The following is a 249840-nucleotide window of genomic DNA, read 5'->3' as shown; positions in this document are numbered from 1 at the left end:
CGGTAGACTATGATAATATTTATCAACAAGCAGACGTGCATTTTTCTCTCCCGCAGAGATAGGTCCGCAGGCATCTGGAGGGCACGTGCCCGGTCCCGATCCCTCTACCAACACATCGAACGCCGTACAGAATCGATCGATGATGGAGTTTGAAATTTCCCACCGCCTTATTAATCGCGACCTATCTATCTCGCGAATAAAATTGAATCGTCTCTCTCCCCTCCCTCGATTCCATCTTCTCTCTCGAACTTTTTCGCGCGAAATACGAAAATTACTCGGCTTCGGTTGCCCGCGAAACGAGAGATCGCAAGGTAATACGTATATGAAATCCGTCTCGTATATCGAGGGAACACGAGTCACGAGCCTATTGGATTCCCGTTGGAAACGTATCGTGGCAATGGCAAGGCATCGACGACTGTCTGTCTCGTTCGAAATCCAAGCTGGCCGGCCTACAAGTGTAGAGTACTATTTCTTCTCTCTCTCTCTCTCTCTCTTTTTTCACCACAGAATTTTCGGATATACACGGTTGCGTTGTTGGTTGTGTTTCGAGCGGTCGAGGAACAACACGGCTGGTTTTCCGGCTGGCGATCGAACCGTCGAATTTTCGACGGGAGAACGGTGTCGACGTAATTGGTAGGGAACTGGCTGACTGGCTGGCTGGCTGGCTGGCTGGCTGGTGGGTGATTCTAATGAAAAGGCAAACAAGAAAGTGCGAAACGAAAAGCTTTTTCAAAGGGAAAAGAAGAAAGAGGGAGAGGAGGGGAGTGAAAAAGAGAAAGAGAGATCGCGTTTAATATATATATATATATTTTTTTCTTTTCTTCGCGCGATTTTTCGCGAGAAAATTTCGAAAAACACGAAGGGAGACGAGATGAATTTTCACCGGGACTCGGCGAAAGGGATTATTCACGAGCGACGTGGTAACTCGTCGGTCCGCGATCGGCTAAATGTTTCCGAAACAAAAGGAAACGCGAGTTACGATGGAACGAACGAACGCATTATTTTCGGAGTCGCGGCACGCCACCGATGTTTCGACAAAGCGGCCGTGTGTCCGAAACAATATTTTGACGTTGTAACGCGACAGCGAACAACGTGACCGATTGAAAAGCTGACAAGCTCTGAATTCTTTCCGCTAAATCCGTGTACGTGTTCCTTCCGCTCTCTCTCTCTCTCTCTCGCTCTCTCTCTCTCTCTCCCTCTCTCCTCTTTTTTTTACCACGCTCTATCCACGCTCGTTTTTCTCGCCGTCGGACGGCCAGTTAGCTGAAAGGGACACACGCAGTCGTCCCGGCTATCGCCGTCTGGCTCTCCACGCAACGATTTTCACCTTCGTACACCTTATGCATCCACTTACCTCTCCGTGAATTAAATCTCGCTCTGAATGAGGCGTATACATAGCTTACCTGGCTGCAAACTTTTCACGGAAATAAAGCTTCCGTCGGCGAAATTCCCCGACCGATACTTTTACCCGTTGATACAAATAGCGGCTAGCATATATCTATTCCGTCCAAAAGGATTTTATCGATTGATAAGGAAAAGTGAACGCCAGTGCTGCCGGTGTATCATCCACGATAGATCGTGCGAGAAAACGATAATCTTAGAGAGATCCTCCAGAGGTTCTCGATCGAATTTTCGAGAAGAGAAAAAGAGAAGGAGAAGGAGAGGGAGAAGGAGAAGGAGTGGGAGAAGGAGAAGGAGAAGGAAGAGGAGGACGAAAGAAAACTCGTAGAGGGCGGGGTAAAGTTTGAAAGGAAAGAGGGAACGGAAGGAGGGGGAGGGGGAAGAGAATGGGCGTGGGGACGGTCCGGCGGGAGAGCCGGATGGAAACAAAGGTGGCGAACAAGTGGCTCCGTGTTACGTTCCATTTTTCTCACCGCCATCGAATAAAACTTTCCGCTCTTTCCATTCTCTCCTTCCATTCCCCCCGCACGTCGTTACCTCCCCTTCGCTCGCTCGCTCGCTCGCTCGCTCGAGCTACGAAAAATATTCGAAATTCCAGACGCCAGTTCCGTCGATTCCTCGACTAATCGCCGCGCGCTCGAGGACGCGGAATCAAAAATCTGCCCGCAAAGCTGCGATCGAGCGCTCGACGCGACACTTTTTATCTCTCTCCGTGGACGATCCTTCCGCGTATTTCTTTCTTCGTTAAATAATATAAGTTAAATATAAGTTAAATATATATATATTTCTTTGCAACTATTACATAATTATATTGAATTATATTTATATGTATTTAATTATTTATATATTAATTTATAATTATTTATATATATAATATAATATAATATAATATAATATTTAAATATTGATTTATTAATTTTTAATGTATAATTTATATATTATTTATATAAATATACGTTTTATATAGAATTTAAAATTCACAAGAAATTTTATTCTTTTATTTAATTTTATCATCGAACGTTATCAGCAATATCACATAGTTGATATCTATTTGTTTTTCTTCGATGCACATAAATATTTCGTAAAGATAATTAAGTATATTCGTTCGATTAAATACATTTTATTTGTTTTCACAGTCAACAATATTGATATATATGTACGTAAATACTTAAATAGTTATATTAAACATATTCATATTCAAATGATTATATTTAATCTAATAATTTATATATTTTTATATCCATATTTATTAATTTCTTTTCTCCAGCGAGGCTTTACGGATTACCCTTCGCGTCCCAAATACTTGGCCCCTCGCAACGCTCTTCGACTCGATTCTATATATTTCGACGAACCGTTGTGGAAACCGTTCGATGATACGCGTTCGTTTCGAAGGAATTTTGTCGACGGAACGTTCGAACGTTCGGTTCGAGCGATGAGAATTAATTATTTTTTCCGAGATTATATTTAATATATTTTTCGTTTAGAGGTATTGCTCTTTGTTGTAATTTGTTATTTCGCTGAGAAAAAAGAATACAAGTCCGAATACGTAAAAGTAATTAACATTGCGTTTAATTAGTTTACGGTAAAAAAGAAGATACGATATTTAAACGAAATTAAACGAAATATCCGCGTGGCAGATGTGGGAGAAAAGTGATAATTTAATAAAATAATAGATAGAAAGATAAAGTTGAAAATTATGAAAATTAGGAAAAAAGGAGACGTACAAAAATTGAAAGGAATAAAAAATTAGAAATATAATAAATGCATATGTTATAATGTAAACTAGGTTAAAATAATAATAATCCATAAATATTAATTTTAATATACTTTTGCAAAATTATTTTCACGAATGGAAAATATTCGAAAAAATCATCGAATAATTACATCGTCCGATAATATTTTAATTTACGAGAGAAAAAAACTTAATTTCTAAGAAGACGTTACATCCGTTATAAAAATTAAATTTAAACGCTTCTTGAAAAATTTGAAACATTTATCCGTCACACGTTCGAAAATGAAGCCTCCAGTTGATATACATTATTCGAGCCACGGCGCGTGCTTCCCCCTCCCTAATTTAGAAAACTGTGCAGTCGACAGAAAAAGAGAGACAGAGACAGAGAGAGAAAGAAAGAGCGGTAAAAGATAAGGGTCGATTCGATCTCTCGACACCGGAGAGAAAAGTTCTCGACCGGACCATCCTCTGCTCGCCATCCATTATTCATAATTCGAGGATTCGGAAAAGCGACGTCAACAAGTAGCAGCCGTTCCTTTCCTTCCAAATCGGGGCGCACGATCGGCGGGTGCTCGTTATCCCTCCCCACTCGGTAAGAATACTCCCACTCCCATCCGAACTCCCCCCACTCTTAGATCAATCGATCGAAAAGGAGAGCATGTAATATCTCCTTTCGATCGAAAATCCAATGGTCGTTCGTAAAATTGTTTATTTATAACAACTGGATTATTATAACAACTATTGTAACAGCTATTTAACTATTTGTAACAGCTGTTTATAATAACAGGATAAAAACTTGTTCTCCACGGAGAAATAGTTCGCAACGGTTTGAAGCGCGGTTTTCTTCGAGCCAAAGATTTCGAGAATAAAGCCAATGGGCCGAGAGGAGGGGGAAGGATAAAGGAGGAGTTTATTGGAAAGAAAAGGAGGAGAGAGCCTTCCTTATCTCGGCCACGAAAATCCGGCGAATAAATAACCTTGTGTTTCTTCTTCCGTTTCTCTTTCTCCATCCTTCTCTCTTCTCCCCGTCAATCCTCGACGCGAAGTGTAAGAAAGACACGCTCGGGGGGAGGGGCTAGCGGACACGCGGGGACGAATAATATCGATCGTGACGATCGTTAGTCGCGGGCCGAAAAGTAACGCGCTCCCCGATAGAAAATAGGCGGGCGGTCGTTTCCAACTTTTTGCCCCTCCCCCCACGTGTAATTGGCCCAGATGGAAGAATTCATTCCCGCCGGACGTTTAATTACCTACTTTTTCCTCCCCGTGTCCCGGACAGTTACCTAGCTCCGGGGGAAAGGTGGGTAACAAACGATCTCTCTATCCTATGGAATCAATACAGAAGCGATCTGGATTAGAAGGTACGGAGTTTTGGAGGGGGGAGCGGCGTTTCTTCTCGAGGAAGGAGAAGATAAGATCGTTCGGTTCGTTCGTGATGATGAAACACTTTTCAAGACTCGAGAGGCGGTCATCGGAACCGGATTCGAATAGAAAAAAAATATTCAAATAAAATTGGCACAATTTTTAGTCGTCAGTATTTTATATTATATTATTTTTATATTATTTTTGATCTTTTTTTTCTATTTTATTTTATAAATCATATAATGAAAATAACAAATCGATTAATAAGAAGCTACATTTTATTTTCTAAAAATTAAATCTGAAGTGTAAACTGAAAAATAATTTAATAAATAAAATTAATTTATTTAACGTAATAATGTAATATTTTAATATTAATATAAATAAAATAAAATTTTATTTTACATTACATTAAACTCTTAGGCTCTTTTATTAAATCTTTTATAATTATTTATTATAATATTTATTTTATTTATAATAATAATTTATTTATTATTATAGTTATTTATTTATAATAAGAAACGTGCGAAAATTATTTTACGTCGGTTAAAAAATTGTAAAATAAATCGGGAAGGAAGGAGGATGAAAGAAGGACGCGAGTGTTGAAATTCGATCGATGAGAAAGGAGGGAGAAGGATGGAGAGGGGAGGGAGGGGGGACGGTGGTCGCGATTACCGAGGATGGGTTCCCGTTACGCGGAGGCGACGTCGGCAAAGGTCCTTGGACGGCGCACCGAGCATGCTAATCAACCCCTTTGCCCACGCAGTTTACCGTGTACACGCTTTAATCAAACGAGGAGAACCGGCAATTACAATTATCCCAAGGATTTGTAGCGATTTCCTCGGGCGCACGAGCGAGAGACGTCCATGGATGGATGGATGGATGGACGTTGCCGATTAAACGATCGAGGGAAAATAAAAAAAGAAAAAAAAGAAAAGAAAGAAGAAACGATCGCTTTGATTTCCTCGTTCGAGGAAATTCTTTGGTTGGAAGAAATTTTTGAAGGAGAGGGGGAGGGGGAGGGGGAGAGAAAAAGCAAGCGGAGCTTATAAGATTGTTTGCCTCGCGCGAGACATTTCGCGAGTGAATCAAAGTGCAACGAGTGTGAAAATGTTTTTCTAGCCTGTTTGCGCACTCTATCTCTCTTTCTCTGTCTCTCTCTTTCCGTGTTTCTCTTTGGCCTCGCGGTGAAAAATAAGAATACCGGAGGAGGGGGAAAGTGGAATGCTACGAGTTGGATTTCATTATTAAAGAATCGCTCGAGTCGTTTCCAAGAAGATACTTTCGCTTCCCGTCGGTCGAAAGAGAAGCGAGTCCTCGCCTTTGATGAAAAAGGCGACTGGCTTCTCTTTGAAAAAAAGGAAAAAAAAAGGAGAAACAGTCTTATAATACCCGCGGTGCGAAGCTTGTGCGAAAGCTAAGGCGCTCCCCTCCACTGCCGCTCTTAAAACCCTCCACGCGAGCACCTACAATGCGATATTACCTTTGTACGTTTCTTACTTTTATTCTTCTTCGCTCGTTTCGATCCATTTGCGTTTCCTCGAGAACGAGGGAAAAAGAAAAGGAAGACATTGAAACGATACGACGGGGAACCGTCACCGAGACCGTGACGAAGAAACTTTGCTCAACAATTTGAATATATCCGACTAATCGGGCAATATATCCAACTGTCGGAACACAACGGGCGTAAACACGTCATCGGGCCGATTGTGCTCGATAACTGGTCTCTTCGAAGCTAGCCCTGGATACGCGCTTCCCCCACCCAAACTTTCTCCTCCTCTCTGCCTTCCCTGCCCCCCCCCCGCCCCGCGCCCCAAGATTGACGCTTTAACGTTTCTCTCGCCGTTCCGTCTATTCCTAACCCCCACTCCTTTATAAACTGCACGCCCTTGTATTCCGCTACTCGATTTCGATACCAGTATTAAACTTGCTCTCCCCCCCACCCCTTGCCGATTCGAGTCGAATCGAGTCGAGCCGAGCCGAGTCGACTGCCGCGCGTCTCAACGCCGCGTATTTATCGCTTCGAACGCCAAGTTTCCGATTAACCGACCGCTCTCTATCCGCGTCAATTACCATCCTCGGTGGAAGGGCTAACCTCCCTTCGATCCGAGGCGAGCAGCTTTCATCGTCGTCCTCCTTCGAATCTCGAAATTCGATAATTATCGAGGCAAGGAAATTGACGCGAGCGAGAGAAATTTTGAAAAAAATGTCCTTTCGATAGTTGAGAAGTCGTACGATATCCATCGTTTCATTTCTTTCTTCAGGCGAGAAGCTTTCATCGTGTTCCTTCTCGAAATTCGATAATAACGGAGGGAAGGGAATTAAGCGAGAGAAATTTTGCAGGATAAATGATCTTTCGATAGTTATAATCGAAACGTGAAATCACCGAAATACACGGATGAACGCACACGATGATCCGTGTTTAAACACTCGGAGACACGGAGTGGTCAGTGTCCAACACACGAGGCAGAACCGAGAGGGATATTACGATAACCACCCGCGGCGCGGTGGCAACAACGCGCCAACTACGAAACCTTAGCGCTCGATAACATGGTGGTTCAGCGCTGACTCCGTTGACGCGAAACGCCGTAAACATTGCCCTCGCGCTGACGGAGATGTCGATAATTTTCTTTTCGGTGGAACGAAAGAGTAGATGATTCACGGTGTATGGAAAAAGATCGATAGAGAACGGAAGAATAGTTATTCCGCGCGACATCATATTTCGAGCATTTTCGTTTTGCCCCGGCGTTCACCTTGTCGAAAAGAATTGCGTTGTATTGAAATTCGAGAAAACTTGAATTTCTCACTCGAATAAAAAAAAAGCTTTATAATTTATATTTATAATCGATCGATCGATTTATTTTCGTTGCACGCACAGAGAGAGAGAGAGAGAGAGAGAGAGAGAGAGAGGGAGAGATTAATAGGGGAAAAATAAAAGTAATAAAAGAAGGACAAAGAGATATATCGGCATCGTTTCGAAGAGACGATATTTCCGGTGACGAGAGCGACACCAATAATTCACGAACAGTATTATGGATATGGGGAGGAACTTATGAAACCGGCCGGATGGGAAAAGTGAACGGAGCTCCCTCGATGCCTCGAAAACGCTAAAGGGCTATGAATATTTAATGAAACACGAATATTCGGTGGAAAACGCGATGCGGTGCGCGCGGCTTTCGTCTATTGCTTATATTCACGACAAAACTTCCGACTTGCCCGGATATATATATATATATATATATATATATTAATATCGCGCCTCCATCAAATGTACGAAGGGAGAAACAGAGAAGGGAGAGATCCGGATATGTCCGTGCCCGTTTTTACGCCGGATAACCCTGGCCATCGTCCACGAGAGAATCCCAAACCGGCGAAAACCGTTGAAAACGCGATCACGTGGTCGTCCGTCGCCGCAGCGTAATATTCGCTTTGTCCGTGGATGAGAACGCGTTACCCGTATCCCCTCCAACTGTTCTTTCGTCCCGATCCACGCGCTCCTCTCCCCTCCCTTCCACCTCTCACGACAAATGAAATTCTGCGGATATCGAGGAGGGAGGAGTTACTCGCGTTTGAAAAAACGTAACGTTCCGTCTCTTTGCTCGCGGATGGTAGAAGAAGGGAGAATTGGTGGGAAAAATTTCGATCGAACGTAAAGAAGGGGAAAAGCAACGGTTTGATCTATCGGATGTTCGAGTGTATCGCGTGCAAAGGAGGAAAGAGGAGAGGGAATGATGGAAACATAACTCGGGAGGAAAAAAGCTCGAGTAGGGACGGTTGATGAGGAGGCTTTATGAATGTTTTATGACACGTTTAATATTCACGGACGCCCGAGTTTCGCTGCTTTTCGCGATACTTATTTCGCGATAAAACTTTGCCGCTCCATCCTTCTCCTTTTCCCCCTCCACCTTCTCTTCCCCCACCACGAACTCCCCCGACTCTAGGCGTTCGGGCGTCACGAAAGTTTTCCGGGAATCGTTTCATTCGGTCACTCGGCCGAAAACGCCGAGTGTTTTTATCTCGCGCGCGTTCGTATCTCGTTTTTACTTGACAAAGAAAAAAATAAGTCGCCGAAAAGAGAGAAAAAGGGAAAAAAGGAAGAAAAGAAACGACTTCGATACGAGTTTGCGAAGAAAAAAATTGTCAAAGGAAATACGCTTTTGTTGGGGGAAAAAAAAAAATAAATAAATAAAAAGAGAAGGAAAAGTAAAGTTTTTGATACCCTTCCAAGTTACGATCGACTACCCGCGAATACTTCTGGACTGGGAAAAAGAGCACAATGCGGGGCTAACTTTTTCCTTTATGAATGTTACCTCTTTTTCTTTAAAGAGGTGGAATCGCTTGGATTCCATTGCATAAAAGTCCCCGGCCCTCGAGGAATTTCAAATTTCTACGATCCGGTTCTCGAGTGCCTTTTAAAGGAAAACGTTAAAATTTTGATCCTTTCTTTTTTTTTTCTTTCTTTCTCTCCACTCTTTCGATACTCTTCGAGGCGATCGATACAAATCTGCCAACGATTCTTATTACACGATTCGTTCTGTCCGCGAGAATCGATCTAATTTTTTTCCAAAAAAACCGTTTTCAAAATGGCGGAGAAACGAGTCTTTTTCCTTTCGAGTCACTTCTTCTCTTCAATTCGATAAAATTCGATAATTCTCGAAGGGATCTTCGTTCGAAATCAAATGGCCTTTTCTTCTTTTTTAACCGCGTTTCACGCCCTATAAATTACGGCAGATTCGCGGCGGCACGATTTAATACGTGTAAGGATTAATCGAAAAGTTGGAGGGTTTCATTGGCAGACGGCCGAAGCGACGTTTCGCGCCACCGCCTCGGCAAAAATCGGAACGAACGTAATTCACGATCAACTCGACCGACCGAGTTTACAACTCGAGTCTTTTCTCCGCCGCGGTTGAAATTCTTTTTTTTTTTTCGTCCGCGATGCGACGAGAGATTTCTCGTAAATTTCTCGAAACAACGATGGAACACTGAAGAAATATTTTTTTGCTGTTATTACGTAATAAATCCCCCCTCCTTGTTTCGTTAATTTTCGTAAAAGTGTATGTATATATATATATATATATATTCAGTGAAACGGGTTAATATCTCTCTTACTCGTTGTAAACTCGCGAAATAATCCTAATTGAGATAATTGAATCGCGTTCAATTGGACGGCGGGATTAAAATTAAATAATCGCGGCGTAAAATCCGAGCTGGAAAATCCCCGCCCGGAACTTTCAAATCCCCTCTCAAACGCGAAGATCTCGTAACCAAGCGCGCCACCCAACGTCGAAACTTGAAACCATTTTAATTAACTCTTTCTCCTACTCGAGGTGAGAAAATTCGAAGATTGGAAATCTTCCTCGTTGCTTGGGGGAAAGATTTTCATCGAGGGATGGGAGGGGATAAGCGTACGACAACGATGATATATCTCGGTCGTTGTTTTGAATTTATGAGAAGGAAGAATCTAGCGAAACTCGCGTCGAAATTTGGACGGATGGATGGAAGATGGGTCTCGTTAATACGAGCGACGAAAAATAAAAATAAGCGGGTGAAATTAATACGATGAATCAGCGGGATGTTTATAGGAAAGTCGATTTTTTACCCGGTGGCGTGATAAAAATTTTCGGCGAGAAAAAGAATGATGAAGGGGGGGAGGTGAAGATTTATCGACCGATTAATCTCGAGAAGAGGGGTCAAAGATTCGATGAAACAACAAGGGAGAAGAATTTTCACCGATTTCGTCGTACCGACGCAACCACCATTTCACCGTCCTCGAATTGATCAATACTTCGAAAACCAGCCCACCAACACACTATAGTGTCCTGGAGGTTGCACGCGAAGAAGAAAAAACAAAAAAAAACGTCCAACCGCGATGGGTAAGGAAAGAGAAAGAGGGGAGGGGAGAGAGCGTCCGATAGAGAGGGGGGAGAAAAAATGAATTATGCGACGAATCGAAAAATGCTGGTCACGATGGAACTCGAAGCTATTGTCCTCCATCTCTCCTCTCTTTTCGTTTTTCCGCTCCTCCAAGACAAAGATAAGGGGGGGAGGGAGGAAGAAGAAAACGAAAAGAAAGCACGAGCTATGATTTGTAGCGATCCCGTCACGCGCTTTTCCTCCTTCCGATGGATAGACCGTGGCGACCTCACGGCGATCGGTTATACACCGCGACAAAACCTCCTTCTCCTCCTTCTCCTCCTCCTTCTCAATTTAATACGGACCGAATGGAGCTAGCCAATAAGCCGAGAGAACACGTTCCCCTGGGATTCTCCTCGTAAGATAGGTGTATATATTTATATATATATATATATATATGTATGTGTGTATATGCGGGCAATGCATGGTGAAAAGAATGGTCGCGACGGTATATTATTATTCGGTATTGTGCGCGAAAACAGGTAGCGAGTTATGCATAAAAGAGAAGCTAGTTGTTTCGGCTCGAATTGCATTCCCGGGGAATTTAATAAAAGGGTACACAGGAACGGCTTACGGTTAATAGAGAATAATTCGTCGCGAAAAATTACTTTTTCTCATCTCTTCCCCGTCACGATCCTCGCACGAACGCGCCACATGGAATACGATATCGGCTTCCCCGTCGAATCCGTTCCGAACGGTGCGAAACTCGAACGATCGCGCGAGATTCTTCCACGCTGGACACACGTTGGAAACACACGTGAAGAAATATCGTCGAGCCGAGAAGGATGTAATTAAAATTCGTCGTTGGAAATTGGAACAATCGTCGACGAAAAAAAAGAGAACTCTCTTGGCATTGCTTCCAACGGACGGTGTTCAATCCGTTGAAATATTGGGTTGTTCGGAACGAAATTTCGAAAATCAGTTTTGACACAGTTCATACGCCTTCTTCGTACACTTCGCGTAACTTTTTCCTTTGCTAAACGGCATTCCTAACCTCTTCGGTAATAAAAAAGTAAAATATACCGAAAATGCTCGTTTCGCTCTCGCGTCTTTGTTATCGTACACGAAAAACACAAACGCACAACACGCACAACAAAATCAAACAAATTTTTCTTATAAATAAACGGTAAAACGGCCAACTGTCAAAATATATAACACGGTTTAGAATGAAGTTGGCTGTTAGTAAGATAAACGTTCGACACGTAGCGACGCTCGTGTGAAGAAATGAAATTACTTTCTGAATAACCCAATATATATATATATATATATAAAATACATCGGAAGAATTCTCCGTTTCCCCAAAAAATGAGAACACCAAGCGCTTTGATTTAGCGGTATTTAGTTGGCAAATGCAACGTCGCAGTCGAAAATCCTTCCTTTGTTCCTCGATATCCGTTCAATCGCGTTACACCGCGATCACAAATAGCTCTCGCCGATCGATTAATGTTATCGCGTGACAACGACGGAAGAAGAGTAATTTCGTTCCTCGAAAAGTAGCAGTCCTCGGAAAGGGACTCCTTGCTTAATTCAATGAACGATTTTCCGACGGGCGAGGAAGACGATTCGGCGAGACAAAAGGGATTAATAGAAAAGGCTGATTAAGCGAAGAGGTGGGACGGTGGGCGATGGTGGGGGAAGGTCTCTCGATTCCTCCCGTGTTTTCATTTGGTCGGATCAGTCGTCATTCCGCAGTTAATCTTGGCGGTGAACGGGTGAACTAGGGGCGCAACGGGATCGTTAGTTTTAATCGTTTGACTGCTATTAGTTCTCTCCTCCCTTTCTTTCGTTCCGCGGGATTCGTTTTCTTTTCTCCAACTCTTTTCTTCAACAACCAGAAGTCGAGAAAAAAAATACCTTCGCTTTCGAATTTCTCCTTTTCCCCTCGTCTTGTCGGTGTTTCAAAAAATATCGACCAACAAGAAAACCAACCGATTCGTCGAGGATTCTTTCCACGCGTTGGAAAGAAGAAAACGATCCGGAAAATTTTGCAATCCGATTTTTCATCTCGACCCGTCCAAAAGCTTCAAAAAATCGGAAACAAACGATCGATCCGATTTTTTTCCCCCGTCAAAAAGTCGACCACCGCCGGAATGAAATAATCTAGCGTATGAATACACACGTAAACCGAAAATGGGAAAATGGGCAGGGACGCGATACACGGGAGCCGGCAACAATGAGGATAATACGAATCCATTCGTCCCTCCCTCGTTCCCCCCACCTCTCCCGCTCCCCCCGAAAACGATGGGAGCCACGGTGAAATAGTTGTGTGTTCCGTTTATACACGGAAATCGGGGGAATATACTACGGTGGACGAAATTGCCGATTTAACGATTTCGGTATCGATCAACGGAAACTGGTGGACACTGCACTTGCCGTTTCTGCCCGCTTCCGATATTCGAAAACCAACGATTCGTCAAAGATTCTATCCCCTTGGAAAGTGAATTTTGGGATTCGATCCTCGTTCCAAAATTATTCAAATCTTCGAATCGAATCCTCTTAAACGTCGATTTTTTTCTTTCATCCATGATTTTCGATCGAACGTTCGAAAAGTTTAAACAACTTCTTTGTTTTTTTTTTTTTTTATCGAAAGAAGAAGATGGAGGCGGTTAGAGGCATTTTGATGCAAATGCACGAACATCTGGGATTCTCGTTGCGACTGAATCACGCGGGAAACGGAAGATAACGTTCTCGAGATAAGTCCTCCCCCCTCCCCCCTCTCTCTAGGTAAGCTACAGTTTCACGCAAATGCGGCCCGCTGAAATTACGGAGGGCGGAACGTTTAACGTTCCCCGACCATGAAAAATTCATACGCTCTTATCCACCCGGGGATTATACTCCTGACCACTGTCTTGCTCCTTGCGGGGACATTTTTTTTTTTTTTTCAAAAATTAAAACGTTTAATTGAACCGCGTTTCGATTTTGCCACGAAAACGACCCCTTAACTCGTTCACTCAAACTCCCTTTCCTTTCCCATGATATTAAGCTTCTTTCTTCTTCTTGAATCTGCTTCGAAATACCACGACATCTACGAGTCTACACTGTACTATATATATATATATATATATATATATATATATATATATATATAAGGCAGTTTGAAAAAGGGAGGCCATCGTCGAGGAATCGATTTTAGATTTTTTTTAATCATCCCTTGGGCGAGGGGAGAGGTAAGAATTCCTTCCGCTCTGCAAGGAAGGAACGGAATTGATAACGTTTCTTTCGAGCGAGCGGAACACCATTCTCCCCTCTCCTGAAGCGAAAATTCCATATTATAATTTTGAACGGTGTCCGACCTTCTGTTTAACGAGACGCGAGCATATGAAAAGGGAATTCCCATTAATTATTTCTTCGTGTATCTTCCGGGGAGGAGGGGGGAGGGGGGAGGGGGCACACGCGTATCCTCGAGTTACAAATTACTTCGACTGCGCAAATAAGCGTAGCCGAGGAGGCAACGTTGGTTTCATACGCGTGCCACTTTAACGCTGGATCTAGCATCTACCGGTCAAATCGATCGTTTTCAAACTACGATGTGTAATACTTCAATATTTACTTCTAGTTTCTTTTTCTTCTTTCTAAGAAATATTTATGGTCCGTTTGTGCCTACCTGCGGTCGATTTGTTTGGTAAAATATTTTATTTAGTTTTGTAAGTGTATACAAAGCAGTAGGAAGAAAAGGGTATCTCAAAATCGGACGACAGTATTGGAAGTAGTAATAAGAACGAGTAATAACAACAGTAGAGAGTACAAACTCGAGGAGAAAGCATCGCAGAGCGTTTCGTGCGCAGAACGATTGTATTCCGTGTATAGTATGTGGTGAATATTTACCGTGAAAATGTCAAAGCGTTCCAAAATTATGAAGTTATAAGAAAAAATAATGGATATAGAAGAAGATTGTTCAGATTGTGCCATGAGCAAGAAATTTTCGTAACTGGAAACAACGTGGAAACGGAATGAAGAGCTATTTATTACAAGCGAATTAGAGTTAAACAGCGATAACGAAGAGGAGAATATTATAAATAAGCATCCGCGTCCAGGGCAAAAAAGAAAGAGATTATTGTTGACCAACACATCGAAACTACGTTCGATATGGAACAATTTGGAGAGAAATAAGTGGAAATTCCAAACCTGGCAAAACACCAGTTCATAATATTTTTAGAAATGTCAGATCATTTTATATATATTCAGTATAATAAATTAACCATTATTTATGTTGATCATAAAAACGATAATTTTTTTAATCATTAACCGAACGTGGTAGGAATAAGTATACAAGAATTGTATAGGTATATTTAGTGTTAACGATCGCCTCGCTCTTATACGTGCCTAGTTGCCGGATTTCGAATCGACGACTTCGTTGTTGCCATTCTTTCGATCGCCCACTTACAGCAAACTTCACAACAGTTTATTCGCAACGTATTCATCGGTCGAAAGCGAGCAGAAACGGCGACAGGTGGCGGCACGCGTGTTGGTTAATCCGGTTTTCTCGAATTTAGCAACGCGTGCGGCAGCGTGGAATCGTCGACCAGGGCCTGCTGTTGCGTTCGTTCCGGGATTTGGCTTACTGGCGACGCGCCCGCCCTAATTATCTCGTTCCCTATTTTCCCCCCTCCTCACCAAAACCATTGATTTCATTAGGTCCTGGAAATCAAACTCGCGATTGAAAATTTCATCGTTTCGCGTTTCTAACCGTTTTTGCACCGACTCACACACTTGCACGCCATGCGACTACTGTGGAAGCGAGCGCAGAGCTTCTGACGCGACGATTGGTCGCTTCAATCCCCTCTTAGTGCGCGAAAAGCAAGGATTGGACGAAAAACCAAGGCTCGCGACAATCTTACAGTTGGAATAGAAAACTAGGCAAATAGAATTTAGCGACGGTACAGCAAACGATTAATTTAGAAAGCATTTCGAATTTGACGAACGTACGATAAACTGAATCTCGAGAAAATAGATATTCTATTTATGGTTATTTGCTACGGGATGTTCGCGAAAATTCTATCCTATAAATTATCCGATAAATATAAGCCAGATATGGATTTAAATAATGATATTTTAATGAAATAAAAACAATAAAACTGAAAATTATAAAATGAAAAAAGCATTATAAGAAGACATGCTGCATATTAAGAATATTATTATTACTTTTGTATAAATATAATAAATAAACAATGATATAAATGCATGTATTATAATACATTATAATACAAGATAGATTAAAATTAATCCATAAATATGAGTGGCTAAATTAAATCTGTGTCAAGTGCGGTTGTAAACAAAATTAATTTTAATATATAATTTTGCAAAGTTTTGCGAATCAAATATGGCAGTAAAAAAAATAGAGAGTTTCTACTTTTCATATATCCAACTGTTAGTGGAACATATAAAAAATCATTGACAAATCCTTTATGAATTTCTAACATGAAATAATTACTTAAACTTTACAAAAAAAATTTATTGATAATATGTATAATGATTTAAATTAAAATAAATGTTTCGAGATGTCATATCATGAAATTTAAACGCTTCTTAATAAATTTACAGAATAAGTCTCGATTACTGAAATGTATTAAATGATCAGTTATCGATTGGCTCACTGCTTATAAACGCTGTATATTTTGTTTAATCTGTAAACGTTTAAAAAAGAGGATTAAAATTTAATAATATATAAGAGTTTTACGGTTATATTGAAACAATTATTTTTTTATAAATTTGAAAACGAATTTTTTCCACTTAATATAACAATTGTTCGAAGCACTTTGTTTCACGCTAGATTTCGTTATCAATCAATAAGAGACAAACTTATATTTTAAAATATATATTACATAAGATATTCAATCTTAAATTCCTCCAAAATTATGGTTCTCACAATGTCCCCAATGTTAGCTTGGAAGCCCTAAAAAAAAAAAAAAAAATAAAATTAGCTCGAGACAAATTTGATTTTTGAACAAGAATTCCAATTTTATTTTAGAATGAAGAAATCTGATGATTTTACGTTATTTGTAAAACATTCGTCACGCAGCAAAAAAAAAAAGGAAACAAAGGGAATAAATTCGATCGAAGATCCTGATCGTCGAGGAGGAGAGTAGAGCAAGGTGGCGGGAGCCGCATATTGCGCTATTATCGCGAGCATTCTGGGCATAGGAATCGATCACGGATATCTACGGCCGCCGATGCATAGTCGCGTAAATCGCATTCCGTCCACGCGTTTGCGTGCAACTCGGCGTGGCCCGCTCCTCACTCCCCAACTCGCGGCTATATGCGCCCACCGCTCTGCGGCTCGCGCCATTATTATTATTATTAAGCGGCGCAAACTGCGATCATCCTCCCCCCACCCTGCCTCCCCTCCCACTCTCCGACTGACTCGCATCATCCGTTAAACGCGATGATCGTTAAACGCCGCGACGACTCCCCCCCCTCCACCTCCTCGATCGATACGAAGGATATTCTTTTTGACTTTTGTCAATTCGATGAGAGAACGATGCGTGACAACGATACGAGGAATATAATATCGAATTTGTGTTATTTTCGAAACGAGTCAAAGTTCAGATTGTTTAATTTGCACGAATCGTGTGACACGAAATTGCCGATATTTGATATATATATGTATGTATGTATATCGAAAACGGATATACGCGATATAACGCGCCGCGTAGCGCGTTTTATTTATCCATTCGTTTAATTTTCTTCGGCCCCCCCCGTTATTATTGCTGAATAAATCGAATGGCTAATTAAATGTTTGAATAATATAATCGAGCCACACGATGTTGAATATAACGAGCGCTATTAAAATCGATATTAACAGTATGCTCGATACGATGGGAATCGGTTATTGTATTGTTACACGGGATGGGCGAAACGCGATTCCAATTAACGATCCCGTTTCTCAAAAATCCCTGTTAAATCTCTTCGATCGATAAATCGTTCACAAATGATACGAATAATCGAGAAAATCTGATTAATTTTTGTCGAAGGAATGTGTTATTCGAAGCTAATTTTCCCTTGGGGACTAATCTCCGCTATCTCCGCTTTATACGCGGACGAGACACGATGGACGGGCGGGCCGTGTGCAAAGCTGGAATACGCAGCGCACGCCGGCTATCGGCCGCATCCCGGCCGGAAGATCCTTGCCAGCCAGCACGTAGCGGCCATTAGACGAGATCGGGAGACACGGTGAATGCTCGACGAGCTGTAAACGTTTAGCAGAATGGTCAGTCGACCAATATTATCTTGAATCATCCTTAACGAGCTGCGAGCATCCTCCCGATAATGGTATCGCTCCCTTTCGATCTGTGTACCACGCGCCATACTCCCTTCTCTTCGATCTCGATCGAGTATTCGGCCACGACGAGTATTCGTACACGACACATACGTCACTGTTTCGAAACCGATAGCCAATCTACTCTTGCCTCTCCTTCCATCCGAAATCAAAATCGATCCAAACTTTGAATTACCATTCTCTCTCTATCTCTCTCTTTCGAAAAGAAAACGATCGTTACAGAGGAACACGTTGTGGATCATCGATTGCACACTCCCTCTCTCTCTCTCTCTCTCTCCCTTAATTTAATTTACGTCTTCCATCTCGAATATCTCGTCGAACATCGATTACCGTCGTGGCTGATTAATTTGGTCGACGAGCGCTTAGAGGGACGGTTACCACGCAAACAAGCGCGTCGCGATACCGCGTTGGGAATAGGGTGCGATCACGCGTTGGCCAAAACACGTCCGCGTTTTCACCGTCCTCGTACCTCAGATTTGGTTACGTAATTCGAAAACGTCCCGCTCTCCTCGCTCCCCCTATCGCGCCGCTCCACGTTATAATACGAATGCAAATGCATTTTCCAGGATACGAACGAACGAACGAACGAACGATTCGAAATATTCGAAGGTTAAACCGTGCAGCGTTGGGTGAATTTTGGAAAAATTTCCGCGATTCGATTTTTCCAGGCCCAGATCAAATTTTTCCCAAACTTCGTATCGGGATTTTTCCTTTTTTCGCGCGAAAATACATCAAAACACGTCAATGATAACATCACTTTTCCCGTAAAATATTGGATTTTTTTTTTAAACTCTCTTGAACTCGTAATATTTTTTTACGTCGCACGCGAGAGTAAAGAAGAAAACGTGCAACGTTAATGTATCGGCCGAGCAGAGACTTTTGTAGAGCTCGCTGCAAGCTTGCTATAGAGAGTAAATAGAGAAGATAGAGAAAAGGAAGATGGAGGTAGGATATGGAAAGCTTAACAACGTGATCACGGTTCAAGCATTCCCACAGGATCGTCACATCGACTAGTCTACGTTTCTTCCTCTACCTTTCCCTCTACCGCTCCCCCTATTCGTAGTCACAAAATAGACACACACGGGTCTGCGCGCGTCTATGGACTTTCTCGGTCCTCGGTTCATAAGTCTCGCTTGCTTTAAACTCTATGTGCGGGAGACAGGAAGGTACAGACGGGTACGCGTACGCGGTTAAACAAAGGAGTAACCGAGCTATCTAACGATCGAGCGAGCAGAGTTTACGCGACACACCGTGAAATTGTTGAGAGATACGGAACGAGACGCGGAAATTATTCGAGTTAATCACGATTGCATCCGGGCCAACACCACTCGTTAATTTCCAATCCCCTCGAATGCCGCGTTAAACTTCTTTTAAGCCTACCTGTTGCGTCTTCCATTCGACCATCCTTTCCCCGGAATCTGCTAGTTCCGTTGGTAAACATATTCGATGGCAATTACTATCCCCCGTCTCTCGCGTACCACTTGCTCGAAAACCGATCCTCCCGAGACCGAAGCGAGGGAAGCGTAACACCGATAAGTGGAATTCGTTTGTATAATACGAATAATAAGGGTGGAGGGAAAACACGGGTAACTACTATAAATCTGAGACCCTCCCCCCCTCCCTTTCTTTGAGACCGGGTACACAGCACAGGATTTACCGCCAAGTTTAGCGCGCAACGAACCACGCCAGGTTTAAAGAATCACCAACCACTCTAACTCCAACCCCACCTTTCCTTCTCCCGTAACACCTAGTTATCCTCGGGATTTACTCCCTCACGGACGAGGGATATACACGCGGTCGCAAACACCGGCTATACACAGAGGTATATACGTACATACGTAGTATGGTCACGGTGATTTGGTAGCTTACGCCGTGCTGAATCCTACGATACACACAACGTGCATGCTAGCTAAGTACTGTTCGCTGGTGGAAAGAAGTCTCGCGAAACGGCAACAGGGGTCCCTCGCTAGGACCGCCCATCCCCACTTTAGACCCTTTATTGACAAACCACTTGACAACGCTGCATAACAGTAAGAGATACAGTTTGAATATTCAAAATCATAAAAATTAGTTTTTCTTCGTGAAGTTACGTTAGAATAGTCATCTAAGACTGGAAGGACTGAAATATTTTCGAAACTATCAAACTATTGTTGCAAATTGTAATTAGCCTACGCTAATTATGAGAAATAAAAAAAATTTTATATTGTAGAATACTTTGGATCAGTATACGTGACAAATATCACTGTTTTCTTTTCATCAGTTTCTTGGCTATTTTCTTTTTTTACGGACGAGAAATGGAAGGACATGGACATCGAATCCCTTCACTCCGCTCGGTTTCCAGTTTGTTGACAGTTTTGCATCCCGCAATCCGTCGGGAGTTAATTCGATTCCGTTGGTTTCGGAAAGTTAATGCGGTCGAAAATACCCGTCGCATCGATTGCGTTTACAGAGACGAGAAACTCGTCTAATTCTTGAATTTATCGCCAACATACGTTGTACATATATATCTGGTTTGCGTGCGATTTTCCAACGAGATTAAATATCTCGTTCTACCAATTTCATCGATCTCTCGTAATCGCCATGTCCGATCGTTTCATTACAGGATATCGCTCGATTTCGGATCGATGGATACGTCTAGCGATTCTTTCGCGTCACGGAATTCCACGGTAAATACAGGGATCCGGTTCACTTCTCTCTCTCTCTCTCTCTCTTTCTCTCAGAGATCTCAGAGAGTGTAATTCGGTTCGTCTTTTATTAACGGCGAATTAAAATGTTATTTTCCCCACGGGGCGACGAGTAAATTGCTACGTAACGAGATAGGCGGAAACTTGAAATTTTATAGTGTAACAAGATAGAAGGTAGCGAGTGGCACGAATAACGTTGCACGAAACACGTGAAGCGGATAGAACGACATGGATCGTACGAGGAACGCGTAAAGAGGAACGTGTAACATTAAAAACATTATTCGAAATTTATTCTCTATTGAAACAAACGCGTGAAGATTTTTTCACTGCTTTCCTTGGTTTCTGTTTCGATAAGAATTGATCGATGTTGTTCGATTTATGGATCCGAAACCGTCCACCATCAACGACACACGGCGCTTTCAAGCATAGTTCGAGTACTAATCCGAGTGACCAAGATGGCTCAACTTTCGCAGTAAGAAGGGAATCGATGGTCCCCACAGATGGCGTTGACCCGTCAGATGACGTTCGAGACGTCGACTCGGTAAGTAGACGGGTGAAGAGGGGGGAGTCTCGCGACGAGAGAGTGAGACAGAGATCTAAGTTTTGCTCTAACGGCGGAATAATATCCTCACGTCTGTTATACGACTAATATTCACGATCGCCGTCAAGTAAATGGTACGGTGCAATTTAGACGTGTAGCTTGTTGCTCATTAGCGCCGGTATATCCGGTGGCTGATTATTATTAATAGGACGGAGGACAAAGGCGACGTTGCGCGATCCAACCGCCTCCTACCTCGCATCTACTCGTTTTTCGCGTAATCGAATATAAGCGTACTGAATATATAACGAAAAAGCGAATCGGGAAACGGCACGGGATACCTCTATCGTGCGTGTAATCGAATATTGGCGAACGACACGTGTGTATAATTAGAGTAACGCGATGTTTTTTAATTCGGTCACCGCTCTTTCTCTCTCCTTCCCTTTCTCTCTTCCTCTCTCTGCTTCCCGCACGGATTTAATGGAAAAGAGGGAGCGATACGAATATATCGTTACGCTTATTAACCCCCGGCAGCGGGAAAGCGATGCGTTTGTTTCGAACTTGATGATCGGTGGAAATATTTGGGAAACGAGGTATTACGTCAAAAAGCATCCGGCACATCGATCGATTTCGTCGTCGGGACGGTCATCCACCTCGCAGGAGGATAGGAATGCTTTCGTTTCGACTAACGAGTTTTTAATTTTAGTTTCTAATTGAAACGGGGAAAAAAGCCCCCTTTCTCCCTCTCTTCCTCTCTAGCAACCGTGTATCATAAAAAGTTATCATTGGTCGGTATCGGAGTGAAAAAAATAGCTCGATAAATTCGGGCAACGGCGATCCTCGTAAATTAAAATCGTAAAGTATAAAAGTGGAAGGAAATTCCATCGATCGCTCGGACGTCGAATATAAATCGAGCAACGGACAACGGGTTATCGAATCAACGCGACTGGCCTAGAATAACCAAACATTCCTCCGTGTTTAAACGCTGTCACGAGTCGATTACCACCTCGCCGCTGCTTTATCGCTCCCTTCGTTTATCCCCAATTTATACATAAAAATGCTCTCGGGGAGGGGCAAATATACGACGGATATACGAGGATACTCGTTCAAACATCTCGGCGTTTGAATCATCGAGGCTAATCGTTATTCTTGGAAACTATTGCTCTCTCTCCCTTCCCCTCGTTCCTCCTCCCATCTAATTACACCGCCCGTTGTTCGAAACTTCGCGCAAAATTTTCCAATCGCGAGAAATTAACAAGGGAATCGTTGACAATTGTCGTTAAAGGAGGGAGGTTTTCGAATCGGGGCGGAAATTACGCGGAATAAAATTGTTGTCCAAACAATGTGGAAATTAGCGGAATTGTTCCTTCGGCGTTATTGCCGATTAAACGGGGAATTTGTTATCGCGCCGACGACTTGCTCGCTCGAATCGGCCGATTATTCCTGCTATATCGACAGACGATAGATCGATCGACGATTCGAAAACCAACTCGCTGTCCGCGTTTCTCGCGTTATCGTCCGCCGCACACTCGATCGTAAGTATTTTTTTTTTTTTATTTGGCGCAACTTTTACCGCTCCCTCTTTTTCTCCCCCTCCCTCCCCCAACCGATTTTTAAATCCCCGGATCGTTACAATTTTTCTCGGCAATTTTTTCGATGGTTTGGGGAATTCGGATTCGGGAAAATCCGAGGGAAGCGTTTTTTGAAATTATGAACGAGCGAGAACGAGATAAAAATAAATAAACGAAGAAAAGGCAGGCTTTCAAACCGCTTGCAATTATTTCATTGTACGACTTTTTTATAGATCCCAAGAACGGATCCGTGGAAAGAGGACACTTTTTCCCCAACTTAACCGCTTCTTTTGTACTCTCTCTCTCTCTCTCTCTCTCTCTCTCTTCCTTGGTAATTTGGAAAAATTCGCTTTAATATTACGCTTTCCCTCTTTCAAAGTGTCTCGTACTTTTAATTAATTCAACGACGTCTCTTTCGTTAATTATATGGGGAGGGGGAGAAAAAAAATGGAAAGGGTTAATCGACGCGTATTCGATTTTACGCGGTTCATATTATATTCCTCCGTTCAAAGGGAACTCGTCTCGTTAACGCCTGTCGTCGCGCCCTCTCTCTCCAAGGAGAAGGAAAGAAAGAGGAGGGGGGGTCTCACTTCGTCGAAGAATTAACGCAGCAAGATTGGCCTCCCCCCCTCTCGAGGCAAATTCTCAAATTTCACCGTGACGAACGATTCAATTACGGGAATATAAAGTATCCCTCGACCCTAACCTGGAAATTAAATCGATTTTACGACGGGGAGAGGAGGAGGGGGTATCCTTTTACGACGCCATAAAGTGGTCTCGAACGACGCCTCGATTACCGACGTATTAACGCTTCGCTTGCGGGACGCCGAAATATTCGAAGTTGTGTCGCTTCGGACGACAGGCGAGTTTCGGTCGATAAAAAAGGGCGAGGAGCGAAAAAGATTTCGCGTCCGCCGGGCGAAAGATGAAACGCGGGCAACAGCGCCTCCGGCGGGCCCGCGAAACGCTGCGTTTCGTCGATCCACGCCACGCAATTACTCATTATGTACATAAACAAGGAGCGTGTTCCGAGGAGGGTATGACGACCGGTTAATTTGGTAGAGGTTTGCGGTGTTGCGGCGTGGACGCGTGTGGTAGTGGTAGCCTGGCGGCCGTTTATCCCTCGTCCCACCATAAAATCCGCTCGTTGCTCGCCGTCCCTTAGTGGGCGAAACGCCTTCGTCGTAAGCGGATTCCGCCCCCGGAATCTATGGGGATCTCCATCCAGGGGACGAAGAAAGAATTTTCGGAGGAAAATCGTTGCAGAGGGAACTAGGGACTAATCGTCGTCGAAGGAGCCGAGAGTGATCGACGACACGAGAGAGAGGAAGAGGTTGGAAAAAGGGAGGAAGTGAGAGGAAGTGGTGTGGGGATCCCTGGCGTGATGCGACATGGTACGCTACGGATGCGCGAAAACCGACAGCGGTGGAGTCGAGTGCTTCGTCGAGTTCAGTGAGGCCACCACGTTGCACGATAGTATTTCCCAACGTTGCCGTTTTCGTTTCAAACCCATTGCCAAATAGAGGGGGCGAAAGCTGCGAAAAAAGCAAAGAAAAATATAGCGAGATTATTTTCGGGGAGAAAAGAAAAAAAACGGTGTCCGGCTCGCGAATCCCGAGCTCGCGGTAAAAAAGAATAGAGAGAGAGAAAAGGAACGCGTCGAATCCCTCCAGTTTTCGTCCTCTCGAAGACGTTCTCTTTCTTTTCGACGAATATTATTATTATTAAATCGCGGGAACTTCGATCGATTCGAAAATCGCAGCCGGTGAATTTTGAAGAGAAAAAGTAACGCGATGAAATTAATGAGAAAGGCCGTGGACGGATGGGGGACGAATTACTTTTCTGCCAGTCGTTCCATTTCACGCGCAATTTACCGAGAACGAGAGAGAGAGAGAGAGAGAGAGAGAGAGAGAGAGAGAGAGAGAGAGAGAGAGAGAGAGAGAGAGAGAGAGAGAGAGAGAGAGAGAGAGAGGGAGAGGGAGACCTTTGCGCGATTGCTTTTGCGCGCGATATCAAGGAAAAGAGACACGGAAGGAAATCCTCTACCGGTATAATCGGTGATAAATCGTTTCCATTACTCGGCGGAGAACTCGAAATCCTTTTTTCTTCTTCCCCTCCCTCCCCTCCTCGCGAATTATTATTCCTTCGTTACGAGCGTGTCGCGCTTGCATCATCTTGTAAATATCACCTTCCTTTGTTTTGTTCTCTGGGAGGAAACAGAGGAATCGTCGGTGGCACGAGGCGAGACGAAGATCGGAGCTACGACTAGATTCGTCGAGTTGTTGGCAACTATAGGCTCGTTCCTGCTGGTGCTCGTTACGTTGCCCTTCTCGCTCTGCTTCACCTTCAAAGTCGTGCAAGAGTACGAGAGGGCCGTCGTGTTCAGAATGGGACGGCTGAAAGGCGCCGCTTATGGACCAGGTAAACCTATGCTCGCCACGGTGGAAACAAACGCGAATCCGATTGGTCAATTTGAAAGGAAACACCTATTTTTTGTTTCTACCATAGTGTTTGTCACATGTACTAATCCATTTAATTTATAAACGTAATTTCATATTCGTGTAGTTAAAATAATAATTGTACGAATAAGCTAGATATAACATCAGGATAATTAATAGTTTAGAAAATATTTCAGTAGCGCGTAGTGTCAACAAAGCGTCTGAAATGTAGGAAAGTAGGCGGTCCTAGCGAAGGACCCCTCTTGCCCTTCCATCTTACGTGACTTTTTTTCAACGGTAAACAGTACAGTTTCTTTGTTTCTACTTATTCTGTATCTAAACTTTGATGCATTAATCCAGAGTATCGATGCAATATAAAAATTTTTTCTCATAATACGCGTAGATTAATTATGATTAGTAACGATAGTTTAATTTATAAATATAATTTTGTATAAATAATTAAGATAATAATAATTGTACGTATACGAATAAGCTAGACATACCATTAAAATTATAATTATAATATAAATTTTAGAAAATAATTTTAGTCTTGTATGATTATCGATTTTGAATATTCGAATTGTAGCTCTTCTATTAGTATGCAGCGTGCGGTGTCGGAATTGTCAACAAAGTCTAAAGCGGTGTCTAAAGTGGGGATAGGCGGATCCCTCTTGCCCCTGCACCGTCTCGCGAGAGTTCTTTCCACCAATAAACAGCATGAACTGAACGCTTATTTCCCCACACATTTTTACTTCTACCGTGGCATTTATCACATACACTAACCCAAGATGATCCGTATCTAAGCCTTAATGCTTTAAGCGTAGGCATAGAAACCTACAGTTTTCTTACGTACCGACACGATATAAACATTCTTTTATTTCTCGTAACGCGTACGAATAATACTATCAAAATAATTCGATCTCAAATATTTCAATCTTGAATGATTAAATCGAATTTCGAATCATATAACGATGAGGCAATTTCTCTCTCTTTTTCCTTTCTCCCAGTAATATTTCATTTATTACTACTCCGTAGGCACGTTTTTCGTGATGCCATGCGTGGACAACTGCGTGCGCGTCGATCTGAGGACGGTCTCGTTCGACGTGCCTCCGCAAGAAGTTCTCACCAAGGATTCCGTGACGGTGAGCGTGGACGCGGTCGTCTATTATCGCATAAAGGAGCCGTTGAACGCCGTAATCAAGATAGCCAATTACAGGTACAAATACTTTCGATACTTTTTCCCCTTCTCCCCTCGAGCTTTACACAGAGAGAAAAAGATTTTCAATCCCGTATGAAAATTTTGAACGATGCGGTATAACGGTAACCGCGTTTAGCCGTGTTTTTTTTCGCCGTTAACTCGGCGAAATGAACGCGGTGCGCGGCAAGCGTGGTTAATGGGTAGTGGGGCGAGGGTGGAGGGGGAAGGAAATGCGCGCTATCGCAAAAGAGATTTCACCCGCGTAATGCGAATGGTTGGCGAAAGGACCGGCGACAACTCGTTGAATGACTCGGTAACATTTAGCTTCCTTCTATTTCTCTCGGGGAGACGAGGGAAACAACCGCGCTCGCAATTTTAATCCGTATCAACCGTTGAAAAACCAATGTGGAAGGGGAGGGGGAAAGGACGAAAGACAGAGAGAGAGAGAAATAGAAAAATCGAACTTAATCACGGATTTTTTCCGCGCGATTGATACGATCCTTTTTCTCGTTTTGAATTTTGAATTTGAATTCCCGATTACGTGTGTAAACGCGAAAAAAGTGGAGGAGAGGGGGGAGGAGGATGAAAGGGAAGGGGCATTCGACTTTAGATTAAGACGGCGTCTGGGATAAGCGCCGAAATTGTCGAGACGAGGGAAATTAATTAGGGCTTCCTTGGACGACCGGGGTTAATTAACGCGGACACCATTTTCTGAAATTTTAATTAGCATCACGGGACTCGTAGAGCGTCGTCCTCGTCCTCGTCCTCGTCGTCTGGAATCGCCGATGCCGGAGAAAAATGCGAGACAGAGAGAAGGAGAGAGAGAGAGAGAGAGAGAGAGAGAGAGAGAGAGAAGGGGGGATAGAGAGAGAGAGAAAGAGAGGGGGGGGGAGGGAGGGAGGGGGAGAGAGGGGGGAGAGAAGGATATATATATATATATATATATATATATATATATATATATATATATATATATATATATATATAGAGAGAGAGAGAGAGAGAGAGAGAGAGAGAGAGAGAGAGAGAGAGAGAGAATTCGCCCCGCGCGGGGAGCAAACTGATTAATCGCGTGAAAGTTGCATCGATTGGCTCGAAAATCTTTCGCGAATGCGCGCGCAAGAGAGAGAGACAGAGAGAGAGAGAAAGAAAGAGAGAGAAACTTTCTCGATCGATAAAGAAGAAAGTGTTCCGTTGCAGCGGAATTGGAAAAATGGAATACACGATAGATAGAATTAACCGAGCTCCATCTCGACGAGCGAGGACGCAACGTGGACGAGACGTTTTTTTTAAACGCACGGCACACGTGACAGTTTCCGCGAGGCGGACGACGTTTAATTAACTGGAGCGCGGACGGGAGGGGGGGCCGATGTTTAATTATGGAAAAGACGACGACGTAATTGTACGGTGTATTCATTTCGACTCGACGCCGCCAACTTTGATCAAAATTCCTCCACTCCACTCCACTGATTACGACGTTAAAACGTTACTACGCTCGTTTCCCGTTACTGAGCTACCAATGGGGAAGAGGAAGGGGGAGAAGGAAAAAAAAAAGAGAAAAAAAACGATTTCACTCGCGCGCGATGTACACACGTGCACGCGCGTGAGATAAAAAATCATGGACGCTCGTCGAAACGTGAAATTTCGCAGTAATTGGGTAAAAGCGAAATTGGCGGGATATTTCCAGCCACTCGACTCGGCTACTGGCTGCCAGCACGTTGCGAACGGTGCTTGGGACGAGAAACTTGGCCGAAATTCTCTCGGAACGTGAAACCATTTCCCACACCATGCAAACCTCACTCGACGAAGCCACGGAGCCCTGGGGTGTCAAGGTCGAACGCGTTGAAATGTGAGTATATATATATATATATACGCGTCCCAAGTCTTTTAACCGACGCAGTCGAGAACCCGTCCTCGATCGGTAAAAACGATTGGCGGAGACCGAGGGCTCCGAGCCGTGACCGATTTCGCTTTTCGAGGAAGATAGATGGCAGGATCGAGAGTCAACGATCGAAGGAAAAATAGTCCGTCTATCGATCATCGCGGGACGGACGAACGTATAAACGTTACGTTATCGACGGATAGAAGAATATCTCGTCTCGTTGAACTCGGTGGAAAGGAGCGGATACGGTGAAATATAACCCTTGATCGACAGCCTCGATGATCGTTCCACTCGATACGCCGAGAATTTCGTATTTTTATCTCGAATCGGTAAGGAACGATCTTTTCTCCCTATCCTATTTCAATTTTCCGACCATTCTTGAAAGAACCGATATTAATTCGATCGATTTTAAGTATCCAATCGTATATCGACGTATATCGAGATATTAGAAAACGGTCTCGAGAAACGTGTTATAAAAACAGGATGTTAAAGTCTAAAATCGAATGAATGTCGAGCAAATGTGACGCTATTCGAAAGACCATTTACCATCGTACGACAATCGTACGCAGCGAACGAAATCGATATATAGTTTACTTTAATTCGATCGGATTATTTTTCGCGAAAATGCAAAACTGAGAGAAGCCTGAGAAAAAGAAAAATTCGCGTAGAAAATAAAATTCAAAATCCTACCGATTTCGCTTTTTCTTTGTCCTAAAGGTTGTAAGAAAACGAAAGGTAGAGAAGAAGAAAAAAAAGTGACGAAATACTTGGCCGGAGGAAAGTGTGGCGCGCGTCGTGTTCACTGGTCGACGTACGCGGGCGCGCATAAACGCGAATACTGGGGAGGGAGGCGGGCGAGGAGGGGGGAGGATCATAGCTCGACGAGACGTATCCGAAAAGGAAGAGCCCTTTAGTCTCGATGCTCGCATCGTCTCCGCGTTCCCCGATAGTCTCTCCCCTTTTTCTAAAGGGTGGAAAAGATTCGAGTATCCGGTGAAAAGAACCCTTTGAAACACGCGTCAAAGAGCCGTGCGGAGATCGTGGCGCGGCCCAAGTGCGCTACTTATCGCCGGGAAAAAATGTTTCCCGTCTCTCGTTACATCGAAACAGCGAACAGCGCCACCTCCCGTCTCGAACGCGAAAGCTCTGCCTCTATCCGTACGGAGTTGATGATTAAGTAGAAGAAAGGAACGTTCGCGCGTTTCTGTTTCTCGTCGAACGAATAGTTGGAGGCAAAGTGCATTTTGACGACGAGAAATACACGCGACTTGTTTTCTTGAAAATGACCGATTCGCCTGGCAAAAAGGCGCAGACCATTTTTAACCTCGAACCCGTATGTCGACTAACCTACGCAAAAGGAAAAATAATAAAAAGGATAGAATATTTTTATTTCCCTTCCTTTTCGAAAAACGAAATTCGTTCTTATCCAATCGCGAAACGGGAATTTATCCATCTCGACGAGATTCGACGGAGCTCGTTTCCGCTTCACTGTTCGCTACGCGGAAACCATACGCTTCGATCCGAAAACACGTACGTAAGAGAACGCATAAAACAAAGGAATCTTCTTTATTCCGGCCGTGTCCGTGGAACTTGGCCAAGAAACTATCCTCGAATGTGTCCACTCTTACACGGCGTTCCATCTCTCTCTTTTAAGGCCGAGTCTCGTAAAAAAAAAAAAAAAAAAAAAAAACTAGTTTTCCATGCATGATCATTCCTTTCCTTCCGTTTCGAAAGACGAAATCGTAAAATTATACGTAACGCGTATAAGAGAGAGAGAGAGAAATGGGACAGAAAAATCGAATATCATGAAAATCGATGGGATCTCGCGGTTCGTGAATCGGGTTGTAGTAGGTAAAGAGAGACAGGTAAAGGTAGGCGAAAGGGAAACGAAAGGAGTTGGAACGGATGTTCCTGATTTAGAAAGGACGTTCGGCTTCCGGTGCAGCTGCAACGAGCCATGGCCACGGAGGCAGAAGCCGCAAGGGAGGCTCGGGCCAAAGTGATCGCGGCGGAAGGGGAGATGCTGGCTTCCCGTGCCCTGAAAGAGGCCAGTGATGTCATTTCCACTAGTCCAGCCGCTCTTCAGGTACGTTCCACCTCCTGCCTCCTCGAGGAACGTCAAAGATATCTTTGTAATTCCACTCTCTCTTTCTCTCTCTCTCTCTCTTTCTCTAATTACCCTCGTCCCGTTTAATTCGAGAAAACGAATTACTCCTCTCGCACTCGACCAATCCCCAAACGTGTCCCCCTCCTTCGATTATTCCATACGAACGAATATCGATCTCTCTACATATATATATATACATATGTGTGTGTATGTGTATTCCACGACACAGCTAAGGTATCTGCAAACGTTGAGCAACATATCCGCGGAGAAGAACTCGACCATCATCTTTCCGTTGCCGGTCGAATTCTTGACACCGTTCTTCAACCGTAGCTCGTCGAGCCAGATCGAGGGCCAGGGGAATGGAACGGAATCAGGGGAGCAGGGATGCGCGGGCCGGCTTACGACTCGGCCTCACGTTCACTCGAACGGAAACGTGGCGACTAAGTGAAGATAGGTACGTACGTTTTCGAGTTTGATCGTCTCTAGGCCGGAATTCTCGCGCGATCTTTGATACACGTTCGACTGGAAACCTGTTTGTACACGTTTGCTCAAAGCGTCTCTCGACGAGCAGACGTCGTTCCTGATCAACGAGTCGCTCTTCTAAATAAACCGATGTAATTCCCAGGGATTTACAAGGGTTTCGATCTATCGAAAATTCATCCGACTGGATCGTCGCGAAGCACGAGTATATAATATCACTGGGAAAGTAATTTTGCTTCTTCACACGGGCGGCGCTACTCGAACGTTTATCCACAGCCAACTTCGTTCTAAACCGTGTTGTTACGGTATATTTCGAGAATTGGCGTTTCATGGTTTAATTGTAAGAAAAATTCGTTTGATTTTGTCGTGCGGTTGTGTTCTTCGTGAGTGATAATGAAGATACGAGACCAAAGAGAGCATTCGGTTCGATTATATTCGATTACATCGATCATATTTTACGTTTTCCATTAGTGAAAAGGTTAGGAATACCGTTCGGGCAAAAAGAAAGTTACGCGAAGTGTATGGAGAAAGTGTGAAAACTGATTTTCAATAATTTCGACGTTAAAGATGCGCCATGTTCTGAATTCGCATCGTTCGAAGCAAACCGACGAATAACAAGAAATTGCCACGAGATCGAACTCGTTCTCGATCGCATGAAACGAACTTGTGTTTCGTTATCTTGAAAAAGAGAAACGAAATTACTTTCCAATAAATAAGAAGTGATTCGAATCGAAAGGCCAGAAGGATGAAACGAGTCATCGGTTGAGGAGTTAGTTCCCCGTCGTCACGTTCCAGGCGTTGGAGCGTAGCGTGAGAGCACGTGCTCGCCACCTCTCCTTCCCCCTCCCCCTTTCCCTGTCGTCGTCGTCGTCGCTCGTTTCCTCGCTTCGAGGAAACACGGGCTAAAGCGGTGCCGCGTACATAGCTGCCGCGTCTACCTCCTCTTTATGAAACGATGTAAAACGGAAATTGCGCAAGCCCCCGCATTGAAATTTACGTATCGAATGATAACGAACTTCCTCGAACAGCCGCGTGGACCTCGAGCGCGTTTCCAAAGTGGAACACGGGCCGAGAGAGAGATAGAGATAGAGAGAGAGAGAGAGAGAGAGAGTCGGTCTAATGGAAATGAAATAGGCTTCTCCTCCGTGCGCCAGCTTTGGACCGGCTGCGCGAGACCTGTAGAGGAGACCACTTAAATTCTGTCTGGTCGCGATAAAAATAATTAAATTCGTGTCAAAAACAGGGGCGCTCGCGGTGGGTGGAGCGTAAACGGTTGTTGTTGTGGCGGAGCATCGCGCAAACGAGAAACGAAAACGAACGGAAAGTATAAATTTCAATTTTATTACTTCGCGTACGGACGCGTTTCCTTCCTTCTTCCATCCGCTCTTTTATTATTTTCCCTTTTTTCTTTTTTTTTTTTTAAAATTCGCGAACGGAAAAAAAGGAATGGAAACGGAAAGGAAAGAAAACAAACCGGGAATAATAATATCCTGGCCGGGGTAATGTATGCAGAACAGTTTTTTTTATAAACAAGGGGAAGAGAAGGTTTAAAGGGGACTATTATTTACGCGGGAAAATTCCTCCGGTGAATTATGACGCTTGTTAACCGTGCCACGACACGACGCGAGCGCCCCTCGCCCAGGATTAAAAAGCCTTCCTCTCCCCCTCCCCTCTTCTCTCCTTCCCCCTCCCTCCTTCGTTGCACACAGCCGCGTGTGCACGAACTGCGTTAAAAAAAAAAATAATTCATCGGATAAACGGATCGAGAGATAATCGAGATAGTTTTTTAAGGAACTCGAGGGTAGGAGAGGGGGGGGAGAAGAGGAGGGAGCGGCATAATCGCTGGAAGGAGATTAATCGTGGCGCGTGGTAATTGCCTAAAGCGAACTATTTTGTAGCGAGTAGTGACGAGTTGCGGCTCGTATTTGGATCGGACTAATATTGAAGATCGTAATTAATAAACAGTGGCGCGGGATATTAATTCCTTTGCATCTCAAATATTTGTCGGTGAAATTAATTCATACTGCGCCGAAATGTCATACCGGACACGCGTAATCCGACCAAAGAGATAACGATCGGGACACGCGTTGCCAATTAAGCTTATAACCGAAGCGACGTTCCAACCTCGTTCCAATTTCATCCTTCGACGATTTTACGTACCGATCCTTTCATCCTTTCAAGGAGATTTCATTTTCGTCGAGAGAGATGAAAAATTTCTTAATGGCCAATAATGGAGAGAGCTGGAAATCGACGGTTAATTAATTCGAACGAAAATAACATTGTTTTTTCAAAGTGCGTGTGGAAACGAACCGCGAAATATAAAGCGAAAATTTCAATTATTCGAAATTCGGATTCGTTACGAATCGAGGATCGCATCGATTGTGTATAAGATACGTGCGAGGAATTTTTACTTAAAAGGTTAACGCAAAAAAACGGGGCAATACCTTTATGTTATCTAAACTGATTTTGAATATGTGGCATAGACGTGATGCTATTATAAAAGAAAGACCAGTCCTATTGCTATAGGACTGTATAATCGTGTATATTAAGTTATTCGTAAAGTAATTTTACTTTTTCACACGAGAGTCGCTAGTCGAACGTTATCCACAGCCAACTTCGTTCCAAACCGTGTTATTATATATTTTAAGAGTTGGTATTTCACGATTTATTTATGAAAAAAAATTCGTTTGATTCTATGCATTGATTTTTATATTGATTTTGTGTCATGTGCGATAACAAAGATATGAGACCAAACGTGAATATTTTCGGCGTATTTTACTTTTTATTACCGAAAAGGTTAGGAATGCCGTTCAGTCAAGAAAAAAGTTACGCGAAGTGTACAGAGAAAGTGTATCAACGGTACGCCAGTGTCAAAATTGATTTTCGAAATTTCGTTTCGACGATTTCAACGTTCTGGAAGATTGATCGAAGCCAATGAAGACAAAATAAAGGCACCAATCGAAACAAACCGATGAATAACAATTCGAGAAATTGCTACGAGATTGAATTCGTCGAATTCGACTATTCGTGATCGCATGAACAATCCAATGTTATGAGCTTCGAACGAACGACATGATGGTTTACTTTAACTGTTTGATCGACGACTGTAATGATGCGAATTGTATCGTTGCTGATTTTATTTAATCTGTATTCTATTTCTGTTCTAACTGATCTGATCTAGAAAATTATTGCAGGTTTTGATTTTTCCTCCAATCCTTATTTAAAATGCAAACTGAAAGGAATAATAGAATTGGAAGACGTTGCAAGTGTGAAGTGGCCATTGTTGCTATATCTTTGTTTGGAAATTTACGATCTGGAAAAATTTTGTATGAATTTTGAAATGGTAAAAATGATCAATGAATTTATTATATTGATGTATATACAATCTAATAGTTTGAATGAAAATTAAATTATTAAATATTCAAATTTATTTAGATTTAATTATTACCGTAGAATATTCGATATAAATATTAAGAACAAGAAACGATAAAATGGCAACTTGATACGTATTACACGTATTATGCATTTTGATGATGTAATTTGGAACGAATCTTTTCAAGTAAGAACGATATAACGATATCATATATTTATTTTAAATGTTTCTAATTTTTATAGGAATTTTATAAGATGATCCATAAACATCCGTGCAGTGAATAGAAATTATGCGCATCGAATATTTGACAAAAATATTTCCACGGATACTTGTAACAATTCTAACTATAAATTAAGAGATTATGGATACAGATTTTCTGAAACCAGCAGCTTGTTATGGGACAAAATGTTATATTTTTGAAGGGAGTAAATTGTTGCGTAAATTTTTTTTCATTATATATATAAAACAAAAAGTTGTACAAAATTTTTGTATATAATTTTTACATCTAATAAGTTTATTAATCGATTATTAATCTGTCACAAATTTAAATAGTAATATTATAATTAATTGTTATCATTGTTTTAGAAGAGTGTTAAAATATGTTAACATAATCATTATTATGTTACAATATAAATTATTGTCTGACTATCGAAGATACTGGAACCGTTAAAAATAAAAATCTGATCTTGGCTTCTTTACTCAACACTTCATCTTCGAAGAGAAGGACCAGAAGAAATCGAAACCGTAGAAAGATTATGCGAAAAATTGTCGAGAAAATAGAAATCTATCTTTTCGATAGAGTTCGCGGTGGATGTCTAACGGGAAGGAACAGAACATCTTGAAATCTAAAATCTCCGCCTATCGAAGGCTCGCCCCTTTAACGGCCCTGTAATTTCTTAGACGATAATTAGCAACCGCTTTGCACCTCGGTCGACGTTGGCTCACCGTTGCAATTAAAAATTTTTTAATTCCCCAGAGCCCAGCTTGTCCTTCGCCATCCCCGTCGTCCTCGTATACGTGTACCTTGAACAAACACACGTAACCAACTGGCTACAACCAACCCGTTTTCCATCCTGTGTCCCACCGCCTCGTTTGCCGCGCTAACTTTTCAACGCTGTTCTTTAGCCGCACTTATTTCGCTCGAACTTGAGGCGAACTTTCACACCATCCCCTCTCTCCCCACACACCATTTTCAGACTAATTTTTGTGCCAGAAAATTAACCGTTCCGTCGAGGAGACTAAAAGTAAAACCCCGTCTTCTCACCTCCTATAATAATTCGGTTTAACCAACTTGCTTCTTAACGAACTCGAAAAACGTTTCCTTCCCGCTTCTAATTTCGAATTTTTAAACGAAGGGATTTTTCAATATGATATCTTTCGTTTATAATTGTTTAAAAATGATGGTCGATTTCCCGCGGCGAGCCGCGATGGTAAATGGAGGGATGATCGTGATTATCCTCTCGCTTATCCCCCGACGAAGACGCGACTGGCCGAATAATGGGAGGCCATTACCGGGTTAGAACGCAACAAGCTCTCGCCTATTCGATCGTTAATCAGATTATTTGCTACCATCCAACCGCTACTTTGCTCCTCTCCACGGTTCGTGTCCAAACTAACGAAATCGTTTACAAGGTTGGCTCTCCCTGATCGCCTCTCTCGGATTTGCTAACCTTTCGCCAAAAATATCTCTAGTTAAAATCCACCAGAATTTAACTTTGCTCGAATATTTTTATAGATCGTCGAAGCAAGTTGCGATTGTTCGATGGAAAGTTCGAAATAACGAAAAAACGTTGCTTCTTTGTGCAACGATTGGACAGGATTGGTTGTTTCGGCTCGAACGAGTCGAGGAAAGAAAGGAAGAAACGAAAGGAGAGGGGGAAGGAGAGGAAGCGTATTGGTGTATCGGGATCGTGGACAAATACCGGTTGGGCGAGACGAATAAAACGGGCGTTGCCAATTTATCCGTCGAAAGGCACGATTAATGTTTGATCGAGACCGAGACTTGCCTTCTCTAGGGAATTTTTCGCGCATCCTCCCGAGACTCGAAGGTCTCGCACGAGCTCGCAATCTCTCTCTCTCTCTCTCTCTCTCTCTCTCTCTCTCTCTCTCTCTCTCTCTCTCTCTCTCTCTCTCTCTCTCTCTCTCTCTCTCTCTCTGTGTTTCCACGCGCGGAGAAATACTTCTCCATCTCTCCAGAGCGGAACGTGTTCTCCACCTAGAAAATAATTTCTCGAAGGGATAGTCTGGAAATGGGTGAGTTATGTCGTCCAAAGTTTTATGTTTCCAGCTCTGACTCTCGGTCGGATCCGCCCTGCAACTTTGCGGGAAGCAAGGAAGGAAGAAAGAAAGGAAGGTAGGTAGGAAGGCGGGGCGAGACGAGATGAAGCCAGGCGAGGCGAGGCGAGGCGAGGAACGAAGAAGAGGGAACGCGGAGATCGAATCGACGACGCGTGGCGCTGCGTCTGTTTTTCGTTCGACGAGCGAGAATCGGGGACGACCAATTAAAACTTACAGCCGGACGTCCCTCGTTAAAACGTTAACGCTTTTTTCCCCCCCTCCTCCCAGGTTGGAACAGGTCGACTTCGCGATAAATATCACGCGTCTTCGTTTTTTTTTTCCTTTTTTAATCGATATAGACGGTGGAAATTGTCGGAGCGCGATAATAAAGAGCGGGAAGAAAGGTTGGCTTTCTGGAATAAAATTATTCCGGTGGTGTGAATGCCGGTTTCCAAAGAGGATTAAACGGAAAGGGGGGAAGGGAGGGGGTTCAATGAACCGGAAAGGGCCGAAGCTGCGCGAAAAGTGCGACGTAATCGTGTTTTATGTAATGGAACTGAACGCTAGTTTACTCCCATTTTGCCACGCGCAAGGAGAAGCTTTTTTTTTTTCCTTTTTCCTTTTTTTTTTTTTTTTTCCATCCGTTCCCAACAGTTATCGCTCCCGTTGGTTCCATTAAAAGCGACGAAACGACCCGGAACGGTTGCGAAATCGTCCGGATTCGAAAACGCCGATCCATAAATCTTTCGCGTAAATAGTTCGAGCCGTCTAAACAATCCGTAAACAAGCCCGAGCGAAAGATGTCGAATTTGGGACGCGGGGATAAAAGCGTGGCCGGACCGAGGTAGCCCTCCCCTCCCCTCCCCTTTGAATAGTCGGTGGTTCTCGAAAAGAATCGAGATTCGATGGAAAAAGGTTTGACTTGGGACCAAAAATCGGCCCCTCCCAATAATAAGCCAGAACTCGGTGAAATTTTTCGTTGTTTTCCATGTACAGGTGTTCGAACGAGGATATCGAATATTAGGGGAGGGGGGGGGTAATCGCGTTACGGAAAAATGTAGATGCAATGTTTCATAAAAAAAAAAAAAAAAAAAAAAGAAAAATGAAACTAAAGAGGCTGGGAAAGCGGAAGCGGTGTTACCGGCGACCGAGTTTCATTATGCAGCCTCTTATAGTTGGCGTAACTCCCATTGGTCGTAAATATGAATTACGGTTGGCCGAAATAGCTTGGCGCACCTTACCGTACCTCCGCGTACGAAAAAACCCCTTTCCCCGGCCATTATTTATTCGAAAGAGGAGACCGAGCCCGATGAATCAAAATGGCCGTCAACCTTTGCCGAGGCCACCCTCCCTCTCCTTCCCGCCCCCCTCTTTTTTTCCGGCCAATAACTGCCAACGGCAAGTTCCACCAGTGACGAGGCAGAAATTAAACGGGACGCGGAGGCGAAACGGCTGCTATCGTTTGAACTAACTCCAAACCTTCCCCCCACCTCTCCCCACTCTTCGTCCCTTCCAACGCGGTTGTCTATTTTCTTAATCTGTCCGGCGAAAACTTCCTATACTTCGATTCGGCCTATATTCCGTGTTCCGAGAGATATCTTTCATCATCCGTCCTTGTCTCGAAACACGCGCGAAATATCGTCTCGAATTGAGAAGTTCGAATCGCAGTATTACAATCACGCAGTGGAGATAGATAGATAACGTCGGGATGCCAACTTTAATCGACGCGTAATTGGTGAAAATTTGTTGGAAATTGGAGAGCTATTATATAATTTTTCCAAATGCGAAAGTAGAAAAAGCGTGGAGAACGCGTACACCTTTAATCGAACCAACAACAATTCTCCGCAAATTAATGGACAAGAAAGATAGGGAGAGAGGAAAAGAGAAAGAGAAAGGGAAAAACTAGTATTATTGGCATGCAAGGCCTGTGCAAGAGCATAAAGAAGGATTTTATGTCCGCCATTTACAGCTTCTCTTTTGTAGATTTCCTATTCTTTCTATTCAATGAAATTTCCCTCTCGCTTTTTCCTTTTGTGTCGTCGATGGCCCAGATTCGTATAACATCGTTGGGAAAAGGGTATTCCCGCGAATAGCAACGGGAACGTACGCGAATTATGCTGTCCCGATATTGGCCCGAGCGATGGCAAAAGGAAAAACCGTTGTAACGAGGGAGAAGAGAAATGAAAATTTCTCTATCAACCATGCAAAATCAATTTATCAAAGAGCCCTGTCATAAATAAACTTTAATTAATGGGCCGCAGTCCGTAGCGAGCAATTGAAAACGAACCGAGAAGATAAAACGAAATTACCTAGAATTAATTTACCTATATTAAAACGATTCCTCTATTTTCTTTGACGAAACGTCGAATCGTTACACGTATGTAGACCGACAAATAACCTTCCTTTGTTGGCCACCGCCTAATTCAATTTACGGACGGTCAAAGAGCTCGACCAACAAACTAGGAGAATGAAACGAAAACGAGGAAAAATTAATTTAAACTTGTCATCGTGGGCATTAAAAGATCGCGCTCGTATCGAAATTACGCTTTTTTTGTTTTATTCCTTCGATTCGATTTGAAAGGATAAAAATCGCAAAAATCAACCGATAAATCGCAAGGTCTGAAAGCAGGTAGAATCCAATTATCGATATTTCAAGAGATCCGTTACCTCGAACTCGTTTCGCTGGTCGGTGGGTTTGGTCACCGCTTGATTATGGTTTACAGCGAGAGAGAAACGGTGGCGAACGGTGAATATGACAGTAGCTCGCAGGAATGTTGCGTATCGATTTTGAAAATTATCATGCAAGCAAGCTCGTCCTGTAATAGGTTAATTACCGAATCCGAGCCCCTCGTTAACTCCGGTTAATGTAAATTATTTTCGATTTCGCTGACTTTGCAACCAACGCTCGTTTATAAATCGCGTGCAAACTAATTACATATTCTTTGTTCCGACCGCTCGCCAATTACCACCCAGGATGCGACCCATCCTATTGTTACAGCTAATTTTGTAATTATTCGTTCAACGAACCATGCAAATCACTGTGCCTCCGTTTCAATCGAATCTGTTCCAATATATTTTCGTTTTAGTTCGGTTCTTTTTCGATCTCGATATCCGTGCAACTGTGGATTATCTGGAACAATATTGCCATCTGTTAAGAAAGTAAAGCAAACGCATGCGAGTAAAGAAGGGATCTTCTACCTCTTTCACGATTCCAAACGTTGCTTACGATCGACAATAGGTACCATCCAACGGTCCAAAGATGATGATCATCGCTTTCCATATAGAAATAGATGTAACGTTCGACGAATTTTTTAACAAATTAATCTCGTGATGAAAAATAATGCATTGTACATTTCCAAAAATAAAAATGTTTCTCAAATATTTGAATTTACGATTATTTCACAATGTATCTTTTCGGGTATTTAAGAAATCATTTATATAAAGAATTAAAATGTATTATTGAGAGAATATAACATCTATATTTTCTTATTAAAGATCAAAGCACATTTTTAAAATTGTAAGAGAGAAATAATAAAATGTATCCAAGAAACAAGAAAAGAAAATATTTAGAAAAAGACAAATCAGCGCCATCTTTAGAGTGCCGTAAATGAAACTCATTTCAATAAAAGACAAAAAATAATGGAAGGAAGATAAACATAAGAATTGATTACTAGCGATATCTCTTGAGTGCCAGACATTTCTTAAATACGAGATAGTAGTAAGAAACAATCGCTAGTACCATCTCTCGAGTAATGAAAGATTTTCTACAAGCGCTTAAGAGATGGCAGTAATGATCAATTTTTATCCTATTTCTATCTTCGTCCTATTGTTTTTTTCCTTTTTTACGAGTTTCATTTGCGGCACACTGAAGATGGTTAATTTCCGAATTTTTATCCTATCTCTATCCTTCTTCCACTCCTCTGCATCTTTTATACTCTCAAGAGTCAGACTCATCACATTTGACTTCATTATTATTTCCTTTGTCCGATGTAACGATTAAAAATGTTAACAAACTTTATTCTCAACAAATCAATTTTTATCGTACGGAATATTTATATCATATATGAATACATACAATATAAATTTTTGTTTCATATATTGCAGAACGTACATATATAATATCATATAAATTAGATTTTCTAGATATCTAGATATCATCGGAGAATTTATATATATATTTTTATATATTAATTAATTAATGTATTTTATTATATATTAAAGATAAAGATTAAAAAAAAAAAATTCGACAAATTCACTTTGTAAGAATTTAATTTTGATTTAAATTCAGATAAAAGAAAAAGCGGAAAGCACGAGAAAAGGATTTTGACTTGGCAATAAAACGTTGTATTCGCTTGCTCGTCAAATACTCTTTCGCATTCGTCTTACGCATCCTTTTTCTTCCAATTCATCGCTATCGTACCGATGCAACACGTGTTTGCCAATCAGATTGCATTCACCAATAATCGGAATGAATAAAGTGCCATTTGACCTATTTCCAAATAAAAGACGTCAATGAAACGTCAATGAAGAATAATTTTACAACTTGTCTCGGGAGAGATCGTTCGTTATATCCAAGCGCACGTATAAAATTCGAAATTGACCATACACATAAATACATACACGTGTGTTCGACTTTATCGGTGATTTTTTATTTCTCTTACTTTCGATGTTTCGCCAAAGTATCTAGAATTGCCCGGGAGAGGAAGGAAATCTTCCGAACGGAATAGATGGATTTTCGATTTATCGAGAGTCGGTGAGTCCTTCCTTATTCGAAAGTGAAGAGGCGTGACTATAGTTGGCGTACGGGAGTCGGCCGGATGAACGCGGCGCGATATGACCAGTGATTTTTCACGTGATGAGCTTTCACGTTGATGGGAGTGAAGTTTATTCCGAGTGGGGAAACACGGCAAACACGATGAACCGAAAACGGATATTTGCTCGGCAAATAGCGCTTCTTCGAGGTGAGTTGCACGGTAGAATTTTTTGCCCGGCCAGAAATAAGGTTATGTAGGACGATTCTCACGAGGCGCGATAACGAAGCGTTCTCGTAGATTAATACGTGTGACAAAATTCAATTTCACGGAAATCAAACATGAAAATGTTTCGGCATGTGTAAATTTCGTGTAATTCCCTGCTTATTTATCAATCGCGTTAACTCTATCCGATCCGTTTGCGTCTCTCTCTATCTATATTCTATGACGCGAAAATCGAAATGTAGAACACACCTCGCAACGACACTCGCGTTTCATTGGCCGCGACGGTGAAATAACGAAGCACGTATCCGTGTTTCGCACATTTCGTGTTGCTTTTAGAGCATTACGCGCGGAAAGGAAGATTGATCTAAAAAAAACCTTGCTACTGGTTAAAAAGCGTGCTCTTTCCGCGACTATAGTTTTTAGAACGCGCCGTAAAGCTAGAGGCAAATGATATACCACCGTTTGATCATTTCGTCCAAAGAACCAATCTCGAGAAACCTTAAACGTAACCCGGCTTTATTTTTTCTTTTTTTTTTAGATCGAGACTGAGCGCAACTAAGATGGAAAATGAAATTTCACTCGAAAACGCTCGTTACACGCTGTTTTATCGAAAATATATATATACGTACGAAGGAATCGATATCGAAACGGCTTCAGCTCTATCATTTATTCTAAACCATAAACGTTCCACAGGTACATTCGAAACGTTCGAAGCCGGGTATTTTCTCCCATTATTTCCGTTTCGATTTCCAAGTAGGTCGAAATCGAAGATGCCGCTCGCGGTTCGAAAGAGACGAGAAGGGGGGGGGGGGAAGAAGGAGCAAGCGGTTCCAATTTTTTTTCTTCTTCTATCCTCGTGTGACCGGCATGCCGGATCGCGTAAAATTATTCCTCGCAACCGCCGCCGAATATCCAGGATTAATTTCTCATCCCGGCTATTTTTTTTTTTTTTTTCTTCCAGAAAAAAAGCGTACTTTTCGCGCTTGCGCGAAGCAATTAGCTCATTGTTCGCGAATTATAATACGAAAAATCAAATCTGGAATCGGATTTCTCGCGATGATAATTTAAGGAAAGATCGTAGAGGAGGAGGAGGAGGGGGGTTGTTGGAAATTATTAAGAAGCGGGGAGAGCCGGGCGTTATCTTTATCTTTTATCTCGCGGCACGGCTGTGTAACAAGGGCGGCGGGGGGTCGAGTGGAAAATTTCGCGAAAACTTGCTCGAGAGCTATCTCGCCTCGTTACCCCGCGTTTCCGCCGCCCGCCAAGTTTACGAAAGCTCGCGGCCCCTTTCGTCCGCCACTTCGCTTCCGCGATATAATTTTCGTGGCCGTAAGAGAGAGAGAGCTCGTCCGCCTCTCCGCTTCCGCCGACAATTTTGCCGGATAAAGTGGTCGAGATAACCGGATACGACGGCCAGAAGACAACTCGTGGCGACATTCCCCAACGACTTTTTTTTCTCCCCTCCCCCCTCTCTTCCTTCTTTCATTCAATTCACAATCATCTTCTCGCGCGATATTTTTGTTTTCCTCCCTGTTCGAGGATTGGAAAAAATTCCAGTCCCAAAAATCGTTTTAATTACGCTTTAATCTGGTGAAGATTCGATCTCGAGGGACGAGTGGCAATAATCGTTGAATTTTTACGAACGTGTCGGTTTTCGAGAAATTCCGTATTTAAAATCTCCAGTCGAGAAAATTCGAATACGTTTTCCGGTTAATTAACGAATTATTAATGATTAAACGCAATACCATAACCTCTGGTAAATGTATAGAAGTAAATGTTTGAAATTTCCTGTTTTATCGATCGAACACCGTTCCTCGCGGGCTAATCGTGTCTTTCAAACTCGCCACGTTTCATTTTTCCCAGATATCCTGCCAGTGGTGTATATTTACACTCGATATTTACACTCGGTGAAACGAGCGAGCGAAGGAGAAAGAGTCGCGACCGAATTCGAATTCGACCTAACTTTTCTCCTTTCCGTTCGTCAAGTTTCTCCACTTTTTTTTTCTCAGAACTCGCCAGGCGAAACTCAGCGCGACGAGAATAACGACCCATTTTCGCCTGCGCAAATTCTTGGCTTGACCGATCTCGAAGCGAAACTTGTTTGTTTACGTTTTTTATCCGCCGAAGGTGAAAGAGAAGTCACGCACGACCGATTCGACGAAGGAAACGAGAAACAAAAGGAACGATCGATGGCGTGCAATTAGTTGGGCGAAGTAATTAGTTCTCTTGGCACGGTTGACGTTGTCGAGACCATTGAATGTTATAAATGCGAATCAAAAACTTGTTCTTTTTTTTCTTTTTTTTTTTTTTTCGGACGCCACCGTCTTTCCAGGGAAAATTGCTTTCCCTGCTTTTTTCCCTCTCGTTTCCTGTTCCCCGCCAGCAAGTCACGTTGTCGCTTCCTAAAATACGTTGGTACGCGCGGCGAATCGTTCCTTACTTCCCTGTTCCATCGATCGATGGGTTCAAAGTTCGATATTTTGTTCCCAACTCGTGATAATTCTCGATGTGAAAAAACTCTCGATGATAGATGATTCTCGCGTAGGTGGAAAATATGCGGGTTGTATCGAAGCGCGAGTAAATCGAATTTGAAAGTTTTAAACAATGGAGGAAATTTTTATCCGTTAATCTTTCGATACCATTTTTCCTCCCTAATTCCAGTTTATACGAATTTCCAAAAGTTGCAGTTGCGTTGCTCGCGTGTTTTGACGGGGTAAGTTTAACGATATTCGATCGAATATAAGGAGGATAAAAACGTGGGGCAAAAGACACGGAAGGAGGGGGGAGGTTTGAATCATTAATGCTTGTCACGTTTTCCGATTGAAATTTCTTTTCACAATCGATGGATACCGACCGAGCACGAGCATTCTTAATGCGCAAGATGTTTGGTCGATTAATCGGGGAAAAGATCGGGGAATATATTAGTAACGTACGAGGGGGACGCTTTCGATCGATTATCGATGAATGCAACGAGCGAATTTTCCATTCGAATACGATCGTTTCGAAAGAAGTGCATCGATAAAGAGACGGTTGGAAACTTATCCGGTGAGACACTAGCGATGCAATTGTACATCTTTATATATCGGAATATCGTGGATTCGTCGGTAAAGAAGAAAGTTTAATAGTTGAATTATTTCGATAATTTTAATCGTTAAAAATAATAATAATAATCGCGAATAATAGCAAAAGATGGGCAAAGTTATAGGAATAAATGTTATTTAAACATTTTAATTACTCGAACTGACTTTATTCGATTATTATTTTTAACTAGTTTTTCAACGGATAATGAAGATACTTAAGAAATCTTTGTCGTTTCGAGCCCCCTCAAGAACAAGTTCCCAGATTTCTGAACTGTACTCGTGCTCGTTAAGACTTTTATATAAGAAATTATACGGAATTATTGTTCTCGGATCGGGGGGAAAGAGAAGGAAAAATGTTTGATGTTTCCATCGTGGAACAATATTGGACACGGATCGAGAGGACGGTAAATTGGTGGAAAACCGAGGGGCAATGAAATGGGGCATAAGAAAGGACGATCGAAGGCGGAAACGATAGAAGTGAAAATCGAACGTAGGTGCTCGAGCAAAGAGCACGGTGACTATCGTAAGCAATTACGAGGAGAGAGGTTGAACGGGGATTCCGGCGACGCGTGAACTCTCCTTGAGAATTATTGGCCGATCGTCGTGTTGCGTCGTGTTTGCAAATTGTAGCGAGATTAAATATCGTTACACACACGCGCGCCCGCGCGCGCGCACGTTGCACGGCCGATCGATAAATGGACAACCGCGGAGGACGAATATGTATACACAGCAGAATGTAGCTCGTTGTTCGATGTTTTCATCGAAGCGAGGATCCACGATCGAAGGCAGTATCGAGTATTAAATTTCTCATGGCGAATTTTATCTTCCTCTTTTCCTGCTTTGATTCACTTATCACTCAATTTCATCATTCGACATTCACTGGCAAGAAACACAGGTATTCGAGTCTCGTATTAACGCTCTTCAGATTTACGGACAATTGTAAATGATACGTGTAGCAATCGCGGATTGAATTCACGAACGATACTTCGCGCCAGGGTATATAAGTACCTACTGTTCACTGGTGAAAAGAAGTCTCGCAGAACGGTAACGCAGGGGCAAGAGGGGTTTTCGCTAGGACCGTCTATCCCCACTTTAGACGCTTTGTTGACATCGTATGCTGCATGGTAGAAAAAGGACTGTAATTTAGATATTCGTCTAAGATTGGAAGCTAAATATTATTTTAACTATTCGAATACAAAATTACATTTATAAATTAAACTAATATTAATAAATTATAATTAGTTTATATATTTTATGAAAAATAAAATTTTTATATTATATCGATACTCTGGATTAATGCAAATTTAGATTAATAATATGTGATGGTAGAAATGCCATGGTAGAAAAAAAAAATTTATATTTCGATTTAGAATTCTCTGGATGTTTACGTTTAATTACATTTAGATACAATTATTTTGGATTAGTATATGTAACAAATGTCACAAATGGTAGAGAATGCGTTTCCTTCCTTAAAATTAACCAATCAGACCCGCTCGCGTTCCTTTCGCGAGATTTCTTTTCACCGATGAACAGTACTTGGCATTTAGCTGGCATCTGCGTCTGTGATGCGACGGAAACCTTTTCCCTATTCACGAAGCCGGAATCGGATTAACTCGAGGAACCAAGTACCGTAGCCGAACATTTCTCGTTTCAACGTTAATCGAGTATAAAAGTATATTACGACTGTATCGCGTTGGAACCACGAATTAATATTTCGCCTGGTAGAATAAAAATTTTTCGGATCCTCGGAGCGAATAAAAAAAAAAAGAAAAAGAAAGGAAAAATGGGGAATAAAACTTCGAGGAAGAGGAGGAATTGATGGAAATAAGGAAGAGAAGGAGCAAAGCAAAAGGAAAATGAATGAATTTGGCGAGAGATGAAGAAAGAAATATCGCGATCCTGGGAGATGGGGGGGGAGAGAAATTTTTATTAACGTCTAGCCAGGGCGCAGTGCTGGCTTTTCGCCGAGTCGCAATGACGCGTTCTTTTTTTTTTTTTTTCCCCCGTTGAAATTCGAACTCGGTCTCTCGGTTAGGGCACGACTCTCTGTAATATACGTGCATATATCTGCGTTTCGCGTTATTCGCGACGGAAACTTGAGCGGTGAGGATAGTTGTCCCGGCAGCGACGGTCCACGTAGGAGTGAAGAAGCGGTTGATGAAGCGGGCTAAAGGGGAAGGATGAAGTTGGAGTAAAATCTTATCATCGATATCCACCGGGATTCCAAGTGCCAAGTAAACAGACTCGTATTTGAGATTTCCCATGCGGGGTTGACAGTGAGAGTGGGAGGGGAGCGAGTGGTGGAACGAGATGGTGGAGGGAGACGCGGAAAAAAGAGGGGGAAAAAGGAGGAATAAGGAGGATAAGTGAATCGTGGAAGGGGAAGAGAGAAGCGGTTGCGCCGGCAAGTAGGAAGCGGAAAAAGGATAGAGAAATAGAGAGAGAGTGTGTGCGCGCGTTCGGATGTTCGTGGACACGATGAAAACGAATAAAGCGGACCCGGATGTCCCTTAAGAGATCTTCATCGAGAGAGCTTTTGTACGTAATACCGCGAGCTCGAAATTACGTTCTATCATCCCCTGTCCCTTCATATTTCTCGCATCCTGAGATGCTAATAACACTACACGCTCGAGCAAGAATCGCGAATGCGCAATCGAGTCGAGAAATTTGATTTTGAAATTCTTTCGCATTTTTTTTTTTTTTTTCCTTTTTTTTTTCCTTCTTTCGTAACGCGTGAAAACGAAGCTTGCGGTTCGAGTAACGGACTGTAGTAGTAGTAGTAATAGTGCGGGCTGTTACTGTCCAGGGAATAGCCGAGTATTTACCGTCGTGTTTCGGTATTATTAATCGAAAATCCCCCACGGTTTGCATATTCTCGATGGATGATTCTTCGGTAAATACGAATATTTCGACCTTCTCGACGGCGGTCGAAAACAAGTCCTCGTTTCGACTCGAACAGTGTGGAAGGGAATTGAAGGAACGATTTTTGATTTTTTTTTCTTTTTCCTTTCGCGTAAAATTCTATCTCTATCGCGAATATTTGCGCATGGGTCGAGAAGGTTGTTGTAAAAACGTCATTTGTTTATTATTTCGGCGCAACGTCAGTAGCATCCGTTTTCTAAATTTTCAACGATATCCTCCAGTGACGGACACGTCACGTCCAAATTAAGGGTTAGACAGGGAAGGAGTTTCGTGGTGATAAATCTCACCGAAATTCGAAAATTCCCGCTTCTGCTTCTTTTTTTTGTGTTTTCTTTTTGTGTCCCTCCCCCATGTTTTTTTTTTCGCAAATCGACGCGGTCGACATATCCAACGACGCTCGAATCGTCGGATCCGGTTGAATCGTCGTATCGTGCGAGCAGGGAGAGGGAGGAGGGTCGAGTGGAGAAGGATCGAGAGGGGGGAAAAGGAAGGAGGAGAAGCCGAGCCGCGTGCTCGTCACCGAGGGGAGGGGATTGATTAGTTGATTGGCTGAGAACGAGAATCGCAAACATGCTGTCCGAAAGGATCAAATACGCCATGGACCATTTGTCCCACAAACAGCACATCTCTCTGTTGGCACGACCCAACTGGAGAAGAATCCAGAAGAAACACGTGCACATATTGGTGAGCTCTAATAATCCGTCTCTCTCTTCCAGCTAGTAACTTTTGTTGTTGATTCGACCAGCCACGACCGTACAGTATCCGGCGTTCAGCGTTGAAGGCACGAGCATCGAAAAGAATCAAAGTGATGGCCCAGCCGAAACACGTTACGAAAAAATACGATCCAGCGTGAGTATAATGGAGCCTGTGACGCTCTTCCGATTCATTTTCGGCCCAACAACTGGCCCTCACCCTCCTCTCCTCGTAGAAAAGCACCGCCACTGTTTCCGCGAATCCATCCGAAAACTCTCGCGGCCAAAACCACGAAACGCATCAACGACTTGGCACTTCCCACAAAAAGGTGATTCTATCTACCTACCCACCCTCTGCCGGCAGTAACGGGAATTAACGAATTGTTGCGTTAATCCAGAACACTGTTGGCGAACATGAGGTTCCCGACTAGCGCCAACATAGCCAGCACACTTTTGAGGGTACAAAAATCACGTTACCGGAGGTATCGATTCTTCTGCAACGCCAGGCAACAACGAGAGATGAAGAGGAAGTGAGTTTGTTGCGAGCGATGTTTGCCGCATCGATTCGGGCAAATTTAACTTTAAAGTTGTTGAGCGATTTGTTATTGTAACCGTTTGCGCTCGTACGGTGGCGCCACTTGATAACTCGACAGGTGACGACATTTATTTATTCGTTTGATTCTTTTTAAATATCGCTTCATAAATAAATTTCTAAACTCTTTATAATTTTATAAAGCGTGGAATAATCAAATTAGATTTTTAGGTTAGATTTCTTTGTCCACATTTTCGGCGTTAGTTTGACAGTTGTGGAAATAGAAATTTTCAAAGTTTTGCATGGAATACGGTAAAATGAAATTAGAAGATGAGTTTGATTTTTTTCGTTATTAAATAATGAAATTATTTTTATTCATCGAGAGATTGATAATAGAGAGAAGGAAAGTAAAGATGTAGTAAGAGAAGATGAAAAATAAGAATAATAGAATGTGAGAGCACGTTAATTACGTTATTATTAAAATATCACAACAATATGATCTTCAATATTCGACAAATTTTCTTTCTTTATACATAAAGATACGTAAAATATTAGAACGTATAAAAATTTTATACGTTAATTGCGCGTGAAATCGTTTTAAGTTAGCTAAAAAATTCACGGAACGTATGTAGAGTTATTGGTTCGAGCGAAAAAGGCCTCGAGTGCAAAAGGTTAATAATTTATCGTTCAACACGATAATAATAATAATGTAATTATACGTAACTGAAACCGAGGTTTTTATAGGCCACTATGTATAAACGTTATTCAATGAATAATTTTAACGAGTAATCGCTTAAAGTAACTTTTCTCGATTATTTTCAACCGGGTTGCCTTTTCAATCGGGTTATATATCGCTCGACTCTGACGTGGAAGAGGGGCAAGACAAAGAAGGAGAGAGGAGGGGGTATTCTCTCCTCGAATACGAAATACGAGCATAATCGGATTGCGTTTCGAACCGGTCTTTTCCGGCCTCGAGCCAATCTGGATACGATCACTCGAGAGGATTCGCCGGGAATCGAGACATTCGATCCTTCCACTCTCCGTGTCTACTTTCACGTCAAACTTGGCGCGCCCATTTACCAGACACGAGTATATCCTAGATAGATGTGATTATTAACAGTGCCCAAGGGTGTCTCTACGAAATTTACTCTCTCCTCTCCTCTCTCCCTTCTCTCCTTCCGTCCTTCACCTTGCTCCTTCCGTTCCCGCGCTATATCCACGTCAGAGGATCGAGAAGGGGGATAATATCGAAATAATTCGATTTCTCGCTCTATAATTTTCCAGGCAAAGGATATTGGCGAAATTGCGTCGAGCGATCAAACCGGACGAGTGGGAACACCACATGGAGGTGTTGGAGATACTGTCCGCCCCCAAAGTCCCGCCCAAACCTAGACCCGTGCGTAAGATTATCAAAATTGTCCAATGGATCGAATCGAGACAGAGAACAGTTTAGAAAAGGAGAGGGGGATAGATAGATAGATAGACGCGTTCCTCGTCGATAAATCGAGCGAAAATAGATCGGCGACGAACGAGAATAGCGTAGGAAAAAGAAAAAGAAAAGAAAGTTCGATAGATAGAATCGTTGAATCGCAGATCAAGAAGAAGAAATGGAGGCCGTTCAACGTGCGGAGGTTGGAGGAGTTGGCAACGCCGCCCGCGAGAGAGATGCCTGTGGGTAGGGACCCGTTCAAAGTGCCGATAACCGCTCTTACCTACAAGATTAGCAAACGCCTTCTCAAGATCGCGTTCCCGAAAGTACCGACGGAGATCATGCCGCCTCGTGTCCCCGGTCAGGTCTCTCCGGCCGCGCTCAAGGCCGTAGGTACCTACTTCTCCAATTTTTTTCCTTCGTCTCTCTTTCTCTCTTTCTCTCTTTCCCTCCCCCCTCCTCGCTTCCAACTTGCCACTCAACGCGGACGAAAAATTTTCGACGGGTCTCGTCGCGCGTGTTTACTTAAAACTGGAGTTGGAAAATGGCCAAGTTGGAAAGTTCCCTTGTTCGAAAGTTTTCCACGGGATTTAACCTTCGCCTTTGGATGGAGGAGATCGGTTTAATCCTCCTCCTATTCGGCGGGAGCGCGAGACGGCCAAAGTGTAATTAGAACGATGTTTCAGAAGCGATTTACCGACCGAGTCGTTCGCTTTCGAGCGATGGCGGAAAGCGATTGCTGCTCGCAACAAAATGCAAATTCCCTTCGAAATTTTCTTTTCACGGTTAAGCGCAAGCAACCGCGAGATTTGGGACGAAACTGTTCCCAATTATCCGGCCATTTTTCGCGTAACGCCCGCTTACCAACTCTCGTTAGATTAATTCCCCCCTCTTTCGAGGTTATTCGTCCGCGTCGAGCGGAAGCATTAGAGGAGACACGCGGGATGCATGGTCTTTAATTTCGCAGCCTCCCCAAGGACGATAAACCTTGCGAAACCGGTTGAACGGCCCGCCGGGATGGAGACGGACCTAAGGGAAGACGCTTTCACGGTCTCGCCGCTGGCTTTAAAGGCGAGGTGCTCGAAGCGATTGAAAATGTTAGCCAGGCCCAAGAGGAGGAGATGATCGCTCGCGTTTCACATCGCGACCGTGTCTCCTTAATCCTCGATTGTGATTCGTAAATGCATAAATTAACGTCTATCTATATATATATATATAAATGTTTTAAAGCGTGTTCATGTGTATCAAAATGTAATTAATTTTAATATATAATTTATATTATCTCTCGAAATTCAATTCTTTCTAAGAAAAAGTTCGACAGTTTCCATCTGGAAGAGGAGTTTCTTCACCTAAGTTAAATCTATCTATTTTGAAACTAGAGAAACCGCTATTATCGACACCAATCTCGGATCTACGGATCGGCGAATCGCAAAGTCAAAGTTCCGCGTAAGCATATGCCGACTCGAATTAATACGATCTCTGCTGTTTCGCCTAGGAATCAAGGAAAGTACACACACATACATACACACATATATATATAATTGTACTGTTGCTGGAAATTCCATGGCCGACGCGCACCGACCTATCTGTCGTGGATCACTTAATTCCCGGGTAACTAGTCCCCTCCGTGCTTCTCTCCCCCCTTGACTTAGTTAATAGGATTCGAGGCGAGGAATTTGCGAGGCGAGGGAGAAGTCCAAATATCGCGATCATACGCGAGATAAGGATCGTTGCGCGTAAAATAAATACGATTAATATAACACAATCGAAAGAAGGAAGGAAGGAAGTATATAAAAGTAAAAAAAGAGCGACGACTAATGGATCGAAAGGGCTGTATTCAATAGCCCTGTAAAAATGTCGAACATGGTGATGGAAAAAAAAAAATACAATGGGGAATTGTGAAGCGACAGTTAGTGTGTTTACACCGGATCGATGTCTCGCGGTATAGGCGGAGAGAGAGAGAGAGAGAAGAAAGTAGTAGGATAGTTCGATGTTACGCGTCACGTAGGCCCTCTCGCTGCGAACGGACGTCCCGTGTCCAATAGAAATTCGATAGAAAAGAGTCCCGAACGTGTGTGCAGTTTCTCTTCCTCCGTCGAGCGAGCCACCGATCGTTTCCATTCGTTCCAACGATTTTGTAAATAGAAGGCTGCCTTTCTTTTTTTGTTCTCGTTCTCGTTTCGACGAAAGCGCACCACACCTCCGTCTCCTCCTGACTGAGCAAATTTGCTCGATTGGGAGAGGAAGGACTCGGTCAGAAACGCAAAAAGTTATCGTCTCCATTGTTTTCGGCTAGGGAAAGCGTTGTTGCCACATCGCTTGATAATTTCGCTCTCGATTCGAATTAATATTATTCTCGAGAGAACGAGAGTGAAATCGCTCGTATATAAATTTGCCCCGTTATCTCGGTTCCATCCGAATAAACGAATACACCGCTTCTCGTATATATTTATTATTAAATTTGTTATATATATATCGACACTGCTATTTCGGTTTCGAGCAGAATTTACACGACGATTTTATCGACTTCGTCGTCGATCGTCATCGAAATCCATATCCGTTTTCTCTCGATCTGTCTCCTTCCATTTTTCACTTCACACATTAGGAACACCGTATCGTACAGTGGGTATAAACACTCTAGAATCCCCCATTTTCCGCCTCTCGAACTTTTTCATCTCGTCTCGACAGAAATCATTATGCGGGGAAAAGGTTAGGAAATTTCTATTCCGAATTTTCGCGATTAGCCGATTGGAATGTATACACGCGGAAATAGAGGGCTGTTATCGACGCGGTATACGTCGAGTAACGAGCGAGAAATGTCGAATAACAATAGAAGGGGACAAATATCGCGAACGTACAATGGGCTACGCGGGACACGAATCGACCGACGCTGGCTCCGCGTAGCGGAAAAAAAAAAAAGAAGAAACGGATGTTAGCGTAGCCGTGGTAATTGAAGAGGTAGTTGGACTGGAACCTTTTCGAGATACATCCTATCCTTCCTCACTACCACGTGACGAATGGAATGTGAATGTAAAAGGGTTGAGGACGAGTGAAATTCTCTTACGATTCCGTCCACGTTTGGACACTCTTTTGCCCGGTTGTCAGCTCGGACCAGTCATGCCTTTTCCCTCTCCTCTTCCACCGCGTCTCTCTCTCTCTCTCTCACTCACTCTTCTTTTTCACCCATCTTCATACTCCCGATCCCCTCGTTGTGTAGTGCAGCAAAATTTCAGCCGGACGTCGGACGAGTTAAAGGTTTAACGGAAACGAACGTGTAATTGAAGATAAGCGAAATGTACGAAACTGAAAATAGTTATTAACTCGATATTAAACGGAGGTCGATGGGAGGGGGGGAAGGGGAAGAAATATTCCGCATTTCTGTAACAAGTTTGTATTAAAACGAAACTTTTCATCTCGGCCGGTTCGTTTCTTCAAAGGAGAGAGTAAGGTATTAATAAAACGGGGATTCCTGCAATCAAGTTTCGAAAACTTCTCGATATATATATATATATATATATATAACCGCGAACATTATAAAATCGAAAAATATATTTCGTGTTAAATCGATGTAGAACCGATAGTGAAACGATATTTATTATTATCCAATATAATTTGAAACATTTATAATATATATAATAAAGTAAATTCTCTCCCTTTCTCCATTATTATTCCACCTTTCCTTCTTCTATCTTCGCACCCGTCAAATCGAAAATCACCTAACGCGTTCGTATCTCGGCGAATTAATAATTCGATACGATTAGAAATAGAAACGAATGATCGCACGTCATCTCGCAAGTCACCTGTTTACTAGCAGGCAGGCGGGTAGCGTTTTCTGCCGTCGTATACCGTTTTAAATCGTATCCAAGCGAAACATTCGCCCAAGTGAGGTCGAGATTCGGCTTTATTGGATATCGGAAAACTCTCTCTCTCTCTCTCTCTCTCTCTCTCTCTCTCTCTCTCTCTCTCTCTCTCTCTCTCTCTCTCTCTCTCTCTCTCTCTCTCTCTCTCTCTCTCTCTCTCTCTCTCTCTCTCTCTCTCTCTCTCACACACACACACACACACACACACACACACACACACACACACACGCACACGCACACGCACACGCACACGCACACGCACACGCACACGCACACGCACACGCACACGCACACGCACACGCACACGCACACGCACACGCACACGCACACGCACACGCACACGCACACGCACACGCACACGCACACGCACACGCACACGCACACGCACACGCACACGCACACGCACACGCACACGCACACGCACACACACACACACACACACACACACACACACACACACACACACACACACACACACACACACACAATTCTCTCTCTCTCTCTCTCTCTCTCTCTCTCTCTCTCTCTCTTTCTCGTCCCCGCCGTAAAGGCTGATCCTCCGAGATCAACGAGATCCTGCGGCCACCTACGATCATTGTTCAGACCAACGGCCATTCCGGGTCAATCCTTCCACGGGTCCCCGTGGAAAAGCTGCCTTTGCGAGACCTCATCCTCCACCTCCTCCTCCTCCTCCTCCTCCTCCTACTCCTCGCCCTACTCCTCTCCCCTTGCCCAGATGACGAACGACACGCTGACTCCCGTAAATTTTCAAACTTCCTCTTCCTGCATTATGTATAGCCGTAGTCCAAGTAGCGTTTTCAAAGCTTGGAAAAGCAAGCAATCGCCACGGATCGCCAGAGATTGAAAACCGAGCTTTTTGCCGACACACGCCACTGATTTATATACGGGGGATCGAGAAAGGGGAGGGGGGAGGAGGTGATCCATCTTGTGCTTGTCCCCCCTCCCCCCCAACGAAAAAAAGATTTCGCAACAATCCTTGCGTGGACGAGGATATAGGCGACGGAGCTCGTGATAAGATCGATGAAAAGGTGAAAATATCAGGTTTTATTATCTTTGTTGTATTTTACGATTCGATTCGTATATTTGCGTTTCTTGTTAATTTCTGCTCGACGTCTGTCCGATTTTAGGCTGATTTTAAAATTAATTTGTAGTTGATAAAAATAAGCGAGCATAAGTGATAATAAAAATTAAGATGAAAGGAAAAAGATTTCGTCGATGTGCAACGTATCATTCCAGATTTAGAAAATTTTCTTTGTTATTATATTTTATAATCATTCGAGTCGAGTGTTCCATTGCTCGATTTGCACAGAAAATTAAGCAAGTTGTGCGATTAAGTGAGCATAAACTTCGTACCGAATACATAAAATCATCGCGAGATGATGAAATGAAGCCAGAAACAATGTCGCGATTCTAAAATTGGCGATATGACGAATGGTAACCTCAGATGGTAAAGTAGAATAAATAAAAAAAAAAAAAAAAAGACGGGGGACAAACTTGTATAATTATCTCGATTAAAAAGCAATTTTTCATTCCCCTCGAATCCCGTAGAAAAAATTGAAACTGTCTTGTCGAAAGAAGAACGGGTAAATCACGGTTGGGGACCGATATCATTATGCGTTCCCATTCGTAGAAAATTCGTCAAAAGAAGCAATTGGCGAAATGGAAGTTGACGGGAAATCAAATTGAGTGGATCGTAGCGTTTCTTCGCCCGATGCTTCGTTTAAACGAATATTTATATTCGCTCGTCATCGAGTATCAATTTCTCTGTGTGCGTTTATTTTTTTTTACTAGATAAAAAAAAAAAAAAAAACAAAAGCGAGGATAGAAATTCGAATGTTCGGATCGATCGAAACCCGGACAAAGGGGTGCCGATCGTTCTTTCTACCCTCCTAGTTAAAATTAGCGAAACCTGTATTCGCACCACGGTATTAACTTGTCCGAACGATTTTTCAAACGATTCTCGATTCAACCGCTATTTGACATAAGCCCAAGTATTAATATAATCAATATCCGGTTGCCAGGTATCGTTACTAGCGGCCTCGGGTTACGCTCGATAAAACCAATATAACAACTATCTACTAACTTTTATACTTTCTCACCTGTATAATATAGCGTGAGGTGTGGAGGGTTCGATTAAAAAATTGCACGTCGTCCAAGCGGGATGATGCTCGCGTGAAAAATCGATAATCCTGTAAATCGGGACGAGACGAAAAAAAAAAAAAATGGCGAGAAGCTCGTGATACTCGATAATACTTTACGCGAACGCATTGGTTAATACGCGAGAATTAACGAGCGATCGATAAATTAGGCCGCGTCGAAAATAATATGTTAATAGAAGAATGTGATAAACGGATCCGATGGAGATACGTTTCTTTCGTCAAGATTTCAAAATTTGCCTTAAAACGGTGTCCTCCAATTTTCCGTATCGCGTGTATTTGGGTCAAAAGTGGGCGGGTTAATCGAGGAAAAGCTCTACGCGATGCTTTGCATAAAAAGGAGGCATAATTTTTTGCGCTGGATAAACTTTTTTTTTTTTTCGCATCGAGAATTTCGACGCATCTCACTGTAAACCTTTCTCCGCGAAAAAGTTGCTCATTTACGTAAATACGTGCAATAATATCTTTCTCATTACGAAATGCGAACGATACTTGATCGTAAGTATGCGATAATTACTGTAAAAATTACTCGGCTTGACAATTTATTATAATGTTCGCGAAATTTGTAAATAGTTTATTCGGAGAAATTCTTCGTATGGAAATTTTTTATTATTATCGATCGCTGAAGTCCATTAAAGTTAACAAAAGATAATATTATCTGAGAAGATTGCCGTTTTTCAGCCCACATTTATAATTTTATATCTTTAACATACTTAACCTGGCAGAATCCGATCCCAAGGGTGATATATTCCAGAGATACGGCTGACTCAACGACAATCAACATCATTTTAACTCGAGAAATTTTCCTCTAACTTAAGAGTTTCGCGAATCAGGCACTGACCGCGATATTATTGATTATTATCATGCCCCAGAAATCCTCCCAATTGAAAAGATTCTCTGAGGGCACGAGCTTCACTTGTAAAGAAAGTCTCATTGCTAACAGGTTATACTTTGATTACTGCTGGATTCAACAAATAGTTTTCTTCTAAGACCACATCGTGCTCTGACACAGTGATGGGGACGATTTAATAGTTAAAAATAAAAAATTGAAATTATGAATAAAGCTTCAATAATTCAAAACGTAATAATAAACGTAATGACAGTTGAGGTTATATAAAAAACGGATCGATTATAATAATTACGAATAAGTTTTATTTAAATATTTTAATAAGTAATCATTTAACGTAACTTTATTCGAAATTTTAACTAGTTACTTTTTCAATGTAGGCAAATACTGTCGAACACGATAACATTGCGAGAGATCTCTTACAAACTCGCGTAGTGCACTTGTAACCACTTGTACTAAAGTCTACTCATCTTTAAGAAATATACCACTCGTTACGACATCTGTTGAGCATTTTACAAACATCCATCTATTAGCTTCCATCAGCATTATAATACTACGAACGCTATATTTATCGAGTGCAACGTTTTTCCTTCGCATTCTATTCCGAGCTTTTCTTTAGTTTCGTTTTTTATTCATTTTTCCCGTAGATATTATCGTTTATTAGGAAAGTAAGAAACTTTGGTGAAATTTGATAATGAAAATACAGTGGATCGATGCAGTGGACCGTATACCACACTAATAATAGAAAACAATCGAGTTAAAAGCAACGAAGAAACAGACATAAATTGCCACGCGGACCACCACCACTTACTTTTTATTTTTATTTAAATTCTATTTCTTCTCAAAAGAGCGCAGCAAGAAATTATACGAGCAAAGGGCTCTACAAAGGGTTCGCGTGACCCTATTATTCATCGCGATAAGAAGTGCACCGGTAGTGGTTTTCGAATTATTAGAAATTCTCACGAAAGGCGTAAAAAGAAAATGAAATAGAATTCAGTTGCGAACGACACTAATTACCCCGTTTTTTCTTCTTTTTTTTTTATCAAAATATTATTTTATTTTACAACACGCGTTTCACGGATATATACTTCAATTAAAGAAGCATCGCGTAATTTTAATCTATAATAACGTACCTATCCTTTTTAAATGGGAATTCGGTGTAACGATCGAACATCGTCGAAGCGAAATTAGGCAGAAACCCGTTAACCCTGTTTGCGTTAAAGATCAACGAGGCAGCGCTTCGCGTTCGCCTCTTTAATTTATCATAACAAGTAAACTGACTCCACACTGAAAAGGGATATTAGCCTCGTTCATTTAGCGATCTTCTTTGATCCAGTTTTATTTACAGAAAAACTTTGAATCTTCGGTCGAAGAAAATCTCTTTTTTTTTTTTCAACCGAGATTCGATTCTTTATATTTTATACACTTTAGATATTCATAGTGGACGATCGATCCACAGTGAAAGATGAAAGCTTGGAGTCCAGTATTGCTTCCGATATACTATTCAATTTTCTTTCTTTGTGGCTTAAAATTATACGGTTTAATTGTTCAGTCACTATTGATCGAAATATCAGTTTGTTCATTTTGAATGAAAAAAAGATGAAAAGGATCGAAGGAATCGTACCAGATGCGCATCCAAACTGAACCTAAATTATTTAACGAAATTTTCCTTGGCACTTAGCGAAATTCGCATTACCGGTTCTGAGTAGCAAGCAGCAATGACATATCTCGACCTTTAATATAAACATCAACAACGTGTACGTGTTTAATATTTCGCTATGTTCCCCGCAAAATAGCCGTTGCATATAGAATTACGCAGTAATATTTGTGAAGCACGATTATCAAATAGATCATGGAATTTCGTTTTTCCTGAATTTTTGCAACAAGATTTTTGAGATAAAAATTAATGGAAATTAATCGAAAAGAAATTTTATTAAAAATCTTACTTTGAAGAATTGCAATTAAACGGTTAATAAAAAATGACAAACGAGAAATTTTCCTTCTTTTTTTTATTCTTTTATATTATTACGATCGTTGCGACACAATTTAAAGAAAAACGTATAATAAAGCGATTTCAAAAAAATTTTCTTAACACATTGACGATAGGCTCTAATAAGCATATAATCTGAATTCCTACGTGTTTTTTCAATTATTAAATTAATTGATATGTGTAATATTTTATTAAAAATCAATGGGCATATTCGAAGATACTTCTAGTAACAAATTTTTTTTAGTTTTGATATGCTTTCAAAAACTATTTCTCTGATGGAGAGATACTAAGCAAAATTTACAAATATATCGTGTCAAAAAATTCAATGCCACTATCAGAAATATTATTTTCACTCTTGGTATCACTTGTCACATCTGACAATAAATTGATCTTCTATTTTCAATTTGCCTTCTCGTTACTAGATAAAAATTTTTTCGAAAAATTTTTAAACTATCGAAAACGGTTTCTTATTATTCAAGCACGCAATGTAAAAACGTATTCATTTTATTTAACATTTTTTATAAGATGCTCTTTAATATAACGGAGCGAAAAGAGAAAAGATTGACGAGACCGTTTTTCAAGAATTCGTCAAATTCGAATTGATTAATCGTATATCGTTCATTGGTGGAAAGAAGTCTCGCAAGATGGCACAAGAGGACCACTTATCCCCACTTCAGACGCGTTTGTTGACAATCTTGACATCACACATTGCATACTAATAGAAGAATTATAACTTGAATATTCAAAATCGATAATTATCTAAGATTGAAATATTTTCGAAACTAATTATTTCGATATAATATACCTATAATATGTCTACTTTATTCGTATACGAACAATTATTATCTTAATTACGAAATTAAATTAATATTACAAATTGTTTATGAAATATTATGAAAAATAAAATAATTTTTATCGAAATGTTAGAATATTTTGAATTCTAAGCTAATACATCGAAGTTTAGATATAAAGCGACGTTTTAGATTAATATACGAGACAAATACTATGGTAGAAACAAGCAGTACTGTTTACTGTTGGAAAGAAGTCTAGCTGGACAAGGGCAAGAGAGGTCGCTAGGACTGCCTATCCCCACTTAAACGCTTTGTTGACAATTCTGACACTACATACTAGGAGAGCTATATTTTGAATACTCAAAATCGTAAAAATTATTTTCATTTATGAAGCTGAAATATTTTCGAAACTATTAATTATTTTAATAATACGTTTAGCTTATTGTATATACAATTATCTTAATTTATAAATTAAACTATCGTTACAAATTGTAATTAACCTATTATGAGAAATAAAAAAAATTTTACATCGATAAGTTAAAATATTCTGGATTAATATATGTGACGAATATCGTGATAGAAATATGCGTATGAAAATAAATATTTCCTTTCATATTAACCCAATCAAACCCACCTTTCTTTCGCGAAATTTCTTTCCAGTGTGAACAGTAAAGAATTGAAAGTTCGATAACTCGATATAATCGGATCTATATTAATCTCCGGCATTTCTATCAATTGTGCCCAATATGTTTTCCAATCCCGGCGCGATACAACGACGAAGGATCGTTGAAATTGAATCCTCCCGTTTAAGATCCGTGGCTTCCAAGGAAAAGTGAGCTCGCGTGCCGTGACCGATAACGCTAAGCTTGGAGGCTTAGCTTAAAGGAAATAAAGATAAATGAGGGCGTTTCGTGCGGGACAAATTGAAAGTGGAGAGATGCCTCCGTATATCAGTATTTGTTCCCGCGCATCGCGAATAAGCATCGCGAGGACTATTTTTTTTTTCCAATTAAAAAGGGGGGCAACGGAATTTCGTTAAAAAAAATCCCCTCCCCGGTCAGAGTGACTTGCAGAGTTTCATCCTTCATAGCGTGTATCGCTTTTTCTCTCGTCTTATCGGTGACGAAAAAATCCTGTGTCGATACTATATTCGACACAATGGGAGGTTTACAATAGAAGGTTTCGATGTCCATTGTACGTGCACAACGAACGAAAAAGATCAAACATTTCTTTCGATCGATCTTCCTTTTGTAAAGACACGTTCGACGCGAGACAAGTAAGATAGAGGAAACGTTTCTTCCTAAAAATATCCGATCGGATCTGGTGAGTTATATACCAAATAAAATCCGAAAAATTTGCGAATCTCTTTGCAAGTAAAAACTTATCGATCCGTGACAAAGACGGATCGCGCATGAAAAGAAAGAAGGAGACGCGTGACCGTAATGGTCCTCGTAGATATTCCGCCACGATAATTTCCATCCTAATAGATCCAGTTATTATATTTTCATTCGGTCCTCTTTCATTTTCGAATTGTTTCGCGCGAAGAAAGAAAATAGAGATATAAGAGAATTGTAGCGTGGAAAAATGCTTCGTCGAAATTCGAATCGAAAGAGAAGGATAGAATTATCCGAAAATCGCGGTATTCGAAATCCCAATCGATCGGATGATTATCCGACGAGCGATCAGCAGTTTCGAGTTTCGTTCAAAACAACGATCGCGGTAAAACGATAAACGGGCACTTATCCCCCCGTTTTATCCGTCAATTTCACCGTTGCGATAACGATGCATGCGCTTTTCCAAGATAAATTTCTCTCCTTCTTCTTCTTCTTCTTCTCGATTCAAAAATGTGAATCGATCGCGTGAAAGGAGTGTAATCGAATCGCGTTCACAACTTCGATCAAATCGCCCATTTCCTTCGTATTGACCGCTGTCAGTCTCCGGCGATATTAGATTATAAACACGTAACACGATTTTGAATCGGTCGGTAACTATATTCCAAGTTCTTCTTCGGTGGCTCGGCCGATCTTCACGAACCGATAACTCGATCAACACCTCGCCATTCTCGTCAACGGTAGGTCTCGTTCGGCAACGATGACAATTCTATCGGTTCATAAAAGGAAGGGAATAAATAAAAAGGTCAGAGAAAATTTTTTTTTTTTTTTTTAATCAGAAAAGTTTAATCATGTTTTCGTTCGAAGCCCGTGATGAATCCGACATTGCAAGGAACAAAAATTTTTCCCGCGGGGCGAGGGAGAAATGCGCGCTTTCGAAAACTCGCGACGCGTAGCGCAACGACTGTCCGTCGTTTCTCGCCGCTTTCGACACCGACCTACGTGTCGGGGATAATTTACATGGAAATGAGAATCTGCATTGATTTTACGTCGAAGCCAGTAACAGAGCCACGCTTCGGTGATAGATTGTCCCGCTACCTGGCGTCGATCAAGTTTTCTTCGCTGTCGAAAACCAGAAGGCGGTCGGAATTCCCCCCACCCCTCCGCTCCTCGCCCCACCACTCGCTCGCAGCCACAGGCTGCCTCCTGCCGTCACCGTCCAAACTTCTTCCACGAATGTAAGTGTCTCTCCTCGTGCGTGCGCCGATCCGCCGAAGCGTCGAAACACGCGCCGTTCCCCTTCCTTTTTTCTCTCTCTCTCTCTCTGTCTCTCGTATCATCGTTTTGGCGCGAGATATCGTTCCAAGTTTTCGACGTTGCAAAACAGAAAGGGAGGATGGAGATTTGGACGTAAATGAAACGAAACGCGGCTGCGAATAAATCTTCTTTTTCTCCCTCCCTCCCCTTCTTTCTTCTTATTCCACTTTTTTTTCCAGGAAAACGACATCGAAAGGAAAAGCAATTTCAACCCCCCTCCTCCCCCCCCGGCCCAGATGCAACCGCATAAATCTTAGAGCCGTAACGCCCAAAGAAACAACGCGTCGTTCTGGTTGAGCAACGGTTATATCAACGACTTATGGAAATCGTGGGGAGGAAAAAAAACACGACATATTCGCCGATAATCGGATATTTCGGTGAGTCGCCGAATATATTTTTCTTCTCTCGCCGAAACGAACGCAGAGTTGCGCGTTGCAGGGAGACACTGGCCCCGAAATTGCGCCATTAATTTAAACCGAACGACGACGCGCCACGCGTCCCCCCTCCCCTCCCCTCCCCACTCCTCCTTCCCGTAATTTTCAGCAGAGTCATTAGAGCGCCGCTTGTATTTCTTCTAATCGCATCACGGGAGAATAAAGTCCATCTAAAAATTGTATCGGCAACGCTGCAGATCGATATTCGCGAACTCGTTCGCGAACATTGTTCCAATGTTTACATAGAGGCAACCGCGCCGTTACTACACTTCGTCTTACGAAACGGAACGACACGTGGTGATATATATTTTCATTTTCGTTTCCGTCCCGCCCCCTCTTAACCCTTCCCCTTCTTCTCGTCTCGACTCGACTCATGAATCATCCGATAAGACGAAGAGAATACGGAATGCGACCTTCGATCCCCCCTCCTCCGATCCTACGATGGGAGACGAGAGACAAAGCCGCCTCTCCCCTTCCCTCCCGTCCTTCTTCTCCCTTCGTCGAACGGATCGTGAAATCGCGGCTTCGATGTTCCAATAAGTCCGCGAATATCTATAAAAATGTCGGACATGTTCCCGAAACTTTAAATCGGCCGGCTATTATTCCGATGAGGGGAATGGGCGAAAGTTTCTCGATAAATCATCGTGAAAAACCGAACGGGGACGGCCGAAGGTAAGGAAAGGAGGGGGGAGGGGGAGGGGAGGGAAGAGAAAAGGGCGGAGTTGTAAAACTAATAAATATTAATACCGCGCTGTTACTTTATAATCGATCGAAGGAAACCTTTATTTTTTTTTTCCTCTCTTTCTTTCTTTCTTTCTTCCTTCCTTTCTTTTTTCTCGTTCGATATACAATTTTCGAAATTATTTATTACGTAATATTTTTTTATATTCGAGCAATAAAGAGAAAAAGAATTTGTCCTGTCAGACGCGCGATCGCAAAAAAAGCCGAAACAAATTTGACGCTCGTGTATTCGTATGTGTATTCGCGTAAAAGTCGCGATATATATATATATATATATATATATATATATATTTTCGCTATTATGTAATCTGGTGTCGGATGATATCACGTCCAGGAGTTACGAAAAAAAAAAAAAAAAGGAATTAGCTTGAAATTGTAACGCGTATCGAGCATATTGCGTCCGCGCGATTTAACCGGAGAACGATGAATTTTTACTCGTAATATATGGCGAATACACAACACCAAGCGTAAATATGGTTGTTTTCAAAAACGTAGTACGAATAATTGTCTCGTTCCACGTCCCAAAGGCATTGAAAACCCGCGTGTAAACTTTGATCGAAACGTTGAACTATCGTCGCCTGCACCACTAGCTTGTACCTTGTAAACAAAAGAGAACAAACGAGTTATCAAATCCACCGTCAATTATCAATAATAATTAATTTCTTGACTTGAAACAACTCGCGTCTATCATGCTCTCGTATCGAGAAAAAAAAGCGGGAAGGCGATTTTACGAAGAAATTTACGAGAGAGAGAGAGAGAGAGAGAGAGAGAGAGAGAGAGAGAGAGAGAGAGAGAGAGAGAGAGAGAGAGAGAGAGAGAGAATCGTTTGGCATTTCGCTTATAACTCGTGAAAAAATATGGACGAGAGCAGAGCGTTTACTACCTATCGTAATCCTTTTTGAGGAGCGCGTTTTGCAACTCGTTGTCGATCTCGCAGCACAATTTGGCCATGATGTTTGGATGATAGGCCGTCACCGTCGACAATTTACTCTCCATCGTGTCCCTCACCATGTTATCGACCACCTCTATGTTGAAGGGATTAAATGATTCGAGCCGATAGGTATTCTGATACTTGGGAACCTGAGCGTATTTCATCGAAATACATCGGTGTCAATTAACCTGTATCACTTGTCCCTCGTTTCGATACAATACGAATTTTCGAGGAATACTTCGTAGACGTTAGCTCGGTATCCTCTTTCTTAACCTTAATACCTTTTACGTACCTTCATCCGATCTGTACGTTTATGGAAAAACACTCGACTCACCGAATTCATACCGGAATTCTTCGAACCTAACCTCTTTTTGCCCTGAAGAGGAGGATGTATAAACGTTGTTAAATCGACGATGAACAATCGGATTGATAATTCTTACCGGGGCTCGCCCTTCGATTTACCTCGTTAAATTGCACACCTCTTAAAGCACTAATAGGTTTTTGCAAATTAGGATTTGAAACTTTTAAACTTTTCGCGGAGCGAATTTCTTGGTTGGTTTGCTTCGCTTGTTGTTGTTGTTGACTCATCGTTGGAAAATATGGTTTAAAAACACGAGATTCGAGATTACAAAAAATTCACAACAAAAAAAATTGTATGTATATATATCATAGAAGATGAAGTTAGGCTTTAGTAAACGAAACTAAAGAGAAACGATATTCTACCATTTGTTTCGGAGATTGTCACATTCGCCACGCGCCACTTTTGGCGCTTCGCTATTCATTTGCTTTCTCTCTTCGATTCGTTGATCCGTCGTATCACAGTATATATATATATATATATATATATATATATATATATATATATATATATATAACTATAGTAAATATAATTTTCTATAGTTTCGAACTATAGATGCGATTCACGTTTCGAGAAAAGATGGTCGTTTTCTCGATCGAAAAAAATTGGAATAACAGGAGATGGAGATTCGCGTATTGCAGGGGACAAAACAAACAATACGGCGCGCAACTCTTAATTTATATTGAATGTAAGAAGCTTAGCGAGGAAAAGAGACGTCGAAAGCAAGTCTTCGAGAAATCACCGTCTATTTATATTCTATTTCAATTTTCCTCGTCTTATGCTTTTTAAACAAGGATTATCGAGATGACGAATCAGAAAAGGAAACGAGAAACGTTCTTTGTCTTTCTTCACTAGCTTTTTTTTCTCTTTCTTCTCTATAATATATATATATATATATATATATATATAATATATATATATATATATAATATACGATATTACGACGATCGTTTCCGAGAATTATTTCTCTCTTCAATTGCGATTCCCGACCGATCGACCAATTACTTATTCCAAAATAATATCACCGCTTGTCGAATACGAAGAGCAAGAAGGAAAAGCATCGAAGAGATACGTAGAATAGGATGAGAATTACTATCAGAGCGTAATAAATTCGCGATCGACGCGAATCTTGGAATAAAAAAAAAAAAAAGAAAAAAGAAGAAAAAAGAAAAGTTGGAAATTACAGTGATTGATCGCGTCGCGTTACTCAACTCTTCGCAAATCGAGTCGAAAAAAGGAAGAAACTCTTTTTCTCTTTGATCGTTACGATGCATCGCCGATCAATCGTGAAAATTATTCGAGACTCAAAGTGATAAGAAAGATAAGTATACAGACCTCTATCCTTCTTAAAGGAAAATCCGTCGATTCGATCCTTGGGATGGGAGTGGTGTGAACTTCGATTTTTCATTCGATAAGGTAAAATTCGTAGTTGATTTACGCCAACGGGCATTATAGCGACGATCTCTTACGGAGAGAAGAGTTGAAGGGGGCTCAAGTAAGAGCGACTCCTCTCTATAAAAACCGATATTTGCGTGTACGCTGCGTCCCTCGTATAATTCAACTTGCATTCCCTCCTCGCTGTTACGTGACACCCATCGTTGATCCCATTCCCAATGAAAACTATAGTATTGTCGACAATGGGGACAGAGGCCGGAGGAGGCGGGGAGGGGGGGGAGGAGAGGAGGCAAAAGGAAGGACTCTAAGGATAAGAAGACGGAGAAAAATGGCTGGTTGTTATCGATTTTCTAGAAAACTTAACTGTAAACGCGCAAGTTTCCACCGCTCCCTCTCTCCCCCCGCTTCAATCTCAACTACGTTCGATTGGTAAATAGTTGTGTATATATATATATATATATATATATATATATGAAATTTTTTGATCGATCGATATAATTCGTAATCCTTTCCTGTGACTGGTAACGCTCTGCAAATTACCATCAATTCGCAATCACTCGAGACGATTCTTCGAATAGGAAGGAAACTCGATCCTATTCCTTTCCGTGGCAAATTTACCAAAATTACTCGGCTCGACCGTTATCGACCGACGGCTCACGGATGCCAACGCTTCGCTTCGAGGGCTTAACTCCCGTATATATATATATATATATATATATATATATATATATATATATATATAAAATATTATATATATATATATTATATATATTATATATATTATATATATTATATATTATATTATATATATATATATATATATATATATATATATATATATAAAACAAACGATATTCGGAATCTCGTTAAAGTTCAAGTTCGCTTAATACGCGGATAAGTAAGGATCGTTCGCTCGCTTCAAACATTCATCTTTTAAAGTCGTACGATTAACGTTCTTTTTTTTTCTTTTTTTTTTTTACCACGGAAAGATTATAAATCAAACGAAACGCGTTCTCGAGTATCTTTCGATCGATTTTCGATCCTTTTTCTTTCCTCTTAACTCTTAACCAACGAATTTAATTTCTCGCTCTGAAATTAAGAAGGAATCATTTTCACAGAAAAAGGGAAAATTGTAAAATTATTTGCATCCGTTTTGACGAGAGATTTTAATCCATTCGACTGAATCTTACCTTTCGAAATCCTAACCTAACATAGATAAAAAAAAAAAAGAAAGCGTAAACAGCAACAGTGTTGGCGATTCTTGGCGAGAGGAGCAAACGTGAGGATCTTCCGAACGAATTTACATGTGCCCAACAGACCCCCCCGATTTGCATAAAATGAAACCTGCAGCATCCCTCCCTTCCTCTCCCAAAGAGAAATCCGGCTGCGTGCCGGACTTCGGAACCCCATCCCTTCCCCATTATCGGAAAACGTGGCCCGGATTTAATGCGTGTAAGCGCCGGTTAATCGTGCACTGCCAATGCGTTACACGAAAATTAACTTAAAATTGAAAAGAACCAATTTCGCACGAGCGCCGCCACGCTTCGCTTCCATTCGTCGCGTTGAAGGAGAAAGGAGAAAAGAGTGGGGATGGGCGAACGAAGGGAGGGGGAAGGAGGAAGGCGGGACAATGGAGGGGGAAAGAGCGGCAACTCGCGACTGGGCTGCCTTAGCGCCCGCGAGTGTGACGAACGAACGAAATGAAGTCGATATAACAGATGTCATCGTTATCTATTTCAAAACAAACATTTCTTGTTCCTCTTATTTCTCTTTTCTCTTTTCTTTCTTCTTTCTTCTTTCTTCTTTCTCTTTTCTCGTACACATATACGAATATCGCGAAATATTTATTATTATTCTATAAGAATATTACAGTCAGTGTGGTTAGAACACATACACATGTTCGATACATGTCGAAATCGTTGGCGCGACGCGAATCATCATCTTTTTTCGATTTCGTTCGAAAAATTCGGTTCGCGCGAAGATAAACGTCGAAGCTCATAAATCACGGGGATCTCTCTCTCTCTCTCTCTCTCTCTCTCTCTCTCTCTCTCTCTCTCTCTCTCTCTCTCTCTCTCTCTCTCTCTCTCTCTCTGTCTCTGTCTCTGTCTCTGTCTCTGTCTCTGTCTCTGTCTCTGTCTCTCTTCCCCCTCCCTGATGCGCGTCGTTGATTCGTCGATCGGGTGACGACGATTTTTGATGGGGAAACAGGCACGGACAACGAAGAAATTCGTCCGTTTATCGTTCACCGGAATATCGTGCCCATTAGAAGAACCAGGCTGAACAAAATCACCCTCCTGTTGATGTTCCCGGTTCCACCGTGCTGCATAGCCGCAGGATGTTCGCCTGAAAGAAAGAAAAACCGTGTTCGTGTTCTTTATCCGTCCGGAGCTAAGAAGAAAGAGGGAAAAAAAATTGTTATCGATTTTAAAGTGAAATTTTCATAACGAATCTTCCGATTTACAATTTCGAGAAAATTATTTTTTTTTTTTTTTGAATCGAACTCGTAAACTTTCTTCCTCCACTATTTTTTTTTTTTTCTCTTTTCCTTTCAATTTTATATATAAAATGGATAAACTGGAATCGACAAGAATCTTTCGAGAAATATTTTTAAAATATCTCGAAACGCTCGAACAATTCGACGGAAGAAAAAAAGTAGGTTCTTCATCCCCCCCCCCCCCTCTCCTCTCCCTTCTCTGGAACTCTTCGTTGGTAATAAAAGAGTCGTATGCTCTATTATTTTATTCTCACCGTTCAACACGTGCACCATCACATTCGCAGCGACCTTGCTCGACACGCACGTGTAATTACCACTATCGTCATGCTGGGCGCGCGTTATTAGCAGCTTGCTAGTGGTCCCGTTCTTACCTTTCTCCGTTTCCAGGGAAACGCCACCCCTGTCAAAAGTAAAGACATTATTAAGGACGAATTCCGATAAAACCGATCGGATATCGGATCGACGCCTTTTATCCCCCCCCCCCTTTTCTTTTTTCTCGAAAGGAAAACGATTTGTAGCGATCCCTTTTCTTCCTCTTAAATCGAGTAGAAAAAAAAAAAATAATAATAATAATAAGAAAGACGGAAACACACACACCTTGGACCATCGAAATCGATCATGGCACCGGCATGGTACCAAGTCACGTTGCTCGGAGAGATATCTTGCACGTCCACGATACACGTCAAACTGATCGTGCTTCCCTTTTTCACGTACACTTCCTCGGGCCCCGTGATCTTTGCCTGCACATCTGGTGTCAGCAACGCGAATGATGATGAAAAGCGAAAAAAAAAAAAAGAAAGAAAGAAAAAATAAGAGGTTTCAATATATACGGTGCTGTATATATCCGTCCGGGCGGATAGAAATTCACGACAAGATCTCTGACCGAAACTTCGAGCCGAGATACAGTGAATAAAGAATCGATGAATAAAAGATGTTTGCGAGTAGGTGAAATTTATTCATAACTGTTTCGTCATTTTGGCCGGCAACTAGGATAAGTTGAAGCGAAAAAGGGAAAAAAAAAAAAAATAATAACGAAAGATAACACGTACGAATATACACTTGTTGTAGAGAGAACGAGATTCAAGATATTTATTACGATAAGATTGGAATGGGACGGTAAGTGCTGCGTTTTTTCTAACGAACGGACGAGTTGCCATTTCGAATATAAAAGATTTTCCGCGGAGAATAATAACATCCGTTTCTGGGATAGGGGAAAGGGACACACAGAAACTCACCCAAAACTTTCAAAGTAATCGCCCTATATATCTTGGGCTCTGCATTAACTTGACACTCGTAAATGCCATCGTCCCGTGGTTGAACGTAATCTATTCGCAGATTCCAGTCGTCGTGGTCCGGATTGCCGACTATCTTAAATCTTGCGTCGCTCGTGTAAGTCACCGACATGGACGTTAAGATGTGCAAGTCCCTTTTTCGAATCCAAGACACCTGGGACAAATTCCGAATGAGACATGGAAATATTTCGCCGCCCGCTAACTGCCCGTGATAACCGAACACTCGTTTCGCAATCTATCTATCCTGTGAAATATGCACGGGATAGTTAACGATCGCCATATTTCTCTTTGCTGTGTTTTTCTCTTTTTTTTTTTTCAATTTTACAAAATTTTAACAATCCCAGAATTAATCACGATTAATCTCTTTGAAACCGAAATCTCTCCTCGTGTACGTGAAGCGAATTGAAATTATCGGGGAAAGATTAATTCTTTTAATTAACCGCGAAATCAAGTTTGAAAGGAAAAACATTTGTAATGTAACGCGATATATATCGTTGGCCAAGTAAAGTAAAGGAAATTACGTTAGAAATAATTTCACGTGAGAATTTTGCGTGTTTCGCGGCGGTAATACCGTGTCTTAATTAACGATAAAAACAAATTGAAGATTTACGCGAAGAAACGAACGAGATACCGTTATGTTTCGTTCCATTTTTCTGATCCCCTCCGAGAGATCGAGAATTTCTCATCACGTTGCAATTTACGATTACTGAAATTTCTACGACAGAAAAAGCAACGTATCTTCTAAATTTCTAATATATAGTCGTAGCTTGTAATCATGGTTGTAAAAAGTTATATTTTTTAACTATGGCATTATCGAATAACACAAGGGATATCTTAATTCACCAATTCGCAGTAATGTACAAGTTCTTGAAATAATTCACTTCTTATTATTATACAATAAAATATATAATTATGAAAAATTATATAATTCTCATATACAATACGAATGGAAATATATCACGCACAATAATCGTAAGTGGCGCAACGTGACCTCATTGATATCCAACTGAACGTGTTGTAATAAAATAACGTTGTTTTATTCAAGTTCGTCTCGTTATTGTTTCAAAAGTTTGTAACATAATTGCGAAGCGTGCAAAGCGACACTACTATTCAAAGAAACGTGAAACTCACTGTTCTATTCCCCAGATTTTTAACACGACACAACAGCACAACAGTTTGTCCCACAACAGCGGTCACTTTTTGGGGCGAGTCTTTATAAAAATACGTCCTCTTCGCACCTCGTTGCGACCGTTCGCCTTTATCCGTTTTTTCCCCATCGAATCGTTGCACCGCTAGAATTCAAGTATCACGCTTGAATCATAGCAAAAATTTCATTTATTAGTCTCTACATCCTTTAAATCCATCCGAATTATATCCGAAACAGCCCAAGGATTAAAGCGGCGAAGAACATTTTCCATTTCTTTTTTTTTTTTTTTCCAATTTCAGTTTTGCCGATAAAAGATATTTTACCGATCCGTTAAACGTAACACCAACACGTGGCACAAAATTTCAGTAAAGGATATATTGAAAAAATGAAAATAAAATTTGCTAATTTGTTCGATCGAAAATCTATTAACGATCATACTATTAATTCACACTAATGAATTCGATTAACGAGAATCAAAATTTTTCAAATTGTACACTTTGAGATTAATTGTACCTAAAGTCCGATGATCGGATGGCGGTTCTGCGTGTAACAGGTATCCGATTCCAAGCAATATAAGGGCCATGCCATGGAATGGTGCCATTTTTTTACGTATGAAATTCTTTCATCTTCATTCGTTGTTCTTCCCGTTTCTTTCAAATTCTAACAAATCTTCAAAAATTATTGATGATCTCTCGATCATCTCTCGATCATTATAATTTTTCGTCCTCCACCTCCCGAATAACTTCTTCGAAATAGTCATGTAAATGATATTTTAACTTTTTACAAATAATATAAATAAAATAAATTTTCACTCGCATAAATCATAAATATTTTAATTCCGTCGCGAAATAATAATTATATTTAATATGTAATTTTATATAATAATTTGTAATTTTATACAATTTTACACGATTTCGTTCAATCTTTATCATTGAAATAATAGAAATCTCGATCGACAAAAAAGAAAAAATCAAAAAATAAAATTGCACATATTTTTCAATGAAGAAATAAATTTTATTTCAAAGAAACTTGTTATCTTCGTACAACAAATAGGTCTTATTCATAGAAAAAGAAGTGATATTCAATATTCTTGTACTTATTTAAAAAATAATGTAAAATGAAAAATATATGAAAAATTTATTAATTTAATTAATTTTTGACAATCATTGGAAATATAATGAAACACCTTCGAGAACAGCGCGCTTCGATAGCGTTTTCAATACTGAAAGCTACTCCTATTCGAGGGAAGGAAAAGGTTAAAATCAGGATGCAGTGGCGCCTCGCGATGTTTCTAATATTTGCGATTGCGCCAACGACTTAATCCACTTTTATAACATTTTTTACGATACATCTATTTGTTCTTAATTGCACTTTAATTATTCTTAGGATTTTGTATTTTTTATCAAGATTAAAATTAAATATATTCAAAAATTTTTTATCATTATTAATTTTCGAAAGTTTAAAGAAATAAAAGAAATGATATTTAATTAAAATTGTTCTAAATTAAAGATGAAAATATTAGATTATAATAATTTTTTATATTTTAATAATTCAACAATTGTTTAATAAAATTAATATTCAATGAAATCAAAGAAATATCGTATTATTTGTTATATATATATATATATATATATATATGTATATATATATATATATATATATATACATATATATATATATATATATATATATATTAATTCAGTAATAAAATATAGTATGAATATCATTATTTTTTATGCTTTCAGGTACATAAATTACATAAATATAATATATAATTTTTTATATATAATTTATATTTTAATATATAATTTTTTATATATAATAGAAAACATAATTAAAATATATATTATAAAATTCATATATTTTAATAATTCTTTTACCAATAATAATCATGTAAAATTATGTATAATTATATGTAAACTATATATAATTCAATGGATATTGAGCAAAATAAATTGTATAATTATTTAAATCCTTATTGATTATATATAGATACAAAATTTATATATTATATTATATTATGCATGTTATGCGTGTATAATAATACACTATTAAAATAAAATATTTATTTTCTAAAAAAATCACCCTTTGTACCACCAGTTTTTGAAATTAATTCGATATCGGTTATTTTTATATATTGTGGGGAAGTTGCATATTTACACATATCATAAATTGTTAAAGCCGCAATACTTACGGCTGTTAAAGCTTCCATTTCTACACCTGTTTTTCCAGTGCATCTAATTTCTGCCGTGATTTCTATGCGATGTAATTTTTCGTTTAAATGTAAGGATACATTTGCATAAGATAATGGAAGTGGATGACATAAAGGTATCAAATCAGAAGTACGTTTCGCTGCTATGATACCTGCCAATTGTGCCACAGATAATACATCGCCCTTTTTTATATTATTCTCAACAATCAATTTGCTTATATTTGAATTAACTTGTACAATTCCCTTTGCTATTGCGATTCGTTTAGTTTCATTTTTCGAATCTACATCTACCATGCTTGCTTTGCCACTTTGATCTACATGTGATAATGAGGAAAATACTCTTATATTTATATCATTTTTAAATCGAAGTCCCATGTAATCCATTATATATCGTCTTGTTATATCTTTATAACTTTTAAGATGAATATGTTTCTTTTTAACTGTAAGCACAAACAAATAAAATTAAGCTTATGATCTCTTTAAAATTTTATCATTGATTATAAACAATGATTCGAGCGATAACGTTTGTGCTTCTTTTTAAAATATTAATACATTATTTTATATTAATTTACAATTTTTATAATATTATATTAATTATTATATTATATTAATTAACCCCCAATTAAAATCATTGGCCTGTTTTCCATGCGGGATAGATTGAACATTCCTGAAACATATGTATTATCAAAAAGATATAAACGTTATCGCCTGATAAAAAGCTTAATGTTTTATTATACAAAATAAGCTTATATAATCCTATCTTAATTATATAAATTATAAATAAAACTTAATACCCGCATGCTGCTTTTTTTTACGTTGCACCGCTTGTCCGATCATTTCTTTCAAAATGTCATTAGATACTCCACTACGTAATGCATCTCGAAGAGATATTTCTCCCTTTCCCTCAAACAAACAAACTTTTAAATTTCCATCTGCCGTTATTCTTAATCTATTACATGAATTACAAAAATGATCACTCATCGATGTAATAAATCCAATTTGTCCTGTAAATCCAGGTACATGATATGCCTAAAAAAAAAATTAATTTTTAATAAAATATATAAAAAAATATAATATATAAATTAAATTGTTCAATGAAATTTTTTAAATTATATACTTTAGATGTATCATTGTACTTATTTGGAAGACGTTGAAGATTAGGATATATATCTCTAATAAATTTTTTCATAGTCTCGAAGGAAACCATTTTATTCTGATTCCATTTATTTCCTTGAAAAGGCATATATTCAATAAAACGTATATCAATTGGACGATTTTTTGTTAAATTAACAAAATCAATTATCTCATCGTCATTGAAACCTTTCATTATAACACAGTTCACCTATAATAAATATTATATATAATTATATTATTATACTAATATAATCATATAAATTCATTTAATTGTTTCACACCTTTACTGGATTATAACCTAATTGAATAGCTAGATCAATTGCAGCCATAACTTTAGACCATCCCTTTCTACGGGTAAATTGTTCAAAACGATTTTCTTGTAAAGTATCTAAAGAAATATTTATTGCATCTAATCCAGCTTTTTGAAGAAATGGTAACTGACGTGTTAATGTTAATCCATTAGTAGTAATTGCAACTTGTTTTAAATTAGATAACTGTTTCAAACCAGCTATAATAATTATATTATTTATTGGATAAGATCTCAACATATATATATATATATATATATATATATCATATAACTATACATATAAAATAATTTACCAATAATATCCACAATATCTTTTCTGACAGTTGGTTCACCACCAGTTAAGCGTATTTTATTTATACCTTCATTTACAAATAAATCAGCTATTTTAATTATTTCATCTGTTCTCAAAATACCATCATTCTTTGTCAACTTAATTCCTTCTGCTGGCATACAATATAAGCCTATAATATATGTAACATATCACAAAATTATTTTGATTAAAATTATAAATATTACTTACATCGAAGATTACAACGTTCGGTAATCGAAATTCGTAAATATGTATGACGTCTTCCAAATGAATCTGTGAGTATATCATTGTCATGCGTATTATTTAAATGATCTCTGAATTGTTGTATCTAAATAAAATATAATTTTTGTAAATTTTCTGCAATAGATGTCACGCAATAAATTGTACAGTTTTTATAAATATTATTTAGAAATAATGTTTTCGATACAGAAAAACTTACTCTACGTGAAACATATGGTGAAACAAATGATTCAGTAGATGAATACACAACACCAAAAAACGATTTCGTAATATTAATTTTTCGAAACATTTAACGTAATTAATAAAAACTAATATGATTTATGATTTCTATATTTAATAGAATAATTTTTATATAAAAAATAAAAAAATTATATAATTCAAGATTTCTCAAGATGGACGACGTATTTATGTTATCTCTTTTATCGTTTTGTTCAGACTGTATTTATATACGTTCTAAAATAGTTATCAGCCGAACAATTAAAACCATTTTTCATCCTTGAATTTAACAAAACCTTTTTTACCGCGATAACTAACATTAATCTTATAATATTCAAATTTTTTTTGCCGCGTATTTATTTCAACCAATCATCAAACGCTTTATATAAGTATTGTATAAATTTTCTGAAATATATATATATATATTTATAGTACACTAATTTTACAGTATTATTAAATTGTTTTAAAGCAGATGATGTGTTTAACCTATTAAGAAATAAAATGTTGTTTATTTAATTAACCATTAATAATATAAATTTTATAAAATATGTCTTTATTTCCAGCTTATTCCGAAGAAAATAAATCTACAACATCCAATGAATCAAACAATTTTTTAAAAGGTTATTAAAATTCATCGTAAATCAATATCAATTATAAAATAATTTATAATACAATATTTATTTCTAATTACAGAAAATGACTCAACCAGTTGGTTATACAATTCCAGTTGTTTAGAACAAATTTCATCTAATAATTTTATTAATGTCTCTTCAGATTCTTCAGATGAAACTTTTTATTTGCATAAAGAAGAAACTTTATATACTACTACTATAAAAAAAGAAAAACTTACATTGGATGAAAAAAAACCATCTATACATATTAAAAGAAAAAAAAAAGATAAAAAAAAGAATACATATGAAAAATCAGAATATGAGAAAGATGTAAAAAATGTATATTTTGAAGATAAATATAAAGATAAGGGAAATTATGCTATTAAAACACTTTATTCTCGAATTAGACCATATTATAATATTAAAAAGAGTTCTCTTGGTTTTGTTTCTCACAAACAATTGAAAAAATATATTTATGAAAGATATTATGTAAAAAATATTGACTATATAGAAAAAAACAAGAAAAAAGATACCATTATTAAAAGAGAATCTATTACCAATTCATTTCAAGAAGAAGAGATCCCTTCATGGCACATCAAATTAGAAGAATTACAAAAAATGAAAACTAAACAATATAACGAAAAATTAACAAATAATCCAAATGATATTCAATTATGGTTTGAATATGTAGAATTTCAGGTATATCATATTTACATTTATAATATAATATATTTAATGTAACTTTAAGAAAACTATGTAATATATATACACATATATTATATTTATATATTAAAATATATGTGAAAAAAAACTAAAAAATTTAAAAACAAAAACATATTTTATAAAATTTTTCAAAAATTTGGATTTAAAAATACTTTAAATATATTAATTGCTTTTTTTAATTAAAAAATTTAACAATGTATATAATTTATATAGAAAATTCATTTATTTAAATAATAATAACAATAATAATCTATAAAATATATGTCAAATAAGTTTCATTAAAGTATAGTTTTATTATTTAAAGAATATTAAAATTTAATTTATTAAAACTTTTTTGTAGAATATATCACAAATATTTTTTTTCTAGGATACATTAGGATATTTTCAACAATATCAAACAACAAAAGATATTCATAGAGCAATAACATTAAAAAAGTTAGCTATTGTTGAAAAAGCTCTAGAAAAAAATTTAGAATCTACAATCTTATTAAAATTAAAGTTATCTCTTATGGGAGAACTTTTACCTGCTGATGAATTTTCAAAACAGCTTGAAACCTTTGTTAATAAAGATTCAGGAAATGTTACTTTATGGCAAGAATTTATTATGACTACCCAAGCTTCAGTAGCAATGTGTACAGTACCAAAAGTTTTAGATTTATATTCAAAATGCTTTTGTATTTTAAAACAAAAAGCTAGGACAAATCCTCGAATATATGATGAACGATTATTACGTATGTAAAAAATTATAAATTATTTCATTTCTCTAATAGATTATATAAAATAATAATTTCTAATTAATAATAATAAAATAAAATAATAATTTGTTATGAATAGAAATGATGTATTGGTGTTTAACATTTTTACGACATACTGGACTTTGGGAACAAATGTGGGAAACAATGCGTTTAAATCTCATTCTAAATCTTAATTTAGATAAAGACAGTTTATCTTTCAAAAAAACAATAGATGAAAAAAAATTAAGTAAGATATCTTATTTAATCCAAAATATATTATTTATATTCTATTTATTATTGTATTATTTTTATTAATTTATAGTTGGAATGGAAGAAGTAATATTAATGTCAAGATTACCATTAAATCAATTATGGCAAAGAACAGAGTCATTAAGAGAGAATTGTCATTGGATTAGCGTCAGTAAAAATGAATTAGATCTAGTTGGCGATTCTCGAAGATTTATTTTACCAGATGATGTTGCAGATTTTGTTCATCCAATACTTTCAAGAAATTTAAATTTTCGAATGGCAATTCATACATTACTCTTACTTAAAGTACCATTATTACCAACACGAGATTATATGTTAAAGGTATATTTAATTAGATATACAATTCCGAGTAATCTTTAATTCTAATAATTTTAATAATTATATTATGAACTAAATAATATTTTTTTTCAAATTTTATATATATTTAGACATTAACATTAGAGGAATTTGATTGGAGTGTAGAAACTTCAGAAATGTTGCTTCCATTTGCTTGCCCTATGGTAGGTGAAATGAGCGGATATAGCCAAAGAAAAGAATTATTAAATGGCATACTTGAAGGACATTTAACATCAGGTCCTCAATATCTTATGTTTCATCCTGCACAAGAATCATATTTAGATTTTATACGCGAAATATTTTTTACAATTGCTGAAAATTTACCTTCTTTGCAACGTACTAGTATATATGTTTGGTGGTTAAGATTTGAAAGATTACTTATCTTTCTTCAGAAAGATGATATATTAAAATATGATAATAAGTAAGACTCATTTTATATTATTTTATATATAAAAAAAAGTATATAAATATTTATTCTATATATTTTTTACAGACGAAAAAAATTAAAAACAACATTGAAGGAATTCTTGAAAAAAGATGAAAATAGAAATAATTTACATTTCTATAGAGAATATGCATTAATAGAAAAAGAAATGGGAAAATTTGATAATTGTGTAAATATTTTAGAAATGGCCATTAAATCACAAGATACATGTCCTTCTTTAATTTGTATTCCTGAAGAGAAATCAGCATTATTAAGTTTATATCGAACATTTATTGAAACTTTACTTAGTTTAGAAATTTATAAAGAAACACATAAAATATTAATATTAAATTTAATGAAACAAATCATACCAGAAACAAATGAAAATCAATTATTACAAGTAGAAAAATATTTAGAAAATTGTATACAAACTTTTTTACAAGAAGATTCTTTTGAGAATGAAGAAAATACATATTTTCTACCAAATTATAAATGTGATACGATTGTATGCTATGCATATTTATTATACATACAAGATCATGATATTAATAATATAACAAATATATTTAAAAACTGCATAAATCATTACAAGAACCAACATTATATACAAGTATTAAACTTTACTTTTTTATTAATAATAATATTAATAATAAAAATTTTTCTATATATTTAATATATTGTACATTACAGGAAATATTGCAAGAAAGTCAAATAGCACTTTTACAATTACACTGTAAACAAATTCAAAATGAAAGTCTTTTAAAAATAAAATTAGATGATATGCTAAATTTATACTCAAATAATTTTTTTGCTCTTTCAGTATTTGCATGTATTGAAGTAAGTATAATGATATTCAAAAAAATATAATTTTTTATAATATTACTTATAAATCATAATATCAAAAATCATAATATTTTATTCAACAGAGTGAATTGCCCATATGGAAAAGTAATAGTCGAATTACAAAACTTCAATTATGGAAAGCATTTGCTATGTGCTTAGCAAATCGAAAACGTATTCGTAAGTTACAAGAACTTAAAGATTATGTTAGTATGAATGCAGCAATTAATAAATTACTCTATTTTCATCAAACACTTGCAAAGTAGGTTTTTAAATAATTTATGCAAATTCATAATATAAAAAATTCACAAAAAAACATTTTAAAAAATAAAAAAATATTAAACTTACAGAATATCAACAATTAAAAATTGCCCCCTACTATGGAGATTATATATGCTTCTTCTTAGAGAATATAACTTATGTGAGAAAAAAGGAGAAGAAGTATATCACGAAAGTGTTGCATTATGTCCTTGGGCTAGAAGTATTTATATTGATGCAGCTGAAGTTGCACCTCAACTTCTTACACAAATTCAAGATATGATACGGGAAAAGGAATTAAGAATGCATGTTACGCCAGAAGAATTAGATGTTTTACGTGGTTAATTGTAATTATTGTAATATATGTACTTTTATAATTAATTTTAATATATAATTATTTGTTTAGTTAATAATTCATGTAAATAATATTTTTTTATGTATATATATATATATATAAAAATCTTATAAAAAAATACAGATTTTATTAAAAATATAAATTATATAATTATCTCAATTTGTAATATTTTTCCTAAAATTGAAAGTACTATATATTGATAAATACATAGTACATACTGAAACAATATTAGATTGTGGTTATAGTTCATAGATATTTATAAGAATAATAAAATATTGTTTTTATATTATATTTATTATTTTTATATAATAATGTAACAAAAATCTAATATAATAAAATAATAAATTAGTGAATACAAATAATAATTAAATTTATATAAGCTATATTATAATTATGAATAAAAACTTAGGTTAAATTAATCGTCGTATAATGTAATGATTATATAAAAGTTATATTAAAATTTTATTTGTAATTGTAAATTTTTTTTTATCTTGAAGTGTTTAATCTTATAGTTTTACAGTCTTTTTGTCAATTATTTCAAATTTTTTTATTCATTATTAAAATATATATTAACATAAAATTTGAAAAATCTTGAATTAAAAATTCTAAATTTATTTCTTCAATATGGATTTGAAAGCTGTTGTTGTTTCGGGTGAAGCACCAGAATCTGATGATGATAGTGCAAGTATTGTTACTGTATGTTATTTTTATATTTTTTATAAAAATTATATTATGCATGAAGAAAAAAAATAAAATGAATAAATTATATTTTCTATAGGGTATAGGATTTCCATTTGTAAGAACTCCCAATTATTGCGGCACAATTATTTCTGGTGAAGCTCCAGAATCAGATGATGGTATGATTTTGTATTTAAAAATATAAAAGATATTTAATATAAATATAAATATATAAATATATTTTATAATACTTTTTTTAAATCTAATATAATCTAACATTTCTTAGATGGGACAAGTTTAAGCAGTGTTAGTGGAGCAGTTGATGCTATGACTTGTATACCAGAAATGAAAATACCAAAATCAAAAAAATGTTCCATAAAATATAATAGTTTGCTTCATAAGAAATTACGTAAGTTTAAATATTAATGCTATTAATTTTAAAAACAGTTAAATAGATGTATTTTCATCAACATCATTTTATTAATACTTTTTTAATACAATATGCATTGCTATTGCTAAAGTATTATATAATAATTTTGGCGCAGAAAAATTTATTATAACATAATCAGAATAATGTAAATATTTTTTCTATTAGACTCAAGCTTATTTTATTCCAGCTAAAACTTTAATTATTTAGAACATGTAGTATATATTTTAAATATTTTTATACATATAAATAATATACAATATCTAATTTAATTAATAAAAGATATTTAACATTTCAATTGACATATTTATAATAAAACAGATGAATGCAATGAAACTTTGGATAAGGATCTTATACAAATGGTTGATGGAACAATTGGTGCTGCCACTCAAGAATTAACAACTGTTAATAAACAATTATTAAGAAGTGAACTTATTCTTCAAGAAGCTGTCTCTCAATTACGTAGCGCTTGCAATCGAACAAAGGATGCTTCCAATGCACTGCTTCAACTTATAAATGAAAATTTCGTATCCTCTATTAAAACCTAATATGTGTAAATATATTTTATTATATAAGGTTATTATTCAAATATGTAATGAAAATATTGATATAATATAATAATAATAATAATAATAACAATAACAATAATAATAATAATAATAAACAATAATAATAATAATAGCAATACTGCTTTAGTATATATTAAATATCAGTATTAAAAAATCAGTATTTTTAAAGGATATAGTGGGTGGGATATTATTGAGCATCAATTGTTTTCTTTAATTGGCAGTTCTATTAAATATATCAATTGTTTTCTAATATGTCTTAAAATTTAAGTAAAATATTATTTTGTTCAATGTTTCACAAAGAAAGATCATTAGAAATTATATATATATATATATTATATATATATATATATAATTATATATACATATATATATATATATATATATATACAGAACAAATTTGTAATTACTGACACATTTGGATGCTATTAATTATTAATATATCTATGCTGATCGTTGCATTTTAAATATCCAAATGACAGTAAATGTAAATATTATTTTGTAATATTCAGATGTTAAGGTATATATCAAAGAATGTCACGATGTTTTGTTTAAAGTATTTCTGTAAAGAATGAACATAAGCATTTTTGTTTTTTTCGCGATTTAGAACAAATATAATTATGTAGATGTTAAATAATTAACATCTTTGAACATTAAAAATTTGATTTTCTTCTTGTAATAAGTATAAGTATAATAACAAATTTTATTTTGATATATTATTTTGCATATGCATAATCTTTTCAGAAACACTTGTATATTTTCTTTTTTTTTTTTTGCATTTTTTCTTATCAAATGCATGACTTTGGTATCAAAGAGCTGATATTGATATTTCCTATTATCATGCTAAATTTAGTGTACAGTGAATTGATGATTATAATGAGGATGCATTCTTTCTCTATAAATTCAGTCTTAAACATTTCATCAATCTTTGTTTAACTAAATCTTGATATAAATATATCTACATACAAAAATTCATAAATCAAACGAGTCGTCCCTTTTGCTAAGTGATATGACAACATCGTGACGGAATGTGTTCTTTGACATGATATTTCTATATAACTTTTGTTTATGTAATACATTCAGATTATTTAATGGCTAAATTGCATATATTTAACTATGCATGTGTATTTAAGATTTCATTTTGCATTAAAGCAATTCCTCATGTCATATTCTACAAAATAAATAATGCTAGAAAAGTATATTTATACTATAATCCTATAAAAAATAACATAAAAAAAACAATTACTATTAACGGAATATAAAACTATTCATTATTATAACATTAACTCATATCATAAAACTATCAAGTATTGATTTCCCACATATTCCTTTCTTGTTAATAAATTTAAATGTTCACATATTTAGCAAATATTTGCAAATTTCAGAAATAAATTTTGACTATTCGTCAAAATTAGGAACTTATTAGTTCCTATATTTTTTTCATTGCTTTTAAATTTTTGCATAAGAATCTTAAGATTTTCATTAAGAATGCAAACATTCAATTGTTATGAGTAATACGATGGTGATAGATAGCGTAATAAACTTTATAAACGCTATAAATGTTAATGATGGGCTCAATTCCAGAAAAGGATTAAAGTTTGTTGTAGTTGGCGACCTTTATAAAATATGCGACGTCGCACACGATACATGTTAGCCAATGTGAGGGCGCCCACCCCCCACATGGCCTACGCTCGTTCTATTTCTCCACCACTTGCACACATCTGAAGAACATCCAAGGATCCTTGAGCTTGTCGTTTTTCAGCCAAGAATCTGCCAGAAGCCTCTTTTAATTGTTCTAAAAAGATTCTAAAATAATTCAATTAAATGATGTTATATCATACAATACAGTTTGATAATATCATAATATATATTTTAACATTTTAAATTAATTTTTAAATCTTTCATATTATTTACTAGGATAGATTTGTTGACATTGTTATAAAAATAAGATAAAAAAAATAATATAAATGATTATAAAGTTTTATAATAAATATTTTATAATGCAAAATAGATAGCAATAGATTTTTCATTCCAATATATCAGGAAAATCAAGTTTATTTCTTATTTATATAATTTATTATTAAATAATAATTTAATTATTAACATTCTTATTAATAATTTAATTATTAACATTCTTATTAATAATTAATTTTCATTTATAATGAAATTATTATTTTGTATTAATGTCAAATGTTTCTAAATAAAAAATATACTGATATTTATTTTGTGTAAGATTTATATGAAAAATTAATTGTGAAAATATTAATTATAAATTATCACATTTATATAATAATATTTCTCATATTGTAATAGAGAATTCATTAATATCTATCTTTCATATATAAAATATTTATTTATTTCTAACTTTGTTTTTAATAAAACATATATTACAAAACTTTATATATATATATATTTTTTTTTTCATTTTTTATAATTTATTCCAGAAATCTTTGAAATATCTTGTAAAATAAATCTTTTAATATAAATTCTATTAATAAAAATAAAATAAATAATAAAGAAAATAATATATAATGATATGTAATAAATATTGTCAAATCAAACAGCAATAAAATTTTTATAGTTTTATATATATATATATACTTACATATTGCCAGATACTATATCAGCTACACTATCTGGATCCATATCACTGAGCAATTCTAAATTATGTCCATCAAGCAATGATATATGTGATGGATCTCCATGCAATGATGAGACTAATGCTTCTATTGGTGGTCGACGTCTCCTAACTTCATCTCTTCTTTGTCCACATTCTATATTGTCTACATCATCAACAACTATATAACGAGAAGCAGCTTTATTGCTTCCTGCTGCCACCCATTTCTGATTTCCATATAAAACCATTAAACTAGTATTTCTTTCTAATGTGGCAAAATATTCTTCATCATCTACCTCAGTTCCTAATATGAAAGTAATATTCATTTGTTAATTTATAAATAAAATCTATATTACTAAAAATAAAAATAAAATCTTACCATCTTGTTCTAGAACAATTGTTACTTCTGCATCTAAAGGTAAAGATAAACGATTTCTTGCAATACTAATTAATTCTTTTAAAGAAGAAGCAGTGATTCCCTTTCGTTTTTCTCTAGTATGATCAACAATTTTATAAGGATTTCCCAATCCCTGCGAAATTCCTGCTGTTTCTGACATATTTTTTTAAATAAAAAAACAATCTGAAAATTGCTCACGAAGAAATTTAATTTAATTTTGTATTTTCGTCAATTATTCGATCAAATGTTAATCAAATATATAAAATTTATATCATCAAAAGTTTACTTTCTTTAATAAGATTGACCGTTATTAAGGTCTGATTATCGTTGCACATTGGTTTATCAATATTACTGATACTTTTAAATTAAATCGTAACACAAGATTCACATTCACTCAATAATGGGTGTCACCAATGTCCATTAAATTTTTGTTAGAAAAATGTTTGCAGATTACTTAAAACACTAAATACATGCTGATAATTTGGATGTAAAATTGTAAAGTTGGAAGATAAGTAAGAAAGGGCAGTGTTTTGGATTGCATTGGATTGTTGATTTTATAAGGACTTTTACTACGGTTATTAACAATTTACATACACATATAAAATTTGAAAGACGTAAAATGATTTCCGTTCGAGTGACTGAACTGACCGTATGTCAACTCAACACTGGGTCAATGGTGCAACTACCCCTCCTATTTATATTCTCTGTAGACTACTGCGTATGGTATGTCCAAGAGACACCCACCATAGTATTCCCTCCCAACATGGCACCTACACAGAAATCAATAACTTACCCCACTCTAGTAATCATTTTTTTATTGTCGTTAAATGAATTGTTTACGTTGGAATGCAGTAATATCCTCATTCATAACTCAACGTAATATATGTTTGAATAAATATAATTTAATTTGAAATTTTTTTTTTCATTATCCATTTTTATTTATATAAAATAATAATATTTAAGAACAAATTATATTTATTACATAAATGTTTTAATAATATGACATTTTATAACGTAATTAAAAATAATCATTTTTGAAAAAATAAATTAATTATTATATTAAAAATATCTAAATTTTATATTATTTTGTCATTAATAAATATAATATTTGTATAAAAATAATATGTGTATGTTGCATAATAATAAAACTATGAAGTATATCAAATATAATTAGATAAAATTATTTTTGTAAAAAATATTTATATAAATATATACATTTATTAAAATATTTATTAAAATATTTATTATGTATGTATGTATATATATATATATATATACGTATATATTTATGTATGATACATAAAGTTTGCTAATAGAATAAAGAATATAATTACATTTTGTATAAAACATATAATTTTGCAAGAATTTGTGAATTTAAGACACAGCACTGTAGTTAAATTTAGATCAATGAGACTAGATACTGCTTTAAGTTTAAAGTTAGCTCAGAGTTAGCCCAGTTAGGGCTTTTAGTAGAACTACAAATTTCACTTGAATGTTATCAATTAAATTTTTTTAAATTATCATAAAGTTAAATTAAAAATGCCTTTACCAAGTGGAAGTAAAGAACCTGACGATAGTCAAACATGGGAATTAGCAGAAAGATGTCTTCTTCCAATTGCATTTTCACATGCAATTGCAGTTATTTTAGCAACTATATTAAATACATTAAGTATATCACAAACATCTAGTTTTGTACTTTTTCTTTTATTACTGGTCATATCCATAGGATTTACGTTATTTTACCACAATTTAAAGGTGAGTTATTAAAATACATATATTTATTTATCTATAAAATTATATATTATTATTCATTTTCTTTTATTTAATTGTATTGATAATTATTTCTAAATTTTAATAAATATGAGTATATGTCTTATAATATTAATATTTAAAAATATAATGCATCTTCTAGGTAACTGCTGCAGGAAAAGCAATTCTTATTACAGGTTGTGATTCAAGAGTTGGATATACTTTAAGTAAACAATTAGATGAATTGGTAAAATTATATATTATATATTAGTTTTTTTGTAATTGTTATTACTTATTTCTAGTATATATATTATAATTAAAGGGAATTAAAACAAAATTTATTTTTAAAGGGATTTACAGTATTTGCTGGTTTTAATACAAAAGTTGAAAATGAAGAAATAATGCAAAAATTAAGACGAGAAGCTTCTGGTAGATTACATATATTACAATTAGATGTAACTAGCGAACATGATATTCATTCAACATTTCTTTATGTAAATGAAAACTTACCAGATGGTGCTCCAGGTTTAAAATTATATTTCTTTATAAATATATAGATATTTATTATAATATATATTTAACATTAATGAATATTTCATAATAGGTTTATGGGCATTAGTACATGCTGCTGCTTGGGTGACATTAGGTGAATGTGAATGGGTACCTCCTTCTGTATTAAAACGCAGTATAGATATTAATTTTATCGGTCTTGCTAGATTAACTCAGGTAAATTAATATTAATATATTAATAATTATTAATAATATTATTAAAAATTATATATTATAATATATATTTAATTATATTAATAAAATAATTTTTATTTAAAGGTATTTTTACCTCTAATTAGGCGATCAAAAGGTCGTGTTGTGCTAGTTAGTAGTCTTTTAGCTCGTATACCAAGTCCTGTTCGAGGCATTTATTGTGCAGTTAAGGTAGATTATTTAAAATTATCAATAATTGTATATACATGTATAATACTACACTAAACATATTTACATATTTTCTAAATATTTATACATTGTTCTATTTTAATTTTATATATATGTACATTAGGCTGCAGTCGAAGCTTGGGGAGCTTGTCTCAGGTTAGAAATGAGAAGATGGGGAGTAGATGTAGTTATTGTAGAAACTGGTGAATATGTATCAGGAAATGCATGGTTGAAAGATAATAACTCATTATTAGAACAAGCTAGAGAAATGTGGATTCAACTGGACCCTCAAACTCGTAAAGAATATGGACAAGAATTATTTCAAAAAGAAATGTTGGCTCTTGAAAAATATACACAAAAAATAGATGTAGATATAACACCAGTAATTAGAGCTTTAATAGATGGAATAATAAAAACTTTTCCAATGAGAAGATATACACCAGTGTCACGTAAAGAAAGAATACAAGCATTATGTAGTGATTATCTTCCAAAACCAATTTATGACATATTATATATAAATTAAAAAAATATAAAAATATAAATAATCAAAAATAAAAAATTACATGTCAATTAAAATTTAATAAATACTACTTATTGATCAATTGTTTATGATACAATATTATGAATAATAAAATTATTTACTATTTACATTTCATCCTTACTTCATACAATTACCTAATTTGAATAAATTAAAAATCCAATAAGATAATACATTATATTTATAGATATTAATATATATTATTCATTGTTGAAATAAAATAAAAAAAGAATAAAAAATATCATTATAATTTCTAAAAATATTATTTTTTTAGAAAATTTTAATATGCAGTATAACCATGGATTGTAACTGTAAAACAGAACATAAATTAAAATGCAATATGTCATATATCAATGGAATAAGAAAATTTAAAAAAAAAAATTTTTTAAAAATCAAATTATGCTAATGTATTTCAATATTTCGCGAATAGTGAATTGAATTTGGATTAAAATTCTTAAATATCATAAAGCAACTTTATTAATATAAACTAATTTCAAATTTTAAATGTTTTTTCTATAATATTTTCTAATTATTTTTAAAATTGATAATTATAATAAAATAAATAATTATAAAATTAAAATTTATATTTATAAAATTGATAACATGCAAATAATACCTATACATACCTTTATTAAGTTAGACACTAAATAGATTAATTTTTTAATTTTTTCAAAGAAAATAATTTTTCGTAAAATAATGTTCTACTTATAAATAAGGCGGTTAAAATCATTCTGAGATATTGTTACAAATGTTCCGAAATTTCTATAAGCAACATATAGAAAATTAATATTACGCAAACAAAAATAGTCAACTAAATAATTACTTTCTTTTTTTGTAATCAAGTTATAATTAAATAATCACTTTTTAAATAATTAAATTATAAATCTCTATAAAATTATTATTTTTATAAAAATTTTTGTACTATAATTTTTTATACACATTGCATTACATCCAAGATAGATTGCGCTAGTAGTTTTAACGATTCCATATTTCATAATGTCGGTAAAAATATTTTCATGAAACAAAGATATTATTCAAAATTTGAGAAAATTAAATGAATATTAAATACTGATTATACAAATAGAAAAAAAAGACGAAAATGCAAAAACAAATCGTAATTTGTTAATATATTTATTGATAATTCTTCTTAAAAGGAAAGAAAAGTAAAAGATAAAAAAGAAAAATCAATTACTTAATAAGTAGTACTGGAATAATATTTATTTTTCCTTGAAAGCGAGTACATGTCTTTAATTATTATTATCTTTAATTATTGGTAATTACACTAAAAAATAACAATATCCAATATTATATTATCTTGTGTTTGATCATATATACGACAAAATTTGGTATATATACATATATATATGTATATATACTTATTATTATATCTATATGTACATGTATATATCGCGTGTGCTTTCTATACATAGAGTATTACGATTGTGTTAAGAGTTTTGTAGTGGTTGTATAGTGGCAGGGGGAGGTCCTTAGCCCCCTTCGTGAGGCACACGCCGGTAATGAGTGTTTATACCATAACTGCGGCGACACCAACAACGAGTACAATAATATCAACAACAACGGCGACGACAACAACAGCGGTAACAGTAACGACGACGGCTACGCCAACAACAACGGCGCCGGCGGTTGCCGTGTCGCCTGAAGCTGCACCTGGTTGGATAGAATTTTGTGAGAGACACGCCCGCGCTTCGGCTTCTGATTTTGCTAAAGCTTTCTGTACCTATGTCAGTTTAAATTTACCTGAAAGTGCTAGATTAAATCTTTCTCATCATGATTTTTTAAAAAAATTTGTTGAAAGTTTTTGTGAACACTTTGAAAACGAATATCTACGTCGTACAGTTAGGTATGCCATAATATTATGAAAAAGATATATTTTGTTATTTGCTTTTATAATTTTTTTAAATTTATCATAATGTATATATTATGTAAAAAGATGAAAATATTACATTATATTTTGCAGATCACCATCTTTGTATGATACAAGACATAATGCAACTAATGATAGAGATATTAATGCTATAAGTCAAAATAATAATGCTCCTATTCGTATATCATCTCATGAAGAATTCAGTGATTACTCTGAACATGATGGAGATGCAATATCACCAAAACCATCACACAAACCATTTTTCCGTCGTTTATCTTTTAAAGGACTTAAAAAAGGAAAAAGTCTTTTTCATAAACAACAAAGTGATGAAGTGGAATTATCTCATAGTGAACATCGTAGAGATAAACATTCAAAAGCTAAACTTTCTAAGATTGTAGTAGAATGTAGAAAAGAAGGCATTGTTAATTCTTTAATGGGGGAGAATATTGATGGAACTCAAAAATGGGAAAAATCTAGACTTGCTTTAATAAAAGCAATTGGTGGATATATGTTAGAATTTTATTCTCCTCCAAAAGCAGTAAAACCACGTAGTGGTGTCTTTTGTTCTGCAATTACTGAAGCCAGAGAAACAACTGCATTAGAAATGCCAGATCATGAAAATACTTTTGTATTAAAGACACAAAATATGGAATTTGTAATAGAAGCTCATGATTCGAATGATATGAGATCATGGTTAGCTACTATTAAATATTGTATGCGTACAGTACAACAAAATTCTATTAATCCCAATTCTGGAATAGAGGCTACTGGAGAATCTTTAGGTCATGCTTCATTAGCTATTAGTAATGAAGGAGATAGATTAAGAACTAATTCTGCAAGTAAAAGTTCCCGATCTACTTCCCATGAACATGGAGATGAAATAGGTAGCAATCCTCCAGAAATACCTCCTAGACTTCGTATAAGAAGTAATAGTAATTTGGAATTATGTTCATCACAACAAGATATTGAACAATGTAAGATAGATTTAAGAGTTTTAAAATTATATATTTCTAATTATCTAATATGTATATTAGAAATAATTAAATTTTGTTGTAGTAAATGTAAATGATGGTGAATTAGATTTATCAAGTAGTTTAAGAGAATATCCATGGTTTCATGGAACTCTTCCTAGATCAGATGCGGCACAATTAGTTTTACATAGTGCTGCTAATGGTCATGGTGTGTTTCTTGTTCGACAAAGTGAAACAAGAAAAGGAGAATTTGTATTAACTTTTAATTTTCAAGGTAGAGCAAAGGTAACGTTTTTTAAATTAAATTATTTTATATAATTTATATATATATTAATTATTTTAAACTATTCAAAATAATTTATTTTATAATCTTTATTATAGCATTTACGTATGACATTAAATGATCAAGGACATTGTCGTGTTCAGCATCTTTGTTTTCCTGCTATATATGATATGCTTGAACATTTTCGTCAGAATGCCATACCTCTTGAATCTGGTGGAACAGCAGATGTAACTCTCACAGAATTTGTTGTGGCAAATCATGCAATACGATCAGCACATCATAATGTATCTGGAATAAATCAACAACAATTACAAGAAAGAAGACCTCCAGTTGCTCCAGAGCCAAGAGAAGTAAGAGTCAGCAGTGGAAGTCTAACTCCTCTTGAGTGAACGCGAGTGGCCAACACCCACAGTCTGAAGTCTAATCTACAGACAGTGAGTAATAAATAAAATGATGCACCCATTTTTTTGTGCGACTGGTAATATATACATTCTAAATTGATATTCACATCATTATAATATTTTAATAATTTATATATCCATATTCGGATTATTTTGTATTTAAATGTTATTAAATGTTTTTCTTTTTAATATAAATTATTTTATTATTTTTTTATATACAGATATATACATAATATAAAGTGTTTTAGAATAGATGGTATAAGCAGATAAATATATTTCTACATGCAAAAATGACTCAAATAAAAGACTTTTTTTATTTAAAACTTTTTAATTGTTTCTAAAAAATTAAAATTGAAAAACATATTTTTATTTGATTGTACATTTTCAATCTTAATTTCCTTAAAAAGATTTAAACAACAAAATTTTATTTTACATTTTTTATGTATTTTTATATTTTTTATATTTATGATCTTCTTGCTGACGAATGATTTATATCTAATAATGATTTATTTAAATTCATTTATATTTAAAAATTTGATTTAATATAATATTAAAAATTTATATTTTCAAATTTAATTTTATTAATTTTTTTTTTAATTCATTTTTATGTATGCAAAATTTTTTCAATCATATTATCCATATCATTCATTTTGATACACACTGTATGTATTTTTTCCATTTATTTAATAATATATAATATTTATAAGAATAATATTTTTTTAATAATTTAATATTTATTGCATCTTTTATTATGATTAAAAAGATTACTTTATTTTTCCTTTTTTTAATTAATAAAAGTTTTATATAGTTAATGTTTTATTATTTTTATTATTTTGAATAGAATTTTTAAAATTAATATTATTTTTAATATTTATAATATTTTTTATTAATTTTATATCATATATATATGTACAAACTTTTAATCCGAATGTGGAAATTGAATAGAATTTAACTAAATATTTTATATATATATATATATATATATACATATATATACATATATATACATATATATAATTGGTATTTTAATTAAAAGAATTCTCAAAATTAAAACTTATGATAACTCTTAGTAGTAAAGAGTTGTAATTAATATATGAGATAATGGTGCTTAATATATATGACCGTGGGGCAAGGAGCTCGCTTTTATATGTAAAATATTCTTAAAATTTCTGGTTCATTTTAATTACTGTAATGAAAAATTATTTTATTTTATATATAATTAATATTTAATAACTTTTTACAAATCCAGAAAATTTAAGATAAAATTTGACGAATTATTATATGAATTGAATTAAATGTTAAATGAATATTTATATAATATACAGGTGCGCACATATGGAGGTTCTATAAGAACACGTACAGAATCACTGGAAAGACTGGAACAACAAAACACCATTACAGAACAACAAAGTTCATCATCAACTAGTGGTAGAGCAATTCAAAATACTTATAGTTTTCTTTGACGTTGGATCCACAATACTCTACCATCGGGTTACAATCCAGTTAGTCCTTTAGATTAAGTAGTTTCTCCATTAATTTAGAAAATCAAGTTAATTTTTAGTTGAACTTATTATTGTTATTATAAACTGTCATTCTAAAGTGTACGATTTTACTTATGCAAATAATGTATTTTTTAATCAATTATTTCCGATTATTTCAATTTTGCGAGATAAAGATTAATTATATTTATTAACATCTTTATATTCAATTTTGAAAACAGGACATAAATTTTAAGATATAATTATTTTATAAATAGTTTTTGAAATAATATATATAGATTATTTTATAAATTCAATGAAATTTATAACAAAATATTATTGATTGTACTTTTTTGCACGTTCAGATATATCAGCTCAAATTATCGTTAACACATATTATAAGTGTTATAAGTATTATAAAATATTTCAAATATGTATATGAAACTAAAAGATCATGGCCTTTATTTCACTAAAAGAAAAAATATTTTAAAATTATAGTATATTCATTATGTCATCTAATTTACTTAAGTGTATGTACTTATGTCAAAAAAAAATATATATATATATATATATATATATATATATAAAATATAATATTTAATAATAAATAAATAAATTATATATATATATATATACACACATATATATATATATATATAAACATATATGAATATAAGTTAGTCTTGTTTTATACGTAAAATTATTATGGACAATCTCTTACTTCAATTACTTGTCTCTATGACTATTTTTTTTATAAATTTCAAAATATATTAAATAATACATGCATATAGTATTATATATTAAGTATATATATTAAGAGGATTTAATTTAAAGAAATCAGAAACTAGTCTAAATGTTATGTATAAATAATTCAATTCGTAATAATTAATTGAACAGTTAAATTATAATATTCAACCTAAAAATAAGATTAAATAAAAAATATATCAATATATATATATATATATATATATATATATATATATATATATATATATGTAATTCTATGTTATTTTAAGATTACAATATTTTATGATAAAATAAATATTAATGTAAGTATTATTATTAAACTGATAAGCACATAAAAGTTATTTATATAGATATAGAGCAATATATGACTGAATGTGCAAAATTAAATTATAAATAAATATACAATTATATTAGTAAGTATCTCAGTAATATAGTGATTAGTATAAGACAAAAATATTTTCGTTATATAAAGGATAAACTGATTACTGTGATAAGATTTTTTTTTTATTCAATAGTAATACAATTTTTATGAATTTTTTTCACTTGTATATATAATCATTAAGATAAAGTATTTTTTGGTTAAAATATTGTTCAAATATTAATTTCTAAACTTTTTTTTTTTTTTTTTTTATATTACAAAAAATAATTTCTGAAAATATTTTTTCAAATGTAAATATTTAGTAAATATTTAAAAAAATCTATTTTTAAATAAAAATTATTATTTTTAAAAAAAACAATGATAAAATAACAAATACATGATAAGATTTGGGATAATTAAATTTATTTGAATGTCTATATAAGTATATTGAATATGCATAAGTACAAAATAAAATATAAATAAAAATTCAATTATTTTATTATTATATACATTTTTTCGTTATATTTTATTTAAAAAAAAATTTGTGTTATTTTTTCCAAATTTTATAAATTTCTAAAAAATTTTGTTGTAATGATCGAATTATATTATTTACATATTAACCTCTTCTTTCGTAAAATTGCGAATTGTTCTATTGATTTTACTCATGTATATTTTTTGTATATGTATGTTTTTAATAAATTAAATGATAACAAATAATGTATATTTTTAATAATAAAAAATCACTAAATGCAAAACTTTTTATTGTATTTAGTATTAATCATATAGGTTAATAAAAAAGTCGCATCAGCCATTGTAATCAATATGCTATTGGATACAAATAAATCTTGAATACTTGTTAAATATCCAATAAATAGATATTACATTATCGTTTAAATAGATAAGAGTTATTTCCGGTTCAATAAAAAAAATTCTTGTGTTTGTAATATATAACAAATAAATTGTAATACGTTAATTTAACTCACAATTATCGATATGGCATCTCAGGTAATTTAATTGTCAATTTACTACAATAATAAAATATTAATTAAATAATGTAAATTGAAGGTATACGAATTCAATGTAGAAATGATGTGTGAAGGATGTGCCAATGCTGTAACAAATGTACTTAATAAGAAAGAAGGTATGATTCATTATATATTTATAAATTTGAGAATTTTCATTTAATATTTATACATAAATTTTATTTAAATTTTAAAACATTTTATTTTTTATTTCTAATTACAAAAAATATCAAATATTAAATATTAAATTGATTTAAAAATATTTTAGAATTTATTGGATTAATTATTTAATTTAGAATTAATTTTTAGGTGTTAATGATGTACAAATAGATCTACAAGAAAACAGAGTATTTGTCACATCTATACTTCCTTCTGATGAAATATTACAGATTATTAAAAAAAGTGGAAAGGCATGCAAATTTTTAGGAATAAAAAAATAAATATAATATATATTTAATTGTATTTTATTATATTATAACATTTATTTTCTTCTATAAAATTATTGTATTAAATGTAGCTCTTTTTACATTAAAGTTTCAAATCATGCATAAAAAGAATATTTAAAAATTTATTTTTATAACATATGTTAAGTATTAATTAAAAAAATTTTATTTTGAAATTAATTTTAGAAAATATTAAGTACAATTTAAATATATATTTTAGAAATATTTATTATTTACTTATATAATCAAATAATTTTTTAAATAAAATATAAAAATTTATTTTCTTAACTCTTCTTCTAATACTGATAAACGTTGTTCTAAAATAGTAACAGCATCACTTAATGATTGTACTTGTTCATTAAGTGCATCTACTATTCCATTTGTACACGTTACTCTACATGAATCAGGGGATTCTTTAGATAAATGAGATATGTTTACAATACGACCTTTTTCAAAAGGTCTTTGATTTCTCATATTTATTACTCTATATTCTAAATTTTCATTTAAAATTCCAGTGTCTGGTACTTCGCAATGAATTCTTCCATTTTTTAAATTTGTAATATCATATTTTTCATCTAATGACTAAAATAATAAAATATTTTAAATTATAATTTAAATATTAGCTATAAATATTAAACTGTGCAAATATTTATAATGTAAATATATATACAAGTATTATTTACATATAAAATATATAATATTTATATGTAAATAATGTGTCTTAAAATTCTTATTACTTCTATTTCTTCTTCTCCTACAGATATATCATCATCTTTATGTAATTTTTCATCCTTAATTTTTAATTCTACTTCTTTAACAGGTGAAACTAAATGTCTAGAAATTTTTCGAGCAATATCATCCTTATCAAAATTTGTTTTCCACATTAATAATTGATGATCTGTTCCACCAGAAGCAAAAAATTCTCCATTAGAAGAAAATGTTACTGATGTTACGCTGGTACCATTTGCATGTCCTTTAAGTGTATAAATTGGACGACCCTCTAACAAATCTAAAACCTATTTTATAGTTTTTAATAAATTCTATACAAAGAAATTATTAAAATATAAAAAAAATATTTACTTTCATTGTTGAATCATCTGATGCAGTTAATATGAAATTTCCTTTTGGATGAAATTTTATCATATTTACTGAACCCTTATGAGTTGCATAATGTTGATATAAAGAACCAGTACGTATGTCATATAATTTTACACAACCAATTGTATTTGCAGATCCAATAACATAACCACTTGGGTGAAATTCCACATGTGTAGAATAAGCTAATAAAAAATTTAATAGAAATTTTTTGATTATAATTTAAAAATCCTTAATAAACTATAATATTTTAGAAAAAGAAAGACAATAAAAATTATTCATTTTTAATATAAATATAATTTACATATTGTTATACCTTTTACATCATTAAAAGATTTAATACATTGTCCACTGATAACATCCCATAATTTTATTGTTTTATCATCACTACAAGAAACTATAAGTCTACCATCTAAAGAAAATCTAGCACATCTGACCCAGCTTGTGTGACATACAAATGACATAAGGAATCTTCTTTGACATACCATCCATAATTTAACACTTTTATCATCTGATGCAGTAATTAACTATGTATAAAAAAATATATATATATATTTATTTGATTAAAAATTAATTTATTTATCATTTATCATTTAAGATATAAATACCTTTTCTCCATCTGGACTAAATTGTACTGATCTAACAGCACCTGAATGTGCTTTAAAATCTAAAGATTGTCCTGTAACTTTAGGAACCCAAATTATAACAGATCTATCTCTAGAAGCAGTAGCTATTACTTCTCCCGATGGTGCATAAGTTACATCAAAAATTACATCTTTATGTCCAAAAAATCTGTAAGCCCTTACAGATTCTTTCAGATTCCATAATATTATACTTTTGTCTGAACTACTTGATGCTAATTGAGTAGTTTCAGGATGAAAACATAAACTTGTAATAATATTTTCATGTCCTTTAAAATGTTTTTCTATTGTAGGGTCACAAGCAGTTTCAATCATCATTCTAATATAATAAATTGTATAAAAATTTTCATTTAACATTAAAAAATTATTAATATTCTTAACCTAAATAAACTTATTAATATACGTACAAAGTATTTCATATAATGCACACGTAATACACATATAATTATGATTTTAATATATATATATTTTAAATATAATTGATTTTATTTTAATGAATTTAAAAAAAAAGTAAAAAACATTACCTCTTCTTAATCACATCGATTATTATTATATATCTATATTATAATTGTTTTAAAGATATATTTGCATTTTATTACATACGCAATACAAAATATATACTTAATATATATAATTTTATTAGAAATAATAAAATATTTATATTATCAGTATTATATTAACTCACATATCAAACAAGATTTTAACCACGTTCAATTTAAAACGAATTTTGACTACGATAATCAATTAAAGTACTATGTTACAGAATTATAGAAGCGCGAAATTCGAATAGCTATTTTATTATTATATATATTATATATATATATATAGCTATTTTATTATTATATATTATATCTTAGTTAAATAAAATATATCATTATATCTTAGTTAAATAAAATAAATATTCATAATTTTAATAATTTTACTAAAAAAAGAGTGAGAAAAAAATTTCAAAACAGACATTGTTAATAAAATATGATTAATCAAATACTTTATTCGATTTTTTTATTTGAGAACAAGCTGAAGAATGAAACGTTTCTCATGTCGACAATGAGTACGATACGTAGGCTAGTTAGCAGGGTTGAATTAGATCTTTATTTGGAAGATACATAGGTATTCATAGGATAGTTGAACATAACTGTAGATGGAGGTGATTAAACACAAATGTACAAACGAAATACAATACGATACTTTTCATCACGTGTTTGGCGGTGTGAGCGTGGCTTTTGTCAATGGCATATTGTACAAATATGCCTTCTTTACCTCTAGTCAGTAATTGTACACTCGACTTACATGCTAAAGCTCCGCACTATCGCTTCTTTTTTTTTTTAAAAATAATCATATATATTTTGCGATAAAAAAAATCAGGTAATGTTGCTTTATAAACTTGACATTGCACTGCAATCTCTTTTACTTGGCCAAATGCATAGGCGACCGTAAAGAATTTTGGAATCACACAGAAAAAACAGTAAAAGGAGCGAAGTAATTAGTAGCAATCATGAAACATGTTTCATGAAAAACGTCTTTATGTATCCACATATTACATTATAATCTTTCATTTTTCCAACTACTAAATCTCGACAACTTTAACTTTCTAAATACTTCATAGATTCATAGACCGAAAATGGAATATGAAGTCAAGAAGATATATAGCACTAGAAGAAGGCATTGCTCACTGTATCCTCTTTTTTCTGGTATTTTAAAAAATTCTCTAGAACGATGCGCCGCAAGACAAAGAGATGGTCGTGCAGTTCATCTATTCGTGTAATTACTTTAACGTTATTCGTTAAATACATCCTTGTGTCTTTGCGTGAAATGCTTGTATGAGTTCTCATTTTTTTTTGTATTTTTTTATAATAAAATTATTTTTCTAATCTTTGTTGATCAGCTGTTGTTGCCCTGTGAAAACTGCCTTCTGTCACAACACAATAATACTTGCATGGTGGGTTCACGCCTCTAAATTTGGTTAATCTTTCCTTATATCACATTGTTACATCTGTATAACTCTTTGTCAATATTAATAGATCTTCTTTTGATAATTGTAGATACCAAATTCAAATGCAAAATTTTTATATTCAATGTCTCATTTAAGAAATATCCTAAGCCGCAAAAAAAATATACCAAAATATCTTATTCCATTGATTAAATGAAATTTTTTTTAAATTTAAAATTACATATATATTAATATTTTTTATGCTTTATGTTATTTGCTTAATATGTATGAATATAATATCGAATGAATATAATTAATTAATCATTTACAACTATTAAACAACAATCTAGAACAATGAAATTGCTATTTTACATGTTAAAATTCTTGGTATAGTTTTTCCAAGCTTTTGTACGTATTAAAGATACGACTTAGGTTTTTTCATAAATAGACAATTGAATTATGATCTTAAAACATTATTTATGGTTCATATGTGCATAACTCTATCGCATTTTATTACTGTTGCGTATGAGGTTTACCACGGGGCGCATAACCGCCACGATTTCCACCTCTTTGACCGCGAAACTGTCCTCGACCTCTATCCATACCACGCTCACCTCGTGGACCTCCACCTCTTGATCCACCACCGCCTCTTTTATAACCAGAATTATAACCGCTATTTCCTTCGCTATTTCCCCAAGATCGTTGTTGATAACCATTTTGATAATTGCTGTCATTACGATAATATGTTCCTAAATATAAAATTATAATTTAATTAAATGTATTAAAATCTTTTGTTTTAATAAATGATATAATACTTTATACCTTGCCCTCCGCGACCATTTTGTTGATAACCACCGCCCCTACCTCTTCCATTATATCCATTAGAATTGCCCCTTCGTCCACCTCTACCTCTGTATCCACTACGTTGTTGATCACCCCAAGTTTGTTGAGATGTTTGTTGTTGTGTTTGTTGTGAATCTTGAGCAGATTGTTGTGATTGATCTGTCGGATTCCAATCATTAGTTTCAGTCATCTGACACCAATCTACGGATTCATTAGGTTGTTCTAATTCTGATTCTGGTGCTGTTGTTTCATCTTGATTTTCTTCAGTTTTTTCCTTAAAAAAAAAAAAAAAAAAAAAAGAAAAAAAAAAGAAAAAAAAAAATAACATTTTAATATTTTGATTATTTTAAAATACATTATTTTATTAGTAATATAATATTTGTAATATACTTCAATAGTTTGTTGTTGATTTTCTTGTTGATGTTCAAAAGTCTGAGTTTGTGCTTGTTGTGATACTTGTTGTGAAGGAGCTTGTTGTTGTTGTTGTTGTTGTTGTTGTTGCTGCTGCTGCTGCTGTTGTTGTTGGGGTTGCTGTTGAAAAGTTGTAGGATGCTGAGGACTATATTGCATATTTGGTTGTTGATGAGAAGGTGGCATTGGAATAGGTGGTGGTGGATTAGGATTAGCAAATCCAGGAATGTGGGACATATCCTGTGGTGGTTGATGCTGATATATAACTGGTTGTGCTACTACTGGTGCATTTGCAAAATTTTGATTTGTAAATGTTTGTGAAGGAATAGGTGCATTAACAGCAGCAGGAATGTGTGATACAATGGGTGCTTGAGATGTAACATCTGGTGAATCAAGTTCTGATTCTTGTAAGAAAAAGAAATTTGGTGTGCCTATAACATCATTAATTCTGGGAGCTTGTGGTGGTTGTTGTTGAGTTTGTTGAGATTGCTGTTGTTGTTGTTGTGGTTGTGGAACAAATCCTGTTGCATTTGTGTAATAAGATGTTTCAACTGGTGCAGCTGGATGAGGAATGGGTTGTGCAACTACAGGGATTGGACCAGAAACTGGGGTAGTGCCAGAAACAACAGGAAGAGGAGCAACTTGTACTGGGAAATTAGGAATTGGAATCATTGACTCAGGTGGAATGTGTCTGTCATTGGTATTATATTCTTCATTGACTTGATCTTGCACAGGAGTTTCAGATATTTGAGTTTCTGCAACTGCTTCTGTAACCTATAAAAATTTTAATAAAATTATTGTCATTTCTTCTTTCTTAATTTTTTAATTAATTTTGTTTATAAATTAATTACAAAAATAACACATTATATATAATGCAAATTAATATATAAATACTTACTTCTTCTACTACAGCTTCAGTTTCATGAACTTGATCAAAATACCCACATTGATTAATAGAAGTAATAATTTCCTTTAATTTATTGTAAGTTGTGCCAACAACTTCTCTTTGTTTTCCATCAACAATAGCTACATAATGTTCTGCTACTTTCTGTACTTGTTGAAGGAATGTTGGTTCTCCTTCTTCACGATGATGTTTCATCATAACTTCATTATACAAGCTGTCTAAAGATTTTAAATCCTCTTCTGATAATTTTACAGCACCATTTTTTCCAGCAAGAAAATCTTCTCTTACAGATTCTGTACCCATGTTCATTAATGCATCTTGTATAAGAAGTACTTCTCTCACCTAAAATAATTAATAAATATAAAAAATATTCAATAAACTGAAATAAATTATTTATATTATAAATCCTAACATATAATATTTCATATAATATAAAATTAGTAATTAATTTACCTTTGCAATATCTTGTTGCATTCTCTCAATGGCTTCTTTTCTTGCCAATTTTTTTTGTTGTTTAACTGCATCATGTGCAATTCCAACAATTTGTTTATATAATTCTTTTGTAATATCCAATGTTTGTAAAACTTCATCATATTTGGCTACTGCTGTTTTTTGATCTGCATTTAATTCTCTTCCATTTTTCTGAAGATCCCTATATGATTCTAACTTTCCCTAAATGTAACATGTATTGTTAATACTATTATATTTCTAAAATATTATAATATAATTAATAAAATTAATTGTATATAATAAAGAATTACAATATATAAATAATATATATAATAAAATAAAAATAATTTTTAAATTAAAAAAAAAAAAATTATTTTTTTAATAATATGTATATGTATTATATATATTGCATATATGCGTATATGTATACGCATATACACATATAATTTAGATAAACTAATTAATTCATATAAAGAGAATTATTTTTATAGAACTTTTAACTTTAAATAAATAAAAATCTATGTATATATATATATAATGATTTATTTTTGTATAAAAAAATAAATTTTTATACAAATTTTTAAGTTCTTTATGAAATTGTATATTTTCAGAAAATAAATTTATCAAATATTATAAATGAAGACAAATAAAGAATTTCTTACATATTAAAATGTATTTTAATGAAATTTATATATTTAAATTTCATATTTAAATTTATAATATTTTGTTAAACGAAAAATATTATTACACAATGTAATATACCGGTAGCGGCTAGAAAGCGTGTCACGTAAAGTTTTATACATTTCTTTAGAAGATACCGCCATGACATGAGATTCATAATTACAAACTTGGATGTTTGATTGAACAAAGAAAAATAATTTTGCTTTCATTTAGTTTTAATGAAAAATTTCTAGTTTCAAAATATAACAACAGTAATTAACTCTTCACAATATAATAATCAGATACCTACAAAATCTCAAACGTGAGCACATGGCGTATCCAATCATGGCGGATTGCACCGTAAAAGCTATCAACTGACAGGTAATTTTCTCGACAATATTTACATGCATATTATTCAAATACTTACCTTACGCTTTTCAAGATTTCGTATCTTATGCTCGATAACGATAATTGCTTGGCGTATAGGATCTACGGTCTCCGTAGAGGCCTGTTTTTCTAGTTTAGGGTTGGCAGAAGGCATCCTTCACGGGCAACAAACGCGAACTGGAAATCAGAATAGTAACGGTGTTGCGGGGAACGGGGAAAGAGAAGCAATCATAAGCGCATGCTCATTGTGATTTTGTACTTAACCTCTATATCAGTGCTGTAACTATTTTTTCTAGAACCTTTTGCATAAAAACCATTCATTAAAACTATAATAAATTATGAAATAATATGATATAGTTATAGTAAAACAAAAAAGTTATTAGATTTAGAAATAAAAACTATTTATATGTTTTATAATTACAATGCATAAAATAAATAATCAAATTTACATATATTAGAATATTACATGTATATATATGTATATAAAATAAACTACTAAAAATAAAAATTTATAAAATCATGGATTTAATGGATATTGAATATATATAATAGCTAGATAAGATGTTAGTAATACACAGTCTTATAAAATTTTTCATTTTATTGAAAAAAGATTAATAAAAACATAAATTATCCAAGTAAAATTTTGCTATTTTTTTTATCATATCTTCTTTTTTAAATCGTAGTAACAGAAATACTGTAACCTCATGATTAAGAAAGTATACTTGATCATGATTTAGAAAGTAATAAGTTTACAGTTGAAAAAATAAACATACATATTTATGTTTTAAAAAAATACAATATAACAATATTACCTTCTATATGCTAATATAACATTTTTAAGCTAGTGCTATATATAATACTTTAATTCTGTAAATTTTTGTTAATTTTTTTAACAAATTATTAATAATATTCTAATGAATTTTAAATGATTAAAATTTTTGAATGAAATTTTTGTAAATAATAAATGAATATATACATAGCACCAGCTTGTTTATCAATATGAAATATTGCATGGCACATTTGCTAAAAAGAAAATATTTTGTAACTGCATACATTTCTTTATTGCATCAGTGACCAAATGCCCGCATTTTTGCATGTTATTAATTTTCTCCAATAATTTATTATACAACTCGGTAACCCGATAATAATCGCTAATACAATAATTTCATTTTACTATAGCATATGAAAGATGTCTAAAATCCTATAATTTTATCATAGTAGTCACCTGTTCTTACCATCATATTTTCGTATATATAATTTACAAATATAATTTGATATATCATCTTTGAAAAATACATCGCGCCACACACGCATATCACCATTCTCATTTTTAGAGAATATTTTTTTCTTAAGAAAGCTAAAAATAGATTAAAAACTTAAAAAACTTAAGATTTAAAGATTTAAACAATGATAACACAAAAATTATGATACAATAATTATTTTAACACAGTAATGATAATTCAATTTGAAGTATAACATTTAACATATAAAAAATTTGTTAGCAAATATTATTTTATTTTTAATTTTATATTAGCTATTGAAAATCATCTATAAAAGTATCTTTAATTACTTTATCAAGATGTATTTATATTTGAAATTCTTAAAAATTTTATAGCAAAGTAATTTTTTAAAATTATATTATTAAATTAATATATGTATAATTACTAAATAGAATAACTACTATTAAAATTATTAAGTCTTGAAAAAACATTAGAAGTTTAGATACTTCTAAATAATTAATTATATTTGATTTAATTTTAATAATATGTTGTTTATTAATAATTTGTTTACTTTTTATTGATTACTATATAAGATTTGAAAAGGAAGATATGATGTAAACTCTGATTATATGGTATTATAAAAAATGTAATTTTGCTCATTAGATTAGACATCTTAAAGCACTGATATTACCAAGATTTCTATGAAAATAGATACATTTTTTATGAAACATTCATTCATACTCCATATATAATATGCGCATGTTGCTAGTCACAGGATTATTCACAAAAATAAATGATTTAAAGTGATATTAATATTTTGTTCATATTTTATAAAATGAGAATGGAATTATCTTATGAAAGTTATTTTAAGATGGAAGAACTTAGAAACTTGGTATTGAATTATTAAGCTGGAATTATAATGGAAGATATAATACATATAGTTGAATTAGAAGTGAATATAATAATCCTAATCTTATTAAAAGTATTTCTATATACAAATGTTTTACAAAGTATCTAATGTTTTCTAGTAAGAAAACAATGTATATTTTCAAAATATTGCATTTATCATGAAGCATTTTATTAACAGAATGCTATTTTGGAACACTTCTGAATATTACTAACGTATTTCATACGTATAAATTTTGTAGTTGCATGATCTGCTTATATACAAATTAACATGCACATAAATATCGTTTACATTTTTTAAATTATTAAAAAAAAAATACATGTAAACTAATTTATAAAGAAAGTGTTCAATTTTAAAAGTTATAATTACAGGAACAAACAATATAACAGTTTCTGCATTTTGCATAGAACTTTGTAGTTATAGAAAGTATGATGTATTTAAATATATTACAAAGATTGTGACGTTTTATGTTTTATCACTTTATATTTTAAAATCATTTGTCTTTCGCATTTTTTTTTCAGATCTTAACATATCAGACCTTATCATTACATTAGATTATCACGATACAAATCTAGAACTAAATATTTATGCACACAAACATTCGTAAATCTCTATTATCATGCTATTAAAATGGCAAAGTTGGGCTCATTTCTAAAATTTTAACGTAGAGATGAATATTTTATATACATATGTCTGATATTTATACACTTTTTAAATCACCTTTTTACTTACCTCATCATTCACTACTTGTTATCACTATAACTACAATTTCTTGATTACACATTAACGTTTATCTTCACCATTCGTTTCACAGCATATTATATTAACTCAATTTAAATATTTATCATCAAAATACAATATTTAAATGTTTGGTCTTCTTCATGTCCATTAAGTCAATACACACTAAATCTTTAATGCTCTTCAGGCATTGTATAAAACAGAGCCAATTTCTATTATTGTAGCACCACTAAGATGGTATACTGCTCATTTGCACATCGCAAGACACTATTTCAGAAGTCTCTTCGGTTTTCTGTGTAGGCACCTGTGAATCCGAAATATTAGCAGTCATTTCAATTGGTTGTTTTATTGAAACATTTTCATTCATTTCTTCTACACTACTTGCTGTAGAAGAAAATACTGATTTTAAACTTGATTTTGTTTTTGCTTGATGTTCCAAATTATCTATTTCTGCCCAGATTGTTCTAACTTCTTTAAATAACTGAAAAAATTATGTTTTTTTAAGTTATATAAATATTAATAATAAATATTAAAATATTTTAAAAAATATTTTGACTTACTTGATTTAACCATGTTTCATCAGCTAATAATTCATTTAATATTATTGTAGTATCTTTATGAGGATCTGCTACTCTCTTATCTGCAACTCTTCTTGCACATTCCAAAAACATTAAATATTTCTGATGTGCAACTTTATTATATAAAGCAACTTTTGCTTGACATATTCGACACAATAAAAAATCCTAAAAAATTAATTAACTAATTATATAAATAAATTTTTTTAATATCAACTAAGAAAAGTAAACAATAATCAAAAAAAATAATTTAAATACTTTTTCTTGAGGTATTCTTGGATCAGGTGGAGAACCTTCTAATGTAGTAGCATTGTATGGTTGACCATACAATAGAACTCTAGCATGAATTTTAAACTGTTGGCATCCAGCACATGACTTTCCTTTATATTCTGTAAATGGTATATCTTTAAGAACGTTAAGACATGGCCAAGTTGATATTGCATTTATAACATTTGATCGCCATTTCGTTGTAGATAAAAGCCGTTGTTTTCTTTCTTCCGTTACTTCATCCACAGTTTTTACGTTTGATAAGAAATAATCATCTATATAAATTGAAATTAAATAAAATTTGTGTGTAAATTATATATAAAAAATTTGTTTAATATATAATTATATTAAATAGAAAATTAACCTTGTTCTTGAAATATTTCTGTTAGAAAATTAGAATCCAAAGCTTGTGATATTAATGTTTGAATATATACTTCAAAATTATCTTGATATTTTTCAGTATCCTTCATAGATTTATCAATACATTCACTAAAAAAAGTGTGATAATTTCTTATTTATTTAATTTTCGTGTATTACTTATATTATATAATAATTATACTTACTTATTATCAATAATCATTTCATCCCTTAAAAACTCTACTATTGTTTCTGCTTTTCCTTGTTGTAAGAATTTTACTGGAACTTGTTGATATATATGTCGATTTTGTGGTGCCCAACCCGAGTACTAGAAGATGATTAATATATATAAATACATATAATTTAATAGAAAATTACAAACGTTTAAAAAAATAATAATCTATTACCGTAGATATGTTTCGATATAAAGTTTTGCCATTAGATTTAAATGGTTCATATTTTTGTAATAATGTTTTACCATCTATTCTCCAAAGAGGAGGATATTCTTCATTTAAATCTGTCTTGATTACAACAAATTCTCCAGACTGAAAAATATATAATAAAATAACGATTAAAAATTAAATAATTAAAATATTTTATTATAATTCTGATATAAATCTGATATTCTTGTATAACATCACATAAAATATTACCACATCATCTAATTCATCCACAAAATGCTGCATGCAATATATAAATACATTACAAATACAAAATATCAGATATACATATATGTATATATGTGTACGTATAAAATACAAATATCATATTTATATATTATATATATTATATAATACAATAAAATATATTGCATATGTATCTATTTATTATGACAATTTTTATTGAAAAAACCAAAGATATTAATAAATAACTTAAAAATAAAGAAACAAATTAAATATCAGAAATATCATATAATTTTTAATTATTATTTTAAATTTTTCTAAAAAAAATTAATAAATAAATCATAAACATTTAATAAAATAAACAAATTTATCATTTATATGCTATTTTATATATAATATTATATAATTTACATAATATAATATATATATAATATATAATATAAATATAATTATATAATATTATATATTATATATAATATATAATATTTTATATATAAAAAATAGAAATAATATTATTAAATTATATACCTTAAATGGTGAAATATCAATATCTTCATCACTGATAGATGCTAAAAGTTTCTCATCTATTTTACAAGATAACTTTCCAGTAACATTAGAAGTTTTTGATGGTGTTTCATGTTTTTTTCTACTCGATTTCTTTGAAACAACAACATCACTAGAAGAATAATCCTCTTCTTCTAAAATTTTTCTACTTTTTTTAGTAATAACAGGTCTTCCACGTTTCTTTTTCTTTTCTTCTTCATCTCCAACTAATTTTACAGCAGGTGTCCAAGCAGGATCAGAATCAGAATCACCCTGTTCTTCATCATTATCAAAATAATCTATACCCTGTTGTCGATCTAAAAATTGTTTTACTGAAGTTTTTTCTTTTGCTTTTCTTCTAGATGTTTCACGTCTTGGAGGTAAAAGCAAAGGATCTACTATAAAAAAAGAAAAAGAAATAAATATTTTCAATTATGAAATATTTTTTTAATCTATAGAAAAAAAATAATATATATATTTACCTTCTTCGTATTTTTTAGAAATTTTATTAATTGTAGTAATCATTGCTGCTTCTGCTGCTGCAGCAGCTGCCGCTGCAGCTTTTCTTTTTCTATCTGTTGGTCCTCCAGGTTTTATTGGTCTTCCTTTTTTAGATTTACCTTCTGATTTTACTGTTACTTCCATTATATTGGAAGTATTTGTATTTGTTACTTTTTTATCCGATTTTTTAGGAGGAAATAGAAAATCATCATCACTAGTAAAACCATCATCACTTGAATCAAAATTCTGTTTTTTTCGTTCTTTAGGTAAAGGAAAATATCGTGGATCATTAGTATAATCAATCACTGGTGTTTCTTTAGGTGGAGGTGGTTTTTCTATTTGTGTTTTCATTATTTCTCCATTTACCAAACTTTCTACAGATTTTTTAGGTTCAACAGGAATATAAGGTTTTGATCTATTCCAAGTTGCTTTTCTCCCACCACGTATTGCTGGAGGAGGTGAAGGTTCTCTTTCACCTTGTAAAAATTTTAAATAACTTGTCATAAATCCTGAATTAGGATCTTTATTAGATCGTTTGAAATCTTTATTTAAGATGCTAACACTTTGAATCAATTGCTGATTTTGTTGTAGGAAACCTAACTCTTCTTCAATATTAGGAACAATTACTTTAGGCTGATCATCTCTGATATCTTGATTATAATTAGGATTTTGATTTGTTGAATTTTCACCAAAACCTATAGGTGTAATTTCAACAGAAGATTGAAATTCATGTGAATGATGATGACTTGAAGGAATATGAAAGGCTGGAAAATATGGAATAGGAGGTGGGGCATGATGATGAGGTACCATCAAAGATTGATGTTGATGAGCTGGAGAACCAACAAAATTATTTGAATGTAAGGTTGATTGTGAACTGAAAGCACCTGATGCAGTAGGAAACATTTTAGTAGGAGGTGGAGGTAAATTCCATCTTTCAAAATCAAAATAACCATTTTGTTGCTGCTGATTTGTATTATGATGTGCAGGAGGTGGTATTCTATTTAAGTATTCTGTCATTGTTGTTGTTCCACTTATTTCATTTAAAGAATTATGTCCACTTTTTTCTAAACTTTTTCTTTTTTTATTTGTATCTGCTTTACGTCGTTCTTCTATTTGTTTTTGTTGTTCAGTTGGAGCAACAGAAACAGTAGTTTGTTGTTGTATTTGACATGAACCTTGTAAAGTCTGTAAATTTTTTACTATACTCATAGGATCTCCTCTACAACTACTTAAATCTTGTAAGGTTACTTGGCTGGATTCAAAATATGATTGTTGTCTATCAGATACATTAAGCACTCGTTGTACTTGTTGTTGAATTGGCAAAGTTTGAGGATTTACTTCAGAATTTCCACCAGTATATAGAGTAATAGAAAATTTTCTATTATTTGGTTGTCGATTATCATTTTCCCAACAAACTTGTTTTTGAGTTTGTGAAAAATCTTGTTGCTGTCTGTCATAAGTTTTACTATCTGTATTATAATTGGTTTTATTTTCAGCAGTACCTAAAGCTCTTGTAATAACTGATGAATAAGCAACTTGACCTTGTGATGCTGGTCGTGGTACAGTAACATCTAATGGTGATGGTGGTGTAACTTGTTGTTGTACAGTTCCTTTATATGATGATCCACTTGCACATTGATTTGCATTTTCCGTATGTTGTTGTAAAGGTGAAGGAGAAGACATAGTAGCCATTGGACTATTATACATAGGATAAGCAGGACTTGGAACATGTCCCAATGGACTTGCTTGTGAATGTGCTTGTAATGGACTTGGCCTTCTTGGCACAACAACACTACAATCAGGTCCATTTTGTGTGGAATTATTAGAAGAATAAGCAGAATCAGTAGAAGTTGCAGATTTCGATCTTGCTGAATGATGATATTCAGAATCAGCTGTAGATCCTGTTAGATAATGTCTATATGATGTTTGTTGTTGTTGCTGTTGTTGATTTAAAACATGAAATTGTTGCTGCTGCTGCTGTTGTTGTTGTGGTTGCTGAGAATGAGTTTGTAAGTTACTGTTTGATTGACTTCTTTGATTATTATTAAGTTTTCCACTAGTATTTGTACAATTTGTATTATTTCCAGTAGTATAATTCAAATTACGTGAATCCATAATGGAAAAACTAATAGGAGACGATTGGCTATTATCATGAGATGTTTGTTCGTTTCGTCTATGTTCACTGCTGTGTGTATTTAATTCTGGATATATTTTTGTCTGTGCTTTAGTTTGAATATTTTGTTGAGATGTAGAAGTTGCTTTATGGGGAGGTGAAGCGAAATTTCTAGTCGATTGTTTATCTTGAATTTGAGAAGATACAGATCTGATAGATGTATTTAAAAATATAGTTGTAGATGCAATTGATCTAGCAGGTGGTTGAGGAATTCTATATTCTTTATTGGCCGTATTATTTGTATTATTTGTAGTTGAAACAATACATGATTGGTGATGCTGAAGAGAAGATTGTATTTTCCCATTTGAAGTTTGATTTCCATTACCAGTAGAATAATTATTTGCTAATGTTTCAGAATTGAATGTAGTAGATACTGGTTGAAAAAAATTTTGATTGTTGTTTGTTTGTGATGTAGAAACTACTGATTTAACACTTACTGTTGGTGATTGAGGCCTTATATTTACTGTCTTTTTACCATCTGGAAAATTGGATGATTTAAATTCAGCAGCAGAAACCGAAGGTGTAGTTAATTGAGAGTTTAAATTATTTATAGTTTGTGTTGTAGCAAAATTAGAATTAAATGTATTTTCATAAACACCACTAGCTGGTTTTGTAGTAGATGATGGTCCTGGGGATGAAGGAACAACACTTTCATGAGGAAGAATACCAAATGGACTAGGTAATTGTGCATTATTCTGATGAGTCCAAGCCAATGTAGATGTTGTAGGTGATGTTGCCGCACCTTGATGTTCAAAAAATGTTGACTGATGTGCTGAACTATAATTTTCTCTTAGTACAGGAATGTCAGATTCTGTTGTAGTATTTTGTTTTGTTACTGACACTTGTGCTTGAGCAAGAGTTTGTCTATGTTGAGTAACATAATGTGCTTGTTTAGGATTAGGATGATGAAACAAGGGTGTGAAAACATCATATCCCACAGGGGGTGGAGACAGAAACCCCCCTGGGTTGAATGGAGATGGTTGTCCCGCCAGAGTTGCAGTTGTATGAGCTGCTTGTAAAAGTAATTGTGATGTTGTTGAAGGAACTGCTTGAGTAGCAGCTGTTGCTAAGTGATGAGATACAAAATCACTGTTTGTGCTTGAAGTTGTTGGTTGAAATGTACTATTTGCACTACTTGCAGCAAGACGATTATATGTTGCATACCATGGACGAACAGGATCCATTACCCAAGCTTGGCACGATAGTGCCTAGCTTGTTTGATTTATGTACAGCAGGCTCTTATATATATATAAATGTTATATATATAATTTCTGATATTCATAACACAACTTTTTGTTGAAACTTTTGTATATCCATTTCTTATATACAAATAGAAAAATTAATAAAATCTCTTTCACTGTGTATATGGTTTATAAACCTTTATCCAATAATTAGGACTGATAATGTGATATAATAGTTGCCCCATCTTTTTCTGAAAAAATATATAGTTTTTATACATAATTTAATAACATATAAAATAAATATTATAAAAATGATATTTATAATTATTTATAATAATTTACATGTACATATTTATATTATATAAAAAAATTTTTAATACATAATTTTATTTATTTAAAATGTTAATAATATATTGTAATTAGGTTTTATTACTAATAAAGGATTTTGTGAAGGGAAGAATAAAATCATTTACACAAATATTATAATAATACAATGAAAAAAATTTTATGAAAATACTTTAAAAACATTTAATACATAATTATATAATACACTATTTAAATATTATTTAATAAATAAATTGTCAAATGATCATACATCACAACAATAGATATATTAAATTCTTTAGCACATTTTCATTTTTTTGTGTTTAAAATATTATAAATAAATAAATACATAAATTATTGAATTGATTATTACAATTGCATATGATTTAATAAAAAAAATACTCACTTTTTCGTAAAATCCTTAATGCACCACACAACACAATGTGTGCTACCAAGGATAACAAGGATACCACAAATAAGTTTTGAGATATTGCACGACTTGCACCGTTTGGAAATTGTAAAAAGAGAGAGATAAAGTAATTGTAGTTTGAAAAAGAAACAATCAATGTGCGCCGTTTTTGAAGAATTGAAGAGAACTCAGTGTAGCGTCTTTTCATGTCCTATTGTCCTAAGGTCCTTAAATGTTTTATATGTTATAATCTCTTTTTGTTACAGATAACAAAATTGTCACATTTTTTACAAAAATAAATGTTGAAACAATGATTTTACCTTTAATAATAAAGCCATATGTCTTCATTACCAATTACATTTGCCGGTGTATAAGATATAACGTCTTGCCGAATAACACAATAAATATGGCTACACAAACTTAGCCAATGCTCGACACACGATCGGCTGGCACTATGATTGCGCTTACATGATTTAATCATTCGAAGAAAAGTGTACATTCCGGATACAATCTAGACTCAGTACTCGCATATACACCAAGGCGAGTTAACTCTGCATGGTCTCATTTATCGCGGGGAATCGAACAATATTACCCCACAGTGCCCATTACAGGCCGCCATTTTGAACGAAATCAACAATAAATTGCGCCATCTACTGATTATGAATTAGAGAAAAGAATCAACAGGCGGGATTTTTTAAGAAAATCAGGAATGAGCACTTTTATCCTCATTTTACACTCATTCCTACATTATAAACAATTTCATTTCCTAAAACATCTGCATTATTCAGTATGATTGTATACATTAAATTTGTTTACATTTTCATCTTACCTTATTATGTAGTTTAAGGAAATTTAAATATAATCTAAAGACTTAAATAATAAAATTTGAAAAACCTATGCCTTATATATTGAGTAATATATTCATGAAATATTTTTGGGAAATCGATTTTAGAGGCTAAAACAAACATAAAAATTGATATACAAAAAACATACTATATACAAAATTATTTAATTATTATTAAATATTATATTAAAAACTATTAAATTTATTATTAAATTTTTAATAATAATTATTATTAAAAACAAGTTTTGATTAAATGAAACAAAATAGAAAAAGATTTTTATCTATTTTCGCGAATTTCAATTATTTATAAATTATATAAATAAATTATTTGTAAATAAATCTTATCTAATATTTCTGTGTATTTTTGTGTCAATTTTTATGTCTGATAGAATCAATTTTCCAAAAATGTCCCATAAATATTAACATCTTATGATATAACTTATCTATTAAGTAAAATAATTTTAATATTTATTAAAATTAATATTTTAGTATTTATATTTTAATATTTTAATAATAGAGGACACTTATACTTTTTGAATAGGATATTATTAACTAAATACGAATTCATAATAATAACATTTATTATAATGATAATGCAAGAATATATTTATAATTGATATTGTAATAATCATTATAGCATAACTTTCAATTATGATCTCCAAGAGTCTTTACTGATTGAATTAAGTATCACTCATCTCAGTAACTGCCAAATTATTGCTACTATATGGAAAGTGAGCAGGCAGTTTACAAAATCTCGTGTTGCAAATTGCTTTACCCAATAATGTAAAAAAAAAAAAAAAAAATAGGATTCAACAATTAAGACACTTAGTTGAGTATATCGCAGATATCATAAAAAGTATACTGATGCCACTGTATATGAATAAATTTTTGAATAAAAAAGAATTTATTTCATTTAAAATACAAACTACATTACAAAAAAAATTTAGACATTATATAAAATATTTTTTAATTATATATGATATGTCAAAAAGAAGTTCATTAATGTAAATAGAAAATATTTGTAATTTAAAAACAATCAAAGATTAAAACAATGAAATTTCTATTAATATAATACAGTGGCAGTATCACAGCTACTTTGATATCATACAATAAACATTGCGCCTAACATGTATCTATCTATGTAATTACATTTTATAAATTTTAAACATTTTATAAGCAATCATGTAATTTGTTTGGAAATTTATAAATATTTATTCTACATTTCTTTTATGTATTTAAATTTTTGTTTTTAGCATCATCATCATCTTATATTAATGATCAAATAATATAAGATGTCTAATATGATACATAATAATCTATGGAAAAAAATAAATAATTTATATGCTATATGTATTATGAAAATATTAATGAAATGAAATTTCTCTTATAAATGAAGTAAAGTAACATATTTATGAAAATTTTTTTAAACAATAATAAACACGATTATGTAAGAATAAATAAACAATGTGGCAGCATAGGATGCATGACACGATTTAGCTTTGGTTTTTGTGAAATACACCCATATCAATCCCTAATTACGGTAACATTATAAAATGCAATATATATAAGATGATCAATATTGCTCAACTTTATTCACGTTGTTTTCAATTATACGACAAATTATTTAATGGCTACCTCATTTGCATCTTACGTTGTTGCCAAACTGCGAATTTTCTATATGCTGTATTTAATAACTGATTTAAATGATTTGTCAAATGTTGACTAACAGCAGAAAAATCTCGTTGAACACGATCCTAGAAAAACAAAAATTTAAGATATAAAGATAAAATAAATCAATATATATAAAATATGTAAAATTTTATAAAATTTACTTCAAATGGTTTAAGTTTGGCAGAATGAAATCTGTGTAATGCTTCATGCATTCTAATAGCTTTTTCCTCAAGCTGTGGAGTTGTAGGTGGAAAACTTCGCCAAAAATGCCTTAGAAGTTCACATGTGCACACATATACATTACGTAATTCTTTTTCTAAATCCTTTGGTATTAATTCTATATTTAAAATAAATAATATATTATATATGTTTAACTAATTTTTCATTAATCATTAATCAAATAAATTAGTAATATATGCTTACGTCCAAGACTTTCCTCTCTGAAGCCTTTCATTAAAGAACCACCAGGAGTTAATTCTCCCAGGGCCGAAACTGCTGCAGCTGGACTAACTAATGATGTTGCTAATTGCCGTGGTATACTATTTCCTGTCAGCCAACCACTTGCTTCTTTTTTTAATTGATTTAATGTTATAAGAAGTTCTTCAGATGTTGGTTCTATATTACTGTATCCTGGAACTGGACCATGTAAATACCTGTCTACATGATTTAAATTTAATGGTGTATTATTATTTGTGTTTATATCATGACTGGTATCAAGATCATCATAAGTTAATTTTTCTTGTATTCTAAGCTGAAAATAAAACATATATATTATTATTAAATATATTATATATTAATATTATATATAAATATATATATATATATTATAATTTTACCTTTTTAGTCTTTGGTTGTTCATCTAACTGATTAGAGAATGTTGTAGTTTTATTTGTTGATGATGTGGAGCCATTTAATTGTGGTTGAATGGACTGTGTAGACTGTTGTTTGGCAGTGCTGGCTTTTAAAACCATAATGCTATGTTGATTGAATCTCTTAATCATACTTTGATGTACAATGTTTCCTGAAATTTTGTCAGATTTACTGGGTCCATTTCCATAATTCTCATCTAAAGTTTGATCCTCAAAAGAACTTATATCCACCAATGGATCATCAATACCCGATTGAATATCTTTTTTGAGTTCTTGATCATCTATTTTGGCACATTCGGTAAAAAGATCCTTGGTCCCTGCATTGATACGATCTCGATGAAAATAATGTGATTGAAAGAACTTTGTCCAAAAATCTGATTCTGTCATTTTATGAGGCACATTTTCTTGATGTTTTCTTTTTACTGCTGGATAAGTCTTAAATATACATTCTATAATATCAACAGTTAAATTATATTTCAATCCATTACAACCATCAGTTTGTGGTTTTATATCAGCCTGTAAATAATACATTTATCAATTTTTTTCTTTCATAATTTAATTTGTATTATATTAATTTAATGTTTAATGTATTATTAATGAATATAATTATACATTTAATTTAATTTTAATAACAAAATATTCTTACCAAAAAAGCACTATTTACACCAATTTCTTGTCTTTGACTTTTTTTAGCTTGAGTATATTCTGCAGCATGTTGTGACCAAAATTCTTCAGATGAAATAACTTGTGTAATAACCAAATCCCTATACAATTGAAGCAGTACAGGATTTTCTTGAAGCATCCTATTAAAAAATATTATATCTTACTTATATGAATAATATAAACTAAACATTATAATATAAAAGATTTTACCTATTTTTTTCTTCCAATTCTTTATTTACTTTCCTTTTAAATTTTGGTAATAATTGTTGCAGCAATTCTTTTACATCATCACGATCTTTAATTTGTGCTTCTTGTCCATTTCTGTTTACAAAATGAAATGTAGATGATGAACCATCATGCAATACAACTTGTAGTTGTATTTTTGATTTTCCTTCTGGTGATATTTTTTGTACTAAAAAAGAAAATATACTATAATATAATATATTAACATTAAGTCATTTAATTTTATTAATTGCATTCAAAGAAATATTTAATAAATATTTTCAATAATCCATTTGTTTTTTAAATAAAAAATGAAAATATATTTAATAAAAGTTAACATAAACAAATAAAGATAAATTAATATATTGTTATGTTAAAAGCAAAAAAATGTAGTAAATTTATAGCAAAATGAGTTTTCTTCAATAATTTTTTTATTGAGCAATATTTGGCAAATTACACAAATTTTCTTACACTTAATATCAGCATATTTGTGACTGACTGATACAGTATCTCTATTATCAAGCATCCAGGCTATTCTTTCATTCATAACATATAAAGTGCCATCTCCTTTTTTATAACGAACTTGTCCTACTTGCATTAGAACATCTTCTGATGATGTAGTCATGGTGGATGTAGTATATAATATATATAATATAATTCTTCTAAAAATGATAAATATGATCCTAAAAAAAAATAATCAGAAACTAAACTTTATGTTCATAAAAAAAATATATAATATATACTTATATCATATATATATTATTAAAATAACTTATTAAAATAACACTATATATTATTAAAATAAATATATTTTAAACATATAATAAATATATAAATAATATATAAATAAACATACTCTAAATAAATAATTTTGTTACAAATCAATTTTATTTCTATGAATTTTTATATAAAGTAAATCTTCATTACATAATATTAAACATTTACTTTTATAAAATATTTAATCCTTATAATGTTCAAAAAATAAATATTAGTATAGATAATTAGACATACACTGAATGAATAAACAAATTTCATTCAATCAATTAAAAGTTATAAATTACAAAAAAAAAATAAAAGCAACAAGTAAACATAATATATAATTATTCAGAAAAAAATCTAAAGCTTTAATTTAAATTATATTTAAATTTATAATTTGTAATTGTATTTAATGAAAATTTACGAAATAATTATTTCTATAAAAAATATTATTATAATAACATATACAAGTAATTTTTTAATGATTATAACAATAGATATTTATATTAGTAAATAATTAAAGCACTAAATCTTTTAATAAGCTAAATATCTATAATTTTATTCATTTTTACAATTTCTGTATAAAATAACGTAACATATTTGAATCATACAATTTTAGATAAGATGTATTAATATATAAGAATTATGATTTATTTGTCGCTGTGCGTCCTTGAATATTACATTACAACGTAATGACTTAAAAAAAAATCTTCACTTATAAAATCTTATAACATAAAGTTATATAAAATCAACTATAGTTTCATAAATAATGAGTTTTTTGAAAATCCAGGAAAAATGCTAAACTCTATATCGCGAATTAAACACTGATGCGATATTACCAAGACTCACTTTTTGACTCATTAATTATAATTATCGACACGAAAAACGTTTTTTGTATAGTTCAAGGCACAAAATGCGTATTTTTTAATCGTTGGAATAGAAAATTTAATTATAATAAGTCCATTTACCGGTGATAAAGTGCGAAAAACTGTAGAACAATACAGAAGCCCGTTGGGCGGCACGGCCATGTGCAGAAACACACATCAGTGGACGCATCACGAAGCAAAGACGGCTGCAAACGAACCGTCAGTACGAACAGCACCATCGACCTGCTAAGACTACCGCACTCTGTTGTTCGACTAAACTTCTATAATGCTTCCTGTACTTTAAATATTTCTTTCTTCTTTCTTTCTTATTTGAACAAATATTTTAACTATAATTATATCTTCTATTCATTTATTTCAATTTTAAATTATTTATAAAAATTCGAATAGTAAATAATAATATTTTCTTTTTAAGAAAGTTGTGAATTTGACTCAAACTGCGTAAGTTATATCTGTACAATACAATATAAACATACGTTATATGAGGGCGCTGAAATATAAATTTTATAATTATAAAATATATTTATAAATACATTATATGATATATGAAACAGAAATCGTAATTAATTAAAATAAATACAAATGTGAAATATTTTTTAATATATCATATGAAAAAATATTTTTTTAAGTGCCGTAATAAAAGTATATACAAAAGATGCCCTCTATTTTCATTTCGTAGAATTGAGTAAAATATAATTTACTGTACACTGATTGGTTATTTTCTTATTTTTATAATATAATATTATTATGATTTATAATATAATATTATTTAATATATTTATATATATTTATTTATATATATAATTTTAATTTAAATTAATATCTTACATAAATATTTCTTATAATTTATTATTTATTTTAAAATTATTTTCATGAAAACTCAATATTAATGTTTTACAAAAAAACCTATAAATACATTTTTAAAATTTTTAATATTAGTGAAAATAAAGAACTTCGTTAATAAATTAAAAATTTATTTAATTTAAATTGAAAAAAATGATGTGATTTCTAAATATTATAAATATTAGAAATTACTCAATAATAAAATTAGAAAATTCAAATTTTTTATTTTATAATTTAATATAATTACTTTTATAATATGAATTATATAACAAACAAAATGTATAAAAGAATAAAGTCTTAATTATGGATATTAGAGACATTTAATATAGTATTTTATGAGTATAGATATACAAGTTCATGCAATAGATATATATTTATATATAACATATAAGTTACTAATAATTATTGACTTTATTGAATTATATAAATTTGAAATTGTAACATTTATATTAAATATATTTCATATTTAAATAATAATGACAGTTAGTAGTCAGGAAGGTATATATATAATTTATTAATTTATTTTTCTTAAAATTCAAAAATTTTTAAATATTTTGAAAACATAAATATTAATGTGGTTGTGTTAATTATTTTCAAATATTTACAAATATTTAATAATGACAAAATAATGTTATTTATAATATATAATAATAGAATTTTATCATAGGATTTAAATATATCATACAAAAACAAGAACAACAAAAAATATGTTTTGGATCAGGATGTCCTCGAGATATTTCAAAAAAATATATGAATCCATTTATGAGATATTATACATTAGAAGATTATCCAAATATAGCACCAAATTCATATAATGTTCTAGAATCATTTAAAGCAATTAAAACAAAGGTATAGATTAATTGTTAAAAAATATTAATTATAGAATTTAATATCATAAATAAAATAAATTTATATTATATATATATTTTTTTTACTTTGTTTCAGCCTTGTTCTCATAGTATTAGTAAAAAAGGTTACAGCGGAATTGCTAGATTTAGTAAAAAAATTATGTTTAAAGATAGTTATCCATCACCATCTCATTATGATACTTATGTATTTCCTAAATTAATACATAAATCCAAGTATCCATTTGACTCTAATAGTAAAAGACAAACATTTTTTAGTAATACAATGCCAGGGTATAAAATTAATATTATTGCAATATTTATATAATATTAATTTAGCTTGTATAAATTAAAAATTTAATGTATGTAGTCCAGGAATGTATGCTAATATGAAAAAAAAAGTTAATATGGTACAGCATAGTTTTGGAGGTAAAGTCAAAATGAAACTTGGAGTAGAGCTTAAATGTTGTAATCGAAATACAGACTCTTGCAAAATATGTGGAAAAAAACCAATTGGTGATTATTGGCATTTTAAAAATGAAATATTTTTATGTAGATTATGTATGGATAAAGAATATGAAAAAGAAATAAAATTCAAAAGAAAGGAATTAAAAAAATTTAATGTAAGCATTTATTGTGAAAAATCATATTATAATTATAATTATATATGAATGTATATAAATTTTTATTTTTTTAATTTATTTACATATTTATTTTAGAAAATACGTGACTGTTCAATTATGCATCAACATGAAACTACAACTGCAAAAATATGGTTGATACATCCTGCAAAAGCTGAACAATGGATACGTAAAGAAGCTTATCTTTCTATTTATTTCAATGAATAGATTGATATATATTATATAATTATATAATTTTTTAATTATAATTATATAATAATAAAAATAAAATATATTATTTTAAAAATACAGACTTAGCAAAACGAATGAGATTTATTTTTAATATTTATTTTTCTCATGTTTTTTATAAGAAAATATTAAAATTTATTATCATTATCTGATATGTATTCAAAAGATTTAATAGATGTTAAAATTTATTTAATTTATTAATATAAATCTTTTTTATTTGTATACAAAGATCATATAAAAAATAATTAAATTATATATATTTATCATATTTTAAACAATTTATTAATATTAATAATAAATTCTATATAATGTGCATTATATATTGTATATTATTATGTGTGTGTGTGTGTATATATATATATATATATATATAATAATTTCATATAAATATTACTTTTTCACAGATTACATATTATTTTATTAATGTATTTTATTAATTATTAAAAACTAAATATTTTAAGTATTATAATAGATGCGCGCGCGAACACGCACGCACACACATACACAAATTATGCAAATTATCAATTAGTAATCGAAATTTATATGCATATTATAAAAGAATAAACTATATTTAAAATTTAAACAATTTACTTAAATATATTAAAACGCATATAGGATTTTTTTAACGCTTATATAAAATAAGAAAAATACCTTAAGATATTTATAGATTTTTTTTTACTGTTATAATTATGGATATGATATAAACAAATTTATATTAGTTATAAATACAAATACTTAATTATGAATGAAGAATTTCATTTTCTTGTGTAATTAATGATTTTTTATTATCTTCTATAGGATTACCACCATCAGGAGCTTGTCTTGGAAGTACTAAATCAGATGTTTCAAAAGATATAGAATCACCATTTTCAACTATTTCTGAATCAATTGATTTTACTATTGAATTTGCAATCGATATGGTTGTAGTCGATTCTGTACTATTATTTGCCAATTGATCATTGTAATTTGTATCATGAAAACCAATGAAATCACTAATAATATTTTCCGATATTCCAGATGGTGTTGTTCTAAAATGATTAGTATTTTCTATAGATATATTAGTTCCCCTTAAATCATGTATTTTGTTTAATTTGTTATTTTTTGATGTATCAAATTCTTTGCTATATCGATTATCTAATTGTTTAATAGTTTCTTCTTCTAATGATATATGTGGGTAATACAAATCAGGCATTAAATGTTGATATAAAGGTAAATTACAAATATTATTTAAATCCATATGACGAATATTTGAAGTTATAAGATATGTTGTTAATTCGTCGCATTTGGATGTATTACTATTTTCTTCAGCAATTAGTTCTTCACGAATTACTGTTGACATTTTATTAGCAATTTGTGAATCTTGATCATATATATCAACTTCTTTGGACATAGAATTTGTTATTGAATTTTGTATATTATCCATTTTTGTATGTGATGTAAATATTTTAAGTTCTTGATTAGTATCTTGTAAACAACTATTATTTGGTAAATTTGTTAATACATTAGTAATATCTTTCTCCATTGGCATAACTTTAGTCAAATAAGATTGTGTAGGAAATTGTGAAGAGAGTTTATCAAGTAAATAGTTTATATGTGCTTTAGTTCCTTGTTTTGGATAGTCAATAAAAGTATCATCTAATGTTTTAATATTTTGCATTAAATGTTCATTTTGCTGTTGTGTTTCAGAATTATCATTTAATAAATTTCGTTTATCGTAAGAATTCAATATTTTAGAAGAATTATGTTTTATTATTTCGCAACTAACTGAATTATCACAACTGATATAAGTTTTTGATAAGAAATTTTGAATGTTAAATTTTGTTGTATCATCATTTGATATATTTTCATTTTCATTTTCTTTAGTATTTCTATTTAAACATATTTTATTATTATAATCCATTGCAGCAATAGGTACTACTGGTTCGATAATTTTATGATCGTTATTTCTATTATTGCTGGTTAATTCATTTAATTCAAATTCATTTTCCAAGTCATCTTCGAAAGCTGTACTTGTGATATCATGTAATCGTGACTTTAGACGTTTTGTAATTTCATCTAATTCAGTTAATTTTTGTCTATAAAAAATATAAATATCGAGCTTATAATTATATAAAAATATTTTTACTTATAAAATTATAAAATGAAAAAATATAATCAAATTAACTTACTTCAAGGATAAGGATAAAAATGACATAGATACATCTTCAAAATCAATATGAATATTCGAGTCATTTGATTGATTTTCATTATGTAATAATTTCTCTTCTTTTTGTACAACTGTTGATAAAGTATAATTGGTATTATTTCGTTCAATATCATGTGAATGCATTTCATGAGCATATAATGGAATCTTATTTAATTGTGTCATGGAATATGTTGGTAATCGAGTTATTGACTTTCCAAATAATGATAAATTATCTAATGGTGTTATACATACCTAAAATATAAATAGTTAAATAAAAAATAAAATAAAAAATAAAATAAAAGCAAATAATATATAAATGAAATATATAATACTTTAATTTGTCCATTGCATTTTCCAGTAAAATCCATTATATGAAACCAACCAGACACTGTTGGAAAACCATTTTTTAAAATAGAAAGATCAATAGCAGAAAATCCGAGAACAACATCATTTTCTAAATTTATTTGCATACTAATATCTGTATCTAATATCCGCCAAATTTTTAAAATTAATCTCTTTTTATCCTGAAAAAAAAATATTTAAAATTAATTAAAAAAAAAGAAATTTTATTTACAAATCCAAAAAATTACATACATATAAAAGTAATTCTGTTGGTAATTGTGTATCACATTTCCAATTCCATTTCGGATTACAACTATATGGGAAAACATTAGTAATCATATATGAGTTTAAATGGCTTGCATGATTAGATTGATTGACCTGAAAGGATACATATGTACTAGGATCAATAGTTCCATCAATTTTTTCTATTTTTGGTAAATGTAATGCACATTCAATTTCCACAATAGCTCTAAACATTGTTTGACTATATGTGGAATTTGTTGATTCGTTTTCTGTTTGAATTATAGTTGATAACTCAAATGTTGTATTACTGTGATTACTATTTGGTTGTTGATTGATTTCTTCATTGTATTCAGCACCAACTCCAACACTTCTATATATTTCTGTTGGTAAATAAAAGTTGTGCTTAATACTACTATTATCACTATCATCAAAACTATTATTAGAATTCATTTCATTCGAATATATTCGTTCTTTATTTGCTGGTTTTTTTTCTTTCAAATCTATGTCAGTTTGTGTCGCTTGGTCTATATTATTTTTGTTAACACTTGAAACTCGCGTTAAATAATCAACCGTATGTAAAATCGAATATTCTGAATTTGAAATATTTTTTTGTAATTTTCCATTAAATTTTAATTCTTTAATAATGGAGATATCTGTCTGACATTCTCGACTTTCCGAATTTGGAAAATATAATTCTTTTTCAATTGTATTAGTAGTATATATTTGAGAATTATTTTCTAAAATTTCCTCTTTATTTAATTGTGTTTTATATATGCTATGTTGCATATCTTGTGTTTGTTTTTTAAAATCAAAAAATTTATTTAAATTCATTATTTGAGATATTCCAAAAGATTGCAAATTTCTTGACATTTTTAATAATGCAATTTGTTCAGCAGTTCCAAGAGCTACCAATGCAAGTAATTGACCACAAGATTGACCAGAAACAGGATCTATAATTGGGACCCATCCATCTACACTTATTACTGGATACTAGAATAATAAATTTTACAAAATTATAAAGCTATTAAAATTAAAAATTAAAAAAAATTATATTAATTTGTAATTTATAAAATTATATAAATGATATACTTTAGATAATATCAAATAAGATAATACTCGTGGATCTCTATATGCAACATATAACTGATGTACAGATAATTTTGTCAATCCTAATAAATTATCAATATTATTATTTCTAGAATAAACTTCAATAATTATATAATTATCTTTAATACGTTCCAATAAATCATTATCATAAATAAGAGGAATTAACTAGAATAAAAATATAAACAATATATTAATATTATTAAATATATATACATAAATTCATAAATTCAAAATATTTACTTGACAAAATTGGTATGATGGATTTTTGGTATTGTTACAGATTTGACTTTTAGTTTTATCTTCTTTCCAAAATGCTCTACATATTAAATATGTATTTAACTCTGACAAATCTAATCCTTCAAATACATATATTAAACCATGAAGTAAAACCTATATAATGATTATTTTATTATTATTATTTTATTTTATTATTAGAAATAATCAATCTATATGTTTTTATATTTATAATATAAGTCATATTTTTATACCTTGTCTGGATCTGTATTTTTATAATTTTTTGTATCCATTTTTTTATCATCTATTATTTCTGTTATAGATTGTGATACATTCTTTACAATTGAAGAACTATCTGTAGTAGCTCCATCTAAAATTGGTAGTACTTCATTATCTGTTTTAGATTGATTTTCTATAATATTTTTACTACTTTTATTTTTAGGTTCATTTAATAATTGTTGTGGATCCAAAATAGGAATGTTTTCTTTAGTAAAAATTGTTTTATCTAAAAAGATATAAATGATTTAGGATAACTTTTAGAATAATTTATTTTCTACTTCACATATGCTTACCAATATATTGTTTTTCAGAATGATTAGAATCCGAACCTAATTCTATAATTATATATAATTTTCCTGTTTTTATTTTTTTATTAACTATAATTAGATGTTGTGCAGATTTCAAGTTTTCACTTTTTATAATATTATTAACATTAATAGTACCATTTCCTAATTCAATTAATAACTTTTTGTTAAGATGGCGAAAAAATATTTTAAATTTTATAAACAGTCCTCTATAATATTTTAAATTTGATATTTTATATATATTGCTATGATTAAAATAGATCACTATAAATATACAATAATTAGCTATAAAAATTATATAAAATTACAAATATTTAGTAATATAAACTTACCTTGATTTGCTTGTTTTTTGGAAGAAATTCTCACAGTCTTGTTTTTTTTTTCAAATTCATCAATATGATCAAATATTATATCATATTGAACAAAATATGTTGCAGATAAAAAGACATCATCTTTATCTATAAATAAATATATATTTATTTTATAAAACATAATTATATTTTTAAATTATATTTTTAAAGTATATTTTTAATAAATTCTTATTTATACATGTATTTTTCAAATTTACATACGTGATATTGAAGAAGATTTTACACGTCTATAACCTGCAGGACTTAAAGTAAATGATTCTATATTAATTTGAATATAAGTAATAAAATCAAAAAGTTCAGTATCTGAAATAAAAAATAATTTTTATTAAATTAATAAAATTTAAAATACATTAATTATTACTATTATAAATAATTAATTAACCTTTTGAATTAATATACAATTTTTTATTTGAAAATGTGTCTTTCATTAAAGAATTCATTCTTGTAGAAGATATACCATTTATTGTACTTTTATTATCATATTTAGAGGTTTTTAAACTATTAGATGTAAGATCTATCAAACTTGAATTTAAAGATGTTGATGTATGTGTTTTGCTTTCATTAGATAACATCATATCTTTATTCAGAAAGCATTCATGTAATTTTACTTCATCATCTATAGAAATATTAGTTTGTAATTCATTCAATGATAATTCATTTATCGAATTATTATTAAAAATTAACTCATCTTCATCATAAGTTTTTTTATATAAAGCTCCTCTGAGTTGTTGAGCTTTTGTAACAATCTGAGCAATAATTTTATCTGTTATATCATTTTTCAATTTATTAATAGGTTCTTGAAATTCTGTTCTTCTCAATTTTAAAATAGATTTATAAGTATTATTTTCTTCTGTTATTTCTTTTTTATTGCATTCATTAGTCATTATATTATCTTGATTTTTAAAACTATTAGTTGAGATTAAAATATTATGATCAGCTTGTTTTTTTTCATATTTATGTGTCTTTAATTGCATATTAAAAGATTTTGTCATATATTTTAATTTCATAGAAATATGAATTTCTCCTATTTTAGTTCCATAATTAGTTATTATTGGTATATATTTAAAATATGATTTATATTTAAGAATTTGTAATAAATCTGTGATTTGTGAAGTTCCAATAATTTTATTGGTTTCTTTATTAATAATTATTACTTCTATAGGTTCGCAATTCTTAATATATTCTTCAAAAAGATTTATATTTGTACGAATAGCATAAATTTCAGTTGTTTCCTGTTGTGATTTTATAACATCTTTTGTAACATCTATTGATCTGTAAAAAAATATATATTTTAAAATATATATAATAAAGAATGAAATTAAAGATAATTAAATAATTTAATCTATATTATAAAAAAAAATTTATATAAACTAAAAAATAATATATAAATTAAATTGAAATAAAAAATTCATTTAAGGATTAAAAAATTATGGATATAAAAGTTATTATTAATGTAATTTAAATTTGTTTAGTTACTTTATTTAACAAAATATAAATTCTTTATCTTACCTAAATTCAGTTCTATTAGTTTCTCCCCACCAAGTTAAAAATATTTTGATTTCACTAAAACTTCTTTTTAACCATATAATTTCATCTATAACAAGTTTTAAATAACCATGAATTTTGCCTTCGACTAATGGTGGTAAAGATTTTTGAAATTTCATTTTCGTACCCATTTATTTTCTATATGCATTGTTATGTTGTACATTTATTTACATTTATTATCGATTTAGGTTAGGTTTAATATTAATAAAATATACAAGCATAACTAGAAATTATTAATTTGGATTTTTCATCATGAATTCTATATTAAAAAATTAAATATTAGTATTGATTCTTATTATTATATCTTCACTTATTGATTATAAAATTAACATAAAAAATAATTCACATTTAATCTTAATTTAAAAAAATATTTGCTGCCATCTGTTCAAAAGAAACAAAATTATGGATCTATTTTTTCTGCATACTTATGATTCCTTTGTATTTAAATAAAATATATAATAAATATATAATAAATATTAATTTTCAAACGAATATTTGCATAGTAGTTTGATAATATTAAAGCATTATTTATATATTTATATATATATATGTATATATCTAATTTTTAATAGAAGATAGCTATTTAAATTAATATAATATAATAACCTATAAACTTGTTTTTAAAAATCTTGATAATATGAATACATTGCTAATATTTGAAAAATATATAAAATATCAGAATATATTTAATACAAAATTTATTAAAAACAATTTATTCTTAGCAAATTATTCAAAATATTATTTGTTTCATATGTCATATAATTTTTCAACCTTGAATGATAAAAAATCAAAAAGTCTTTATCATCATTTATATTCAAAAATATTAGCTTGTGGTCCTATTACAGTTGCTGATTACATGAAAGAGGTTTTAACTCATCCAATTATAGGATATTATATGAATAAAGATGTTTTTGGAAAACAAGGTGATTTTATAACATCACCAGAAATTTCACAATTATTTGGAGAAGTATGTAAGTTTAATTTTTTAAAAATTTATATGAATTATATTACTTTAATATATAGTTTTTTTTTTAATTATTTATTTTAATTTAAATTAGATGTTAGCTGTTTGGATGAAATATGAGTGGCAAAAAATTTCAAAAGATTCTTTTCAAATTGTTGAATTAGGTCCAGGTAGAGGAACTTTAATTAAAGATATATTGCGGGTATGATTTTTATATTAAATATATATTAAAATAAATTATTTTATAAATTTATCTTTATTATATGTTATATAGGTATTTAAACAATTTAAATCTCTAAATGATATATCAATACATTTGGTAGAAGTTAGTCCAATATTATCCCAGATTCAGGCAAAGAATTTATGTAAAACAATTATAGAATATGATCAAAAAAAAAATAAATCTAAAAATAATTCTACCAGTTATTATAAAGAAGGTATTACAGAAGATGGAATAAAATTATATTGGTATCATTCTATTAAGGATGTACCTAAGAAATTTAGTATATTTTTAGCACATGAATTTTTTGATGCATTGCCAATTCATAAATTTCAGGTATATTAATTAAATTATAATGAAAAATTTAAATTTATTAATATGTTATATATATATACATATTATTTACATCTAGAAAATTGACAATGAATGGAGAGAAGTTTTAATTGATATAATTCAAGGATGTAATGAAGAAAAGTTTCGTTATGTATTATCAAATACACCAACTCCTGCTACTTTGTTTATATCGGTAATATTATTTATAGTTTTTTAAAAAAAATAGAATAATATGTAAAATAATATTTAATAAATATTTTGCAGAATGATGAGAAAAGAGAACATATTGAAATTAGTCCAGAAAGTTTGATAATAGTGGATTATTTAGCAGATTTTTTATGGGAATGTGGTGGATTTGCTTTAATTTGTGATTATGGTCATAATGGTGATAAAACTGATACTTTTCGTGGATTTTCTCAACATAAAGTACATGATCCATTATTACATCCAGGTACTGCTGATTTAACAGCAGATGTAGATTTTGCAGCTATTAAAAAAATTGCAGAAAAAGATAATAGATTAATAACATTTGGACCAGTGAGTCAATCAAATTTTTTACAAAATCTTGGAATTAATGTAAGATTGCAAATACTCTTACAAAATGCTTCAAAAGAAGAAAGAAAATCATTAGAATCTGGATATCATATGATAATGGATAAAGATAAAATGGGAATTCGTTTTAAAGTTTTATCACTATTTCCCTCTATTTTGAAAGAATACTTTAAAAAGATACCAATAGCAGGTTTTTTTTAAATATAAATAATAAAATAATATATTAAACGAAATATTGTGATATTATATAAATATATGTATTATAAAATTATGTTTATAATATTTAAAATTAAATTATGTAAATAGCATTTTATTAATTTAAAGAGATTTTTTTTAATAAGATTTTTCTAAGATTAAAATAAATTTATGGTTATGATAAAAAGAAAATTATTCAATATATTAATATTCCAAACGTCTGAATAGTCAATTTTAATTAAATTTAGTCTTAAATTTATTAAGCAAAATACTATTCTACAATTTTTAAAATTATTTTAATTATTATTTATAATTGTTATGAATGGATAAACTAATGTAATTGAGTGTTTTCATATTTATACATGTTATTATATATAAATTATTATATATAAGTTATAACTGATAATATTGCGATTTAATTTTTAAACAATATTGATAATAATAACCTGACTAATTTTCTACTATGCAAATATTATAATAATAAAAGAAACTAGTAGATCGAATTTGCTATATAATAAGAATATATATCTATTTCTATATGTAATTTCATAATTAATTATAATTTTTTATTTCATATTCATATTTTTTCCATATTTTTGAAAATTTTAATACTTTTTCATGTTGCTGATCAACATTTTCTTTTTTTGGTTTCCGCCATATATTATGTTTTAAATCTAACATTCCGCCTATAATTTCCTATGAAAAATAAAATATTTAATATTAAAAAAAATTATTATAAAATAATCATTTATTTATATTTAAAATCATATTTAAAAAAAAAAATTACCTCTGCAAAATTCTTTGAAAACATGTGCTCATCTTCAATAACATGAGCATATCCTTTATTTGTTTCAAATTCTACCATAAAATATGATAGACCATTTGGAATAGCTTGACGTATATCTTTATGTTCAAGATTGATTATTTTTTTATTCATTGACCATTCTGTTTCACATTCTAATAAGGCTTTCTACAAAAAATGTTATACTCAATAATTCAATAATTCAAATATATTTATTTATGTATATATTTTATATATATTTACTTTAAAATATATTGGTGCTAATTCACCAATTTCTTTTGGTATTGGAACACATTCCAATCGCATATGTGAAAATTTGTAAGAACTTTTATATATTTCATAAAATACTGGATATTGATTTTGATCCATAAACATCTTATATAAAGCTCTTTTAAATAACTGAAAATAAAACAATTATTATTAAAAGAAAGAAATTATTATTAAAAATTATTAAAAATTAAAATTATATTAAATAGCAATATCTAAAAAATGTATTACCTTTAATTTTTCCCAAATATTTTCATCTAATTGTAATTGGCAAGCAATATGTTGTAAAGGTGTTATTATACAATGTCCAATAGTCAAAGAAGTATATTGAGGAAGACTTAAACAAATTTCAGAATCCATTGCAATAATCATATGTTTCAACATATATTTTGAATCAATACACCAATAACAATTATCTAAACTTTTTGATAAATGTTCATGTTCCTTAATAGCAATTAAACGATCTTTTTCATTCTGTTTTTTATCTGTCTTAATATATGTAATATGTTCTTCAAATATCTCATCCATATCTAAACCCTAATATAAATTATTTTATATATTATTTTATAAAATATTAAAATAAATTTTGTGATATACCTTACAAGCAGCTTTCATAAATGTTGCATCATCTTCATTTGTAGATCTTCCTTTTTCTTTCTGGAACTAAAAAATATTATAACTTTATCAAGATTTAATATTATTAATTATAAATTTTATTTCAATAGATCTATTAATTTAATTATTATTAATTTAATAATTATTAATTATTATTTACATATTTTTTACTTTATAGGACTTACTAATTTTTGTAGTGAATATTTGTCATCATCAAAATAATGTCTCACTTTCTTTCCGAAAACATGTGTCTCTGCATTTTTTCGTTTCATATTTTGCAAAGATTCTATAGATTGAATTCTGGGTTCTAATGGTCTTGTAATACCTATTATATAATTTATTTATATAATTTAATTATTTTAATTATTTATTATTATTAATTTATTATTTTTGATTTTATTACATACCTTTTGCATCAGTTTGTGTTAGAATTATATCTGGAATTTTTTCTATATTACATATTTGTGTATTTTGTATAATTTCTCTCGCTTTTTGTAATTGCATTTTTAATTCATCAGCAAGTTTCTAAAAAGATATCATATCATTTCTATAATCTTTTAATATATTTTGCATATTTAATATAAAAATCTAATATATATAACTTACAATATTACCCATTATTTCAGCTTTAACAATTTTTGCCCCTAGCTTATTCATTTCTGCTTCTGTCAAAGGTTTTGTTTCTATATTTACATCATCATTATAAGCATTCTTTAATATAAAATTATTTGAATTAAATTCTTTTTCATCATTATTTGATATTTTAGATTTTAAATTTCTTTCAACAAAATTGTTTATTTTGTTTGAACTATTATTAAAATAATCATCATTTATTGGCATTTTATATTTTTGTTTTTGATTATTTTCATATTTTGAAGTGATATTATCATTTTTATATTGATTATTTTTGTTTGAATTTTGTATGTAATTTGAAAATTGTCTATTTTCACATTTTTCATTATTATATTGATTTTCAAATTTAGATCTATTTTTTATTGGCGATTCTTTTGATTCAGATATCATTGATTCTATCATTTCTAAAGACTATAAAAATTATTATATTATAATTTTTATATTTTAAAATCAATTTTATTTAACTGATTTATACTTACACCCCATCTTTCTGCTACAATGTCTTTTAAATTCTTATTTTGACTTTCTGCTTGTTCTTTTGCTCGTTGAAGACCTTTTTTTAACCAATTTATATCTATTTTTGGTTGTGCATTTGTTGAATTTTTTTCAGGAAGACCATTACCTCCATTTTTCCAATATGGATTTAATTCTTTCTTATTTTGATTTAACTTATTCATATCAGATTTATCAATATTTTTATCAGAATTAGAAAATTCTTTCTTTTTCTCGTTAAATACACATGGAAGTATACTTTTTATGTTCATCCAATCCTCTCTTTTAGAAAATTCTTCTTTTTTTGATGTAATAAATATATTTTGTTCTTTGAATGTTCTTTCACATATTGGTTTTTCTATCCATTCCTGTTCTTCTTCGCTCTATATAATTTATTAACAAAAATAAAATTAAAATACATGATACAAAAAATAAATAAACAAGTACACAATAATATTTAATACTTACACTATTAGAATCAGATTCTTTAGATTTCTTTTTATGCCTTCTTTTTTCTTTTTTTTTTAATTTTTTTCTCTCATATTTAGATTTGCTTTTATATTTTTTATGTTTCATTATTTTTTAAATATTAATGTATACAAATATATAAAAAATTTATGTAAAGTTAAAACTTTCGTGTTTGGTAAGCAATAAATATATCATGTCTTCCATACCACCTATCAGGATTGCCTGACAAATAGGGAATGATGAATATGACAATATGGTGGCATAGAGAATATTTTTACATTCAATGCATGTACTATATATATATATATATATACATATATATATAAACTTATAACATAATGTTTTAATTTGAAAAAGTAATAATTATAAATATAATTATAATATAATATATATTAAAAATATTAAAAATTTCATTGATTTTCATGATAAATATTTCTAAAATATAATATTTACAAAATGTTTAATCACTAAAATAATTCATTTTATTAAGTAAAATTTATAACTTATACATAATAAAAAAATAGATATCAATGATATAAATATAATTCTGAACATTAATATATGAATTTTTTTTATGCAAATAGTACTAAACTATACATAATTTAACCAATCAATAGAGATTACATACTTAGTTACCGCGTAGATTTTGCCGCGAAAACGTTACATTCATTGTTTATAAGATAATAATTAGTTAAATATTTATTGGTAATTTTAACATTGTAAGTTAAAAGTGATTTTTAATTGTTTCAATTATTTTTTTTATTATAACATTAATGTATTATAACATAAAACATTTCATATTAAAAAATATCATACAAAATATTTTTTGATACTTTAGCATTTTTTAATATTAATTTACTTATTAATTATATTTGTAAAATAAAAGCATATACAAGAATATAGGACATTTATTATTTTCTTTTATTTAAGTATTTATTAATATTGTTAAATATTTGGTAATATTAAGACATATAAATAAAACAGATTCAAATTATTAGAACTATTTAAACAAAATTTCATATTTATTTGTTATCAAATTTTATTGTCAAATGAAAAATATTGTAAATTTATTTATTACAAAAAAATTATATCCTATAATCTTTATGATTATATTTTGTATTTATATTTGTTTTATGTATGTTTTATGTTTGTTTTAGATATAATATTTTTTAATTTTAGATAAATTTATAAATAATGATTGAATCTGATCAAAGTGATAAAGAACAACAGGATGAAATGTCATCTTTAGCAATTTCTAATAATTCTGCAGATATAAATGAACATGGAAAAAAAAGGTTACGAGAAGAAATTTCAGAAAATCAAACATTAAATGTACCTTCTAAAAAACTATGTATATCTATTGATGAAACAAAATCTGATAAATATGACATTGAAAATATTTCAGCATTACATACTGAAGAAATAAAAGATAATATAAAGGATATAAAAAAAATTGATAATAACAAAGATAAAATAATGTTAGAAGAAAGTACAAGTGAAATAACAAAAGATTCAGATGTTGAAACATCTAATATTAAAAATAATGAAATATCAATTAATAATGAAACTGAAATTAAAAAAGAAAAAGAATCTAATATTTCATTAGATATAAAACAACAGGTAATAAATTGTATTATTTAATTTCAATTTATGTAACTATATAGTATATATATATATATATATATATATATTATTAATTAATACAAAACATATATATCTATAATTATTTAAGATGTTATATTTCAATAATTTTATATTTCTTTTTTTATGGAAAAGGAAAATGTAGAATCTATAATAAATCTCAATGTAAAAAATGTTACAATGGAAGAAACAATGGAAATGCTTGATAAAGAAGATAATGTTAAGCCAAAAAGAAAAAATAGAAAATTTAAAACTGAAGATGCTGAGGTTGTAGAAGGTTTGGAACTTTCTGTAGAATGTGCTAGTGATAAAGGATCTTCAAGTTCTTCTGAAAGTGAAGATAGAAATAAAAGGCAATTTATGCCCAAAACTATAATTATCAAAGCAAAACCTAATGATTCAGAACTTGAAATTAGTTCTTCTGAAGAAGATAAATTAGATTCACAGAATATATCTAAACTAAAATGTAAAAAAACTATAAAAGGGAAAAAAAGAAATAGAACATCTTTCAGTGCAATAAAAAATACTGATTCTGAAGAAAATAATGATGATAATTCAGATGAAGATTATAGTCCAAAAACTAAAAAGAAACTTAGGAAATCTACAAAATCATCTATAGAATCAAAAAAAGAGTATAATAAAGCAAAAAAAGGAATAAAAAAATCAATTGAAAATTTAGATGGTGAAGATGAAAATTCTAATATAACAGAAGAGCTAAAATCAGAAGAAAGTATATCTGATATAAAATCAGGAAAAAGCAAAAGTGAAAATGAAAGTGAAGACAGTGAAGATACTTCTAGTGATGGAAAAAGAAAGAAAAGTATAGTAAGTTCCATTAAAATATACTCTGTATATTAAATTTTTTTATATATTTATAAATTAATATTTCTATATTTTTTTAGAAAGCTGAAGATGATAAAAGAATACAAATGTTAAAAAAATACATTAGAATTGCTGGAATACATGTAAAATCTTATAATGATCTTTGGGCTAATTGTAAATCAAATACTGCAAAAATAAGGTGTCTCAAAGAATTATTGACAAAAAATGGAATTATTGGCAGACCAACTGTAGAAAAATGTAAAAAAGCTAAAAAAAGAAATGAAAGACTTAAAGATGTTGCTGAATTAAATACAAGCAATATTATTTCAGAAGGTTTGTAATTTTATAAACTTCTCAAATATTATAAATATTTTAATGAGAAAAATTTTAGGACGTATCACACGTGCTCAGAGAAATAAAGATCCTAATAAAGAATCAATGAAAATATCTGAAACACCTACGAAACATCGCGAAACACGTAATACATTTAAAAGAGTTTTAACTGTTATTGACAGTGATTCAGAATGAAATGTCAATGATTGAAGTTTATTTTGGAGGACAACTAATGTTTTATCTATTTTTGTATTGATTGTTTTTGAAGAAGAATCTTAGAATATTAGTTTTAATTAGAATCTCGTGATATTAAAAGTTATTAAAATTATTGTATATTTAAAAAATATTCAATGTTAATTTAATAGCTGTTCTTTATATTTAAATTATATTTAGATTCTTACATTTATAAAGTTAATAAAATTAGAATAATCTTCAAATATTATAATATATCCAATGTAAAAATAATTAATTATTTAATTATATTGAATTAATTTCAAATGAACATCTGTTTCTTGTTAACAGATGACATGCTTTACATCTTATAACTTTTGGTATTAACTATTATTTTTGGATTTTATTAAATCTATATTACAAAAATAGATAAAAAAAATTAATTTTCTCTAAAATAAATTTAATCATATATTTTTGATTTGTTTACTTACCTTATTATGGTAAGTATATTGTATTTATTTTATGTATATTAAAAAAATATTAGTAATTAATGAAATAGGATAAGATAAATAATAAGATGTAAAATTATAATATTTTAATCTATTTTGAAATACAGTAAAAAAGACATTTACATAAAAATTATATTATTTAGATATATATCATTATAATTATATATATAATTCTTATGTATATAAAAATAATAAATAATTTTAATTTTATATATATAAGAATTATTTATTATAATATAAAAATTTTATAACTGATTTAATATTTTAAGTTACTTAATAATATCTTTCAGATATTTTTGATTATGATTTTATTTAAAATTAATTTGTTTTTACAGAAATATACAAAATACTTATTAAAACCAAAATAATAAAACATTCTTTGTTATCTTATTAAAAATATTTAGTTTTTAAATAAATGTAAACATTTATAGAGTTGTAAAATGTAACATTTATAGACTTCTAAATATTATTTCTGAATTAAATTTAAATAAAAGTAAACATTAAAATAAGTAATATAATTTTTAAATATAATTTATTTATTTAAAATTTTATTAAAAATTGATAGATTATAATAATTGATATAATTGACATAATACTTTAAAATATTTTTTGATTAGATATATATTTTCCTATAAATAATTTAAGTACATATTAAAAATATATTTTAATAATTTCGTAATAAAAATATATATAGATATCGTAAATATAATATAATGTAATTTTTTAAAAAATATTGATTTTCAATAATTTTTATAAAATATTTTATCATAAAAAGAGATTGAAATTAAATAATAAAATAAAAATAAAATAAAAATTGAAATTTATATATTATTTTTTTTAAGATTTAAAATATAAATATATGAATATAAATATACAATGAATATTTATTTAAAAATATTTATTTAAAAAACGAATTAGATATTTAATAAAAATATATTTTTTATTAAATATATTGATTTTAGATATGATTGTATCAATATATATTTTAATAATATTTTTTTAATAATATTTTACTGACATTTATAAAAAATTTAAACTTTGTAATGAAATATATTTTATAACAATTAAAAAAAAAAGACAAGAAATAAAAAATATAAGAAAAATAATAAAAAATTATTAAAAATAGAATAATACAAAAAATTATTAAAAATAAAATAATACAAATACTATTTTACTATTATTAATTTGTTATTTGTGAATGTAAAAAATTAGAAATGCATTCCTTACTACAAAATATTTTTTTCTCTTTAACTGCAAATTTACTACTTAATAAATTTTTATTGCATATGTAACAGCAAAAACAAGCTTCTGTTGCATGAAAATTTAAATCCTTAACAGCAACACCTTTTTGATCAGCAGCAATTATCTTGTTACATAAGTTACATGTTTTTGCATATGATTTTTGATAACACAAAAGACATAGTGGACGATCATTCTCTGTAATATATTGTTTTCCAGCTAATGGAACATCACAGTCCCAACAGCAAAAATGTTTTACATGATAATTATGACCTTCTGCAACGGTATATTCTCGTACAAAAATAAGCTGTAAGATATAAGAATTATTTTAAATTATTAATAAAAAGAAAAAAAATTTTTTAATGCATAGAAAATATTAAATAATAAATTGCAATATTTTAAAATTTTGGTTCATATTATACTTACTTCATCGCAAGCAAAACATCTAGGAATTCCTAATAATATTGCTAAATCTCTACCACAATATAATTTATTTTTGTAATAAAAGTATACTAAATCTACTAGCAATTCATTACACATATTACATACGAAACATCCTGGATGCCATATTGCATTTTTAGCTTTTTCTGTAATTACAGCAACATCACCAACATGAATTTCTTCTTTACATTTATGACATTTTTGTAATTTAGAATTTATTGTTAATTGATCCATGACATTTTTAAGATGTTCTGCATTTATAAGATCTTCTGATTGTTTTGCTGTAGAAATAGTTTCATACGGAAAAATTTGCTTTTCTAGTTTTTCAGAATGAATAATAGTGGAAGGTGTTGTAAAGCTATTTAGTGTTGCTTCATAATTATTGATATTAGAAGACTGTTGTGATGATGAAGTTGATGAAAGAAATTGATTTTCCATCATTTTCGAAGAAGTTAATGATTTATTTTCTTTTGAATTTTCTATATTAAGAGTTTCTGTAGAATCATAAGTATTTTTTTCTATATTTTGAAATTTTTCTTTTGATGGAATTAACATTTCAGGATTATTTATGGTAGTAATAGTAGTTACTTGATCAGTTTCTTTATTAATATTTATGGGAAAATTTTTATTTTGCGAATTATTTGAATCTAAATTTTTTGCAAAATTGGGAATATTGATTTGTTTTTGATTTTCTTGATTACTATATTTATTTGTGAGTTTTTCACGTATATACATTAGACTTTTCTCATCTAACGTACTTTTAATTACATCAGTTGTATGTACACTAGATGGTAATAAAGCATCTACTAATAAAGTTTCAACATCAATATTATCATTGATTGATTTGGAATTTAATATAGAAGTTGATGGATTTTTGAATATATCTTTATATGCTTCTTTATAACATTCAGATGAATTTGAAGGTAATGTTATTTTAGAATTTACATTTGTAACTACTGTATCATTTAAATTCAAGTTTTCAGATGTTACATTTTTTATATTTTGATTACTACTTCTAATACTTTCATTATCATTGCTGGTTATATTATATTTCTCAAAAATTTGATTATTTTTAATATTACTATAATTATTTGGTGCTTCTAGAGCACAAAATTCATGGACATTTATATTTTCATGCACATTTTTTTTATATGAACATTTTGGAGCAAAACTACTTGGTGTACGTAATTGTACAAAGCTTGGTGATAAATTAAGTTTGTTTTGTGGATTAAAACGTTGCATATCAGTAGCATTCACAGGTGTTACTAATGATCCATCATATGGACGAGCGCTTAATATCTATGGCATAAATATAAATATACTTACATAAAAGAATAAAATAAAAAAATTAATTTTATATATTAATCAATAAGATTAATAAATTTATTATAGAAAATAACTTATCTTTGTTATAAACATAAATAAAAATATACTTACACTTATAAAATAATTTTTATATTAATCAATAAGATTAAATTTATTATAAAAAATAGCTTACCTTTGTTACTATTCCTTGTCCTACATATCTTTTTATATTTTCTAAATATTTTTCAAATTGTTTTTTTTCTTGATCACTTAATTTATCACAATTTTTATAATCTATATCATGAAGAGGTAATTGCTTTTGCAATAATTGTCTTCTTAAAGCTGCACCAGCTGATCCTTTAATAGGTAACTTATCTATAGGTAAAGCTCTCATATAATCTACAGCAAGTTCTTTCGTTGTATTTGGTGGTATCCATTCAAATGCTTCTTCTACATATTTCTTTCCATCATTTATATGTAATACTAGAAAAAATTTAATACTAATTCTTTATCTATAATACTAATTCTAATATATAGATTTTTTGTAAATAAATAAATATACAATCATATATATATATGATTTGTAATAATATTTACATATTGATTTCTTCTTATATTTTTTTGAGGTTCCAAACAACAAATCAAATTGTGGGAAATCATCATCATCAACATCATGATCATCTTTATTGCATTTACAGTTTTTACAAATTTTTCTCCAAAAATGTAAATCTAAACCTGGACATGATATTTTGCAAAGAACACAAGGTGCTCCAGCTCCAGCTTCATGTGCCAATCGAGGCTATATAAAATAATTATTTATATTTAAAAATTTTCTTAAACAATTTATTAAATTAATTTAATATAATAAAATAAATGTAATTAAATAATTTTATTCATTAATTTTTAAATAATTACAAATTATAATTATATTTAATAATTATTATAATATATTCAAATGTAATTTATTAAAATTTAATATGATCTAAAAATAGTTATATTTTTTTTACAATAATCATAATAAATATAATAAATGATAAATATAAGTTATAGTAAAAAATTGTTTTGAAAAAAATATTTTTTTTTAATATATTTAGAAATTATTTTTAATTTTTACCTTTCTTTTCCGATTTTCCAATTCTAGCAACCATTTCGGACGATCATTTATATCCACATTATTCATTTTTAATTAATTTTTTTTATTTTATTAAAAATATAAAAATAAATATTAAAGAAATAAGTATTTTTCGAAGACACTTGACACTTCCACAAATGTGTGACTCATCACTATGATCCAGCAAAGTGCTTATGTTCTCCCCCTCTACATACTATACTTAATGCTAAGAAAGACTTACGCATACTAAAATATTCTTTCAAAAAGCTTACACATATACATACTATATACTAATATGTACAAGCTACTTTCATGATATATATATATACTATACATATATTATTTATATATTTATCAATTATATATATTTATCATTTATATATTATATATTATATCATATATTTATCAATATTTTCATAATGAAATATCAAATATTTTCCTATTTGAAAAATAAATAAAGAAAAAAATAAAAGAAAAAAATAATTTTAATAGAATTCATTCAAATAGATTTCTTTAATATATGATATTTTTAGTTATATATTACTTTTTTTAATACTTTTTTTTTTACTTTTTTTCGTAGAAAAATTTAATTAAACAAAAAAATAATTAAAATATACTTTAGCAAAAATAATTTATTTTATTTTAATTGTTTATTTATTACTACTGTTATATTAGTAAATGAATTATATATAATATAAATATTTTAAATATTCTACTGTTTGTTTTTATATATATAATAAACATTCTTATAAAATAAATAAAACTTATTCAAACATAGTATTAATATATATAGTATATATTGTTTACCTTTTTTTTATTTATTGATAATATTTTCTATATATAAATATATAAAATATATAATATTTTTTGTAATTATCTATTTATTTAATTTAAATTTTTTAGTCAATTCCAAAAGCAGCATCAAATTCTTCTTGAGAAATCTGAAATAATTATTAGAAATATATACAATATATATATATATATATATATATATATATATATATACTTAGAAATATATACAAATATTTACTATAAATAAATTTTTATTTTAAAAACTATATTAATATTACCTTCTTTTTTTTTAATTTCTTAATTAATGCTATATCTTTTGCTAGATCTTCAATGTCTTGTTCATTTATCTTTCTTTTTTGTTTTTTTGCTGAGTTTACTAACATTTTTTGTTTTAGTTTTTTTTCTTTTCTTCTTTTACGATTTTCTTGTCTTTCTAGTTTCTTCTTTTTAGCTTCAGACCATGGTTCCGTTTGTTTGCGTTTATTTTTATGTATTTTAGGCCATATTCCAGTGTCTCGAAAAATTTTTAACTTTTCTAAACGACTTTTTTCTTTTTGTTTATCTGAATATGCAATGGAATTAATATCAACATGTTCTTCTTCAAAACACGATATATCTTTTCCTTTAAGTTCTGGCATACGAGGCATTCGCAATAAACCAAAACTCATTGCAAGCTTTCCTAAATCAATATCTTTTAATCTTAATATTAAATTACACTCATGTTTATTATATGCTTGGATGTATGAAACAAATGCTCTATTAGCCTTATCAAAAAGAAATCGATCTTGCTTTTGTAAATCTCTCATACATTTTAAACACTTTTCATATGAAATTATGGATGATTCCAAAACTATTTGTTGTATTTCTACTTTTTGATTTCTTTTAATAAAATCTACATATGCATCTTCTGTTTCTAAGAGGAATAATAATGCATTTCCTTCATTACCTATCCTAGCAGTTCTACCACATCTAAGAAAATATAATTATTAATTATTAATAAATAAAAGAAAATTATTAATAAATAAAAAGTCCATCTAGTCCATCTAAATTTATTTTTACCTATGAATAAAATTACTAGCTGAACAAGGAGGATCATATTGTAATACCCAATCCATTTCTAAAATATCAATACCACGAGCCATTACATCTGTGCAAATTAAAATACCATTTTTGATATTTCGGAATTCATTAAATATTTTATGTCGCTTATTTTTCATTTTACCATGAATTGCAAATACTTGTACAGATGGCAACATTCTAAAATAGAAATATTATATAAGATTATAAGATTTATTTTAATAAAATATGTTTAAATGAATAATAATATTTAAATAACTTACTCTTGTACAATATGATTAAAATAATCAACACATGCACAAGTAGATAAAAAAATCATATATTTTAAATTAGTTCCTTTATGCTGAATAAAATCTATCATTGTAGAAAATTTGTATTCAGTATTTACAATAACAAAATTATTTTTTAAATTTGATGGTGTAGAAATATTTGGTTTTTCTTTAACAGTTATCAAAGATGGATTTCTAAGTCCAGCTCTTATTAAATGTTGTAATTCTTTTGTTTGAGTTGCAGAAAATAAACCTGTTCTTCTAAGACGTGGTAAATAAAGTAAAATTGTATCTAATGTTGTAGAAAAACCTAGATCTAATAATCTATCAGCTTCATCTAAGATTAGTATTTCCTATAAATAATATTGTTATAAATTCTTCAACGAAATTATTCTAAAAATGTTTAATATTTAAAAAATTATATTTTAATTACCAAAGATTTTACATATCCTGCTAAATTTATGATTTTACAGTTAGATAATATATCTTCTAATCTACCAGGTGTAGCTACAATAATATTTGCTCCTGCTTTAAGTCTATCTGCATCTTCTGCAATTGTTGTACCACCGACAAGTAATATTTGTTTTAAATTTGGTATATTGTTTAAAAACTTCTGTAAAACTTCATTTATTTGTATAGCTAATTCTCTTGTAGGACTAATTATTATTCCTCCAATTTCTGTAGGTTTCCACTTCTCTTTTCTTTTCTATTTTGAATTTAAAAAATATTACATATATAATTGTAATAAAATATTATATATATTAAAATAATATGTCTACTTTCTTATAATAAATGAATATTTATTAAAGAAAAATTCATAATATATAAATTTCATATAATACCTGTAATATTTCTAATAATGGAACTAAAAAAGCAATTGTTTTTCCACTCCCTGTTACTGCTTCTGCTGCAACATCTTTGCCTTTTAATAATAATGGTATAGAAGCTGCCTATATATAATTAGAAAAATTATATTAATATTTAAATTTAAGTTAATTTATTAAAGAGAATATAAATTTAAAATCTTTCATATATTTATTTTTTGTTAGAATTTTTTACCTGTACAGGTGTCATATAAGTAAATTTTAATTCTTCAATAGTTTTAAGTACAGAATCACTTAAAGGCAATTCTCTCCAATTTTGTGTTTTCATTATAAATTATAAAATTTTCTTGAGTTAAAAAATTAAAAGAAATATAATTCTATTTTATTCTTAATATTAAATATTAATTTTTAAGAAATTTTGATTTATAGGTTATATCGAATATATCGTTACTGATATAGTTCATGAATGAAATAATACATAGGTTATCTTAATAATTTCATTATATATTTTTAGAATATTATTTACATATATGAATTATATGAAATATGAATTTTTTAATTTTTCAATTTCTTTATTATATTTTATTATTAAAAGCTTCGTTATATTTTTATAAATTATTAAACTGAATATGAAGGATACAAGGATATCTATATAAGGGATACAAGGATATCTATATAATATAAAATATATATGACAAATTTTCACGATTAGAATTTAAATAAGATGTCAAAAATAAATAAATCATCATATACAAATTGGCTTTTAACACATTGAGTTTATTTTGATGTTTTTTTTTTTAAATCTCTTCCATATAAAATTTGTGTCTAACGATGCCACACATTCAACTATCTCTCAGATAAGGATCGTCTGCCTTCATTTCTTTTATATACACGACTAGGTCTAAGGCCGTAATTCAATTTGTTTTTATACCATAATATCTGACAGTATTCGTTTATACATAAGAGGTACGCAATTGATTTAATTATTATAATGATTTTAGATATTATTAACGCAATGAATTCTTCGGTTTATAGAGCAAAATGTTATTTTTTTTGTAGATTTCCTTAATACTTTCTTCAATTTATAATACGTATTATCTATAAAAAAAAGTCAAAACTCATCTATAAAGATATTATGTATATAAATTATGTAACATTTATCTAAATGAAGTTTGACTGTAAAATATTTCAATACTGAACTTTAAAATTAAATGCAATTAACAATATTTTCTATATTATTTTCTTTATATTTTTTTTCTCTCTATTTAAAAATAAAATGAAAAATTTATAAATTTATATATTATAAGAAAATAAGATATTAAATTTATAAATGTTATGTCATATCGAAAATTTATATTTTAAATTGCTAAACAAAAACTAATTATTTGTACCTCTTTACACACATAGATGCGTTCCTGTCATGATAAGATTGACTGGCGGAACATTTTAAACGTTATTTATCAGATCCTTTTCTTCTTATACATTTTTTCTAATTTGACTTACTCTTTGCTTTGAGGACCTTATGTATTAGCATCTCATAACAAAATCCATCATCAACAAATTGCAAAATTTTGAACTTGATTTGAATTATTTTGATATCATGTCATTCATTTTTATATAATTAAACGCAATTCGATGAAATTTCGAAGAGTTAGATCGACCTGTTCCCGTGCTTCCTGTTCACTGCAGTGAGATATCAAATATGAAAGCGCGAGCAGAAAAATATATCATATGCTCTATTTTTTACATTATTCCAATAATTACTTTGTGTAAAAAAAAGTTTTTACTTGTGTGATGTTCATTATTAATCCATTTTTGAGTACCCAAAAAAGTTTGAAGATACATATATCATTAGACTATTGGATAGCTCTTTATGTCAACCTTATAGGTTGAATTTTGGCTTAATAATTGTTTATAAAGTAGTGCGAGCTATAATAATCAAAAGTAAAATTTCTTTAATTTTAATATTTCTTGCAGTATTTTTGTAATCACAGTCCCTCATTTCTTTCATTTCCTAATATATATTGCATAGGCACCACCTATCAATACAATTTTGAAGAATGTTTGTTCGCCAATTTTCTTTTTACATTTCATATGTCTATAAATTAATCTTAAAGATGTTTGTTTTTTGTTGTAACATTTAAATTACTAACATAACAGTGTAATAAATTGCATACTGAAATCTGTCTCATATGATTAAGATTTAAATACAACTTGAGGGACTAAATATTGTTGTGGGTCTTTGTAAATCACTAACCCACTTCAGTCACTTTCAAGATGATCAGCACTTCATTTTATATTACTATAATTTTATTAGTTTTTTTTTAGTTACTAATTATTATTTGAATTAAATGAAAAACATACTATTTTATTTGGAATGATACTGTTATAAAGAAAAGAAAAAATATATAAGTTTTATGACAGAAAGAAAGAAATAAGATACATATAAGATTGCTTATAAATATTATTCATATGATAAGCAAGGAAATGATTTTAAGTGCTTAATGCCATCATGAAAGTAACTTAAATTTATAAACTTTATTCTACCTCTGCAGAATACTAGTAGTTTTCTCTTTCTTCATCCATTTCTGATTGCAGCTACTGATTGTGCGGTAAAATCACTGGTATAGTTTGCTGCGCTCCTGGAGGTGGTTGCGGTGGTAGGTATTGCATATGCTGCGGTGGTATCGGTATATGAGGAGGAATTATAGGACACATTATTGGATAACTCGGAGCATGACCTTGAGGAGGTGGTGGAGGATATGTGGGTTGTGGAGTACCAGGAGGATTATAAGTGCCTGGTGTATGTGGTGGATTAGGATTAGCTGGAGAAGGAGTTTGACTTGGTGGTTGTTGAGCAACATGAGGATGTGGATGTGTATGTGGACCCATATATTGAATACCAGGGGCTTGCGGTCCTGGTGAGTCATGATGATGATAAGGTGTTGCCATATGTGGCGGTGGTGGTGGTGCCTGAACCATGCGTACCATCTGTTGATATGCTGGTTGACCAGGATAAGGCACCTGGAATGGTGGATGTAGAGGGGCTGGTGCCATTAAAGGCTGTCCAGTTGCCGCTACTACTTGCATCTGAGAAGCTATATCTTGTGCACGATGTTGTGCATGCATTACTGGTACTGAAATCAGAATAATATTTTTATTATTATTACAAATGATGAAATTTGTGCATTTTGTATACTTTAAAATATTTGCTAATAAATAGAAAATTGAAAATAAGATGTGGATACCTAGATACTGACCCTTCCGGAACCTTGTCACAGGTTGAGCTGGTGGCTGACTGAACGCAGTTGGTGGTTGGCTAGTCATTACATATGCTGGCATAACTACAGTAGCAGGCATTGTTGCTCCAGTATATTGAGGTGTTTGTGGAGTATGTGGTCTACTTGGTGTTGGTGTACTTGGAGATCGCTAGAAATAAACATTTAAATCACATTTTAATATCATTTGATTATTAATTAAATTTCATATGATTGATAGCTTACCGGTGTAAACGGTTTAGTATTTGGATTAAATTCTTTAGCATTTGGATTTAACGTTGATTTTTTGAAAGCCGTCGTAATTTTATCAACTGTAGCTTCTTGTGAAGCTTGAGATACAGTAGGTGTATTTGTAGAAGTTTGTTGTTGTGATTGAGAAGGGCTTGTAGGTCGCAAAGGTAATGGACCTGGTGGTGGTTTACTAGTAACCACAGTTTCTTCTGAAACAGTTTGATTTTGATGTGATTGTTGTTGTTGCTGTTGCTGTGGAGGATTTGGATGTTGTTGTAATTGTTGCGGTTGTTGCTGTGACTGTTGGGATGTTGTATGTTGATGAGATGATTGATGATGCGTCTGAGTAATTTGTGGCGACGAATGAGCATCCTGTTGATGTTGATGTTGATGTTGCTGCTGCTTTCTGGTAACTGGCGTTGTATCTTGTGCTGGTGTTTCTGCTAACTTGAAATCTGAAGCAAATTGCCTCAATTCTGAATGTTGTTCTTCTCTACTACGTGGCGTTGGAACCTTTAATGATATATTTGTTTCATAATTTTTTTAAATATAAAATATCTCAAGTATAATTAAGTAAGTAAAATATTACCTTTCTGTGATCTGATTTATGTGAAACTATCTCACATCGTTGTCCCTCGACCGAATTTTGCTGCTGTAATTGACCATGTTGTTGATGTGATGATTGCTGCTGGTGAGAAGTAGTAACATTCGTTTGTGGAAATGGTGCTGGTGGTGCTTTATCGGCTTGATACACTTGTTGTCTACCAGGACGATCACGTTTTTCCGTATTTATTTTGGATGATGATGATTGTTGTTGTTGTTGTGGTGGAAAAGTAACTTGTGACACAGCAGAAGTTGTTTGAGATTGTGGTTGTGATTGTTGAATTACAGGTACTATAAATATAAATTCGTTTAAAAAATATAATTTATACTTTCTTTATTTCTTTTATGAATTAATATAGCATAAATATGATTTTTCAATACCTGGTGGTGGTGGTTGTGTAGTTGGTGGAGGCACAAATGGTGGTGGAGGATTATTATATGTAACCACTACTCCACTAGGTGGCATTCCCATATTTAACGATACCGAGTGTTGCACCGAAGGATGTGTATTTTGCATTCCAATAGGAAGATTCGAAGTTGGAGGAATGTTCACATTTACATTGGACGGAGATTGTTGATTAAAAACATTTTTATTGGCGGTTGCGGATCCTGGTGAAGGTGGAGGGTCACTAGATCTCATCAACTTTGCGCTATTTCCATTTTTCTTTTTCAATGGAGGTGGAATATATTTACCTTCGGTGGGTCTCACCTAAAATTATATGTAATTAATAGAAAAGATAATTTATTATTTTATTTTATATAATTATAATAATAGTAAGAAACTGCACCACAGCTGCAAATCTTTCTTCCTCATCTCCATTTTCAAGTTCTAATCTAGCTTTATAATTTGGTTGTGATTCTATTTCATTTGCAATTTCTGCAGCTTTTTGTTCTTGTTCTTTATAATCTTTTGTATCTTTTCTTTGAAGTGGTAATGTATAAGCAGCTAAAGTTGGTTCATATGTTGTTTGAACTCCATATTTTTGTTCATTTTTGCGAAACATATCATCAGCATCCCATCCATTCTGAAATTAATTAAACATTTTCTAATTTTATATATATTATTTATATATACTCTTAAATTTATATTAATATAAAAAATACTTACTGTTGTACCATCTAATTTTAAGTCATCTCCATTCATAGTAGCAGGAGGAGCATCCCAAGGTTCTAATTCTTTCTCACCAATTAAACCATTATATTTACTAATAACAGTATCTGTTCTAAATGTATCACGTATAGCATAATCTAAATCAACATCCTTGGCAGACATAGTAATAATATCTTGTGGTTTAAAAATTAATTTTTCTACTACACTTTCCACGCTAATTTTTCCTGAACCTTCTACACGATGAGCCATTTCTAAGACAACATCAAACTGACTTGAGAAAGTGCGAAAAATACCTTCATATATTGATCCATTCAATGTTTGAATCTGTAATAAAAATTCATTGCAACATAAAGAAACTAAAGAAATTTATATTGTATTATATATTTTATTAATAAAAAAATTTATAAACACAATTCATTATAATAAAATTGTCTTTATTGTTATTATACTTACATAATAAAAAATTTTATTTATCAACTAATACTAATACCTGTACAATATTGCCAACATGACTGGTTATTGCATGCATGAAATGGGCATTATTGTATACACCTTCAGCAGCAACACATCTTTCTTGTGGACCACGGGCACGTGGTGATCTAAAAAGAAAATTGCATTTAGGAACAAATTCAGGAATATTAATTTTAAATATTAAGAAAAAAATTTTATGTTAAGTTGTTCAGTTTAAAAGAAAGCTAAAAAAATATACAAAATAAAGTAACAGAAAAGAAAAGATACCTGTTTGTATTTGAACGGTTTTTTCTTTTGCTATTCATTTTGCCACTCGACGAGGATTCTTCGCCAGTGGTTGATGGATTTCTGCCGCCGGTTTGTTGCGGACCTTCTCGTTTCCTAGTGGGGACCGGAATTTTGACTAATTTCCCGGTGACTACTTAACGTTAAAAAATATTTTCGATTGAATATCCCAACGCAGGGAAATATAGAGGATTTTTTTCCACAAACTTCTCGTTAGATATTGAAAATTTCAATTTCAAATCTTTTTCGACCCCAAAATGATTGACAGAAGATACTAGCTGCAACAACTACCAACATTCACGATCGCTTTTCGAGTCACGATCGTTTATAGGTTATGCGCCAATGCTACAGTTATCTAAACACTCGTTTGCGAAAGTCTAGCGCGTGCGTGACTTTCGGATTTTGACAAACACAAGAGTAAAGTGTAAGCAAAGAAAGCAGGAACACTTTGTATTCGAGGAGACGTACGGGGGAACACGGTCTGCTCGACACACGATATCTTGCTGGTGCGTGACGTAACTCCGTTGTCTTTACGCAGGAAATCACCCTTATGGAATTTTTGCGTTGGCTGAATTAGGAAACGAGCAACAGTAGTTCTAAATAATGATTTCGGTCACAATATTGTATTCCTATTTAATTAATCAACATGTGGTAAAAGATAAAACTTAGCACAAGTCGCCAGATCAACCTGATCCCGGTGACTGTCAGACAGTCGCCACCTAGTGAGAAATTAATAAAAATTCTGATAAAGATCATCCGCAATTCCTCTCTTGGAGCACCTATTTTCATTAAGGCTTATATTTTCTTTTCTAATAGAAATGCATCTTTAAGTATTGAGTATGGTATACTAGATTATTGAGTATACTAGATTAAAAGAATTCTTTTTCATTAAAAATACATCAAAAGTTTGAAAATTAAATAATTTTCTAAGATATTATATATATGTATTAAAATAGTTAGTTTAAAAAATAATTTTTTATATATTTAATAATTTCTTTTAAATTTTATTCAAGATATCTGTTTTTATCGTCATTATAAATAATATGCAATTTTCGAATAATGTTCTTCGTTTTATCAGAAATGAAATTGTTCACTTGATCTAAGATGTGCATACCTTGAATTATCCATTCAAATCCCTTATTAATTTTTTTCTCTCTATTAGTATATTTATTTGAACGGCTTGATAGAATATTTGAAAATTCTGCCGAAGCACTTTTTTGTTCTTTCGCAAATATTTTATTAGTTTCCATCACGATTAACTAATGAACAATTTAATATGATTTATAAAATATATGATCTTGAAAATTGAACATATTGAAAGAATATAATATTACTTACCATGGATAATATGAAAAGCAGCAATAATATTTTCATTTTTTAGAAAATAAGATACATTTCATATTCAAATTCGTACATATATGTAATTGTATTTATAAAAAAAGAAATATTAAAAATTAAGTATTTATAAGTGAGTATTTATAAGTATTTATAAGTGAAAGAAAAAAATGATTATTATATTCTCAATATACACTTTAGTTAACATTATTACGATTATTTGATATGTCTTCTGACCAATTTATTCTTCTTATTCCAACATTTCTTAATGAATGGTATGCGCTGACGCTAAATAAATATTTGCATATTTAATATTAAGCAATGCATTAATTCAACAATGAAGCAATTCATTTTGTAAGCATAATTCTTATTTTATAAGCGATCATAGTATTCTTTGAGATTTGATCGAATAATAGTTATATGTTTGATTTTTTTACATTTATACATTATTATATTCATAATGATAAAATTTGTTAAAGTATTAATAAATAAGCCAGTAATAAAATGAAAAAATAATAAAATTTATCAATTCTATATATATATGTATATATATATAATTTAATTTATAATTTTATATATTTAATTTATAACAATAATCTAATAATAAAAATAAAAGGAAATAAATTATATATTATTTGAGATGAAAGAAATATTTTTCTCAAATTATATTAACAATTTTTTATATTTTTTTATTTTTCTTTATATAATTAATATTTTCAATCTTAATAAGAAATATTAATACTAGTTATTTAACTTTTTTGAGTTGCGGCAGTTTGAAGTTGATTGTTTAGATTCTGCGTTGCTTGTACGGCAATATCAACTGCCTGTTTTGTGAACTTTGCAAGGTCTTCTTGTATTTTTCCAGAATGTTGGCTCAGAGATTTCGCAGCTTTGTCAGATTCTTTAAGTAAAGTTTGAACTCCTTGCTGGAATTTACTTTGTAATTCAGCGACTTGTTGCTGAGCATTTGGAATTCCACTACTAATATCATCGACGACTTTATTGAGCATGGTTTTAACATCATTCCATGATCTTTCCAATTCGGGAGTTTTGGTTTTGACCTAAAACAAGTAATGTTTTTGAATTTCGTTTTCCTTTTTTCACTTTTTCAACAAAAATTTACAAAAAAAAAAAAAAAAAAAAGATGATTTTTCTGTAAAATCTAAAAAATTAAATGTTTAAATTTATTAAATCTATTTAATTAAAAAATATTTAATTATTACCTCTTCAGTAACATTCTTTATGTAATCTTGAATATTGTTAACGAAATTGGCGCTTTGATCTTTGACAGTTTTTACAATAGTGTCTTGATCAGGGATATTCCATTGTTCCTGAATTTGTTTTGCTAAATTGTTGATGTTTGCTTGAGCCTGGCTTATAAGTTCGCTTAGTTGAACATCAGGAGTTCCTTGAGAATTGGTAGTGCTAGTCGGAGCAACTTTGGCCTCCGAAATCAGTATAATACTAAAGATAATCGTAAGGATGATTTTCATTTTTCTTGTAGGTATTCACTGTGAAAGAGCCAGAAAGTGACTGATATCGTCAGCCGAGGAGTCACTACTTTTATAGGCGATTCTTATCGAGGGTGCACGAGGGCACGATCAACTATCTCGCTTTGACGATGATGAATTCTGATTTTTGATTCTTCTTTAAATATTTTTAGAAGAGAGATTTGGAAAAATTTTTTTTTTTAACCATAATTATTAATGAGAGTTAAATTTTTTAGCAATTTGTTAAAAAGATGATGATCAAAGGAATTCAATTGAAATGCAATGTCATGAATAGAATAAAAAAAATATGATATTAGGAATAATTATTTGAATTTAATTTTTTTATATCTAAAAATTAAAACTAATAATCAAACAAACGTTACAATATATTCATTAAACTAATAAATACGCCGATAGTCGATTTTACATAGATATCGACGAGTTAAAGTTCAAAATAAAAACGAATGTCGCTGCATCACTTATCTCTATAAAGATAATATATTATCTTAATAAAGTACAAAAATATGAAAATTATTAAATTAATATTTATATATCTTAATATATTAATCATTAGAAAAAAAATAATAATACTAATTCATGTATCTTCTTTTATACTATGTTATCATCAGAAATATATATGTGGTACATCCAAGAATCAATTAATTATATAAAGAAGAGAAACCATTTACCAATATCTCATGATTTAAATCATGTTTATAATCTTGAAAGTTTATTGATGATTAGAAGTTATGTCAAGTGAACAAGGTCCTATGGAAAAATTTAATTATCGATGCATTTGTTGATTTTTCACTTTACATGTGCACTATTCGTGCCATCAGTTTTTCCGAAGTTCGTATGAAACAACTGGTTATCTATGCGTGTGCTGTCGGTCAATAGAAGCCTTGACCCATGACCATTTTAATTCTGTTATACGTTATAATACATTGTAATATTTTATACGATATACATGTTATTTCCAATACATCTTCATCCGATTTTTCTCAATTATTTATTCCATATTAGAATACTCATACTATACATATTAATTAATAACAGTTTAAGAATATCTATGCATGCTTTTAAGTATATAATTTATGTATATTTTTATCAGGAGAAAGTTTATTAAATGATATGAATCTCTATACATCACTTTCAAGAACTTTTTAATCGTATATATATATTTATTAATAATTTATAAAGATTAAACAAGCTGAGGAAATTAAAATATATTGTAAATAAAAAGGATAAAAAAGGAAAAAAAGAATAAAAAGTATATTATCATATTATATATCTTTATACATCTTTATATTATCTTTACTACTAGATTTATTCTAAAAATTTTTAAAAATTAAAATGATATATATATATATATATGTATTATAATAATCATTAACGGATTCTTGACTTTCTTATATTGTACATAATTTCTTTGTTTCAAATTTTGTATCAAAATTAAATATTGTTTTCCAGAAAAGTATAAGTACTTAATTACAAAATTCAAAATAACAAATATAACCTTTACGTGTTATTTGAGAAATAACGAAAAAATACATATATATATGTATATAAGATTAATCTACAAATTTCTAAGAAAATTACTATCTCGATTAAAAACGTAATTTTTAAAGTTTAAAAGAGATTACAGATGCAAATGGATAAAGAAAATTATTATTACGTTGGCCAAATTTAATCACGCAACTTCTCCGCAATCTTCTCTATTTCTTTACGGATATTTTCACCAGCCTGTCCAATAAATGATTTCGCTTTTTCCAGGGCATCATTCAACTCGGATTTCTCGAGCGCTCCTTTCGCATCATCGAAAATTTGTTTTGCCTTGTTCGTTAAATCGTCGAAATTGGAATGTTCCGCATCTTGGGGTAAAGGATTAGCCTTTAACATCAACCATAACACAACAGTATGATAAACATTATAAAAAATCATTGACAAAAATATCCAACCGTAAAAATATATTTATTAGATACTTACCTGAGAAATAAAGACTACGCAAACGAAGAGAAAAATTAGTAAGAGTGGTCGAGACATGATGCGATCGTTTAGGCGTGGAGCCGTTGAAAAAGGAAAAAGATGTGATAGCTTCTGTCAGAGAGACGGTAGAAAACTGCTATGGAAGCTGTGTAGCGAAGTGTATTGCCACGATAAAATGAATCAAGATCAAAGATCACAACTAATAACCACTTAAGCTTTATATACTTGTCAGTTATTCTCAATTTCTTAGCCGTTGGATAAACCGTTCAACGTATGTATTTATATGCTACCTCTTCCTTCCACTGAAACAAAATGAATCATTCCTTGGATAAATACTTAAGTTTTACTGGAACTAATTGTCCCGTGTACTGCGTCATGATTTATATTTTCTGCACAAAGTTCTATCTTGTTTTGCGGAAATTGTGCAATCAAAGTATTTTTCTTTCTTGGAATTTTTGAAAATACATTTAGAAATTTAGATTTATATATTACTTTTATCATAAATTTAACCATTGATGATATTTTAATTATCTTTCCTTTTCATTTTAAGATAAATAAATGTTGCACGATGTAAATTAAATTGTTAATAGATGTGCGACAAATTGCTTTTAAATTATTTTGTGTTTTCAATTCTTCAAATTTTCAAGTTGTATTAAATTCATAATATTAAGAAAATATTATGAAATATAAATGCTTTTATGTCGGAAAATTTTAGTTGATAGTTCAAAATTTCTTAAAAAATATAAATAAGGTTTTGAAGAATTAGTTTTTTATTCTTGAATCATACAATTTATTTTTATTTTAGTTTACATACATATTTGATGAATAATAATTTTAATTTATAAATTGTGATTACATACAATAAATTTAATAAATTGTTAAATTGTAAAAATTTTAGCAAATGATTTCGTATTTCATGAATTATTAAATTTTTACGATTAAACATGATATTTTATCTTTATAAAAAACTTTTCTAATTCACACATATTTTTAAATAAATTTAAAAAATTTAAATAAAAAAAATTAATCCTGGAAAATGTCGAGAAAAAAAATAACGATTAAAAATAAGAACAAAGAATTTTGAAAAAAATTTTTTGATCTCATTAATAAAATATTTGAATTCTTAAGGAACTGGATATTCGAAAATAATAAAAAAAGAAAAAGAACAAGAAAACAAAAAAATTAGAAAAAACTATTGGATTTTTTATTCAGAAAAATTGATTGAAAAGTTATACAAATTTGTGAAAGAAAAAAAGTATGAATAGTGACAATATATATCATCATTTGTTTACATATATTCTTATAAAAGAACAAATATTGAAAATAAGTAAATGAATTGCAAGATATAATTAATATCAGTTTTACAAATTATCCCAATGGATGAAAGTAATATTTATCCTGTAAAAATATATTTCATTATTATTATTATTATAAATTAATATTCTTAAGTTCATATTAATTTAATTAATTTATAGGAAAAATTTAATTATTGAATTTAATAGAATATGAGAATCTTTAATTAAATATAAAAGTATTACGTATAAAAATTGGTAAATAAATGATAATTATCATATTCAGAAAATAATGAAAATTAATTGTTCTTACCAGAAAATTTAGAATAGAACTCCTTACATTTGTATATTTCGGAAATAATTAAGAAAGACTGGTTTGCTACGATATTAGCGTAGAGGCAATCGATGTTGCCGAAACATTTACGTTTCCTTCGTTCATTAGAAACGATTCAAACGATTCGATTATTGAAAATATTTTGTTCAATGTTTCCGAGAATCCAGATGCATAATAACCATTATAGAAAGTTTGTAAAATGTTAATACCTTCTTCAAAAGTTACTATATACTTATATAACTTTTGTCTAATGTAATTCAACAAATTATTAAATATTGATTCCACCCATATAATTGCATTAAAAAAACAATTTTTTATTTCTTCTAGAGGATATAATGCGAAATTATAAAGTGAAGTTATTGATTGTTTTCCCCAGACGAATAATTTCTTTCCTATTTCCTTTAAATCTTCAATTTTCTCTAATAAATTAAAATCAAAATGTTGAAAAAGATTTTGCACGCGAAAGAAAATCTCTTTAACAGAATTTACTAAATTAATTACACTTCTTGCAATAGGAATAAAAATAGGGATAGATTTTTTTATACTATTAATTAAGCTTTCTATATTTTTAGGATTATATAAAAATTCTTCTAAATTGGACAATTCGACCTCTATTACTTCAGGTAGACTATTGTTAATTATAAGATCACCGAATGAGATTATATCTTGAATTATGTTAAATAGCCACATCAATGAGGATTCAGATTGTAAATTTTTCACCGCGATTAAGATGTAATGAAAAAGTTTGTTCAGCTCACAAAAAGATTCATGAATTATAATTTCCATTATATACTGGTGGCCATAATTTAATGCCTCTGTCTTGCAGGAATAATTTTCTAACGTTTCCAGAAGAGATGAATTTGATTGGGAACAATCAATTTGCGTTTCAGAAAATTCATCAGTATATTTCGATAAAATATTTTCTAGATAAGATTCTGGCAAGTTGTTCGAGTTATCTTTAACGTTCTGAAAATGTTCAATTCATTAATAAATTATTCTAATTTTAAAAAGATACGTAATAATAATAATAATAAAACATAAAAATCACACACCAGTTCTTTTTCTCTTGTTTCACTTTCAATCTTTGTATTATCCTTGTTATAAAAACTTGAATCCTCTGTTAAAATGTTTTCTTTTTTGTATGATCTTGATGGGATTTGTAAAGATTTTAAAACAATAGATTGTAAACCATGATGCAAGGTAGACAAAGAGTTTTCTACTGTTCCTGTTATTGCATCAGTTTTTCCGATAATAACGATGAATATTATGGTATTTAATACCACGTAAAATAAAGAGACACTCGACACTTTATTCTTCATTTTTTCAACTGCAAAATGCACTTATCCATTTTGATCGATGAAGACAGCTTCATATTATAGTCGGAGAATTGATATTTTATTTAAGAAAATTGCACGCACAACGTGCGCAATTTCAAAAGTTGAGATTAATAATTAAGATAATTATGATTATGGTATGATTCTACGTGCATATACACATTCAGAAAATAATTAAAAAGCACGTATTTGAATCTTCAGCGATTACTTACGCATTAAATATTATATGATAATAATATAAGAAAAAATATATGTATATACAATTATATTTATTCTACATACTTTCATACGTTCATTTTATTAAATAGATAAAAAAGTTTTAAACTTTTGATCACTTTTATATTTCAATATATTGTATTTTATTATTAATATAAATAATTCTGTTAATTGTTAAATTTTTGACATTGACATGATGATGATAATGATGATGATAATGATGATGATGATGATAATGGCAATGATGAAACTTCACAAGCAGGAACAAGAATTCGATCAATTCGAGATTGAAGTCCTTTCAATCGTTGAACTTGTTTCATTTCGCATTCAGAATTACTGTTGACATAATAATAAAAAAAAAAAAAATTTACAACTATATTTATAAAAAATCAAATATCAATCAATTAGAAATACTCACTAATTATTTTTGGTCGTAATTGGAACGTTTTCAATTTTAAAGTTGTAATTTTTCACAGATGGAGATGGTGGAGAATTAACAGGAGGAATATAAGTATTGTACGCATAAACTTTACCACGTAAGGTATCTTCAACGTACTTTTTTTCTGATGGTGATGAAGTACTACATGGAATGTCCAATGAAATTGGATATTCAATACGATGTGGCTGAATATACGTATCAGGAATCATTTTAAAATTCAGTGACACTGGTATTTTTTCCTCTTTTTGAGGTGATTTAGGCCCCTGAAATTTATTTTGTTACAAGTTATAACAAAGTTTTATTTTGTAAAATTAATAAATAGATATTTATTATTAATTTATTACTTCTATCTGAAAAGGTAATCGACGAGACGTAACGCAAGGTTCACCGTAAGTCACTATTTTAGCACCATTGTAATCTAAACTGTAACAGCTTTCCAAAGCACAAACTGAATAAACGATGAGAATCCAGGTTATCGTTTCTGAATTCATATCGATATTTTAAAATTCACAATTCAAAATGTAATTAAACTGTGTCCAACGATTTTACGTGCTTAATATACATATATTTCATACATATATTTATTAAAAACAATTGATCTTCCGGTTAATTACCAAATTAAACGATACATCGTATTATGCAATTTGTAAATATGTATAATTAATAAAGAGTAAAAAAGTATAAAATTTTTCCTAAAAATTTCGTAATTTTTGAACATGTTTGAACAAAGAACAGTATGAAATTTTTACTTGCGGAAGTAAACTGCGAAAATATTTGACAGTGAAATAAAACACGTACCGTTCTTTAAGAATTTTAAATATAACTGTTTTATATCAATCAGTATGGGAAGCTATAGATCGTTATTAAGGTTTATTATTTAAATTTAAATTTTATTTAAATTTTAAATTAAAACTTTCATACATACTTTATTGTATGATTTCGGCACATCTGATCTGAAACATTTCGTATGATTAATATAATTTAGTTTTTAATTTTATCATATTAAAAATATTAAAATAATCGTGATAGTGAAATAAAATAGAATGTTTATTTTATTTTGAATAAAATATATAAAAAAAATCGTGTAAAAAAAATAAAAAGAAAAACTTGAAGGAAATTATAATATATATATATATATCTTTCCCCATTTTTTATGTTATATTTTGATTAAAAAATTCTTCTTTTTTTTAAAATTTCATAAAATATTGATAGATTCACTTAAACTATGAAATTCAAAAAAAAAATATTATTTTGCTATAACAAACACAATTCTTAGAAGGAAAAATTCTTATTCTAATAAATTTTAAAAACAATAATGAAATATAATTTTATGTATTTTAATCATTTCAAATTTTAAGTGATTAAAATTTTAAAAATATTTATCTATTCAAAAATAATCTTTTAGATAATATATTTAATATATTATAATTATTCGAAAAAATAATTGTTTTTTAAAGAAAAAATATTCTTTTTTTTAATATTATGGCTATATTAACAATTTTTACGTTGTACTAAAATTATATAATTCAAATTTTTAACTTAAATAATTTAATTATTAAAAAAATAAAATAAAGTATTATTATATAATACATAATAATTATATGCTAATAATGATTAATTATTATAATAATTTTTATAAAACCCAATTATTAAAAAAACAAAATTATATTTTTAATATAATTTATTTTTATTATTATTATTATTATTATTATTATTATAAAAATATATAAAAATAATCAAATAATCAATAAATAATCAATAAATAATTATCTTGTTTAAATTTCATATAAACTTAATATAGATATTATATAGAAAATTTATTTCATTATTTGCTTATTTGATTTTTTTTAATTTCTTAAATATAAAATCAGTAATTCATAATTCAGTAATTCAAAATCACATAATTCATAATCACATAAATCACATAATTTTAAATAAATTTATTGATGAATATGAAAAGTAATATATGTATAAATGTAATAATAAAAGGTAGAATTAAAGATAAAATTAATATTACAAAAATTTCTTTATTACATAGATACATATTTATATAATTTAATCAATTCTTTCAGTTATGTATATACTAGTACAAATATTGTTTCCATTTATTAACAAAAAATGTACAATTTTAATGTAATTTGAAATTAAAAAATCAAATCTTGCATTATTTGATATATTATGTTGGACATGATTTAGATCCTGAAGAAGTCTGGAATTCCATATTTTCATTAAAAAGTTTTTCTTGCACTATTATTCTGCCTGGAATATAATCTGGTCTGGATGGTCCCAAAGATCCACATGGTTCTTCTTCATTATCATCAATTTTCATATTGCTTATTTCTTGATTATAATTTGTAGATTTTGGATAATTTGCATTTACTGGTGCATAGCCTAAATCTCTGTAAATAATTAGTGATATAGAATTAATAATAATTATTACATATTCTTTAATATTGGCAAGTGTGCATATAAGTATTAATAAAAATATTAATAATTTTAAGTCATTATTTTAAATCATTAAACTCTTTCTTACTTGTAAGTAATAAGACTTTCTGACATTTGATTAGAAGTTTCTTCTTGTGTTATACTTTCACGTTCAATTGCTTCAAGTTCTGCTAATTTAGCTTCTTCTTGTTCATCATAGGAACCAATAACAACAGTTTTTGGAGGTGCTAATTTTAATTCTACAACAGGTTTGTTAACTGTTATTAATTTTTCTTCTGCAATATCAAGAATTTGATTTTCATTTTTTACATCAGTTGGTAATGTTCTATGACCAAAAGATAATTTATCTTCTGGAACAAATTGTTTTCCTTGTCTATAAATTACATTTGGTGCACGAAGATTTTTGTATGCAAGAGTAAGAGAAACTGCATCTGCTGGCATTGCTGCTGGATATGAATTATGATCTTGAATTTCATCTGAAAAATATAATAATTTTTTTTTAATTTTTATATTTTATTAGAAATTACAATAATATATTTAATAATTATTAAACCTGTAATATAATCAAAACAATCCGAAGAAGTGCTGCTCATTTTTGAATATTGTTTTTGCCCATTTCCATTATTTAAATTAAAAATAGGTAAATTATTATACATTGCAGAATTTGTTTCAAAATTCATATTTCCATATAAATTAGATGTGCTAAATGATTTGGGATCAGAAGTAGATGTAATTTCAGTTTTTCCAATAGCTGTGTTTATACATGTTTCATAAGGAATTGAAGGAGGACAACATACAAGTTTACCAGGATAAGCTGGTGTAACTTTAGTTTTTTCTATTAATTTTCCACTATAAGGTTCTATATTAGGAAGAGGATAACATAAATCTCCAATTGGTGAAAATCTAAAGAAAAAAATTAAATATATAAGTTTTTATATAATTCTCGATTTTAAATATAATTTAAATTTTATCAGTTTTATAAATATTTATAATTTTATAAATTTATTAATAAAAAAAAAAACAAGTACCTAGGTGCAACATTGCCATTGAAATTATTAGAATTTTCCAAAGTTTCTAAATTTTGTTTAGATTCATTAGAATTGGTTGAACTTTCACTTTGAGTTTTTAAATTATTGTTATTGTATGTATTTTCAGTACATCCACAAGTACTGCTCTTTGAATCACTGTTACTTTGAGGAATAGAATTGCTATTACTTTGTGAATTAGAACAATCAATTTGACTACTTTTTGGATTTGCAGCATTCTTGATTTCTTGTGGTGATACATAATGTGTAGGCTTTGGTAATTTTGTAGCTTTTACAACAACCTCACTAGAAGTGCAAGGATTTGAACCTATGGACAATATAATTGAGTTATTAATCTTTAAAAATTATTGTATTACAATTAAATTTTCTAATTAATATTATATACCTTGTCCCAAACTACCGCATGTACATTCCTTATTTTGTACTTGAACTATTAGATATGCTATTGTTAAGATAAAAAGTGTATTCAATATTGAAGACTTCATACTGATGATTATCTTCTGAACATTCTGATTCATTCTTTTTTTGTAAACGCTTTATATATACAAAAAAATCTGAATTCAAAGATAAATTATGCAATTTAATAGCATATTGCGTTTCCTGTTATTTTTTAAAATACTATAAAAACTTCCTGTATTTTTAAAAAATGGGCATTTAAATAACTTTTGAATAGTAAATATATTTGATTAAATTTTTATGGTAATATAAACGAATATATATATGTATTGGATATAATTTAAATTACGATACAATATTTTTAATGAATTGAACGTTATACGTGATAATTTGATGAATCGGTATTTCCGTGTAACTTCCATGTTATTGTTTATATGTCGCGGAACAAAATATTATTAATTTAATTTTATTATTAATTTTCGATTTGGTATCAATGAAGACATTATTTTTTAATTAAGCATTTTATTATAAAATATGAATTGTCGTTTAATGAATACTGAAGACTTATTTATTTACATTTGTTATTCTATTATATAATAATATATTTACAGTTATATACAATACATTACATGTTTTTACATTTTATTTATTAAAAAAATCTGCTGCTCTTTGCCTTTGAAGAGGCAAATTAAGCAAATTATCAGTAAGAACAGAATCTTGACACCGTGTATTGCTGTTTTCAAGATGATTTTCAGATTTTAAAACTGTATTTATTCGTGGAGTGCTAGGTGTTCTGATACCTATTGATGGTGTTTTTAAAGATGATATTCTTCGTGGAGTTGGTGTACTTGCTATACGAAGTTTTTGAGTAGCTAATCTTCTAGCAGCTGGAGACATAGTACTCAAACGATCCATGGTTGATCTAGGTGATGGGCTAGATAAAAGAAGATAAAAATAGATAAAGAAAAATAAAAAAAAGAAGATAAAAGAAGATAAAAATCAATATAAATTTTTTAAACAATTAAATAACACAATAATACAATAAAATACAAATAATACAAGTATATTTACGTTGCTAATGATTTTCTTGCTGCTTCTAAAGCTTTATTTTTTCTATCTCTATGTCTTTCACCAGCTTTTTCTGCTAGTTGTAATGCAAGTTGCTCTCTTTTTGGAGGTTCTGCCATTCTAAACGATGGTCCTTGACTTGTTCTCAATAATGGTGTATCCCCTCCATCTAATCTAAATGGTGTACCTTCTATTTGACCCCATGTCATTAAAGGACTCTCACATTCTCCAGGTCTTGGACTTGGAGTTGCTACAAAGCTAAATCCATTTACTCTAGGTGTTGGATTTCTTACAATTTCTTTGCCATCAACTCCTATCTTCCCATCATTAGCTTTTGATTGATTTTTTGCTAATTCATTAATAGTTTCTTTATTTTGTTGTTCATTAAAAGGATTAATTCGAAGTCTTGTATTTTCATGTACTACTATTTGTTTTTTCTTAGCTAAATCTATTCTCTCATCAGGAGTTAATTCTACTCCATCAGGAACATACATAATATAATTTTTATTTTTATAATTCCAACTGTCTAATTGATTCTTGTTATCATTTTCAAGAGCCAATGTATCTGAATTTTTATCATTTTTCGATACTTTAGAATTCTCTTCAGCTTTATAAAGCCAAGCAAATTTAAGCTTTAGTCTTTTTTCTGCTTCAATCATCATCTCTTCGAAACTTGCATTATCTTCACTTGTATGAGTACTCAAATATGCATCTAATCCAGGTATAAGCTCTGTTTTGTCTTTATCTTTTATAATTTTATCAACAGGTGTATCTTTTGATTCTTTTGAAGATTTAAATTGTTCATCTTCTGATTCAATTTTATTCATAGGCGTTTCAAATGTAGCTGGACTAGCAGGTCTTTCAGTTGTTGGACGTCCTGAACTATATTTTTCATAAAGTTCTCTCATTCTTTTCACATCATTTTGTTCTAATGCATCTAAATATTGATTTTGTGCTTGAAGTTTATCTAAATGTGGAAAAAAATCTCTTTGAATAATTTCTCCCATCCTTTTTATATATGTATCTTCATCTAGGATTTTTGGTTGTACTTTTTTATGTTTTTTTGCAACCCCTAATGGTTTTTTAAATACAGCTAAGTCTTTCATATTTTTAGCTACTTCCAAAGCTTGAGATCCTGGAGTATCCATTGTTAAATTTAAAATATATGCTTAAAAAAAAAATAAAAAATATTAGTAATTAAAAGTAGCTAAAATATAATAAAAATAATTTATTATATAGATTAAACAATTGACACATACATTTGTAAAAAAATTAAGGTTATGTATTGGAACGTCTCTTAAACGTTTTCACTTTTAGATTTGAATTTAATTAGATTCATAGTTTATATTCATTTTTAGACTTAAATAAATTATTGCTAATAGTTTCAATCTTTTTACAATTGTTCATACACTTACAAATGTACACGTAACACATAGAACTTCAAACAAAAACACTACTTACAAAACAATTAGCACAGATGAAGTATAGGAAAGTATATCTATCATTCAAAACATTTTATATCATGCATCAAGATATTTTATCATTTTTAAAATTATGATTCATAATTTTTAAATCATAATTAGTAACGATTGGAATTGAAATTAAATTCCAATTTAAAATTATAAATAAAAAATAGCGAAAATATTACAGAACTATTATGGAATTTAAATGCCACCACTGTTGCCAAGCGATGCTTGCTTCAAAACACTCATATCATATATCAGAATATATGTTTTTTATAAAGTTGTTATTCTAAAAATACATTGTAAAGCCAAAAATGTAATATTTATATTCTTTATATTAAAGAATTTAAGGTATGTAAGTAAGTTTTGAAAGTAAAATGATGAATATTCAATTGATATATCATACTTTCTTCGAAGTCACGTGTTAAACCAAGTATAGACAAAGAAGGTAAATCCATATGTAAGAAGGATAAAAATTATAGAATTAGCGCCATCTTCAGAGTGACACACATAGAAAATAGTGAGAAAAGGATAAAGATATAGTAAGAATTGATTTAGTGCTATCTTTTGAGTTCCAAAAATCTTTTCAATATTGAATATTTTAATTTTTGCTCTGTTTTATTCTATTTTTGAAAAAATATCTTTTTAGCACTCAAAAAATGGTGCTAAAGGCCAATATTTATAATATCTTTATTCTTTTCTCACTTTTCTATCTTTTTTTTATGTGTTTCATTTGTGTTACTTTAAAGATAACGCTAATTTTTATTATATCTCTATCCTTTTCACACATTTTGCTTTCTTTGTTTATACTTGCTAAAGATATTTTTTCAAAAATATTCAATATTGTACTCCAATTTTTACTCTATTTTATTCTTTGAAAAAATATCTTTAATACTCAAAAGATGGCAATAAAGATCAATTCTTATTATATTTCTATCCTTTTTTTACTATTTTCTATTTTTTCTTTGTGTGTTCATTTGCAGTATTCTAGAGATGACGTTAATTTCACAATTTTTACTTTATCCTTTTTACATAGTTTGTTCTCCTTATTTGTTGTATACTTGTTTTACAAAATTTATGGAAATATTTGCGAATCAGAAAAATTATTTATTTATTATTATTTATGTATTTTTTATGAATTAAATATAATTCTTGCATTCTACTGCTTACTATTAGTCGTAAAGAGTGTATTTAAACATTAATTTTTGTATAATTAGTTATTTTATAAATGAAATATAAAATTAAATATTATAGGTTCATTTTATATCTTATCTCTGTAATTGTATCTAACCAACGAATGGTAATATATGTTTGCGTTTATTATCTGTGTCATGTGGCGCCACTGCATATCTGTTTACAGTTAGAATTTAATAAACTGATTTATTTATTATCGTCTTAATATATCGTTATTATATTGTGTATTTTACAATATTAGTGAATAATTTTTAATATATTTTAAACGCAACAGTTAATATTAAGAAAAATTATTTGTGATATTTTTTTATTTGGATTAAAAATTATAGAAACGCACTTGCAAAGAAAGAAATATGAAGAGAAACATTAAATTATTAAATAATTTTTTATTATTCTGTTATAAAATAAGATGTATTAAATACATATATATATATATATATATATATACATTTTTGTATAATATATCTTATAAATTATTTATGATTTTTTTTAAAAAATATAATTTTAGATTTCAAATTTAACAATAATTTTTACAAATGTTACAAAAATTATATAGTATAATGTTTAAAATATTAAATAGTAATAAGATTTTCTTTGCACAGTTATCAGTAAAAAATCAAAGAAAATAAAATATCAAGGCCGTTCGATGTGATCACATTACGCTGTACAATAGAAATTAAGAAAAATAGAAGTTCCATGGGGTGATTGACATACCGTGCAAGCACGGCCCTGGTTTTGGCCACTCAGTAAGTAGTTGAAGTGATATTTTGGTCGAGCTGGGACAGTGGGATGGGATATGATTGCCTTCTCGTATTGCCGTGGCTTGAGACATGGACTCTCGGAAGAAAAGAGGAAGAGAGACCGAGCAAAATGATCCGAGAGGCTCCGAGGTGTTGGAAAGGCACGATGAAAGACATATGAGGATTCCAGCGGCGAGATAGGATATGCCTGCCGACTCTCTCTCTCTATGTTACAGCGAAAATCTTTTGAGATTCACTTTATACGTATTACTTTTCTTTTGTCTGGTTTTTTTCGTAAAATTGGCAAGTATTGGATTGTGCCGAAAGAATTCTGTAAAAACATTTGATTCATTTATTCATTTTGATTAAGTGGTTTTATGTCAATTTTTTTTTCTTTTTTTTTTATAAAAAATATAATATAACTAAAAATATATCAATAGTGAATAAAATAAATTAAAGCCAACAAAATTTAACATAAAGTTTAAGCGGAGGATTGAAATTCTTGAAACTTTATAGAGCACGTGGTTCTTCGTGTCAACTTCGGGTGTAAGAAAGACGTCCTTCTATTTACGACATAAGGTAAACTTCTTTTAAGTCTTATGGTTCACGGTCAGTGTCTGTCTTCGGATACTTCGCTTGCTTGGACAGTTTTCATGGCGCTAACAGACATGTCCGTCTTTCTTCCTGTTTTCTTCCTACCATACATATTTCAATAAAATTAATTCTCATTATACATTCCAGGAAGTAATATATATACATATATATATGCGAGGAAAATAGAAAAAATAGAAATAGATAGTTTGCCATTTTGGCTCAAAATTAAATTTATGATCAAACCCAATTTTAAATCATATTTGTTCCAAGTTACTTGTCGACGTGCAATTAAGGAGGATGAGTCGACAACCGGTAATCTATAGTGATTTTATTATTGCTAATAAGTCTGTAGCATAAAGCTAATTATGCTCCTTACTTTTCAACATAATACATTATATCCAATGTTCAATTTCAGTTGGTGTATAATAAATTCCGTTTCTTTTTTGTTAACGAAATTTATTTTCTCTAAAATAAGACATTGTTTAATTCGAATTAATAATTCGAAACAATAAACGAGGTTATTTTAATCTAATTATTATTATTATTATTACACAACGTAAAATATTAAATTTTAATCGATTAAAACAAGAAAACATAAACTATTAATCTATGCTTCCCAGATTTAAATTCAATACTTAAATAAAAGACGAGTTACTTATGGTGCAAAAGAAGAGTGGTGATGACGAAGAAATTTAAGAAGTAGACAGAGACGAAGGTTGCAGACGTAAAGCATAAACAGTCGAGGTGCGATTTGACGCACGCTCGGGCCATCCAAGGCACATCTCGCTCGCTGAACGTACGCTTTAAGAATCCCGAAGAAGCGACCAGCCCGATGGCTGGAATCTGTAAATCTGTCATTGCAGCCATATTCGTGTGGCTGGTACCGCAGGATATGAACTTCTGCTCGTCGTATATGCCACCATCGTACGAGACTCTAGATCTACACGCTTCTCTTCTTTTGAGAGCTTTGCACCGAAACGGAAGCTTCTCCCTATTTCTCGAAATAACAAATATTCTTTTTGTCTTCACGAATTTTTTTTTACTTATACATATATATATATATATAAGTAATAACAAAATAGAAAAGTTTTCTTTCTCCATTTTCTTCATTTGCTACAAGATTTTGAAGGAAGAATTTTCTGATTATATTTAAATCTTCTATTGTTGATATAAATTTATTTAAATTAATGTTCACTTTTATATGAAACATCATAAGAAATAATTAAACCAAGGTACGTAGAAAAAAGTTGCACCATTGAATAATTGTTCATTCATTCACGCTTTTCAGAGTTTTAATCTATTTTTTTTTCTTCTTCTTTTAAGCGATCAATGAATGCTTGAGAGTGGAGTGCGGTTCTTGTCGAAGGTATAAAAAACCCTTTGGTTGTATCAAACTGCATGGAAACTATAAAAGCTCCTGGCAGTCGCTGCACGTATACGCAGTACTCCCTCTGGTAGCTAGCGATGACGGATTCATGGCCCGTGGGATAACGCAAGACCTCACCCCAAGATGTTTCGGTTTACGGATGCACGCTCTTCCTTGCTTTTTCTTCCTATTTCTCACCTTTTTTTTTCTTCTATCCACTGAGCGATTCATTTGTCGGTCTTTGATCCGTAACCAACAAGCTACTACCGGAAAATTAGCGAAATTTATTTAGTTGCTTTCCTTACCTTCCTATCTGTCATTTTATACTTCTTATTTCTTCAGTGCTACCTGTCATTTCGTCTCCTATGTATAGAATTTCATTCAGTAATAATAGTTTGAATGATCAAAGGAATGATCATGAGAAATGTATTTCAAAGTTCTTCTGAATTACTCATTCACTTTTTCTCTTCTTCAGGATTTAATTAAGAATTGATAACATATTGAACATTGGATTGAATATTGGAAAGCGGTAATTTTTTTTCCACATATATGTATCTCTTTTAATTGTCCATTTCTTATTATAGGTTTTACTCATTTAAAAGATTAATTTTTTATTTTTTTTTTTAGGCAAATTGATCAAATAATTATCATCTTCATAATCATAATTATGTTCATCAATTATCAATTATTATTGCAAAGGACGTTCCTTCAAATCAGTTTGAAAAACAAATCAGCAACGACAGATCAATTCCAAGTGAAGAAGAATGCCACCAGCAGCGCAGTGTCACCTAACCCCTGCCAGGGGTTAAGCTTCTATAGAGCTAGTACCTACGAGGAAGATGAAAGAATAAGCGAAGATAGGCCGACGGCCGCTTTTTATTACCGGCGCCGTCACGCGTCACCGATAAGCGCGGCCTTTCTGTAGCCGAAAAGTCTATGCTTGCACCGGTTCTTCCGAAACACGAGATTTCTTCTTTTTCCTCTTTACTTTTGCTCTTCCTATCGTATCCAGTTAAAAGAAAGTTCTATTTCTTTTACGAACGCGTGCTAAGAATCTTGAAACTTTGTCCAGCTATTCAACACGTTAAAATTATAATAATTATATCTATCTTTATCATTTCATTTATTCTAAATTAGAAAAGAATATTGAAAATATTGATTATCACTCGAATGTAATTTAATATTGATGTGAAATTTTGATTGATATATGTATATATATTAATTCAAAGAGAAATAATTATTCTGTCTTTGTTCAAATTTTTATTTCTCTTTGCAAAAACATGCGCAGATTACGAACGACCGTGTTTTGTGAATGCACGAGGGAAGATGTTCACCAAGAGTCATTAAGGATATGGTATACTGTAATATGTTTACACAACGAGCTTCTTCGCGTCGCCATCAATCATGGTGCACGTCGGTCTATCCGTTTTTCTACGCTTAGGAACCGACAAACTGCTACCTCGCTTTGTTGGCATTAGTTTGTCATTTCTAGCAATCTTGATGTCAAAATTATGCACCACGTTCATTTAGTGAACGTTTACCAAAATCATTTCCAGTAGCCATTTGGTAAATTTCTTTGACAAATTTTGACTTCAGAAACAAAAAAAAAAAAGAAAGGAAAAAAGGATAGATTAAGAAAAAGAAGTTTTGTGTGTATAGAAGGGAATTAGGAAGAGAGGATATTCGTAAGAGATTGTGAAATAATTAACTGTAAACTCTGAATATTTGGTATTAAGATTTTTCTTTTTTTTTTCATTTTCATATATAAAGCTCTTATTTTTCTTTTTTTTTTTTTTTAATATGTTGTTTAACATAAGCAAGGCAAAAAAGTTTCGAAACACAATGGTACACATGATACTTGTCGAATAATTTATTAAGGCACTTAATAGCCGAGTTTCTCTCATGGGTTGTCACGGTGCGTTTACTTTCCCGTCTTGGCTCGAGAGCGTTTTAAGCTCGTTTGGCATTTCAGACACCCTGTATAAATAGATGCACTTTGCTCCTACAAAAGGCACTTTCTTTTTCGACTGGCTCGCTACGGACCTACGACACTAACCGATTTGTATCACGCAATTTTATCATCGTGAACACCAGTCAATCTTTTATTACATACATACATATATATATATATATATATATATATAAAATATATATCTTCACAAGATCCTCCAGTAAATCATTTGTATAATATAATTTTTCGTAAATCTTATAAATATTCTAATATAATATGAATCGTTTATAAGTATCTTTAAATAAATAGAGGTTATATTTATAATAACGATATAACGTTTACAACGATCATTTACCCGAGGATCTTGAATCTCGAGAAATATAATAAACATATATTTCCATACAAACCTGATAAGACATTTACGTTGCATTACGTGTATAATTTAAATAACTCTATATCCTTAAACCTAATTTACATTACATCTTTGATACAAACATTCGAACGAATGTTTCTCATTTATTTATCCTTATGTATCTTATTTTAAACGTAACTCGTTTAAAAATTAACTCGTAATATAAATTCATCCGTTCTTCGTGTAAAAACTTATCTTCTATCACCTGACGCGTTATCACGTTACTTTGGCATCGATCGAGAATCAATTAATTTTCTCCAATTTTAATAACTCTACTCCCTTCTTAATCTTTTCTTCCTTCCTTCCTTCCTTCTTTTTCTTTTTCAGCTTCGAAACGATTTGATAGATAATTATTTATCCACTACTCGAACTACGATCACAAATGATTCACAAATTTCACCGTGTCATTTTTCTCGGGGAAAAATTTTGAGGAGGGGGAGAAAGGAAGGGAGGAAAATTCGAATTACCGTGGCCCGTGGTACAATGATGGCCCGGGATGAGAATGATGAGGATAGTGGATGGAATTCATGTGCGCAGTCGCGCCATGTTGTCCATGGTGTCCCGCGTACGGCCAAGGCCCGGCTGCTGTAGCTCCGTAAAATTGATGATGCTCTTGGCCCGCCGATATGCTTGGAATTTGCACCGTGGGTATAGCGTTTACGTAGTTGGACGACAAAACGCCGCCACTTCCTGTCGCGGCCCTCTTCGCCGGATTTTGCATCCCCGGAACAACGGCGACCGGCTCGCACTCGTCCGACTCGCAATCCCGAAAACCTTTCGCGAACGGGTTGCTCGCGATCTTGAGCTGCGTGATGCGATGATTCTGATACGCGGTGACGGCTGTGAATCGTGTCTCCGGGAACGTGAACGTTTTGAAATTCTCGGTCCGTGGATCGGGGGCAGAGCCGGGCGGCGAAGGTGCTACCACGACGTGGCAACGTGGCTGATATCGATGCATCGAATTCAAGATTATCTGCAAAAACAATCGATGAATCGAATTTATTACAATTGTTATATAAGATTTCCTCTTTTGCAGGAAATCGTAATGCGTGCATGATTGTGGCGATGTGTAATGATAATGAAAAAAAAGAAAGAGAGAGAGAGGAGAAAAGGAGAAGAGGAAAAAAAAAGGAGAGAGAGAAAAAAGAGAGGAGAAAAAAAAAGGCACACACGTGAGGATCTTCCTTCTCCGAGAGAGGAAGGACTACCGCAGGGGGGCGGTCACAATGTTTGACAGCCACAAGAGACTCGGTGACTAATTAGTGTAAAAACTAACCTCCTCCTCCCCCCGATTTTCTTCAGCAATCCGACACCCTCGTCCTTCCTCTTGCACACACTTACCGCGGCATATGCTAGGGCATGTGTTTCTTTGAATACACGGAAAAAGGAGTGCTGGGTAGGGAGGGGGAGGCAGAAAGAGAGAAAGAAGAGTCATCCTCACAATGCGTACGGTGTGTGTGGCCTAACCTCTAAAATCTCTTTGGACGATTGCGATTTTTCCTCCTTTTTCTTTTGTTCTTTTTTCCTCTTCTTTCTTTTTTTCTTCTCTACTTTTTATTCGTTAACATCATTCGATCACACGTTTCTTCTTAAATATATATATATCTTTTTTTTTCTTGTTAAAAAGTTTAAAGCGATAACATTCGAATAGTTACTGTTCACTCGCTTTGAGAATACGAAACCGCCAATTAAGAGAGTGAAATCGTTAAGCGTTTCAACGCTGAATTCCAATTTTTTTTTTTTTTTTTTATAAAACCCGATGGTACGAGTTTTCGAGCGCAATTAAGGGAACAAACTGTTCCATAGCGCGTGAAGGAAGGGATCCCTTTTCTCCACGAGTCAAAATTTTTTCCGCGTGCAAAGCAATAAATTTTCGTGTGGAACGCGAGCTACAAAGCTTTTCGTATTTTGACAGTGCGCAGTGTTCACAAAATAAAATCCGTCCGATCAAAACAATCTCGTGTTTATCTCGCGTTTATCTTTTTCGTCGAATAATAATTTATGTGTGAAATTTCTATTCTTTTTTTTTTCTTTTTATAAGAATTATTAAACTCGTAAGTAATATAAATCGAATTTTCGAATATATCTATCGTTAAAATTTAAAATCGATATTGATTCGATATTGGTTTAGAATAATCCACGATACGTCGTATCACCAAATGCTCGTGCAAATTTTGAAATAAATGGATCAGGACCAACAGCAACCAAATTGATATCAATCCCGAGAGGATGAATCGCGACATCTTCGTTCAGCGATCAGAATCGAATGGTTTTGAATCGCACCGTCGTCCTTTTCACCGATCAAATAAACTTGACTGAATCGATCTACGATGAATTCGTTAATCAGCATGCCAATACCGATTCATCGTACGCCGAATCATTTTATTTGCAACACTTGCCTGACACGTATGAATTTGGCACGAATACATAGGAACGATTATTTTTGGCGCAGCACTGCAGGTGCATTAGGACACAATGAAGAGGAACGAGGGTTAAGAAGAAGAGTCTTCCCCGAGTGTTCGATGTTACAGAGTGAAAAAAAAGAAAAGAATGATAAGAAAAATTTACTTTTCACTTTTTTCATACTCTTGCTCTGCGTATATCTATCCTGTAACGTACGAGTAAATTTTTCCATTCGAAATAATTCGATTCGATTCGATGAATTATATAAATTTAATTACCGATAATTTTTGAAACGTAGAAGTAAATTTTTCTATTCAAAATAATTCGATTCGAATAATATAAATTTGGTATAAATTTGGTAAATTTTTCCGATCGAAATAATTCGATTCGATTCGATGAATTACATAAATTTAATTACCAATAATTTTTAAAACGTAGAAATAAATTTTTCTATTCAAAATAATTCTATTCGAAAAATATAAATTTGGTTTATCGATAAAAACTTTTGTAACATACGAGTAAATTTTTCCATTTCGAAATAATTCGATTCGATTCGATGAATTATATAAATTTAATTACCGATAATTTTTGAAACGTAGAAGTAAATTTTTCTATTCAAAATAATTCAATTCGAATAATATAAATTTGATTATCGATAAAAACTTTTGTAACGTACGAGTAAATTTTTCTGATCGAAATAATTCGATTCGATTCGATGAATAATATAAATTTAATTATCGATAATTTTTGAAACGTAGAAGTAAATTTTTCTATTCAAAATAATTTGACTCGAATAATATAAATTTGATTACCGTTAAAAACTTTTGTAACGTGCGAGTAAATTTTTCCGATCGAAATAATCCGATTCGATTCGATGAATTATATAAATTTAATTACCGATAATTTTTGAAACGTAGAAGTAAATTTTTTTATTCAAAATAATTCTATTCGAATAATATAAATTTGATTATCGATAAAAACTTTTATAACATAGGAGTAAATTTTTCCAATCGAAATAATTTGATTCGATTCGATGAATTATATAAATTTAATTATCGATAATTTTTGAAACGTAGAAGTAAATTTTTCTATTCAAAATAATTTGATTCGAATAATATAAATTTGGTTTATCGATAAAAATTTTTGTAACGTACGAGTAAATTTTTCCGATCGAAATAATTCGATTCGATTCGATGAATAATGTAAATTTAATTATCGATAATTTTTGAAACACAGAAATAAATTTTTCTATTCAAAATTATTCTATTTGAAGAATATAAATTTGGTTATCAATAAAAACTTTTGTAACATGCGAGTAAATTTTTCCGATCGAAATAATTCGATTCGATTCGATGAATAATACAAATTTAATTATCGATAATTTTTGAAACGTAGAAATAAATTTTTCTATTCAAAATAATTCTATTTGAAGAATATAAATTTGGTTATCGATAAAAACTTTTGCAACGTGCGAATAAATTTTTCCGATCGAAATAATTCGATTCGATTCGATGAATTATATAAATTTAATTACCGATAAAAAAAGGTTTCACAAAACGAAATTTTACATTTTCCCGCATGGCGTATTTATAAATTTCCCGCGGAGTGAAAAATTCTTCCACGCTGGCAATCCTTTTCGAAAGTCGTAAACACGTCGAAATCGTTTCGCCGTCTTTTTCCCAGGCTTCTACGGTTTAGTTTATATTACATATGTTTACGTTACTTTACGGTGCGGTACAGTTTCCATTGCCGTTCTTCGTGGCGACAGGAGAACAGGATTAATAAGGCGCGGACAAGAGAAGATCTAAAGAGTATACAAAGTGAGAGGTGTGCTCGGTGTAGAAATACGACTAAAGCTAATGATAGACTTCTGATATTAGCGATCACAACTTTAAACCGCCACCAACTCGTACGAGCCCGTGCACGCAGATACGTAGGAATCAATGAAACAACCGATTTGTCGAATCCCCTTGATCGTGATTTTATCCCTGAAAATTATATCCATTTATCACGGAAAGGATTCTGAAGGAAGCACGGAGTCAATGACTCGTTGGCCACGCGGTAATGTTCCATCTGCCAACAAGGCATAAATCTGAGGAACGTGTTAAAACAATTATTGCTACTAATTACTCGTAAGACTATAATAGCTTCTAATGGAACCATATCTCATTGTCGTACTTTGTAACATCGTCCATTCAACAGTAATTTTTTTCGTTTGTTCGATTCGAACTTGTTCGAAAAAAACAAATATATATATATATATATATATATATATATATATTTATATATATCAAAAAACGAAGCTTGGTCATTTTACGATTTACTTAAGGATGGAAGAGAAAGAAGGAGGAGACATAAAAAGACGAATTATCTCATAAAAATTAACAACGTGTCGGTCCCACCGTTGTAATTGCTCGCGGTAGACAGGCTCGTATCTCAGGTCAATTAAGACGAACTCGTCCGTAAACGACAAACACATGGAACGCGATACCGCCGTGAAAACTTCTCTCGCTGTCCCTCGTTCTATTTTATTGCGCAGGTGTTTCTCCAATTTTAACGCGCGTTAAAAACCATTGTTCCGAATCGATTTCCAGATCGAGTTTAGAAATATTTTCAACATTCACACGCGACGAAATTTAACGTTTTTAAAAAAGAAAAATAAAATATTTCAATTTCATCGACTTACGTGCCCGTTGTCGTCGAGTTGATTATTGGTTAGTTTCAACTTGTCGAAGGAGACCGGTTGTTTCATCCAGTGAGCCCCGCTCGCGGGGCTGTCTGGGTGTACGTGAATCCTCGGTGGTGAGACCGGATCGGCTCGGCCAGCAACCACCCAAGCGCTGCTGTGGAAAGCGTATCTGTACCTCTTGTCATCGCAAGGTACGAAATCCATGACGAGGAGGTAATCGGTGGCGGGATCCAATCCGAAGAATCGACACTGCGAGCATTAAATATTTATATTACGCATAAGAGTAACTTTTACACCGCTCTCCGTGAAACGCCACTGACGTACTACGGCCGAAGTCGCTCTATATGATATGCTACACTGACATTACTAATAACCGACTATATACTCTCTGCATAACATACCGCGTATTGTACGTATTGTACGACGAGCGACTCGTGTTATTGTATTTTATCGAGTGTCTCTCTCTCGAAACATAACATCGGTATTTTCTTTCCTCGCGCATAATATCGTTATTAATAACAATTTTATTATTATTTATAATTATATTATTCGAGTTCCAAAGTGTAATTAAATAGCTATCCCGTTTAGAAGTGGGTATAAATATATCCCGTTTCGAGGAAATATTTTTGTTTTCTTTCTTCATAAACACAAGGTCACGCAATATCGATTTTTCTCGCAATACAACCGTTCGGTCCGGTTGAAAAAGGATGAAATACCTGGAAAGTGGGAAACATCCTTCTTCCAGCTTTAGTTACGATCATCTCGGTCCCCAATTGATGAAACTCTTCCCAAAGTGGTTTCGCTTCGAGGGCGGCCCCCGCGCCTACAAGGGCGGGGTGAAGAGGCCTCTTCGAGCAAATCTCCGTCTCCGACGAATTCGCGCCGTTCTCGGCCGGATGATGATCGCCGTGATGATGATTGTTGTTGTTGCTGTCGTTGCTGCGTGGCTCGACGGCGGTCGACGCGGACGTGACGGGAGTGGGATTCGCGGGCTGGCCTGTCAACGCGGATTGCCCCTTCGACATATTCGGGCTTCGGGATCGCTTCACCCTTCCCGCCGATTGTAAACATGCTAAATAACGATGGCAACGATTAATTAAAAGGAAGGGAGGGAGGAGGGGGAGAGGTGGGGAGGGAAAAAAGTTTCGAAGGAACAAATTGACATTACCTTCCATCTGTTGCATAGGGGACGGTAAATTCGACGTCATAGGTTGACCGTGCTGGCTTTGATGATGAGAAATCCATTGTTGGTAGCAACAATCGGCGGTGATGTCGTGTCGTTGATCATACTGCTGTTGCATCTTCGTACTCGCGACTCTCGCATCAATGAAACGATAAGCGTAAACTCCTTATTGTAAACTGTTATTCGAATTTTTTTTACAACAAAAATTTTTATTCAGAAAAAGTAAGAAGAAACTTCCTCCCCTTGATCTCGATCGCGCACAAAATTTTTCACAAAATTACAACACACAATCCTTTTCGAGCACTTGTATCAATCTTTCTTCTCATTTCTTTTCTTTTCTTTTCCTTCCTTCTCTCCTGCAGAGCACTGTTTTCCTTCCGTGGGGGGGAGAGCGGGGGGAGGGGAGGGCGGGGAGGGCGGAACTTTCAAACTTTGTCGTTCGATTCGCATAAAACAATCGCGCGCGAGAAAAGAAATAAAAAATAAAATAAGGAGAGAGAGATTGTTTGTAGGGAGCTCGTTCGTCGAGACGAGACGAGACGAGAAAAAGAACGGAAAGGAAAGATTGGAAAAGGGAATGAAAAAGGAAATCGGCGGAGCGGAGATTCGTAGAATGCTTATCTTTCGTGACCGCTCATTAAGCGTTTTCAAGGCAATCAGCGGAGGCTCGAGATCCTTGGGCGAAATATCAGTGGCGGTTGCTCGACATCCCGGGCGACGGGATCTCACACCTCTCGTCAACAGGGCTTGTCCTCACCTCGGGATCCGGACGCTGACAAGGCGCTTAAAGCCGCGGCGTTGAACGGCGCGGGGCATCGGATGAATCAGAAAGAACTCCCCCGAGTCGACTACATCTCTCCGGCTTATCATCGGCACATCACTCTCCGATCTATACGCCCTCCTCCTCCCCCCCCCCTCCTTTTCCACAGAAATCTCCTCCTCTGCGTTCTCGCCGGTTTCTCCACTCCGCGAAGTGGTGAAACCTCGATCGAGCAAGGAGGAGGAGGAGGGGGAAGGATCGGAAGGAAGGGAAAGTTTTTACGAGGGAGGAGGGGTCTCCCGAGGATCCTCCTCCGCTAGCGGACACCCACGCCGGCCTCAACTCGCGCTCGGTACGGGACGGTAGCGGAGCACATCCTCTTCCTCCCCGTAAGCCCCGAAGTAGCGCCGAAAGGCGGAGTCTTCGTGGACGAAACACACCGTACGCGAGCGCACCGCTCGTCAGGGGCGAGGCACGCGCCTCGCGTACCTCGCGGCTACGTGTTGTACTTAATTTCCAGCGAAACTAATAATCCCGTTTGTAAGAAAAGAGTCGAGTTTCGACTTGTTGTCGTCCTCTCTCGCCCTCCCCTTCCCTCCTCGCAGAGATCCTTCCGATCCTTTCCTCCCTCCGCTCCACTTTTCTTTGTAAACAAAGAAACAAACGTTCACAATTGATTTTAATTTAATTTAATCGATCGATCCATGTATTTTTCTATCCCCGATTTTACTATCTGATGATCTTTTTGTTAAAGTTGATCAATCTCGAAAGAAAACTTAAGAATTAAGAATTTAAAAGTTTTATTGCTTGGTAAAAATTTGTTTCTTTTTTTTTTTTCGATACATAGTACTCACTCTAAGAGAATGTCGTTAAGTACAAACTGTTTTGAGATTATTATTTAATCGATAAATTGTGTATATATATATATATGTATAGTTCTATTGTTTGTTTTAATTCTATTATCAATTTTGAAGGATAAATGTTCATTTAAGAATCTATTTTGAAGATTTTTTTTTACGTTCATATTTTATATAAATTTCGAGTAATATCTTCTTATAGTGAAGTGTAATATAATTCTAGATTATACATGTATTTGTTACTTTGACATTGTTCTAAACCGATCTAACAAACTGTTAAAATATCGAAAAATAATTAAACGGTGTATTTCGTTGAAAATGGATAAAATTGTACAATTAAGTATGAATTTTATTATTCGCAACATTGTATCAATAGTATACCAATAGGATTTCAAATATATGTACAAAAAGTTATAAGTGAAGAAAATTAGAAGATGAACACTCTATAAAGTATGAATATGTATATCAAAGGCTCAAAGATATATATATATATGTTAGAGTATGAATGAGAGAACAAAAAATGGTGAATGAGTTTTTTTTTTTTTTTTTTTTTCGTGAATTTTATTTATAAGATAGAAATTAATGTACAAGTACAAGGGGAGGCAGACATGATAGGTGTTTGTTACGCTGATTTTTTTTTTTTTTTTTACAGAACAGTAATCTTATAATGATTTCTTCTTATATACGATATTCGTACCTGTGACATCACTGAAAAATCGTTCTATGATCTACATACATGATACACGAGAAAAAAACGTGTCAAGAGAATGAACAAGACTGATAACAAAATATAAATATATGTGCATGAAATTAGTGAAATTATTCTCAAAAAAAGGGACCGTTAATGTTTATATCAGGGGGATTATTTTATGATAAAATCCTTACAAATCGGGGTTTCTTCTTATATTCCTTGTTTTTTTTTTTTTTTTTTTTTGAATCTTATGTATACATATATATGCATAACTTTGCTACTTGCATTATACACATTTACAGCCTATTCTTAAATTAGCTCTATAATTTCCTCCCAGAAATTAGTAACCACAATGGCATCATGAAGAATCCAATGAAACTTCACGAATACAATACTTTTATATATGTCATAAATTTATTCTGGCATACATAAGGTATAAGTAAAGAATATATATATATACATAATTATATTGGATATATAAATATTATATACATATATTCTTTCATAAGTCTTTTATCTTTTATTTTCTTTTCTTGTTTTTAAAAATATTCATTGAAATTGATTTCCACTGAACAGCTAAAACATTCTGTATTTCTTTTTTTTTTTTTTTTTTTTTTGCGGTTTATAAAAATTTAATTACAAAAGCACATTCTACAAAAACGGTCTCTTTACGAAAGTCGTATCTGTATGTCACTTACAAATTTTGTGCAATTTACAGAATAAATGTAATAAAGCCAAATTTACGTATCACATTTAAAATATTCGTCAAAAACCACTATATTCGATATTATGTATAATATATTAATAATCTCATTGATAAGGTAAGTATGCATGCCATCGAAGCAAGGAATGGCATAATAAAATTGCCTCTTAAATTGTATCAATTGTACCATGCCATATTCTTTAATCAGTGATATCGCAAATGATCTCTAAATTGTTTATTCTACAAAAACATCGAGGAAAATATTAAGCAAAGAATCAAGAATCAACGTGCCAAGAAGTCTCCTTACAGTTTGGAATAATATATTCTTCTAATAGAATTTCATAATAGCTGTGACGAATTTCTAGTCTATAATCTTGAGTAACTGAATTTATTTTAATTTCTTTATAGACACTCATTTAATAACTTCTTTTTTCTTTTGGTTTAAACTGTTCTATTAATGAAGAACTTTTTTTTTTTCGCTTAGCAAACTATGCCCCTCCAGATTTTTTTTCTCTTTTTTCTTTTTTACTTAAAATGTGATCGTTAATGTATGAGCGGAATACAAGAATAAATTCGAAAATAATATGGTAATAGCGTTGATAATAGTAATAGCGATACTAGGAGAAATAATAACAATAACATCTTTTCTCTTACAGGAAATTAATGTCTTAAAAGACTATGGGTTTTAAGGGAGTTATTTTAAAGTTCTAAACATTGCATTCAAAAAAAAAAAAAAAAAGATGAGAAACAAATCTAAGGACTTCACTTCTTCTTGCTTTTGTTATTTCCACCACCTCGCGGGGGTGTCACTGGTCTATTTGCGTTCAAGCCTCCATACGTTAATTTTTTCTTGTCGGCTGGTTTTAGAATTTGGAAACTACACATTAGAGTTTCATCTACGGACATCATAGCTCCAGCATTATCGAACTCGCCACAATAATTTGGTGCCGAAAACAAGGTAACTAACTGTCTCTTTGCGAAAAATTCATAGCCATCTTCTACTACCTAAAATTTTTTTTTTTTTAAATTTTTCAATTTTTTAATCAGTAGATCACAAAATTATAAATATCATTTATAAATTACTAATATCTCGTGAAATTGAATAATTAGATTTAAAAAGTAAGATTTTAATAAGTAATATATTAAAACTAAAGATATTGTATACTATAAGTACCTGATGGGCGCGACATATGAGGTCAAAATCATGTTTATGTAAAAATTTGGCAACGACTTCAGCTCCAAATGTAAACGATACGCCACGATCATTTTCTCCCCAACCCATTGTATCTTTGTCTGGATCAGACCATAATAAATCACACAATAAGCCTTGATCAGGTACATCTGTTGGTCGCATGATACGTCTGATCTGTTCCATATTTTGTAGATCTGGACTAAGGCCACCATGGCAACAAAATATTTTTTCATCAACTATTGCTGCGACAGGTAAACAATTGAAACAATCCGTAAATGTTTTCCATAATTTAATGTTATAACGTCGTTTACCTAAGTAAATATTACAATGTAAACATTAATATTTATATATTTCAAAATAATAAATTATATTTAAATGCATTTTCTTACATTCATCATAAAATCCATATATCCTATTAATGGATGCACATTCATGATTTCCACGAAGTAAGAAAAAGTTTTCAGGATATTTGATTTTATAGGCAAGAAGGAGACAAATTGTCTCTAAAGACTGTTTTCCTCTATCAACATAATCTCCTAGAAATAGATAGTTGCTTTCTGGTGGAAATCCACCATATTCAAATAGTCGTAATAAATCATAATATTGACCATGAATATCACCTTAAAAATAATTTTAAATATTTATATTTTAATCAAATAAAAAAAATAAGACTTAAATTATAACACAAAATTAAAATTTACCACATATTTTAAGTGGTGCTTCAAGTTCTAACAGAATAGGTTGCGATAGAAAAATTTCACGTGACTTCAAGCAGAGTCCTTTTATTTCTCCTTCTGTCAATTGAACATTTTTTCCTGGCCTGGCTCCACGCACTAAAAGATTAAAGTTTCTTTGCTTAACGATACTTGCTCTGATCAAATTTATCTTCTATAATTTTTATTATTATTATTAATTTATTCTTTCCACTATATAAACAAATATTAAAATTTATACTTAATTTAAACAATAATAATTAATATACTATTAAAAAATAACCTTTCAAATAAAGAAATAAATAATAATTACTATACTGAAAAATATAAATTAAATATCTAATATGTACGTATTCATTTACTTGTCTATAATAAGGAATTAAATTTTTTGTTTATAACGGTAATATTGAAAATTTTAAAACAAATTTTTCAATAATAATTTCATTTATTAATATATTTTGAAAATATATAAACAAATAATACAGAAAAAGAGAGACAATATTAAAAACGTCGAGATACATGGCAGTAATCGTGTAAAATACTGACGAAAATGTTCGAAAATTAATAACTTCTATTACGCAGTGTTAATCTTATTTTATGTAAACAAGCAACTGCTAGTTCATTTAGAATATTTCAAATCGGTTATATTTAAAGAAAATTGCGTAATCGATCAAAGAAAACAGATAAGTAGAAGAAGATAAAAAATAGTTTAAAAAAGATAAAAGACATAGTATCTTCGAAAAAATATTCATCCGAGTTGTAAAATATATGTATGGAAAAAGTATAACAAAGGGTGACGCGGGCGACAGTTTGTCTCATTACACCCCCCCTCAAGGAGGGCAAATGAGTAGCTTTACCTTCCAAGAGCCGAGCTATGATGTTGTCAATATTAAGTTTATCAGATTCAGCCATCGGGCCGTGGTTTTGTGCGCGTCCCGGGCTTTACACGGAGTACCTTCTTTTAGGGATGACCTTTGATTTTCGTGGATTTCACTACTGTGGCACACAGCACTCAATTGCATTCGCGGTTTCGGACAATGTACCCGCAATGGCCGCCCGGACAACCGCGCACTCCACTCCCTTTTACCCCCTCTACAAGTTCGAGCTCTTCTTATTCGATAAATTTCGATCGCTCGATTTATCGAACGTAATATGTATATATTCGTAAATATGTGTATATACTAAATTTGTGAACTTTTATAAAAAAGGAAAAATTCATAATTCTAATATTTTCTGATAATTAATTAATAAAATAATAATTTTCAATTATAATTGAAATAAAAAATTTATTTCAGTTATTAAATAATTTATTTGTATAACAATTAGAAATAATTAAATATAATAAATTATTTGTTTCATGTGTGGTTTCAAGTAAAATAAATATAAATGAAACTAAATATAGGGAAATTTTCTGATAAAATTTATCGTTAAATTCCCTATATCATTTAAAGTTATCTCATTTTTTGAAATATTTATTTTAATAAATTCATAAACGATACATTTATAAATAATTTTATTTAAATTAAAAATATTCTAAAAATATTTCGGCATGTACTTTTTATACAATAGAAAACAGTGGTTGTAAATGCTTAACATATACCTATGAATTATCATGGAGGGCTATTATACAATATCACGGTTTACTATTAAACAGGTTGAATTGGCGGTATTTATCAAGTGATTGTATAATTTCTTTTTCAAAACTGATAAAAAATGCCAGAAAACGTGGTAAATATAATATTTTGTTTTTTATAATCCCATATCATTGTTATTAATGTATTAATAAATAAATTTACTATAATTATTTAATTAAAATTTTTCAAATGACGCTATAGGTTATATTGTCGCGTCTATTTAGAAACAAAACAGTATATCGTTCATGTATCTTCATTTCGCTTAAAAAATATTTAATTTTTATCAATTAAGAATTAATAGTATCTTCGATTATATAATTTTTTATATTTTTCAATCTATAAATTATTTTTTATTAATTTATAGATAAATGGAGATCATGTTGATGTAAAGAGTGCGAATTGTGAAGCTCAAGATAATGATGAAGATAACAATGAAGCAGATGTACATTTTGAGCCAATAATTTCTTTGCCATTAATAGAAGTTTCCAATAATGAAGAAGATGAAGTTGAAATGATAAAAATGTAAATCCTTATCCTTTTATGAATTATTAACATATGTATATATTGTAAATTTTATTATATATTTATATTGTTTATAGGAGAGCAAAATTATATCGTTATGATTCTTCTAATAATCCAGCAGAATGGAAAGAACGTGGTACTGGAGAAGTAAAATTATTAAGACATAAAACAAAAAATACAGTAAGAGTTGTAATGCGTAGAGATAAAACACTTAAAATTTGTGCTAATCATTTTGTAACTCCTTGGATGGAATTGAAACCTAATTGTGGTAGTGATAGAGCATGGGTATGGAGTGTACTTGCTGATTATGCAGATGAACAACTTAAGCCAGAGCTACTTGCTATAAGATTTGCAAATGCAGAAAGTAAATATATTATTAATGAATAAATATAAATAGAAAACATAAACATTTTAAATACTAATTATTAATGATATTTTTTATTATAGATGCAACTGTTTGGAAAGAAGCATTTGAAAAAGCAAAGAAGATAGTGGGATCTGAATGTGAGATATATGCTGGAAAAAATAACGCAGAAGAAAAACATGTTGAGAGTGATAGTGAACCTTCTAGTGATGTAAGTTATAGTGAAAGTACTGATAATGAAGAACAAGATAAATTGGCTGAAGGAGATTTAAAAATTAAAGATAATGAAAAAGTGGAAACTTCTGAGAAACAAGTAAAAGATGAAGAAAGTATGGACAAAGTGTCTAAAGGACTTGAGCAATTGCAAGTTGAGGATGAGAAAAAGTAAAAGTAAAATTTACATCTCTGAATTAGAGATGTTATTTATAAGTGCACATTCCAACATAAACATACATCTATGCATATGTTTAATATTTGATCAGTGAATTTAATGTAGGGAAATATTTTAACAACAACGTTAATAGATGAGTTAAACAAATTTTCAATATTTATACAATCGTTATATGTTGTCTGTGATTTCTTAATGAAGAATATTTTAGCATTTATACTATGATGAAGAAGTTAACACATATTAAATCTGACAGGAATAAGAAATTAAAAAGTAACAACTGTTTAATTCTATATGTTTGAAAATTTACTTGGTTATAATTTTATTAAATTTTTTTTAAACATCTTCTATAATATATATTTTTATATATCCATGCGCATTTCATGGAAATTAAAATAATATTAAAATTTGAATGTTTACAGGAGGATATTTGTTTTTAAAATTTGAAATAGGTTTTTTAAATATTTTATTTCTTTTAAATATTTTTCCAATTTTTTTACAACTATTATAAATTGCAGTTTTGCATTACAAATTGTAGAGATATTGGAATGATTTGAAGTAAGAATTGACATCTTCAACTTTTTCTTGTTATTTTATGATATAAAAAATTAATTGTAAAATATTGGATTTGAAAATGATTAATTATTCAATTTCAATATGATACTATTTTTACAAAAGTATGTATAACAAAATTTAATAATACTATAATATGATAATTTCTTCATAATTCATCTCTGTATAAGAAAGAATGAAGGATATTACGTTTTTCTTCCATTGTGCGTTTCTTTTCATTTGATAATTTCCCTTTTAATATGCCTTCTATTCTTGTTTGTTCTGTTTGAACAAAAACATCTCCTTTTTCTAATATTTTTTCCATAGTTTTAACGTAAACTTTTGCCGCAGCGCGTTGTATTTCGGGTAATGTTTCTTCAAAGACTTTAGCTTTGTTTAATATTTCCTACGAAAAATATAAAAAAAAAAATTATATAAACTTATAAACTGTTATTTATGCTGTATACATATATATATATATATTTACATATATATAAACATATACGTAAATATATATTATGTATATAATATAATGTTACCTTTCTTTCCGATTCTCCGCTTGTCCTAAATTCTTCAGCAAGTCTATCAAGTTGTTCCACACAACCGGGTAAACCAAGATATATTCCAGACTTTGTTTTAACAAATCGTTTTATATTATCCGCGGTAAAATCAGTTTCTTTTTCTGCAACGAATAGAATAGGATCTGTTTTTCCTTGAAGAAATAGAAGAATAGCGGGAAAAGCCTCGGACTTTATTTTATATCGAGTAGCAAGATCAGAATTGTCTTTATTGCCATAATCTTTCACTCTCACTTCAGCTACCAACAAATCATGAGAATCTTTTGTTGCGGCGGCTATTTGCGCATATTGTTCATGTTTTTCTCCATATGGAAATGCTACATCAAATTTAACAATTGCAGCTTTGAATTTCGGTATCACCTATATTATAAACATTACAATATTATTAGATATTTATACAATAACTTGCGCAATAAATATTTAAATCAATAATACATTTATAACAAACGAATGTTTTTTATTAATCATTTATTATTCGCTTTGTATAAAAAAAAAAAATAATATGTATAAATATATATTATTTTCATATGTATTAATACATATAATTTCTATTATAATTATATAAATAATTAATATATTTATATAAATAATTATATAAATTTCTATATTTTACATATATATATTAGATATATATATATATCTATGACGTAACTAAGCGTCTTGTAACCATGGCAACAAATTATCTAATCAACAAGATAAAAAGAACAAAGAAATTTAAAAAAATAACTGATTTTTGTTTATTTTCAAATAATTACTTTTTAAGCCTACTAATCCAAGAATTAAAATTACATTTTTTTTTTATCATTTTTGATGTATTCATAAAATACCTTGTCAAAGGAATAAGAATCCAGAGAAACACATCCTTTGCAGTCTTCAGCAGCCGCAATTCCAATAATAAGAAATATTACAATTGATGAGAGCATGTTATAACCGGCAGGAAACTATCAATAACTTTTTAGATGCTTCTTATCATTCAAGAAACGATAACTTAGTAAAAATAATTCTTTTAGCGATGTGCGCTACGTATTAACTAACTTCTTGATTATCGCACGTTTTCATAAAGTTGGCAACCGGTCATATATAAATGTAACTAAAAGAAGAGAAATGTAAAAAGAGCCGAATAGTTATATTAAACTTCTTCTAGTTACTACTTGAAAATAACCTCAAATGTTACAGTACTTGATGTGCTTGATTAAATACAGGTGAAGCAAATGCGGCGTTTTGGCGCTGACGAATCAGAAAAGGACACGAAATCGTACGTTACAGGACAGTATATACTTACTTTCCTAAGTATTATTTGCTTATTTAGATGTTTAATTGGAAATATCACTTGTAATAATCTATATTTAGAAAACACTTTAAAACGCTTCTTTTATATTTTAGAAAAAATATATAATATTTGTTTCCTTTTATAGATATTTATTAATTAATAAAAATTAAAAATATTTAATTTTTTTTATTTTTAATATAATCATTTTATAACATTTTTTAAAACATATTTATTTTAATATTGAAAAGAATATTTTATATTATCAGTGAAAAAAAACTTGAATCAGCTTGTTTATAATAATAGAATTCTACAATTGTTTAATATGAATATATTAAACATATTATTTATTAAATCCTTTTAATAAAATTTTAAGCATTACAATTATTTTATATCGTTGATCGATTTCTGAAATTCAAAATAATAAAATGTATATCATAGTTTTAAATCATTAAAATTATGAAAAAGTAAATAATGAATGAACGAAAAATATGAAGAAAAAATAAATAAAAAGTAAAATTAGTATAATTATATATTTGTAAAGGAATGCGTAATTATTAAAAATTTATTGAGAAAAATTAATAATACAATATAAAAAATATTTTTAATTACGTTCAATTTTAATATTCAAAATCAATATAAAAAGAGGAAAAAGATAAAAAAAAACGGAAATATTTCAGTACAAATTTGTTATGAAAGAATCAAAAAATATTTCTATTTTTGTAAAATATGACTGTAAATATGTACGTATAATGTATAAAAAGCTGAAACAATATACACATATTTGACCTCTTTCTGTTCAATTCAAACAAAATCATAGTACGCAATCGATTTGAGATCAAATTACTCAATGAGTAAGACATGTTTGTGTATTTACGTTGCAAATGAGAAAAATATGTACAAAATTGAGGTGCAATGATTTAAAAGCATGGATAATAATGAATATTTAAAAAAATTTTTTAAAATTGGCATTTAATCAAATTATAAAATTATAATTGACCGAAGGATAAACTGTATGGGGTACAAAGATAGAGCGGGTAAGAGAGGGTGTTAGTTACTAGAAAACAGGTATCCGCCGTAGGCGTCGTACGTTCATTGATAAGCGTATAACGCCCCGTGCCTTAGACCCATGACGTCACTCAATCGCAAGGACGCCTGCGCTTCTGTCAGGGCCGTGCCTATCACGAGGTTCTTGCTCTCATATTTTTTTCTATTGGACACCAACTACGTAAGTCAGTTCTTGATGTCATTATTGATATTTAAATATACATATCGATAACATCATATTTCGCACATTGCAATTTATTATATACATATAGTACAAGTTACAAATATATAATAATATGAAATAATATTTTATAAAATATATCGTGTGAATTTAATAAGACTAATATGATTACTTTGTACGTTATATAAATACAATGGCTTTCGAAAAGAATTTTTTCCTAATAGTTAAGAGTTTTATATCGAATTCTAAAAATAAAAAAAGAAAAGAAAAAAATGAAAAAAATCTTAATAATTAATAAATAATTTAAAATTTTACAAAGCTTGATTTCTTTTTTATCTTTTTTTCCTCATCCAGTCCGGATGATATTTAAACCCACGCTAGATGATGTTTATATATTCATTGAAAAATAAAATAAAATGGAAAGAAAAATACACGGAATAAAGAGAGAAAATAGATTCAACACAGAGACAGAATATATAGTGAATATAAGTATACAACATATATAGGTAAGTGGAAAGAGAGGATGGATGAATAGAGGAGAGGAAAGTCAAAAGGGGAAGGAGTAACAAGGAGAGTGTATGTAAGAAGAGAAAAAGAAAGAGTAAGAAAGATAGTCGAAAGAATAAAAAGGGAGAGAAAGATTGGTGGATTGTCTTACGTGTATTGATTGGTCTTTTATAAAAGCTACATCCCCATGTAGCTATGAGATAAACCCTTCTGTAAAGTCACTAGACTTTCAAGAAGTGTACGTATTAATTCTCGAGCTAGCCGTTGTAATACGCCATGTTTAATTTTCCCCGATTAAAACTATATTTTTTTCGAAATTGTATTCAGAAAATCATCAATATTGTATTAAGTACATATCATATCACGGAAGTATTATCTTTATTTATTTTCTTTCTTTCGTTTTTTTTTTTTTTTAAATTTGAAAAAGCTGAAAAAAAAGAACTATAGGTTAAGGTGCTATATTAAAGTAAAAATGACGTAGGCGATCGTTCGTGATCCCTAGCTTTGAAGGGGTTCTATATCGGTATCGATCGTAAAGTGACCCATATCTGGTGGTGACGGGAGTTCCTACCCCTGGCTGCTTTTCCAGTGACAGCACCCCTACCTCCTCTCTCTCTCTTTCTCTCTTTTTCCCGGTCCTCTATCCCCTCTAAGTAACTATACTCCCGCCAGACCCGTGCCTACCCCCACTCGTTGCCCCTTTCTCCGGTGGGCGAGCGAATATACCTCCTCCCCCGTTTTCCAGCAGCCCTGCCGCCTGCCTTCCACGGCCGAGCAGATCTTGGAGCTTGTACGGGATGATAGCCGAGTGAAAAAGCTCGCGAATCCCGTGAAGTTCGCTCATCAGCAGCAGCAGCCCTGGCCTGCCACAATCCCTTCGACTCGGTTATCGTAAGTGTCGTGCATCTCGTGAAAGAAACGAAAGCAAGCATCATGAACAGCCAGTACGAGAGTTTATATAAGATTGAATGGAAGGGAGAAAAAGAAAGGAAATAGAAGTTTGTTAGTTTTGATTGAAAAGTAAGAAAATGAGGGAGAATGAGAGAGAGAAAGAGAGAGAGAGAGAGATAGCAATAGAGAAAGAGCGAGAGAAAGAGAGAATGGAAGAGTACTTGCGCGTATGTGTTTTTGCTTAAAGAAAAATCAGAGAAATTCGTTACGACGAATATATAAGTGCTTAAGTGCAAATATATATACACATATATATATATATAAGAGTGAAGAAAGAAAAGAGATTTTCATGAGATTTCATGTGATTAAAAAAAAAGATTTCACATTCGAATTTTATACGAATTATCGAAAAAAAAAAAATAGAATATTCACACGGTACCGTTGCAACTCACAGAAAAATAAATATATACGTGTCGTCTCGGTATTATAATGTAAAATAAGTAAGGAAATGGAGGAATGTTGAAAAACGTGGCCTAGTGAGGAAAAGAACGAAGTGTCAGTGTTGGAAACAGAGACAACGGTGGTGACCGGTTGTCATTGGTATAATGACATATCGTAAAAAAACATATTCTGTTAGTTGTGTCGACGTATATAGCTGTTACTCGTGGTGATGGCAAGTAGGCAGTTCATAGTGATAGTGGATATATTACGTATTGCCGTGCAGTGATGTCCCGTGCGCACCGGGTGTATATGTATACTACGTACCATTGGTAGTGAGATCAATAAGCAGTGCCGTGCCACTCGACCCGTACTCATAGACAGAAACTCATTCTGAATCTCTCCTTCTTTCTGTTTAACTACCGCCCCCCGACTCTTCCTTTCCCAGCGACCGAATGTCGAGAGGTCACTTTCATTTGTTTCCCTTTTGAAATTTTTATCATGTCTCAAGCGGTTTAAAACAAGTGTCTTTCCTTTCGAAAGGCCAAGTCATTGGTCCGCTCTTTCGATATATTCTTATTTCTATATATTCTTATTTATTCTATTTTCTCGAAATCGATTTTCATCGCGCTGCATTTTTTTTGCAAACATCATCCTTCTTTTATTCAATGAATCAAGTTTAATTGCCTTTTTGCTGCCAACTTCTGCGCTTTAGCTTTGTCGTTTCTATTGGGCTTGCGTATCGTGAGCAAAGTTGAAACATATTTCTCGCCGGATAAAGTATATATTCGTTCCTAAAAATGATGATTTCTTCGTCACGTGAAAATTAATAAATATTTTTCAAATCAATATTTATGCTTATCGTATATATATCATTTAATTAAATTGATGTAGCATAGTAAATTCTTCTAATTTCTAAAGATAATTAATTACATTAAATAGTATTATGGATTAAAAGACAAATTAAAATAAAAGGAAAGAGGCTTTATTGAATAATACTTATGCATATTATCTAGATATCGGTTGCTATATTCTATACAGTTTTAATATTTGCGTTCGACTTTTTCTGGATTAACATGTCCCTTCTGACTGTGATTGGATTATTCGAACGTAGAACCGGTAAAATTGAGCTGTTGTCATCATATTGAAATTAAATAAATTTCTTAACTTCCGCTATCGAAAACAAGATGAATTGTTTTGAAAGATGATACAGATTATTTATAGATTATTCGAAGAATAGAAACACTTCTTTTTTTTTTGTAACATATATTTATTATCTCGTAATTTCGAATAAAGCATATGGATATTTTTATTAGAATTGATTCGAAAAATAAATTTAATAAGATTTTATTAAGATTGAATATATCGCAAGATGATGCAAAAACAGATTAAAATAACTGAAAATATTATATATTTCGTTAAATTCTATCGATAAATGATTTTAAATCTCCTCTTACTTTTGAATTTTCTCTACGAATATTTTATTTTCATATTTCACTTTCTAACACAAAATAAATCATAAATTTATTCATCGTAGTATTCGATGGTTTCTTTTCTAATTATAATTTAACTTTGTTACTTTATCGTTATTAAAATCTAACCTTTACTTTAACATATTTTTCACCAAATTGATACAAGAAAAAATCTATTTAATCTAATCTAATAAACGAAACAAGAACGAGTGTTTTTTTTATTTCTAAAAATTCAGAATAACACATCCATGTTATACGTATAATATATATATAATATTTCTAACCTCAAAAAAGATCTTTTCCTTCGGAAAACTTTTTACATTCGTTCATCATACAAATGCGACATCAAACTTAGATTTAACACATAACAACTTGTTGTTGTAACGTTCTTGAACTTATTACGCTCGTGAACGTAATAACAAAGGCCGATATTCGATCGTATCTAGATATATTTTGATCAAAACATTCCGAAAGAACCTGTTGCCAGTAATCTCGTTGATTGAATTTCTTCCCATTTAGTGGCAGGGTTATCGGTAATTCGTTATTGAATTCATCCGTCTCCGGTTTATGCGCGTCGAACGTTTTTTCAAACCAATAGAACGTGCAATCGCGATAATTATAACGTAGAACGCGCACGTGTGCCATTATCGGCGGAATCGTTGCAACGTTGCCGTGGTTTTTTTTAATAGAGCGCGACGAATGTTGGCATGCCGATTCTTGTTTCCGTTTAATCCTCTATATATCAACCAATAAATATATATATTATCGATTAATATCAATTGTTGACAATGATAGAAAAGAGAAATATTCTATATCTAGGATTGTAGACTTATATACTGTACAGTAGCCGTTGTTGTTGCGGTATACAGAGGGTTGAATGCGAAAAGTATCTTTTTTCACGGTTATATGTGCAAGAAGAGTGACCGGCTGTTTTCAGTCGATTCACATACCTAAGGGGGCTGAGGGTATCGTGGGGGCGCAATGAAAAAAGAATTCCTTTTCGCATCCAGAGAATTGAATACGCCTAATCGTGGGATCGTCGTGTGCAGCCTGGCAGGCCCCGCAAAAGCCGCCAATTAATTAAGATAGCTCCTAGATACACGGTAGATCGATAGGGACTGGCCGTGATAAAGACGGGCGAGGGTTTCAGACTTCAGGGATGTTGCAGTGCTGTGGTGTTGGAGGTGGCGCTTCCACGGCACCTCAGGCTCCGCAGCTGCAGGATACCGGATCTGCTGTCGGGATTACCACCTCCACGAAAACCACCATCATGCAGGACGCAGTTCTTGAATCTATTCTCGAGGTGAGTCTCGCCAAAATTTTTTCTCAAAAAATATTTATTATATTTCGTCTCCTCTTTACCTCTGAGTCGCTCTCTTAGACAACCTTAATTTTTTTTTTCTTTCTTTTGTTCGTATAATTTTGTTATAAAATTTAAAACTTTCTTTTTTTTTTCTCATTCGAAAATAAAAATTCTCATTTTTGCGCAACAACATGACAAATTAATTACGTATGGAAATATGTAATGGGCACGTAATGATCATACATGAAAATATGTGTGACGAGGTTAAGATAAGTTTTCGAGGATCGAAGGAGAAGCGGTTTATCAACGAGGTGTTTGTCAGCCATTAAATATTGATGTTCTAAGCGAATTTTGAACGGAGCGGAGCGGAAAAATTCGTTTTAATTAAAAAGAAAAAAAAGATAACCTGCATTTTAGCAATATCGCTCTCCTCTCCTTTCGACTATACAGTTTTTCAACTATTAGGCGGTTTTCGGGGAGCAAACAAGCGTTTGCGTCTAGTTTAAGTTCGGTTGGTACCTTCCTTCGAGGCATTCAGAATACAAAGGCTTCTTTCATTATTAATATCGAGCGAGGGTGATTCTCGTCATGGATCATCACTCCCGTCCCTTCCGGTTAAATTAAAGGTGGCTTCCTATCCTCAGCCGCAAATATTAAAACGTAACGTTTGACGGTCATATTTTTTTCCACATTTTTATCCATATCAGAAAATGACAGAAACCAATATCGATAATTGATACGTCTCAATTTTTTTCTTCTATCCACGATTAATAAACTCGCTTATAACCAATCATTTATTTATATCATACTCTTTCCATTATTTCGTGCTTGAGTGATGATTTTTAATTAACGAATAATAATTATTTTCTTTTCGAAAGAAGATTAAATTTTTAGAGAATAAAAAAAAAAAAAAGAAAGGAAAAATATTTTTAAAAATATACCCACGAAACGATGGATCATATTTTCAGCAAATGCGTGAAACAGAAGCTCGAAAGGCGGACTTGGAGCGTCAACATGCAGAAGCACAGAATCAATTGCGGGAAAAGATAGCAGGACGATACCAAGGGCCGGAATCGGTTGAAGCGTTGCAATCGAAGATAAGGGAGCTCGAAAAGAAGACAGAGTTGCAGATGGTCAGACACGAAGAATTATCATTGGAATTAACAAGTCTTAGACGTGCGCGAAGCAGAGGGCCTATGGTTGGCCATTCGGTTCCAACCACTTGGCCTCCGGCTGGCTCTGAAATCGATAGAATAATAGCGAAGATAGAACAAGATAACAGGTACGTTCCCCGAAACGTCCGTCCCTTCAATCAATTTCTCTTTCAATTGTTTTGAATATCATTTTAACCCACGAAACAGTGCAAACAGAATGATACACGATTTGGATCATACCAGAGGAACGATTACCACGCAACAACCCTCCGTCACACAGGGTCATATTTTGCGATCCAGCTCAGAAAATCTTCCTAATCTCGGCCAACATCAACACCCACCTCATCCACATGCTCTGAGCCTAGGAATGCCAACCCAAATGAGTCATGTATGTCAATAATTTTTCTTATTTTCTCTCTCTCTCTATATATATATATATTATATTATATATTATTATATTATATTATATTATATTATATTATATATATCTCCCCTCTCTTCTTCATTTTATGGAGACGAAAGTGATCTGGAATGTTCGAAACAGTACGCAGGTTCACCTATGCCATTAACGCCAATGATGCCTGGTTGTCCACCACTGACTCCAAATGGGCCGCCTTACTACAGCGAACCGATACCACCAGCGCCATCGCTCTCTACCAGCCAATCGCAACCAGTTTTCCAACAGAAGCTTCAACAGTACCAACAACCTCAACTGAGCCACACCGAGTTACAGAGCACGCATTCGCAAAGTGTTCTGCAAACACAGCAACAACAGAAGCAACAACAAACGCACACCCATTACACGAGCAATCAGTATCAGGAGAGTTATCCGCATACGCAAACCTATCAGCAGCCGCTCCAACAGCAACAACAGCAACAACCGCAACATCCGGCCTCTACTACGTACCTGACATCATCTAGCCAAAGCATAATACCTCATTACTCGCAGCCGGCCACGCAAACCGGCCAAAGTTTTCAATTGAATGGAAATCAACAGGTATGGATGAGGTTATTCAGAATTATTCTTTCTGTCGAATCTTTCATTATTTTTATATATTTGTATATTATTAGTATATTATTTATATTTGTATATATTATTATATCATATGAGACTAATATCGATCCGTATATACAGGCAACGACGTATCCAAGTTTATCCATTACATCGCATCCGAATGGAACCTATAGTACGGGGGCGGGTGGTAGCTTCAGTACCCAACTATCGCATCACAACTTTTCCGTTCCACAGACGAGTATTCCCCAAACAACGTTGTCCTCGTTACCACCTTATTCGACGAGCACCTTTCATTCAACTTTGGGCGCGCTTACCAACGTACCACAATCCGCTCTTCCCTTCTCGAGTGTACAGAGCAGTTTCGTTACCAGCGGATCGACCTACTCTACCGTCGGGACCAATGCTTTTGGCACATCGGGCGTGTCTTCAGGTAACAAATTTTTTTTTTTTTTTTCTGGAAACGAATTTTCTTCTTCGTTATTTTATTTTATTTTATTTTTTTTCTTCTAAAAATCTATATAAAAAAAATCGTTCTCTTCTTTATCCCACTTTAGGAACCACATCGACAGGCTTGTTACAAGCGATAAGCGACCCCCTTCAGGCGATGCAACAACTTTCAGCGCAATCCCAAGCTAACCAACTTCAGCAGCAAGCCATTATTCAACAGATCCAACAAAGTTTACGCGCCAGTTCGCCTACAGCGCCCTCTACGACGGGCCATCACTTCCTTGGCTCAAGGCAGATGCCAAAGATACCTAGTAGTATACTTTCAAATCCTTTAGATCGACTGACAAATGACAATATCGTGGCCGAGGGGCAGGTGGATATGCTGGATATACCCGGCAAAGGGCGATGCTACGTCTATATCGCTCGTTTCACTTACGAGCCGTTTCAGCATTCCCCAAACGAGAATCCTGAAGCAGAGTTGCCCGTTCAAGGTGGCGATTATTTACTTGTGTGGGGGCAACCGGACGAGGATGGTTTCCTAGATGCGGAAACTCTTGATGGTAGACGCGGCCTTGTTCCAGCTAATTTTGTTCAGAAATTGATCGGTGACGATTTATTAGAATTCCACCAAGCTGTTCTCGGCCTCAGGGACGTCGATGATTCAGCTTCGACTAATATTCCCCAAGTGAGCAATGTAAGATTATTAGGATAAATTTTATTGCGCCTCTTGTACAGAGACATGGCTAATTATGATTTCTTTTTTTTTTTTCTTTTTTTTTTTCCCCTTTTAGTGTTATTTACAGGATATCGATTTAGAGTTAGCGGCGCTGGAGGAAGGTAATCGGAATCGACAAGCCGAATTATCTGCATACGCTGAGCTCGATAATATCGCGGAGGAGGACGAACAAGAGCCACCAGGTTAGTACGTTTTCGTTTTACATGTTTGATTTTCTTTTTTTTTCATTTTCAAGCATGTAGATCGTGATAAAATAGTAGATGTAGTATGTTTATTATAATTGTAAACAGCGTGAAAGTTACGATATATGTGATTTATTCATTTTATATGAATATAAATAGTCGCATCGTATTTTTAGAATGGTAGAATATTTATTTAATGTTTGCTTCACCAACTCGAGATGTTAAATATAATTTAAAGTTAATTTTGAATTTAATTTAAATGTTTAAACGAATTTGTAAAAAAAACTCCATGCTTGATAAGTATTTGTACAACGAAACGTTTTTTTTTTTTTACTTACCCTCTAACAATTAGCGATTTTGTAAATTTGTGAAAATTAATATGTTGATATCAATATTTTCTATTTTATGTGATGATGACATTGTAGTATTAAGTTTTTTTGTTTCAACATATCTTCGTGCAGCTCTTCCAAGTACATAGAATGCTTCTTCTCAATAACCCCTTCTTACGTGATTCAACAAGGTATATGTATTGTATATTATATACACATATGTATGCAATATTTTCTATGTTTCTATGCTCCTCGAGATAAGAAAAATTTAATTAATTGTCTTGTAGAATACATAATTTTTATTACGTTATTAATTATAATTTTTATTTATTATTAATTAATAAATTTGCTGTTCAACAATGCTATTTGAAAGTAGAACATATGTGCATGTTGTTATAATCTTTGTAGAGATTAAAAAGAATGGTCTCCTCTCTCTCTCTCTCTGTCTCTCTCTGTTTGAGAGTTAAGGTAAATATTCTAATTTCTTGATGAAAGACGTAAACGGAATCTTGCACTGTGTTGAGTATTGGATGGACTTAGGCTGGATGGACTTAGAGAATTAGATAGTGAAAGATTTTTAGCTACAGCTAGGCTTGTCTTGTCTTTTTTTCCTGAAGAAGTCTACCTGTTTTCGGACCTAGTTCCGGCGCCACAGCACCTCACTCTCGAGCGGCAGTTGAACAAGAGCGTTTTAATCGGTTGGACGGCGCCAGAAAATACTCACCAATTGGAATCATATCACGTCTACGTGGACGGAGTGTTGAAGGTTACCGTCAAAGCAACGGAGAGAACCAGAGCGTTGGTCGAAGGAGTTGATTCTACTAGGGTTCGTAAAAAAAAAAATAAATTGTCATTTTTTAAAGTGATATATTTGTTTATGATATTAGCTGTATAGATAGATAGAGAAATATAATTTTTTATAATAGAACTGAGAATGTTTTATGTCAGTTTGTAATCGTATCAATTTCACAAAAAAGGAAAATGCGAGATTTATATAACGATGTATATAATTGAACGTAAAAATTTGTCAGATTATTTGATTTCGTTTAATTAATAATATAGCCACACAGAATAAGCGTACGTTCAGTGACACACTCGAGAAGAACGTCTCGCGATGCCGCTTGTACGATGGTAATTGGTAAAGATGTCGCTTTGGGCCCAACCGCTGTCAAGGCATCGAACGTAACCGCCACTAGTGCAGTCATATCTTGGATGCCGAGCAATAGCAATCATCAACACGTGGTTTGTGTGAATAACGTGGAGGTTAGGACGGTGAAGCCTGGTGTTTATAGACACACGATTACCGGTTTAGCTCCCTCGACAATCTATAGGGTAACCGTGAAAGCAAAGAATCTGAGGGCGACGCATTTCGAGGACCAAAATACCCAAACGGCAAACAATTTAGCCTGTCATGTCCATTTCAAAACATTACCCAAAGGATTACCTGATCCTCCGGTCGATATCCAGGTTAACAATTGTTTCGATATTTTCTTCTATATTACAATTAATGTCACATTTCGATAAATAATTATACATTATATTTGCAATAGGTGGAGGCTGGACCGCAGGACGGCACTTTGCTAGTGACCTGGCAGCCTGTTGCCCTAAACGGTTCGGCCGTCACCGGTTACGCGGTGTATGCCGATGGAAAAAAGGTCACCGACGTAGACAGCCCCACCGGTGACCATGCTTTGGTGGATATACACAAACTTATGGGTTTGAATCCCAAGCACATCACGGTCAGGACAAAAAGCAGGGAAAGTCAATCGGGCGATAGTTGTGCTACTGCTATTCCTTGTAGCGTTCTTCGTGGTGGAACCGCGACTCATTTGCAACATGGGTCTACGCACATGCAAGATCAAGGACAACCGCAACCCACCGCTACCGGACAACCAGATGATCCGAGTAGGCATCGTTTAGGAGGTGTAGGTCAAAGATATCCATCGACTCCTGTACCTTCTCATATAAGAAGGCACGGAGGCACCAGGGTTGACGCTCATGGCCAAGTTATTATTGAGACTGATGAAAACTTATCTGATAAAGAAATTTATCCTGGGCAAAGCATGTCCCAGATGGGTAAGGATTTTTAAAATTTGATTTCTTTTTGTATTTAGATTATATTAAGTTACTCTATTAAAAGTTTTAAAATTTTGCACACATTACTATTTAGGAGTTCCAGAAATCACCAAAGATTCGGCAAGCGAAGCGAATTACAGCGAGGAAGATGATCCGTCACGTAGAGGTAGAGGTATGCCGCTTCATCATAATCAACATCGATATGGACCTCAAATAGGGCAACAAGGGCTTCCTGGGACGCATCGACCAGGACGAATGGGTGGTCCTGCTGGTAGGCCTCAAGATCCTTATTACGATCAACCAGGTTCGTATAGAAATATTTCAAATATTTGTCTGTCATGATTTATTCATGTTCCATTTATTTTGCGGGATAGGAAGTCAAAGAGGTAGGGCTTCTAGCTACCGTGGAGGACGAGGAATGCAAGCCCAAGGTGGTGCGGGCCATTCGTCAAGTAGCGCTCAACAAATGAACAAAAGAACACGTTGGTTTATTGCCCTATTTGATTATGATCCGAAAAGAATGTCACCTAATCCGGACGCTTGTGAAGAAGAATTGCCCTTCTCCGAGGGTGATACTATTAAGGTCTTTACGAGAAGTTATTGCAATTTTCCGTTATGAAATATTAACTTATATATATATAATATGTAAATTAATTTAATAGGTGTACGGCGAAAAAGATGCGGATGGATTTTATTGGGGAGAGTGTCACGGTAGACGAGGGTATGTTCCTTATAACATGGTTGAAGAAATTAAAGATCAAAATCAGCCTGGGCAAGGGCAGCTAGGAAGGAGAGGAAGATGGGGAGATATTTATGCTAGTATGCCTGTGAAGAAAATGATAGCACTCTATGACTATGATCCTCATGAATTATCTCCTAATGTTGATTCCGTAAGTTATGTTTTACAACAAATAGATATTATTTTATAATTTTATTAATAATAATTAGAAAGTTCAATTTATTTATGTATTTTAATATATTTTAATTCTGTAGCAAGTGGAATTGGCATTCCAAACTGGAAATGAAATCTATGTCTATGGTGACCTAGATGATGATGGATTTTATATGGGTGAATTAAATGGGGTGCGTGGTTTAGTTCCAAGCAACTTCCTTACTGAAGCTCCTGATCAACCGCCACAAGGACAACTTCCTCCAGGAAATAGGAGACCACCAGGACAAAGTCAAGGGCCAGGAGTCAGAGGACCACCTCCTCCGCCTCGAGAACCACCTCCTACTGGTCATCGACGAGGCAAAGGTAAAAGTTTTTAATTGATTATCTTTTTTTATCGTTATATTATTCACTACGATGCCGCGAATTATGATATAAATAGCTCCTCAAGCCATGTACACGAAGTAACTGAAATTTTTATAATTTTTCAATATTTTTCAACTTTCTGAAGAGAGAAAAGAAGCTAAATTTGAAATGACAGAATAAACGAGCAGCAGAAACTAGAACGCAGTGATAAGCAGGATCGAAACGAGAAAGATTTCTACGAAGATAAAAAGCACTGGCTCGAGGAGTTGCAATAAATTCACACTGGCGCCATATATTCAACCAACATGAATTAATCTGCTTGAATATCTAAACGATGACGAGTACTACTATAATATTGCTTTTAAAATGGAAGAAAAGAAGAAGGAAAGAAAATCTGGAAAATAATTGGACGTCAGTGTGAATAGAAAAAAAAAAAAGAAAGAAAAAAAAAACATACAAACAGCAAGCAACACAAGACACGAAATTAGATGTGCCAGACGACAGGCAGAAGGGTCACACAAGTTTATGATTGATCGATCTTGCAAAGCCCAATCAAGTCATTGATCAAAACTTATTACTATTTTTAGGGACATACCTATCTTGCAAATTTATTGAGAAATTGCAATACAGGGTAAAGCAACGTATCAACTATTTCTATAAGGCATTCTAGTAAGTCATCAGGTGCATTTATTCTTCAGGGAATTATTTTAAAATAGCATTTCGATAATATACACAAGATTATAGGAACTCGTACTAATTTATCGCAATATAAAGTCCGATAATGAGATTAATGTTCGCGCAGTGTGTGAAAGCTACATATTTTGTATCTGCAAATCTTTTTAGGAACACGTGTATTGCCATATGCAAAATAATTTTCTATATCTCTATCTATCTATCTATCTATCTATCTATTATCTATCTATCAATCTATCTATCAATCTATCTATATATCTATCTATCTATCTATTTATCTATCTATCTCTCTATCTATCTATCTCTTTCTCTATCTATCTATCTATCTCTCTATCTATCATTCTATCTATCTATCTATCTTTCTATCTATTTATCTATCTATCTATCTATCTAAATATCTATCTACTTATACATATATGTATACATATATATATGTATATATATATATATATACATATATATATATACGCACATATTTATATATAGTATATATATGTATATATACGATAAAACACTAAGCTGCTTTCAGTGTTTCTATTAAATACAAATGCATACATATACATATATGTATGTATGAAATATTTACGTATGTATTATATTCGTATCTTTTGTTTCCGAGCACTTTACAGCTCCGTTACTTTTTTACATGCCTATCTTTTTCCTCTACGACATATATATATATATATATATATATACGTATTATATTTACGCTATATACATATATATACATATATAATATATATGCATGTGTATATGAAGTATATATGTATATATATATATATATATATACATGTATGTATATAACTATTGCGTGTATTCTATATATAATGACATAATATGTTTCTGTGTGCCTGAACTGGTCGATGGTCGTCGTGTCACATGATTGTCGTTCGTGTCGTGTTGTCATGCTGGCCATTTAGACATTTAAACAATCTTTTTTTTCGATAACTCGTTTTGGATTATTAATACGATATATTTTATCAGATTTCGTGTCTTGAAATATAAAGTCGCGAGAAAAATTTAATATACGCAAGTCCAGATTTTGCCAAGTAATTCAAAATTTTTTGTTTTTTCTATATTGAAAGAAAAGAATGAAAATATACAAAAAAAAAAAAGATATTTTATATGATATGATTTCATAATATAAATCATTTCATATAAATCATAATGATATTTCATACACGATAGAGAAAAGGGAGTGTGAAAGGGAAAAGAAAAAGACAAGTTTCAAAATTTTAAAATAAAGAAATATTACTTGGCATGATCGGCTACGTGTCTAAATGTCCATTTAGAAGGTATAAATGTGCCATGAATGACAACACGGTCTTGTTCTCTTCTCTGTTGCTAGATGCCTGCATTGTGCCTGTGTCTGTCCCTGTCTGTCACTTAGACTCTAGACAACAACAACAACAACAACAACCATCACTAATGAACAACCAACAACATCAACTCCAACATCAACAAAACAATCCACCGCATCTAGCGTACCAACAAGCGAATCACCACAGCTACACGACTGTAACCACGTCCAATCAACATGGGCCCACACCTATGGGTGCCCATCAACAAGGTCCCGTACCACCCCACCTTCAACAACAGGTGAGTTCACTGCTCTCTATCCAGAAGTTTTCACTTTCGCTTTTCGCCATGCTTTCTATCTTCTTGTCGCAAATCTTTCAAACTGTCCGAACTTCTTTTGCTCTTCTTTGTTTCAATTCACTGATTACTGGCTACTTTTCCACTTATCCTTTAGTTTTTTTCTATTACTTTTCTTTCACAAATGAAAAAAAAAACCCAAAGAGTCCAATGGCTTTTAACAATTTAAGGATTAAAAAAATGTTCAATGATTCAGGTATGTTCCTAATGGCAATTATTTAACAATTCTAGAGGATTGATCAATTAATGATATTCAATACGATATTCAATATTTTTTAACACAAATGTTTGATATTTATGATATATTGTTAGAAGGTCACTTAAAATTTATATATTTACATAACATACAAGCCTATTGATGAATCTTTTTTTCAATAGATATGTATGATGTCTTTCAAGAAATATTGACACAGCTTCTAACAGTAATTTTAATAAGTTAAAAATTTTACAATTGTATAAGGAAAAAAAAAATTGTAAAATTTTTTTTTAAAAAATCACCATTCAAGGAAATGATTTTCATTTCTTTGATACTGGGATTCGCATTTGGTAAATTGTATTAAAAAAATACGAATTTTTTTAACATTTTTGACTTAATATTAATAAAAATGAATTTGCATAATAACATTTAAATAACAATGTTTGCGTTAAAAAAATCGTAGTATATCGAAGCTTATCATTAAATGCTTTTAATCAATAGGCAATTAAGCATGTATATTAGCGAATACGTAAATTGCACGAATTAAACGTAAATTGCAATGAATTATGCTTCTTCAGTAATTAAAGATTCCTCGTCTTTCCATTCAGCTCTCTTTTTTTCTCTGCTTCAATCATTATTCATTTTCGCTTCCGTTCCGCACAATTCTTTTTAACACATATTCATTTCAATCTCATAAAATTTCAGTAAAATTTCAACATTTTACAGGTCAACATCATACGATCAAAAAGTAACAATCAATTAGATTTTTAAGTGAATCGCTACCAAAATGTTAATCAATCACATATATATATATATATAGAATTCTCATATTTTTGTCTCTTCATTTAGGTAACAATGTGTCAACATTTATATTACATAGTACAAATGCATTATTTATCATAACAATCATAATAGCAATGTAGTAGGAAGAAGCGAGATATCATTATTAAACAATAAGTGTATGAAACAATAAATTTTAATGTTCAGTTAAATAGTACAATGTTAAACGAACAATGTTATCTTTAAAAAAAAAAATTATCTGTATCTTTAGAATAAAAATTTGTTTAAACCTTTCAGGATATCGGATACTACTTGAAACAATTAACTACAACATTTTAACACACTTGCTGGTCCAGAATGTTTGAGAAACGTATACGTACCAGAAATTTAAATTTTTTTTAAAGTTTATTATCCATTAATTTGTCTCACTTTAATTTTTAGGGGAAGGGGAGGGGAGGCGTGATCAATCGTGGTAGTAATTTACCAGGAGGTATGCAGGGCCTTGGACAACAACAAGACTATCCGCAACAAAATCAACCGTATCAACAACAACAGCAAAATCAGCAGAACCAAAGTTATCAGCAACAGAACCAAGGATATCAACAGCAAAGCGCAGGATTCGGCCCCCAAGGCCAACAATTCCAACAGCAACAGCCTCAACAGCAGCAACAACAACAGCAACCGAATCAACCGTATTCCCAACAGAATCAGGCTTCCTCGATGCAAAGCAGTCAGAGCACGAGTAAGCCGATGAGAGGAATACCGACAGTGTTGCCGACGCCTCAAGCAAAGGTGCAACCGAATACCACGCAAGGCCAACAACAACAACAACAGCAGCAACAGCAGCAAAGTACAGGGCCGAATCTGATGCAAAAGTTCACGGAGATGGCCGGTGCGAGCGCTGGCGGCGATATCCTGTCGAAAGGGAAAGAACTGATTTTCATGAAATTCGGATTAGGCAAGTGAGTGATTACCTTGCCCGTGTCGCCAGCTCCGCTTCTTCTCCATTTCAGCCCTACCATATTGTCGTGAATTCGTCGCTGAAAGCTCGAAGAATCAAGAGATTTGTTCATAAATCAGTATTACGGAGAAATATTGTTCGCGGAGAATAAGCGAGACGCGAACAGGCAGGAACGTACGAATGCGTCTCGTCCGATCAAGTCTTCGCGAATATCCCTGAACAAATACAAATGTGTGCTGCCATTGCTGCTGCTGCTGTTGCTGCTGCTATAATAATAACGATTGTTATTATCCCCCTGCAATCATTGGATCGTTCGATTGAAAAGATCTATTCACCCACGAAGAGACCGATATTTATTAATCTTTCTCGTTGGTGCAACTTCCTATATAGGTATTAGTAAAATAAAAAAAAAAAAAAGAAGAATGTTCGCTTGCATTTTGATATCTTTCGCGAAAATTGTTCGAGAAAGTTGTACGATTAATTAATTATTCGTATTCATCGGAGAATATAAGCAAAGAATCCTAAAAATAACGAATAATTCTTTTTTTAGATTTTTTTCTTCTTTTAATTTTTTATCTTCTCGTTTTTACTTCTATCTTTTCTTCTTTTTTCTTATAGATTATAAAATTGTTTTGATGTCACGTAGTTTAAATGAAATAATGAAATTTTATATCGTGATGGTAAATATTAGATAAAAAAATAAAATCGAAAATAATAAAATACAGGGACAGAAATAATCGAATTTTTAGTATATTAATCAGTTCGTTATATTAAAAAAATTACTCGTCAATTAGTTTAATGAAGTAATTATTCTTATTATAAGATTATAGGTTAGATCGTTAATATTTTATCTATATGTATACGTAAAGAAGTAGTGAGAATCGAAAACAAGAGGGAAATAGAATTACTTAATTTTATAGTTTAGATTACATTAGATTTTAGAAGCTGTTAAAATCTCGCTTTAAAAGAGGCTTTTTTTTTTATTATTAGACGATTGATCTTCGCAGCAAAATATTTTAGAAAATTAAATATCAAAACGTGACGTACATATGACGTATTTACAATATCTTGTTCTTTATTTATTATCTATTATTTATTTTTTTCCTTTCTTCGTTTTTCTTGGCACGATAAATATATAATTTTCTCTTTTCAAAGTATGTGATCAAATTTTACGTTGATATTAGACAAATACAAAAAAAGAAACGAGTAAAAATGTGATTATAACAATAACCAAATAGACGTAACGTAATGCAAGTGGATCATTCGTAAAGAATAAACAGGAAAGTAGCTCCTTGTTATACTTGAGCAGGACTTTAAAATAAATAAATCGTTGTATAAGACAAAGGTGAAATGATGTCAAGAAATCGACATGAAAATGTCAAGAAGCATTTACAATAGGGCGACTCGTGGATCAAATTGAACTACGTCATAAAATATATAAATATATAAATATATATATAAATAAAACAAATAAATAAATAAATAAATAAATTAAATAATATCGCTCGGAGGAAACGGAATATGAATTTGATCGACAAAAGAAAATATTAGAGAAAGGAAAAAAGAATATGAGAAATCATAGAATACGTATAACGCTATGTTTTAATTAGATGTTGTTACAACGACAAAATGATACAACTCACTGTTGTCAATGTCAGTGACAATATCTATATATACTTCTCATCTTCTTTGCATTTGAAAAATCAATAATTCAGCAAAATTATATATTTTTCTTAGAGACGTTTGTGTGACAACAATTGCATCACACATGTTGCCAATGATCTGATCATTAAAGTTTTCTTTCTCTGTCTGATCAATATCATATTGGTCGACCAAATGAACGACAATGATTTTGCCGTCGTACGACATCTATTTAAAACATGGCATGATACGCAAATATAAGATATAAATATATACATATGCATATACATATATGCATGCATACGTATACGTATATATATATTAATATATATATAGGTAAAGGTATGTATGCATACAAATATATATACACATATATATACATATTATATTTAACTATTGCAAAGTGTTGTTACATCGCTACTTGTATCGTATTTTGTACAAAGTATCCTTACCTTTAATTGTTCTTTTTCTTTTTTTGCCATAATATATATATTATTATATGTATATATATTAATATATATATACACATATATATATACATATTTATATATGTATATATATATATAATATATATTATATATATAAAAATAAATAAATAAATAAATAAGTACACAATAAGACACAATATAAAGAATCCTTAGCAAGACAAAGAAAGCGTGACAAATTTCAAATGTCATTCTCCATCATACTTTGGAAATCATAAATTCGAAATTGATCATAATTGTTATAAAATATCGTGGATATATCTGTTTAAAAACCGATAGTTGCCTCTCGTCCGTTTATGTTAATCGAGTGTCGATAAATATTGTAATATTGTGAATGATATGCGGTCTATTAAAATTGATTAACAATGTTAAACGCGCGGCCCAAAAATTCTTATAGTTCTATTAAATTTTCTTTATAACCTATTTATAACCTATTTATACACATTATTGAAAGATTGTTACATTATTCGATTTCAATTTTTCTTCCAATTTATAATCAATTTCTTTTAATGCAAAAGAAAAAAAAAAAGAAACTAACTTGTATTTTCTCATCAATCTTCTATTTTCTTTACAATATCTTCGTTATCGTTTCACTTTCGTTGCAATAATTATTAGATTTGCTGGAATGCGAGATTGGGCCACACGTAGTAGCACCATCAAATTGATGAAACAACAACAAACGTATGATTTTTCAATCTTGTTTTTGCAATGTCGATCACGATGAATCGCGTAACGTTTAACGAGCAAGAGTTACATAAAACTGTGTATACTATGACTATGGACCAAACTATATTTTTTCAAGAGACCAATTTGGCTATTCAAACGTAGATTCATTTCTCTTAGTTCCATTTAATATTTCTTTCTACACTTTCTTCGCGACGGTGGAAAAGTTGAATATAGATAAAAAATGTTTTTATTGAATATGTAATAATTCACATTTGAAAACTGTGTAGCGTGTATTTATGATTAAGCATGTTTCGATGTCATATAATATTGTCATTGAAAATAAAAGTCGCGAAATAAATACGTAAAGCTTGCTCGATTGTCGTGTTCGATTTAAAATTGCACGAAAATTGCAAACTCAATCATAGTCAATCTCGTTCGACCAGTATTCGCGCGAGCATCAAAAAAGTTAAAAATTTTGTCTGAATCAAAAAAAAAAAATTTATTGAAATGAATAGATACGCTTTCGATGCTGTTCTTTGAAATGTGTTTATCAACGACATCGTTTGATCCATTGGAAATAAATGTAACGTCAGAGTTATCTTTAAGCATCTTTCAAACATTCCGCAATATGATTTAAAAATAAGTGAGTGCATAATGTATAATTGTGTAATTAAACCGTCACGGAGTTTGTTAATATTCAATGATATCATCTATGTAGATGGATTATCGTGATCTGTCTGATTTAGAAATATTTTCCAATGGATTGAAGCAAAAAATATATTAGTTTCCTTTGATCTTTATCCTTATATAGTCATCCTTTTGAGCGGAGTTAACCTAAACTCGCGATTGTTATCATTGAATTCCTATAAATCTTTGCTGTGAACATATCTAATGTGAAATGTTGATTCAGGCGATTAAACGAAGAAAAGAAAAAAAAAAAAAAAAAAGAAAAAAAAAAGAAAAAGACTGACGTGACATTTAAGATCTTTAAATGCTTAACACGTTCGCTACCAATGTCAGAATTGATTGATTGAAAATATTTGAGTATTCAGTCGGTAAGATACGAACGAAGTCAAGTAGTCGACTAATAAATTTACAAATTCATTTGTGAAAAATTGATGAACCGATCAAATCTGTAAGAAAAAAAAAAAAAAAAAAAAGAAAAACAGCATATTGTTTAGGAAAAATAATTCCTTGGATAAAAATTTGATTCAAGTGGTAGTGAATGTGTTAATTAAATATTTCTTAGCAAATCTGTATCGTTCATCTGCCATCTCTTTTTTTGCTTTTTTCCCTCCGTTTTTCATTATTCAGTTTCATACTTGATAAATCACGTAGCGAGACGAGTTTAAAACGATTCAAATGAAAATGTATGTGAGAGAGAAAAAAAAAAATCCAGAATCATTGTAAAACGTAGCAGCATTTGAATATGTACGAGAGAAAATATTGGAAACAGTTACGAAAAAAATCTTCATCTATTATTGTTAAGTGTTAGATATCATAAGCCAAGAAAAAAAAAGGAAAAAAAAAAAAAGATTAAAAAAAAAAAGATAAAAAAAAAAGAGATAAAAAAAACGCAAGTAGTCTTATAATAAAAAAAATGCAAGAGATGTAAACGCGAGAGAAAAATCCATTTCAAGTATTCCACGTATCGAGAGCTAAATTCTGTCTCTTCTCTATTTGTGATCGGACTAAATCTTAGAAGATAATTTTAACAACAATAGGAACAATAAATTAACGCAATGCAACGGTCGAACATGATTAAGAACTAACAGATAATACTTAGAATTTTTATTTAAACATTTATCAGAAGTATAAAGATATAAAACGGATGAAAAAAAGAAGCGCAAATTAAACGTAAATAATCATTCTAAGAAATTAAAATGAAGAGTAAAACATTATAAAAAAAAAAAAAAAGTGTGAAAAAAATATAATAACGAGAGAAAATTGGATTCTCTTAGGTACCTCGAAGTCGTTTCGTTTGTTATCTACTGCTCATTTTTGTGTAGTATCTCACTTGTATATTGTCATTATTATAAATTTAGTCGTTGAATGAAACATTCGTATGAAACAGTCTTTTGATACAGCTACAATACAATATGAATTGCAAATATAAGCCGTGCCGAAGATGATGCGTATGTGTATGTCCGAAATAAATGAACGATGAAATGATGATTCGTTCAAACGTTGATCTTTTTCCGCTGAAAAGACCGTCTGAAGAGCGTGGAAGATCCTTTTGATTCGATGAAAAAAATTAAAATAATTAAAATAATCAATATTAGGTCTCATACTGAAAATCTCTCTTTCAGAAAAGTGTTTTCCACATCCTGAGAAAAAAAAAAATAGATGTACAAGCGTTATATCGATTTAGATAACGGTTAGTTAAATAACATATACAATATTTCAACAGCTATTAGTGATGAGTATTAATCTTTTGGTGGAAAGGTTAAAACTCCGTTTGGAATTGTAGAACTTTATTCCATGAAAACACTTTATGGAAAGATAGAGTGAAGAAAGAAAAGAGAAAGAATGCGCATATGTACGAGTGGATGTGTATATATCGATGCATATATGAGATGAATATAATGAATAAAAATCAAAGGGGGAAGAAAATAGTTTGAAAGGGAAAGAATTAAAAAACATTGGATAGTATGGAATAGAAGACCTAAAGAACATATTTCGATGGTGTTATTAGCTAGGCGCCAATTATTGTCATTCCTTCTCTTACATCGATACTCTAAAATTGTATAAACAGAACGTAGCGCATAAAAAAAAAAAAAAGAAATCGATTATATATATACTCATAAAACTTTTAATATAACAAATTATCGCATTGATTAAGCATGTCAAATCGTCAGCTACGTTTGTCATTCAGTAATCTTGCGCTTTGTTTTTTCTATGAATCGGAGCATAACAATCTATTTCTTGTTAGCCCAATTGAAATATCAGAAAAAACTGCTACAAAAGAAAAAAAAATCAACAAAAAACACAATGTTATTATAAACGATTAATTAATAAAAAACGAATCTTGTTTGTTGTTACTTTTTGTTTTTTTTCATCTCATCCTTTTCAAGAAGTTCCATTAGATAATAAAAATATTTGCACATATCGTAAATTAAAACATATTTAATTAAAATATATAGAGAATAAAGAAAAAATTATCAAATTACAAAATAAGTTCACGTTTATTAGATGAGAGAAGTATTTTATTTAATGTGAACTATGATAGCAGAATGAATATACATGTATATAATTTAATTAAGTAATATATACTTAGATTAAGAGTATTACACAAACTAACATAATATAAAGAGAATAATTATGATTTATGTATCCTCCTCCCAGACAGTTTCAGTCAAGATTGCAATGTTGTCTAATCCTCTCATCGGCGCATATTCCAAAGTCCACATTAAATTAGTAAAAACAACTAAAATCAATATCAATATGATGAATATAAAATCAATGACCAATTCTTAATTCATTCTACTAATGTATTTAATAAATAATTTATTTAATAAATAATTTATTTAATAATAGATTATTTATTAAATATTTATGTATGCAATTAATTTTTCAACTTACGCATTTCGCCTTGATGCAAATCTGCTACTAATTCAGGACAAGAACTATTACAAGGATTTATAGGAGTCAAGCGAAGTTGTGTAGCTCCTCGTAATTGAGCTAGAGCTATAAGACCTGAATCTAATTCAACCTTTTTATAACTCGGACTATTATAATCCGAAGACATAAGAACCCAATTAAAATGCGCTGGTGAGACAGTACTTGAAAGGAAATATGGACGTTGGTAATACTTTCTCAATACTTTCACCGCATTGATATCGCAATTTTGCCAATGGACGAACCATTTAGCTACTTCAGGTGAATGTACTCGACGCAAAAATGCTGCCAAGTCAGATGAACCAGTTCTCAAATTTGAAGTCAAAGCACATGGTACTGTTTCCATTAAGCGTTCATTTTCTAAATAAAGCTGTTAACATAAGTAAAATATATATATAAACAAAATATACAAATAAATTTCAAATAAATAAATAAATTTGTTAAATATATATAAAAATTTTTTTGAAATATGCATTTACTTTATTAAATAACACATAATAAATACAATTGTTCTGTAATAATAATTATACTTACATGAGTAATATTATCAAACCAAAAATAATCTGTATTCATAACTGCCCAAGAATCCATTGCATCTGTAATAATTGCAGGTGCATCCCTGCTCAGATAATTATCAACAAGATTTCGATATCTTACATCTGATAAACGATCAATAGTTTCCAAAGCTTCGCAAGTCTATAAATAATAATTTCTGATTATCTTAGTAATTTATTTTTAAAAATACTTTCAATTAATATTAATAATCATACCACACAATCTTCTTCAGTTATCATATAATCATTATAAAAAGGATTATTAATCATACAATTTTCATAGTATAAAGGTTGCCAATTCCAAATTGGTAGAACTTTGATAAGTAAAAGACGACTAATTGCAGTAAAATGAGTTCCAACAAAATCAAGTTGAGCTGCTAAACATGCTAAAGTACCAAGAACAATTAATACAAGTGTTCCCCTAATAACAAGTTGTAACCAAGAGCGCCGCATTGCAGCTACTAATGGTTGACAAATAATATCCATTTCTTCTTCTGTGAAGCCAGCTTGTTGACAATATCTATTAATTAATTACATAAAATACAATCATTATCATATATCATATATTATAAAAATTATATATTAAAATAATTAATATAATAATATCATATTAAAGATATTTTTCATATATAATACATATAAAAAATGATTTTATTATATTAAAAAAAAATAATAAAGGAATTTTAAATAATGAATACGTACCAATAATAAAAAATATAATATTGTACATATCAAATAATTTTTATTTAAAAAAAAATTAGTACAATATTAAGCAAAATTAAAATTATATACATTTAAAAAAATATAACAAGATAAAAAATTTTTTAAAATTTTACTTGTAAAACGCATTCAATTCATCATCTATCAATCGTAGCTTTTCCGAATGTGACATTTCTTGTTGATCTTTTACATAATTTTTACGCAATTGTTTAATACATTTACTATTCGACATCTTTACTTTTAATTCAATATAAATTTCTTTATATTATTTGTTATATTCCAAATTCACTGTCTGAAATTGGAGAAATGAACTAGTTATATCGAACAGAAATACAGTCTGTACATGCGCACATTTTCATATTATCCATGCGAACATATTGATTGTTTATTATCATTATTAAAAATACCGCGGGAAAATATGGCTAAGTTTTAACTGTTTCATATAATTATACATAAAAAATATATTTTTCATAGGTAAAAGAAATGAAAAATTATTAATTATTTAAAATAAAAATTAAATATTAAAAATATAATAAATAATTAAAAAATATATTACAAAAAAAAATCTTAAAAATTGTACATAAAATGAAAAGAAAAAACTAATTTAAAAATCTATATCTTTTTTTTTCTATAATATATCTTTTTTTTATTAATCAAATTGCTTTATAAGTTTAATGTAAATATTTCAAATAATATAATTAAAATATGATTATATTTATTCATATTATACATCAAAGAAATTTTAATAAAAAATTAATAATACCATTATTTTAATTCTTATGAATTTTATTTAAAAAAAAATATATATATATTTTATATGTATAATTTATATATATAGCCATCTATATATAAATACATGTACATATATATATACATATATGTCTAAAATTATTGATACATAATATATATATTAATTTTAATAAATTAAAATAAGTTTAATAAATTTTACTTGAAAAAAAATATATATATATTTTATATGTATAATTTATATATATAGCCATCTATAAATACATATACATATATATATATATATGTCTAAAGCTATTGATACATAATAATATTGTTGTAACTTGTGCTATATTATTTAAAGTATTGAAATATTAATTTTAATAATTTGTTATTTATATAAACAAATTTATCAATAACAATGTACAAAATAAGGTTATTTGGTAAGTATTTATTTAAAATATACTATTATATGTATTTGTATTATATAAAAATTTCATAATTTTTATTTTTTAAACCAGTTGCACGAAATAAAACTACAATTTATAATAATATTATTCGAAATATTGTTACTCTTTCCATGTTACCAGAGACTCATCAGATGTTACACAAAACATGCAAGTAGTTATCATTATATTTATAATATTTTTATTTTTTTTTTCAATGTAAATCATAATACAATGCAATGTATATCATATAATAAATATTATTATAGAGATTTTGCAGAAGGAGAACTAAAACCTTTAGCAACAGAAATTGACAAAAAACATCTTTATCCAGAAAAACAAGTTAAAAAAATGGGAGAATTAGGTTTAATGAGTATAGCAATTCCTGAAAATTTAGGTGGAACTGGATTAGATTATTTAGCTTATGCTATTGCATTAGAAGAAATATCTAGGGGTTGTGCCAGTACAGGTCTCATAATGAGTGTACATAATTCTCTTTATTTAGGACCTATACAAAAATTTGGCGATAAAGATCAGATAAAAAAATATATTACCCCTTTTACAACTGGTACTAAGATTGGATGTTTTGCCCTTAGTGAACCAGGCAATGGTAGTGATGCAGGTGCTGCTTCTACTATTGCTAAATTAAATGGATCTAATTATTTAATTAATGGTACTAAATCATGGATAACAAATGCTTATGAATCAGATGCAATTATTCTATTTGCTACAACAGACAAATCTAAAAAGCATAAAGGTATAAGTGCATTTATAGTTGATAAAACTACAGAAGGTCTTTTTGTTGGTAAAAAAGAAGATAAGTTAGGTATTTGTGGTAGCAGTACCTGTTCATTAATATTTGAAGACTGTAAATTACCAAAAGAAAATTTATTAGGAGAATCAGGAATGGGTTTTAAAATTGCAATGACGACTTTGGGTATGAAATGAATCCATGGTATCTATATAAATGTAGCATCTGAAAAAATAATAATCACAATATATAATTTCTAGATGCTGGTAGAATAGGCATAGCTGCTCAAGCTTTAGGCATAGCTCAAGCATCTCTTGACTGTGCAATCGAATATGCGGCAAAACGACAAGCATTTGGTAGTTCTATTATTAAATTACAAACAATTCAACAAAAAATTGCTGACATGTCATTGAGATTAGAAAGTTCAAGATTATTAACATGGCGAGCAGCTGCGCTTAAAGATAATAATAAATCATATACAAAGGTGCGATGAAAAAAATAATTAAATTCAAACATAATCTAATAATTTTTTTTTTTGTTAGGAAGCTGCTATGGCAAAACTATCATCATCTGAAACATCTACTTTTTGTGCGCATCAATGCATGCAAATTTTAGGTGGTATGGGTTACGTTAGTGATATGCCAGCAGAACGTTATTATAGAGATGCACGCATTACTGAAATTTATGAAGGTACATCAGAGATACAAAGATTAGTTATAGCTGCAAATGTTATCAAAGAATACAATCTTAATTGAAATATTTAGATGCGACATATATTTTTCTACTAAAGTTCTTCATATGCGAATAAAATATTTTTTATATATTTTATTAATTTTATATATATATATTTTTATCTTTTACGAAAAAAGGCTAATAAATTTTATATATCATTATAATTATGTAGTTTTTTTTTGTGATAAAATAATTTTAATGTCATAAAATAAATGTAAATATATATGTAAATATGCAAAACTTACATATTTAAATATGCAAAAACATATACCAATATCTCATTATTAATTCTATAGCAATATTATAGGAATTTTTATTTATAATTTCTCTATACTCGCTCATTATGGAATGATGACAAATATATTATTTGTTAAAGTAATAAATAGGAATGATAGACACTATCTATAATGAGATTTTATTTTAAAATCTCTATTAATTATATAAGTAATTTGATAAGATCGCATATCATACTTAAATGCTAAAATTCACAACTGAGTAGCATAAATTCTGATTCTCCCTGTATTAAGATCCCAAAAAATTACAGTTTTATCTAAATTGTATTTCTATAACTATCTTAAATTCTACACTATAGATCCCAGTACAACAGATAACAGTATACATATAATTTGTGCAAACGACAATTATGATTTTCTTCAATTATATTTTTATCGAATTCTTTCTTTGTTTTATTTAAGCGAAGATATTAAATATGACATTTAAATTTGTTGGATAGAGATCTATTGGAATATGTAATATGTAATAGAATATGTAATATGTAAAGAAATATGTAAGTGAATATAATATTTCATTTTGAATTCCACTGGATGCTTCTTTTCTTATATACAATAGTGCATTTGCCGTTGTAATTTTTACATTAAAATAGTTTTTTCTTTTTTCATATGTATATATATATATATATATATGTGTGTATAATTTAATCATCTTATAAAATTATTTTCATATTTTTCACAAACAATATAGTAAATATAATAATATAGTGCCAATATAGTAATCAAAGATTTAATTGAAGTTTAGCAAATTGGTCCAAATTGATGTACATATTTTTTTTAATTTTTTTATTAAAAAGAAACATAAAAAAGGATTTCTATAGTTTAATCATTATTTTTTTAATTATTTTATTTGTAATATTGAATATTAGTAAGAGAATAAATTATGACAAAATCAATTTTTTTTTTTGAAACTGTTAAAATAATTTTGTTTAATTCTTCTGATTATTATACAGAGTATAATTGGATTTAAAAACTTTCAGGCCATACTGCACAAACTTATTAAAATCATTATTATATAAATATAGTGATATTTTTGGTTTCAAATCATAATATAATAAATTTAAAATAATAAATTGTGAATTATTATTTCGCAATTTTTGTGTCTAATTTCATCATTTATATTATATAGCAAGCATTCCGAACGACTTATTTATAAATTTTAATATTGAACTACTATGGTGTTAAATAACATTAAATATTTTTCCATCTAAATTGATTTTTATCGAACTCTGTACTCTTTTTTTGAATATTTTATACATTGTATATAAGTTGAACTGATCTGTATCAGTTCTCTCTTATTATTTGCTATATTATAATCTTTGACAATAGATACATTTATCTAAAACGCTTGTAAATGTAAATAAATTAAAATCATAAGTAATTATAATAGACACTGAATCTAAACACTTAAATTCTGGAAATTGTCCCGATCCTGCAGGATCGCCTATGACAAAACATATGTGTATTTCTATAGGTATGCGTATGTATCTGAGACATATAAGGAAATTGATTTAACCATCCATAATAGAAGCTATCAAAGCTTCAATCATCAGCTCGCATACCTCTTACTTCTCCTTGATCTCTTTGCTGAAAAATTCAAATATCTTTTGTAATTAATTAAAAATTGAAATATAATTAATATATAATTATTATAATATAATTTTTAATATATTATAAATTTATAAAATTATTTACCCTATCTAATTCTTCTTTCGTACTCTCTTCAATTGCTCTAATATCTTCCATAGTTAAACCATACCAACGATCAATCCAACAAAACACTTGCCTATGAAAGTTAGTAAAAAGACGCCTTTCTGCTTTTTGTATAAAACTTTCAACGCGATTTTGTAGACCAAACCATTTAAATTCACAAGTAACTAGTTTATAGCATGTCATTACAGGTTGGACATTATTTTTCCAATCTTTACCAATAAGAGGACCTCGACCTGTTTTCACAGATTTAAATTTAGTTGGATCTTCATCCTCCTTATAATCAGCATTTGCAATTGGATCATTCGCAATATCTATATGTATTACTTCTCTTATTTTTAATTTATCAGGAGGTAATTCATGGACCTATTAGTTAATAAATAATATTAATATATATAAAAAAAAAACTAAATATTTTTATAAATCTTTATACATACATTATGTTGATTTCCAACATCATCAATGTGAAATGATTCAATCATAATTACAAAATTTTCTTTCATATATCCAGGATTCTGCACAAAAAAACAAAAACATATTAAACTACAAATTAAAAATTTCATAAAAAATTTTTATAAACAAATTGTACTTACAGTAATAACTGTTTTACAATAAGGGTAAGCATTCCAAGCTTCTTCATGAATTTCCAAGGAATTCTTTGGCAGCATAATACGAATAAAAGCAGGCACTTTACTAGCTAAATGATAAATCTTGTATGTATATTGACCTGAAGAATATTTTCCACCAAGCAAAGGATAATCTGTGAATGGCTCATTTTTTAACACTTGTATTCCCTCTCCTCCTCCAGTATTATTTTTGCTAGCTTCTGCTACAGAATATAGCTGAGCCACTTGATACTGCCACGAAATAAATTATATTTTATAATATATAAATTATATACAGAATATAAGATAAAGCAATATAAAATTTATTTTAATAAATAAAATCTATAAAATGAAAAATATCTAATCACATAAATATAAACATCATTTTTTCTTTTATAAGAAAATTTTAATATCAATAATAATTTATTTATTATATTATTATAAAATATATAAAATATTATTTTTGTAACTTTAAATAATTTATTTTTTCATAAGAAAAAATATTAATAAAAAAAAATTAGCAATAAATCTAAAAATGTGCAAATTAAATTAAGCAAAATATGAAGAAAATATATATTTAATTATGCATTCTAAAAGAAAAACATTTATTATATTCTAACTGAATAATCTAACTGAATAAATCTAACAATAAAATAAGCATGATAAGACAAGATTTATCAGATATATTAAATTAAAAATTCAAAACATTCAAAATAATTACATGCTTCTAAATAATAATAAACTATAATTAAATGATTTGCAATTTCTGATAATTGCATAGATGTAGAAGTAATTTAAGTTTTTATTTCTATTCAATTGCAATAATATATTTCAAAATGGGTCACTATAATGAGATCTTATTATTCATTAAATACATACCTCTTTCACATTAAGAGGCAAAGTGACACGGCTGTAACAGAAATTAATAAATTATATTTCAATTACTAAATAAAAAATAATCATATATTTATAAGCAACGACCTTGAATATACTTTAATATGAACTTAAGTATCACACTCCAGGTATCGAAAATTAAACGATAGATAACGTATGATGAATAAATTTCTTTTGAAAACAATACTTATCAGTTAAAATAAAATTGTTCACCGCATGTAAAATGTTATCCGTATGGATGACAAGGGATGAAAGTACATCCCTCTTTACCCCTCCAATCCCACCCGCCGTTAAAGATTAGTAACCATATCCCAAGAATTACTTTTAAATGTTCGATCAGTTCTTGTTCATCACGCTATATTAAACTAATAATAAAAAATTTCGCAAGAACTTACAATTCTTTGATGAGCATTTTAACAAGCAGAGCACATGGGCTGCAATAATTCAGTGCGGCCACACAGAACCACCCTTGCTTTAGCAAATTCACTCGTGTTATCTCTCAACCCGCAGTCATACGCATACAACGGCGTCGACTTCTCAACGGACTGCCACACACTTGAATCACTGAGTGCCACACTGCACAGCCACTAAAAAGCACACTTACTTGCGCACACATGTGCATCGAATTTCCCCACTCTTACTTCACAGACACTTTGCAAAATGACGTCATGCTTACATGTATCTCAATTCGCATGCGCATTTATTATCTATCAAGTTTACAATAATTTAGTCTGGGGATTTCATATAAAATTTATAAAAAAAATATTAAGTAATTATAAGAAATATCATTGCTAATTTATTATATTCTATTATGAATTTATATTACAATTTTTATTTGATTTAATATATTAAATAAATTTATCGAATATGAATGAAATTTGAAGTCTGAATGAAATATTAAAAAATTCACTATGATTTTCATGAAAATTGAAAATAAAGACATAAAACATATAAAAATATAAAACATATAAAAGAGATAGAGATCTTATTTAATATACAATTTCATTAATAATTTTAATTAACAATTTATAATTTATATGTTCAATAAATTATATAATACAAATAATTATATATAATTATTATATATATATGTAAAACAATGTATTATAAATTTTAATACTGTGAAGAATAATATATAATTTTTAACAAAAAAAATTTCAAAACAATAAAAAATTATTTTTTTAAATATTATTTATTGAATAAAGTATAAAAAAAATACAATGAGAAAAATGTTTTAATAAATATTATATAATTTTATAAGTAGATATATTTTTTTAAACATTAAAAAAAAGTTCTTTTGATTGGTTGCTTTTTATCTTAATATTAAGAGAAATTTAAAAAAAATTTTTAAAATGATAAATAACTGTAAAAGTTTTTATTTACAATGTATTTCATGTACAAAAAAGCTATTCATTTATACAATATTGATAATTTTATAATACAGAATATATGATACATAACTTAAAAATTCCTAAGTTTCATATTTATAACTACATAAAGAAATTATCCTGTATTAATTTTTCATAATAATATTATATTGCTTATATGACAAAATTTTGAAATAAAAATAAATATTATGTATTTGTAATAAATATTGATTTATAACAATATTTGGTTATAAAATTTATACTATGAATAGATATATCATGCAACATTTGTTAGTTCATTTTAGAATCGACTGTAATCGACGAGTCGATTGATCGATATGGTTTAGTGTGTGTGACGAAATATACTTAGATGACAGCGCGTATACTGACGCGCCTAAGAATATTTCGTTCAGAATAAATGAAAAGGTGAGCAAGTAGTTCGAAAGTACGAAGAAAAATTCAGTAACATGTTCATATATTTTTTCATGAAGTGGAATTTTTGGTGGACTACTATAATTATAAATCAAATTTCGTTAATACATGTTATATAGAAGATAAGTACATCAAATGTATGGTAGCTTGTGAATGCACAGAAGACAAGACGCGTGGGAAGATTAAAAAAATTGAATCTTAAACATAGACAAATAAATTTGAAAAAGAAAAAGACTGAAAGTGAGCATTTCATAATATAAATCAGAATGGACGAATGTATGCTAAATGATTTGTTAGAATGCTCGGTGTGTCTCGAACGATTAGATACATCGAGCAAAGTACTTCCTTGTCAGCATACCTTTTGCAAGAAATGTTTAGAAGAGATAGTTAATACTCATCATGAGTTGCGCTGCCCTGAATGTCGCATTTTAGTTGATGTTAAAGTGGATGATTTACCTCCTAATGTATTACTAATGCGTATTTTAGAAGGAATGCGTAATGCAACTCCTAAATCTACAAAATCTATAATTAAAAATAATCCAGGATCTCAAAGACTCTTTGGTGGCCATCAAATTACTTCAGCTCCCATTGTAACTAATAATCCTACTCCTACTACATTCACAAATGAACCAATTCGGCATGGTAATGCAACAGCGAAACAAGTTCACTTACACAATCAAACATATGGCAGAGCAATCTACGATTATGTATCAAAAGTTCCAGGGTAATTTTATATCCTTTTAAAAAACTTGCATTATATATATATTTTATGAACTATTTTAAATTTCAGAGATTTGTCTTTTAAAAAAGGTGACATTGTCATTTTACGTAAGAAAATCGATAATAATTGGTGTTTTGGAGAAAGTGCTAATAGTCATGGAGTTTTTCCTTTGTCTTATATCCAAGTGTGTATTAAAACATTTTATTGTTTTAATATGTTAATAATGTAATATAAAAGTATTTAATAAATTTATATGTACAGATAATGACACCATTGACTCCAGATGTTCCTCAGTGCAAAGCTTTATACGATTTTAGAATGACCAATGATGATGAAGATGGTTGTCTTACATTCAATAAGGTATATATAGACATATAGATATAATGTTTTTTATTTATTTATTTGATTTGATATTGCATTCTTTTTAAAAATAATTTTATAGGGAGAAATTATTAGTGTTATTAGAAGAGTTGATGAAAATTGGGCAGAAGGAAAACTGTTGGATAGAATTGGTATCTTTCCATTAGCTTTTGTGGAATTGAATAGTGTGGCAAGAGCTTTAATGAAACTTTCAACAAAGTAATTTTTATAATTTACTATTAATATTAGTATATAACATTAATATTTATAATTATGTTTTAATTAATTATATTTTTTTAATTGTAATTAATTATAATTAATATTTTCTTCAAAAAGCACACAACCAGGTCCATCAAGAGTAGCACCTCCTACTCCCACTAATGAAGAGACTACACCTTTAATACCAACTGATCATTCGCGTAATTTACAAACAAATCAATCACGACCACAACTTATGCAGGTATTACAATTTATTATATGTAAAATATATTATTTCTTTAATATTTGAAATGTAAAATATATTAACATTTAATATTTTTTCAATAGAATACAATTTTACCAGTTTCTGATTCAATTTCAAATGTATCATCAGGAGGTAGTTCTTCAACTACTACTCCAAATACTCCTAATAGTTCAACTACATCTAGCAGTTCTAGTACTGCTCCAAGTAGTCCTAGTAGTCCAGCAACATCTCCTCCTGCAGTTGGAAATAGACAGAATGTTAAGCGTCACAGTTTCACTGCTGTTAATACTGGTCATCAAGCTCATCCACATCATAGACATAGTGCAGAAATACTTAGTCCCCCAGTAGATAATGCTGTTGGTAACAGTAATGATTCATTTTCTTCGTTACAGGTGAATAATATTTTGCCATATTAATGTGATAAAAAATTTTCTTATTATGTTAATTTCTTATAATTTTTTATTATATAATTATCTTATTAAATTTTATATTAATACTATAATCAAAAAATATTAATTTTTTTTTTTCATTTATTAGACAACTACCAGCACTGCAGATCACAATCTTCGTCACAGGCGAAGCGGTAGTAGTGATCTTGCTCTAGCACAATCATCACAAACTTTGTCTGCTACAAATGCTCATTTGCCAGCTGCATATATAGCTCTGTATCCATATAAGCCTCAAAAAGCAGATGAACTTGAATTAAGAAAAGGAGGCATTTATATGGTAACAGAACGTTGTCAAGATGGATGGTTTAAAGGAACTTCTAATCGTACACAAAAATGTGGAGTTTTTCCAGGAAATTATGTTGCACCTGCTAAGTATATGAATATATACTTATATTAAAAATTTATAATGTAATTTCTTGATTTTAAATAATTTTGTTTTCATAGATGTCAGCGTAGTTTGTGTCGAGGATCACCAAATACAGGGCAGCATCAAATCTTTCCATCTTCAACAAGTCAAAATAATACTGAGTCACGAATAACTGCAACTTATTCTAAAAATAAAGGATCTTCTCAATCTTATAATCCACGCACATTATTACCACCAGAATTACCACCACGTGCTATTAGTCCATCTTTTATGGTATCATCATCTTGGCATGGTCAAAGTCAAATGCAAAATCAAGAAAGTAGTCCTCCACGATACAAAGAACAAAATTCAGCAAATCCTCTTGGACGTAGTCACAGTGCTGTCATGTCACCAAATATTTGTATGTAATATAATTTTATCGTATGTAATAATTTTATAAAATACATTATATTAAAATGTATATAAGAAATTTAAAATTTTTTATTTTAGCTTCTCCTGGAAAACAGGTAACTTTACCTCAATCATTAATGCCTACAACCACAGTTACTGGTATCAACAATAGTGGCACTATTGTTACTGGTGCTGGTTCTTCCATCATAAACGAAATGAATAAAAATCCAAATAGTATTTTACATGCTGTAGCTTCTCCTTCTTCCACTGCAGTAGTTTCTGTATCTAAAAATAGTGAAAAGGTATATAAATCTAAGTAATATTAATTGTTTGTTATATGAATATATATATATATATTTTTTAATTATAGCAGAAAGAAAAAAAAGATAAATGTGTCTCTTTGATGCGACGATTAACGAATATCAAGAAATCAAAATCACCACCTCCTACTACTTATTCAATGGATAATCCTGTTTTTGAAGATGGCAATTCCATTAATCCAGTACATGTTCGGTAAGTTATTTTCTATATTATTTGCAATAACAATGGCTTATAGCCATAATTAACATAATTAACATATCATTAAAGATTTTAAAAAAATAAATAAAATTTGCATGTTTATAATACATATAGTATATTTAATACATTTTATTAATAGTCTGCATGTAAATGTATTACTATCCGATATTATTTTATGTTATAATATAAAATTTATACAATTATATATGTATTTTTATGATATGTTAAATAATTATTGAAATTTTTGCATGATTTTAATGTTTACATGTATATAGAAAAAACAGTTAATTTTTATATATGCAAAATAAGTTTTTGATCTGTTTTCCATTATTTTTTTATTTTTATTTTTTAACACTATATGATTTGCATGTGTTGAATTATTTGTCTAATTCTACACGGGGGGTTGGGCGGATATATTTAAAATTAGATCGGGATCTTGCCCAAGTCAGTTGCTACAGGTGGGAGCTACACAGGAATTAAATGCTTCAAACAACTACCATCGTTTGTGTCCAGGCTCTGTGCAAGGACATGTCACATCTTCACAAAGACTTAAATACAAGGAGAGACCATCTTTACCGGTCTCAATTCTTCAAAGGTTAGTTATTAAAATTATATATGTTTGACAAATAAAATTATTTAAAAATTAGTATTTATTGTAAAAGGTATTTATCTTAATATATTTGCCCAGCTCATATATAAAATGAAAATTGTATTTAGTCTTTTATAATACTTTATATGTAATAGTTGTGTGATGCATATATATTTAACTATATTAACATTTACAATAAATGATGCAATATATAGGTAAGTGTTTTAATAAATATTGCAAAAATTAAGAATAGTATATTATAAATGCTTGATTAATGACATTAAAATTTTTATATTTTTTATCTATTTTTTAATTGTGTTTTATAATTTTTATTGTTTTTTTTTATTTCAAATACTTTCAAGAGTTTGCTTGTTGATTAAGTATGTGTATATTTAATGTATAATAACTGTATAAATTTAACAAATACTATTAATATAAGAAATATAATATTATATAATATTCTTTTTAAAATTTTAATAAATCAATTTTATTTTCATATTTCTTATTAACATTCATAGATCTAATGAGTCGGGTGGAATGGTATGTACACCAATAGGAAATCATCATCGTAAAAGTAATTCATTAGATGCTGGTATGGGCAAACAAGTCAAACAACAACCTACTCGCGAACGGTAAAAAAAAAATTTTATCATTTAATCATTTTATATTTTATTTTTGTTTTAATTATTTATTTTTCTTATGTTTTTATTTAATTAATTAATATTTTTATATATTTATTATTTTTTATTTCAGAGAACGAGTATACAGATTTCGTTGCATTGTGCCATATCCACCTAATAGCGAATTTGAATTAGAACTTCGAGTAGGAGATATTATTTATGTGCATAAAAAACGTGATGATGGTTGGTATAAAGGTACTCAACCAAGAACTGGTCGTACTGGTCTTTTTCCAGCTAGTTTTGTTGAAGCTTTCTGAGATACAGCACAAAATCATTTCATATTAGAAACTTGTATATAATTTTGGACAAATCGAAGGTGAAATATTGCATACCACTTACTTTTCAAGTCTAATAATATAATTATTACTATAGGTAAGTGGTTTAAATTGTGAAATTATTCATAATGAGCAGTGCATTAAACACATATATGTACATTATAGTAGTAGTAAATTACATATTCTTGTCGTTATTACGACATAAGTAATTTTTTTAATTACGTAATAAATGAAATATAGTAAAATTATCTAAAATGATACTGCCATTAATGTTATATTCATAAAATATTATTAAAATCTAGTAAAGGAATAAAAGATTATATTACATTAATACTGCCATCTCATAAAAAAACTAGAGAAAAATATATTAATACTGTTTTTTAATAATATAAAATCATTTCATAATTCACAATATAATAATACAACTTTATTAAGTTATTTTATCTATAAAATTTTATATTTTACATATAAAATTTTTATTTATGCAGTAATTTTTTAAATTAAATATAATAATATTGCTGTGAAGTTTCTATATAATTAAATTATGTATATATTTTTTTTCAATTTTATATAAAAAATAGTTATTTAAATTTTTTTAAGAAAAATAATAGAGTCAGTCAGTCAGTCAGTCAGTTAGTCAGTCAATATCTCTCTCTCTCTCTCTCTCTCTCTCTCTCTCTCTCTCTCTCTCTCTCTCTCTCTCTCTCTCTCTCTCTCTCTCTCTCTCTCTCTCTCTCTCTCTCTCTCTCTCTCTCTCTCTCTCTCTCTCTCTCTCTCTCTCTCTCTCTCTCTCTCTCTCTCTCTCTCTCTCTCTCTCTCCACACACACACACACACGCACGCACGCACAAATATATACTCTTATTTTTAATTTCTTTGAATTATTGTTTTTAAAAAATTTGCATGATATTTTTTATAATGTTGTAAAAATTATATAAATTAAAAAAATTGTATCATTTTTAACTCAATATGGTCAGCTTTGATAAATATTTTCTTTTATAAATATATAAAATAATTCTTTTTAAAAAATATAACTTTTATAATATATATAAAAACATTTCATTTTAAAGGATATTTTAAATTAAATTATAATATACTTTTTTTTTATGAAAAGATTTAAGTTAGTTTCTTAATGTTCAATGACATAATGTTCATTTAAACATTATGTGATCTTGTTAAATAGATAATTATCAAAGACTGGCCTATATATCTAAAATTGTAAATATTTTAATTAAATAATTTTCTGAAAAAACTGAATTACATAAATACTTTTAATAAAATTAATTGTATATCTTTACTGTACAATTTGATGTATATGTTTTTTTATTTATGGAATCTTTACATGTCTATGCACAATTAAGAAATTATATTATTAACATCATATTTCACATAATATAATTATAAGAAATTATTAATTATGAGCTTTCTGAAGCTGAATAATAATATTTGATTATATTTGTTATATTGTCATAAAAGATCTTATGTATGATTTTTAGTTATACATAAGAAAAATTCATTGGCATTGTTATTCTTAAAATTTCAATTGTGTTAATTTCAAAAAATTTCAAATCTCACATAGAATAAGTCATATATTATTCTTTTATAAATTTTATTTATTTAATGTATTTTTGTCCATAATATTACAAAAAATTGTTTTATAAATTTTTATTACTTTTTAATATTATATTCGAAGTATAATTGATGGAAGCGATATTATGAGGTCATAAAGATATTTATTTTAAAATTATATTTTACAAGAATTAAAGAATGTAAGCAAAAAAAAAAAAAATCTAGCTTTGTTTATGATATTAATATAAAATTATCTTTTTATCAACATATTTTTAAAAACTTTTAGCATGAAATTTGGAAACAAATTCTAATATATAATATATAATATATATTTACAATCCAATATTCAAAATATTTAAAAGTCATATAAGGCTTTGTGCATCAATAAATGTTACTATGTACTTTTTGAATACATAATTAAAATCATGAGTTCATAACATCAATTCAATACAAATATTTTGATTATCAAATCAATAAGAAATTTTGAGAATAATATATCTTATCTTTAAGGAATAATATAATATATATAATTATATACTATATCTGTTCAGAGATATAACAAATAATAATCAATATAATGAAACAAAAACAAAAAATTCTGAATATGGAATATTACAATATATCATCACAGTATGTTAATATAGAATACTGTTTTTAAAGTGAAGTTATTTATGAACTATACATTTTATTTATAAATTCGCTATATTTCCTTAACAAATTACATGACCTCTTTATAACATTTCCTTCAAATATACATATGTGCATTACACATAATATACGTATATATAATATATAAATAAGATAGCAGAGGAAGAAATAATAAAAATATTTAATTTAGTAAAATTATAAAATATATAATATAAAATATAAATTCATTAAATTATTTTAATATAAGTTTATGAAATATTATACTTATTATTATTATATTTTATATATAGAACAATTTTTTCAAATGTGAAGAAAATTTTTTTATAAAAGTATTTCATATTTTTTATTTTTCTAATTTTCTTCCTCTGTTGATATAAAAATTATATCTTCATATTTAATAATATACACAATATAAAATGTATTTAAATGTAGGTGTTTTATATAATATAAGATTAAGTAACTTATTAGTAATTATAATATCGTAAAAAATAAATATTATACTTATTATTGCAAATAATTATACTTATTATTGCAAATCAATATTTTAAATATTGATATAAAAAACAGCAATAGTATACATATATGGTAATAATGTATGTCATAATGAAAACATTGAAATTTACAATTAATATGATTTTTATTTACTTTTATTTTACATTACATTCTGAAACAAGTAAATAAATATTTAGAATTGTAAATAAAATATAATTCATCAAAAAATTCAAATTTCATTTTTTATATCATAGAATTTATTTATAAAAAAAAATTAAGAACTAACATTTTTTAAAAAATTAATATCTTATATATATATTTAAGTAGTTTATATAATAGTTAAATTAATAATTATTATTAAATTTGATATAATAGTTTTGTATTTTTTTAAAATAATGATTATCAAATATTTCTAAATAATCTATTATTTAATATGTTTTATTTAAATATGATATTATATTATATCAAATTTATCTTTATACTTATTTCAATTTATATTAGATATTTATTAATTAAATATCATAAAATTAACATTTAATTAAATATAATTATTAAAAAATAAAAAAATAGTATAATTTATTTTAAAAAATATAAGTGATTTTTTTTACAATATTCTACAATCTTTCTATCATATTATTTCTATTGAATTGTATTATATTGTATTATATTATTAAAAACACCTGGTATTTGATTTTTTATTTCCATTATGATTCTACTATTCTAGAGGTAAAATTCTGATAATGATAATGATAAATTTAAAAATATATATTCAACAGCAAATTAGATTAAATTACGGATTCAGCGATAAGATTTATTATATACTTTATTATATACTTGTATACATTTATCTATACACATATATATTCATACATAATTTTAATTAATAAATCAAATATTCATATTACCAATTTCTATTTTTTTAATTATAGATCCAAAGCACAAAACCTTAAGTAGTTCTTTAAATCAAAATCAGATTAGATTGTATATCGAAAGTCCAATGTTTGCTTTTAAGTTAGTAACCTCATTAATATAAAATATATGATATATAAATATAAAATTATTTATATTATTTATGAAAAATAATTTTCAAAATTATTATATAATTATTATATAATTATAAAAATAAAAAATAAATATAAAATTGTATAACTTATAAATTTTATGTTAGCATAATTTATATTTCGACATTGCAATAAGTAGCTAGCATCACTATCTAATTCAATATAATTCAATATTTGAAGTCTAAAAAAATCTCATTTTATATAAATTTTTATATATTTTATGTAAAGATTTTTCATACAAAGATTTATGCATATAAAAAATTTGTTTATTTTATATAAACCAAATTTAACACATTATTTGTTGGAGCTAATGAAAACTACAATTGATAAAATAATCAGTTAAAAGTCCACCATAATCATTTTAAATTGCAAAGTAACTACATACAAAGAAGTGAACAATATCAGAACGACAATTTTACGCATTGTTTAAGCAAGTATTCATAATAATATATTTTTTTATTAAATAAATAATTATATTAGTATTATAATATTAATATTATAATAATTATATCATATAAAATTTTGTACAAATATGGTAATTTTTGCAGATTAATTTTTAAATCACTAAATTCTTCATTTTTGGATTTTGATATCAAAATTTATAAAAACTAAAAAAAAAAAAGTAAAAAAGTTTTAATACTAATTTTAGAATCATAACGATTCGAATTTTGAAAATAAAAAATTACTCTTTTTTTTTTTACGAATAAATACTATGTCGATACTATGTCCAAAAATATTTATCTTTGATGAATTTGAGAATTCATTTTCAATATTTTACGATTGCAATTTTCGAAAATTAGATTTGTTTAATTACAAATAATTCTATAAAATTATTAGCAATACTAAAATATATAAAAGTTTAAAAATAAACAGTAGAAAAAAATATAAATTTAATTAGTTATTTTTGATGGACTTAATATAATCATATATTGTATTAAAATCTTATATATGTATACAAATAAAATGATATATCGCATGCGCATGAAATGCGCATGAATGAACGTTTAAGTGTATTGCTATAGTAGTATTTCTCTTGCTCCATGCATAATCATAGTACCAAATAAATAAAGATAGGAATAAAAATAAAAAAATAATTTAATATATTCATATATTAAAGAAAAATGACATTTTATATTATATGAATCAATTAATTTTAAACAATGATTATATTTTACTTTATTCAATTATTTTTATAAATAATATATAGAGAATATTATAATTAAAAATAAAATTGAAATATAATATAAATCATATATAATTTCTGATTCCTATTCTTATATATAATAAAAAATAAATATATAAATAAATATAATAATATTAAATTCTCATTAATTTTAATAAAATGATAATTCAATTTTATAAACTAAATTTTCAAATTAAAAATATTCAATACTCAATATTATATTATTATTAAGAAATTATTATAAGAAATCTATATTATGTATTTTAATAATAAAATATATTTTAATTAGCAATAATGGTAGTTGAAAGAGTAGTATTATCTACTTTGACAAGAATAAGATTGATGTCTTGTATAAAACCACAATTGTTACAGCAGAAACAAAATTTGGTAATATTTATTTATTGTATTTTTTAATTTATTTTTAAGAATTTAGATTTTAATAATTTTTCTTTTTTTAATTAGACTAACTTTTTATTGATGTGTAAATTATCAAGTTACCGTGTTACAAAAAATATTGAACATATTTTGCATGATAATCAAACTAGAAATGATGCAATTATACAGAATTTTAATAATGAAAAAAATAGACCTTTAATAATTTTACTTAGTTGGTTGTTACCAAAGCATAAACATATTATGAAATTTGCAAATTTATATGTGGAACAAGGGTTTGATATTGTTATATTATCAATTACACCTTGGCAACTAATATGGCCTACAAAAGGATCTAGGGTAAATTCATAAAATATAAATTATAACATATTATATAATATATATATAATAATATATATATGTAATATATAATATATATTAATATTTGTAATATCATAATTTAATTTGTAAAAGTTTTATTTTAGTTAGTTGCTTCAGATTTATTGGAATTTCTAATAGAACATCAAAATTATCAGCAAATAGTATTACATGGATTTTCAGTAGGTGGATATATGTGGGGAGAAATTTTGGACTTAATACAGAGTGATTATCAAAAATATAATAATGTAATTGAAAGAATTGTTGGTCAAATATGGGATAGTTTAGCTGATGTGACTGAATTATCAATAGGTGTACCACGTGCTATATTTCCAAATAATAAAATGCTACAAAATATGTTTCAAAAATATTTAGAGTAAGTAGTTTGTTAACTTTAATTGTATTCATATTTCCTATAATATAAATTTCAATTTAAGTTATACAGGATTTTAAAATATTGAAATCAAACTTCAATAGTAAATAATAAGATCAATTTTATGAAAATAATTTTTTTATACAGATTTTGAAACAGATTTCCATCAATCTGAAGATTTAAAATCCATCATAACTACAAAAAAACATTTTTTTATATATAGTGTACAATGATAAAGTTAAAGTTATATATTTAAATAATATGATTAATAAAAACTTCAAAATTTACAATATTTAATTTCATACTTAAGATTTTTTTTTTTTACTTAAGATTTATTTTAATAAATATTACATATCTTTAAATCTTTTGATTAATTTTTTAAATATATATATTAAATAATTTACAGATATCATATGAAAGCTTTTTATAAACAATCTACACAATATTACATAAGATCTAGTCAATTGTTTCATACAAATTTGATACATAGTCCAGCATTATTTTTTGTAAGTAAAACGGATCCAGTAGGTTCACTATCAAGTAATTTAAGAGTAAAGAATCAATGGGATACTGTGGGTATAAAGGTAATGTGTATAAATATATATAAATCATAAAATAGTATCAGAAATATTTATATCTCTTTCTTTCAGACTTATATCAAAGTATTTGAAAAATCTCCACATGTTGGGCATTATCGTAAATATCCAAAAGAATATGTTGCAGAATTGTATACTTTTTTGAATAAATTACCTTTAATACAATATGAAAAGAAAATGGGAGCACAGTTTTGAATATTTTATTGCTGATATTTTTAAAATATTGAAGTATTCAGTGAAAAAATTCATTAAATTTATTGATATTTATTTTTTTTTATAAAATAATTATTTTTTAAAACATAATAATTTTAATTATAGAATATATACAAGAGAAATATGTTTTTCTTATTCATATACTAAATATTATTATATTATTACAAAAGTAACTTATAATTATAATAACTTATAAATTATATTACTTATGTTATATACATTTTACTTATTATGCTATATATTTCAATAATAAAATATAAATTATAATCACAATTTATTTTTATTATATGAATTCTTGGGAATTTTCTGCTTTTTTTTCAATTTATAGCATTTTTTTTTTTCTAATATTTCTTCAATTTCATCTGGATCTTTTCCCTCAAGGATGAGTTTTTTACGTTTATTTATGATTTTTTTTTCATAAAAATTTGTTTCATCCAATTTCATTTCCGCTTCTCGTTTAGCAACAGATATTTGTGTTAAGATTGTAATTATTTCCTTATCTGTACATAAAAAAAATGTATAATTATATCTTGAATATTAATTTTGTAAAATATTAGAAAAAAATTTATTACCATTAATTTTATATTCTGTGAGTTTTGTACCAATAGTATTTTCAATTGCATGTAATAATTTAATATCATGTGGAGTTATTAGAGTAATTGCCATACCACTTTTGCCTGCTCTAGCTGTTCTTCCAACTCTATGAATGTATTCTTTTGGTACATTTGGTATAATATGATTTATAATTAATTCAACAGTAGGAATATCTAAACCTCTTGCTGCAACATCTGTGGCTATTAAAATTTTTATATGATTGGATTTAAATTGAACAAGTGCAGCTAGACGATCTTTTTGTTTTACCATTGAATGTAGGGCTACATTTTTAAATCCAACATCATTTAGTGTCATAGATAATATTTGACAATGTCTAAAAAATTCAGCAAAGTAAAATATTGAATCTTTATATTGTATAGAATATCATATATATATATAATTTTAATTTACTTGCAAGTATCTGTAAATATTATTATAGATCCATTTTTGTTATTTGCTCGAAAAGTTCTAATTACTTCTACTAAGAAAGAATCACGAATATCTCTTGGACAAAGTACATAATGTTGATTAAGTTCTTTTACTGTAGCTATACCAGATTCATCTTTGGATTCCCATATAAAGGCCTTTAAAAATATTTAAAACCATTTTCATCATATAATTTTTTAAAATTCTATGTAAAATTGTTTGTAAAATTATTTATAAAATTTTATAATACCTTATTGGATACTATATGTTTCACTTTGTGAAGAGTATCTGTCATTGTAGCACTAAAAAGAAGGATTTGTTTCTGCTTGGGTAAAGCTTCAAATATAGTTTTCAATTGATCATCAAAATAACCTTCCAGAAGTCTGTCAGCTTCATCTAAGACTAAAAATTTAATTTGTTTCAAAGAAAATGTATTACAGCTTTCAAGATGATCAGCTAAACGTCCTGGAGTTGCAACAACTATATGTGGATGTTTTGATAATTCTAAACCTTGTACAACCATATCCATACCACCAACAATTATACATTTTTTTAAACCAATAGATTTTCCTATCGCTGAAAATTGATCTGCAATCTATAAATAAAATTTTTTGTATTAAAATATTGATATAATTTTTAAAAAAAAATTTTTTTAAATTTTAAAAATTACTTGGAAAGCAAGTTCTCTAGTTGGTGTTAAAACAAGCGCAAATATACCATATGGATCTTCAGATAATTTTTGTAATATAGGAAGTGCAAAAGCAAGTGTTTTGCCACTGCCAGTTTTGGCACAGCCAATACAATCAGTACCAGCTAGAATTCTCGGAATACAATTTTGTTGAATTGGTGTAGGATATTTTAAACCTAGAAATATGAAAATTTTTATTTAATCAATAATTTAATCAATAATTATTTGAATACTAACCCATAAAAGTACATTGTTGGACAAGCCATGAACTTAAATTTAACTCGGCAAATGTCATAATTGTTCTTCTAAAAAAATATAGCTCATTCACAAATATATGATTAAAATTTTTTTTTTTAAATCTTTTAAAATTTTAAAATTTTAATTTTCTTCTGCAATAAAATTTAAAATTTCTTAACATATATATTTTAAGATTATAATAATTATAACTTTTCATATAATTTTTTAAAATTATATGAATAATATATGAATATAATTTATAAAAACCGAATTATTAATCTAACAATAAATAAGTTAAATTAATCGTCAGATGATAAAAAACTCTAAAAATCAGAATATTTATTATTTTCTATGATTTAGAGCGACAAGAATAAAAGAATTACATTCAATTTAATTACAAAAGTAAAAAATTTAAAAAATTTTCTTAAAAATTTCTTTAATATATTCTTTTACAAATATTTTCTCTTTGTTTAAATTTATTTCATTTATGGTATTCTCAAAATTATATTAATTTCTAAATTTTTACTCTTTCTCTATTCTTGCTTTATTGTATTTTTATCTATTTTCTTTTATTTGTAAACTTTTTATTGCGCATGACCATAGATAAAATAGTCACAAGATAGTAAATTACCCTTCGAAATAAATCTTCCATTAACTATAAGAAAAAATCATGTTTAATGAGAAATTTTTAGAAAATTAAGAAAAACTTATATAATAATATAAGACAATATATAATAAATATTCAATATAGTTTTTAAGAATACACATAGATTGTTTAATATTAAAATATATTCAACAAATTCTTATTAAATGCAATAATTTTTTAGATGATAAAATTTCTTAAAAGTATTTAGAAAAATAAATTTATGAGAAAATAGATAATGAGACATCTAGTAACAATTATTATAACTATAGTCAGATTTATATATTAAAATTAAAATCGAAAAATTGATTAATAAATATCTATGTACATATAAATATAATATAGAATACACATGTAATATGATTATAGTTGTAAATTAAAATATGAATTCAATCAATGATTCATAATTAACACATCCGTAACACAATACAAATTTTATAAAAATATTTTAAATTTTAAATGATAAATGTTATTTGTGAATATTTTGTTTATAATATTTTAATGAAAATTATAATATTAATTTCCATTATTTTTTGTTTATTAAATTGTTATTAATAAAAATGAATATTGGATATAATTGCATTGCTTTTTAAATCTATATTAAATCTTATTTATATAAATAAATCATTTTTTTTACGATTAGAATTCCAAACTATTAATTTAAAATATTATAAATAACGGATATAAAAAAATTAAATTTGTTTTTATATTATATATATATAAATCTATTCAATTGACTTTACGTATAATAAAAAATTAATAATATGCTTTTAAATTTATATATTAAATAACAACAAATTGCATAAGTTATTATTGTTATTATTATCATTAAATTAGATTATGCAATTCATTTATTATTATATTTTAACTTGTAGAAAACAATCATAATATACATTTGTTTTTGTTAATAAAGATAATACAATCACAATAACGATAATAATACATTTATAGGTTATATCAGGGCTATAAATTTTTTGAATTATTGAAACTAAATCTTAATATCTAATCTATAATTAAAGTCATTTTTTAATATATTTTACATATGATAAATTATATTTATTATAGCTTACATTTTATATATAATTTGTGTGAAATTAATGATGTTATAATTTTACAATGGCAGTGAAAGAAAAACTACTAAGTAACAGAAAGTTTTCATAAATAAAGAGAAATTGCAATTATTATATGAAATATTGTTTTCACAACGTGTCATATACATAAGTACACATATTATTACATATTTAAAACTTAAAAATTTGTTTAATATCGATGTATCTATTATTGATCCAAATTTATTTTTTTTAATGTAAAGATAAACATTGAATGATTTAATAACTCGCCATCAATTAATTAATTTCTTTCTTGATACAATTTCTATATTTTGTAGATGCAAAAAATATGCGTATAAGTAATTAATGTTAAAATTTTATGCTAACATTTTTTTATAGTTTATGATTTAATATTTCATTAATTTTACTAGAAAAAGTATACATTATTTTGTATGTAACTACATTTTTTTATACATATGATGATAAAAATTCAAATTAATCCGAATTTCTTTTTTATATTAAAATTTTCACAATTTAAAATTCTGAAAATTAATTTTTCTCTTCTTTTTTTTTTTTCTCCTTCTAATAAACATCCTCTGCTATTTTACAAGTCTAAAAATACATGTATAATTTAATAATAATTCGGTCAATGCGACTAATATTTGTTAATTTGCTAAAATCTTAGAGAAAAACAGTTACTACAATGCTATGTTAGAACAAGAATATTTAATAGAATAATATAATAGAAGTTTATCACAAATTTTATATTATAGATCAATTAACGGGCATATTATCGACTAAAATTACATCTTATATGATTACAATTGAAATGACATAACGTTTTCACGTTAATTAAATGCTTTATTACATAATGGAGGAATAGTCGTCATTATCAATTAATCTGTGAAGATGTGTTAATTTTTAAATGGATTTTATGAATACAACTTTTTTATTACATGTTTCCTTACCAATGAAATACTGATCTTTTTAATTAGAATTTTTTTTGATCTATGTATTTGAAAGCTTTTCTTGTGTTGTCATGTGTATTTTACTAATAAACGCAAAATAGAAAATAGATACATCTATATGATATAAATATACAATAGTATATTCGCCAAATTTTTATGGCTATGATTATAAGTATTCATTAGATAAAGATTTCACGATAAATAATAAAGAAAATATTCTGTTATGAATGAATAACATATAATCAATCTCAATTTATGAATCTTAATCGCTATGTAATTCTCGGATTTTTTCGGAAATTTCCCGCGTCTTAAGCGTATTTCAATTTTTTTTTAAATATATAATATAATCATTATTAAAAAATATATAATAAAATAAAAAATATTTTAAAGACAGTACCAAAAAGTTTAATATACAAATAAAAAAAAAAAAAAAAAAAGAGAAAAAAGAAATATTTAATATATTAATTAATATTAGCAATTTGTACGAGATTTGATTCGTACAATTTTATTTAAATTTTCATAAGTAATTTTAAATTCATATCTAAAATTAAAATACACTTTAGAAAGAAAGCGACAGATTAAAATGAATATCAAAAACAACATCATTGTATATGTGTTCTAAAATATTTATCTCCGCATATTATGAATATATAAAATATATTATTAAAATTACAAAATAGTCAAATAAATCAAACAACCATTAGAACTTTAAAATCTACTCGGCTTATATTATTTTTATCATGACTTCAATGTACAAGTCCAATTAATGAAAAATAAATAATAATTTTTTGTTATAATATTTTTTAAAGTAAATAATCACATCCAACATTTATGAGTCATAAAATCTGAGAACAATCTTGTTCGAAAAATATGAATTATGAAAATATGAATCTTAACACAAAACATGAGATGGATTTCTTCTGCCATTTAAATGACTAAAGAATTTTTCTACTAAAGTTTTTCAGATCTTAATGTAAAATTGTATATATGATTTCTACTTAAACTTTATATTTTGATAATTTAGATTGTTTTATAATTGAATCAAATTCAACAATATATACAAATTCAACATAAAATATTGTTTCTTAAATTCAAACGTCAATTCAAAATCTAATGTCAAAATTCTATTGTAAAGATGATTATTTATTTCTTGCAATTTGTTTATTTTTTAATTAAAATTTTTAATCTATCTCACTAAATGAAGTTTTCTTATATTCTTTTTCATTATCGTATGTAAACGATATATGTATTCGGTATACGATGACACTTATGTGCAATGCACTTGCTTTATATTCATTAGCATTAAGGCATTGTATTACATCGATATACGGAATACAGCAATTATATTTCTTTGCGCACGCGCTTTCTATATATGTGTATATAATACGCGTGTGTGTGTGTGTGTGTGTGTGTGTGTGTGTGTGTGTGTGTGTGTACGCGCGCGCCTGGTCGAGCAATGTCTAAATATGTTGCATGTATATCATTATGATACATACACACACACACACATATATATATATATATATGTATATATATATATGCACGCGCTTACGTACACATAAGCAATATTTACAATTTTTTCTCAGTAATCAATCACGCATTTTGAGAACAGCAATTAATATATGATATCTAGTATTTAACTAATTTAAATTGAATTATCATCATTATTATTATTTTATAGCTATTATTATACATAATATAAGAGTATAGATTTTTCTCCTTTGTCCTCATTTGGAAATAGAATAGAGATATAATTCGACTCAATATATTCTTTCCTTGTTTTTAACACAAGGAAGTGTTTTATGTATGAATTTTGCATATATAATATAAATATTTTATTAGTAAAAAATTGTTTAACAATATAAATTTATAATATTGAAAATAAGCAGAAAATGAAAGACTATAGGTTTTAAAACCTGTTTTATCAAAACTATGTTTGTATAAATACAATATTAATGAAAAAGCAAGTTACCACAACAATAAAATAAAATACTAATTTTGTTATGAATATAATAATCAACTAATTAGTTACGTATTATCTGTTTTAAATAGATTTATATAAAATTTTTAAATAAATATTTACTGAACAGCATATGAATCAATACACTTTTTTTTTAATTTATGTTTACTAGGCCTTTAATTATTCGTTGTTAGAAGAATAAGAAGCAAGACAAAATTTAAGCAGTAAAAAATGACAAAAAATCAGAACACAATAATTTTATCATCAAATACCTATAAAGTTTAACGACAGTATATATCGTTTATAATTGTAAAACTACAAAGAAATTCATAATGTTACAGGACAAGGAGACCTGTTTTAACATGTCTAAATTATGTTTATAATTTATTTCAGAAGATACTGAAAATCACTATTTATAGTTGTTAAGAATGTGGAAAGTCGATAGTATGTGTTTCATTGCCAAAAATTAAACGCAATCTTTTCATAGGTGGCGGAGGAGGATCAAGATTTAATTCGCGTTTCTTATGTCGTTTTTCACGATCTCGAGTTTTATGTTTTTTTTTACGTCTACTTCTTTCCACACCTTCTACACGTAATACTTCGTATTCAGGTTCATAACTATCTTCACTTAAACTCGTACCCGATTCTACGATGTCTTCTAAAACTGGCGAACGTTTCATGCGAAGAGTAAGTTTTAATCTGCCAGTTCTCTCTGGAGTAGTTGGACATACTTGGCAATTAGAGTTATTCATTTGCCATTGATATTCTGTAGGAGTTGTTAACTTTTGTGCACTATCATTACAAGTTGATAATCTATAATAAATAATTTATATATATATATATATATATTTTTAAATAAAAAATCAAACACAAAATATGAAAATATTTACCTCTTTAAGCTTTCATTATGTATGGAATTTTCTCTTAATTGACTATTACTATTTGAATCTAACAATTGATTTTGATTGCAATTAATTGGTGGCCATGGTTCTTGTGGAAGTAATACTGGAGGTTCAACTTTATTGCATTCATCATTATATTGCATTTCTTGTAAATGCGACGTGAGTCCAGATGTATAGCGAGTTTCTTGTTTACGTCGCATTATTGATGGTATTCTAATATCTTCCAAATTACTTTCTTTTTCACTAAATTCGTAAATATCTTGAATACCTGAATCATCATCAGCTACACCAATTTCAGTAGTAGCTAATTCCTTTCGATCTTTCTTTTGACTTCTTGTTAATCTACTTTTTGTTTTTTCTATTTTATTACGAGTTTTTGAAACAGATGCAATCATATTATCAGTTATTTTTTGTTCTGTAACACTTTCTAATTCTTCCGTTTCAGAAATTGCAGATTTCTTTTCATTTAAAAGTTTTCTTCTACTTTTATGAGATCTTAATGTCGTATGTAACGAATCATTTTTTTGCACAGGTTGTTTTAAAATAGAATTATGAGTATCTTGTATGTTACATTTATTAATCTCACTATAATTAATAGTTTCCATTCTACTGAAATTTTTATTTTCTTTACAGGGATCTGTTCGAGAATCTTGATTTGTTGTACACGTTTCAATCATTCCAATTTTATCAGATTTTATTTCAGACATTCCAATATTAGTTACATATATATTATCTTTTATGATTAAATCTTTTTGACAATTCCCTTTATTATTTTCTATAGTATTTTCCTTAAAATTTATTTTATCATGTTCAGTATTATTTGAAGACTTATTAAAATCTGAATCAAATCTATCAAATTTATTTGTTTCATTTTCTATTAAATATTTAATCAATTTATTTGAATTCGTAGAATCATTTTTCTTTATATCTTTACTAGATTCAAGAATATCAAATGTAGGTGTTTTTGTATCAGTTTCTAAACAATTTGAAATTTTAGCTGATTTCAAGTGAATTAAACATATTTGTTCTTCATCTTTGTAAGAATAATCTTTATGCACGAATTCACAATTTTTTTCTTTTTCTTCCTTTAAAATTTTTCTTTCAAATTCTAAATATTCTTTGACACAATCATTTGATTTTATTGGCGCGATAGAAATATTGTTTATATCTTTGCGATTTTCAATTAAAGACAAATTATAATGAGCGATTCGTGACTGAGGATTTTCTTTCGAAATTATTTCGTTTTTATTAGTTTCATGTAAATCATCTAATCGACTTTCAGGCATGGAACTTATATGAACTGAATCACAGGAATTTGTACTATAGTGTTCTTTTTTAGAATTGGAAGTAATATTAATATTATCTATTGAATTAGAATTAATTTCTACAATAATATCAGGTATTTCTTTTTCATTTATCAATTTGCTATTTATTTCTCTATTGTTTTTAATAAATGTGTCTGAACATTCTCTTTGAAGATTAGAACAGGTTGATTGTTCCAGTATATCATGACATGAAGTCTGAACATGGCAAATATTATTAGTTTCTTCATTTAAAGTATTCCTTGAATGAGTTTTATGTAATCTAGAATACATCATTTCTTCATCTACTCTATCAGAATCTTCTTTACGATGACTTATATCTTCTAATTCAATATTTTTTATAATGGAACTATTTAAACAAGAAGATTCAACTTTTTCCGAAACTTTGTTCTTCTTTGATTCTGTTCTTTTATGAATCCTATATATGAAATTTTTAATATTATTTTATATTATTTTTAATATTAATAATTTTTTTTATTTTAAAATTACAATTTATATTTTGAATTATAAAATAAAAATCTTACCTGGACGATCGAAGCGTATGATTTTTAATATTATTCTGATGACCATTATCATTATCAAATTTACATAATTGTTTATTTCGAAGATTTCTTGATACGGAATTTGTAGTAATAGCAGAAGGATGAGGTCGAGATGTTTGTAATACATTTTCTCCATTATTTATAATTGGTTGTTGTTGAGCAATGTCAGAAAATCGACAACCTTGTGCAATTAATAATTCTGCATCATATTTTGTTAAGCCCTTTCTTCTTAACTCTTTCATACTAAGACTTTGTGGTGCTATTGCAGCATTACCAACAAGGACTGCATTTTTCTCTGTAAGTGCGGTATCAGCTTGTTGTTTATTACGACTTAATGGTTGTTGCCTATGTTTCGTACGATTGATACGATTGTCTGTTTCTCGTAAACGGTATCCTATAAGAATTTCATGATAAAAATATATAATATATTTCAGAATTATTTCAGATTTATCAGAATTTAAAAATACCAGAGGAAAGTTCTTCTCCTGGTTTTTGATTTGCAAATGCTCCAGTTCCTCTCCTTTCACATGTTTCACATTCACAGTAACAATTACCATCTCCAAAAAAATCTTCTCCATAAAAACAAGTAATTTCTTCTCCTACTTCAATATCACGAAGAACTTTAACACAAGCTGTATCTCTTCCTGTTGCCACAAACTGCATTTTACATAAATTAAATATTTAAATTAATATTTTTACATAGTTAATATAATTATAATAATAATAATTTGTATAGATTCATTAACCTTGCAATTAGCTCTACAATCATGATTAATATATGCTGCTGGACCTAACCATAGTTGTGCACAATTTTTTCTGCAACTAAACATAACAGAAAAGTCATTTTTTCCTGGATGTAATAATGCCGCTTCTTCCTAAAATGGTGTTTCATAAATACAATAAATTAAGAAAAATACTTTAAACTTTATTTCATGTTTTATATGCTTAAACAAACCTTTTCACTAAGTTCTGCAATACAGCCAACAAGACAAGATATTTTATCATGTTTTAACCATTTTCGAGTTGCACAAATTTTGGCACCTTTTTGACCTTCAAGACTATACCTATAACATGGTTCTATTGCAAACCCAGAATCCTTATCAAAAACTTTTAAATATCTGTAAATCTGAAGAAAACAAAATAAGATTAATTTACAAAAGAATTTTATGAAATTTTAAGAAATGTTTAATCTATATATGTAACTCACATGTTTTTCTAAATTTATTTGTTGTTGTTTAGATTTTGTATGAGGAAGTCTTGCACCCCAATCACCACCCATTAATTTTTTATAAGTTTTTTCATAATTTTGGGTTTGAATAAATTCACAAATAATTTTACGGAGTTCATCTTTATTTGCCTTTAATGGTCTGTACCTTTGTTGTCAAAATATATAAATTAAAAAATAATAAATATATAATTAAAAATAAAATATATAAATTTTATATATGATGATTTCCTGTTACAAGACTTGAAAATTTATTTAAAAATATATTATTTGAAAATATATACCTGATATTCATTTTATGGGTGGTAAATCCAAGATAAGGATCTAATACGAGAGAAGTAGCTAGGTCATCATTGTCAGAAAGTTCTTTAGGTGTCATACCACCACAACTACCAACATTGTTAGGTTGCATCTTTGCAGCCACTAACCCACCTAATCTTCGCTCCTGCTTCCGTATTATAGCTGCTGAGCTTTGAATGGATAAACAATCCACCACCATTCTGTAATCTGTACTTTTACTATTGAAATAAAAAATTAGTTCAGTTAATTTAAATAATTGATAAACTAATAAATTATATTAACAATATTTTCAAATATATATTTTTAATATATTATTATATAAAAAATAATAATTTTCTTATTAATTAAATTTTTCTATAATTCATATTCATTTTTTCATTTTTTTTTGATATCAAAAATAACATATACTTTATATTATATAAATATAATAATAAAAAAGAAATAATAAAACTGATAATTTAAACACAATCTTACAATATAAAAAAAGTAAAAATATGAAATAAAAAATGTTATCAGCATTAATTAAATAATATATAATAAAATAAAAAAATAAATCAATTTCTGTAGAAAGAAAAATGAATATATTAATTTTAAATATAATTTTTAATTATGAAGATAAAAATTAATAAATTGGACAGGGATAAAAAAAAAAGAACAAATAATGAAAAAATGTAATTCTTTTCAAAAGAATACGCTACTAAAAATTTCGAATCACCGATATGTCATTTATGAATCAGTTGTTTAATTTTCTTTTCGAACTGGAAAAGAATCAAACAATGAAGTAATATAATTAATAATAGTTCAAAAAAATGGTTCATCACAATAATATGCTATTTTGACAATATAATAGAAATATCTGGCGATCATGCTCTGAACGCTAATGGCGCAGACGAGCCAGAGCGCTCCTAGAGGCATGCTGCGCTCCAATTTAATAAGAAAATTTATCTTCTTATTATGATATTCAATAATAGTCAAAGTCATTAAATTTTCACCAGACAATTCACTTACCTTTAAGAAGCTCTCCTGATAACAAAAATTACACATTTTGCTAACAATTTCTGACTTTTTTGGAATAAGATGAAGACGCGTTCGGATCTATCATGGCAGATCTACTATACCGTATATACTTTCCCTATTTTCGTAATATAAAGAGAATGATCATCGTATTGAATTTTGTGATTTTTTTACACCATAAATAAAATTTAATGTTTTCTTTACTAAATTAAACAAAAAAAGAATAATCATTTAATTGAAAATATAACAGAGAAAACCCATGTTTTGGAACTACAGACTATCGCGTACGTCATACATGTATATCTTGAATACAATAATCTAGTAACTTTTTTGATTTACTAAACTATATGAATTTCAGTAAGATAATTTAGTTTAAATTTTGTTTTAAATATTTATAAATAATGTATTTAAAATTACAATTCCACCTTCATACATTAGTCATTTTAAAAATTAAATATATATATATCAAAGAAAATTCTAATCCATTTTTTTTAAAGATAAATCTAAAATAATAAAATGGTTAATTTAGTAATATAGAATTTAAATGTTGTGGTACTTTGTTTCCATGACAACCGGTTTCTAACATTTTATGCTAAAAATAATATTGAGATGGTTTCATTTATAGTTTTTAAAATGTTCTGATATAATATTCATTGTATTTTATAATTTGTAATTATTTTATTTTGATTAAGATTATTTAAGTTTTAATATTGGAATAATAGATATTAAGTTAAATATATTCTTAATATTTTATTAATTGTGTACATTTGATATTATTATGTAATTAAAAATAAATAAAAAATATATAATGAATTCATGGCACAATTAAATAATTAAATCAAGATTTATCATAGAGAAAAATAAAAAAATTTGTAAAAATATAGAAATTCTTTATGTATATGAATTTATATATAAAATAGAACTTCAAAATTTGTTATTAGTTAGATAATACTTCAATTGTTACCAATCAATGAATAATTTTTTATCAATTTGTCTAAATATAAATGCGCTTGCGCCAATATATTTGATAGCTGCAAAATGAGACAAATGCATTAATAATTACATGGTATAAATAAAAAATTTAGAATATTAAATACAAATGATATCTTAAATCTTAATCAACAAATGAATTTTCCTTATCTTTCTTATTCGATAATAAGTAATAGATTATAAGATACAAGACGTGCTAATTTGTCGTTTCTCTAGATTTTACTAATTGATATTTATTAATTTAGATATACAAAAATGACATTTGAATTCAATGAAAAAAAAAATCAACAGTTAAAAAATATTAAAGCTGGTTTAATTGACTTCGTTTCTGGATCACTTGGTAATAATATGATATAATATATTCAAATACAATATTAAATTCAATATATAAATAATTTTGAACTTGGTAAAAAATAAATTGCAAAATGAAATTCATTTATTTTTCTTGTTTTACAAAAATTCGTATAATTTTTTATTCAAAACATTTTATATAATTGAATTAACATATTTAGATTACATTTAACCTTATTGCTATTATAATATAAATATTAAAAAGTATTTTAAATATTAATAATTAAATAATAATTATTTTAAATATAGATCGAGATACTAATAAAAATTAAATTATTTACTTATTATAATTTTATTATAATAAAAAATTAACTAAATTTATACATTTTTATTCTGTATCATTGATTTATTTCTATTTAAGGTGGGATAGCACTTGTTTATGTTGGGCAACCATTAGATACAATAAAGGTAAAAATGCAAACTTTTCCTTCTATGTATAAGGGAATGGTAAATTGCTTTTTACAAACATTAAAGACAGATGGAATAATGAATGGTTTATATGCAGGAACTATACCTGCATTAGTTGCTAATGTTGCTGAAAATTCAGTTTTGTTTGCTGCATATGGAGGATGTCAAAAAATTATTTCTAATATTTTGGGTAAAAGTTTTTTTTAAAATAATACAAGAAGATAAATTACAATTCATCACTATGTTGAATTTAAAAAAAATTTCTATATACATATATATATCTATATAGGTGTTCAAAAAATACAAGATTTAACATCAATTCAAAATGCATGGGCTGGATTTTTTGCTGCATTTTTTTCTTCATTAACATTATGTCCTACAGAACTTATAAAATGTAAGCTACAAGCAATAAAAGAAGTTCAAATAGAAAGCGAATCATCAATAAGTGAAGTTAGTATAACTAAAATAAAAAATAAATAAAAATTAATATATAAACATTCATGAAAATTAAATTTTGAAAAAAGTATCTTGTTTAGAAAAAAATTGGACCATGGGGATTGACACGTCAAATTCTTAAAAATCAAGGCATGAGAGGTTTATTTACTGGGTTATCATCAACCATAGCACGTGAAATGCCTGGTTATTTCTTTTTTTTTGGAGGTTATGAAGTGACCAGGGAACTTTTAGCAAAGCCAAATGAAAATAGAGATGATATAGGATGGCAAAAAACTATGATAGCTGGTGCTGTTGGTGGAAGTATTTTATGGCTTGTAATATTTCCAGCAGATGTGGTTAAAAGTAGAATACAGGTTAGTTTAATTTTATGATTTAAATAATCTGAATTATAAATATAAATAGATTTTATATTTTATTTCTAATTTTTTTTAAAGGTAAAAAATTTGAAAACTCCTCCACTAATAGTTATGAAAGATATTGTAAGAAATGAAGGTATCAATTCCTTGTACAGTGGTTTAAAACCAACATTAATTAGAACAATACCAGCAACAGCCACATTATTTGTAACTTATGAATATACTAAAAGATTTATGCTCAATTTTTTTGAAAATAATTGATGGATAAAAATGATATTGTTTTGTTTAAGAACCATAAGAATTATAAGAAAAAAGATAAAAATAAATTAGTTTGAAAATATTTAACATAAAAATGATTTTTTTATATATTTTTCTGTAAAAAAATAAAAGAATTTGCAAAAATAAACAAATTTTTAGATATTATATTTGTGAAAAATATATTTAAAATATTTATAACTGAATAACAATATTTATTTATTGAAAAATACTTTTTTAAAAAAAGATTATAAATAATTAAGAATTTACCTTTCATCTTTTTTTTTTATTTTCAAATAAAATTTTCTTCAATCAAGAAAATTATTTTGTTTAAAAATCATTATGTTTTTCCATAAATTAATTGTTTTAAATATTCTATTTTTTCGTCTTGAGAATATAAAATCCATTCATTTTGATTAATCTATAAAAATTCAAAGAATTTCAAATTAATATACAATTTACAATAAAAGAAGAATTTATATATAAAAGAATAATTTTGGAAATTACTAGAATTGGTTCATATCCAATAGTTTTAAGTTGTCTGACTTGTCTTTGTATATATCCATTATAATCATTATGACCTAATACATTTCCTAGATTTGATAATATAAATAAAATTTTCCAACTTATGTTCTCCAATTTATTTTTAACACTTTTAATTGTGTTTGTTTCCATTTCTGATAAAATATATTCAATATCAACAAAATTATTATATTTATCCATACCAAAAATAATTTCTCTATTTGGATAATGAGGTAAAATGTAATCAACATATACATTTATTCCCAATTTTGTCTAAAATATTAAGATTAATAATTATTAAATATTATTTTATTATCTTAAGTATTATCTTTCTTTAAATAATTTTATAAATATATACCTTGCATAAATCTACAATTTCAGTTTTTAATTTTATAATATTATCCTTTCTATAAACATCATCATTATAATAAAATTTCTAAAATAATAAAAAATATTATTAATATATTTAACTATAAATTTGAAAAAAAAATTATATTAATTTCATATATTATACCTTTGTTAAATATTTATACATATTATTATTTAGCATTGGCCCTTGGTAATAAGGCAATTCTATTTTAACTGAACAATGTAAAACTAACCATTCATTTGTTATTAATTTTAAATTATTTTTATATATCTTTTGCATAAAGTTAGGTTCAAATATATATTGAATTAATTCTGGTATATATATATTTTTCATTGTTAAGAATGTAAGAATACGTACAAGTGTTGTTGGAAATCTACATTTAACATATAAAAGAAATCACTAATCAATATAATTTCACCATCTACATATGTAACATAATATTATAGGAAAAAAATTTACATCTCAATTTCATATGCTCTGGTTGTTTTATAAGTTGTTGTTATTTCTTTAATCAATTTTTCATACATATCAGTATAGTAATTTGTATTAGGAGCAATGGTACATATACTATAAATAATTCTTTCAATATCTTTTAATCTTGCATTTTGTATTTGAGTTATTATTCTGAATTAAAAAAATAAGTTAAATAAGTTAAATAAATTAAATATATCATATTTTCTATTGTTTAATTTACCTTTCTATAATTTTATTTGTTAAAATTTCATCATATACGTGTAAACTCCCAAATGCATGTGCTATGTGGACTAAACATTTTAATGATAAATTTGGTATTATATCATGTAAACTTTTCAATAATATTTGAAATTCTTCTTTACAGTGAACACAATCGCTATACCTATAAAACAAACATATACGTATACATATATACATATATATATATATATAATTGTTATACAATAAAGAATTATTTACACATAATAGATTACTTACCTAATAAGTTTCATAATTGATGCTAAAGTTATGCTATCCAAGTTATTAGTATTTTGAGAAACTTTTTTCATTATAAGTGGTAGTAAAGTTTTATTTCTAATTCTTCTTTTTTGTAAAAAAAAACTTCTTGCTATTATACCTAATTCATTTACAACAAGATCAGGCATATATTGTTCTACCTGATATTCAATTTCAAACATATTTATAGCTGATCCTATATGAGTTAAATTTAAATAAAATAACATTTGAACTAGTGATTTTGCAGAAAGATTTTTCGAGCTTAATTTTCTTATTGCACGAAATAAAAAATCAGAATTTTTATCTTGAAATTGATAGAATGCATCACTCATTAATAATAGTTTCTTAGTATTTGATGGATAAAACCGTTTTAAACATTCTTTATTTAATTCTTTCATAAACTTGGTATAAGAACTTGTTTCTTTTATTACATCATTTAATACAATTAAACATTGCATTAATATCATTATTTGCTGATTTTCTAATACTGTTAATTGTTTAATACAACCTCTCAAAATGTCGTCATAAATTGATAAACTTAATAATTTTGAATCACTTAAATAATAATATGTCAATTTTTTAATAGCTTTAAAAATTTTATTTGCGGATTCATTGGACCAATTTGTAATTTTCAAATTATTTATATCTTTAGATATAACTTTTGCATATGTTTTAATACGTGGAAAAATTGTACCATTATAATGTACTGAATTTTCAAAATACGAATGTATGATTTGATGTTCAAATAAATAATGATTTTTTGATATAGATTTATTTTGAACGGTTTCATTAACTGCAATTGTTGTAAACGCATGATATGGAAGAAAGTATTTACAGTTTTTTATAAAGTTATTTAAAGTCCATATGTAATTATTCGTATTTGTATAATATAATTTATTACATAACCTTAAAATTATTGTTTTTTTATAATTATAGTTATAATTTATAATAATTCTTGCGATAATATCCATTTTTTAATTTCATTGAAATATATACAATTTTTTAAATTTTTATTAATTTCAAACAAAACTTTTTACATAAAACAAAACAAGAGATAAATTTTTCCAATATCGGCAATTACACAATGTCGAATTGAACGAAAAAAATACAGTCTATATATATATGTGACTGTACGGAAAGTATATGTAGAATGTATATATATATATATATATATATATATATATATATTTTAAATACATTTACTATATGTTTATATATTTATATATTGTTTATCAAAATAAATTATTATTAAGAAGTAAACAAATCGAACACATGTTGTGAATTCAGTTATTGATTAATGAAATCAGAATTAAATACTAAATTTTGTTATATTAATTGTTTTTTA

The 249840-nt window shown here is 30.1% G+C and overlaps 41 protein-coding genes and 4 long non-coding RNA genes across 96 annotated transcripts; 17 read left to right on the top strand and 28 right to left on the bottom strand.

The window, feature by feature from the left end:
- The first annotated feature begins 16400 nt into the window (after positions 1-16400).
- LOC551688 (band 7 protein AGAP004871) lies at positions 16401-37326 on the top strand. Of its 12 annotated transcripts, none has more exons than XM_016910774.2 (8): positions 16401-20906; positions 24688-24895; positions 25948-26128; positions 27798-27959; positions 29913-30078; positions 30329-30553; positions 33774-33922; positions 34015-34445. In XM_016910774.2, the coding sequence occupies exons 1-6, from the start codon at positions 20730-20732 to the stop codon at positions 30545-30547; spliced, it is 1113 nt and encodes a 370-aa protein (XP_016766263.1). In that variant the 5' UTR covers positions 16401-20729; the 3' UTR covers positions 30548-30553; positions 33774-33922; positions 34015-34445. The 12 variants fall into 12 exon arrangements, with proteins under 12 accessions (XP_016766263.1, XP_006568843.1, XP_016766262.1 ...); XM_006568780.3 differs by having other exon boundaries at positions 30725-33922; XM_016910773.2 differs by having other exon boundaries at positions 30329-33700.
- Positions 37327-40665: 3339 nt separating this feature from the next.
- Positions 40666-51656, top strand: LOC408660. Of its 6 annotated transcripts, none has more exons than XM_016910779.2 (7): positions 40666-41190; positions 41744-41898; positions 47924-48056; positions 48136-48228; positions 48298-48429; positions 49716-49827; positions 50025-50970. In XM_016910779.2, exons 3-7 carry the CDS (start codon positions 48016-48018, stop codon positions 50484-50486), a joined length of 840 nt encoding a protein of 279 aa, XP_016766268.2. In that variant the 5' UTR covers positions 40666-41190; positions 41744-41898; positions 47924-48015; the 3' UTR covers positions 50487-50970. The 6 variants fall into 6 exon arrangements, with proteins under 6 accessions (XP_016766268.2, XP_016766267.2, XP_016766270.2 ...); XM_397515.7 differs by lacking the exons at positions 40666-41190; positions 41744-41898 and adding an exon at positions 46140-47891 and having other exon boundaries at positions 47953-48056; positions 50025-50253; positions 50828-51656; XM_016910780.2 differs by lacking the exons at positions 40666-41190; positions 41744-41898 and adding an exon at positions 46141-47891 and having other exon boundaries at positions 47953-48056; positions 50025-50249; positions 50828-50976.
- A 10754-nt stretch (positions 51657-62410) lies between these two features.
- On the top strand, positions 62411-80097 carry LOC724986 (protein NRDE2 homolog). Of its 2 annotated transcripts, XM_026446451.1 has the most exons (11): positions 62411-62550; positions 75951-76007; positions 76081-76697; positions 77089-77452; positions 77556-77702; positions 77778-78046; positions 78154-78482; positions 78555-79095; positions 79176-79322; positions 79412-79587; positions 79676-80097. In XM_026446451.1, the coding sequence occupies exons 1-11, from the start codon at positions 62493-62495 to the stop codon at positions 79926-79928; spliced, it is 2958 nt and encodes a 985-aa protein (XP_026302236.1). In that variant the 5' UTR covers positions 62411-62492; the 3' UTR covers positions 79929-80097. The 2 variants fall into 2 exon arrangements, with proteins under 2 accessions (XP_026302236.1, XP_026302237.1); XM_026446452.1 differs by lacking the exon at positions 62411-62550 and having other exon boundaries at positions 75935-76007.
- Positions 63362-65105, bottom strand: LOC100578614 (tctex1 domain-containing protein 1). The gene is made up of 4 exons (XM_003251222.4): positions 64742-65105; positions 64572-64655; positions 64232-64428; positions 63362-63945 (listed from the first exon to the last, which is right to left on the bottom strand). Exons 1-4 carry the CDS (start codon positions 64865-64867, stop codon positions 63780-63782), a joined length of 573 nt encoding a protein of 190 aa, XP_003251270.1. The 5' UTR covers positions 64868-65105; the 3' UTR covers positions 63362-63779.
- LOC724734 (hemicentin-1) lies at positions 66999-72483 on the bottom strand. Of its 2 annotated transcripts, none has more exons than XM_006568788.2 (6): positions 71479-72483; positions 70950-71110; positions 69762-69972; positions 69124-69274; positions 68898-68926; positions 66999-68375 (listed from the first exon to the last, which is right to left on the bottom strand). In XM_006568788.2, exons 1-6 carry the CDS (start codon positions 71564-71566, stop codon positions 68275-68277), a joined length of 741 nt encoding a protein of 246 aa, XP_006568851.1. In that variant the 5' UTR covers positions 71567-72483; the 3' UTR covers positions 66999-68274. The 2 variants fall into 2 exon arrangements, with proteins under 2 accessions (XP_006568851.1, XP_001120626.2); XM_001120626.4 differs by having other exon boundaries at positions 67739-68375; positions 68781-68926.
- Positions 72747-75726, bottom strand: LOC551891 (molybdenum cofactor biosynthesis protein 1). Of its 4 annotated transcripts, none has more exons than XM_006568787.3 (7): positions 75371-75726; positions 75142-75259; positions 74915-75064; positions 74593-74819; positions 74295-74519; positions 73972-74206; positions 72747-73617 (listed from the first exon to the last, which is right to left on the bottom strand). In XM_006568787.3, exons 1-7 carry the CDS (start codon positions 75458-75460, stop codon positions 73031-73033), a joined length of 1632 nt encoding a protein of 543 aa, XP_006568850.1. In that variant the 5' UTR covers positions 75461-75726; the 3' UTR covers positions 72747-73030. The 4 variants fall into 4 exon arrangements, with proteins under 4 accessions (XP_006568850.1, XP_006568849.1, XP_026302238.1 ...); XM_006568786.3 differs by having other exon boundaries at positions 74915-75082; positions 75371-75720; XM_026446453.1 differs by having other exon boundaries at positions 74915-75082; positions 75142-75288; positions 75371-75716.
- Positions 80098-80150: 53 nt separating the features above from the next.
- LOC409088 lies at positions 80151-81874 on the top strand. Of its 2 annotated transcripts, none has more exons than XM_392613.6 (4): positions 80151-80634; positions 80717-80795; positions 80903-81025; positions 81365-81874. In XM_392613.6, exons 1-4 carry the CDS (start codon positions 80563-80565, stop codon positions 81589-81591), a joined length of 501 nt encoding a protein of 166 aa, XP_392613.2. In that variant the 5' UTR covers positions 80151-80562; the 3' UTR covers positions 81592-81874. The 2 variants fall into 2 exon arrangements, with proteins under 2 accessions (XP_392613.2, XP_026302240.1); XM_026446455.1 differs by having other exon boundaries at positions 80376-80619.
- A 488-nt stretch (positions 81875-82362) lies between these two features.
- On the bottom strand, positions 82363-88800 carry LOC725070 (DNA fragmentation factor subunit alpha). Its single transcript, XM_001120965.4, has 4 exons — positions 88467-88800; positions 84606-85393; positions 84215-84530; positions 82363-83415 (listed from the first exon to the last, which is right to left on the bottom strand). The coding sequence occupies exons 2-4, from the start codon at positions 84781-84783 to the stop codon at positions 83295-83297; spliced, it is 615 nt and encodes a 204-aa protein (XP_001120965.1). The 5' UTR covers positions 84784-85393; positions 88467-88800; the 3' UTR covers positions 82363-83294.
- Positions 85365-88221, top strand: LOC409087 (D-beta-hydroxybutyrate dehydrogenase, mitochondrial). Of its 2 annotated transcripts, XM_006568790.3 has the most exons (7): positions 85365-85499; positions 86350-86378; positions 86536-86619; positions 86723-86897; positions 86977-87098; positions 87201-87305; positions 87427-88221. In XM_006568790.3, exons 1-7 carry the CDS (start codon positions 85451-85453, stop codon positions 87823-87825), a joined length of 963 nt encoding a protein of 320 aa, XP_006568853.2. In that variant the 5' UTR covers positions 85365-85450; the 3' UTR covers positions 87826-88221. The 2 variants fall into 2 exon arrangements, with proteins under 2 accessions (XP_006568853.2, XP_392612.3); XM_392612.7 differs by lacking the exon at positions 85365-85499 and having other exon boundaries at positions 85958-86378.
- A 341-nt stretch (positions 88801-89141) lies between the features above and the next one.
- On the top strand, positions 89142-93024 carry LOC552012 (SH2B adapter protein 1). Of its 2 annotated transcripts, none has more exons than XM_624392.6 (5): positions 89142-89701; positions 89819-90699; positions 90782-90981; positions 91078-91329; positions 92706-93024. In XM_624392.6, the coding sequence occupies exons 1-5, from the start codon at positions 89358-89360 to the stop codon at positions 92841-92843; spliced, it is 1815 nt and encodes a 604-aa protein (XP_624395.3). In that variant the 5' UTR covers positions 89142-89357; the 3' UTR covers positions 92844-93024. The 2 variants fall into 2 exon arrangements, with proteins under 2 accessions (XP_624395.3, XP_006568855.1); XM_006568792.3 differs by having other exon boundaries at positions 89144-89701; positions 91078-91413.
- On the bottom strand, positions 91127-95085 carry LOC113219426. The gene is made up of 2 exons (XR_003306558.1): positions 94947-95085; positions 91127-91267 (listed from the first exon to the last, which is right to left on the bottom strand). It is a non-coding gene; the product is annotated as an uncharacterized LOC113219426 (long non-coding RNA).
- Positions 94748-95426, top strand: LOC725138 (copper transport protein ATOX1). The gene is made up of 3 exons (XM_001121022.5): positions 94748-94968; positions 95029-95104; positions 95295-95426. The coding sequence occupies exons 1-3, from the start codon at positions 94957-94959 to the stop codon at positions 95423-95425; spliced, it is 219 nt and encodes a 72-aa protein (XP_001121022.1). The 5' UTR covers positions 94748-94956; the 3' UTR covers position 95426.
- A 215-nt stretch (positions 95427-95641) lies between these two features.
- On the bottom strand, positions 95642-97746 carry LOC552037 (POC1 centriolar protein homolog A). Of its 2 annotated transcripts, XM_006568791.3 has the most exons (6): positions 97689-97746; positions 97132-97483; positions 96840-97050; positions 96509-96708; positions 96166-96444; positions 95705-96010 (listed from the first exon to the last, which is right to left on the bottom strand). In XM_006568791.3, the coding sequence occupies exons 2-6, from the start codon at positions 97480-97482 to the stop codon at positions 95705-95707; spliced, it is 1347 nt and encodes a 448-aa protein (XP_006568854.1). In that variant the 5' UTR covers position 97483; positions 97689-97746. The 2 variants fall into 2 exon arrangements, with proteins under 2 accessions (XP_624420.3, XP_006568854.1); XM_624417.5 differs by lacking the exon at positions 97689-97746 and having other exon boundaries at positions 95642-96010; positions 97132-97547.
- Positions 97747-98135: 389 nt separating this feature from the next.
- LOC409086 (caprin homolog) lies at positions 98136-102926 on the bottom strand. Its single transcript, XM_392611.7, has 6 exons — positions 102790-102926; positions 101706-101924; positions 101247-101594; positions 100328-101122; positions 99917-100211; positions 98136-99843 (listed from the first exon to the last, which is right to left on the bottom strand). The coding sequence occupies exons 1-6, from the start codon at positions 102901-102903 to the stop codon at positions 99608-99610; spliced, it is 2007 nt and encodes a 668-aa protein (XP_392611.4). The 5' UTR covers positions 102904-102926; the 3' UTR covers positions 98136-99607.
- Positions 102927-105385: 2459 nt separating this feature from the next.
- On the bottom strand, positions 105386-113425 carry LOC552092. 3 transcript variants are annotated; one of them, XM_016910679.2, is made up of 11 exons: positions 112888-113425; positions 112565-112794; positions 108462-112085; positions 107965-108374; positions 107467-107493; positions 107221-107358; positions 107020-107141; positions 106821-106945; positions 106448-106731; positions 106175-106357; positions 105386-106095 (listed from the first exon to the last, which is right to left on the bottom strand). In XM_016910679.2, the coding sequence occupies exons 3-11, from the start codon at positions 111835-111837 to the stop codon at positions 105844-105846; spliced, it is 4917 nt and encodes a 1638-aa protein (XP_016766168.1). In that variant the 5' UTR covers positions 111838-112085; positions 112565-112794; positions 112888-113425; the 3' UTR covers positions 105386-105843. The 3 variants fall into 3 exon arrangements, with proteins under 3 accessions (XP_016766168.1, XP_006568857.1, XP_016766169.1); XM_006568794.3 differs by having other exon boundaries at positions 107965-108377; positions 112888-113423; XM_016910680.2 differs by lacking the exon at positions 107467-107493 and having other exon boundaries at positions 107965-108377; positions 112888-113423.
- Positions 113426-114976: 1551 nt separating this feature from the next.
- Positions 114977-118714, bottom strand: LOC550895 (general transcription factor IIH subunit 1). 2 transcript variants are annotated; one of them, XM_623387.6, is made up of 8 exons: positions 118561-118714; positions 117308-117519; positions 116825-117026; positions 116598-116754; positions 115919-116467; positions 115506-115833; positions 115244-115419; positions 114977-115165 (listed from the first exon to the last, which is right to left on the bottom strand). In XM_623387.6, exons 1-8 carry the CDS (start codon positions 118695-118697, stop codon positions 115043-115045), a joined length of 1884 nt encoding a protein of 627 aa, XP_623390.4. In that variant the 5' UTR covers positions 118698-118714; the 3' UTR covers positions 114977-115042. The 2 variants fall into 2 exon arrangements, with proteins under 2 accessions (XP_623390.4, XP_006568860.1); XM_006568797.3 differs by having other exon boundaries at positions 118442-118695.
- A 1063-nt stretch (positions 118715-119777) lies between these two features.
- Positions 119778-121097, top strand: LOC107966087. The gene is made up of 5 exons (XM_016918024.2): positions 119778-119817; positions 119987-120168; positions 120265-120458; positions 120535-120787; positions 120884-121097. The coding sequence occupies exons 1-5, from the start codon at positions 119796-119798 to the stop codon at positions 121010-121012; spliced, it is 780 nt and encodes a 259-aa protein (XP_016773513.1). The 5' UTR covers positions 119778-119795; the 3' UTR covers positions 121013-121097.
- A 620-nt stretch (positions 121098-121717) lies between these two features.
- On the bottom strand, positions 121718-127870 carry LOC725376 (C2 domain-containing protein 3). 3 transcript variants are annotated; one of them, XM_026446390.1, is made up of 12 exons: positions 127609-127870; positions 126482-127371; positions 126301-126402; positions 126061-126186; positions 125717-125992; positions 125399-125649; positions 125151-125300; positions 124893-125075; positions 123813-124793; positions 123551-123742; positions 123202-123470; positions 121719-123108 (listed from the first exon to the last, which is right to left on the bottom strand). In XM_026446390.1, the coding sequence occupies exons 1-12, from the start codon at positions 127773-127775 to the stop codon at positions 121773-121775; spliced, it is 4923 nt and encodes a 1640-aa protein (XP_026302175.1). In that variant the 5' UTR covers positions 127776-127870; the 3' UTR covers positions 121719-121772. The 3 variants fall into 3 exon arrangements, with proteins under 3 accessions (XP_026302176.1, XP_026302175.1, XP_026302177.1); XM_026446391.1 differs by lacking the exon at positions 124893-125075 and having other exon boundaries at positions 121718-123108; XM_026446392.1 differs by lacking the exon at positions 125717-125992 and having other exon boundaries at positions 121720-123108; positions 125399-125514.
- On the top strand, positions 127622-130084 carry LOC551492 (protein arginine methyltransferase NDUFAF7 homolog, mitochondrial). Of its 4 annotated transcripts, none has more exons than XM_006568801.3 (6): positions 127622-127741; positions 128490-128615; positions 128703-128810; positions 128883-129164; positions 129241-129354; positions 129426-130084. In XM_006568801.3, the coding sequence occupies exons 3-6, from the start codon at positions 128703-128705 to the stop codon at positions 129912-129914; spliced, it is 993 nt and encodes a 330-aa protein (XP_006568864.1). In that variant the 5' UTR covers positions 127622-127741; positions 128490-128615; the 3' UTR covers positions 129915-130084. The 4 variants fall into 4 exon arrangements, with proteins under 4 accessions (XP_006568864.1, XP_006568863.1, XP_006568862.1 ...); XM_006568800.3 differs by having other exon boundaries at positions 127627-127741; positions 128490-128611; XM_006568799.3 differs by lacking the exon at positions 127622-127741 and having other exon boundaries at positions 128359-128611.
- Positions 130085-130457: 373 nt separating this feature from the next.
- Positions 130458-133436, bottom strand: LOC726570 (CWF19-like protein 2). Its single transcript, XM_026439175.1, has 11 exons — positions 133186-133436; positions 132705-133100; positions 132475-132636; positions 132199-132426; positions 132000-132117; positions 131778-131917; positions 131575-131640; positions 131209-131514; positions 130954-131109; positions 130696-130878; positions 130458-130604 (listed from the first exon to the last, which is right to left on the bottom strand). Exons 1-11 carry the CDS (start codon positions 133291-133293, stop codon positions 130461-130463), a joined length of 2007 nt encoding a protein of 668 aa, XP_026294960.1. The 5' UTR covers positions 133294-133436; the 3' UTR covers positions 130458-130460.
- Positions 133437-133743: 307 nt separating this feature from the next.
- On the top strand, positions 133744-136291 carry LOC726589 (dentin matrix acidic phosphoprotein 1). 2 transcript variants are annotated; one of them, XM_001122316.5, is made up of 5 exons: positions 133744-133904; positions 134365-134805; positions 134962-135651; positions 135729-135981; positions 136040-136291. In XM_001122316.5, the coding sequence occupies exons 2-5, from the start codon at positions 134380-134382 to the stop codon at positions 136174-136176; spliced, it is 1506 nt and encodes a 501-aa protein (XP_001122316.2). In that variant the 5' UTR covers positions 133744-133904; positions 134365-134379; the 3' UTR covers positions 136177-136291. The 2 variants fall into 2 exon arrangements, with proteins under 2 accessions (XP_001122316.2, XP_006568865.1); XM_006568802.3 differs by having other exon boundaries at positions 133805-133904; positions 134343-134805.
- Positions 136292-137828: 1537 nt separating this feature from the next.
- On the bottom strand, positions 137829-141053 carry LOC724792 (testin). Of its 2 annotated transcripts, none has more exons than XM_026446389.1 (5): positions 140761-141053; positions 140244-140445; positions 139840-140129; positions 138450-139640; positions 137829-138207 (listed from the first exon to the last, which is right to left on the bottom strand). In XM_026446389.1, exons 1-5 carry the CDS (start codon positions 140824-140826, stop codon positions 137842-137844), a joined length of 2115 nt encoding a protein of 704 aa, XP_026302174.1. In that variant the 5' UTR covers positions 140827-141053; the 3' UTR covers positions 137829-137841. The 2 variants fall into 2 exon arrangements, with proteins under 2 accessions (XP_026302174.1, XP_026302173.1); XM_026446388.1 differs by having other exon boundaries at positions 138327-139640; positions 140761-141047.
- Positions 141054-141574: 521 nt separating this feature from the next.
- LOC102656093 (probable ATP-dependent RNA helicase DDX55 homolog) lies at positions 141575-144187 on the bottom strand. Its single transcript, XM_006568805.2, has 7 exons — positions 143955-144187; positions 143738-143845; positions 143329-143601; positions 142890-143248; positions 142609-142806; positions 141828-142518; positions 141575-141698 (listed from the first exon to the last, which is right to left on the bottom strand). The coding sequence occupies exons 1-7, from the start codon at positions 144045-144047 to the stop codon at positions 141657-141659; spliced, it is 1764 nt and encodes a 587-aa protein (XP_006568868.2). The 5' UTR covers positions 144048-144187; the 3' UTR covers positions 141575-141656.
- A 1015-nt stretch (positions 144188-145202) lies between these two features.
- Positions 145203-150425, bottom strand: LOC409151 (ataxin-2-like protein). Of its 3 annotated transcripts, none has more exons than XM_016910681.2 (9): positions 149681-150425; positions 149430-149541; positions 148940-149266; positions 148620-148856; positions 148213-148540; positions 147818-148122; positions 147223-147741; positions 146968-147148; positions 145203-146856 (listed from the first exon to the last, which is right to left on the bottom strand). In XM_016910681.2, exons 1-9 carry the CDS (start codon positions 149716-149718, stop codon positions 146318-146320), a joined length of 2586 nt encoding a protein of 861 aa, XP_016766170.2. In that variant the 5' UTR covers positions 149719-150425; the 3' UTR covers positions 145203-146317. The 3 variants fall into 3 exon arrangements, with proteins under 3 accessions (XP_016766170.2, XP_016766171.2, XP_392675.4); XM_016910682.2 differs by having other exon boundaries at positions 146980-147148; positions 149681-150424; XM_392675.6 differs by having other exon boundaries at positions 146318-146856; positions 149433-149541.
- A 1260-nt stretch (positions 150426-151685) lies between these two features.
- On the bottom strand, positions 151686-152554 carry A4 (apolipophorin-III-like protein). Its single transcript, NM_001114198.1, has 2 exons — positions 152257-152554; positions 151686-152094 (listed from the first exon to the last, which is right to left on the bottom strand). The coding sequence occupies exons 1-2, from the start codon at positions 152524-152526 to the stop codon at positions 151783-151785; spliced, it is 582 nt and encodes a 193-aa protein (NP_001107670.1). The 5' UTR covers positions 152527-152554; the 3' UTR covers positions 151686-151782.
- A 1247-nt stretch (positions 152555-153801) lies between these two features.
- LOC102656130 lies at positions 153802-154896 on the bottom strand. The gene is made up of 2 exons (XR_411275.3): positions 154510-154896; positions 153802-154413 (listed from the first exon to the last, which is right to left on the bottom strand). It is a non-coding gene; the product is annotated as an uncharacterized LOC102656130 (long non-coding RNA).
- A 1220-nt stretch (positions 154897-156116) lies between these two features.
- LOC113218520 lies at positions 156117-157764 on the bottom strand. Its single transcript, XM_016910676.2, has 2 exons — positions 157188-157764; positions 156117-157101 (listed from the first exon to the last, which is right to left on the bottom strand). The coding sequence occupies exons 1-2, from the start codon at positions 157452-157454 to the stop codon at positions 156181-156183; spliced, it is 1188 nt and encodes a 395-aa protein (XP_016766165.1). The 5' UTR covers positions 157455-157764; the 3' UTR covers positions 156117-156180.
- A 1-nt stretch (position 157765) lies between these two features.
- LOC724555 lies at positions 157766-159436 on the bottom strand. Its single transcript, XM_026439305.1, has 3 exons — positions 158469-159436; positions 158104-158387; positions 157766-158021 (listed from the first exon to the last, which is right to left on the bottom strand). The coding sequence occupies exons 1-3, from the start codon at positions 158613-158615 to the stop codon at positions 157853-157855; spliced, it is 600 nt and encodes a 199-aa protein (XP_026295090.1). The 5' UTR covers positions 158616-159436; the 3' UTR covers positions 157766-157852.
- Positions 159437-160211: 775 nt separating this feature from the next.
- On the bottom strand, positions 160212-164978 carry LOC412314 (rho GTPase-activating protein gacU). Its single transcript, XM_016918022.2, has 8 exons — positions 164541-164978; positions 163083-164247; positions 162657-162945; positions 162001-162151; positions 161598-161922; positions 161123-161472; positions 160658-161045; positions 160212-160523 (listed from the first exon to the last, which is right to left on the bottom strand). The coding sequence occupies exons 2-8, from the start codon at positions 164225-164227 to the stop codon at positions 160301-160303; spliced, it is 2871 nt and encodes a 956-aa protein (XP_016773511.1). The 5' UTR covers positions 164228-164247; positions 164541-164978; the 3' UTR covers positions 160212-160300.
- A 1345-nt stretch (positions 164979-166323) lies between these two features.
- On the top strand, positions 166324-168608 carry LOC102656232. Its single transcript, XR_411276.3, has 4 exons — positions 166324-167055; positions 167218-167382; positions 167691-168302; positions 168394-168608. It is a non-coding gene; the product is annotated as an uncharacterized LOC102656232 (long non-coding RNA).
- A 2504-nt stretch (positions 168609-171112) lies between these two features.
- Positions 171113-179159, bottom strand: LOC552311 (T-box transcription factor TBX10). Of its 2 annotated transcripts, none has more exons than XM_026446483.1 (4): positions 177060-179159; positions 176608-176963; positions 175889-176140; positions 171113-171772 (listed from the first exon to the last, which is right to left on the bottom strand). In XM_026446483.1, the coding sequence occupies exons 1-4, from the start codon at positions 177190-177192 to the stop codon at positions 171263-171265; spliced, it is 1251 nt and encodes a 416-aa protein (XP_026302268.1). In that variant the 5' UTR covers positions 177193-179159; the 3' UTR covers positions 171113-171262. The 2 variants fall into 2 exon arrangements, with proteins under 2 accessions (XP_026302268.1, XP_026302269.1); XM_026446484.1 differs by having other exon boundaries at positions 176608-176941.
- A 100-nt stretch (positions 179160-179259) lies between these two features.
- Positions 179260-183084, bottom strand: LOC409430 (serine/threonine-protein phosphatase alpha-2 isoform). The gene is made up of 5 exons (XM_392943.7): positions 182848-183084; positions 181979-182110; positions 181667-181897; positions 181260-181588; positions 179260-181090 (listed from the first exon to the last, which is right to left on the bottom strand). Exons 1-5 carry the CDS (start codon positions 182900-182902, stop codon positions 180848-180850), a joined length of 990 nt encoding a protein of 329 aa, XP_392943.3. The 5' UTR covers positions 182903-183084; the 3' UTR covers positions 179260-180847.
- Positions 183085-183559: 475 nt separating this feature from the next.
- LOC412315 (ran-specific GTPase-activating protein) lies at positions 183560-184981 on the top strand. Of its 2 annotated transcripts, none has more exons than XM_006568809.3 (4): positions 183560-183715; positions 183989-184146; positions 184224-184510; positions 184594-184981. In XM_006568809.3, the coding sequence occupies exons 1-4, from the start codon at positions 183704-183706 to the stop codon at positions 184896-184898; spliced, it is 762 nt and encodes a 253-aa protein (XP_006568872.1). In that variant the 5' UTR covers positions 183560-183703; the 3' UTR covers positions 184899-184981. The 2 variants fall into 2 exon arrangements, with proteins under 2 accessions (XP_006568872.1, XP_395776.1); XM_395776.5 differs by having other exon boundaries at positions 183564-183718.
- Positions 184982-185347: 366 nt separating this feature from the next.
- LOC724341 (endoplasmic reticulum resident protein 29) lies at positions 185348-187299 on the bottom strand. The gene is made up of 4 exons (XM_006568810.1): positions 187191-187299; positions 186856-187118; positions 185990-186388; positions 185348-185856 (listed from the first exon to the last, which is right to left on the bottom strand). The coding sequence occupies exons 2-4, from the start codon at positions 186949-186951 to the stop codon at positions 185620-185622; spliced, it is 732 nt and encodes a 243-aa protein (XP_006568873.1). The 5' UTR covers positions 186952-187118; positions 187191-187299; the 3' UTR covers positions 185348-185619.
- A 2164-nt stretch (positions 187300-189463) lies between these two features.
- Positions 189464-205062, top strand: LOC724299 (peripheral-type benzodiazepine receptor-associated protein 1). 8 transcript variants are annotated; one of them, XM_026439217.1, is made up of 17 exons: positions 189464-189921; positions 193000-193134; positions 194103-194416; positions 194496-194676; positions 194833-195285; positions 195424-195733; positions 195858-196444; positions 196542-196668; positions 197615-197823; positions 198060-198464; positions 198548-199073; positions 199168-199377; positions 199448-199656; positions 199736-199963; positions 200067-200328; positions 202370-202620; positions 204095-205062. In XM_026439217.1, exons 2-17 carry the CDS (start codon positions 193102-193104, stop codon positions 204617-204619), a joined length of 4830 nt encoding a protein of 1609 aa, XP_026295002.1. In that variant the 5' UTR covers positions 189464-189921; positions 193000-193101; the 3' UTR covers positions 204620-205062. The 8 variants fall into 8 exon arrangements, with proteins under 8 accessions (XP_026295002.1, XP_026294999.1, XP_026294998.1 ...); XM_026439214.1 differs by having other exon boundaries at positions 192982-193134; XM_026439213.1 differs by having other exon boundaries at positions 192842-193134.
- LOC107964046 lies at positions 190564-192762 on the bottom strand. Its single transcript, XR_001702160.2, has 3 exons — positions 192116-192762; positions 191359-191532; positions 190564-191274 (listed from the first exon to the last, which is right to left on the bottom strand). It is a non-coding gene; the product is annotated as an uncharacterized LOC107964046 (long non-coding RNA).
- A 5532-nt stretch (positions 205063-210594) lies between the features above and the next one.
- LOC409164 lies at positions 210595-212659 on the bottom strand. 2 transcript variants are annotated; one of them, XM_006568813.3, is made up of 5 exons: positions 212415-212659; positions 211795-212098; positions 211559-211720; positions 210989-211394; positions 210595-210833 (listed from the first exon to the last, which is right to left on the bottom strand). In XM_006568813.3, exons 1-5 carry the CDS (start codon positions 212528-212530, stop codon positions 210733-210735), a joined length of 1089 nt encoding a protein of 362 aa, XP_006568876.1. In that variant the 5' UTR covers positions 212531-212659; the 3' UTR covers positions 210595-210732. The 2 variants fall into 2 exon arrangements, with proteins under 2 accessions (XP_006568876.1, XP_006568877.1); XM_006568814.3 differs by having other exon boundaries at positions 212281-212657.
- A 673-nt stretch (positions 212660-213332) lies between these two features.
- LOC411697 (short-chain specific acyl-CoA dehydrogenase, mitochondrial) lies at positions 213333-216564 on the top strand. The gene is made up of 5 exons (XM_623167.6): positions 213333-213467; positions 213546-213645; positions 213740-214407; positions 214482-214705; positions 214764-216564. The coding sequence occupies exons 1-5, from the start codon at positions 213446-213448 to the stop codon at positions 214974-214976; spliced, it is 1227 nt and encodes a 408-aa protein (XP_623170.1). The 5' UTR covers positions 213333-213445; the 3' UTR covers positions 214977-216564.
- Positions 215352-219086, bottom strand: LOC552183 (phosphatidylinositol transfer protein alpha isoform). The gene is made up of 6 exons (XM_624561.6): positions 218848-219086; positions 218438-218468; positions 217547-217810; positions 217391-217468; positions 216939-217319; positions 215352-216830 (listed from the first exon to the last, which is right to left on the bottom strand). Exons 1-6 carry the CDS (start codon positions 218862-218864, stop codon positions 216786-216788), a joined length of 816 nt encoding a protein of 271 aa, XP_624564.1. The 5' UTR covers positions 218865-219086; the 3' UTR covers positions 215352-216785.
- A 1065-nt stretch (positions 219087-220151) lies between these two features.
- LOC412175 (E3 ubiquitin-protein ligase SH3RF3) lies at positions 220152-225382 on the top strand. Of its 3 annotated transcripts, none has more exons than XM_006568816.3 (13): positions 220152-220975; positions 221042-221156; positions 221234-221332; positions 221415-221551; positions 221669-221792; positions 221879-222187; positions 222333-222616; positions 222689-223011; positions 223101-223303; positions 223375-223514; positions 223948-224115; positions 224628-224741; positions 224863-225382. In XM_006568816.3, the coding sequence occupies exons 1-13, from the start codon at positions 220518-220520 to the stop codon at positions 225044-225046; spliced, it is 2658 nt and encodes an 885-aa protein (XP_006568879.2). In that variant the 5' UTR covers positions 220152-220517; the 3' UTR covers positions 225047-225382. The 3 variants fall into 3 exon arrangements, with proteins under 3 accessions (XP_006568879.2, XP_006568880.2, XP_395638.3); XM_395638.7 differs by having other exon boundaries at positions 220153-220975; positions 223372-223514; XM_006568817.3 differs by lacking the exon at positions 223948-224115 and having other exon boundaries at positions 223372-223514.
- A 3732-nt stretch (positions 225383-229114) lies between these two features.
- On the top strand, positions 229115-231968 carry LOC552562 (transmembrane protein 53-A). Of its 2 annotated transcripts, none has more exons than XM_006568819.3 (6): positions 229115-229263; positions 230306-230403; positions 230479-230748; positions 230874-231142; positions 231546-231723; positions 231790-231968. In XM_006568819.3, the coding sequence occupies exons 2-6, from the start codon at positions 230311-230313 to the stop codon at positions 231928-231930; spliced, it is 951 nt and encodes a 316-aa protein (XP_006568882.1). In that variant the 5' UTR covers positions 229115-229263; positions 230306-230310; the 3' UTR covers positions 231931-231968. The 2 variants fall into 2 exon arrangements, with proteins under 2 accessions (XP_006568882.1, XP_006568883.1); XM_006568820.3 differs by having other exon boundaries at positions 229130-229267.
- A 227-nt stretch (positions 231969-232195) lies between these two features.
- Positions 232196-234045, bottom strand: LOC725441 (probable ATP-dependent RNA helicase DDX49). Of its 2 annotated transcripts, none has more exons than XM_026439014.1 (6): positions 233894-233951; positions 233639-233832; positions 233219-233563; positions 232954-233126; positions 232521-232876; positions 232196-232448 (listed from the first exon to the last, which is right to left on the bottom strand). In XM_026439014.1, the coding sequence occupies exons 1-6, from the start codon at positions 233949-233951 to the stop codon at positions 232216-232218; spliced, it is 1359 nt and encodes a 452-aa protein (XP_026294799.1). In that variant the 3' UTR covers positions 232196-232215. The 2 variants fall into 2 exon arrangements, with proteins under 2 accessions (XP_026294799.1, XP_026294800.1); XM_026439015.1 differs by lacking the exon at positions 232196-232448 and having other exon boundaries at positions 232568-232742; positions 232810-232876; positions 233894-234045.
- Positions 234046-237253: 3208 nt separating this feature from the next.
- On the bottom strand, positions 237254-244128 carry LOC411906 (histone-lysine N-methyltransferase KMT5B-B-like). The gene is made up of 9 exons (XM_026438966.1): positions 243813-244128; positions 242789-243022; positions 242487-242652; positions 242235-242405; positions 242026-242154; positions 241747-241936; positions 241262-241673; positions 239404-241155; positions 237254-239326 (listed from the first exon to the last, which is right to left on the bottom strand). The coding sequence occupies exons 2-9, from the start codon at positions 243001-243003 to the stop codon at positions 238936-238938; spliced, it is 3426 nt and encodes a 1141-aa protein (XP_026294751.1). The 5' UTR covers positions 243004-243022; positions 243813-244128; the 3' UTR covers positions 237254-238935.
- An 815-nt stretch (positions 244129-244943) lies between these two features.
- Positions 244944-246727, top strand: LOC552595 (mitochondrial ornithine transporter 1). Its single transcript, XM_006568822.3, has 5 exons — positions 244944-245148; positions 245521-245757; positions 245857-246017; positions 246104-246376; positions 246458-246727. Exons 1-5 carry the CDS (start codon positions 245064-245066, stop codon positions 246638-246640), a joined length of 939 nt encoding a protein of 312 aa, XP_006568885.3. The 5' UTR covers positions 244944-245063; the 3' UTR covers positions 246641-246727.
- Positions 246728-246992: 265 nt separating this feature from the next.
- LOC113218594 lies at positions 246993-249606 on the bottom strand (the record flags this gene model as incomplete). The annotated part of the gene is made up of 7 exons (XM_026439033.1): positions 248478-249606; positions 248221-248382; positions 247986-248150; positions 247671-247899; positions 247515-247592; positions 247142-247429; positions 246993-247055 (listed from the first exon to the last, which is right to left on the bottom strand). Coding segments are annotated over exons 1-7 (1974 nt in total), but the record flags the coding sequence as incomplete, so codon positions are not given.
- Between the last annotated feature and the right edge of the window lie 234 nt (positions 249607-249840).

The sequence above is a fragment of the Apis mellifera genome, linkage group LG2 (genome assembly GCF_003254395.2).
Source record: "Apis mellifera strain DH4 linkage group LG2, Amel_HAv3.1, whole genome shotgun sequence".
Lineage (NCBI taxonomy): Eukaryota > Metazoa > Arthropoda > Insecta > Hymenoptera > Apidae > Apis > Apis mellifera.
The sequence above is the reverse complement of the archived record's forward strand: the minus strand, read 5'-3'. Positions and strand labels throughout refer to the sequence as shown.

What these genes read in the sequence shown, in the direction of transcription:
- LOC551688 (XM_006568782.3), top strand. Translation starts at nt 20,730, where the DNA reads ATGTTGTTCGATTTATGGATCCGAAACCGTCCACCATCAACGACACAC. An exon ending in ATCAAGATAGCCAATTACAG is followed by an intron (nt 26,129 to 27,797) that starts GTACAAATACTT and finishes GGATATTTCCAG; the next exon opens with CCACTCGACTCGGCTACTGG. An exon ending in AAGGTCGAACGCGTTGAAAT is followed by an intron (nt 27,960 to 29,912) that starts GTGAGTATATAT and finishes TTCCTGATTTAG; the next exon opens with AAAGGACGTTCGGCTTCCGG.
- LOC408660 (XM_016910777.2), top strand. Translation starts at nt 47,778, where the DNA reads ATGCTGTCCGAAAGGATCAAATACGCCATGGACCATTTGTCCCACAAA. An exon ending in AGAAACACGTGCACATATTG is followed by an intron (nt 47,892 to 47,952) that starts GTGAGCTCTAAT and finishes TGATTCGACCAG; the next exon opens with CCACGACCGTACAGTATCCG. An exon ending in CAACGAGAGATGAAGAGGAA is followed by an intron (nt 48,430 to 49,715) that starts GTGAGTTTGTTG and finishes ATAATTTTCCAG; the next exon opens with GCAAAGGATATTGGCGAAAT.
- LOC724986 (XM_026446451.1), top strand. Translation starts at nt 62,493, where the DNA reads ATGGAAATCGTGGGGAGGAAAAAAAACACGACATATTCGCCGATAATC. An exon ending in CACGAGATTATATGTTAAAG is followed by an intron (nt 78,047 to 78,153) that starts GTATATTTAATT and finishes ATATATATTTAG; the next exon opens with ACATTAACATTAGAGGAATT. An exon ending in ATATTAAAATATGATAATAA is followed by an intron (nt 78,483 to 78,554) that starts GTAAGACTCATT and finishes TATTTTTTACAG; the next exon opens with ACGAAAAAAATTAAAAACAA.
- LOC100578614 (XM_003251222.4), bottom strand. Translation starts at nt 64,867, where the DNA reads ATGAGTCAACAACAACAACAAGCGAAGCAAACCAACCAAGAAATTCGC. An exon ending in AACGTACAGATCGGATGAAG is followed by an intron (nt 64,429 to 64,571) that starts GTACGTAAAAGG and finishes AAATACGCTCAG; the next exon opens with GTTCCCAAGTATCAGAATAC. An exon ending in CTCAAAAAGGATTACGATAG is followed by an intron (nt 63,946 to 64,231) that starts GTAGTAAACGCT and finishes TTTGTTTACAAG; the next exon opens with GTACAAGCTAGTGGTGCAGG.
- LOC724734 (XM_001120626.4), bottom strand. Translation starts at nt 71,566, where the DNA reads ATGGCACCATTCCATGGCATGGCCCTTATATTGCTTGGAATCGGATAC. An exon ending in GATTACTTTGAAAGTTTTGG is followed by an intron (nt 69,275 to 69,761) that starts GTGAGTTTCTGT and finishes TGCTGACACCAG; the next exon opens with ATGTGCAGGCAAAGATCACG. An exon ending in GATGGTGCACGTGTTGAACG is followed by an intron (nt 68,376 to 68,780) that starts GTGAGAATAAAA and finishes TCTTTCTTTCAG; the next exon opens with GCGAACATCCTGCGGCTATG.
- LOC551891 (XM_006568786.3), bottom strand. Translation starts at nt 75,460, where the DNA reads ATGTTTCGAAAAATTAATATTACGAAATCGTTTTTTGGTGTTGTGTAT. An exon ending in CACCATATGTTTCACGTAGA is followed by an intron (nt 75,260 to 75,370) that starts GTAAGTTTTTCT and finishes TATTTTATTTAG; the next exon opens with ATACAACAATTCAGAGATCA. An exon ending in CGAACGTTGTAATCTTCGAT is followed by an intron (nt 75,083 to 75,141) that starts GTAAGTAATATT and finishes CATATATTATAG; the next exon opens with GCTTATATTGTATGCCAGCA.
- LOC409088 (XM_392613.6), top strand. Translation starts at nt 80,563, where the DNA reads ATGGATTTGAAAGCTGTTGTTGTTTCGGGTGAAGCACCAGAATCTGAT. An exon ending in AGCTCCAGAATCAGATGATG is followed by an intron (nt 80,796 to 80,902) that starts GTATGATTTTGT and finishes AACATTTCTTAG; the next exon opens with ATGGGACAAGTTTAAGCAGT. An exon ending in TTTGCTTCATAAGAAATTAC is followed by an intron (nt 81,026 to 81,364) that starts GTAAGTTTAAAT and finishes ATAATAAAACAG; the next exon opens with ATGAATGCAATGAAACTTTG.
- LOC725070 (XM_001120965.4), bottom strand. Translation starts at nt 84,783, where the DNA reads ATGTCAGAAACAGCAGGAATTTCGCAGGGATTGGGAAATCCTTATAAA. An exon ending in AATTGTTCTAGAACAAGATG is followed by an intron (nt 84,531 to 84,605) that starts GTAAGATTTTAT and finishes CTTTCATATTAG; the next exon opens with GAACTGAGGTAGATGATGAA. An exon ending in GATATAGTATCTGGCAATAT is followed by an intron (nt 83,416 to 84,214) that starts GTAAGTATATAT and finishes GAATTATTTTAG; the next exon opens with AATCTTTTTAGAACAATTAA.
- LOC409087 (XM_392612.7), top strand. Translation starts at nt 86,163, where the DNA reads ATGCCTTTACCAAGTGGAAGTAAAGAACCTGACGATAGTCAAACATGG. An exon ending in TATTTTACCACAATTTAAAG is followed by an intron (nt 86,379 to 86,535) that starts GTGAGTTATTAA and finishes TGCATCTTCTAG; the next exon opens with GTAACTGCTGCAGGAAAAGC. An exon ending in GTAAACAATTAGATGAATTG is followed by an intron (nt 86,620 to 86,722) that starts GTAAAATTATAT and finishes TTATTTTTAAAG; the next exon opens with GGATTTACAGTATTTGCTGG.
- LOC552012 (XM_624392.6), top strand. Translation starts at nt 89,358, where the DNA reads ATGAGTGTTTATACCATAACTGCGGCGACACCAACAACGAGTACAATA. An exon ending in ACAACAAGATATTGAACAAT is followed by an intron (nt 90,700 to 90,781) that starts GTAAGATAGATT and finishes ATTTTGTTGTAG; the next exon opens with TAAATGTAAATGATGGTGAA. An exon ending in TTGCTCCAGAGCCAAGAGAA is followed by an intron (nt 91,330 to 92,705) that starts GTAAGAGTCAGC and finishes TATAATATACAG; the next exon opens with GTGCGCACATATGGAGGTTC.
- LOC725138 (XM_001121022.5), top strand. An exon ending in TGTACTTAATAAGAAAGAAG is followed by an intron (nt 95,105 to 95,294) that starts GTATGATTCATT and finishes ATTAATTTTTAG; the next exon opens with GTGTTAATGATGTACAAATA.
- LOC552037 (XM_624417.5), bottom strand. Translation starts at nt 97,521, where the DNA reads ATGTTAAATGAAAATTTTTATACAATTTATTATATTAGAATGATGATT. An exon ending in TTAGTCCAGATGGAGAAAAG is followed by an intron (nt 97,051 to 97,131) that starts GTATTTATATCT and finishes TTTTATACATAG; the next exon opens with TTAATTACTGCATCAGATGA. An exon ending in TAGGAGAAGAAGAAATAGAA is followed by an intron (nt 96,011 to 96,165) that starts GTAATAAGAATT and finishes TTATTATTTTAG; the next exon opens with TCATTAGATGAAAAATATGA.
- LOC409086 (XM_392611.7), bottom strand. Translation starts at nt 102,903, where the DNA reads ATGCCTTCTGCCAACCCTAAACTAGAAAAACAGGCCTCTACGGAGACC. An exon ending in GAAATCTTGAAAAGCGTAAG is followed by an intron (nt 101,925 to 102,789) that starts GTAAGTATTTGA and finishes TGTTACATTTAG; the next exon opens with GGAAAGTTAGAATCATATAG. An exon ending in CTGAAGCTGTAGTAGAAGAA is followed by an intron (nt 101,123 to 101,246) that starts GTAAGTATTTAT and finishes AAATTTTTATAG; the next exon opens with GTTACAGAAGCAGTTGCAGA.
- LOC552092 (XM_006568794.3), bottom strand. Translation starts at nt 111,837, where the DNA reads ATGGATCCTGTTCGTCCATGGTATGCAACATATAATCGTCTTGCTGCA. An exon ending in TATATCGAAACATATCTACG is followed by an intron (nt 107,142 to 107,220) that starts GTAATAGATTAT and finishes ATCATCTTCTAG; the next exon opens with TACTCGGGTTGGGCACCACA. An exon ending in GAAATGATTATTGATAATAA is followed by an intron (nt 106,946 to 107,019) that starts GTAAGTATAATT and finishes CACTTTTTTTAG; the next exon opens with TGAATGTATTGATAAATCTA.
- LOC550895 (XM_623387.6), bottom strand. Translation starts at nt 118,697, where the DNA reads ATGGTGCTGTTCGTACTGACGGTTCGTTTGCAGCCGTCTTTGCTTCGT. An exon ending in CAGAGAGGAAAGTCTTGGAC is followed by an intron (nt 115,420 to 115,505) that starts GTAAGCATATAT and finishes TTTTAAATATAG; the next exon opens with AATTAATACCAAAGGATTTA. An exon ending in CCAAACTTAAACCATTTGAA is followed by an intron (nt 115,166 to 115,243) that starts GTAAATTTTATA and finishes TTGTTTTTCTAG; the next exon opens with GATCGTGTTCAACGAGATTT.
- LOC107966087 (XM_016918024.2), top strand. Translation starts at nt 119,796, where the DNA reads ATGACAGTTAGTAGTCAGGAAG. An exon ending in GACAGTTAGTAGTCAGGAAG is followed by an intron (nt 119,818 to 119,986) that starts GTATATATATAA and finishes ATTTTATCATAG; the next exon opens with GATTTAAATATATCATACAA. An exon ending in AGGAATTAAAAAAATTTAAT is followed by an intron (nt 120,788 to 120,883) that starts GTAAGCATTTAT and finishes TATTTATTTTAG; the next exon opens with AAAATACGTGACTGTTCAAT.
- LOC725376 (XM_026446390.1), bottom strand. Translation starts at nt 127,775, where the DNA reads ATGGGTACGAAAATGAAATTTCAAAAATCTTTACCACCATTAGTCGAA. An exon ending in CAAAAAACAAGCAAATCAAG is followed by an intron (nt 125,993 to 126,060) that starts GTAAGTTTATAT and finishes GTATATTTATAG; the next exon opens with TGATCTATTTTAATCATAGC. An exon ending in CATCATACCAATTTTGTCAA is followed by an intron (nt 125,076 to 125,150) that starts GTAAATATTTTG and finishes TTTTTATTCTAG; the next exon opens with TTAATTCCTCTTATTTATGA.
- LOC551492 (XM_006568799.3), top strand. Translation starts at nt 128,396, where the DNA reads ATGTCATATAATTTTTCAACCTTGAATGATAAAAAATCAAAAAGTCTT. An exon ending in TGCCAATTCATAAATTTCAG is followed by an intron (nt 129,165 to 129,240) that starts GTATATTAATTA and finishes ATTTACATCTAG; the next exon opens with AAAATTGACAATGAATGGAG. An exon ending in CTGCTACTTTGTTTATATCG is followed by an intron (nt 129,355 to 129,425) that starts GTAATATTATTT and finishes AATATTTTGCAG; the next exon opens with AATGATGAGAAAAGAGAACA.
- LOC726570 (XM_026439175.1), bottom strand. Translation starts at nt 133,293, where the DNA reads ATGAAACATAAAAAATATAAAAGCAAATCTAAATATGAGAGAAAAAAA. An exon ending in CTGAAATAATGGGTAATATT is followed by an intron (nt 132,118 to 132,198) that starts GTAAGTTATATA and finishes ATATCTTTTTAG; the next exon opens with AAACTTGCTGATGAATTAAA. An exon ending in TAGCACCAATATATTTTAAA is followed by an intron (nt 130,879 to 130,953) that starts GTAAATATATAT and finishes CATTTTTTGTAG; the next exon opens with AAAGCCTTATTAGAATGTGA.
- LOC726589 (XM_001122316.5), top strand. Translation starts at nt 134,380, where the DNA reads ATGATTGAATCTGATCAAAGTGATAAAGAACAACAGGATGAAATGTCA. An exon ending in CATTAGATATAAAACAACAG is followed by an intron (nt 134,806 to 134,961) that starts GTAATAAATTGT and finishes TTTATGGAAAAG; the next exon opens with GAAAATGTAGAATCTATAAT. An exon ending in AAGCAATATTATTTCAGAAG is followed by an intron (nt 135,982 to 136,039) that starts GTTTGTAATTTT and finishes GAAAAATTTTAG; the next exon opens with GACGTATCACACGTGCTCAG.
- LOC724792 (XM_026446388.1), bottom strand. Translation starts at nt 140,826, where the DNA reads ATGAATAATGTGGATATAAATGATCGTCCGAAATGGTTGCTAGAATTG. An exon ending in GACAAGGAATAGTAACAAAG is followed by an intron (nt 139,641 to 139,839) that starts GTAAGCTATTTT and finishes TTTATGCCATAG; the next exon opens with ATATTAAGCGCTCGTCCATA. An exon ending in GATGTTTTGCTTGCGATGAA is followed by an intron (nt 138,208 to 138,326) that starts GTAAGTATAATA and finishes TATATCTTACAG; the next exon opens with CTTATTTTTGTACGAGAATA.
- LOC102656093 (XM_006568805.2), bottom strand. Translation starts at nt 144,047, where the DNA reads ATGAAAACACAAAATTGGAGAGAATTGCCTTTAAGTGATTCTGTACTT. An exon ending in CAGGATATGTAAAATCTTTG is followed by an intron (nt 143,249 to 143,328) that starts GTAATTAAAATA and finishes TATTATTTATAG; the next exon opens with GAAATACTAATCTTAGATGA. An exon ending in GCTAGTAATTTTATTCATAG is followed by an intron (nt 142,519 to 142,608) that starts GTAAAAATAAAT and finishes ATATTTTCTTAG; the next exon opens with ATGTGGTAGAACTGCTAGGA.
- LOC409151 (XM_016910681.2), bottom strand. Translation starts at nt 149,718, where the DNA reads ATGAATAGCAAAAGAAAAAACCGTTCAAATACAAACAG. An exon ending in AACCGTTCAAATACAAACAG is followed by an intron (nt 149,542 to 149,680) that starts GTATCTTTTCTT and finishes TTTTCTTTTTAG; the next exon opens with ATCACCACGTGCCCGTGGTC. An exon ending in TTGGCAATATTGTACAGGTA is followed by an intron (nt 149,267 to 149,429) that starts TTAGTATTAGTT and finishes TTTTTATTACAG; the next exon opens with ATTCAAACATTGAATGGATC.
- A4 (NM_001114198.1), bottom strand. Translation starts at nt 152,526, where the DNA reads ATGAAAATCATCCTTACGATTATCTTTAGTATTATACTGATTTCGGAG. An exon ending in TAAAGAATGTTACTGAAGAG is followed by an intron (nt 152,095 to 152,256) that starts GTAATAATTAAA and finishes TACTTGTTTTAG; the next exon opens with GTCAAAACCAAAACTCCCGA.
- LOC113218520 (XM_016910676.2), bottom strand. Translation starts at nt 157,454, where the DNA reads ATGAAGAATAAAGTGTCGAGTGTCTCTTTATTTTACGTGGTATTAAAT. An exon ending in AAACAAGAGAAAAAGAACTG is followed by an intron (nt 157,102 to 157,187) that starts GTGTGTGATTTT and finishes GAACATTTTCAG; the next exon opens with AACGTTAAAGATAACTCGAA.
- LOC724555 (XM_026439305.1), bottom strand. Translation starts at nt 158,615, where the DNA reads ATGAATTCAGAAACGATAACCTGGATTCTCATCGTTTATTCAGTTTGT. An exon ending in GATTACCTTTTCAGATAGAA is followed by an intron (nt 158,388 to 158,468) that starts GTAATAAATTAA and finishes AATAAATTTCAG; the next exon opens with GGGCCTAAATCACCTCAAAA. An exon ending in ATTACGACCAAAAATAATTA is followed by an intron (nt 158,022 to 158,103) that starts GTGAGTATTTCT and finishes TTATGTCAACAG; the next exon opens with TAATTCTGAATGCGAAATGA.
- LOC412314 (XM_016918022.2), bottom strand. Translation starts at nt 164,227, where the DNA reads ATGGATACTCCAGGATCTCAAGCTTTGGAAGTAGCTAAAAATATGAAA. An exon ending in CAGCAGATTTTTTTAATAAA is followed by an intron (nt 162,152 to 162,656) that starts TAAAATGTAAAA and finishes TTGTATATATAA; the next exon opens with AGCGTTTACAAAAAAAGAAT. An exon ending in ATGCGGTAGTTTGGGACAAG is followed by an intron (nt 161,923 to 162,000) that starts GTATATAATATT and finishes TATTGTCCATAG; the next exon opens with GTTCAAATCCTTGCACTTCT.
- LOC552311 (XM_026446483.1), bottom strand. Translation starts at nt 177,192, where the DNA reads ATGCAACAGCAGTATGATCAACGACACGACATCACCGCCGATTGTTGC. An exon ending in CCCTATGCAACAGATGGAAG is followed by an intron (nt 176,964 to 177,059) that starts GTAATGTCAATT and finishes ATCGTTATTTAG; the next exon opens with CATGTTTACAATCGGCGGGA. An exon ending in GGATGTTTCCCACTTTCCAG is followed by an intron (nt 176,141 to 176,607) that starts GTATTTCATCCT and finishes TAATGCTCGCAG; the next exon opens with TGTCGATTCTTCGGATTGGA.
- LOC409430 (XM_392943.7), bottom strand. Translation starts at nt 182,902, where the DNA reads ATGGCTGAATCTGATAAACTTAATATTGACAACATCATAGCTCGGCTC. An exon ending in CATAGCTCGGCTCTTGGAAG is followed by an intron (nt 182,111 to 182,847) that starts GTAAAGCTACTC and finishes TTAATCTTTTAG; the next exon opens with TGCGTGGAGCCAGGCCAGGA. An exon ending in AGCACCACTTAAAATATGTG is followed by an intron (nt 181,898 to 181,978) that starts GTAAATTTTAAT and finishes ATTATTTTTAAG; the next exon opens with GTGATATTCATGGTCAATAT.
- LOC412315 (XM_395776.5), top strand. An exon ending in GAAGTTGAAATGATAAAAAT is followed by an intron (nt 184,147 to 184,223) that starts GTAAATCCTTAT and finishes TATTGTTTATAG; the next exon opens with GAGAGCAAAATTATATCGTT. An exon ending in AAGATTTGCAAATGCAGAAA is followed by an intron (nt 184,511 to 184,593) that starts GTAAATATATTA and finishes TTTTTATTATAG; the next exon opens with ATGCAACTGTTTGGAAAGAA.
- LOC724341 (XM_006568810.1), bottom strand. Translation starts at nt 186,951, where the DNA reads ATGCTCTCATCAATTGTAATATTTCTTATTATTGGAATTGCGGCTGCT. An exon ending in ATTCTTATTCCTTTGACAAG is followed by an intron (nt 186,389 to 186,855) that starts GTATTTTATGAA and finishes TTTATAATATAG; the next exon opens with GTGATACCGAAATTCAAAGC. An exon ending in GCGGAGAATCGGAAAGAAAG is followed by an intron (nt 185,857 to 185,989) that starts GTAACATTATAT and finishes TATTTTTCGTAG; the next exon opens with GAAATATTAAACAAAGCTAA.
- LOC724299 (XM_026439214.1), top strand. Translation starts at nt 192,991, where the DNA reads ATGTTGCAGTGCTGTGGTGTTGGAGGTGGCGCTTCCACGGCACCTCAG. An exon ending in AAGATAGAACAAGATAACAG is followed by an intron (nt 194,417 to 194,495) that starts GTACGTTCCCCG and finishes CCCACGAAACAG; the next exon opens with TGCAAACAGAATGATACACG. An exon ending in CCGAGGGTGATACTATTAAG is followed by an intron (nt 199,657 to 199,735) that starts GTCTTTACGAGA and finishes TTAATTTAATAG; the next exon opens with GTGTACGGCGAAAAAGATGC.
- LOC409164 (XM_006568813.3), bottom strand. Translation starts at nt 212,530, where the DNA reads ATGTCGAATAGTAAATGTATTAAACAATTGCGTAAAAATTATGTAAAA. An exon ending in TAACTGAAGAAGATTGTGTG is followed by an intron (nt 211,721 to 211,794) that starts GTATGATTATTA and finishes TATTATTTATAG; the next exon opens with ACTTGCGAAGCTTTGGAAAC. An exon ending in GGTTTGATAATATTACTCAT is followed by an intron (nt 211,395 to 211,558) that starts GTAAGTATAATT and finishes TTATGTTAACAG; the next exon opens with CTTTATTTAGAAAATGAACG.
- LOC411697 (XM_623167.6), top strand. Translation starts at nt 213,446, where the DNA reads ATGTACAAAATAAGGTTATTTG. An exon ending in ATGTTACACAAAACATGCAA is followed by an intron (nt 213,646 to 213,739) that starts GTAGTTATCATT and finishes ATATTATTATAG; the next exon opens with AGATTTTGCAGAAGGAGAAC. An exon ending in AATTGCAATGACGACTTTGG is followed by an intron (nt 214,408 to 214,481) that starts GTATGAAATGAA and finishes TATAATTTCTAG; the next exon opens with ATGCTGGTAGAATAGGCATA.
- LOC552183 (XM_624561.6), bottom strand. An exon ending in TGCCTCTTAATGTGAAAGAG is followed by an intron (nt 217,811 to 218,437) that starts GTATGTATTTAA and finishes ATTTCGTGGCAG; the next exon opens with TATCAAGTGGCTCAGCTATA. An exon ending in ATGTTGGAAATCAACATAAT is followed by an intron (nt 217,320 to 217,390) that starts GTATGTATAAAG and finishes ATTAACTAATAG; the next exon opens with GTCCATGAATTACCTCCTGA.
- LOC412175 (XM_395638.7), top strand. Translation starts at nt 220,518, where the DNA reads ATGGACGAATGTATGCTAAATGATTTGTTAGAATGCTCGGTGTGTCTC. An exon ending in TTAATGAAACTTTCAACAAA is followed by an intron (nt 221,552 to 221,668) that starts GTAATTTTTATA and finishes TTCTTCAAAAAG; the next exon opens with CACACAACCAGGTCCATCAA. An exon ending in CAACAACCTACTCGCGAACG is followed by an intron (nt 224,742 to 224,862) that starts GTAAAAAAAAAA and finishes TTTTTATTTCAG; the next exon opens with AGAACGAGTATACAGATTTC.
- LOC552562 (XM_006568819.3), top strand. Translation starts at nt 230,311, where the DNA reads ATGGTAGTTGAAAGAGTAGTATTATCTACTTTGACAAGAATAAGATTG. An exon ending in TACAGCAGAAACAAAATTTG is followed by an intron (nt 230,404 to 230,478) that starts GTAATATTTATT and finishes TTTTTTAATTAG; the next exon opens with ACTAACTTTTTATTGATGTG. An exon ending in GGGATACTGTGGGTATAAAG is followed by an intron (nt 231,724 to 231,789) that starts GTAATGTGTATA and finishes TCTTTCTTTCAG; the next exon opens with ACTTATATCAAAGTATTTGA.
- LOC725441 (XM_026439014.1), bottom strand. Translation starts at nt 233,951, where the DNA reads ATGACATTTGCCGAGTTAAATTTAAGTTCATGGCTTGTCCAACAATGT. An exon ending in AACATATAGTATCCAATAAG is followed by an intron (nt 233,127 to 233,218) that starts GTATTATAAAAT and finishes ATATTTTTAAAG; the next exon opens with GCCTTTATATGGGAATCCAA. An exon ending in CACAGAATATAAAATTAATG is followed by an intron (nt 232,449 to 232,520) that starts GTAATAAATTTT and finishes TTTTATGTACAG; the next exon opens with ATAAGGAAATAATTACAATC.
- LOC411906 (XM_026438966.1), bottom strand. Translation starts at nt 243,003, where the DNA reads ATGGTGGTGGATTGTTTATCCATTCAAAGCTCAGCAGCTATAATACGG. An exon ending in AAATAAATTTAGAAAAACAT is followed by an intron (nt 242,406 to 242,486) that starts GTGAGTTACATA and finishes TGTTTTCTTCAG; the next exon opens with ATTTACAGATATTTAAAAGT. An exon ending in TTGCAGAACTTAGTGAAAAG is followed by an intron (nt 242,155 to 242,234) that starts GTTTGTTTAAGC and finishes ACACCATTTTAG; the next exon opens with GAAGAAGCGGCATTATTACA.
- LOC552595 (XM_006568822.3), top strand. Translation starts at nt 245,064, where the DNA reads ATGACATTTGAATTCAATGAAAAAAAAAATCAACAGTTAAAAAATATT. An exon ending in GCGAATCATCAATAAGTGAA is followed by an intron (nt 246,018 to 246,103) that starts GTTAGTATAACT and finishes TATCTTGTTTAG; the next exon opens with AAAAAAATTGGACCATGGGG. An exon ending in TGGTTAAAAGTAGAATACAG is followed by an intron (nt 246,377 to 246,457) that starts GTTAGTTTAATT and finishes TTTTTTTTAAAG; the next exon opens with GTAAAAAATTTGAAAACTCC.